This window comes from Triturus cristatus, chromosome 11, assembly GCF_964204655.1.
Source record: "Triturus cristatus chromosome 11, aTriCri1.1, whole genome shotgun sequence".
Classification (NCBI taxonomy): domain Eukaryota; kingdom Metazoa; phylum Chordata; class Amphibia; order Caudata; family Salamandridae; genus Triturus; species Triturus cristatus.
The window spans coordinates 1006575859-1006819651 of NC_140594.1; the positions used below are offsets into that span (position 1 = coordinate 1006575859).

The 243793-nt window shown below is 45.1% G+C and overlaps 1 protein-coding gene across 5 annotated transcripts; it reads left to right on the forward strand.

Annotated features, from left to right (window-relative positions):
* Positions 1-93276: 93276 nt before the first annotated feature.
* PDCD10 (programmed cell death 10) lies at positions 93277-239200 on the forward strand. 5 transcript variants are annotated; one of them, XM_085635175.1, is made up of 9 exons: positions 93277-93668; positions 132584-132704; positions 138694-138897; positions 151742-151795; positions 152650-152767; positions 154015-154141; positions 172018-172096; positions 200830-200912; positions 233438-239200. In XM_085635175.1, the coding sequence occupies exons 3-9, from the start codon at positions 138802-138804 to the stop codon at positions 233517-233519; spliced, it is 639 nt and encodes a 212-aa protein (XP_085491301.1). In that variant the 5' UTR covers positions 93277-93668; positions 132584-132704; positions 138694-138801; the 3' UTR covers positions 233520-239200. The 5 variants fall into 5 exon arrangements, with proteins under 5 accessions (XP_085491301.1, XP_085491304.1, XP_085491302.1 ...); XM_085635178.1 differs by having other exon boundaries at positions 93347-93942; XM_085635177.1 differs by having other exon boundaries at positions 93658-93784.
* Positions 239201-243793: the final 4593 nt, after the last annotated feature.

Here is a 243793-nt window from a genome sequence, read left to right on the forward strand (position 1 = left end):
AACAACTTAATATGTTTCCCCAGGGTTCTGATTTGGTGTTCGGCGAGGACGTAGTCATTGCCGAGTGATTTACTTTAGTTTGGACATTCATTCTTTATTGAAGGCCTTTAATATTATATAATGCCGGTAAGACCAGTTTCTTTTATGAAAAGAGTCATAAACTACGAACAAGAAAGGGGAGGAAAGGATTTCAGAGACAGAAAGGCAGAAGATAGATGTTGGAAGTGTCAGGTTCCTCCGTTGCGATGTCCCCAGAGTTGTGTTGATGCTTTAAAGGGGCCCACCTCTGGACAACCCCAAGTCCGGCTGATAAATGAACATGGACTGTTGAGGTAATCGAGCGGGGGAAGGAAAGGGGGGGGACAGCAGGGAGGGAGATCTGAAAAACAGGTAAAAAACAAATACCATGTGTGACCTCTATCGCTATAAGCCAGTTAGAACTGTTAACTTGATAACCATCAGTTACCAACACTGACGCACCCCCTCACCTGAAAAGCAAAAAAAAGGTACGGCTTAATTTATAGGGAAGAGCCAGAGGCAGTGTCAAGAGGCTTCAGGTAACTAATGCAAAACAAAGGGGACAAAACCACACAGATTGGAACAGTACTTCAATAAGAAGAACACAGAAAACACAATATGCCACAGCCTTTTCATGTGTCTATACCCACTTGCAATTAAACGTTATTCTCTTGCTCAGCATATGGCACCCCCCTTCTTATTGAGGCTCTCTCCTATGCCTAATGCAAGAAACACAAACAAACAAACAATAATGAGGACCGGCTGCAAACGCGCTCTTGCTACACGTCTTGCATATGCCAGTATTTGCAGGATTTAAGCATCCGTTATTCCATTCAAAAGAATGCACAGCACATGATGGCTAGTCTCTATTGTTTCACAAGGCAACGACTGAAAGGTATGGAACTTCACATCATTTATCGCATGGTCATAGAAACTCAAGCCACAATGGTAGTGACAGGATTGAAACACACGCACACGCCCTCAGGAGGGGAATGATGAGGCCTTTGTGTAAGCACCGCTCCTCTGCATGAGACCCGCCGGTCTCTCCAACAGAGGCGCGACGAGCTCGAGAGTCTTTTGGCCCCGGGAAACACCCTAACCACTTCTGTTCAGGAATCCTTCGGGTCTTGGCTCTTGGCCCTCAGAAGAGCCGAGGGAACTTCCCGCTAAGATACGCCTCACCTCGGTGCTTGGTAGTCCCTGAGAATGTTCGCCACCCTCGCGCTGTATTACTCCCGAAATCTCCTTTCTCCAACAGCGATGCTCCTCGCCGGCATACTCCGGAAGAATTATCGGCTCCGAGGGAGTCGACCTTTCCCCTTTTACGTCCGCGACGGGCGTTGCGCGAGTCACGTGATACGTCTCTCGCAGCGCCCGCCGGGACTTGTAGTCTTTTGTCCGAACGCGGCCTGTCTTCCGCATTTACTGTACGTGGCAGGCGGTGTGCTGACCCGCTGACCCTGACAGCACATCCCCCTTCCAAGGGTCACTGACTGCCAAGGGGCTTGTGGGGGTGTAATCGATGAAACTTGGCAACCAGCCTAGGCGCATGGACCGCCGAAGCAGGTTCCCACGAATCATCCTCTGGCCCGTACCCTTTCCAGGAAATCAAGTACCATACCCTACCACGCACGGTTTTGGCATCTAAGACAGCCTTCACTTCGTATTCCTGCTCTTGTTGCACCCAGATAGGTGCAGGACGCTGTTTCCTCGGCTGTCTTGCTGGTTTCAGAAGGGAAACGTGAAAAACTGGATGTATCCGGAAGTGCGCAGGCAATCGCAGCTTTACTGCTACGGGGTTGATGTGCTTTATGACCTTATAAGGACCAATATATCTAGGGTTGAACACACTGTGTTTTCTGAACCTGATATGCCTGGTAGACAATCACACCCAGTCCCCTTGCTTGTATACGGGACCTGGTCTGCGGCGCTTGTCTGCCTGTGTTTTGTATCGCTCCTTATCTTTCAGCAAATTGGCCCTAGCCTGCGCCAGAATTTTTCGCATAAGCACTAGCCTTTCGCGTAGTTCCGGAAGTCGGGTGTCAGTGTTCGGCAGGATCAAGGGGGTGAATCTGAGATGGAACCCGTAAGTACAGAAAAATGGGGTATGTTTTGTGGAGGAGTGAGCGGCGCTATTGTACGCGATCTCAGCAGTCCACAATCATTTCACCCACGCATCCGTAGCAGTATTTACATAACACCTCAGGTATTGCTTCAAAGTTTGGTTCAGCCTCTTGGTTTGGCCATCCGTCTGGGGATGGAAACTCGTGGAAAGAGTAGAGGTGACATGGAGTTTGGAACACCAAGCCTTCCAAAAGCCTGCTGTGAACTGGGCTCCCCTATCAGATACTATAACTCGAGGGAGTCCATGAAGGCGGACTACATGGGTAAGCAGTAAGAGGGCCAACTGTCCTGCTGCGGGTGCCTGTTTGCAGGCTACAAAGTGGCCCATCTTGGTGAGGTAGTCGATCACCACCATGATGGCCGTCATTCCTTGGTCTCGGTGGAGCCCCACTATGAAATCCACCGATATCCTTTCCCAGGGTCGCTCGGGGGTGGGCATCACCTGCAACAAGCCCTGGGCCGATTGGTGATCTGTCTTCATTTGGGCGCAGGTGGAACACTCCTGCACCCATGTCTTGATATCTGGACGGACGGAGGGCCACCAGAAGTGACGTATCACCCTTTCTAGGGTCTTTTCGCGACCAACATGTCCTGCACAAGGAAGATCGTGACACCACGTAAATGCCGTTTTCTCAGGGTTTTCGTGGGGACGAGTACTTGTCGGCCTTTCATGGGGAGGCCTTGGTGTAACCTCCATTCGGGATGGAACCGCAGCCACGTTCTCCACTCTACCGTCCGTATTCCTCGTCTGGTGCTTTCTAGGAAGTTCTCAGTGGCCACTACCCCCACTACTCGGCTGGGTTCAATTTCCGGGACATAAAGGCTATGGGGTGGAGGTACCCCGTGGTCTCGTGTCTCTGTGACAGCACAGCTCCCACCGCTACTTCGGAAGCGTCTGCTTCGACAAAAAAGGGCAACTCTGGTTTAGCATGAACAAGAACTGGAGCGGTTGTAAATGCCTCCTTTAGGCGATCGAAGGCCTCCTGGGTTTCTGTGGACCATATGAACGGTACCTTTAATCTGGTAAACTTGGTCAGGGGTGCTACGGTGTTGGAAAAGTTTCTTATGAATCTCCTGTAGAAATTCGCGAACCCCAGTAGACTTTGGATATCTTTGACGTTGAGCGGACGGGGCCACTCAACGATGGCCTTCACCTTACTCTCTGCCATGATCTGTCCGGAGGGAGTAAGCATGACCTCAAGAAATTCCACTGTGGTAACGTGAAACTCACATTTCGTAATTTTACAGAATAACCGGTTTTCTTGAAGGGCTTGTAATACTCGCCGCACATGATAGATGTGCTCCTCTTCTGAGTTGGAATATACGAGAATGTCGTCGATGTACACGACTACGAAGACGTCCAGGTACTCTCGTAATACCTCGTTGAGAAAGAATTGAAATGCGGCAGGGGCGTTACAGAGCCCAAAGGGCATCACCAGATACTCAAAGAGCCCGTACCGCGTCTTGAAGTCCGTCTTCCATTCATCGCCTTCGCGCATCCGCACCAGGTGATATGCCCCCCGCAAATCCAGCTTGGAGTATATGGTCGCAGCTCTCACCTGCTCCAGGAGAACCGGAATTAACGGGAGTGGATATTGGTTTTTTACCGTGATGGCGTTTAACGCCCGAAAGTCAATGCAGCACCTCAATTCTCCATTGGCCTTCGGAATGAAGAAGAGAGGGGAGGCAGCAGGAGACCGCGACGGACGAATGAACCCTAACCCTAGGTATTTGTCCAGGTAGGTCCGCAGGTATTGGTTTTCCGGTATGGTCAGTGCATATAGCCGCCCGCAAGGTACCACTGCCCCAGAAACTAAGTCGATGCGGCAATCAAACTCTCTATGTGGAGGGAGGTTTTCTGCCTTGGTATCGCTGAACACCTCGGTGAAGGAACGGTAACAGTCCAGTAACACTACCTCTTTCTCGGCCGCCGTTGCTATCCTGTACCAGGTGGCTAACCCTTCCGACGGACGGGGCGGCTCCAGAGTACAATGCGTCTGGCAATAAGCTGACCGCAACTGTAGGGTCTTAGTTGCCCAGTGGATGCTGGGCTCATGTTTCTGCAGCCATGGGAGCCCCAGGATCACTCCATACTGGGGGGCTTGGATGATATTGAAGGACAACCATTCGCGATGGTACCCCTCATACGTGAGTTCGTACTCAGGAGTGTGGTGATGTATCGGTCCTGATTCCAACTCCTTGCCGTCCACTGCGTAGACCAATTCAGGGGTGGTCTTAGGGAGGAGCCGAGCTTCTAACCTAGCTGCCTCTCTACTGTCCATAAAGCAACCGGTAGCCCCGGAATCAACCATGGCTCTGATAGTTTTCCGTACTTGTCTTATGGTAATGTGCATCGTGATAAAAAAAATTGTCTTTTTCCCTGAAGACGGCATAATCCACGGAAGGGATGGTACGTCTGCCTGACAACTTCCCTTCAACGGTTCTCAGGCGCGGGAGTTTTCCTCCCCCTTGTCCGTCGCTACCGTCGCCATCTGGCCGGGACGAGAACGCCCAAATGCGGGTTTAACCGGGCACTCGCGTATGAAGTGCCCTTTCTTGCCACAATATAAACATAATCCCTGTTTGCGCCGATGGTCTGTCTCGCTCAGGGTTAAAGAGGCCCTCACTGCTCCGATTTCCATAGGCTCTGGCTTGCTTGGGGTTTTCTCTGGGGGTCCTGTTCGCTCGCTCCAGGGCGCGGGCCTCTCTTTTCTTGTGTGTTCTCCTCTCCGCTCTTTCAACCGGTGGTCCAACCGGAGCGTCAGGTCGATGAGGGCAGCACAAGTGCTGGGTTGAGGCTCGATTTGGGCCAGGACATCCTTCAGCTCATCGGTGAGACCATGGTAAAAGATGACCGACTGCTTGGTTTCAGGCCAATTGGTTTCTGCTACCAGTCTTCTGAAGTTGTTTAGGTAGCTAACCAAATCCAGGGATCCTTGCCGCAGCTCGAGGAGATCTTTATCCGCCGAGAACGTTTCGGCTCGCCTGTCAAACGTTTTCTCGAAGGCTGTTCTGAATGCATCCCAATCGAAGAGCAGGGTGTCGTCATTCCGAACTATAGGGACCGCCCACTGGGCAGCTTCCCCCCCCCCCAAATACGAGATCAGAAAGGCGACCCTAGCCTGGTTGGTAAGGAACATTTTGGGCTTACAGGTGAAATGAAGCAATACCTGGGTCATGAACACTTGGACCTTTTTTCTATCCCCATGGAATCTCTCGGGTGGGGCCAAGGGTACCGAGGAAGGCACTTCTACCACTACTGAAGACGGTAGTGAGGGGCCACCCACACTAAACGGGTTTCTCTGCATGAAATCGACACAGGAATGTAAGGCCGCTGTCTCCTGTCGGGACGCAACTAGCTCTGCCTGCACTTGCGCTAACGCAGTCATTACATCCTCTAAGGTAGCCATCCTTAGCCTTCAACACAACCGGGAGGAAAAGAGAATTCTTGGGCCGATAATTCTGTCAGGTTCCTCCGTTCTGATGTCCCCAGGGTTGTGTTGATGCTCTAAAGGGGCCCACCTCTGGACAACCCCAAGTCCGGCTGATAAATGAACACGGACTGTTGAGGTAATCGAACGGGGGAAGGAAAGGGGGGGGACAGCAGGGAGGGAGATCTGAAAAACAGGTAAAAAACAAATACCAGGTGAGACCTCTATCGCTATAAGCCAGTTAGAACTGTTAACTTGATAACCATCAGTTACCAACACTGACGCACCCCCTCACCTGAAAAGCAAAAAAAAGGTACGGCTTAATTTATAGGGAAGAGCCAGAGGCAGTGTCAAGAGGCTTCAGGTAACTAATGCAAAACAAAGGGGACAAAACCACACAGATTGGAACAGTACTTCAATAAGAAGAACACAGAAAACACGATATGCCACAGCCTTTTCATGTGTCTATACCCACTTGAAATTAAACGTTATTCTCTTGCTCAGCATATGGCACCCCCCTTCTTACTGAGGCTCTCTCCTATGCCTAATGCAAGAAACACAAACAAAGAAACAATAATGAGGACCGGCTGCAAACGCGCTCTTTCTACACGTCTTGCATATGCCAGTATTTGCAGGATTTAAGCATCCGTTATTCCATTCAAAAGAATGCACAGCACATGATGGCTAGTCTCTATTGTTTCACAAGGCAACGACTGAAAGATATGGAACTTCACATCATGTATCGCATGGTCATAGAAACTCAAGCCACAATGGTAGTGACAGGATTGAAACACACGCACACGCCCTCAGGAGGGGAATGATGAGGCCTTTGTGTAAGCACCGCTCCTCTGCATGAGACCCGCCGGTCTCTCCAACAGAGGCGCGACGAGCTCGAGAGTCTTGTGGCCCCGGGAAACACCCTAACCACTTCTGTTCGGGAATCCTTCGGGTCTTGGCTCTCGGCCCTCAGAAGAGCCGAGGGAACTTCCCGCTAAGATACGCCTCACCTCGGTGCTTGGTAGTCCCTGAGAATGTTCGCCACCCTCGCGCTGTATTACTCCCGAAATCTCCTTTCTCCAACAGCGATGCTCCTCGCCGGCGTACTCCGGAAGAATTATCGGCTCCGAGGGAGTCGACCTTTCCCCTTTTATGTCTGCGACGGACGTTGCGCGAGTCACGTGATACGTCTCTCGCAGCGCCCGCCGGGACTTGTAGTCTTTTGTCCGAACGCGGCCTGTCTTCCGCGTTTACAGGCGGTGTGCTGACCCGCTGATCCTGACAGGAAGAAAGAGAGTTCTACTAGACTTAGAGAAAGAAAAGAACAATTTAAAGGCTGTGAACTCACTTGTGGCTTGGTTTGTTCTTTTGAGGGTGCTGGCAGGAGGACCAACCTAGAACAAAAAAGAAAAAGAACCAGTGACCCCGATGAAACACCTGAACAGTCTTCACCTCAAAAACCGTTTAACCTTATGTACTGTCATCATATAAAAATTAAAGATACCACTGCTACTAAATTAACAATGTGTGTGAAATGTTTTACCTGCCAGGTGACAGCCTGGTACGAGCTAGTGAGTGGGAATGACTCCTGGGCATGCCCAAACCAATGCAGTAAAAGTTCTCAGGGCCATGCCTACCCACCTGGGGCATTTTCAAAATGATGAACGTCTTCGGCCATACTAAACTTGGGCTCTGAGGGCTGGGTGTGTGTGTGGGGGGAGTGCACTATGGTAAACCTAGTGTCCTTCCCCATCTAACACTAAAATCGAGTTTAGGGCAGCCAATGTACCCACAATAAGCCCTGAGACAGAAGTCTAGTAGACCAAACCAGGGGTTTCTAGCAACAAGACAGTAGATACACAAGAATTGTTTTGCTATCCTTTTCCCTTCCGTTCAAGTGCACCTCCAGTATTATATGTGAAGCCCAGAAACAGAACTCTGGTAGAGCAAAAGTAGAGTTTTCCAGCAACCAGATAGTGGCAACAGAAGTACTGGCACCTGGCTTTCCTTACTTTTCAGTGCCCCCAAAGTGTTATATGTACATCCAGCAGCCCTGCAGGATTTGACATTCCATTGTACTGTAATACACTGTAATGTCAAAAGGGATTCTCACAGCTCCCCACCCTGCATATTTTGGGATGTTCAGAGTAGTCATCTCTGCCCATTCAGGTCAGCCTATTGTTTGCTCCTGGGAGGCATTTTATATCCTTTTCTCGCTTATTTAATTGTTAATTAGAGGCTGGCAGAAATTGGAGAGCAAATGCAAATTCAGCCTCCAGGAACGTCAGGCAGGCAAAAGGTACGTTTCTAAATGTAACTTTTCCTTTATCTTTATTACAAATCCGACTTCATAATTGAACTGGATTTTTAATAACAATTACAATAGTTGTATAATTATTTTTCAAGCTAGTCTCTTACTGCGATACAGTATTACAATTTTAATCTGTGTTCTGGAAAAAAATTGCTTTTGGATGCTAGCCACTGCAAAGACTTTTAAGTACCATTCATCCTGTCTTGTGGACTACAAAGTCTACAGAGGGGTAACCTATTAATATTTAAAATGGAGATTTCGACCCGTCTAAAGGATTTTTTTTAACAGGTCAAATTGCAATATGTATACCCCTACAGCCAGGGTACACAGAGTAAGCCTGAAGCCATGTTTCAATTACCATTGTAGTGGATGGCACTACAGGTGCTGCAGTCAACTAGCATTGACATTCTTGAGAAAGGTTTTGAACAAGGCTTCTTAGGCCCCAAGGAATACAACTTCTTGAAAAATAAACATCCTAGGACTCCGGTTTTCTACATCTTGCCCAAAGTGCACAAAAATGAGACCTCGCCGCCAGGCAGACCCATCGTGTCTGGGTGCGATTCCTTAAACGAACCCATCTCAAAATATGTGGATTACTTTTTAAAACCAGTCATGGAGGAGGTACCATCTTTTCTCAAAGACACAACAGATTTCATCAATAAACTGGAGAATGTTCCATTTACTGTTGAGAAAGACATTTTGGTGACATTGGATGTCAATTCTTTGTATACCCAAATTCCATAGGACGAAGCTTTGGCCGTCCTCTCGTATTTCCTGGACAAAAGGCCAAGACCCTTACGGGTCCCCACAGAGTTTATCATCGATCTAGCTAGCTTTGCTCTAAAAAAAAACTTTTTTTCTTTTGGTAAAGAATTCTTTTTTCAAACAAAAGGAGTAGCGATGGGTTGTCCATTCGCTCCGGAATTGGCAGTTCTTTACATGTCTATGTTCGAAGATAAATTCATTTACAATAACAATCCTTACAATCAATACATTACAACTTGGAAGAGATTTATCGACGATATTTTCATGACATGGACCGGAGATGAGGAACAACTTACACAGTTTTACGATTGGCTTAATCAGAGATCTCCCGACATCAAATTCAGTATTAATTCATCAAAAATTAAGATCCCATTTCTCGATGTCCAAGTTTTTCCTGTCGAGGGTTGCCTAGTTACGACATTATACACCAAGCCATCTGACAGGAATAAGGCCCTCCTTTTCTCAAGTAATCACCCCAGGAGCTTAAAAGAAAATCTGCCATACGGCCAATTCTTGAGAATAAGACGGAATTGCTTTTTTAAGGATGATTATAACATTCATGCCAACCATCTCGTCGAAAAACTACAAGATAGGGGTTACCCAAAGAAACTGGTAAAATCGGCCAAAAAGAGAGCACTTTGGACTCTGAGAGAAACTCTGCTGACAAAAAACACAAAATCTGCCATTGATCGACAGGTATTTGTTACAACCTTCTGCCCTAACTCGAATCAACTGAAAGAAAGTTATTCACCAGAATTGGCATCTAATTCATGATCTGGATTCCACTTTGAGGGATGTCCCCCTTTTTGCTTTTAAAAGAGAGAAAAATGTGGCCAACCACATTATCAGGGCATCACTGGACAAAGCCACCCAACCCACACTAAGACAAATGTTCGGACTTACGCCTATACAAGGCCACCACAAATGTGGTAATTGTTCCTGTTGCGACCAAACATTCGGAGGAGTCCTGTTCTCCCATGGAGGCATTCACTGGAAACACGAAACTTTCTCTAATTGTAAGACGAAATACGTCATCTATGGCATCTTATGTCCGTGCGAAAAGCTTTACATTGGGAAAACCAATCAGGACGTCCGCCATCGGATAACGCAGCACAAATCTCGGATAAAGAAAAATGTGGAGACAGCACCTCTTGTCAACCATTGGCATAAAATGGGTCACACTATGGAAGATTTAAGGTGGACGGTGATGTCGAAGGTTGAATGTGGCCACAGAGGAGGCGACCTCGAGTTAAAATTATCACAACGCGAAGCCATGCTCATCCTAAAATTCGACACTTTTATAAATGGCCTTAATGAACTGTCGGAGATCTACAGACTTTAATAGTTGAGGACTCAGCTATAATGTACAAGCCGGGCTGGTTCCAATCTTGGAAACCTACTGAGTGATCGAGCAAGTGTATTTATTCCAACCGCATTCTACCTCTAAAAATAGAGTGAGTCACTCTTACATTTTTCGTCAAGATTCTATTCCCCCATCCCATGGGAACATTTATCACCATTACGATCTTCTTTGCGGTCCCTAAACTACATTACCCACAATTCCGAGTATCCCACAATTCTCCTTCCTTCTTTTAAACCATACACGGAAGTATCCACCGATCACCTGCTTGCATTTGCTGCCACTCAAAGCGATTCGCGCCGAGATTCAGGTAACTGCTCCCGGCCTGCCGGCCGTTGTCCAATAGGTCGTTTATACCGGTGACCATCTCCAACTCTAACGTATCTCCCTCCTGTGCAGATCCGGCTCCGCCGCCATCCAGGTGTCTTTTCACTCCGCTTGACTAAAAAGGGAAGACTGAGGTATGTAAAAACCTCCATTTCTAACAGCAATACGATGTGCTTACCAAACTGGGCGCCACAGGGTAACACTGCGTTTCTCGTCTAAACAGAGTTCCCTTGCTCCTTCCCAATTATGTGAGATTTGCACTCCTGACTACGGAATAAATTCCTCGTACCTTTGTTAAGAAACGATTCCCGCCATTAGATGTGAGTACTTTTCTCTGACGCAATGACTGTCATGACTTTGACAATTTGTCGATTATTTTATGTCTTTCACTGTTAGTGGTAACACACTTCAATCTTTCGCTTTTTTCAGTTGGCTCATAGCTTTCATAGCTTGTCTCACGCTACCACTCTGGTAAGAATTGGCTTCATTTTTAGCTTTCTGAATGCTGAGGCTTTGTTATTTGTCTAAAGGAGTTGCCACACCCTCTATTTTCATTTTTCTTTTAGTGGTTTGGTCCTGAGGAGAACCCCCCATTCAAGGACTAGGGGTTCGAAACGCGTCGACCTTTGTTTTGTTTTTGTTACGTGTAGTAGAAACGTCAAACACTGGTGTAAAGTTAACAAGCTGGTGCATCGTTAAAAATCAATTCAAAACGCTAAGATTTCTACCAACATTAGGTGTTATGCACCCTTGTATAATCCCTTTTAAGTCTCACCAGGTTGATTATTCCTTTGGTTAATTTCACGCAAAAAAAACGGTTTCCAGAGGACAGTTTGTGTGTGATTGTGTGGTTGTTGAATGAGGAGTGGTGTTTGAATGGTGTTCTAAAGTTTTCGTTCTACCTTTCTGGCAGACAGTCTTTCAAAATTCGTTTTCCATTATGTGTTCACTGTAATATGTAACTATACCTGTAGACGGCTTCAGATTCTTGTACACACAAAAATTGCTATACAAGATGTTTCTATAACTACATGAAAAGAAATTGAAATAAATACTATTCAGTAGTAATAGCGTTGTTGTTTGAGGTTTCTTCCATGTCACATTTAATGAGCTACAGTATTTATCAGCATTGGCACTTCCTTGTTCACTTGGTTTTCCGGCTCAGCCTTGCTGATTAGAGCCACACCCAGTTTAGGTCATAGCAGTCAACTAGCGGCATTTATCTTTCAGGCCCTGGGTACACCTTGTATCCTATACTAGGGACAGAGTTCTAACACTAGCAAAGATATATCGTCCAGCACAAGGTGAACAATATGAGGTGACCACGCAGAAAGGAAGATTTCCTACACTTTATCTCCATTATATCTGCAGGAGAGGATGTGGTGTTACAGCCAGAGCTGCTGAGTTTGGGAACAGGTTTGAGTCCTGACGTCTGCCCACCATCTTGTGATTCTGGGCAAATCTCTTAATCTCCCTATGCCTAAAAACAAAAACACAAAATGTCTGGTCTTTTGAGATATAACTTAGACCTGCCAACTCACACAGTGCCACAGTGTGTCACACAATATCGGCTCACTACACATGGTCACCAAGTGAGGATCCTATATCACACGGTGGGAGGCAAGGCGAGTAGGAAACCACTGCAAAGAGTGGATTTCCAACTTGCGTTTTGAGGCTGTAAGCAGCCGATGCCCATTAAAGAGTGTAAAAACACCCCAGGACACATCAGTCTCAGCAGACTTTTGTTGTAGGCATTTTGGAAGGGGGGAAGAGGTTGATGGAGGCAGATGGGCGTCTCAGATAGTTCTTGGCATAATGCGCCTCCCCCTCTAAGCCAAACCCCTCCTCACATGGTGACTTTTCTTTTGAAGTTAATAGGTCTGTATAACTGGAGCTCATATAAAATGCTCAAATGCCTTTGAGTCGAGGTTCTGACTATATAAACATGCAAAAAACACTCTCAAACAATGCATGAAGATGGTGGCCAACTTTGTCGGAGGATACCAATGCCCATCTCGGCCACTAGTAACTGTAGATATTCAGGAGTGAAATGGCTACATGGTTGCCCCTTTCCCTATATCTAAGTCAAGAAATCTCTGGAGACGATGCCTTCCTGGAATGTGTGGTGTAAAGGAAGTGCGTACACATCTCCATCAAGAGCTGGGGTGTGTTGTCAGTAAAAATACTTTGAAAACCACGATATTAGCCCGTATATTAGGTAGAAAATGTGCGAGAGAGCCCGATGGGCCGTAACTACTCAGGGGACAAAAGTTTGTCTCACTTATCTGCCAGGAAAAAAGCAATATGACTTCTGGTTCCAGTAGAGGCTTCATTGCATTCAACCCTTAAGAATGGTGGTCGTGCTCTGTCCCACCCTTCCTTCTGCCAGTAGGGTGCTTTATCTATCTTTTCAACTACTCCAAGGTTAAAATAAATCCTGACTTCTATGAATGCCCTGGATTCCATGCCATTAGCTAGAGTTCATCCTGATTCTGGAACCACTGGAATCATCATTCTAGCCAAAGCAATTGGAATTATGGTAGTCAGAACCAGTGCTTGATTTGTAAAAACGTAAGTGCCAGGGCCCTCGTCAGAAGGCCACTGCGGTTTGTGCAACCCATTGCCCCCACCAGTGCTGCTGACGACAGTACAATACAACTACTGACCATCACACTCTACAAGTATTCTGGGCCCCCAAAGCTATAAGAATGGCTTGGGTGGCAGGTATGTCACATTGAAGTAATAAACAACTGTTGTTGCGTTCACCTCTAAATTAGATAGACAGCGCCACCATGTGGCAGACTGTCAAAGGTGTAGGTGTTGACCATTAAGTGCCGGTGCTGAGCACCGGAAAACACCAGCTCCTATTAATCACTGGTCTGAACTCTCATCACTGCCCCAAGTCCATGTCAGTAGTCCACTGGCAAGTGGACTTCTCAGTGTCCTCTGTGGGTGCATTGCCACTTTAAAATTCCTACCACAATCATGGGATTTGGAGCTACAGACCAAGCATATGTATGCTGATCAAGAAGCCTAGCAGGCCATTGCCACTCCACTCCCTCCAGAAGGACATTGCCTACAGCCTTGGACTGCAGTGATAATGCCCATCTGACCCAGCATCAGCAACCAAGCACCAAATCATCATGCACTGGACATCGCCAAAGAGGCACTGAGAAGATTTATTTACTAGGCCAGAATGGAGGACACTTCATTACCTTTGGGTGGCTGGTCCTTTGAACATCTTGAACATCATTTTGGATTTAATAGCAGGTGAATTCCTCAGCCCATTCCAGTCTCTGAAACCACATTCCCAAAACAGCTTACCTAAAATGTGAGGATTCTTAGTTTTGACTTTCAAGTGAACTCTATAAAAAGGTTTTGGAGAATAAAGAGAGTAAATACTTGTGAATGGACCAGAGAGCAGTCAAACCTTATCACATAGAGGAACATTGGTCATGGTGTGCAATATTAAACTTAAATCTGGCACCTGTCAATAAGGAGAAACAAATCTCTTTGGGGGTTGGTTCTCTGACCCAGAAGGTGCTAGATAGTTCATTATTCTCACGTGTATCACTACTTAGTGTGTAGAATATTTTACTTACCAGAAAAAAAAAACCTTACTTTTACAGTGATACAACCTGCATGAATGTTCCATTGTAAGTATTGTCTGCATGTGTAACTGTTTCTGAGAGTCTAACCCCATAACACCTACCTTTTTAAGATTTCACTGCTCCACTCCACTAGCCTAAGAGAGTCAACTTCTAAAAGGGATTATTTGGCTATTCAGTTTGTGTGTCGAAGCATTGTGGCACTAGATTACCAGTGGTAAATTACAATACTTGTTACAGATATTGCCTGTGATTTCTGACTGCCCCAGGACTCAAAGAAAAGGCCTCACACAGTGTAGCAGAACTATACAACAATAAGTCTTTCCAAGATGCAACTCAAATCAATTTGAATCAGAGCCTTATTTGTACTGATTTATTTGCTACCAACTTGTTGCAGTATAAATCATATGTAACTAGAAGTTAGAATTTGACCCCAGGTGTCAATGGACCAGCACCAGCCAGGTCACAGTGCGAGGTGATGTGACACTCCACACAGAACCTGTACTAGGTATGAAGGTCCATGTGCCGTGATTCCTTTACATTTAGCACACATGTTGAGGTGGTTGTGGTGGTGGCGGAGGTGGTGCTGGCGACGGCCGTGGTCTGTCTTTTTTTTAAAGTGGTCTTTATAGTGGACAATCTTCAGGACATATCATAATTCCCAAAAAGGGACCAAAAAGGGATTGTGTCACAGTGCATCTTTACATTCATCATGTGCTTTATCTTCCAGTAGATTTTGTCCTTCTCCTTTAAACATACATGTGGTATGCAACAGTAGCTCGAAGAAATGACTAATGTATGTCTCCATGTGTGTCTCAACAACGAGAGAGAGAGGGAAAAATAAGACACTCTTATACCCCCTAATAAGTCTAAGCAAAAACAACAGAAGAGTGCAGGGCAAACACAATTGGTGAATTGAAAAGTAAAAAAACAGAGAAAGAAAAAGTGAAATCACTCTTGTGAGTAAAAAGAACCCTCACTCACCAACCTGGTTGGTGACAAGCTTCATGATTGGGTTCCCACCAGAGAGGCCGAATGCCTCCCTTGTGTGCTACAACGCCTGGTTACAGCGGAGCGGGTTTTTATGTCATCCAAGTGTGATGAAACAGAAAAGGTGATGTACTTGGTTTAAACCAAACAAACTTTATTCAGGGTAAACCGAGCACTATTAAAATGGTGGTTGGATGTCAAAGTTGTCTAGCCAAAATTAACCAGACTCATCCATAGTGTAAGTGAATAAAATCATGGTCAACATATTTCTGCCTCGTTTTTGCTACTTTAGCGAGGCTTTCGAAAGCCTTACACTATGGATGAGTCTGGAAAACTAAACAAAATCTGCTCGGACATCGGTGAGCGGGTTACTATGATTGAGGGCCGCACTGAAAGCATGGAAACTGAAGTCACCACCATGAAAAATCAGTGCCCCACCCAAAGCGACTGCATGACAGACGTCATGTGGAAGATGGAGGAACAGGAGAACAGACAGCGCCGAAACAACCTCCGCCTACTAGGGATTCCCGAAGGGGTGGAGGGGGAAGACCCTTGGCGCTACATTGTGAAACTCCTGAGGGGGCTTTTCCAGAGCACACAGAGTGGAATTGGGAGCACGAGATCCAACGTGCCCACCGCTTCCCTTTTTACAATGAACAAACAACAAGTCAATGCCAACGAAGGAGAGAATCCTTCTTTTCGGGAACTTTCTACTTAGGCAGATGGTTTTTGAACAGGCCCGGCAGAATTCCCTGAAGTGCTTCGAGGGGGTGTCCTTTTTCACAAAGCCCGACTTTTGCCACACTATGGTGGAACGAATATAGCGTATCCACCAGCTATTTACCCACTTTCAGCAACTAGGAGCACAAGTATTTCTTATGAACCCTGCCAAACTGAAAATCATCGTGAATGGCTCCTCACGTACTTTTTTTGTCTGAGATTAAAGCCCAAGAATATCTCTCTGAAGTTAAGGCCAGAAAGGAGCAAAGTTAATGATCATTATGAACAATAGCTCTAAAAATGTTGCATACTAGATACCCTTCTTTTTTAAATGTTTTTTGAGGGGGTGGAGGACAGAGGTGGGGCAGGCATTGGACAGGCACCTCAAAGGGCCGGTGCGGTTGAAATAAATTATGGGCAGTCTTTGGTAATCTTGAGCCTAGACCAAGCAAGGGTCCAGTGGTAGAAATTTAAGGTAAGGGCCGCTTCATTTCCTATTCTTCTTCCTTGTTTTCTTTTTTTTTTTCTCCTCCTTTCTAAACTGTTTTAGGCTAGTATTTCCCTTCTTATTACTTATTGGCCTATTAAGTTTTTATACACCGTTTTTTAACATGGCGGGCCGGGTGGCGGAGTTTTACTGCAGGTATCCATCATTCAGGTGTTACCTGATTGCTAACTTTTGGGGGATGGGGGGCGGGGGGTGATCCAGGGTGTTGGGGCTGAGGCAGGTCAGGGGGCGAGGGGGGTTGAGCCTGTGAGAGCTTTATTTGTTTTTTGTTCATGTGCCAATTTGTTTATGTATTTGTGCTGAAATTTCTCTTTTGAAACTGTCTGGGATGGGTCACTCAATTTCATCATGATGGGCAGATTTCTTTATTATGTTTATAATATCGGGCTTCTTGGGCCATTGATTCCTGTCCTCATGTATGTAACTAACGCAGCCACACTGTACCAGACTGACATGACAAATACAACGCATTCTAAAATTGTCTCCTTGAACATCTGCGGGTTGAACGATTATCGAAAAAGACAGAAGGTAGCCCAGGGACTGTGCTTAATGGGGGCTGACATAGTCTGCCTCCAGGAAACACATATAGAGGGCTTCCAGACACATCTCCTAAAATCTATGGGATACAGCCTCATCGGGGAACGTCGCAGGGCGCACGCACAAGGGAGGGTTGCAATTTTAGCACAACACAAGCGCTTGCTACAACTCATTCGGGCAAAGTTTGATCCTCAAGGAAGATGAGCTCTAGCAGAATGTTGGTTAACTCCTGCATATTCTTTTACCCTAAGCTCCACATATGGGAGCATAGTGGACGACCCCGGAGTGATCAACTGGGTTTAAGGGGAGCTAGTACACTGACCTCTTCCAGTTATTGTATGTGGGGACCTTAATATTAATCTGCCCAGCAACTGGGAAACGAATGATCAACGGGGTATATAAGTCGAAAACCTAAGGTTCTGCAAGCCTTAAAAAACCTTCTACATATACATGGGCTTGTGGATGTCTGGTCCTGTCTGAAAGCAAATCAGTCAGGGTACACATTTTATTCTGCACCTCATCATTCCTTTGCACAATTAGAGTATTTTTTGGCCTCACCCTCTCTGATCCACAATAGCAGTATTGATATTCTTCCTCGATTTTTATCGGACCACAATCCTCTAATCTTTAATATACAGGGCTTGGCTACCTGTAAAGAAGTCTCGTCCTGGAGCACTACCACTTGATTTAGGATACCAAAATCACATGAAAAGTTAGATACAAGATTTCCTAGACATTAACACCGGCTCTGCCCCAACTATGGTGGTGTGGGATACTCTAAAAGCTTGCATTTGAGGGGAGACCTTGCAATTCTCACTTAGAAAGAACAAGCAGGAGAAAGCTCAGATTACAGAATTACAAAAAATGTGTGCAAGGGCTGAGGAAAACCTTATTGTTGCAATCCAGACTGGGGCAGAGATAGAGTCAGCACAACTCACTATAGTTGCCATCAAAGCAGATATAAGCTCTATATTGTCCGAGAAAGCTGCTGCCAAGTGGACTGCCACTCGGGAAAAAATGTATGATTTTAGCGAGCAGATTGGCCACCAGCTGGCCGTGAGAACCAGGCAACAGATTACCATTAATGGGAAACACTCCATTAGGACTTCTGTAGGGGCAATCACCAACAATCTGGATGAAATACAAACAGCTGTCCGCAAATTCTACCAAGGCCTATATTCTGAAGAGGGTATTGACTCACAAGACAATAGGCAGCTAAAGATCGACAATTTCCTCAACCCTATCTCGCTGTCACACCTTGGCAGGGAGGATCGGGAACAGCTGGAGGATCCTCCCTCTTGGGATGAAATTGCCATGGCTCTGGCTAACCTACAAGATGACAAGGCAGCAGGCACTGATTGCATACCAGTCGAATTTTATAACGTTTTCTCCTCTCAAATGAAAGATATTTTTAAATCCTTGGTGACCCAAATTTTCAATGGCGCAACCCCACCCCAATCGTGAGCATCAGCCAAGACTATTGTCTTTCCTAAAAAAGACAAGTCTCCATTAGAAATGGCCTCGTATCGCCCAATTACGCTCATCAATATAGACTCTAAAATGCATTCCAAAATATTTACGTCCCAACTCTCAGCCAAAATTGAAAGTCTTGTGTATTGGTGGCAGCATGGGTTTATTCCCAATAAGGGGACTACAGAGCACATCCGGAGGACTATTACTCAGTTCGACGCAGCACAGACCACAGGAGACCCGATGGCTTTAATACTTATCAATGCTGAAAAAGCATTCGATTGGGTCTCCAGAATGTTTCTTCGGTGCGTCATGCAGAGAATCAACTTTTGTCCTAGAGCTATCCAGGCCATAAAGGCTTTATATCATAATCCCACAGCCAGGGTGTCTATCAACGGGCTACTAACGGAGCAAAGTAAAATCACACGTGGGACACGCCAGGGCTGCCCCTGCTCCCCGTTGCTCTTCGTAATGTACATTGATCCTTTTATTAAAAAGCTGGAGAAAAGCCAGGAAATCCCAGCTATTTATAGACACGGCCTAGAAACCAAAATCATGGCTTACGGGGACGATTTAGCCTTTGTGACACCGTATCCCGAGAAAGCTATAATAGCAATAGAGCAAGAGGCTCAGCACTTTTGTGCTGTATCGGGATACGCACTTAATAAAGGGAAAACCAAAATTATAGCAAATAAAAAGATCACCTAGACAGACAAAAGAGTTGTCTCTAAAGAAAAATATCTAGGGGTAAACATCTTGCCTGAGACAGATTTAATAGTCAGGGAAAACTTGGACCCCCTCGCTCTAGAGACAAAGAAGGCTCTGAGCCATCTTAACAACTTACATTTATCTATTGTGGCCCAATGCAATGTCCTTAAAATGATTTTCTTTCCCAAAATTCTGTATTTCTTTAGAACTATCCCCTTGGAATTTACCAATACAATGCTCTTAAGATTTGATCGATTATTTTCTCAGTTTATATGGGCATACTCCCAACCAAGGAGAGAGTTCATACTTTTATCTCTTCCCTGGGAAAGAGGGGGCTGGGCACTTCCAAATCTAAGACTATACTAATGGGCTACTGTTTTACAGACATGCCCAATACTGATGCAAGACCTACTGTCAACACTACCAACAGGACTCCCGTCATCTTTTAAACTCTTACTTGGCCCAGATGCGTCGGGGTGCTTGTGGCCCCACCTCGAATTTGGGTATTACAAGAAGGTTAAATTCAAGACCCTTATGGAAACATTTAAGGTTTTCTCCGCCATGCGTAAACTCTTAGGAATCGGTAGATTGAACTACTATACTCCTACTAATAAGAACGCTAACCTACCAGACATTTTTGGGGAATCATACTTTCAAAATTGGTTTAACTCAGGTGTAGACAAAGTAGGGGTCCTATATTCGACCGAAGGGGTCCTGGTCTTTGAGGAACTTAAAACCCAATTCAACTTGAGTAACAGGGAAGCCTTTAAATATTACGCAAGCAGGGCCTTCTTATCACGCAAGACCGGTGGGCCCACGGGATTCACTAAATGCGAATTAATCGAGAAACTACGTGCATCCACCACTCCCCGAATTGGATTAATCTATGACTCCGTAATTAGCCTAATGCCCGACGACCTGGCAAAAATTTCAAAAATGTGGCAGCAAATATTGAACACTACCAATAATGTCTTTTGCCTCGCTCTTAAATTTGCTCATAGTGATTAATTATCAGCCACTTGCAGGCACAATTCTATAAAACGTGCTTCTCTTTATATCTTACACCAAGTAGAATCGCAAAGTGGGGGACTGGCAAAGGTATGCACTGTCCGCGATGAGCAGAAAGTAGTGCAGATCCAGCCCACATGTTTGCTACATGTGCAGAGCTTTGGCCGCTTTTAACCAAGATGCAAGACTTCCTCGGACAGGTTTTATCTCAAAACATCTTGTTAACCTCTACGGCAATTCTGCTGGGCGTACAAGATACAGTTGACAGAAAGAATGGTGGGGCCCTAATATTTGTCGCTATGGCAATTTATAGGTTATGCATAACCTCAGCTTGGATAGAATCCTCCCTTATATTCACAGTGGTTGGCCCGCTATACTCAATATTCACCCTTGAAAAAGCTATTTACTCTAAAAAGGGCATCCGGGCCAAAAAGAAAGGGTTAGTTATCTGGGAACCTCTATCTTGCTGGTTTCCCCAAACAAATTCTCAATAAAGTTAGGCAAAGAGGGATATCTTCCTTGGCTTCCAGACATGAGCAGTACAAATATGAGTGGGTAAACCTGTTCATAGCTTAGACACCATCGAGATGGGAGCGGTCTGGTACAGTAGATATGTATATGATCACCTTATGCCCTAACGAAAACAAGCACCAAAGATTGGGCCTACAAACCTTAACCAATCGCTATTTTTACAGATCTAGCTAGGGGATCAATCCAACTTGGCGCATTAACTATTTGTATATTTTGCACAAATATTTTAGCAATGTTTTATGACGTACTTTTGCACAGGCCACTTTACTTCCCAGGTAATCATTTCTATGCAAATTGCTGAAATTCCATGCTCTATTGCAGTGCACTTTATACTGATTTTCTAGATTGTGACCCCTATACTTTTTGTTGCCCTACATAATGAATTCAGCTTAAGTGTTAATTGTGAACATTTGTTTTAGTATTGGCATATGGTGTATTTTCAGGCTCGGGGTGAGGGAGCGGTACGCTATGGTGCTTTGTTTTCTCTGTTTTTTCTGTTAATGGCATACTTAAAAATCAATAAAATGTTATAAAAAATGGAATGGGATAATGGATTGACAGGAATGGGACAATCTTTTCTAAAGCCATTAAGCTTCCTGAGTACCCCCAAATAAAACCGGTCTCCAACCCCAAAAACTCTTGTGTCAGACCACAAAATTCCGTCAAAATATTTTGCCATGTTCATAAGTCAAAGACCTTTGTGGCATTTGTGATATCCTGCCTGTTGCAGATGGGATATAAATCTATGTTGAGAGAGTACATTGTATATTAAATATGGGGTCTTCTGAACAGTACTCTTCAGTGCAGGAAGACCTAAACTATATATTCAGGGAACTAGATTATCAATTGAGGCAGGAGACATTAAATCCCTATACAGAACCCAAACAAAGGTAAGAAAACAGGATATATTATTCAAAGACCTGATTTAGTAAGGGGGTTGTTACTAATACATGCCAAACATATTTGGGCCAATTCACAACGCCAAACATACAGGCAGTGGCGGCTCCTCCGCTAAGGCAGAGGAGCATTGCCCCACTGCGCAAAAAAGAAAAAGAAAATGACAATAACTATTGCACCCCATTCATGCTCAAAGCAATCTCGTACGACTCAAACCACGCATGGATATCCTGTCCCTTTTGGAAATTCTGAACTACATCCTTGGGGATGTACACCTTACCCCCTTGCACTGGCTGTGCGCTGCCACCACTCGAGTCGGACTCCAATTGCTTGGCCTTGATATCCAGCTCTCTCATGCTCAGTTCATGACAGAAGATCAACTTCCGCTCCTCTAAGGCCCGAGCTCTTTCCTCGGCCTTCTCCTTGAGCCTCATGACCTCCAGCTCATGTTCTCAGATCTTTTGGTTCTCTTCTCGCTCTTCTCGGGAGAGATTCCCGGCGGAATGAATGCTGGCAGCCCTGTTGGCTACCCGTGGCACAGACAAATAAATCCTGTGGCCCAAATCTATTCCCTTGCCCTTCGACCTCCACAGGTGTATTATCACCGTCAGCAGCACCTTGGGCCTCCCACCATGCTTCCAAGGCCTTCTGAAGCTCATCTTTCTTCTCGCCCCCTCTCAGGGGACACCCTAGATCTTTGCAGAATTGCTTGAGTTGCTAGATTTTGTACGAATACAGATCTTCAATGCTGAACTCCAGTTCAGCTCCTTCCCTTGCTGCTCTTTCAGGATTCGACATGGCGAGTATGCTTCACAGATCAAAAATAGAATAAAAAACAATATGTGGCTGTGTAGTGGTCTGCACTAATCCTAGTGATGTACACCAATCACTGTGGGTCAAGTACAAATACAAGTTCGCCACTGACCACCAATGTTAGAAATGGGGGCCTTTAGTTGGCTGAGGCAGGTACCTTAGACCAAATAGGGACCCTTGCTTCTAGTCAGAGTAAGGGGGATACACGCTTGTCGATAACCCCCTCGGTAGCTTGGCTCGAGCAGACAGGCTTATCTTCCAAGGCAATGCATAAAGTACTTGTACCAACACTCACAGTGATACAGTAATAGCACCACAAACAGACTCCACATCGGTTTAGAAAAATAATTTATCTTTACTAAACATAAACAAGACCAAAATGACAATAAGTTCCACATATAAGATTGCTTGATGAAATGTCTTTAGATAGATCGTTGCAAATATGAAAAATAAGTTGCAGAAATCAGGTAGCACCCACAGGGCTACCTCGGCGTCAGGACAAAGTAACGTCCAAAGTTCAACACTGCTTGCGAGGCTCGCAGCGGCAGGTGCGGAGTCACCCAGACTCCCGAACAACAGTACCTCGGACAAGGATGTCGATGACGGTGCACGGCGTCGGCGAAGAATGATGTCGTCTCCGGTGAAGTGGCGACATCGGCGATTCTAGTGGATCAGAAACAGATTCTTCTCCTCTTGTTGCTTACACAGCTCCCGATAGCAGAAAGGCCTCACACTCAGTTTCAGGCCCTCCTAATGACTGGAACTCCCAGCAAGGAAGTTCCGGGATGCTGGCGGTGAAGTCCTTTGTGCCTGGGACTTCGGAAACAGGCAGCCAGCTCTACCCAGGCCCTTGGAGACTCTCTCCTTCAGAGGGACACAGCACTCAGCAAAGTCCGTCTTCGAGTAGGGGGACACAGCACACAGCAAAGTCCCTTCGTGCTCTCCTCAGTGGAAGCAGCAAACTACAGGCCAACCCCAGACACACAGCACGGGCAGTCTTCTCCTGAGTCTATTCAGCTGATCTTCCTCGGCAGGGATTCCTCTCGATCACAAAGGTGTCTATTCAGACTGGTCTAAAGTTCAGGGGTTTCAGCTGTAGTATTTATACCCCAAAGTCTTTGTTCTCTATGTGTGAAGGGTCCAGGACCCAGTTTGAACCAGTTCGGGGTGCCTTTGGCCAGGGCACATCTTCTTTTGTGCAGGTGTGTCAGGGTCATCATAGGCACCGCAGGAGGTGGAGCCAGCTATGTGAAAGGCAGGCACAGCCCTATTCAGGCCTGGGCGCTACTCCTCCCACCACTCTAAGTGTCGATCGGCCTATTCAGCCTAGCACTGACTCACTCTGCCCCACCAGGGATCACGCACACCTCACCAGACCCTGTCACTCGCAAACCAGATGGCCCATTCACAGGCACACGGAAAGGATGAACACGAGAACAGCCACTTTCTAAAAGTGCCATTCTTGAACACAGAGTTCAAAAACCATCTGTCCTAGAAGATGCGTTATCAAATACTGAGTTCAGGGGTACCAGACTCCAATTCTGTATCTCGCTCCTATGGGAAGATAGGCAGGTAACCATGATACGCAGCTTTCCCCATTCTGTCCTATTGGGCAAGATAGCCCCCCAATAGTGAAAGACGAATTAACAAGTTAACAATTGAGTTAACAATGTACCTCCCGAACTCTGGGTTAAGTACTATCAAGCTCAATTTGCCTCCCTGACTGGTAATGAAACAACTTACCCTGAGATTAACACTGAGGATGTTCTAACATTCGACAAAAGGGAGATAGTAAGGGTCTTGGAAGGGACCCCAGCAGGGAGGGCCCCCGGCCCGGATTGTATCTCGGCCGATATCTATAAACATGATAAGAAGAATTGGACGGAATATATTTTTATTATCATGAATGCAATCGCTGGAGGTGCACCAATTCCAGATACATGGCGTGGGGCTGAAATCATTCCCATTTACAAAAAGGGTGATTGTACCAGTCCTAGTAACTATAGGCCGATAAGTTTAATCGATACCTTACAGAAAATAGTGGCAAGACTTGTGCTAGGTAAGGTTAACGAATGGGCAATAGACCAGAATGTCCTATCTACCTACCAAGCGGGCTTCAGACCCCACGTCAGCACCATTGATCAAGTTTTTAGGCTCAAGATGATTTATTAGAATACGGTAATCCTTGCAGGGGGGACCCTTTATGTGGCTTTTGTTGATCTAAAATCAGCGATTGATTTAGTGCCACGTCATAAGCTTTGGGATTCTTTAAAGGAGGCTGGGATGCCCCTGGAAATTCTAGGCTTTATTATCAAATTGCATGAGGCGAACTATGCCCAGGTAAGGTGGGGACAGCAGGGCGAATTGACTGATAGGTTTCCAGTCGATAAGGGCGTGCGCCAAGGTTGTGTGCTTGCCCCTACCCTATTCTCCCTGTTTATAAACAATGTAATCACTTATTACACTGATTTTCCAACCGATGCTCCATCTCTTGCCGGTTCAAGGGTTCCCCTTTTAATGTTTGCAGATGATACTTTAATTTTATCCAAAACTCAATCGGGTCTGCAACGAGCCCTGGACAGATTCACAGATTTATGCAACGACCACAAACTTGTAGTAAATACTGATAAAACTAAGTTCATGGTGCTGCATAAACGTAAATCAATAAAAGGCAGAGTAGAAATGAATAAAGCTCTCTTGGAACAAACTGATACTTTTACATACTTAGGAGTGACTATGGGCAGGAGGATAAACTGGACACCACAGTTAGATGTCCTAGTTCTTAGACATAATCAGCTAGCAGGAGCCCTACTAAAAGAACATCGACTTTCCATCACTAAACCGGTAGGGCCCGCTATAACGATTTATAATGGGAAAATAAGAGCTTCCATAATCTATGGTGCTGAACTTTGGGGGTTTGAAAATCTACTACCCCTAGTTCAGGCACAAAATAAGTTTCTGAGAACATTGACCGCCCTCCCACAATCAACTCCAATTAAGCCCTTGTTACTAGACTTGGGTTGTACTTCTATTGACGAGGTGGCGGGATTTAGACCCCTAGCATACTGGAGGAGGCTATGGACTACCCCAGAACTGGTGTCCTATGCTAATGCTTTAATGTATATTAGAAATGCTGATTTGTCTTCAAAAATCAAATGGCTGCAGAAACTTAAGCGCAAGTTGTTTGACATGGGCCTTAGACACCTGTGGGAAGACCCGATAGGGAACTCTTTCCCCAATAAAGATGAGTATAAAGCACTCTATTGGGATATGAACACTAAGAAGACTCTGTCGGTGGTGGGCAGTAATTCGCTCACAGGCATCTTTCTGGAACACAAGTTTGCAGCAGAAGTTGAGGCCTACTGGAATCTGATTACGAAATCCGGCAATAGGAAATTATATCACCAATTCAGAGTGGGCACTCTCCCTTTAAGATCTTTCACTGCAAAATGGAATAAGGTGTCAGAAACTAACTGCCCCTCGTGTTCATCCCAGGAGGAGTCGATAACCCACGTATTGTTTGTGTGCCCGGCCTACAAGGGCCCATGTCGAAGATGGCTGAAGCCGTTGTGTTCAAATCTAGGCACCAGATCGGGTATGACAGCTCTGCGCATTCTGTCAACAAACACACGAGCAGATATTGTTATTGCCGTGACGAAATTCCTCAGCTGGTCTTGGGCACTGCGAAGAAAAAATCTCCCTGCTTCAGGAATTACTACTTGAGTATACTATTGGCATGCGGGTATTCCCATTTTAGGTTTTCTGAATGGTTTTATATGGTTTTATATGGAATTATTTCTTTTTCGTCAGAATTGTATGTTTTTAGGGTAATATTATCTTTTTTAATGACACTTTTATGATTGTACTGTGTCTTTTATGATTGGAATTATCGAATAAAGACGTATTGAATTGAATTGAAAGACGAATTTGGCGGTATTTCACTACCAGGACATGTCACCCACACTAGGACATGTCCTGCCTTTCACATACACTGCACCCTGCCCAGGGGGGTACCTCGGGCCTACTATAGGGGTGGCTAACGTGTACGAGAAGGGAAGGGTAAGGCCTGGCAGGTGTGGACACAGGCCAGGTCGACAGTGCAGTTGGCGAACTGCGCGCAGGCACGGCGATGGCCGGCCTGAGACATCGTTTCAGCGCTACTCGTGTGGGTGGCACAACCAGTGCTGCAAGCCCACTAGTAGCATTTGAATTACCAGCCCTGGCACACGTAGTGCACTTTACTAAGGACCTATGGGTAACACAAATATGCCAATCATGGATAACCAATTATAGCACAATTTCTCCAGGGAGCACTCGCACTTTGGCACTGAACAGCAGTGGCAAAGTGCCCGAAGCGTCTAAACCAGCAAAACTTATTCCAGCACAGTCTCAAACATTTCAGGAGGAAGAGGCAAAAAGTTAGGGGTAACCACGCCAAAGATGCCAAGTCTAACACGTGTCCTCTTCAGCTGAAAAGTGGGGAGAGCTCCCCATCCCCTGGGGAGTTCTCCTCACTAAGGTGGAAAAACGTGGACAGACCATCAGCGTTGGCGTGTTCTGTGCCAGGACGGTGTTCCATTACCTGTAGGGAGATGGACTACCTCAACAGTTTTGGGTTTTCACCCCTCATTTGCATTAACCACCTGAGGGGCCTGTGGTCCGTCTGAACCAGGAAGTGAGTCCCAAACAAGTAGAGCCTCAGCTTCTTAAGCACCCAGACCACTGCAAAGGCTTCCCTTTCAATCACACTCCACTTCTGTTCCCTGGGAAGTAGCCTCCTGCTAAGGAAGGTTGGTCCAAGCCCTCGTTGTTCACCTGTGAGATTACTGCTCCCACCCCATGCTCTGAAGCATCTGTCTGCACAATGAACTCTCTGGAGAAGTCAGGCGCCTTGAGCACGGGTGCCGTGCACATGGCAGTTTTCAGGGCATCAAACGCAGTTTGGGAGGCATCGGTCCTGATCACCTTCTGGGGCTGCTTCTGGGAAGTCAGCCCTGTCAAGGGGGCAACGATGGTGCCGTATCCTTTGATGAATAGTTGGTAATACCCGGTGAGACCTAAAAAGGCTCTCACCTCTGTCGGGTCTTGGGGGGTTCCCAAGCCAGAATGGTACCAATCTGCACTTGTAGGGGTGCCACCTGGCCGCTTCATACTTGGTGTCCCAAGTACACCACGGATCCCTGCCCTATCTGGTACTTGCTGGCCTTGATAGTGAGGCCTGCCCTTTGCAGAGCCTCCAAAACTGCATAGAGGTGTTGCAGGTGTTCCTCCCAGCTGGAGCTGAACACCGCAATGTCATCGAGGTATGCGGCGCTGAATTCCTCCAGCCCGGACAGTACCTGGTTGACTAGTCTCTGGAATGTGGCAGGGGCGTTCTTCAACCCAAAGGGCATGACTCGAAACTGGAAGTGCCCCTCTGGCGTTGAAAACGCGCTCCTCTCTTTTGCCCCCTCGGTTAAGGCAATCTGTCAGTACCCAGAAGTTAAATCAAACGTACTGAGGTACCTGGCAGCGCCTAACCGATTCACGAGCTCATCAACTCTGGGGATGGGGTGCGCGTCGGTCTTCATGACTGCATTGACCTCACAGTACTCCACGCAAAACCGAAGTTCTGGAGTGGCACGGGGAGCAGCAGCTTTGGGTACCAAGACCATGGGACTAGCCCACGGCCGGCTGGAGGGCTCAATCACCCCTAGCACCAGCATCTTAGAAACTTCTTCCTTGATGCTGGTCATGACTTTGTCAGCTACCTTGTAAAATGTCTGCTTCACAGGTAGACTGTCCCCGGTGTCCACATCATGGACGCACCAATTTGTGATTCTGGGCGTCAGGGAGAACAGGGAGGCAAACTGACCCAACACATGACGACAGTCCCTCTGCTGCTCTGGGGTCAGGGTGGGCGAGAGGTTTACTCCATCCACTGACCCGTCTTGCTCCTCGGCTGCCAGGAGGTCAGGAAGAGGGTCACTTTCCTCTTCCATTCCAACATCTGTAGCCAGGAGCATTGTTACATCAAACCTCTCAAAGTGTGGCTTGAGGCGGTTCACGTGCAGGACCCGCAACGGGTTCCTTGGAGACTGCAAGTTAACCAGGTAGGTTACGTCGCTCTTGCGCTCCACCACCTCGTATGGCCCAGTCCACTTGTCTTGGAGCGCACAAGGCTCCACTGGCATCACCACCCACACCTTCTGCCCAGGTTGAAACTCGACCAGTGTGGTATTCTGGTCGTACCACATTTTCATTTCTTCCTGGCTAGCCTGCAGGTTCGCCTGAGCGAGCTTCCTGAAGCGCTGTGTCTGGTTACGGAAGACTAGCATGTAGCTGAACACATCCTGGGGAGTCTTTCCAGGAGATTCCTCCCAACTCTCCATGACCAGGCTCAGAGGTCCTCTAATGGGGTGCCTGTACAGGAGTTCGAAGGGACTGAACCTTAGGGACTTCTGCGGTACCTCCCGGTAGGCAAACAGCAGGCATGGTAAAAAGACGTCCCACTTCCGTCTCATGGGCTCCATAAGGCCCATTATCATGCCTTTGAGGGTTCGGTTGAATCTCTCAACCAACCCATTCCCTTGAGGATGGTACGGAGTGGTGAACTTGTAAGTTACCCCACACTCATCCCACAAAGACTTCATGTACTTCGAGATGAAGTTGGCACCGTGGTCGGAGACCACCTCTCTGGGCAACCCCACACGGGAAAAGATCCCCATCAATGCATGGCCCACCACAGGGGCTGTGATTGTCCGGAGAGGGACAGCTTCCGGGTACCGGGTGCCATGGTCCACCAAGACCAAAATGAACTTGTTGCCTAAGGCTGTCTTGGGTTCCAGAGGCCTCACAATGTCAATGCCCATCCGCTCAAAAGGGGTGCTCACCACCGGAAAGGGTTGGAGGGGAGCCTTACACTTCCCTCCCCTTTTGCCACTTGCCTGGCAAGTTGGGCAAACCCTGCAGTGTGTGCTGACGTGCTTCCTCATTTGGGGCCAGAAGAAGTGTGTGATGAGCCTCTGAAAGGTCTTGTCACAACCCAAATGTCCTGCGAGAGGCACGTCATGAGCCAGGCCCAGTAGGAAGGTCCTGAAGCGCTCGGGTACCACCAGCACATGGGCTGCACCAGACTCAGCGACCTTAGGCTCACTATATAGCAATCCATCCTCCCAGTAAATGAGATGACTCTTGGACTCTCCACCTGCTGCCTGGTCTGTGGCCTGCTGCCGCAAACCAATAAGAGAAAGGCACTCTCTCTGCTCCTTGCAGAACTCCTCCCTGGAGGGACCTCTTTCCTGCCACCAAGGGCAGGTCTCCCAGTTAGGGCGAACTGTTCCCAGGTAGGCTCCAGGGCATCCCCCTCAGGTTCTGTCTCCTCCTGGGCCGAGGGAACAGCGGGGGCGGGTTTCCCGTGCCCCCTGCTCCTTCTTTCGGGGCAGGCACCTGGGCCACTGTTTCAGGCTCCAGGTCCGTTTGATCGCTCCTACTGGCTGCCATTAACCGAGTGGTCACACGAACCCACTCAGGCAGACCCAACATCTCCAAATGGGCCTGGCGTTCCACCTCCTTCCACGGTGATCTCTCCAGGTCATTTCCTAGCAGACAGTCTACAGGCATGGACGGACTAACCACGACCTTCAAGGAACCTGAGACCCCCCATTCAAAGGATACACGCGCCACCTTGCAGAGGCGCATGGAGTTGTCTGCTGCCACTACCGGGTAAAGTGCATCGGGATCTACCTGCTCTTCGGACACCCACTGACACCGAACGGATGTCACTGTGGCACCTGTGACACGTAGAGCCTCCACCCTCCTCCCATGGATGGTCACCCACTGCCTGTACTTTTTAGTATTTTCAGGCAGATAGGTTCCCTGGACCATCTCTTGGTCTCCTAGCGAAACCAGGGTCATCACCGCTTACTCCTCCCCACCGGAAACTAATTCCTCACCCACCGCTACACTCACTAACCCCGGTGTCGTAGCACCAGTGGGCGCTTGGGTTTTCTTGGGGCATCTCGGGGCAATATGACCTCTCTCACCACAGTGGTAACACCTGGGGGGACCCATAGGGGGACATCCACCCTTAGGGGCTGTGACTTCTTAGGCTAGGGGGCTGGGACTCCTTTCCCTCTGAACTATTTTGGGGCCCTTTGGAGAAATCCTTTTGATTACCTTTGTCCCCCCCCACTCTTCTGCTGGGGACCCTGCCCACCTTTGGCTTTGGTACCCACAATCCCCTTGTGGAGCCTGGTGCTAGTCCAGTGGTCCGCCTCCTTAGCAAGCTCACTGGGATCAGTTAACTTACTATCCAACAAATGCTGGCGCAGCTCCGGAACACACAGACTACCCAAGTGCTCCCAACTGATTAAATGGCACAACCCCTGATAATCAGTAACTTTGCAACCCTGCATCCAACCTTCCAGGGCTCGTGTGTACACTCCCATGCATTCAATCCATGTGTCTGAATCGTTCTTCTTGGAGTTCCTGAACTTCACTTGATACTGTACTGGGGTGAGCCCGTACTTGAGGCATAAAGCCTCCTTCATCTTGCCATAAGTGAGGGCTCCCTCCTTCGCTAAAGTTGGTAAAACCGCTGTCCCAGATGTCTCAAAGTGTTTCCACAGGCCCGCCCCCCAGTTCTGTTCAGGCACCCCATTCTTGCTCAAAGCAATCTCGTACGACTCAACCCACGCATTGATTTCCTGTCCCTTTTGGAAATTCTGAACTACATCCTTGGGGATGTACACCTTACCCCCTTGCACTGGCTGTGCGCTGCCACCATTCGAGTCGTACTCCAATTGCTTGGCCTTGATATCCAGTTCTCTCATGCTCAATTCATGAGCCAAGATCAACTTCCGCTCCTCCAAGGCCCGAGCTCTTTCCTCTTCCTTCTGCTTGAGCCTCATGACCTCCAGCTCATGTTCTCAGATCTTTTGATTCTCTTCTCGCTCTTCTCGGGAGAGACTCCCGGCGGAATGAATGCTGGCAGCCCTGTTGGCTACCCGTGGCACAGGCAAATCCTGTGACCCAAATCTATTCCCTTGCCCTTCGACCTCCACAGGTGTATTATCAACGTCGGCAGCACCTTGGGCATCCCACCAGGCTTTCAAGGCCTTCTGGGGCTCATCTTTCTTCGCGCCCCCTCTCAGGGGACACCCTAGATCTTTGCAGAATTGCTTGAGTTGCTAGACTTTGTACGAATACAGATCTGCAATGCTGAACTCCAATTCGGCTCTTTCACTTGCTGCTCTTTCAGGATTCGACATGGCGAGGATGCTTCATAGATCAAAAATAGAACCAAAAACAATATGTGGCTGTGTAGTGGTCTGCACTAATCCTAGTGATGTACACCAATCACTGTGGGTCAAGTACAAATACAAGTTTGGATCTTCACCGCTGACCACCAATGTTAGAAATGGGGGTCTTTAGTTGGCTGAATCAGGTACCTTAGACCAAATAGGGACCCTTGCTTCTAGTCAGAGTAAGGGGGATAAACAATTGTTGATAATCCCTGCTCACCCCCTCGGTAGCTTGGCTCGAGCAGACAGGCTTATCTTCCAAGGCAATGCGTAAAGTACTTGTACCAACACTCACAGTGATACAGCGATAACACCACAAACGGACTCCACATCAGTTTAGAAAAATAAATGATCTTCACTAAACATAAACAAGACCAAAACGACAAAATGTTCCACATATAAGATTGCTTGAGGAAATATCTTTAGATAGATCGTTGCAAATATGAAAAATAAGTTGTAGGAAGCAGGTAGCACCCACGGGGCTACCTCGGCGTCAGGACAAAGCAACGTCCAAAGTTCAACACTGCCTGCGAGGCTCGCAGCGGCAGCTGCGGAGTCACCCAGACTTCCAAACACCAGTACCTCGGACAAGGATGTCGATGACGGTGCACGGCATTGGCGAAGAACGATGTTGTCTCCGGTGAAGTGGTGACGTCGGCGATTCTTGTGGATCAGAAACAGATTCCTCTCCACTTGTGCTTACACAGCTCCCAATAGCAGAAAGGCTTCACACTCAGCTTCAGGCCCTCGTAATGACTGGAACTCCCAGCAAGGAAGTTCAGGGATATTGGCGGTGAAGTCCTTTTGTGCCTGGGACTTCGGAAACAGGCGGCCAGCTCAACTCAGGCCCTTGGAGACTCTCTCCTTCAGAGGGACACAGCACTCAGCAAAGTCGGTCTTCGAGTAGGGGGACACAGCACACAGCAAAGTCTCTTCGTGTTCTCCTCAGTGGAAACAGCAAACTGCAGGCCAACCCCAGACACACAGCAAGGGCAGTCTTCTCCTGAGTCTATTCAGCTGATCTTCCTTGAAAGGGATTCTTCTCGATCACGAAGGTGTCTATTCAGACTGGTCTAAAGTTCAGGGGTTTCAGCTGTAGTATTTATACCCCAAAAGTCTTTGTTCTCTATGTGTGATGGGTCCAGGACCCAGTTCGAACCAGTTCGGGGTGCCTTTGGCCAGGGCACATCTTCTTCTTTTGTGCAGGTGTGCCAGGGTCTTCAGACGCACGGCAGGAGGTGGAGCCAGCTATGTGGAAGGCAGGCACAGCCCTATTCAGGCCCGGGCGCTACTCCTCCCACCACTCTAAGTGTCGATCGGCCTATTCAGCCTAGCACTGACTCATCCTGCCCCCCCAGGGATCACGCACGCCTCACCAGACCCTGTCACTCACAAACCAGACGGCCAATTCACAAACAGGCCGAAGCACACGGAAAGGTTGAACACAAGAACAGCCATTTTCTAAAAGTGCCATTCTCGAACACAGAGTTAAAAAACCATCTGTCCTAGAAGATGCGTTATCAGATTCTGAGTTCAGGGGTACCAGACTCTGATTCTGTATCCGCTCCTATGGGACGATAGGCAGGTAACCATGATACGCAGCCTTGCCCATTCTGTCCTATTGGGCAAGATAGCCCCCCAATAGTGAAAGACGAATTTGGCGGTATTTCGCTACCAGGACATGTCACCCACACTAGGACATGGCCTGCCTTTCACATACACTGCACCCTGCCCAGCGAGGTACTTTGGGCCTACTATAGGGGTGGCTAACGTGTACGAGAAGGGCAGGGTAAGGCCTGGCAGGTGTGGACACCGGCCAGGTCGACGTTGCAGTTGGCGAACTGCGCGCAGGCATGGTGATGGCCGGCCTGAGACATCGTTTCAGTGCTACTCGTGTGGGTGGCACAACTAGTGCTGCAATCCCACTAGTAGCATTTGAGTTACCGGCCCAGGCACACGTAGTGCACTTTACTAAGGACCTACGGGTAACACAAATATGCCAATCATGGATAAACAATTATAACACAATTTCTCCAGGGAGCACTTGCACTTTGGCACTGAACAGCAGTGGCAATGTGCCTGAAGCGTCTAAACCAGCAAAACTTAATCCAGCACAGTGTCAAAAAATACAGGAGTAAGAGGCAAAAAGTTAGGGGTAACCATGCCAAAGATGCCAAGTCTAATACAGCCTGTGTGCAGTGTGGGGAGGGGCTGGCCAGAGCAGGTGAGGAATGGTGTGCACTCCCAAAGTGCACACAAACTGTTTGGCCAGCCCTCTTGGGCCGACCAAACAGTTCATGCGAGCTTTGCATGTTCCTAACAAAGCTGCATTACGCAGACTGGTGAGGAACATGCACAGGCTCCCTGTTCCAGTCTGAGCGCAGATCCACGGCGCTCAGACTAATCACAACGTGGCTTAGGGAGCCTGTGTGCCAGGTGCTTACTGCTGCCGGGCGGACTACAGGTATGAAGAGGATGCAGTAGAGGCGGCGGCCGGCCATTCTAAGGTAAGTGTGTGTGGTTTTTTTTGTTTGTTATTTATTCCCCCCGGCCCCCCCAACCCCGTCCGGTAGCATCCACTACTGCTTACAGGTGAGTAAATCTACACATTTAAGTTTTACCCTTTAGAGTAACTTTACTACTTTGGCTGTTCACCATTTCAGAGTGTAAAGTTACTTAAAAGTGTAGACTTACATGTCTCCATCCCCAGAAACAGGGGGAGAAGCGTAAATTACGAGTATGCATTTATTACAGCCAAAATGGAGCACTCATAAGTCCAGCACCACACTTGGCCAAACGTTGATACTGCAACAACCTGCCTTACAAAATAACATATATTTATACTTAACAAGGGGAAACCCGTAAGGTAGGAAGGACCTAGGGTACTTACTAATTTGAAAAACAATAGGTCCTTCAAAAACAATTCAACAAAAGAGAAATATAGACCAGAATCGGCTCTATATTATTATACAATGCCCAGCCGGACATTGAAGTTTAATGATCCAAAGAAAGGATAATATAAGCATACGTGTGAATATCGAGTGGAGCACAGTCCTGCGTCCTTCAACACTTAACACAATTACATACAGTGACACAAAAAAACTACATTTATCAGGCTGAAAAGAGAAGCTTATTGCCGATAGCAATTACAAAGGCAAGCTTTCAGGGCGGTACAATGACATGCACAATTTTTAACATATGTGTTTAACATGCATGTTTGTACATAGGGTCGACGACGTTTCGATCTATCTAAGCAATACATAGATCATCATCAGGACTAGAGATAACCAAGCCTGAAAATACAATTCCTGTAAAAAGATGAAGAAGGAAAAGAGAAGAAAACATACATTAAAAACATCCTATAGATAATGAATTTACTCAATAATGACAGTGGTCATGCACAACATAACCTGAACGAATCATGATCCAGAGTGAGCTATTGTGATGGCGAAGGAATTTGTTCTACATTAAAATAAAGGAGAAGGTGATTAAGGTAGAATTTCAATAGTGAAAAAACCTGAATGACAAGGTGACATGGCGTGAGAACAAATAGCGAATGGAAGGAGAATGTACGGTGTGCGATACCCGGAGTGAACAGTTAGCAGGAAAAATAGCCGTATTTGTGAATTGAGCCACAGTAACACTAGGTGCGCGTAATTATAACCAGGGAGAAGTGAACTGGTGACATAATTAGCGATGGCGATTGGCGGGATTAGCGTGAACCCGATATGGGACGTGAGGTAACCCGGTGGGGGTCGAGGTAATTGAGCAGGAGGCAAAAAACTAACCTCGGTAGTAGGCGCACAGAATCGTCGCTAACAATTGAGAGGGACCCAAATGGGGTTGTGGTAAGGAGGGCAACCGGCCAGGGACCGGATAATCATTGGCGGGCAACCGCTGGAACTACGGGGAAAAACCAGGTGTAAGGGAAAGGGAATTGAAACAAGGATGAGGGGAACCAATTTTGGGAAGAGACTCACCACTTGTTCGTACCAGGGACGGAGCTGCAAGGATAATTGGCTTCCGTGTAGGGCGGTATGGATATCCAAGATACGCCTATGAGAGAACGAAGAGGGGGAGTCAGGGAGGGAGGGGGGCCGATGAACGGGAATCGGGAGACGGGACAAGTTCTTACCAGAATTATAGTGGCTGCACGATCGCAGGGTGAAAACGGAGAGGGGACTCAATTACTTGAACCAACAAAGGAGAGACACGTGACTGGCTGCGACCGTGTCATGTGACAGAACGTGCAATGTGTGTAAATATAGGCAGGCGTGACGGAATACTGTCGGCCATATTGGGTCAGTGTAGTTAACAAGGAATGATAGGGAAAGGATAAGAGCCAACAAGAAAAAGAGCCAACAAGAAAAACAATAATCAGCAACAGGTCAAATAGGTTGACGGGATAATAACGAATTAATTCTTTTAAGACAGAACGAGAAATTAGGCAATTATCGGAAATTTAGAATAAAGGACCTTGATTCTTTAAATAAGGGCAAGCCAGTCCTCATTTCTATTAAGACCGTTACGGATAGTGTCCAGAAGAATAATGAGTTTCAACTCTTCTTTATTGAGGATTTGAGCCAAATCCCCACCTCTTGGAGGCAGCTTGATGGTTCGTAGGACTGTCCATTTGATCTCATTGTCTTGATGGTTGGCCAGTTTGAAATGTTCCACTAATGGTGCATTTGGGACATTACAGCGAATCCTGCTGCGATGCTGACCGATTCTTGTTTTGATCTTCTGAGTTGTCTGACCAATGTAGTTCTTGTTGCATGGACATTGGATCAAGTAAATCACGTTGCATGTGTTTCAGTTCGAGAAACCATTAGATTTGATAACAGTGCTGCCAAAAGAGAAAGTTTTACCTTCCAATGTATAGTCGCATAGATTACAATTACCACACTTGACATGTCCAACCAAAGGAGTCAGACCCCAATGGGCATTAAGTGTTGTAGGGGGTGCTTTTCTAGGGATCGCAGCACGCACTAGATGGTCTTTCAAATTTCGATTTTTACGAAAAGCAAACAATGGTCTTTCCAGATTGAGTATACCTGCATTTAGTATGGGCCAATGTTTAAGGACAGATTTGCGAACATGATTAGAAATAACCGAAAAAGTGGTGACACATACAATTCTTTTAGTTTCTTTTTTGGGGTTAGGTGTGAGCAAGGTTTCCCTAGGGCAGTACCAGGCCCGTTTCTGGGCATTGCGGACAACAACCTGCCTTACAAAATAACATAAGCATGGATCTAAACTAGAACACAATAGGAAATAATGTTAAATTAAAATAATTTATTTCCACTTTTGAAAAATATATCTAAATTAAATTACTGCTAGTAACTTTTCACATGCAGGCACAGGTCTCCGCCACTTTGCTGAATATCTCTGATTGGTAAGGTAGAGGGAAAAGTGCATGTATCGAATTAATTAGAAGTAATGCAACTATATTTTAATGAAAAAAAATGCTCATTTTTTTAAAAAATGTAAAAAAAATATGAAACTATGTTAGATAGTTTTATTAACATTACATTACATGTATTTATATGTTTAACTAGTTTAAATAAGTAAATTACATTTAACAATATTTCCTTTGGGGATTTATTTTAAGTCTCTACCTCCATTATTTTCTATGATGGGGGGCTGCAGCACTGGCGGTTGGCCATGTGAGTTGGTGCCCTTACTTCAGCTTTGAGTTTGAGACCATTTAGGATATTTGGGTCCTTTTTGGCTAAACTAACTTTAAAAGTGCAGTTGTGAATAGGAATGTGCTTACTTTTTTGTGGGTCAATGCATGTCCCGCCCTAAACTCCACCCTCCATTTTGTGAAAGGATTCCCCATTTTCCAGCCACTCCCTTCTGTTCCTCCCACATTTAATACTAAAGTATTTAGTAGTAGCTATTGTAGTACTACTAAACTTTCTACAAAATGGCCCCATTGATCTCAGGTGGCAATACATTGTGATAACCGATCGCCTATGCAAATACAGCTACAATAGGGCTAGGATTAAACTACATAACCGGGGGTAAGGCTGGTAGAATTCTCACCCGAGAAACAAGCAGTGTAGAGGCCCATCCTATAAACAGGAACTCAGGAGCGTCTGCTGTTAATGTGAAGTGGTTTGGAAATCAATCAATCAATAAGGGGGTTTTAAAGCACTCTACTCACCCGTGAGGGTCCTAAGGTGCTGGGGGAGGGGGGGGGGGGGGGGGTGCAGCTCCGGATCAGTCAAAGAGCCAGGTCTTGAGGCTCTTCCTGAAGGTGTGCAGAGTGGGGGAGCGTCTGATGTTGACTGGGAACTTGGTCCAGGCCTTTGCTGCGACATAGGAGAAGGCTCTTCCCCTGCTCTGGTTCTGCGGATGCGTGGGATCTCTGCCAGGGTGATGTCGGCAGAGCGGAGGTTCCTTTCGGGTATGTGGAAGGAGACTCTTTCGTCGAGGTATTTTGGGTCCCATGTTGTAAAGGGATTTGTAGGCGTGGGTGAGTAGCTTGATGGTTACTCTCTTGATGGTTACTCTCTTCTCAATGAGGAGCCAGTGGAGGTCTCGTAGGTGCTGGGACATATGCTCTGGTCCTGGGGTTCCGAGGACGAGTCTGGCTGTGGTGTTCTGGATGGTTTGGAGCTTGTTTAGCAGGGAAACACAAGAAAACACAAGTAAGAAATAAATAAAACTGCACTTACCTGCTCAGGCGGCTGCAGCCTTCCTCCAGATCCTTGCGCCCATGTCAGGAACCTGGTGCGCATTGCGCAGGCTCCCAGGTCCCAATCCCACCTCTGCTCGCGTGCTGGGAAATGCTATGGATTGAGATTACTCTGTATTAAAGCCTGCAGAGAGATATTTTGTTTCATTGAATCTCACAGATTACCATAGTTGTGACAGTTTTGGTGTTGATTACAGCCTCTAACAAACCTTGGTTATAGAAGATTTGCACTTTCATAATCCTCGTTAGGCCCTCGTAGGAGAGATAGTATTTTGCTTTGCCCATTGTAATTTTGTATACATTAGTAATTTCATGACTGCATGCCTCGTGCTTGCCTTATGTGAATGTTTACGCTCAATGCAGTAGTCATGGGTTGTTTATCGTTACAAGCCAATGATAAAGGCTAAAGCCAAATTGGTTCAGTCTGAAAACTTATGCCTGACACCATAGATCTGATATGTTAATTTTGAAAAGTTATAACAAAAACTGTAGGCCGGGCTTATTTATTGTGAAATTGTGCTAATCCTATGCTTAAAGACGTTTCTGTAAAAATGTCAAAAGGCTTTGTCACTCTTTAACTTGGCATTCATGGCACTGTACTAATGCTACGCTTAAAAACTCTGCTAGAGAATGAAACATTGAGGTGAGCAGACTCTCAGTGGCAGTGGTATTTGAAGAGACGCTTGAAATGGGAGTGTGTCTCTGTTTCTCTGTGGCAGAGATGTGAATTGGAAATGCTTCATATATTGGCAATTCAAGTACAAAGTCTGTGAAATGGGTCAACTAATTTCAAACTTTGCAGTCCTTTCTCACAGACTGAATGGTTGACAATATGGCAAGCCGCACTTTCAAACCTCTAATCTGCAGGGACGTTTTAAGGATTTTAGGGGCCCTGGGCCAAACATATTTTGGGGGCCCCTATTCGGAACAGTTTTGAATTCATGAACCAATTTCTGCTCTTTCATGCCCTCTTTAACTAGGTCACTGACAGTGCACGGGTGCACTTGTCCAAATTCAAATTTTATTTCCATCTAATATTCAGGGATAGTGATGTGTGTTTTCAATATTGTAACACAGCAGCAGCTCACTCATATTACAGCAAATAATCTATGTGACTCCCTCCCACCTCTCATATGTGAGGACCTAAATTGATCTAAAAGAAACTTTTGTAATAGATGTTAAATGAAACATAACTGGGCCCCAGGGCCAGAGCCCACTTTGCCCATGCCTTAAAACGTCTCTGCTAATCTGCATAACAATTAACCTCATGCCAGCGTCATAGTGACTCTACCGTCACTGATGAATTATGGTATTGAAAGTTTGCCGCTTGACAAGTACAATGATAATCCTGAGATAGGTAAGTATATTGTCACCGAAATGATATTCCACATTGCTCAGATTGTCACTGCATTATTACATTTGCCAGATGTTCTGTGAGAAGACCGAACCTTTAAGCCACATGGGACTGCTTCACTATGCAGTGGTGCATCTCTTGGCTGGCATGCCAGTAGACTCCAATTCACATCTCCGCCACAGAGATAAAGAGATGCACTCCCATTGCAAGCATCAATTAATTTATTGGCAAACCAGGTACAAAATCTGTGAAATGGCCCAACGCATTTCAAACTTTCCAGTCCTTGAAATGGGAGTGCATCTCTGTTTCTCTGTGGCAGAGCTAACTATAACTTTTGCCCCGACCTAAAATTTTACATCACTCATGACATGTTCGATGACTTCACTCATGACATCTTAAATGACACCATTGAGGACATCACTGCTAACTATAACTGGTAAAAGTTCAAAAAGTTAATGTTGTCACTGACATTCACCTAACTATAACGTTAGTTTAACCTTTGTTACATGAATCTTCACACAATTTTCCAAAAAAGTGTGCCAGTGATTCTTGTTACGCATGAAAAGTTTCAGGGCGATCAAACAGGGGCCGAGAAAAAGGGGGAGGGGTCACAAAAAGTGCACTTTCTATGTTAATTTCCATTGGAGCTTTGAACACAACTACAGCCCGAACCGCTAGATGGAATTTCAGCAAATTTGGCAGGAAGGTAGATCTTGGTTCACAGATTACGCTTTCAGGTATCCTATGTAAATCCATTCAGTAGTTGTTGAGAAATTTAAGGAAATCCAAATTAGGATATCTATGATCTGGCTAATTCGCAGCCATTTCGCAAATAATTGTGAATGCACGTGCCAACAGGAATGCCATGATTGGCTGCCCGCAACATAAACAGAGAGTTGCGACTGCCATTTTACCTCATCAAACTGTCCCCAGGGCTGAAACCAAATGGCAGAAAGTGGTATGAGGGGTCAGGTTGGATGTGCCCTGACCCCATGAGAGAAATATAGGGGTGTTTGAGGAACCCCTTTTTTAAAAGAATCTGTTTTATTGACTTTTTATGCACAGACAAAAGGAAAAAGAAATTCCAGGACATAATAAACATCAAAGCATGTTCTTGAATATAGAATGACCCACAGGTTATCCGACAATGCGCAGCCTCGAAAGCAGTACAATGTTGTAGTACCTGGAAGCGGGGAAAGCAAATAAGTTGGAACAGTCAGGGGAAAATTACAAAACATTCACCGCGGAGACTAAATGATGATCTCCTATGGGCTATTCCCCACAAAACTGTCTATATAAAGTAAAGGAAAAAAAGAAAAGAGGGGAACGGAAAAAATAAAAATTACACACTCAAAGTCATCATGCCCCTAGAATGAAGGCCAAACCAAGTAATAAAGAACAATTCGAAAAAGCAACTCGTGCCTATTAAACTATCATATGGAACTCACATAACAACAACAAAAAAGTGGGAAGAAAAAAAAAAGAAAAAAAACACCTCACAACTGCCAGGGGACCATGTGCTCCTAAATGGGAGAGAAAATAGACATTGAATCTCCAGGTATAGACGGGGGAGAGGAAGGGGGGAAGGGGGAGGGGGGGTGAAAGGGGGGGCGCAGTGCCCTTCGCTAAGCGGGAAGGGGGGTGGTTGGATCTCCCAGTACCCAGCTCCCAGAACACCCTAGACCGTAAACTCCGGCGAGGAGGGTCCCGCAGGACGGTCCGGCATGTGGCGTGCCTCCCAGGCCCTAAGGATACCCCCCCACGGTTTCGTATACGGCCTGCGTCTCTTGGGGATCCTGTCTTCCGCAATCAGGGCCCGCTCCTCAGCCCTAGCCCAACGTGTAACATCAGCCTCCCACAAGGTCACCAGGGGGGGTGTGCAGACTTTCAGTCAAGCGCTATCCGTCGTTTAACAGAAAGGCCAGATCAACAAACCTATGTCCCAACTTGCGGGCTTTAGGCCTCTGGAAAAGGCCTAACAGGCAAACCACAGGAGCACACACCAGAGTACGAGACAGCACCTTGTTAACCACATCCAATACTCCAACCCAGTAGGCAGATAGCTGCGGGCAGGACCAAATCATGTGGTCGAAGTCCACATCTTCCAAGAGGCACCTGGCACAGGACATATCGACCCTATTATAGACCATATTCAGCCTGTGCGGGGTAAGATATGTTCGATGGAGCATGTTAAGTTGAAGGACTTTAAAAGCTGTATTCCTCAAGACTTTCTTGTGGCCCTTCAGGATTTTCTGCCACTCATTGTCTGATAGACTCCTATGGAGGGTCCCTTCCCAATGCTCCCTGAGGCCCGATAGAGGACTCAAATTCAACTCCAATAGTGCAAGGTAGAGCCAGCACACCAAGTGCCCCACTGAACCTAACGTCGCTACCGCATGGAGGGCCGGGTGGGTCTCGGGTTCCACCGTGCCGTCCCCCCCCCACAGCGCTCGCATTGCCCCTCTTATCTTGTGATAGTTTAAGAATTGCCCAGCCGGGAGTTCGTGATACTCTAAAAAATCCCCCAGAGGGAGCAGTTCCCCATCTCTGTAAAAATCTCCGACTGTCGACATACCGGCTTCCTCCCAACCCACCAGTTGGCGCCGCGGTAGCGGGGGGCCCATCCCAGATTGAGGGAGACACGCCAGCAGGAGACTAGGAGTGTATAACAATTTAGTTCTGGAACTCGTCGAACACCTATCCCAGCATTGCACCGCCACAGAAAGCAACAGGCCCACTGGGGAAAGTTTACGGCGCCTACAAAGAAGCCTGGGAAAGAGCTCAGTCTGACAGCACCTGCTGGAAGCGGCAGTGTGGCCAGAACCCTGCCATCCAGCCATCTGGCTAGCCACTGCAGCTGCCCCGCGAGATAATAGGCTTCAAAGCCCCCAGACCACCATCCACAAGCGGGAGCCGCAGCGTCTGCAAAGAACCTCTATTGCGGCCGCCATCCCATACTAGATCTCTCAGGAGACCGTCCAACAGTTTGAACCAGGATCGTGGAATCAGCACTGGAAGATTGACAAAATAATATAGTAAGCGGGGCAGGACCACCATTTTAGATAACGCCACTCTTGCCATGATGGGCAACTTAAGAGTGCGCCAAAAGGCCACGTGGCCCGAAGCGCCCAGAGGGCGCCCCCAAGATTCCCTTCGAATAAGTCAAACTGTTCATGGTAGACTCGTATCCCCAGATATTTAAACGATAGCGGCGCTCATTCTATAGTAGTCAGCAAGGACAATGGTCTGTCCTTGGAGGGGTGCAGTGGGAACACAAAGGTTTTCTTCCCATTGACGCGCAGGCCTGAGTAATTGGCAAATTCCTCCAGGATGGTTAAGATAGGGAGGACCCCCAGATTGCCATCACGAGATAAATCAAGACATCATCCACATACAGCGAGATAATGTGGTGGGCTCCGCCCAGAGATATCACCAAAACCGCCGTCTCCCTCCAAATCTGCGCCGCCTGGGGCTCCATAGCCAGGGCAAATAACAATGGCGACGGGGGCACCCCTGCCTGGTCCCCCTGTAAATAGGATAGGAAGCCAAAATAGTCGCCCCTGTGCGCACTCTGGCAGAGGGCTCCCCATAGAGGAGACGGACCCACTGCAGCCAGTCCACTCCCAGCTGCATCCCGCCCATGACCGCCCACAGAATGTCCCAGCGGAGAGTGTCAAATGCTTTCTTGAAATCAATTGCCACCACCACCGCATCCGGGTAATGGCAAAGATCGGAATGAAACATGACATGATACAAGCGCCTGAGGTTATTGGACGTTGAGCAGGAAGGGATAAAACCATTTTGGTCAACATGGACCAGACGACACATAAGAGGGAGGAGTCTCAGGGCCAGTACCTTGCTTAATATTTTAAAATCCACGTTCAACATGGAAAGAGGACGAAACTCAGTCAAAGGAGCATGTTCAGACTTTGTCTTGGGCAAGGGGATGACTAACACCTCACGCAGCGAGGGTGGTAGCTGCTTATCATGAAATGCAGAGGCATAAACGCGTACAAGCTGTGGGGCCAGCATGTCGATATAGGTGCTATAGAATTCGTCTGGAAAGCCGTCAGGCCCAGGTGTTTTACCTCGGGCCATATCCCGGACTGCTGCTCGAATCTCACCCGCACGAATTGGGAGGCCAAGCGGGTCACTCGCAACCGTATCCAGTTGCGCCACAGGTTGGTTGGCCAGATAGATACGCAAGGCTTCCTCCCAGGGCGGCTCCAGGGCGTCATAGAGCACTTCATAATACCCTCGAAATGCATCATTGATCGCCCTCGGGGTGGAGAGCGTGTGGCCACGAAGGTCCCTAACACTCAGGATCGGTGTGCCTCTACTATCGGATTTAATCAATCAAGCCAAGAGCTTCCCAGCTCTACCTCCCTCCACGTGCTGAGTGGCCTGATACTCAGAGAGATCTACTAACCGTAATCTATCCCAAGTGGCGCTATACAGGCTCTTAACTTCAGCTAGCTGCCCGTGGACCCCAAACCCCCCAGCAAGTTCCCTGTCCAGGGCCAGAATTCGGGATTCTAACTCCTCCAGCTCCTGGGTCACCAGGCGGCGGGTGCCTACGGTTTGATCTATAAAAAATCCCCTAGTCACCACCTTGAATGCTTCCCACTCCACTAGCGGCGAACTAGCGGTGCCCTGATTAGTCAGGAAATAGTCACCGACAGCCCCAGAAAGCACCTGACGGAACCCATCATCTTCCAACAAAGAAGTGTTCAATCTCCACCACGGTATCGGGGGTCTCTCAGGGAGCGGGGAAAAAGCCAGGAGTAGGGGGCTGTGGTCAGATAGGGCCCTACCAAGGTATTCAGCTCCAGACAACAAAGGGGACAAGGTGGGGGAGCAAAAAAACATACATACGCGTGTGTAGGTCGTAGAGGGGGGAATAATAAAAAAGTCCCGTCCTGCGGCATGTTGGAGGTGCCAGATATCATGAATATCCCAACCAGAGGCCCAGCCGCGAAGTTCTCTAGCTATGGAAGTAGCTGTGGCACCGCGTAGTGGAGGGGTAGACCTATCCCACTGCACATCACACACACAATTGAAGTCGCCCCCCAAGATTAAATTCTCATGGGGGAAGCTCGCCAAAACACCAGAGAGCCGATTAAAAAAGGACAACTGGTTTCTATTTGGGGCATAAACGCTACCTATGGTGACCTCTTTGCCTTCCAAGACACCCTCAATGATCACATATCTCCCCTCCCTGTCAATCACCTTCCGAATAAGCTGGAAGGGCACCCCTGGTCTGACCCACACCAAGGCCCCCGAGAAAAGGCCGAATACTCAGTTGCATATAGCTGACCCCACCACCTACGCCTCAAGCGAGCAACTTCCGTCACAGTAAGGTGCGTTTCTTCCAGCAGAACCACATGCACTCCTCTGCGTTTAATATAATTCAATACATTATATCGCTTAGAGGGCGATCCCATCCCCCTGATATTCCACGTCATAAGTTTATACTCTCCACGGCGACCGTCAGGTCCTGCCGATGAGAAGTCAAAGTGTGGGTCCCCCAAACCCCCCCCCTCCCACCCCCCCCACCGTCCCAGCACCCAACTCGGAGCTACCACAGTTCCCCTGGCATATAACAACAACCCCAACAATGAAACTCCCCATCCCAAGAGCGGTCTGACAACGGCCAGCTGCCCAAACTTATACACCATGGCCAAAACCATGGACCTGGTGGTATCCTACACCAAACCGGCACGGTCCAAGGCAAACAACCCTAAGACCTACAGAGGGGGCGCAGCACGCACAAAAGGAAAGCGAGTGTACCAGAGATCTAGCCTCCTACCAGTGTAGCCACGAAGGGCAGCCCCAGCCCTCCCCCTGGTGCTGACACCAAAAGCCCCCCACACCAAGAGACCCAAGGAGCAACATCATAGACAAAGCAGCCTAGAGCACCCAGGAAGATGGAGCTTACTAAGTAGGAGTATAAAGGAGAGGGAGAAGGAGAGGAACAGTGGGACCCAGGTCCCTCCCAGAGTTACTTTAGTCCACAATGTCATCCGCCGTCTGTGGGGTCACCTGAGGCAGACCACCTGTCGTGGCCTGCGACGAGTCAGAGTCAATGTTTTCTTCTCCATACTTGGCCTCCGAGTCCTTCTCCGAGGAAGAACCCCTGTCCCGCAGCAGATGTGCCACAGCTGCCAATGCATCGGCTCTCTCCAATTCCGTCTGGGACGGACTCAGCCGTTTGGACGCCCTCCGAATCCTCCGGCGTCGCGGTCTTTTCTCCGAACGGGTCGATCTAGTCGCCGGTCGCTCAGCATTTGACTTGGAGGCACCTTCTGATCTGTAGGACTCAATCCAGTCCCATTCATGTTGTGGGTCCTCACAGAAGAACGTTTTCCCATCCACCATGATCTTAAGCCTGGCAGGGAACAGCAAGGAATACTGGATGCCTTCCTCGCGCAGTGTCTTCTTAACTTCCAAGTACGAAGAGCGACGGTGTTGCACCTCCTGCGTGTAGTCAGGAAAAAGGGAGACTTTACTGTTCTCCACAGCAAACGGACCATCAGAGCGAGCTTTCCGTAATAACAAGTCTCGATCCCGAAAGTGAAGCAGCCTCGCAACCACTGCACGTGGGGGGCGACCAGGTGCCGGAGGGCGGGCAGGTACTCGGTGGGCCCTCTGCAAGGCGTAAAATGGAGAGAGGCCCTGGGATGCCACTACATCCCTCAGCCAGGACTCCAGGTAGGTGACCATATCCTGCCCCTCCAGGCCCTCCGGAAAGGCCCACCACCCGCACATTGATCTGCCGATTACGCCCTTCCGCATCTTCGGCCCTCTTCTCCAGGGTGGAAACCTTACCCGCCAGCTCGTTGACCTGGGCCGATAACTTGTGGTGCGCGGGGGCCAACACCGCCAGGTCCACCTCCGATTGCTTCACCCTGTCCGCCAGCCTGGCGTGCTCCGCGCGCAGCAGGCCCAGGCCCACCGCCACCGTACTAATGTCCTGGTGCAGCGTCACCTTAGTGTCTGCAATGGCCTTCAGGATTTTGGCCAGTTGCTGTTGGACTGGCACCTCCACAGGAGTGTCCCCCATCGCCTTCTCAGCCATCTCCGGTGGAAGGGACTCTGAGCCCTGCAGGGGCCCGGCCTGCCGCCCCTTGGGTTTACCCATGACAGGGGGGTCAGAGTCAGCCACCCGCGATCGGGTTCTCCTCTCCCTGGGCGGGCTCGATGCGTCTGCCAGCGTTGCCGGCGCCCACCACTCCAGAGTCCAACAGGTCTCCACGAGCCCAGCAGAAAGTCTACAGAAGCCCCCCAGCGCCCACTCAACAATGCTTAGCCGCAGGGGGCACCCAAGGCCGCTCTCATGCCTCTCTCACCTCCACTCCTGGGCGTTAGGGGGAAATCAGCAGGCCGCAGACCCCCCCGAGTGTTGCAGTACAATGGGGCCCAGACTTCACGGGAGGCGTCCTCCCCAGCTCCCAGCTGGGTATCTGGATCAACAGGGAGCGTGATGGACAGGTTCCAGTGCCTCCGTACACTCCATCACCCGCCAGGCACTGCAGCCGCTCGGCAGTCAGGGTGCATGCAAGCCGCTCCACAGGTGGGCCGCCAATGCCTCCACACAGTTGGCCCAGCCAGCCCAAGCCAAGGACACACTTCCTCCCGCTCGGGGCAGCTCCACCGCCTCTCCACCAGGGGCACACCTCCGTTCACCAAGCGTCAGGATCTTAACTCGGCCAGGGCTCACTCGGGACGCTCCCCGCACCTCCTCACCGGTAGGCTGGCAGTGTCCCCACACAGCAGGCTCCGTCAGCCTGAATCAGCAGCACTCGTCCAGCGCTTCCTCCTGCCTGCCACAGCACCGTCTCAGCTCTGGCCGAGACGCGGCCGCCCACTGGGGAGCAGCCGCCGCACCTCTGCGCAACCCGCGGCCACCACCATGGAGCTACGCTCTGGCCGCCATGTTAAGGCCGTCGCGGCCGGCGCAATCAATCTCGCCTCCGAAGAACAAGCGCGAGGCAAGCCAGGGGTGAAAATAGAGCCCCCAGGGTGCGCAAGGGCCAGCCCCTCTCACTGGCACCAAGGTTCAGGCCAGATCTCCGATCCCAGATGGATAAGTGGCAAGGCTGGCGCGGAGCTCCGGGCTCACGCGTCCACCATCGTTGGCTCTCAAGCTACACCCCCATGTTTGAGGAACCCCTTATGAGTATAATATGTCGAAAGAAAGTTTTTTTTCTACTCACAATATTCGAGAACTTGCCGCTAGCGTCAGCGTGCCCCCCGTGTAATGCTGCAATGCATTTGTGGGTATCACTGAAAAAATAAAAGAGATTATTTGTGTATACACCCACCATCAGTTTCACTTAGACACTCACACGCCCACCTACAGACCCACTTTAAGACTCATGTACCCACTCACTCACCCACTTAGAAACGCACGCACCCACTCACAGACCCACTCAGAGAGTCATGCACCCACTCACAGACCCACTCAGAAACTCATGCACCTATTCACAGACCCACTCAAAGACTCACGCATTCACTCACAGACCCACTCAGAGACTCACACACCAACTCAAGCAGTCATGAGTCACTCACTCACCCAGTTAAATGGTCATGCACCCACACACAGACCCCAGATCACATGATCTTCGTGATTAACAATGTCATCGTGAGGACCGGCGGTGGTGCGACGACGCGAAATACAATTTAAAAGTGCTCTGCATTGACATTAATAACAGGAGTACAAGTTCAAAAACTTTGTTAGTAAACAGCTGTTCTCAAATAATAATCACAAAAGGTGTATATATGTGTTTAAGACTTTATCAAAAACATGCAATCTTTGCGATTTTTCCACAAAAACTGGAAAATACGTATTGCAAAATTTGCAACGACAAAAAAACTGAAATAAATACATAGTTATTAACCTGTTGAAACAAATGGCAAAAAGAGACACAGAGAAACACGTAAACAAGTGGTTGATTAGACAGCTGTTGTGTACAATAAAGAGTAGGCATTTACACATTGAGAAAGCTTTTATTAATTTACCATTAGAAAGTACTCAACTTCAGTAGATATCTTTTTTCAAAACAGTACTCTTCTTGGGATTTTTTATTTCCATTATAACACTCTTCTTTATTTCAGATCAACTAAACATGAACGTAAAGCACTTACAAATATAAAGATAGCAGATGCCCCAGGTTAAACTCCACTTCAGTGTAATAGATACGATCCTAAGTCCTTGGGTTTGGTGAATGCAAAGCAAATACGTTTCCTTTACTATTCTACATTGAAAAATTATCTCTAAAAGTTAATAGAGATGATTGCATTGTTAATTTATTGGAGCACAATCCCAACTTGGATTACTGTAATGAGTGGTTTCTTTATTGATGGGTACTTGTAAGATCAGAATACATTGTTCTCCATTTTAAATACCCTAAATATACAAATGCCCAAAACCCATCTGTAATGAATCAGCTTTTCACAAAAAGGACCCAAACCCTGCGCTCCCCTAAAGAGAGGCAAATGTATCACTGCACCTTTAAATCATACATGTTTGCACAGCACTCCCACTTTGGAGGCAAAAGACCAGTAGCGGTGCGTCCATTAGGGCGTTGAGGCGTAGCGTTGGCGTCTTTTAACTTAAGTCAACTGAATCAGTTTACTCAAGTTCAAAGAAGCAGGGGGAGAACTGACAATCATGTCAGTCAGCATGACGTCGGACATCCCACCCCCTTCAGAGTCTGAAGGGGGTGGTCGGTCCGGCCTCATGTTGACTGACAGGATTGTCAGACGGACCAGGCACGGGCAACAGGCAGCAGCACAAGTGCGCATGATTGGGGAAGGTGAGCGAATTTTCGCTCCGTGCCCAGTCATGCGCACCAGTGTCTGCTCTGGCTGGCGCATGCCCATTAGGAGACCGAGGGTTGAGCAAAGGCTCAAACCTCGGTCTCCTAATGGGCAGGCGGGCGAGCAGTAACCGTGCCATAAGCCAATCCTGGCGCTGCTGGCAGCGCCAGGATTGGCTGAGAGCCTGAGAGGGGATGTAGGCGCCAACGGACGGACCCGATGCGGCGTGGATGTGCTGAGGACCTCAGGTAGGATTTAAAAAAAAATTATTTTAACAACCCCCCCGCGCGACACCTCCCCCCGCGCGACACCTCCCCCGTGCGACACCTCCCCCCCGTGCGACACCTCCCCCCGCGCGACACCTCCCCCCCGCGTGACACCTCCCCCCCACGCGACACCTCCCCCCCGCGCGACACCTCCCCCCCGCGCGACACCTCCCCCCCGCGCGACACCTCCCCCCGCGCGACACCTCCCCCCCGCGCGACACCTCCCCCCCACGCGACACCTCCCCCCCGCGCGACACCTCCCCCCCGCGCGACACCTCCCCCCGCGCGACACCTCCCCCCCGCGCGACACCTCCCCCCCGCGTGCCTCCCCCCCGCGCGACACCTCCCCCCCGCGCGACACCTCCCCCCCGCGCGACACCTCCCCCCCGCGCGACACCTCCCCCCGCGCGCGACACCTCCCCCCGCACGACACCTCCCCCCGCGCGACACCGTCCCCCCCGCGTGACACCTCCCCCCCCGCGCGAACCTCCCCCCACGTGAACCTCCCCCCCGCGTGACACCTCCCCCCAGCGCGACACCTCCCCCCCGCGCGACACCTCCCCCCCGCGCGACACCTCCCCCCCGCGCGACATCTCCCCCCGCGCGACACCTCCCCCCCGCGCGACACCTCCACCCCGCGCGACACCTCCCCCCGCGCGACACCTCCCCCCGCGCGACACCTCCCCCCCGCGCGACACCTCCCCCGCGCGCGACACCTCCCCCCCGCACGACATATCCCCCCCGCGCGACCCCCCCCCCGCGAGCCGCGACTGAGTGCAGGATGTGTAAGAAAGCAATACCATTCTAAAAATTGTTTGTTTCCTGTTCAGTAAATACTGCTGCTCGATTAACCTGTTAATGGCAAAGACTTGTCCCAGTGCACACAGTGACAGTTTTAACGTCCTGGGTTGAAGCCCTGGGCATGCCACTGTACAGAGCTTGCTTAAATGGCCATATCGTTTAAGTGTGAGAATCTGTCAACTGAAATTGCTTCTGGTATGCATTTTTGTTTTTACATGGAGTAGACGTCAGTTGTGTTTGCTTGGCTTTACCGTGATCTTTTATGTTTTTTCCGAAGAGATCCTTTTTGTTTGAAATATATAAGGCCGCATGCCACTCTCAAAACATTTGTAGTTGTAAGACACATTTGAATGCTAAGAAGTGTTGCCCCGGAGGCATTGGTGGTCCTTTCAGCCAGTGCATCAAAGGTGCCCTAGCATTGTAGGTGAGACAGGCCTTACATTCACAGCAGCTATTGTCATATGAGATCACTGCAGGCATTGGTGCACTCGTGAACCATGACGTGTAATGCAAATGGGGTGTCAGTGCCACACAGTTATCATAGGGGAAACTATCCCAATTCGAGACGCATCCATGAGCAAGAAGAAAAGCACACAGAGCGGTTTGTGCAGTATTCGTGTGCATTAATTACACTTATACAGTAATCTAAACAGTCCAGCATCCCCACTTTTTATGTCTATCTGGATTCCATATGGATGCATAGTTGCAATGTAAACACTGACCATTTACGCAACTCATACAACAGATTCAATTATGTCCTCATACCTGAGGATGTTCGTTTTCATTACGTAGACGTTTTCTCCTCATTTTATCTCCCTAAAATGGTTGAAAAGACGAGCAAGCTGCAGCTGGAGGAGTTTTGGAAGCCAAAAACCGTTCTACTTAGCTTACACCCAAACCACTGGGCTATATCATATAAAGCTTGGCTGGGTGAATGAATGCTTGGACGAATGAATACTTGGACAGACGGATGTGGTTGGGAGAAAGCGTGAATTTATCAAGAGAGACCAGTCTAGGTGTGGATGAATATATAACTACATACCAGAGACCAGTTTCATATGTAAATATAGTGCTACTCTCAAGCAACGGCTGAAAATCCGTGTCCTTTGTCACCACAGGCATATCATTTGTTTTATCTAAGCTAACATGCCTTCCCCACGGGTTGCCCTCCCAGCGCTTGAAAGGCCGCCCTCTAATTCGGCATCATTAGTTTTATGGCTTTCTAGGCCGCGCAATAAAACAGATTTCCATTACTGTTGCAAAAGTGATACCATGCAGGAACGGCACCCAGGCCCCCTCCAAAGACAACAAAGGAGCCACCGCAGCGTTTCATCCCAACACCAGGGGAGCCCCATGAAGGAAACTAATTTTTGGCCTAATTAGTTAATCAAAGTCGCAGGTTTAAGTTAAGTTGCCTGATATTTTCAGATTTTATACACATAAATATAACACTTACACTCACGTTTTGTGCGCACTGTTATTCTTCCAAACCTCATGTGCGCAGAGCGCTGCGGAATATCTGCATACCTAAGGTTAGGGAATTGGTGGTTTTCTCATGAAAAGCGTTTTTCTACATGAAATCTTCTTTCAGCTTGTGAAGTCTTGCTGTTAGTCAAGGTGTGTGTGAAGGGTGTGTTCCTCTGTTGGTGAATCTGAACTTCTGTGAGTTGTGTGCGAGTGTTTTTGCTGTTTGAAGGTTTAGTATGGATGGCTGTACAGAATCACTTATGGTTCTTATACGATGGCACACGCCCTTTGTCTGGGTGAAGTTTGTGTATGTCAGGCAAGGCAAATGGCGATAGCGAGTGATCTAATGGCACGCTTGAACGGTGTTGTGTGTATGTCAGGAGTTCTCTCCGTGTGCTCTGTATGACAGAGCATGTTTTGCGCTGGCAGAGAGTGATCCTGTGTCCAGGGTGGCACCCATCTGTATAGACTAGCTCCTCTGCTGTGTTGAATGTTAGTTTCGAGAAGCCCCTCCCCACTGCTTTACTTATTTTAAGAGCTCAAACAGATAAGGTGAATGCTTTAAAAAAAAACAAAAAAAAGCATTTTGATGTCAAATGTGCTATGTATGAATGGTACTCAGCATTGTTATCTCAAAGTCTGTTATGAAGTTCTGTGATTATAGTGAATACGCAACTACCTATGTTATTATATGACATTGACTTCTCTTTATTAATGTAATAACTGTATTTCAAAACTGCTTTTTTAACCTTCTTGCTTTCTCAAATGTGCTTGAAAATGCACCATTTGCCCACTCTTTTTTTCAAAATGTTCTCGGGGGAAACCCCTGAATCCTCCTTATGCCGATCGGGCTCGTTCGCTTGCCGCGGTCCGCTCTACCACACTTTTTACGTCACACCACTTTCAAATGTCACCAGCCGCCCCTGCAAAAGACAAATTCAGGTGCTTTGAAATATCACACACAAGTTTATTAATGAACAGTAGGCCAAATATATCAGTAAATGCAGATTCATTAGGTATCAAACACTTTTAAATGAACAAGTAAAATAAAATGCAGGGACTCTCTCTCTTTTAGAATAAGGCTTGGGGTTTATTACACAATGCTCTCTAAACAAAGGCAGTCTCAGATGCCAAATGCACAAGATTCAAATATATGTAGCAAACTATAATCTAAATGCATGAATAATACTGATTAATACTCATCAAATGTATGAATAATACTGATTAATTAACAAGATATAAGATAAGACACACTGGACGTCCTGCAAGAGATCAGAAAGATATTAAAGTTGATCAAAGCCACTGGCTAAACATCACAATGGCAATAACCACAAAACTCAATACATCAGCTGGTGCAAACACTGCATCTGCATCTTAGCCTACTTCTGACCGGGAGAGTTCACAGCCGGGGTTCAGAGCTCAGCAACCAGGGTCACTCCGAGATAGACATCTCTGCCCTCGCTCGGACTCCAAACTCCCAGTTTCTCAGTCTGCAACCCTCAGCTTTAAAGAAACACTAGAAGATTTGCGAAAGACCTCCTCCCAGCGCCAGAGGAATTTTACCAGAACTGGCCAAGTTCCAAGCAAGCATCCCCATGGTAGTAAGGAGCCCTCACGTCCTTTCCTCCATTCTCACAACTTCCAGCCTCTAACTTGACGAAGCTCCCACAAGGCCTTGCAGAGTACATTAAACAAAAGTAATCGCTCAGAAAAACAGAAAGACCTTGAATGTGAATAACCCAAACAACTTGCATGGACTGCTGTGCACGCAGAAATAAGGCAAAGTCAGACATTAGGCCCTGTCAAAGCCAATAGTCAAAGTCAGAGAACAAGATGACATCAAGCCATGCCAAAGCCAATAGTAAGAACTCATAATTAAGCAACACCGAGCACACATGTGCACCATCACTCACAACACTGCACTTCGAAACCAAAGAGTACATTCCACACCTCTTTCTCCCTCTCACGCTTTCAAATGCACATCCCACACACTCTGCTCTTGGCAAGACTATTCTACTTCGTGACAGCTCCCACTGAAAGACAGCAAGATTACAAGAAAGAAGAGAAGCAGGCATATGCAGGACCGTCTTGTATATCCAGGCTAGGGTAAAATAACACACTTAAGTCAGTTAAAATGGTGGTAGTTGAAGGTCATCATAGGGTGCCAAACCACAAGAGTGGCTCTTTCATTACACCATTCAACCACTCAAACACACGCACTCACAGACCCATAGCAGCACTCAAACGCCCACTCATAGACATGCACAGGCACTGACACAAACACTCATAGGCACATACCCACTCACAGAGCCATAGCACCATTCAGAGTCCCAGTCATAGACCTACAAAGAGACTGACACACCCTCTCACCGACCCACTCTGCCACTGACAAATCCCATAGCACCACTCACAGACCCATAAAGCCCTTCATACACCCACTCACAGAGCCATACAGCTACTCATACTTCCTTTCACTGACATATACAGCCACTCACACACCCATTCTCAAATTTTAGAGGGTACAATTTGAAATGTTTTCTTTTAAAAATTGAGAAATTCACTGAAAAAAACAAAGCTTACATGGACGTTATAGTTTGGAAATAGGATTTAAAAAAACTTAGAAAATAAAACAAAGGTTACGGGGATATTTTTGTTAGGAAATAAAATACAAAAAATACAAATTCCCTGAAAAAAACAAAGGATACAGAGACATTACAGTTAGGAAATAGAATTAAAAAAACATTGAAATTCAATGAAAAAAGCAAAGCTTACAGGGACGTTATAGTTAGACTCACATTTCACTCGTAAAAAACCAGAGAAATCCAGCAGTTTTAGTTACCTGAGCAAACTATAACTTACGCCCCATCAATGCACTGTTTATGACGTCAAATATTACTTCACTCATCAACAAAAGAATGGGGTAGTAATGTATCTGAGGATGCACATCATAGCAATTATTGACATCAAATTGGGTGTATAGTAATAGTTGTCAGAAAAACAGTAAGATCGGTAACAAATTAAGTAAGTGGTGCCGCTCGGGATAAAAAAGCACCCTACTACCTGAGTGCTGAAATATACGGATCATGCGAAGCAATCCCCGTAATTAACAGATTTTATACATAAAGAAATCCCGGCACTCTAGAGTCATGTATTATTCTTATTGGTTATTAGCCAAAGAAATGAGGAACACAGTGGTAATAGTGGAAAACTGGCTACGAAACAGATTGGGTCCTCACAGGAATATATGTCAAAAAGTAATTTAATACATAAGTTTTACAGAAAGGAAGATCATAGTCATGAACAAAAAATCAGAACTCCCTAGTACATTTAGTTCTAGTTGTTGATTCGTAAAAGGGAGACTTGTGTTTTCTAAATCTTGATCCAAATGGATGACAGCCGACACGTGTTTCGTCACGTATAGTGACTTCCTCAGGGCTGTAGAAAGAATGTCAAGATCTTAGTTTAAACTGGACACAATAAGTGTGTGGATTTACACATTAGTGATTTAGTTCATTCTGTTATTGTCAGTTTTATTCTGAAGAATACACAAAATATAGGAGTTTTTAAGATGAAAAAATGGGAGAAAAGATGGAGAAAAAAGACGTAAATTGGTGCAGAAAGTGCTGATAAGAAAACAAGTGACTTGTCATCTTAAAAACTCCTATATTTTATTGTGTCCAGTTTAAACTAAGATCTTGACATTCTTTCTACAGCCCTGAGGAAGTCACTATACGTGACGAAACACGTGTCGGCTGTCATCCATTTGGATCAAGATTTAGAAAACACAAGTCTCCCTTTTACGAATCAACAACTAGAACTAAATGTACTAGGGAGTTCTGATTTTTTGTTCATGACTATAATCTTCCTTTCTGTAAAACTTATGTATTAAATTTCTTTTTGACATATATTCCTGTGAGGACCCAATCTGTTTCGTAGCCAGTTTTCCACTATTACCACTGTGTTCCTCATTTCTTTGGCTAATTACTTCACTCATGACATGGTCAGTTACATCACTGAAGACGTCTCAAATGACATCACTGAGGACATGACTGATGGCATCATCCAAAGTCTGTCAGTGTTTCAAAACATTTCTAAGAGTTATCATTTAGAGTATGCAGGACACTGAGTGGTATTTGGCTGCGCTATTTTCTTAGCGCAAAATGTATCCTTGCATTCATTTTGTGTGGGTGCTTTTCGCGCTAAGAAAACAGAGCAAAACGCCCACTTCACACTGTCACGGAATTCTGCATAATGTCACATAATTTTCATGTAATTCTGCAGAATTAAACTCTGCGAACTCCACCCTTCCCTAATATAAATGCATCTGCTTATAGCAGGAGGTTTAGTCCAAAGAACAATGAAGTGTAGTTGTATATCAACAGCTCTTTTCCATGCCGTAAGAAGTATATTTTGTCATGTCTGAGTATACTACTGTGGAGTGGTACAGTCTTCAAAATATATATTAATATAAATATATTGAATTGGATATGAAATTTTTTAGATTTTTTAGGGGACACTACCAACCCCCTTTTTTAATTTAATACTGGACTTCCTTAACCACTGCTCACCACAATAACCTAAAATTACCTCACCACTCTTTACCATTACCTTCTTCTAAACCATAAAATTATCTTTACTACACTTTACCATGACTAACCCCTGAACCCAAAAATTACCCTTACCACCCCTAAACCCTAAATTTACTGTTAGCAACCTTTACCATATCTCGCCCCTAAACCCTAAAATTACCCTTACCACTATTAAATCCTAAAATTACTCTTACCACCCTTTACCACTACCCACCCCTAAACCCTAAAACTACCCTTACAACCCTTTACTACCAGTCCCAACCCCATAACCCTAAAATAACCCTTACTACACCCTTTTTTAATTTACTACAAACCTCCCTTTACCACTTTCCACCACTGAACCCTAACATTATCTTTACCACCTTTGTTCACTACTCTACCGCAAACCCTGAACAACCCTTCACCACTGCCTACCCCTAACATAAAATTATCCTTACCACCCTTTACCACTACCCTCCCCAAACCCTAAAATTTCCCTTACCACTATTATCACTACCCAATCAAAACACAAAAATTACCCTAACCTCCCTTTACAACTACCCACCCCTAAACCCTACATTTAGCCTGTAATATATACTTACCTTAAATCTACTTACCATGCGTGGTGAAGGCATGCCTGGTAGAGGCATCTGAGTGGTAAACGCATGTGTAGTAAAGGCATTGAGTGGTAAAGGCATTGTTGTAAAGGCTGTTTCCACATCTGAGCTCCTCCCATATCTGTTCATGACACATAGGTCTGATCGGTTTACTATGAAAAACTCAGACAAAAGCAGTATTTGTGGCTTATTATGAAACACATACATTACAGCCAATAGGCCTATAAGGGTGGATTGTTGTTGCGCCATTTTAAAGCCTACAGACGCGTCTTGTCATATAAAATCTCACATATTACCATTCTAGGCAAAGATTTCGGTATTGATTACCCACTTTGACAAACCCTCTCGGTTGAAGATTTGCACTGTAAAAATTCTTGATAGAATCTCTTGAGAAGTTCTGACAGGCTTAATTGTCTGCCAGGATGTTGTAATAAAAACATGTCTGATACAAGTATGGCTATGTTTATAAATCTGTATACATGTACATTCATAGAGGGACTTTGAGTCAGCAAACTACTGCACTTAGTTTATTGGTCTATATGAGTGCAATTTACGCTGTGCTTCCATGTCTATGCATCCACTGTAGGGCAATGGTGAAGCCCGGTTCAGCCATTGGCTTCTTGCCCTGTGAGTGAGCATTTGTCTGATCGCATGTGCACATCTGTCTCAAATTGAGTGCGCTTCAGTGCGCGGGCAGGTGGGTTGAGTTTTTTTCATTTTGCAGGTCCTCTTCCATTTCTTTCTGCACTTTTTTTAAATATAATTTTTTACAGCAGACTACAGCTCCCAGAGAGTGTTGATGGGCCACTGGGCTTGCCGCTCAGTTCATCTGCAGTGCACCACATCCAGCAAAGCCACTCAATCTAAGTGGGGCAACAGTCATGAAATGATCTTGTCCATTGTGTATCGTCATACCATTCCAAGATACCCAACATGTGGGTTCTAAACATTGCAGCCATGCAAGAACTATAACATTGGTACACTATGGTCAATACTGCAAGATGTTGCTGCTTTGCTTAATTGTATTTGTTATCAGAATCATATGCCCACTGTGTATAGTGAGCAGCCTGTTTTCTGTTATCTGCTTTTATTCATTAAATTTATCTTGCCTATGTTGTTGAATTTGTTTATGTTTTGTTGTGGTTGTGTAAGTGGGTTATGCAGAAGGACACAGTGGGTAGATAAATTAATACGTGGGTTTAAGGATGAATGACAGAGTACATGCATGATGACTTGTTGAGTGCCTAAACACATCAATGAGTTAAGAGGCACTTTCATTTATAGGCCAGACCTTTTGGCTTTGCCAATGCTTGGCTTTGAAGGTGGTTGAAAGCTTTTATTAGTCAGTGTCTCCAATGGACTGAACAGAAGGGTAGTATGACTGTGAAAAAAATTCAGATTCTGGAGCGAGTTAAAAAAGGCCTGTCAAATGTCAGGCAAAGTACAAAAAATGTGAGATCAAAAAGGACTAGCCTATTTGTGAATTTACATAGACTCAAGACTGTAAGGCAGGATACAAACCATTTTGTTTGTTCATGAAGCCCTCACCCACCAACCTAGTTGGCGGCATGCTTCATCATCAGGCCCACCCAGTGACACCGAGTGTGTCCCGGGTGTGCTTCGACGCCTGGATACAGCGGAGCAGGTATGTATCTGAGTGTGCAGTGTAGTGACGTGAAGGTGACGATTTAAAAGCTATGCAGGGATCCCGGTACCCGAGGGTAAATTATATTTTAATAACTGTGTCACTGCTAGCATTAAATAAGGCTGTTGGATGTTATAGGAATGTTAATTAGGGTTTCCTACATCCAGGTGTGGTCTACATGTTTCAGCCAGGCCTTTATGATTAAAACTGGCTTTCCTCAGGACCAAAGTGTGTAGGTGCAAATTACTGAGATTTAAGTGATTGTGTAATTTTGAGAAATGTGTAGCACTCGCTAAGGTGCTTTACATGTGAGAGGGGGACTGGACATACAACAAGTATGACAGGACACACATACAGGGGAGAGTCTCAGTATGGTTATATATTCACAAGACAGATTGATTGCCGATATCTGTTGTGCTGTGTAGATGATAAATAAGCGGAAAATGGTGTAGCCATATTGGTGGTATGGCTAAGGTGAGAGTTATCATATGTACACGAAGTTGTGTGGTGGGCTAAGCATCGTAAGCGCATCAACACACAAAAAAACGATGGAAAGTGCATAAAAGGAAGATTATCCTCACGTTGGCTTGTTGCCAAACATGCCCCATGGAGTAGTCCGGCAGAGGAATGGAGCCTGGGAAGATAAAGGGTCCTTAGGGGGTTAGGGACCTGTGGAAAAAGAGCTTACCCGGCTTGTAGCTGAAGCGCTTGGTTTACTCACGATACTTTCGGTCAGTGTCTGCGTTGAGCCTCCAGTCGTCTCTGCGGCCTCTGTTGGGCTGTCCACGGCCGTGTTTGTGCTTTAAATGCAGCCTGCATTATTCTGAACACCTGTGCGGGGAAGGACAGAGAAGACAGACTGTGCGAGGACACGCTGAGTCATGGCTGTACTGCACATGGGCGGGAGAGCAGTGTATCCTGTTGTGAGCATGCCCAGAAGAGTATCCTGCTGCGAGCATGCCCATGTGTGGGAGAGTAGTGTGCTCTGCTGTAAGCATGTGCGGTGCCGAATGTCAGCGCCCACGCATTGGGATGGCTGGGTGAGCTGTACCCAGTGTACACAGATAAGTGTACAGTTGTAAAACAAGAGAGCGCTAACTGGGGAAAGAGAGAACTTAAAGAGCGCTGTGGGGTGCCAGGTGTGTTATAACTGGCCAATACAACAGGGGGACATTTAACACAGAGGGGAATCAGGAGTAAGAAATTCATGTTTTTAGTGAGCTCCAGGGTATGGAGTCATTCAGGCCCAGGCCCGGTTGCTGCGTGGAGAGGCGATAGATCCATCTCTGTTCTTTGGTATGAAGGATCCAGTCATTGTCTGTTTGGTGGATGTCAAATTGTTCAATGACAGTCCAGGACATGTCATTGGGGGTGTGGTGTGCACTGAGGTAGTGATCTGTCAGTCTGCTGATGTTTTTGTCACACCTGATCGTGCTTCTGTGTTCAACCACTCTGGTCCTGATTTTGCGGGTCATCATGCCCACGTAATGGAGCCCACAGGGGCATGTTATGAGGTACACAAGGTTACTGGAGTTGCAGTTGGTGTGTTGGTGTTGTGTCCAGATTTTGCCAGGTTCAAGGTTGGGAGTTTTCATTGGTTTGGTGAGATGGCACACACTGCAGTTGTTGCATGGATAATGTCCAGTGACTTTGGGAAGGCCCCAACAGTTAAGGACTGTGTTGTCCATCGATTTGGGACTGGCGCGTGGTCTTGTTGACACTAGTTTGTCTTTAAGGTTGTTGGCACGTTTGAATGCAAAGCGCGGGATCTCCCATTTTCTGGTGCCTGAATTGATTATCTTCCAGTGTTTGCGGATGATGCTGGAAACTTGATTTGACGCTGTATTATAGGTGGTCACACAGGTCATGGGTGGTGGATCTTGGTCTTTTGTTACTGTTTCCAATAGTGATTCTCTGTTTATATTGCGTACCCTTTTGCTGGTTTTGGCAATAATGGCATTGGGATATCCACGTTCCTGTAGTTTGTGTGATAAGGTGCGGGATTGTCTTTTGTAGTCCTCTAGGTGGCTGCAGTTTCTGCGGATCCGCAGGAATTGCCCAAATGGTAGATTTTCCCTTAATGGTCTGGGGTGGAAGCTGTCAAATTGCAACAGTGAGTTCCTAGCTGTTGGTTTGTAGTGGGTGGTGGTGCGTAGAGTCCCTTCTTCTGCTCGAATGTTAAGATCCAGGAAGGCCAGCTCGGTGGCACTGGAGGTGCACGTGAATCGTAGGTAAGGGTCACGCTTATTAAGCCAAGTGAGAAAAACGTTTAGTACATCCTGTGTTCCTTCCCAAATCAGGAAGATGTCATCTATATACCTGTGCCAAGTCTTTAAATTTTTTGAGTATGGGTTGGTCATTGACATGAAGTGTTCCTGCTCGAAATGGTGAACATACAGTCCTGCCACACTAGGAGCAAAAACACTGCCCATCGAGGTTCCGTTAGTTTGCAGGTAGTAAGTGCCATCATACTCGAAGTAGTTTTCCTTGAGTGCTAGGGCTGCACAGCCAAGGATGAATTGCCGTGGTGTATGGTACATCCAGGGGTTTTGCATCAGTACATCTTGTAGGACTTACAGGGAGGCATCTTGTGGGAGACTGGTGTACAGGTTTTCTATGTCCAGTCCCACCAGTAGTTGGGTGGTTTGATCGAAGTTCATTTCAGTGATGATGTTCAGGAGGTGTTTAGTGTCTTTGATGTAGGTAGGGGTTCCTTGTACCAGTGGGTTCAGGAAGTGGTTGCAGTAGATAGCGGTTCCAGAAGAGAGTTGATCCCTGAGACTATAGGTCTTCCTGGGGTGGTATGGTGCCCTTGTGTACTTTGAGTACAATATAAAAGTAAGGTACTTTCGCATTCTTGGTACACAGGTATTCCGCCTCTTGGGTTGAGATATGTTCAGTGTCACTGGCTCTTTTAACCATGGTGTGTATGGTGATTTGCAGTTCGGCGTTGGGGTCTTTTTCCAGGCGTTTGTAATTACGTGTGTCGCTAAGGAGTCTGCGACATTCTTGATCGTAGTCGGTTTTATCCATAAGGACGATCCCTACCCCATTGTCAGCTGGTTTGATGACAATGGTGGGGTTACTTTGTAGGCGTTGTATGGTGTCACGGTCTGTCTTTGATAGGTTGTTGTATAGTCCTTTAAGGTTCAGTTTCTCTATGTCAGTGTAGACTGCTTGTTCGAAGGTAGAGATTTCTGTGGGTACACTGGTAGGAGGTGGCACAAAGGTGGATTTTAGCCTAAGGCCTGTTTCATTGGGATTGGTATTGGTGGTAGTTTCTTCTGGTGTTACTTTTTCAAAGAAGACCTTAAGTTTGAGCTTTCTAAAAAACTCAGCTAGTTCGACATGGAGCTTGAATTTGTCCAGTCGTGCGGTAGGGACAAACGATAGGCCTTTACTAAGGACCGCTCTTTCGCTTTCTGTCACAGGTGTGCTCGATAGATTAAACACTAGGCATGTGGGTGTATCAGGGATCACTGTTTGCTCGTTCCTGGTTGTTCCCGGGTTTTGTTGCGGGTGTTGGCACTGACTGGATCTTCTTCTTCCCATTGGACTTGCTGGTGGTTCCGTCTCCTGCCGCGTGTTCTGCGGCCCTGTCCTAAAAAAGGGGGTTTTTGGTTCCCTTGGTAGAAGGGCATTGGGCCTGGTAGGTATAGGGGTGGATATCCATAGTATGCGTGTTGCATTGGCCCAAATGGCGGTGGGCCGAAGGTGTGAGTTTGTGGTGGTCCCTGCCAGTTTTGTGGCCAGCGTTGGCCTCGGCGTCCTCTGCCGCGTTGTTTGTTGGAGCCTGCGCTCGAGTCGCTTGATATGGATGTGTTGTCTCCTGAGCTGTCATAGGCACCATCTGTTTTGTTCGGGGGTACATAGTCATTCTCCGCATATGGGTATGTTTTGGAATAGCTGAATTTTTTAAGGTCTTTTTGGAATTTGTTAATTTTGCTTTGGGTCAGATAGTCTTTGTTTTCTGCCATCTCTTTGTTTTGATCGTCGAGTTTCTTTTTGTATGATGTTCGTGTGGTTTAGAAGTGGCTTTCTGTGGTTTGGTAATCAATAATTATGGCGTAGGAGAGACGTTTCGCTGTTTTAATGATGAGCACTAACCAGTCCCTGGTGCAGTGCCAGGCTATCTGGGCCCAGTCTTTCCTAAAGATGGCGTCATCCAGGAATATTCTGGGGGCGTTGGTAACCAGGAGACCCCTTGGTGCTGTATTAGTGCGTAGATATTGGGTCAGTATGACGCCATGTAAAATGGTTCTTATTCGATTCCGCTTTTTCTCCGTTAGTGTGTCCCAGTCTGTTGTTTGAGCTATGGTGTTAGAGATGTTGAAGTCTGCCAGAAAGGATGGGTCAGCAAGGATCTCACTGATTTCATCCTCACTGAAGGTTAGGCCGTGGTTTTCGGCCATAGTGGGTATTCGTTATCTCTCACAGCTGTGCGCTGCCTATATATATCACTATCAAAGGAGAGAGAGAGGACTAAGTAGCTAGTCCCCCTCTCACATGTAAAGCACCTTAGCGAGTGCTGCACATTTCTCAAAATTACACAATCACTTAAATCTAAGTAATTTGCACCTACACACTTTGGTCCTGAGGAAAGCCAGTTTTAATCATAAAGGCCTGGCTGAAACATGTAGACCACACCTGGATGTAGGAAACCCTAATTAACATTCCTATAACATCCAACAGCCTTTTTTAATGCTAGCAGTGACCCAGTTATTAAAATATAATTTACCCTCGGGTACTGGGATCCCTGCATAGCTTTTAAATCGTCACCTTCACGTCACTACACTGCACACTCAGATACATACCTGCTCCGCTGTATCCAGGCGTCGAAGCACACCCGGGACACACTCGGTGTCACTGGGTGGGCCCGATGATGAAGCATGCCACCAACTAGGTTCATGGGTGAGGGCTTCATGAACAAACAAAATGGTTTGTACCCTGCCTTACAGTCTTGAGTCTATGTAAATTCACAAATAGGCTAGTCCTTTTTGATCTCACATATAAACCCCGGGGATACGGACTAGCTACCTGGTCCTCTCTCTCTCCTTTGATAGTGATATAAAGTACAAAAAATACCATACATGATTTCTCGCCTTTGGGATCTTATAAGTATTTTGTCAGAACTATTGGCTTTGCCAATGTCTTTAAGCTATGTTGTAGAGCATTGTGGCTGCTGGGCAGCATGTTGAAAAGTTGTAATAAAAAAGTACTATAAGCATTTTTGTTACCTTATATATAACCAAGAAGACATTATGTACAACTGAATGACTCTACTAAAAGAGAATTAACATAAAATATGTCTTGCAGTTTTTTTGTCCTTCCAATGCTGGCAACTTCTTTGTGCCTGTTCTAATGCTTGTTTAATATCACTTTTTGTATGGGGAGGACATAAACAAAGGTAGGGTGGGGGTTGGGAAATAGTACCTGAATTACAACACGAGCAGCGGACGGACTCTAGAAGAGAATCAATAGATGCCAGATTCTGAGGGCAGACTGAGGTGGTGTTGAGTGATGTTGAGGTGGTGATGTGCTGGTGTGGCTGTGATGGTCAGGTGATGCTGAATGATACTCAGGTGGTGCTCAATGATGCTGAGGTATTGGTGTGCTGGTGCGTAGGTGATGCTGAGTGATAGTAAGGTGGCGCTGAGTCATGCTGAGCTGGTGCTGTGGTGAGGTGATGCTGCACTGATGCTGAGGTGGTGCTACGATGATACTGACTTGGTGCTGTGTTGGTGCTGAATTACTGCTGAGGTGGGGCTGCACCGGTGCTGAGGTGGGGCTACACTGGTAATGAGGTGGGGCTGTTCTGGCGGTGGTGCGCTGATATGGAGGTGGTGCTGTGCTTATACTGAGATGGTGTTGTGCTGATGTTGAGGTGGTGCTGCACTGGTGCTGAGGTGGTGTTGCGCTGCTGCTGAAGTGGTGCTGCTCTGATGCTGAGTTGGTGCTGCACTGATGGTGGTGGTGCACTTATGAGAAGACGGTGCTGATGCTGAGGTGGTGCTGCTCAGGTAATGCTGAGTGATGCTGAGGTGGGGCTGAATCATGCTTAGGTGGGGCTGAGTCATGCTGCAGTGGTGTTGAGTAATGCTGAGTGGTGGTACTGCACTGGTGCTCAGGTGGTGCGGAGTGATGCTGAGTCAATGCTATGCTGAGGTAATCCTGCGTTGTGGCTGAGGTGGTAATGCACTAATGGTGAAGTGGTGCTATGTTGGTGCTGAATTTCTGCTGAGGAGGGGTTGCACTGGTGCTGAGGTGGGGTTGCGTTGGTGGTGAACTGATGCGGAGATGGTGCTCTGCTGATGCTGAGATGGTGCTGTGCTGATGCTGAAATGGTGCTGCACTGGTGGTGGTGCACTGATGAGGAGGTGGTTCTGTGCTGATGCTTTGGTGGTGCTCAGATGGGGCTGATTCTGAGGTGGTGCTGCACTGATGCTGAGGTAGTGCTGATGCTGAGGTGGTGCAGCACTGGTGCTGAAGTGGTGCTAAGTGATACTGAGATGGTCCTGAGGTGGTGATGTGCTTGTGCAGAGGTGGTGCTGAGGTAGGGCTGAGTGATGTTTTGGTGGTGCTCAGGTGGTGCTGAGTGATGCTGAGTTGGTACTGTGCTGGTGCTGAGGGGATGCTGCACTGCTGGTGAGGTGGTGCTGCACTAATGCTGAAGCAGTGGTGCATTGGCACTGAGTGTGCTGTGCTGGGGATGAGGTGGTGCTGCACAGGTGCTGAGTGATATTGAGGTGGTGGTGCTGAGTGATATTGAGGTAGTGCTGAGTGATGCTGAGGTGGTGCTGAGTGATACATTGCTGGTGCTCAGGTGATACTGTGCTGGTGCTAAGTGATGCTGAGTTGGTGTTGATATGGTGCTGAGGAGATGCTACACTAATGCTGTAGTGGTTCTGCGCTGGTGCGGAGTGATGCTGTGGTGACGTTGAGTGATTCTGTGGTGTATGCTGCGCTGGTGCTCAGATGGTGCTGAGCTGGTGCTCAGGTGGTGCTGAGTGATACTCAGTTGGTGCTGTGCTGAGGTGATGCTGCACTGATGCTGAGGTGGTCCTCCGTTGGTGCTGAGTTGCTGCCAAGGTGGGGCTGCGCTGGTGCTGAGTTGGGTTGTGCTGGTGGTGGTGCACTGATGCAAAGGTGGTGCTGTGCTGATGCTGAGATGGTGCTGTGCGGATGTTAAGGTTGTATTTTGCTGCTGCTGAAGTGGTGCTGAGGTAGTTTTACCCTGATGCTCAGTTGGTGCTACACAGGTGGTGGTGCACTGATGAGGAGGCGGTGCTGTGCTGATGTTGAGATGGTGCTGTGCGGATGCTGAGGTGGTGCTGAGTGATGCTGCAGTGGTGCTGAGTGATGCTGTGGTGGTGCTGAGTGATGTTGTGGTATTGCTGGGTCATGCTGAGGTGGTGGTGCTGCACTGGTGCTTTGGTGGTGCTAAGTTGGTTCTGTGCTGAGGTTATACTGCGCTGATGCTAAAGTGGTGGTGCACTGATGCTGAAGTGGTGTCACGATGGTGCTGAGTTGCTGCTGAAGTGCTGGTGCTGAGGTGGGGCTGCGTTTGCGGTGGTGCACTGATGTGGAGGTGGTGCTGTGCTGATGTTGAGATTGTGTTGACATGATTCTGAGGTGGTGCTGCGCTGGTGCTGTTCTTGTTCTGCTCTGATGCTGAAGTAGTACTGTGATGGTGCTGAGGTGGTGCTGCACTAATGCTGAGGTGGTGCTGCACTGCTGCAGAGGGGGTGCTGCGCTGATGCTGTGGTAGGGTTGTGTTGCGCTGGTTATGGTGCACTGATACGGAAGTGGCACTGTACTAATGTAGTGCTGTGGTGGTGTTGAGTGGTGGTGAGGAGATTCTGCGCTAGTGCTGAGGTAGTGCTGAGGTGGTGCTGAGTGATGCTGTAGTGGTGCTGAGTGATGCTGTGCTGTGCTGAAGCTGAGGTAATGCTGTACTGGTAGTGAGGTGGTGCTGTGCTGGTGCAGAGGTGGTGCTGTGATGGTGCTGTGCTGGTGCTGAGGCAGTGCTCCACTGGTGCTGATGTGGTGCTGTGCTGGCGCTGAGGTGCTGGTGCGCTGGAGCTGAGTGAGGCAGAGGTGATGCTGTGCTGATGTTGTGGTGGTGCTCAGGTGCTGCTGAGTGATGCTCAGGTGGTGTTGCAGCGGTGACGCTGAAGTGATACGCTGGTGCTGAGTGATGCTGTGGTGGCACTGAGTGATCCTGTGCTGAGGTTATGCCGCGCTGATGCCGAGGTGGTGCACTGATGCTGAAGTAGTGCTGCGTTAGTGCTGAGTTGCTCCTGAAGTGGGGCTGCGCTAGTGCTGAGGTGGGGCTGAGCTGGCTGTGGTGCACTGATGTGGAGGTGGTGCTGTGATGCTCCTGAGATGGTCTTGAACTTCTGAGGTGGTGCTGCGCTGGTGATGCTCTGAAACTGAGGTAGTGCTGTGCTGGTACTGCACTAATGCTGAAGTTGTGCTGCATTAATACTAAAGTGGTGCTGTGCTGGTGCGGAGTTGCCAATGAGGTGGTGCTGCACTGCTGCAGAGGGAGTGCTTTACTGATGCTGTGGTGGGGTTGCGCTGGTGCTGAGTTTGTGCTGTGCTGGTGTTGGTGCACTGATGTGGAGGTGGCACTGTACTAATGTAGTGCTGTGGTGGTGTTCAGTGATGGTGAGAAGATGCTGCACTGGTGCTGAGGTGGTGCTGAGTGATGCTGTGGTGGCACTGAGTGATGCTGTGGTGTGCTGAGGTAATGCTGTGCTGGTAATGAGGTGGTGCTGTGTTGGTGCAGAGGTGATGCTGTGATGGTGCTGTGCTGGTGCTGAGGTGGTGCTTCACTGGTGATGATGTGGTGTTGTGCTGGGGCTAAGGTGGTGCTCCGTTGGAGCTGAGTAATGCTGAGGTGATGCTGTGCTGGTGTTATGGTGATGCTCAGGTTCTGCTTCGTGATGCTCAGGTGGTACTGCAGCGGTGCTGCTGAAGTGGTGTTGAGTGAGGCTGACTGGTTCTGAAGTGGTTCTGCACTGATGCTGAGGTGGTGCTGAGGTGGGGTTGCACTGTCTACTTGTAGGATATATTGTTAAGTAACGTCACAATACATGCCACGTTTGGAGAGCATGAGGAGGCATCCCTTGATATTGGTTTTATTTCACCAGTGATGGAAACCTAAAAGAAACCTTCAAAAGTTGAAAGCGTGCAGCTTAAAGATGCTTCAATTTTCATAGAACGGAGCAATGACAGCATTCTTACCTACTTAATCGTATCCAAACAATCACGCTGTCAAAAGCACATTGTAAATAGGTTGATACTACTGTGGCTGTCTTCTTAAACTACACTTCCATTAAGTAAGTATTTTATTCAAGGTATGGACATTTGAGCTAATGAAACCAAAATGTTATAGGATGAAAAACAACATAGCCTCCAGCTGAAAAAGTGATTGTGAAACCAAAGACAATGGAAAACAAGATAAGGACATGATTTGCAGCCCTCAGCTGAGCATGTCCTGAAAGCCAAAGAAGACCAGGCAAAATAAAAAGTAGTGCACCCAAACTAACTTATATGGCAATGGTGAAGCATCCATGTAACAGGTCAAATGTAAACTATTCACCAACGAAAACAAAGGAATATTGAAAGGCACACAAAGGAACGAATCAAAACGGTGGGTGAGCTGAAAGCATGTATCGACAGATAGTGCAAGCAAGCATTGCCTAGGCAAGACATAAAAACAAGCATTTGCAATGCAATAGGTCTCGCATTTACGCGAGTTTAAGCTATTTGCATTGTAAATGACAATGCCTTTTATTTATGTTTTAAAAAACAAAAATAATACACATTGTCTTTTACAATGCCAATAGCTTAAACTTACGTAAATGTGAGACCTATTGCATTGCAAATGCTTGTTTTGTTGTTGTTGTCACTTACAAGCTCTGAAAGAGACTCAGCAAATTATTTGCTGTGCCTCTGTGCTTTTCGGATCCCTCATAAGTCATAATGAGCTGCGTGGTCCGTGATATACACCAAACTAACTGCCTCCCATTGTGTAATATGGATTGTGGCAAAGTAGGGAGTCGAATAAAGCAACATTCGGGCAGCAAAGTGTCCTTTAGACTCAGGGCGCGGTGCCACTACTCCTGCCGCACTAAGGGTAGGTATCTACCAAGTGGGAGTTGCAATACTTGAAGAACTACTTTCTCCCAGCTTTTATTTTTAGCCAACACCACTAAGCCATCTTTATAGTGGGAAAACAAAACTGCACGTGCTAGTATGCTTTATGTTTTGGGATGATTAAAAATAGCCCTGGTGACAGGGGGCCAGTACCCAGATATGCCGCATATGCTTATAAAAACATCCTTCACACAAATGAGTATTAACCACTCTGCAGTGAGGCCACCAAACCAAGCTTTGTTTCTCCACTGATCCAACGACATGATGTTGGTTATCAGCTCATCCCAGTCTTTCCGTCAGGTGCATGATGGGACTTGTAGACCCATTACTTCGATGGTAAAGTAAAACAGCATGCCCTGCAATAGGAGTGAGTGCACAGAAAAACATAACATGATGCAGTCAGCAACATGACACAACCCAACTGTAATTGCTGTTTAAAAAAAAAACAGTTTCAAAGAAACATAGCCGACAAGTGGCCTCATACCAACAGCACTTCGCATGCTGGGATTTGCAGTCCAACATATAAGTTACAAATGAAACTGCAGATCCTAGAATTAATCTTCCTCGAAGTAAGGTGTCTACGGCTGGATGAACGTATCACACATGGTAGGGGACCACTACGCAGGCAGGTCTAGCTACCCGATGGGAAGTCACTGCTTTGAAAACAACGAAAGGAGCGCTGGGTATACTGAAAAACACCCTTCTCTTCTGTGTACCGGCGTGACGCCACTGAAAGAACTCCTAGTTCCGTGTTGTGGGATTGGCTGGCCATCCGTTTCGCATGCGCAGTGCACTTAGTGGGTCTCCCATGATGCTTCCACCTTCGTTCTAAATCATCATTAATCATACCACTGCAGGAAACAAGTGTTTTAAAATACACTTATATCCACCTCTAAAGTCAGCGGGGGTCGGGGGGGTACGTAGAGAAACAGCGCCGCTTCTGTGGTGCGGGAGAAGCACTGCTGCACAGCTAGGCCTGAACGGCACTATGGCAGTGAGAACAGAGGGGCTCTTATGTTGCTGGCGATTTGAGGCATTAAGATCACGGGATCACGCTGACGAATCAACTGCCTTCTTACATTCTAGAGGGTATTAGCACATTTGTCATGAATACAGTACAGTAAATGAACTCTGTAAGGCACGCTGCCCTCTGCGTCACCTTCTCAATAGAGGTCATTAGAGCAGAGGATGGTAGGAGTGCATCTTCTTTATTGTATTATAATATCCCAGGGTTGCTCCAAAGTAACCCATGCATTTTTCATGCTGACACGTTGGTTATGGTTGTGATAGATACAATGTTTCTTACTAGACCTTAGCGGTTTTCGCTATGTTTGGATCTCATCCTCCAATTGATGTTTTACGTTGCTAGCAGCTGACCTAATGCAGAGTTTTCACTACCTTGAAACGTACTCGCCCTGAACTTTAGTGGCAAAGAAGCGACGGGAGCGTATTGTGGTAAATAGATACATAAAAATGGAGCTCGCCATTCCCGCTGTTTATTTTTGTATTGTGCTTTCACTTTAAAGCGCGATGCAAAAATAAACATGCAGCGCCCTGTCTCCTTTTGAGACGGCCCATCCAGACTGGATCGCGCATCTCTTGTCTTTATGGGACCATGTATTTAAACACATGGCCCCATAAAGATAAGAAAGTGCTTTGCGACAGATGCAAAGCAGGCGAGCTAGTCCGGCTCGCAGGCCAAAGGACATTTACAGAAAACCCTCATTTCCAATGGCAGGCCACCGTTTAGCATAAACGGTGACGCCGGCCAATGGAAATGAGGGGCGGGGCTTCAAGCCCTCTACTGAAACTCCTCATCAACAATAAATCTCGCCGAGCGAGCTACGCATGTGTGCAGCCACGCTAGGTGAGACCTAAAAAACAATATGGCATATGAAGCTCAAACAAAGTGAAACATCCAATGAAGCATCTAGTATCACAAAGTCCAGAGACATACTATGATGCTCATTTAGAGCACAGTGGTAAATGTGGAGGTAAAGCCTGATAGTGGTAAAATATTTGTGCTTGGTTCAGCTTGGGCTCCACCACCACCTCCTGGGCCAACTACTGGTGGCCTGCAGTGCTCGAAACCCCCCCCACACCCATGGACCACGCATGAAACCTCTGCATCATCTTGGACTCCACGCTCTCAATGAACGGCCAAATCAATGTCGTCTCATCCACCTGCTTCCACACGCTCTGCCTGCTTTGGAAGATTTTCAAGTGGATCCCCACCAAGTCCAGGAAAACGGTTACCCGTGCGCTCGTCAGCAGCAGACTCGACTTCTGCAATGTACTCTACGCCAGCACCACCCAGAAACTCCTAAAGAAACTGCAGAACAACCAGAACGCCTCGGCCAGACTCATCCTGAACATCCCCCGCTGCAGCCACATCACCGGTCACTTGAGACACCTCCACTGGCTCCCGATCAACAAATGAATAACCTTCTAACTCCTAACGCATGCCTACAAAGCCATTCACAACTCCACAATCGCCTCTCCTTCTACACACCCACCAAACATCTCCACTCAGCCCAACTGGCCCAGGCCACCATCCCACAGATCCGCAAGCCCTCGGCTGGAGCAAGATCCTTCTCCTACCACGCTGCGAAGACCTGGAACTTCCTGCCTCTACATCTCAGGCAATCACCATCACTGCCTCAAATCAGAAAGGACCTCAAGACCCGGCTCTTCGACTGAATCGCAAATCCCGCCCACAGAACCTGGAGACCCTAACGAACAAGTAGTTGCGCTCTACAAGAACCTGATTGATTCTATGTCACAATGTAGCCATGGACACAATTAATGCATTTGTTTGCACATTTTGTTTTGCACATCAACCACCAGCATGTTGATGATGGTAATGGGGCACATGTATTGCATTCCATCATGTGATTTTTCTTTCTGACCAATGATATATGCACTTTTATATTAAACTCATAAACCTTGCAATTTGTAGTATGTGTAGAAATCATGTTTTCAAGTGTGAACATGCGAAAAATAATATAGCCTTAGAGGTCTCCAAGCGGGCTCTACCGGCCATTAAAGGACCACTCCAGCATCAAAGGCCAGAACCAAAGGGGAAAGCCTTTAAAAAGGGAGCAGGCCTTTAATGGCCGGTAGAGCCTGCTAGGAGGGCTCTAAGGCTATGTAGCGATCACGGGCCAAACACGAGGGCACAGAGCACTTAGCACGATTCCCCCTTCCAATCCCATTAAAAGAATGAATGGGTATGAATGCGCAATGCGTGAGGGACCTCTAGGGGGCGAGTGGAACATAAGGCTCTACAAATCCCAGAAGCCTTATGTTCATCACACCGGAAGTAGAATCCGGCGTCGCTGCCTAAACCGCTACTACAAAGCCCCTCCTTTCCACAGGTTAGGGGCTTCACAAACTTTCCAGTACCCAGCTCAAGCTCCGACAAGCGGAAGGTGTTCCCCGTTTGGAGCACCGAGGTTTCCCGTTTTCCGTTTCCTGCTGTCACCACCGAGTGGATTTGTGTCTCTAACTGCGGCAAGCGGAAGGTGTTCCCCGCTGGAGCTCCCATGTTCTATCTTCAGCTGCCACCGCCGAGTGGATAATTGCATTTCTTTTCCTGCCTTCACACTTCGAGGGTTTCCCTGGTGCCTTTCCAGTGCGGTAACTGAGAGAGGCGTGTTTTCACCGGATTCGAATCGCAGGACCAAGGTGCCTTTCCACGTTCGACTATCTCGGGTATTTAGGTGTGCTTAGGGGAAAGCTGCGCAGTAGCGCTTTTCCTGGAACCTGTTTTTTTTGTTTTTCTCATTTACACTTGCTGATTTTTGGCTCTCAGTTTTTTTTACCGCTAATGCTGTGAAGAAACAGCATTTTGGTTTTCTGTTGATGCTGACTCCTTCGGCTGTCGGAACCAGTGCTACATTGTTTCTACCCTTGAGAGGAAGGAATGAGGTTGCCAGATGTATCCTTTCTACTAATTACATCTCTGCCAATGTTCTAGTGTACTGCAGTATTGTGCTTGTGAGTAGATAGAGCTAACCTCTATACATGTTTGGTATGATTGGTTCCTTGTATGTCATTGCCTAATTCCCGGCTTCTTATTTCATTCTTATACATAGTTGCCTGTTAAGGGGACTCCTACGCTTCTGTGCTGAACGTTGAATCCCGAAAACAGAAGCAGGACTAGGAGAAATCATTTGGCCCCTGTGTTTTTTATTTTATCCACTTCCCTTTTCCCCGGGGTCCATTTGTGCATAGTATTGTATTCTTCACTCTGTGGGGTAGTAGGGGGGCCTTTCTGCCTGCCATCGTTCCTGTTGACGATCTTCCGAGGTTAGTGGCTCCGTCTTACCTAGTGCTACTGACGTCGTAACAGGCTATTAGAACATTTCGCCCCTACAGGGCAGAATGTTCTAATTATTTAAAACAAAGGTCTGTCGGATCCCGAGGGGATTTAAATCCTGTCAGTCACTGAGAAGCCTTTCTTCACAGCAGTAGCTGTGAACAAAAACAACATTGGAATGTTGCTCTGCGGGCTTCTAACAGCCCATAGAAGCCCTGAGTGCTCCATTGTATTCACTCCACATTCCAGTGTTCTAAGTTGCATTATTTTTCTTGAACACTAGACTTGTGTGTTATGTCACAAAATACATTGATTTTTCGTTTTGCCAGTGTGGCAATTTTAAATTGTCAATGAAAATAGAAAGTGGAGAAATAATACATAAAATCGGACGTAACCTTTAAAAATGAAACTGTCATGGTTAGTTTTAAGCCAATTAAACTTTTACTCCTATCACACTTCAGGATAAGGAGACAGTGTCCCATGCTAGTAGCATAATTTGAAACACATCATGTTCAGTTTGTAAACCAAGAGTGTCTCTACAGCTAAGTTGTGAAATGCACCCACTTCAGAGTGGGAGAAAGAAAAGCAAGTGCAAGTGCCCATGTTAAAAGAAGAACACGTTTGACAAATCTGCCTTTTTCCCCACCTTCTCTCCAAAGATAATGGGTGTTACACTTCTTGGGTGATCATTGCCACTAGCCATTATTATTGAAATAACACCAAATTAGGCATCAATTTGTCTTTGGGTGATTAAATTCAGTCGAACTAAAACCAAGCTGCTCGTTTAGTGTTAGCTGCGCCTGCATCTGAAGTACCACTCCGATTCTGAAAGCTCAGTGGCCGGTGCCATCCTCAAGGCCCCATGCTTTATCCACCTGTGAAGATCCAAAGATGCCAAGGAAAAGATATAAATAGAGTTTAATATTGGCAGCACAACACAAAGCAGCTACTCAAAACCAGTACTGTTCAAATACTAACTGCTATTCCATTTCTAGAACATTAGAAGCACGACATAAAATGCACAAAATGAGGATAGACATATAAGAACAATGCAACACCACCCCTCCATTTTCCACCCAGTTCCTAGATTTATTGCAAATTGTTTGATCGAATGTCATGTGTTGAGATCTCTCTGCTCCTCCTTTTGATTCTCTTGCATGTTACTGTAGTATTTCACCAGGCCTGTGTGTGAGGCTGTGCAGTTTCTGTTTTGACTCCCTCAATTTGGAATACTATACCTTCTGAACTTAGAAACATGTCCTTCTGTTTGCTCTTTATGCAGGAACTAAAGCTGTTCTAGTTTAATCACCATTTTAATAACTTCTTTTGCAATATGCAAATTAATCATGAATGACCGTGGGGTATAGTGTGCTCTATAAGACATGCTTAACCCCTTCGATGCGAGTGACAGAGCGGTTCCGTCATGCGCGTCGGTTGCGCTGTGCGCATGACGGAACCGCTCCGTCATGGCCCCGCCCGCGCACGGAACCTTCAGCACGGCGCGGTAATCCGCGCCGCGCTGAAGGGGTTAATATGACAAATAAAATTGCATTAGCTCCAGTGGGAAACATCCATTAAAACGCTGTCATTAGAACGACCTACCTTTACAACGCAACTGTTATAACGCACCTGCCTTTACATCGCATGTCATTACAACGCATACCATTATTTACTGTCCTCGCCCCAAGGAAAGAGCCGCCCACTGCCCCCTTTCCATCTGAATGAGACTCTGCCTCATGGCCTCAGCTCTAACCAGCCCATTGGACTCATTTCCCTGCTCCCACAGGTTTGCCTCTGGTCTCACATCGCCTGCAATTCACTGCAGCCAATTGTTTGTAGCCTTCCCATTGATTGAGACCTGTAATGCACATGATTGATATCATTCCTGTGAACAACAGAGAACAATTCACAAGTATGACATTATTACTTAAAAAATATAATCCCCCTTAAATTAGGAATTCCAACCAACGGGAAACCAGTCTAAAAAAGTTATCTTGTCTGATCCTTTCTAAAAGCCAATTAGTCATTAAGCATGAAAATTATTTTGAATAATAAAAATCAAAAGTCACCATAAAGTTTGCAAATCTTCAATCTGGTTTTTCCCTTAAGTGGTAAACATAACCTAACTCTTGTGTAAAACCAGCATCCCATTGTGAAGGAAAATACTACAATATTCAACGTACTGTTTTCAATAATGATTTTGTTGATTTGAAAAAATTTTATCTTTTGTGTCAGCTAAAACAAATCACTTGATGTAATATAGAAAATTCTTTACTAATAAAAGATAATATTGCTCAACAGTTCCTTTTAAGAGTTCTTGTAATATATACAAACAAATCTGCCTTCTGCCTCATGGCCAGTCTGTTTGTCTGTCTGTCCATCTATTTATCTATCTACCGATCGGTCGATCAATCTATCAATTTAGATAGCTTGCTGATTAATCTACGTGCTTGTCGGTGTGCCTTCCTGTCTTTAGCAGACCATGCTAATGACCGTAGGTTTGGTTGAATTATTACATGATGACAACATCTTTTTTGATGACTAATAGCATTCGAAGTTTTTGAAAACATGCATAAATCACTCCTAACAGGTGCACATGCTTGCGAGGTAGCTCATGTACAAAATGTAATCATTTTCTATTTGATGTATTTTATGATGTGCTTTTTATGGTTATTTTAACTGAAATAAAAGCTGTTCTGACAAACGTTAATGGTAAAAATCATGAGATCACCTCTACATTACCAGAAATAGTCTCCGGATGGGCATAGCAGGCTATCAGCCTGCTGGGCAATATGAATTGTGCTCTGTCATTGCACGACCTATTGATCAAGGTGGACCTCATGTTGGGATATGTAGCTACTTTGGAAGCCGGGTAGGTTTGCCAAAGGACCGTATTCAAAGATCCTTATCTGAAGAAGCTGGGTAAATTTGTAGTGACTTAAACAGCATTGAGTAATGTCCAAACCGCAGTATATAAGATCTTTGGAGGTAAGGTCTTCGCTGGGGCCAGAAGAAAAAGGGGATGATCTTCTGGCCGCTCCATCCAACCAGGTTACCAGAGAAGGCAAAATAGGAGGAACAATGGTTGGCAGGATAAAAGACAGCTGGGAACATTCATTCCCTCAAGAGGCTATGACTGAGGCAATGGAGGTAGGGGTGGTTTCAGAGGAGGAGTCACACTTATTCTGGTAAGGATTATTCCTTTTTCCCTTCTAGATTAGGGAGAAGGTAGAAATTCTTCCAGGGAAATTGATGTAAATCACAAGGGATTGTTGGTGTTTGATACTCCCCAGCAGTTTCTTATAGAGTTTTCTGGTTCACCTGTGCAGTCGATAACATGGAAACTTGACTCTCTGACATTCCGGCTCCTGACATTCTAAATGCTATCACTAACAGGTATGGGATTGTTAGACGTGATCGTGCCTCTCAGAGAGGTGGCGGACTTGCTATTATTTTTAAACAATCTCTTCAGTGTTCACTTATGGACATGGCTATAGCCGACTGTGAAGCAGCTTTTTTTTTTACTCTTATTCTATCTATCCTGCAATTTCAATCTTGCTAGTTTCTTAGTATATCGTCTTCCTGGGCCAGCTATGAAGTTTAGTATAGCACAGGCAAATCTTTTTCCGTCTTTCTTACTACACTATAGTCACCAATTAGTGTTAGGTGATTTTAATTGGCACTACGATGACAAAGCGTGTAGCATGGCTAACTCTCTGATTGAGCATCTGGAAACACTGCAATTGATACAGTTAGGTCACAACCCCATGCATTGGTTAGGGCACACTCTGGATCCGATTTTTTCAAACTGCACCCTCATTATTGTGAAAGACCCCATTACGGTCATTTAGTTGGATCACTCCATCCTACCCTTTGAGGTATTTCTATTAAATCCTGCTACTGCGATTAAAGGATCTTTACCCTTTGAATCTCATAGGTGTGCTAAACTCTCACCGTAGGCTTTTACGGAAGCACTCCTGATAACCGATCCGGTGGCAGGGGAGGAAGCGGATGCGATCAACTCTTGTATGGAGAGAAACATAACTGCGACCGTGGATAGAGTGGCGCCTATGGACCAGATCCCAGTGACACCTGCAATACCAACTGCAGAATGGTTTAACAATGAGTTAGCACTCCTAAAGAAATACTGTAAACGCTTGGAGCGGATATTGCAGAAGGAGTATGATGTTAAATGTAAGCCTGAGTACAAAGCAGCGATAAAGCGCTACCATAAGCAAATACGCAAGGCCTTTTATGCCCAGAAAATTGAGGTCTCTACAAATTCTCCAAACTACCTCTTTTCCATAGTTCTCTTCTCCTTCGAGTGGGTGGCAGCTTGCAATACCCCCTCAGTCAAGAGTTGTACGAGATTGCAATTTTCTTTGCTAATAAAGTGTCCAAAATCTATGACTCCTTTCCTCAGGATGGCAGAGATTTCAACTTCTTTGAAGCTAGATTTGATGTTGCTCACCCTGAGGATGGTCTCCTTAGTTTTAAGGTTACTTATTGTGATAAACTCAGGGGACTCCTTGGTAAAGTTCAGTCATGGCCCCTCTGGACCGGCCTCGCCCAAAATCCTAGTTCATGGAATGGATGCCATCTTACCTCACTTGAGCAATCTGATTTCTATGTCTTTTACTCAGAGCCATGTTCCTCTGAAAGGAAAGAGGCTATTGTTGTGCCCCTTTTTTTTAAAACTCTTTAAATCCTTCGCAAATGTATAATCTGAGACCAATTTCGCTGCTGCCCTTTTTCACAAAAGTGCCGGAAAAGCTTGTTAACAGTCAATGAATTAAGTTTATAAAGGCCAACAATATGCTACACCCCTCACAGTCAGGTTTCCGGGCACACCATTCCACGAAGTCAGCCTTATTGCTGGCTTCTGAATCACTTAGACACTGTGCCGATGGAGGTCAGGCGCCAGAACTAATAATGCTGAATCTGAGCGCAGCTTTCGACACCGTGTCTCATGGCTTCCTATTAGATTGGATTGGGGACTGCGGTGCCGGGGGCTGTGCTCTGAGGTGGCTGGCCTCCTTTCTCGAGGACCGCTCTTTTCAAGGTGCTCAAAAGCCTTTCTACTCGGATCTGCTGCCTCTGCCAGGGGGTGCCTCAGGGTTCCCCGTTGAGCCCTATGCTTTTCAATCTAAATATGCGCCCCCTGGCAGAGATCATTGAGCAACACAGTGTGACCATTGTGTCCAATACCAATGATACTCAACTGATTGTCACCTTATCCCAGGTGGCAGGAGGTGTGGCTGCCCAGTTTAAGCTGTGTCTGGCAGAGGTGGCTGAATGGATGACCAGCAGCTGCCTCAGACTTAATGCCAACAAACCTGAGGTCCTCATTTTTGGTAAGTCTCCCTCCATCTGGACATTGGCCAGATGTAGTAGGCCCTGCCCCAGCCCCTAAAGAAAAGGTCAAGAAAATGGGAGTTTGGTATGATCCGAAGCTGTCTTTTGAACACCAGATAGCTTGTGTAACAGTGAAGTGTTTTAACATCCTTAAAATACACAGACAACCTATGGGCCTACTACCTGTTAGAGCTATTAAGGTATTGGTGACTGCGAAATAGATTATTGCAACGTCTTTTACCTGGGGGCAACCAAGAGGAGACTACTGAAAATGCAGAAGGTCCAAAATGCAGCCTCACGCCTAGTGTTGAATTTACCTAGACGTGTGCCCGCAGGTCCAGCCCTTCCCACCTTGCACTGGCTGCCACTCAGCGAGAGAATTCTGTTCAAAGGTATGGCCTTCTGACATAGAATGTTCAATGGCAGGGGCACACGATAATTGGCATCACTGGTGAAAGGCCACCATTCAAGCCGCAGTCTCGGGTCTTCAGGGAACAACATGGCGGTGATTTCCCGGGTGAGAAAAGCAAGGGTGGGCAGTTCCTCTTTTGTATTTTTTGGGGAAGTGAAGCTTTAAAAATCTTTGCCTCTTCAGCTGAGGGAACCTTCTGAAATAGTCTTCCATAAGAGGTTAAAAACTTGGCCCTATCAATCGGCTCTGGAACAGGGTCACGTTGGGTAGTCAAGGTGGCAGAATGCCCACGGTTCTCCTGTCTTGTAATAGGTAGGACTGGTGGGTGGTAAGCTTTTGGGGCTCTCTTTATCCAGTGCGGGGACACGCCTTTGGGCGTAACTATGTGCTTCATAAATTTGGCTTATTAATATTATAATATCTTCCTGGTAGGGAAGACAGACAACGAGTGCAGACCCATTATAAATTTAGGAGAAGTCAACTAGTAGTAGTTGTTTTCCATTTCGAGATGGGGGAAATCCATGAGTAGAGAAATTATCTTCTTTCATGGTATTGCTATTGTTGGACCTGCAGAATGACTATCTGATGGTGTCCATTTTTTCCTGCCTCACAGGAGATGCTTACATTTTCAGCACTTCCTTTTGGACTCTCATCATCCACATGGTGATTCACCAAACTACTGAGTCAAATGGTGGAACATTTAAGGTTAGCAGCGTCAGATTAATCATTTATCGGGATTATATTGTTTTGATGACTCGATGTGCACAACTACTGCCATGCAATCTTGAACACCACTATTGCATTATTCCAGAAGTAAGGGTTTTTGATCAATCAGGAAAAATCAGAGTCGGCTCTGAAACAGTTCATGACCTTCCTATATTTTGTGATAGATTCTGTAGGGGTCAATCTAAGTCTTCCATTGAAAAAGGGCACGAGGATCAAGAAGAAGTTGCAGAGATCGCTCTGGAGGAATAGCATTTCACTCCACTCAGTTTGCCAAGTTTATAGGCCTTCTGTTGTCATCCATTTGGGCTATTTTCCTGGGTCCTCTCCACTATTGGGCATTGTAGGGGATGAAAGCCTCTCATTTTAGAAAAGGAGTGAAATATTGTAGTTGGTGACTCTGCCACAGAAAGCCAGGACAAAGACTCACTGGCGGCTGTGCCACATAAAAGCCTGGAATGCCAACAAAATCTTTGGGTCCACACTTGAGTTAGTGACTGAGTCAGACTCAAGTCGATGGGGCTACAGAGCCACATGTGGAGCTATTTCCATGGGTGGAAGGTGGAGTGGAGAAGAACTGTAATTTCACATCAATTGTCTGGAACTACTGGCAGGTTTGTTTGTGGTTCGGATCACTTACAATGGACAGGGTGTCCAGTTGCATTTGCCTGAAGAATGTCAATGTGTCTTACCTACCGACTGGGGGTAATCGGCCCAAGAGACTAGCAGAAATGGTGAAGGATTTCTCGCATTTACTTCCTGAACCGCCAGATATCTGTTACAGCAGAAAACCTTCTGGGTCGCTAGAACTTGGTGATGCATTAGAACGCTGGGTTCATACAGGACTCCTACAACTGGAACCTGGATCCAGGGGTGTGAAAGTTTATATAACAGCTACATGCCCAAGTGACACAATGTTTTAGAAATCCACGTGTCCCTGAAAAAAATCCATTTGTCCCTTTTGGTGCGATGCAATGAGATGACAAATTATGGCAGCGTTCTCATTATATAAGTGACCTGATAACAGCTTTGCTTATTATGTTCATATTATATCATATCAGGGTTTGGATTCAAGTATGGTTCTGATTCTCCCACATTTAAGCAAATCTATATAAAGAGGCTGAAATAGGTGGGAAGCATTAGCTTCAGGGTTGGAAAGCCCTGTGAGTCTGTGCACACCCACTAACTTACATGTCAGAGGGTATTCCCCAACTCCTCTCCAGTCTCTTCGCACAATAGAAAAGGTTGGAAGTTTACTCCTAAAAGTGCAGGAGTAGACTTTTTTCCAGGGTAGGGGGAAAAGGACGGTGTGATTGCTTAACAGATTTTCCCATGAGCAAATATGAGAATGTGTATTTGTAAAAAGCGCATGTTTTCCACATGGTATTTTGACACTGAAGTAAAGAACAAATGTTATTGTTGCTCACCTCAAAAAAGCTTATTTTGTCACATTTAAAAGATGCAAAGTTGAGTGGAACTATTGGGGTTCAAACCTGTTACCATGTTTATTTCTCATTTGAAAATGGAGTTCACAAATATCTGCTAGAAGTCCAATTTCCAGGCATACTTGAGTAAACTTTTGCAAATTCCAGAAAGCCATAAATCTGCACCAATGCAAAGACACATCTCTGCAGGTGCACTTTCTGGGTTGCAAAGAAAAGGAGCAAAATGACAATAATCAGATTATGGTCGCTTAATGGTGAGGGACACTCGTTATATCTCATTAGTTTAGAAGTGCAATCTTCTGAAAGTAAAATGAAGTCTATTATGCAGCCTATTCTTCTTCCAACAAATGTGGGAGAGTCGGTAGAGCCCAAGCATTGCATGTCTGATGAAAAATCTTAATTGTGAGTTAGAACTATACGGTTCAAAGCTTCTCCCTAAACTGAATGTACAAAGTGACTAATGTTTACACCTTGCCCTTCCGTAATTCCACAAACATGATTTCTGCTATGGGTATATTTAACAATACTAAAATGTCCTGCCCAGATAAACTGTACATGATTTCTTTCACTATGCATTAGATCAGCAATTAGCAATATTTGTTTTCAAGTTGCAATCTTTTTCTAGGTACATTCTATTTTGAAAGCAAAAAATCGCAATCGTGCTTTCAGGCTTTTGCGTGTAATAGGGGAGGATTCTGGTAGCATTAGAATTAGCCTCAAATTGTTATGTTTTTGTAAAAGAGCAAGCCTGCAAACCAAGAACGATACCAGTTGTGTTTCAAGTTTAAAACCAGGGTTTATTGCTTAGCTTGAAAGTGGACATCACGGGAGTGCGTCCGTCCTCAACGAAGGTCAAATCGCATCTACCGGTAAATGCATTCTGAATTCGTTGCAGAGAAACGGACCCTCGAGCTAATACTTTCAAATAGAAACAGGTTGTGGTCAGCACGCGCCGCACAATGACCACACGGGGAAACCTTTATTAAACTGCGGCATAGAGATTGAAGATGCACAAGACATGAACATAAGCACACAGTGCATCATCCCACTCCTTTAAGAGCAGTGACTCAATATAAATAGTAATCCTTAAACCGTGTAGGTAAAGAACAATTACGAGAAGGTTTGAAGTTCTCATGACATGCCTGATCAAGCAAAGAAGTTAAGTCGCCCGCTTAGTCTAACAGTAAAGTTGGTTCTACATTTACCATAGACCCCGCAGAGTTATGAAGAACTTCTCTGGGTTCAGTAAACTCAGACAAACAACCCAACAAAAAATGTGTGTCAAGATCATTGCCTTGATCAGGGGATATTTATGCCAACAGTATCGTGGATGGTTGTTCAGGCGAAATTTTAACAGCAGCTCTCCTACTCCACCATCCTTTCTTATCCAAGAAGAGGGAGCCAGTTTAGATGTTTTTAAAACTTACACAGGAAATTAAAATTTTGAAGCACCCTTAATAACTCTATTGGGGTCGTTGACTAGGACCCAATCACCAATGTTGATATCATGGGCTAAATTTGTGAATTTAGGATCAAAATTACGCTTCTGTATCATTTGTTGAGTAGATACAGTCTTGAAAAGATTTTGTTTATCAGAACAGGCAACACATGGTACATTCTGTTCGTGCAATTCTTTTAACCAGCCAGGACATATATTGCATTGGGGATCTCTTTTTCTGAGCAATCTGAAAGACGAAATCTTGCTGGCTGAATGAGGCATGGTAATTAAGACCATATTTTGTTTTTTAAGAAATCCTAAAGAGGTAAGTTGCATGCCAGAGCAGATTGTATCCCTTTTTATTGAATATATTCATCCTCTCAGTGAGCCCATTGGAAGAAGGGGAATGCAATGCTACTCTGAGATGTTTAATATCATGACTGGATAGAAACCCCTTCATCCTGCAAGAAGTAAAGTGCTTGCCATTATCGGTTTCCAATTCTTTTGGAAAGCCCTCCGAGTTAAATATCCCAGAAAGGAATTTGATCACCGATGCAGTGCTGGGAGTTTCATTGAATTCAAATTCCACCCATTTGGAGAAGTAGTCTATTAAGACCATGATGTATTTTTTTTTTTATCACTGTGTAATAACTCAAAGGGACAATAAAGTCAGGGGCTAGTTTTGACCATGCTTCTTCCAGATTGGGTACTGTATGTAAAAGAGTCTTGACAATTTTCCAGTGCTTGTCTGAAACTAGACAAGTCTGACAAGAATGTATCCATTGGGAAACATCCCTGTCTAAGCCGGGCCACCAGTAATGTTCTTTAAAATTTCTACATGTACCCCCAATACTTCGGTGTCCTTCATGGGCAATCAGAAAAATTTTGAACCGCAGTGCAGAAGGAGGAATATACAGAGCTCACCGCATGAGACCATCTTCTTCAATGGACAACTCTTCTGATATTTGGGCAAAAGATTTTATGGGTGCAGATAACTAACACTCTTTGGGCCAACGATTAACAACCATGTTTATGGCCGATTGAAGGATGCTTCACACCAGTCCTTATGAGAAAAAGTAGCACCAAGACCAATAATGTTTTTAATGTTAGCAACCACACATTCTAAATCAGCAAATTCAGATTCTGAGATACCATTGATGAGTGGTAACCTGGAAAGACAGTCTGCTCTCATATTATGTCCACCTGGAATTTACTTAATAACAAAGTTATATTCGTGCAGGCGAGACAAAATGCAAACTGACCTCGCAGAGGCCTTTCCTGTACCATTACCACACAAAAGATGTACCAGTGTTTTATTATCAGTATAAATATCAAAGGAGGTGCCCCATATGAAAGTTTTAAATTTCTCAACGGCCCAAGAACAAGCCAATGCCTCCCTTTTAATGATACTATAATGAGTCTCAGCAGCACTCAAAGACCTAGAAGTGAAGCCAATGGTATGTTCCTTGCCATTGACCCATTGACATAAGACAGCACCTAAACCGTGCAAACTAGCTTCCACTGGACAGAAACATTTTTGACCAGGGCAAAAGGAAGACAAAGCAGGAGCATCAATTATTAACCTTTTGATTTTGCAAAATGCCTGATCAGCTTCTTGGTTCCAGTTGAAGACGACGTTTTTTTGAAGCAACTCACGCAGGGTTTGAACAACTGGTGCATATCCTGATACGAACCTTGAATAATATTCTGTCATGCCAAGAAATAACCTCAAAGAGTCTTTACTCGTAGGGTTGGGTACTTGTGAAATGGCCTCAGAAAGTGAAAATTTGGGTTTGATGCCTGAGGCGGAAATAGTATTGGCAAGGTAATCAAGGGAATGGGTAAATAATTTGCATTTCTCATTACCCAATGTGATACTAACATCTTTGAAAATCCTAATACCTTTTTTTTAAATATCATTATGTTCAGACTTTGTCCTGGAAAAAATCAGTAGATCGTCTTGGTATGCTTGTACACCAGCAATTCCCTCAAGTATTTAATCCATGATTTTTTTTAATATGGTGGCCGCGGAGGCCAGGTCAAAGGGTAATCCTAAGAACCAATATGCCCCAAAAGGTGTTGCAAACGTAGTCAAGTCTGTGGATGATGGAGACAAAGGGATTTGATGATACACTGAGCGTAGATCTAACAGAGTGAAATACTTCACAGCACTAATATTTGCCAGCAGATCCTGTATGTTAGATAAGGGATGACAGTCCACCAGCATATTTTTCTTTAAAGTGCGTAAGTCTCCACATAGACAAATGTCTCCCCCCTTTTTACTGACTATGACTATGGGACTGACCCATTCAGAAGAGCCAGTGGACTAACTAATACCTTCAGAGACAAGGTTATCAAGTAATTTATTTAGATATTCTCTCACACTCAAATGGATAGCTCTTGGTTTATGAGAAACTGGAACAGCATTAGGTTTTAATTTAATCAAATGTTCAAATACATTTTGCCTATGCAGCTACTAAAAACTTCTGGGAACTCAGTGATCAACTATTCTACGTGAGCATTCTATTGTTCAGATACCAGTGAGACACATACTCATTTAGTTGTACTGGGTTATCTGAACGAGGTGCCAACTTGAGTCCCAGTTTGGCTAGATCCTGTCATCCCATGATGTTCTTTCCTTTAATAGCAACATACACTTTGGTGTAAACTTTTCTGCCCAAACATGCCACATTATCAAAGAAGAAACCCAGCATGTCAATCTTTTTTATCCCCATAAGCCTTCATAATGATGTCTAAGTGTTCTAATTTGACATTTGAACCCCAATGTTTACTGAATAAATGATCAGAAATGATGGCCACTGGGGCTCCTGAATCAGCCATCATGTCTAAGATAAGATCTTCTACAGTGGCCTGACAAAAAGGATCTTTGGCTTTGTGAGAATTGGTATCTAATGTTCCAGCATCGACAGGTAAAAGTTGGCGCTGAAAATCATCTTGAATGGGAATGCTATGTTTATTAGGGATCGAATCAATGCTGTCATGAGTTTGTACAGAGTTGACACAAATGACACTTTTGCCTCTACAGACAGTTACACTTAACACATCATTTGCCTAAGGCCGGACATACAGGACTGTTTCCTGAATGAGACCTGGAACCACACCTATAACAAATGGTGTTGGGTTTCTTTTGAAATGACCTAAAACCTTTGTTTCTAACAGAAACAGCATTAACAGCAGAATCCTCCTGAATCAAATTAACAGAAGATGAGTTATCAACAGAAATGCATTTTTAAGAGCTAATAGCCATGTCAATGACCTCTGTAAGCGATGGTCTGTACAACTAAGTATGCACACCAGTATTTTTTTCAAGTAACAACTGTACACAAATTATTCTCTGAGGTAAGTATCCAAAGCTGCCCCAAAGTTGCAATTTGCCGCTAAGTTCCTTAATGTAGAAATGAACTCCTCAACAGATTCACTAGGGTCTTGTTTTCTCTTCATGAAGTTGAACCTCTCCAGAATAATGCTAGGTTGATCCAAAAACTTCTTGTTAAGTCTTAGGATGGCATCTGTGTAAACATTCCATCCATCTCCATCACCTGCTGGTGGAACAGAAACTGGCAATTTATCATAAATTTGCTGACCTTCTGTACCCAGGAAACTAAAAAGTATTGCTAGTTTTCTTGTAGGTGAGTATTCCTCAGCGTCAATAGCCACAAGGTAGTTTTCAAAGGACCTAAACCAAATTGTCCAAGGAGTTTTAGGTTTGCCGGGAAGAGGTAAAGAGTGGCTCAGTTGAATTATTTGTTGATTTGAAGACATGAGTGAGGATTGGTCCGCAAGAAAAATAACTAAATGAATAAATAAAATTAGTCTCACCAGCAGGCTTGAGTAAATCCGAAATTGCAGGTATCCACTGACTGCAGGAAATTGATACGTCCGATGCGAGCAGCACCAGGAAGTGAGCGATGCGTCAGTGATACAGCAGTGGAAACCAAACCAAAATGACCGCTGTACATCTATTGCGCTGTGACGTGATAGAAGCGGTGTGACGAGATTGGATTCAATATGGCTGCAAGATGACAATTGTGGCGTGATGTGATGACAGCGATGAGAAAAGGGTTCCGAGTTGAAGTCAGGAGAGCCTGATCCAAGATGGCCTCCCAACGTCGTACGCATGATGAAGTCAGCAGGTAGGCTGGTCCGGGTTACGATGCAGAGAGCTTGCTGGAGCAAATGCAAGAAAAATGGAGCAGTTGCGTTTGTAAGCGAAGCAGCAGAATGGAGTGTTGGATGTCGAAGAGAGTGCCCAAGAGGTCGACATGCGACAGGTAAAGTTCAACAGCCGTATAATCTGAGCTTTGGGAGTTCGTACAAAGCTAGTGAGAGTTCACAAAAATCAGGAATAAACTTGGGTTGTTCCTCAGTCGTAGTCAAATGTAAAGGAGCAAGCTTGCAAACCAAGAACGATACCAGTCACTTTTCAAGATTAAAAGCAGGCTTTATTCCTTAGCTTCAAAGTGGAAATCATGGGAGTGCGTCCCTCCTCAATGAAGGTCAGATCGCATCTACCGGTAAATCCATTCTGAATTTGTTGCAGAGAAACGGACCCTCAAGCTACTACATTCAAGTATAAACATGTTGTGGTCAGCACAGGCCGAACAGTGACCACAAGGTTATACCAAGCTGTGGCATAAAGATAGAAGATACACAAGAAATGAACATAAGCACACACTACAGTTTTGTAAACAAATGTACAGTTTTGTACTGGAATCACTGTCAGTGATACACCTTGAGCATACAGCTCACTGCATTTTCTTACAGTGCTAGCCCTAGTAGTAAAGGCTTTGCATTAAAGAATCATATATGCAAGTGTTATCCATTTACACATTCATAGATCTTGCTTTAGTGGCAGGCAATCCTTTCACAGATAGGTACAGTAAACCTGCAGTCAAAGGGATTGTCCTTCAGGAGGCTGGGCCTGCTTGTCTATCAGACAAAGTAAACATGAAAACTTGTTGCTCTTGACCGAAACAATATGTTGTGAGCATGGGGAGATATGAATTCCACACACCTCTGGATCGCGGAGTCTTTGAAGCTCTGATACAGCAAAGAGGTCCTTGTGAGACGAGCCTTTTAGAATCCAGGTTGAACTACCAATTGCTGGAATATTTCAGCTAGATGCCAGATGTGGGTGCAAAAGTGGTGGATGGGCTCTTGCAGTAATTGTTGGGGAATCAGAAATGCACCTTCCTGATTTTTGCCATGATTTTTATTTATTTTTAGTTTTATTTAGCACAAACTAGACCCGGACATCTGGTATCAGAGCGCTTTACATGAGCACAAGTTTTGTTACAAATAGACACATTCATTTTTGTTAGGCACGGGGAGATTAAGTGATTTGCCCACAATCACAGGATTTTCAGCGTCGTTGCCGAGACTCAAACCCGGTTTCCCAGCTTCGAGGTCGACCGCTCTAACCGTAAGGCTACATCCTCTCCTTGCCAGTGTATCTGCGCAGATGAGGTGGCAGTCGGTGACTCTAATCTGGAGATCACATGCATGGTTCCAGGCAATGCTAGAGCTGTGTTAGGGATTTTCTGGTAGCTCTAACTCTATTTTCTTATAACCTAACAGACTGCCACTGGGACTCGCACCCACTGGTCCTGGAAAATTCTTGAAGTCGATGGCATGGAGGATTACATGAGACGTTAGGCGATCGAAGGCCTTTCGGACAATCCTGAAGGTCTCATCCAATATGCATGTCCAGAGGATATCATTAAACAATATGAGTCTGCTTGGAAGAGATGGTTACATGTGTGTGTACGAGTGTGTGTGTGACTATCATGGGAAATGTAACTGCTAATGGAGAAATGAAGACTGTATTGGTATTCAGTATTGGTTGTATATTTGTGAGAATGGGATAACAGTGTATTTGTTGCATTCCCATAGATATGTCAGCTCTATACAAAAAAAATCCAACGGCGGACTTATAGGTCTGCACCTCACGCTAGTTTCATAAGTATCTAGTCCTGCGCACTGACTCTCCAGCACCAGCCGTTGTGTGGTGCCTCTGTTTTCCAGATCCATGAAATGTTGAAGCAAGCGGGGTGCACCAGGTAATGAAGTCCAAAACACTGTTGTAGTTTCAAAATCTTTATTTCAACGTATTCTTTTCTTTATTTCAATATGACATACAGCTCCGGCAACATGTTTCGTTCCCACAAGGAGAACTTCATCAGGGCTTAAATGACAGAATAGTCTTAATCCTTATGCATCGATATCCAATGTAATTCCTGCAGTTTATTGCGCTGGATGATATGGGAATTCCGAGGGCATTATCATGCCCGTAAGCGATGACCCTGCTGTTGAGTATAACTTCTTGGTGTCCTAGCTAGTGTAAGGATTAAGACTATTCTGTCATTTAAGCCCTGATGATGTTCTCCTTGTGGGAACGAAACGCATTGGCTGAGCTGTATGTCATATTGAAATAAAGAATAGAATAGGTTGAATTAAAGGTTTTGAAACTACAACAGTGTTTTGGACTTCATTACTTGGCGCACCCCCGCTTGCTTCAACAACAATATTTCAGATGTTTGTGAAAGCATTAGGCAAAGAAAGAGTTAGAGGAGGAGATAACACATGGGATTATAGTGTATAGAGACTGTTGATTAGTGGACTGTGTTGTTACCTTGTTATTATACTTTTCCCTATGTTTTGGGCAAATGTAGATTTGTTGTTTTAAAAGTGAATTTGGCAACAGCTGATGAGAAGTAAAATGAAGAAAGATGACACATAATCCTCGCCTCCGTGTTGATAACAGATTTGAAATTTTCCTTTTCAATATCTAGGAAATTTTACATTCCTCATGAAAACGAACTGTTGCCACCTATGATGAAGAAGTGGAATGACAGGATACCGAACGAGTTAGCTCTCAAATGAGGGTGAGCCCATTAAGGTGAACAGAGCAAAAACATTTTTGGAGGTTAGTGCACTTTTGAAAAGAGGGTGACCTAATGGAAGTCCACGAAGGCATGTTACTTTTTAAGGGGTGAATTTCATTGAAAAGACGATACACAGCTGTTAACTCACCAGCAAATTGCATGTGCCATATGCATTTGGAAGTGGACACCAACGCACCTGCACATGTATACTTTCACCTCCAGTTTACTTTGATTAGGAAGGCATTCAGTCTCAAGTGTCCTTCATACATGGACTCTTCTGGATGCTGAGGAATGGTGAGCTGGGCTGTGAAGATGGAAATGTTTAATTGAAATGTTGCTGGAAAGGTTAGATGAGACGTATAGGAAGGATTGGACACCCATGGCTGGGGAGGGAAATAAGAGCTTCGCTGAAGGAGGAAGGAAGTAGATAGGGTGACCAGACGTTCCGGATTCCCCGGACAGTCCCAGTTTTCGGTGGACTGTACTGGTGTCCCAATACTTTTCTTCATTTTAAATAAATGTCTTGGTTTTTATATATCAATCAAACAAGAAAGAAACGTCCTTGTGAGGACATAAAAGTGGCACTCCACAGAATGGTGAAATTGTTTCTTTTTATTTAATTCTAACTTCGTTTCATCTACGTGTTTCAGCTGTCCCAAACAGCTATGCTCACGATAAAAACATGTCCCCTGTTATCATCTTTTAAAGGGCTCTCTCATATTAACAACAATGACGACGGACTACTAATCTACTAACAGTGAAATGGGCCATAGAGACATTTCAACACTTTTCAGCAGCGCCATCTTTGAGTGTGCAAAATTCGCAGTTTATAAGTTAAACATCAGAAATGGACAAAAAACAATGCAATAAACAATCATATCTATTCATTGTTCTTATTGAGCTTAACAAATGTACCAGATGCTTTAACATTAAAGTGTATAGCAACCCTTTAATGTTAGTACAAATCCAACCATTTAAGATCCACCTCCAAAGCAAGGTGTCTCTATAATTGTTCTGTAGTCACCTTCATGGCGTAAAAAAATAAAGTGCTGTAATGTCTAATTCCTTGGTCTAGGCACATAAAATAAACTGCTTCTCTTATAAGCGTATTTCAACTGTCCTCTGGTACCCTCAACCAATCTCGGGGGGACTGAGGCTCAGTCTAGCTAATTCTTGTGCATAGTGGATTCTTTCTTAAATTGACTTAGTGCTTGCCCTTAAAACAATTCTTATCAACAATCAGAGTGCTCCCAAGGAATGCATTTCATTAAGGGAGCATCCTACTTACAAATATGTATACAATTCTTCATTTATGTTAAAACCATTTGGTTCCATACTGTCTAGTTCCGTATATAAAAAGTTTCCAATCTCCTTAGCTCCTTCTCTCTGTCTCCCCCTCTTTTCTTCTTTGGGATTTGTGCAATACAGCTGTATTTTAAACAGACGGGATTGCTTAGGTGACATTTCTCAAAATGCCTATCTATTGGATAGCTATGATCCTTGTTCGATATTGCACGAATATGCTATAAGATTCCCTTGCACGAATATGCCTTACGATTCTCTTGTGCGCTAGTAGAGTGGTACTTCCAACATACCATTTTTCACATGGACATTTCAAGATGTATACCCTAAAATTTGATTTACAGGTTAAGTTGCCCTTGATTTTTATATTCTTTTGAAATAGTGTGATGATCAGTCAGATTTTCACCCTTCCTACAGGCTTTGCATTCCAAACACTTACTAAAGCCTTCACATGTTTTAAGCAATGTTCTATTTGTACTCCTAGAGGAAAAATCATTTTTAACCAGGTGGTCCCTTATGGACTTTGATTTGCTATTGGTGATCTGTGGTCTCTTAGTCACCACTGTACCCAAAACTGGGTCTTGTATAACAAGATGCCAGTATTTATTCAAGATGGCTCTGACTTTCATGTGTTCTTGGTTGTACATGGTTATAAACCTGTGTGGTCCTTGCTTTTGGTTTAATTTCCATATAGCAGTATTGGAGGGTTCAAAAATGGCATCTTTCCTTTTGAGGGCCCTTACTTTTTTCGATGCCTCAGCTAAGATAGTATTGGAATATCCTCTCTGAATAAATCTAGTATTCATTTCTTCTTCGATCTTGGAGAACTCCTCTACTGTGCTGCATGCTCTTCGTGTCTGATAAAACTCTCCAAAGGGTATACTTCTGATGAGAGGAGATGGGTGAGAACTCTGAGCATGCAGAATCGTATTACCCGCTGAAGGTTTCCTAAAAACCGTGGTCTCTAATCTCTCTTTCCCGACCCGGACCTGAACATCTAAAATATCGATTGTGGTAGTGCTCACTTTTCCTGTAAATTTCAAATTCAGATCATTAGTATTAATATAAACCTTCTTGCCTCTGTCTCTGTGCCCTGCCACAGCACAGACATCGTCTATATACCTGAGCCACATTATGCTCAGAGCAGTCCACTGTCCCGTAATTATGCCCCCAAGGACTTGCTACTCCCACCAGCCCATATGCAAATTGGCATAGCTGGGGGCGAAGCAGGTGCCCATGGCCGCTCCTTGTTCTTGTTGGAACAGTTCATTATCAAACATAAAGATGTTCCTAGTTAAACACCAATTAATCATTTCCAGCAGCATCTGGTTATGCACTGCAAAGCCTATGGGTCTCATTCTCAAGAAGTGCTGGCTGGCCTTAAGTCCATCTTGATGTCTGATGTTCGTGTATAAAGTGGATACATCGTGCCCTCATCAACAAATTCTGTTCCCATTTCACATCATATATCTGCCTAAGGAAATCATCAGAATCCTTTATGTATGATGGGTAGTCACAATCGGATTGAGAAAGAAGTCTATATACTTGGAGAGGTAAAGGCTGTCCATGAGTGAAGGAGAAAAGAGTGAAGCTGAGCTCAGGTCACAATACTGAAATCCGGCTCATACCTGGATAACCCTCGCATTCATTTCATGGGGTATATTGGCAATGATAACATATGTTTTGTGTTAACCAACTTAATGGTGCACAATGTATGGCCCTCAGGATGATGAAAGCCTGGTTGAATCTTTCTAGATTCGTACCTGTGTCCTTGAGGTAGAACACAGATCCCTGTAGTTGTGTACATTAATAGTCCACTGAGATACTTGGCTACCTGTGCCCCCACCGACCCATTTTCTCGTTAGGTGAGTTAAGGAGAACTGATACTTATGTTGTCACTTGTTGTCCATAGCGCACTCAGGTTTTGAGGTCAGTTTGCGATTGGTCCATCCATTCATGGTCTTTTACTTTGCATTCTGGGTGTGCAGTCCCAATTTTATTTATGAATAAACAGCACCACGAGTCAGAGACCTAAACCTTAGATGAGGCTACGCAAAGTTGTCATTACACTTCTGCAGTTCTGAATAAAGTTAGAGTCACGGTGTGATTTGAAATTTAAAAAAAATATGTTTTTGAGAATCTTCGTTGGGAGAAACAGTCCAAATTTACCACCTATCATTGAATTCGTCGGGGCCGATACGTGTTTTGAGAGTACAAGGACTGTAGGGAATGAGACAACGGGGACTGAGCTACACAATCTCTATTATATCTGGCGGCCATCTTGGAACAGATATTTAAAATATGCAATGCTGTTCAAATAAATGGTGCAGCGCACGAAAGCAATTGATATACCACGGAATTTGAAAACATCAGGCTACTAGGATATGGGTTGTGCATTTAAAAACACGGAATACTGACTTTCCTGGCAGATTTCAGGATACCTCGATAAAACGACGATATCTAATGTCGCTAGTCAATATACGTTCGGATTTGAATCCCATAACAAGATGGCTATTACCTGGCAATCCAGGAATACCTCTCGAAAGTCTACTTTCTATGTTCATGTCTTCGAGGCCATTGCTTTCTAATCATGGACTCAGACAAACGGGTGTCCTGATTGGCTACCACATGGCACTGTGCCCGCCTTTTGACCCTGTAGTGCACTGTTGTTAATATCTCTGGGAGACGTAGTTTTGCTTTTCTCTACGGGTTCCGGCCTAGGGCATCTTGTCTCAACAGAGACACTTTCACACCCATAGTTCCTCGCGGCCCGGCGTCGCCCGCTACTCCGGTCGGAAGGTGACTACGCCGGTCTCGGCTCTCATTCCGGGAAACGCCTTGTCGCCTGTTTTTTTTCTTTGAACTGTGAACACTTCCTGTAACGAACTTCCGGCGCCAGCGATCAACACCGGAGAGGCCCTACCCGGGAGAGCGGCCCTCCTAGGCGCTGCAGGTGAGCGGGTGCGAACGGCGGGGCACAGGTGTCCATAACATGACCTGAATCCGATTCTCCAGGGGGTGTCGGGGGTTGTGACGTTTCCCCCATTCGTAACTACACTGGAACTGCAGGTGACTGGGTTCACTGGAATGAAGCCTGAATCACAACAGTGACCAGAATTTTAAAGCCAAAAACTGGGACATTTCCCAAAAATAGAAGGACTACAATTTTCCTTCAACCAAGCGCACAGAATGACAGCGGTCCTTAGCAGAGATTTACTGAAGAGCCAGTAAGATCGTACATAAAATGCCATTTATAAAGCTTGTAGCATGCCTGTTAATCAAAGTGCTTTTTATAACAGATACTAACTATCCCTGCTTTGCAAAACATAACAAAAACCTCCCACCGTTTTCACCTGACCCTCTCTAAAAACCGGGACATGAGCTTAATTTCATAAAATCTGCCGAGATAGTTGGCATGGTACTGTCCGGGCAAATCCGGGACGCCTGGTCACCCTAGTCTTTGCTGCTCCAGTCCAATCCTAAACCCATACGCATCCCCAAAGGTTGTCTGTCTCCATGGCGTAGCTGCTTCTTTCACTCTTGGCACGGTCCTGTTTGCCACAGACTGCCATGTCTTTGGCATCTCCACCTTGCCTCAAAGCATCGACAGGATGCACACTGCCCGCAGCACAAGGAAAGCCAGTTATATAGTTTGCAGTAAACTTACACGGCCCCTTAAACCCTTAACCCACCCTATTCCACTGTCACCCTTCCTGTCTAAACAGTTTCTCCTCTTATAATCAACGTATTTATGTCCTTTATGTTTTCTCCGTCCCTGCGCTTTCCACGTTCTAAGATGTACCCTGTTAGTCCTGGTTGTGTCATTTTAAATGTAGGTGTACCCGTTCGAGAATACAAAGGAAAGAAAAAAAATAACTAGTCGCACGTTACCTTGTGCCATTGACCTGGGAGCACAAGGCAAAACCAATAACCATTTCCTCTATCGGAGGGGCCTTCAAACTTTTTAATGCTTATTCCCCCGCACCGCCCCCGTGAATAATTTTCCCAACGCGACCGTCCGCCCATGAAAAATTATTTTATTAAACTGGCAATGTTTAAGTATGTCTAGACTTATTTAAACAGTGCAGTTAAGTTTTGTTACCATATTTAAAATGCAGTCAAATACATACTATTCTGAGCAGTCAGGCCTTACTAACTTGTAAAAGTATCCACAGTGTGATTATTCGGGACGGGGGTTTTGAGGAATATTTTGAGTCCCTTCCCTTTTGACACCTCCTCCCAGCCAGGATATAAATGACAAAGGATGTTCGTGATGGCCCATTACAGAGTGGCTTACTGCTGCTCATTTTTTTCTGCTTGAGACAAAACACTGTTATTAGCATAATGGTTCTTTTGTTCAGAGCTTGGTGCCCCCACTGGGGTAACTTGAGACGCCCCTAGGGGGCCCGTCCCCAGTTTAAGGACCCCATCTCTATCGTGTTATGGTACATGTATTCTTATGTTATGCTAATGAGATTTATACTGCACACAGCTACTCGAAGAGTGTCTCAGCGCTAAATCAGGCATAAGAGCACCAGCAATGATTGTCCTATGATGATTGTTGGATGAGCAATGTCTTTATTTTTTTCTTTAAAAATGGGGAGATCATTTGTGGTGCACAGCTCCAAAGGTAGTTTATGCCATGTGACCTGCCCATGATAAGAACAAGGTCTGCCATCTGTCCTAACTGACAATTTTTAGAAACTCTAGCCAAACGGTCAAAGGAGGAACATAGAGTTCTAGAAGGGCTGTAGTCATGAATCCTCTCTCAAAGATACCCCGCGCCAGAGCCTGCAAAGCTTTGTGAACAAAGACCATGGATTTAAACAGAATCCTTTTTTTATGGGAAGCCAGTAGAGAGCATTCACATGAGAGGGCATATGTGTTCTGAGGGGGAGATTAAGGAGTATTCAGGCTTTTGAATTGTGCACCACCTGAAGTCTACCCAGAACGTACTCAGGGAGACCCAGGTAAAGATATTTCCCGTAGTCTGATTGGGAAGTTATTACTGCTTGGATTACCATTCTCTTGGAAGCCTCTGACAGTAGGGGTAGGAATCTTTTCAACATCTGTAGCCACCTGAAGCAGGAACCTATCAGAGCCTGGGTCTGTGGTTGAAAGGAGAGGGCACTGTCAGACTTAATGCTTAAGTTCTTTACGGAATTCGGTTGAGGACCTGGGAGGGGGCATCCTTTGGTCAAAAGGATCTCCATAGATCTGGCAAAAATGGACCAAAGACCACAATATCTGTCTTTTCCGGATTGCATTTTAATTGATTAATGGTCAAACAATGAAACAGGCAATTTTTAATAGCCTCTCCAGCAAACTCCTCTCCCTTCCATCAGAAGAAGAGAAGCTGGGTGTTACCGGCATAGGAGATTACCTTAACTTCTAGAGACTCTGCTCACTCCGCTATGGGTGTAAGGTAAACATTGAACAAAGTAGGGCTCAATCCCGAGCCCTGCGGCACTCCAACCATCAATTCAGAAGCTTTAAAAGAAAAAGGAGGCCTCCAAACCTCTTGGCTTCTTTCCATTCAAAAAGGAAGTAAGTCACATCAGGACTGAATCCTTACTCCCAATTGCTTGGATGTGGGCAAAGAGTCTTTGATGAGGTACAATATCGAAGGCTGCCAATAAATCCAACATTACCTCCTATATCTAGGGCGCCCTTTATGTATTCCGCAACTTATGGTAGAGCTGTCTCGGTGCTGAAGTGAGGTCTCAAGTCCGACTGACTATGGTCCAGGAGATTGTTCCCCTCCAAAAATTGTGAAAATTGCGAGTGGACATCTTTCAAGCCCTTTTGAGAGAGAAGAGCGATGGGTCTGTAATTCGCAGGTAATTTGAAAGGTGGCTTTTTTAAGTAGTGGTAGACTTTTTGCACTTTTCCAATATGCCGGAATTATGACCGATAGCAAACAATTTTTTAACACTATTTACAATCTGGTTAGTAGCCTGAGCTGCTTTAGCCAGTATCAAGGGAAGACAAGTCAAGGTGTTCTCTAGAGACATAGGATGGAAATTAGAAAGGGTTGGCATCCCCGCAATGGATGTAGAGCAGGGGTCCCCAACCAGTAGCTTGTGAGTTACTGTAGCTCTCTAGCTACCTCTGAGTCGCTCATCTGCGTGCAGGCCAGCTTATTAAATTAGAAAGCTTTTGCTTGGTTGAATTATTATACACTTAAAAAAAATAGCTCTCAATGATTTTCATTGAACATAAGTATCTAACAGTACAGAAAAGGTTGGAGACCCCCTATGTAGGGACCTTTACAGTCTCAGTAGGGGGTTTCTACTGATTGCACATTGCTTAGATTTGCATGACTGATAGAAATTTTGTCATGAAAAAACAATGCTAGCGAGTCGCACCACTCAGCTGAAGGTTGGAAATTTCTAGAGGCGGCCTTGGGACCCATAAAGGTTTTTACAATTTTAAAGATCTCTTTGGATTTGTTACTAGCTTCGGCAACCCTGGTCTCAAATAAATCTTTTTGGGCTAAACAAACCTCTAAATATTATTTCTTCAGTGCAAGTTTGTAAGCAATGTTGTCCTCTAAACGATAGTTTTGCCACCATTTCATTTCAAGATATTTGCATTGTTTGTTGCCTAATCTAAGGTCTTCATTAAACCAAGGGGATGTTGGTTTAGTCCCGTGTGAAAGGCATGCGGAAATCGGGGCTAGCTTATTCATAGGACCTCAGATCCAGTCATCCAGGCACACATCCTCTGATTCTAGTGAGCCAGATAGAAATGGATTGTTAGCTTCCAGCGAGCAGATCAAATCAGTTGGGTGAATTTGTTGCTGATCACAAGACCGAACACAAGTTTTCTCACTGATAAGTGGAACCATTAACGATTTTACTCAATTAAACTGAATTAAATGGTGCTCAGACCACACTAGAGAAACAGGACCTGGTCTAGTGTGTGGCCAGCTTGGTGAGCTAGACATTGTACCTGTTGCTCAAGACCAAGGGATGACATAGTATTTAAGAGTGACATGGTATCTAAGAGTAGGGAGACTTTAGAGTCTTAGAGTTTGTCCATGTGGAGATTGAAGTCCCCTAGGGTTAACAAGTGAGCGTACCTGAGAGCCCAGGAGGCTAGCGTATGAATGGTTTTCCGAAATGGACCAGCATGACCAGGAGGTCTATTAATTAGTGCACCCGCAATGGACTGCTGTGCGGATAAAGTCAGGATGAATCCCAATGCTTCCACATGTACTAATTCCTCAAGAGGGATGGGGACACATTCAAACTCGCTTTTATGAATTATTGCCACCCCACCTCCTCGACCCTGTTCATGATAACTCCTAATAATGTTATAGCAGAAGGGATAGCGGTAGCTAGAGTCAGATTGGCCAACTCTGTAAGCCATGTTTCAGTAAGAAACAAAATATCCAGTTTATCTAAAATTAAAAGGTCAAAAACGTGCATTTCGTTTTTAGGTCTTGGCTAGAGAAGGTTGCGCTTGCGCGATTTAATGTTTTTCAGTAGTGGTGCTTGAACCCGTCCCTCTTCTCCATTGGCTGGCTTCCTAAACGGAGGCCAGCCATTGGAGGAGAGGGGCGTCTGTCCATTTAAGCCCAGTCTTTCTTGGATTCGGGGGTGTGTTTTTTTAGTTTCTTTCTCTCCATTGGAATGTAAACATTCCAGCCAATGGGAAGAGGAGAGAAAGAAAAACACGCCCCAGAATCTGAAAATGACGCTGCATTTCTCCGAGGCATTTCTGCTTGACCTCGGAGAAAGATGGTGGTGTTCGCTCTCCTCCCCCTGGCGCTCGCTCCCTCTCCTCGGGCTACTATTTACTGGGTGAACTGCGTGCCCTTATTTGCCTTAGGGAATTGACTGGCATGTGTGTGTGGGCAGTGGCAATTTGTTTAAAAACTAAGGACGGGGCTTTACGCTTTAATTGGGACCTCCCTGCCTCACCCCCACGATTTTGGAATTTCTGAATACCAAGACTGATTGGCTCATTTTGCCTATTTCTTCCGCCACATCCTACGCTATTGTTTTTGCCTCTTGGTGTGTATAACTGTCGCTTGTCTGGTCTGGCAGCCTTGTACTGCAGATTGGGCTTGTTTGGGGCTTCTTTCGGCAGGAGGTGGGTCTAGTTGCCCTGACAGGCCTGGCTCCTCTGGGCATGCGCTGTTCCTCCCATCACACCCCTTGCGCTGTGGCTGGCTGCAGTGATTCCTGGATTTCTGCCGTCTGGCGCTTATCAGCGCTCCGAGAGGGAAAAACGACAACAGGAGGATTTGGCGTTGGCCAGGCTTGTTTTTTGGGAAGTTTGGAGAAAGTTTCGGCTCCCGGACCACGGAAGGGAGAATGCGGCCTACTAGGATTTGGGAGTGAGTACCGGGATCCCTCCCAGCAGGCCCCGCCGCTGGTGTCATTTAACCAAAAAGACTCAGATTATAGGATGTTTTCAGGGCTGAACCGGGGAGTCCCTCTACCCTTTAAACGTATTTTAGAAATCTCTGTTTAGTAAATGACAGCCCATTACATTGTCCCTTCGCTGGCTAAGGGGGTTGGAAGAACTTCAAACAAACAAATCTGAGCATTTGGCGTTGTATGGTTTGTAAAGCTTGCGTGATCTGTCTTCACCAAAAATGCATCACAATCTGCAACAAAATAATCACGTAACCCCTCCCCCCACACTCTGGGATTTTTGTATTCAAACTGTGCTTTTTTAGGTCTCGCCTGACCCAGCGCATGCGCTGGTCTGGCGAGACTTATTGAGAGGGCTCCAAAAAGTGCTACCAGGCCAGCCTAGAGCTACAGTGCATGTGCGCGGAGCTCGCGCGCCGCGCTTTACCGCGATTACTTTCACTTTCGCGGCCGCACTGCCGCTTTGATGTTTGATCGCGATCACTTTCGCGGCCCCACGGCTGCTTTGCATAGCCAATAGGTCTAGCTTTTGGGACATTATAAGTATTTAGTTATGCAACTGTTGCATAGCTAAACACTTATAAGGTCCCAAAGGCGAGACCTATTGGCTATGCCAATGCTTGTTGTTAATTGCGTACCACCTTCATCATAGGGAGTCGCAAGGTTTTCTTTGGTTGTTCTATTTGTTGCCATATTTTTGCAGTCGGTGTTGGTAGCTCTATTTTGAATGCTGTTAGTTATTGAAAATTGTGTAAATTCTACAAATACCCTATCGCCCAGACTGTTGCCTATAAAGGGAAACGCTTGTCATTCTCACGCTCTCTTTGGTAAAAGTTAACAAAAAGTGAATTTATGCCCACCATCGTCGAATTGGTTGCAGTGCCAAAATTTGAACCATTTTATTGGGGTTTTGCACATTCAGGTGATGCTTTACCTAGTAAATGTTCGTCTTCATGGTATAGAACAGCGTGGGAATTTACAATGATATACTTTGTTGAACTAGATAAACCTAAATCATTATCCCACCCCTCCCCGGGAATGTCCATGACTCGCTACTACTTCCATCGCTTTTTGACGAAAATGATACCTTTCTTTGTCTCCTCCTAAATGTGTTGCTTTATGCAGCCTTAGGCAGGCGTTTTACAGTTATCTTGGTTGTATAGATAAGTGGTGATATTCACTTGTCGCCTCTAGGCGAATAGCTGTGTGTGTGTGGGTGGCTCTGTGTGTGTGGCTCTGTGTGTGTGTGCAAATGCAATAGGTCTCGCATTTGAGAGAGATTAAGCTATTGGCATTGTAAATAACAATGCCGTTTCTTTAAATGTTTTAAAAACAAAAACATAAACAAAAATGTCATGAGCAATGCCAATAGCTCTAACTTTAACAATGCCGAGACCATTGCATTGTAAATGCTTGTTTTGTAATGAGCGCACATTCAACAGTGCAGCATAAAACTGTGCTGATGGTACATTTGATTTGTAAATATTTGTAAAAGCTATGCCTTTAACCAAAAAATGATTGGTCCACGAACAGTGGCTGCAAACCAAATCGTCCATTAAATGTTGGGTGTACAAAGGGGGTCACAAGGAGATTTAGGGGACCTATCTCTTCTATGTCAAAATCATGTAAGTTTGCTGCTAAACTATATATATGGTAACGCCAAGTAAATCTTCTAGTTCATCGCTGATTCTATTTCAGAGGTTTACGGTTCTTTTGTATGTTTCACTTTCACCAAGATGGGTTTTTAATCTTTACTGATAGTTAAGCGATTGCTTACAACTAAACTAATTGTATTTGTTTTGTCATCCTCCAAATGATAAAAGCCTGGGTGGACCTCTTGACCTTTGTGCCAAACACAGATTCTTACAGCGGGTTAATCAGACCTGGTTGTTTATTGTGGGAGGCCTTTAGATACAAAAGCAAAGAATGTTAGCTAAAAAGTGCGAAGCACCTACTTTCTTGAGCACCCGCATCTACTATTCACATTCAGTAAAATCCATAGCAATCAAAGAATGGTGAATTAGCAGAACTTATCCAGAAATTCTTTATTTTATCAGAAAAATGCTAATCTCACATGACTGTTTTTGTTCTGTATATGAAGAATACGTGTAGTACTTGAGTATCATCTATCACCTGAAACACCTTCACGTGGAAAAGAGCAGCTGTGCTTTGGAACTGGTTTTACATGCTTTTAATATAACAAAGCTTTTTGAATAGTGGATATTGTACCTTATTTGGCAAGTCTGAGTCTGTAATCAACAGTTGCGTGGAACTACTGTCTTTTTGGTTCAATTAATGGCCTTTATTGAGTGAGCTACGTACCGAGGTATAACAAGATTTTAGCAGCAGCACTCAATTACTGGTCCACCATTGACTTGTATAATGAAGTACATTTTTTGTTCAAGATAAAGATCTACAGTTTGTTTTCCTCGGCATTGTCCACAAATAGTTTAATATTAAAGTCGGGCCTTTTCAGGTTGCTAAGATGGTTAATTGTAAAATGTATTGGTACAAGCATATAGCATAAAAAACGGAAAAAAGTACCCGCCTAAACTTGGCCGCCATATGCTTGCAGTAAAAAATTAGAATTGAAAATTACATTAAATCTTAACGTGTAATTTTAATTGAGTATTACAGATGCTTTCTAGCAGGCAGACATATTTGAACAGGTATAGAAAACCCTTTTAGTTTTGTGTATCACAGAACAGAATGATTCTGATAGGAGCAAAGGAAAGGCATTGAATGGTGTTGTCTTATTCTGATCTCAAGACATAGTTGAAAGCAGTTTGAACACAAAAGGAGTTTACTAATAAACCACATATGCACCTTGCTTGTCAATGCGAAACGCAACAAGGCAAGTAGTGGTATAATTCTGAAGATAGATCAATATATAGGAAATAAAATATATTTTATCGCATAAACTGTTGATTTATCATTTGAATAATACCACTATTTGCTTTGTGATGCTTCCATAGTTTAAAGTATGGCATGATAAATTCACTTTGACTCTACACCCACAGGTCAAATAATTTGTTTTTAGATTCACTACCTATTTGTTTTAGAAGCATGTTTTTTTTATTTGTCAAAATTATGTATTTAAGTTTTATATTGCCCATTGTCTGCCATTAAGGACAGTTCCTTTCTCTTTACGAATGAGACCAGAAGTGCCTGGCATTCTGTCACAACATAGTAAACAATGTAGAGCCAGTCATTAGATGTCCCAACTTAACTTTCGCCTTGGGTTCTGTTACTCTCTCCCTCATTGCCCAACTGTCTACAATCCATGGGTCTCTGCCCCCTCTTCTCTCCTGACATTTTATCTATGTTGTTCCTCCTGTTTCACCTGGCTTGTGTTTCTCCACTCACTTGCTTGGTCTGCTGCCCCACGCCCTGTTTCTCTCCTCCTCTTGCACCCTCCCTGCTGTCCCCATGCTAATGTTCCTTCTGGTTGCTCCGACTTGTCTGTCTCTTTTTCATCTATCTCTCTCTGCCCTGCATCTGCCTCTCTTTTTGATCTAATTTCCACTCTTCTGACACTCTCATGGCTCCCCGTGCCTGTCTACTCCCTTTTTACTTTATCTCGCACCCCTACCGTGCCTCTTTCGCTCCTCTTCTTGCCATTCCTCTCCTGTCTGGCCCCTCCCATTGCAACTTCCCTCTTCTTCCTGACCAGTTTCTCTGTCCCCCTTACTCATCATTGGTGAAGCAAGTGTGACGAAAAAGATCCCTATAATGTTTAGGCCCTACTTCATCCCTTTTAGCTGCCTTTTGCTTCTTGTACAAGGGTCATTGCATTGGGACGTATCGCACCCTTGATTTTGCTGTTGTCATGTTTTGCACTCTTTCATCTATTTCTCGCCGCTTACCCTCATTATTTTGTTTTCACTTTCTTTCCATAGTATTTCCTTGCTGTTTCCTCACTCGAATCAGATCTGTGGAAATGGAGGTGACGTTCCAGTCCTCTTCCCTTTTCTAGACCACAGATTCATCACTAGTGTGTCTCCAGATTTTGTGAAGCAGGCTTGGTCTGTTTTAGCAGAGCTGGGACTGATCCCGTCAGTGCATGGCTGCCCTCTCCCGAGTGGGCTTCCTTCCTACAGCAGGTGCAGTGCACTACTCTTTGGGCATTGGGGCACTTGCAACCCTAGGTGCATGTGGGTCTTGGTAGGCTGGTAGGGCGTACCAACTGCAAGAAACACGACAAGCCAGTTTGGCACAGTGGGTCCACAATGTTTTCTTGGAATTTTCTGTTGGAATGCCTATGGGTCTTCTGTGGTGCTGAGGGATTTGCACCTTGCCTGACAGGTGGCGTCTGTGCCTGGTGTGGGGCATGTATGGCGCCCATCCTAGGATTGCAGCCTGCTGTCTGAACTCGGTGGGAGAAGCAAGGTGTTGAGTGCTGTACCTGGCTCAATACAGGGGCTGTTGCTGTTGCGCTCTGTGGATGGAAAGGCGCAGAGGCGACACCGTGCAGTGTTGGCTAGATGTGGACCACCTGCTGCGGGTGTTTCTCAGACGGGATGTGCGAGTGGCTCAGTTTGGGATTAGGAAAGCTGGTTCTTCTGGGTTGTTCGAAGATGAGACCCTTTGCATCCGTTGTCTGTGGAGTGTTTTCTCATTCTACAGCTCCTCTGTGGTCCTGCGTGTCTATCTTGGCATTATGTGGGAGGTGCTGGGAGCTACCAGGGGCTGTCTTCGCCTAGTGGCGCGGTCTGGTGCATTGCTTCTAGCCAACTGAGCCTTATACCCTTCACTCTGACTGTCTGTGTCAACCGCATACCATCATCCTGGCTGTCATTGTCACCAGCAAACTTGCATTTCAAAGCATGGCACTAAAGGGTAGGAAAGGAGGCACCTCTAGCCAGGGGGTTGGGGTGTGCAGAGCAAGTATAGGGCATGAGGGCGGGCATCATAATTTTCGAGCCATGTGGTACAAACATGAATGACTGAATTGTTTTATTTTACTTTAAAGATCAAGAATATAAATAAAATACCCATGTTAAACTAAGGTATTTGTCCACTCTCCCTGGCACTCTAGTGATTCCTTTTTAGGGCCACATGTGATAATGGAAAATGTCATCCATGCCAGTGCAGGGGGAAGAATAGTTAGAGAGCGAACACGTTCACCCACGTGTGCTGTGGTGGGCGTAACAAAACGTAAATGACAGTTGAACTTATTTGTAGTTAGAGGGCTGATCCAGAGCACTTATGCATACGTATTTTTTGTTTAGGTTTGTTTTTTTTAAATACAGTGAGGCTGATCTACCAGAAGCTGCTCCTAACCAGACCTAATGAATGTAAACTCGCGTTTCGCAAAATCGAAATTCTGAAGGGAAAAGAAAGGCAAATGGGCTTTAATGGTGTGACTTGCTCACTCAAGTGTGCAGAGGATACATCTTTTAGCAAATATTTAGAAGCGTAATTGTATGCCCTTCACTTCTCCATTGTCTACAATGTATTGGCCTCGAGCTCTTCTCCCCAACGCTTCTATCTCAAAGTGTATCCCAAGATGGCCCTGCAGAGAAGGGAATGTTACCTCTGTGCAGACTGCGGTTAGCACGAGACTTGAAGAGTGTCTCTCACTGCAGAAGATCTAAGGTAAAGTGAGTAGGAAAAGGGCGGGGTGATAAAATTAGGTGACCAAAAGTTAAATGGCTATACCAAAACTGGGATATTTGTGCCGTGGTGGGTTGGGGGTCTATGTTTCTTGGTTACACCTATGCCTGATTTATACACTCTCCTGATAATGAGACCGTGGCATTACTTTTGTGCTCCTTAATGTAACAGCACGCCCTCTGACTCTTCTCTTGGTGACTAACTGGCACTCCCTTCTCAGTTCATCTTACACTGAAGCACAGCACACCCTTTTCTTCGCTTTTCTCATTGAGATGCGGACATGACTGCACCTTTAAGGCTGAGATGCCATCCAACCCTTCTGTGACTGGTGTACAGTGCTTTGTCTCAACTCCAATGGAAACATAACTTTGGGTGGGGTACGTACAGAGTGAACTGGTTACGGAAGCGCATATTTTGAGGTGAATTGAATGCCCCACTTCAGACGACTCTAGATTTTTAAACTGAGTTTTGCATTAAAATTAAACCAGGGCATTACGCAGATGAGACCTCTTCTCCGATCCCTCTGATCTGTAGCTGCGATATAAATATCTGGACCAATATGGCACTACAATTCCATAACTGCTTCTGGATTATTTGGAGAAATCCATTAGGCTTCTGTGCAAAAGTGATTGTTACTCTATCCTGCATCAGTCTTGTCTTTTTGTGTTTACTATTCCAGAAGGGAAAAACTAAATGGGAACTCAATAGTCTTGTCAGCCGGATCAGAGAGGAGTAGTTTTAGTACCTATGGCACAGTCAACTCAACCACATTTGTCCAGAAAACATAACCCCACCAATTTATTGTAGCAAATAAGTGAAGGATGAGCTTCCCACCGTTCAAGGCTCCTACAGTGAGTGACTGTAAATAGTAACCCTTAATTTTACAGACACAATATGTGAAAGCACTCCTGATCTAGTGGCAGGTTAACCAAAACTGCAGCCACAACTCGCACATCCTCTCCGCAGTTTTGTGTCCGGTTATGATCATTGCTCGCATAATTTTGAGAAACCATTGTTTTGAGACATTCACTTTCCGGTCAAAATATTTTCTTTCAGTATGCTACACCTCCCATGTCATTCTGGGAAAGCATTATTTGAGGTTTGTCTGTAAGCCCACTAGATGGATTAATGAGTTAAACTCATGATCTGCAGGTCACAAGCCCGAATATTTTCAAGGCCTACTGTGCCTTGCATCCTTCCAAAGTCAGTAAATTGAGTCCGATTAAATTGGTCAGTAGAAACCCCTGTTATTTAGAACGTGTGAAAACGGCAGCCGACTGTTATAAAGTGCTACACAAAACATGTCATTAACAGTTGTTTCCCTGTAGACTAATGCGTACGTTGCTCTCCTGGTGTTGGGTTAGGTAGCAAATATATTAATAATGCTCCATTGATTTAAAAAAAAAAAAAAAAAAAAAAAACATTCCTCCTATGCAAATTGGAGCTCGTGTTCAGTGGTTAGCCTAGCTGCTGCTTCCCCTCACATCTAGACTTGTCCACTCTCTGGGCGTATTTCTGAGTAGAGTTCACATTTTATTTCCCTTCTTTCTATTTACTTCGCCTTATTTCGATTTTTTTCAACATAATTTTTTCAGGTTATTGTACCCATTGTTTTAAAGGGTCAGTGCTTCAAGATCAGCCTTCTAATCCATCATTAATCTACCGGTCTGCGGATCCCTTCGGGTCTGTGATACCAGGGAATCCGTGACCATTTAGAAAATTAATGATACTAGCACATAAACACAAATACTCAAAAAAGCAACATGTAACTGCCTTGTAGGAACCTCCAGGTCCAAAAGAGAGAGTGCGTGGTGTCAAATGGCTCCATCTGGGCTAAGTTTTGTCAACTCACTGAGAAGGAGGGGAACCATTTCAGGAAGATGTTGAGATGCCCCTGTGGGGTGGGGAGGGGGGGGGGGGGGTAGGTTGGTGGTGTAGAGGGACAGGTTTGCCTTGTTGAACGGAGCCAATATGTTTTGGAGCCGTAGACGGGTCTCTTTTATTTATGACCTTAAGGGACTCTGTTTACCTTTTGGATTTTTGCTATTTTGATGCCACTATGTGGACAGGTGTGTTTGAAGAAGTTGGTAGTGTGCCACATTTTGTCATTTTTGTCAGGAGTGATCGTGAAGGTGCCCCTGAAAGGTAGTTGATACTTTGAATGATGTACATGAACCTGGAATGTAATTTGTTTGGGGGGAGGGGATGCTTCGAATCCTCATCATTGCCATTGCTGGAATGTATAGCTAACATGGAATGATAATTCTGAAAATATACAGTGATCGGATGTTCGAAGGAGTGCTAGCTGAAGATGACTCTATACATGGGTTATTGGAGAGGATGCTTTTGAAGTTGCATTTTATTGACAAAGTAGTGCTTAATGTACTTTAATTTTTGTACTGATTAATGGCTGGCGGAGGAGGACTGTAGGATGACGCTGTGACAGAACTAGTGTGCATGGCTGGCCTTATAAGCTTACTGTGAGATTTACAATTCCTAGATTAGTTGTGGGACGTGCTCCTAGTTCTCACGGACTGACTACTGGTAACATGATAAATATAAATCTCGCAAGAGAACATGACCTTGCAAAGAATACTAAAAAAAAAAAAACGTGATTAGTTCCCTGCTGTTATTTAGTCATGAGTTTCCATTAACTATCACGTTTCATGCAGTACTATGTGGTTTTTCAAGATGTAATGTTGTAGCAGCATGTTTAATTCTATATGCCAGTTTTCAATTACAATCAGTGGAAAGCTATATGAATGTGGATTAAGCAACATATTTCAGTGTATTGTTCGGAATTCTCTTGCAGTGGGATTCATAGTATTTCCTTGCTCGCTGTTTGTTTTTCTACCATCTCAATGCAGCTTTTTCCTTGTTTACTATTTTCTGTGGGCAAGTCCTAGTTTTACTGTGTTACTAGCGTCACCATCTCGCTGTTTGTTCATTTACCTTGTGACCTTTATCTTATCCTTTTTTAACAAGTTGTTTATTCCTTCATTTCATTTTTTAATGCTATCTTTACCAAAGTCCCTTTACCCCAAACCATTCTCCCATAAGCCCACCTCTGATCCTCAAATACTTCTGCACTCAACCGCTCACCCACTAAACCCTTTAGCCATTAATTCTTCACTCCTAATCCGTCACCATTAACCCCAAGTCCCTTCACTTTTCACCGACATCTCCTGCCCTAAAGATACGCTAAAAAGTATTCATTATATGTTAATTACAATGAAATTATAAACATTGGGATGTCGACAGTTAAATTGAAGTGCAAGAGGAAAAGCCCATAAGCAAAGGGCTAGACCATGACATGGATGTGCCTAAATAGTATTTATGTAGCTCAAGATGTTCTTGTTGTTAGTCTGCATATCCCCCATTCCGGGTCCTCTTATCACCCCATGATAAAACCTACCTTGCCCCTATGGTCTGCTACTAAAGGTTATTGGCATAAGTAGAGTTATGGATTGAGAAATCTAGCAAGTACATGTTTATACATGTGAAAACGAAATTCAAAAGCCACACATAATCCTTAAACTTTACTCTCTCCACAGAGAAAATAAACACTGCTACTTGTTTATTCAGTTAAAATCCTTGACCAATTTGTTAATCTGAGACTCCAGGGATATTTGTGTATCAGAAACTAAGCAGTAGGGGGTGAAATAGCCCTATATTAGCATTTTCTTTTGCACTGTAATCATATTCAAGAGATGAATTGCAAGTCTCCAAAATGCATTCATTTCACCTCTAAGAATCAGTGGTTGGTGCTGCTGAAAGCACTATAAAGTTGAATTTTGTAAATGTTTGACTTGACTATTCCATTTTTGATAACACAAGTAAGAAGGGTAACTTAAACAGAGCAGGTATCCAGGGATCTTGATCCACAATTGAGGTCTCCTGAATCTATTTACTGGTTACCCATGGCCAGTCGTTAGCTTTTTCATGTAGGAAGGAACTAAAGCTGAGTCTCACAATCATGCAATTTTGTTTAGTGTGCTATGTTGTGTAGCACAGTACAAAGTTAGCATGCTGCTCTTGAAGGTCACTTTTAGCAACGCTAAAGATAGGTGAAGAACATCATCCTAGAGCAGGAGAGCAGGCTGCAACTGTCCTTGGTGATACCTCTGTACTGAACAACCTCTGGTGGTGCATTGTACTGAATTATTCTAAGCAGTACACTATAAAGGTGATTAGCATGGTTTGGATGTAAACGTATCTTCACAGTTTTTGAAATGATGGGTCTCAACATTTCCATTTGATTCACGTTTTTATAGCTTTTAAAAAAAATAATGGTGAACTCTTTGTGGTTATTTTTGGCTTTTAAGGCTGTATCTTATGCAAGATTTGGTTATTTAGTGAGTAATGCAAATAATTCAGTAGTACACCTTTTAAATGCAGTCTGAAATGTGGTTGGTTGCTGCCTAGATGGATTTACATTGTTAATATGCAAGGTGTTAATGGTGCTGAAGTCGTCCCTGGGCAGCATGTAGACTTCAATAATTTGATTTTGCCAATGAACGGTTGTTTGACAAGGCAATGGTTTTGTGACATTTATCAGGGGTTTCCGTGTGTGAATTAGCCGTTCTCTCGATCATACGATGTGGTAAAGTAAGCAGTGGGATACTTCTTTGAGAGATGGCCACATTCTCATTGCCTTGCTCTTTGGCGGGTATTCGCATAGTGTGATCTAGTTTTATGGAGGAAGTGTAAAGCATATATTTAATTTCACCCTTACACGTTTGGCGAGATTCGTGGGGCATGGTGAAGTGTTTTGCTATATTTATCATTCACATCTAAAATGTTCCATCCTTGTGTGTCTAGATTATTGATTTGGTAGATTTTTGCGTTTTTTATGTATCTGGTCACAATCATCAGCAGTTCACATCCGAAATGGTGGGAGGTGGGAGAGACATATATTTTACATCAATAAGATACTTAAATGCTTCACTTTATTTTTACAGGAGTTGCCATTGACCGCCTCAGTCACCAGGCAATATGGTCATTGACCATCTAATAGTCTTTACCCATGGAATTTTGTCTCCCCTGAGCCCCCATCTTCTTTTTTTTTTTCTCTTGACTAATTCACTTAGAACACTTTTACTTCAGCTGACATAAGGTTAATTGTAGTCTGGCCTGTGCTCTGGTTAATGCGTTTTTAAATACCACAAGGTAAACAAGTTATTTTGCCTAAAAACTCAGCCCTTTTTCTTGATACCTGTTTATTTACACTGCTTGGTATTTGTTTTCTACTTTATTCGCCATGAGCCCTATAACACCTCTGTGTTTGTGATTCTTAGAGTGATATTGGGCACATCGTAGAGGCTGCTACAACGTTGGCCTAGCGTGAGGGTCGCAGAATTGATTTGGAAGCAAGTTCCTTGTTGTCTTACTTCAGTGATGACCGCTGAATTAATACAGAGCACAATAATAGTGGCTACAGGGGACATTCTGTTGAAATGACCAACTGCTGATCCCTGGTTGTGACCTAAACCTCATTAAAGATTGTGCTTCTCACTTGACATTTGTGAGCCACTGGCACTCCGTGTTTCTCCGAAGGAATGACTGAGCTACCCTGACTTTGCACTGTGCGCCGTAGTGAACAATCCCCTATGCTTTCTCGTGGTGGGTCAAATCTCCAGTAGTTGAGGGTACATACCTCTCATTGAGAGGCTGGTGACCATGGGTGCTCAAAGGGAGCGGCAGTCATTGTACTGGGATGTACAGTGCCCAGGAAGACTAACCCACCCATGAACATCTGCCAGACATTACAACTATTGAACTCTCATCTCTCCTTCAACCTACAGACTTGACAAGGTCTTGAAGGCGGTTGAAGCAACACATGAGGCCCTGGAGCCTAAAATTGACTCTGTTGCCGTGGGCATAGGACTTCTCAGTGAGGACCTATGTAAGTTGACGGAAAATTCAAGAGCTCTAATAATGCTGAGGTGCGTCTGGCAGTGGTCTCAATCCATATTCAATTATTGGACTCAACGACGAGAGTATGATTTTTAAATGCAGAGCACAGGATTCAGAGAAATAAAACTGTAAAAACAGCTTCAGAATTGTGTGCCTCCCCTAGGAATTTGACAAGTCAGACATAGTTGCATTCCTTTAGAAATTGAAAGCTGATGAGGTGGCTCCAACTGTACTGCTTACTTTTCTCGCTTGACAGAGCGAACAGTGTGCCATCCCTTAGCCTGAGACCTGGTGACCTGCCCAGATTGGTGGTGGCCAGACAATTGCACTGCAGAGATAGGGACATAATGCTACAGAGCCAGGTTAAATGGTCGCTTTAAAATACAACAGCAGACTGTGCTTTTATTTCTTAACTATATAGTCTCCGTGCAATTTAAGCAAGCCTCATTCTTGGAGGTCAAAAGAGCCCTTAGGGGCTCACTGATGTCATATATGTTTTTGTTTTCTTCCAAGTTGAACATAATGGTTGACAGAACCTTTTGTTCTTCACTGAGCAGTCTGGAGCCTGAGATTGGACTAAAATATAAAGATGGCAAAGATGGCACCACCAGGCAATGACTCAAACCACAGCACAGGAAGTGGCACAGGCTGTGAACTGAATGCAGGCCTGTAAAACGACTGACCGAACAAGTAAAAGGTGTGAGAAAAGCATTAGTGAAAATGATGCTGGGTGAGCAAGCTGTTGTCAGCCGAGTCATCTCTCACTAACAATAACGAAGATGGCTCGAATTTGGACAACTCTGCAAGGGAGGAACAACATTTCAAATGTCACACCACAGGCTGCTGATGACTTGTAACACACTTTAAGATTAGTGTCTGTGTAATATGCGGCTCAGCCAGGATGTGTGTGTATGTTGGAATGTTGGAGTTAGAATGTTGGAATGGTTTGAGTCAGTTGGTCTATGGGCTGAGCAGCGTACAGGCTGCTCCTGGTGGGGTTCGCTATTTATATACTTTAATACCTGTAACTTCATTCTTCAATAAATATACTTGAAGTTACCAACAACGAACGGACATTTCATCATTCATATTTCCACTTATTACAATTGGTACCAGGAGTGGGGTTATTTCTATTCCCCACAATTGACGACGATTGGAAAGACCTTGCTCTTCAACCCTCAAGAGACTTCAAGTATATTCAAGATAAAGAAACTCAAGATAAAGGAAATCCTCGAAAAGCAACTTAAACTTACTTGCACCGAGAGCCCCACCCGTGACCTCCCATCGGTCGCCCACAACACCAGAGTGCAAGTCCCTGCTTGGTTTTCCTTTCTACTGCCAGCCATTCCTGCGACATCGTTGGCCCAGTCTAAAAGTGACAGTTCCTGCTGCCTGCCACATGACAAGAGGTCGTTTCACAAGCTCAAGAGCCATCTGTTTCGTCAATTTCGTACCTCGGCAATTTAAACAGCAGTCTACGGAACAGTATTTTGATATTTGCTGCCATCTACTTTGAGTCAGTTGGTCTATGGGCTGAGCAGCGTACAGGCTGCTCCTGGTGGGGTTCGCTATTTATATACTTTAATACCTGTAACTTCATTCTTCAATAAATATACTTGAAGTTACCAACAACGAACGGACATTTCATCATTCATATTTCCACTTATTACAGTCTGTGATGGGCTAAGTTGCAGTGCATCAAACAGTTCCCAAAGTTCTGGCTGGAGATGTTTGAACAGATAACCCCTGCATATTGGGCATGGGATATGGGAGTTGGGGTTGGCAGTATGTTGAATGTTTGTGATTCTGCTAACTGACAGTCAAGTCCTTTTGATACAAGTAGACCGGGGCGAACAAGGGGTTGAAATTAAATTATTGGGCCAGTGTGGAGGCGAACATACAGGATAGCAACCCCACTGAAATATTAGACTAGCGGTGTCTGCAGCGAACAAAAAATAATTTCATTGAAGGGAATTTGTTCTGCCTTCAAGCGACTTAAGATTCATACCTATTTGAAAAGATATGCGGACCAGGTGATTTTCCTACAGCGAACTCACCCGACTAGCAATGAAGCAGCTCCGCTATAACCTAGATGGAGAGGTCTGGTATTCACCACAAGTTACTACTGGGTGGGAGCTGGGGTTCTGATATGGGTTTGCCACAAAATACCCATCAGAGCAAAACAGAGAGACATAGATTTGCATGGACACTATATTGAACGAGTGTAAGGAAGTGGCTCTGTATGTACTGCACCAAAGTAAGGTTCAGTGTGCAGAGTCCACAGTCTCCAGAGGTTTGGCAGAGGCTAAAGTTAGATATAACCGTACTCTCTAAAGTGGTAGCTTGGTCGAGCAGTAAGGCAGTATCAGAGGACTGTGTAAAGCATTTGTTGTGCACACTCAGTCAACAAATGGTCTCACACACTCAAGAACTAAACTCTAGGCCAATTGTTTTGTATATAAAAATATATAGTAGTTTTATTTTAGAATCACAAGTAGGTATCAAAATACTTTCTCAATGAAATGCTCTAGTTGTATACTTTCAATAAGCAATAGACTTTTAAATGCAATAGTTACAGTTGTTGCAATAGGCAACACAAGTTAAACACAATTATAACATTGAGCTCAATGGGAATTTTTAAGTAAAGACAATATTACTTTGCATAGGTTTTTCTTACTCGGGGCTGGATCCTGGATTCAGCCCTGGTGCGTCTCCTGTAAACAGTTGAAAGAAATCGTTTTTGTTACACAGGCGATTTTTTTTTTTAAGGAATATTTGTAAGTTTTAAAAATCGACACTTAGAAGAATTTCTGGCAAAAACCAGGCAATGTTATCCTATGGAGGAAAGTTTGATTATCAGAAAATCTCAGTTATAATTACTTTTCAGGGTCAGTGCTGGGCACCAAGATCCCGCACTGGGATCTCTCCTGGTAACAGGTGAGTAATTTCATTTTCGTTTATCGGGTGATTTTTAGCGAATATTTTAAAGTTTCAAAACTCGACACTTAAAAGAATTTCCAGGTGAAACCAGTCAATGTTACCATATGAAGAAAATGTAGGTTATCAGCTTTCAGGTAAGTTCTCGACTGGCAGAGTTCAGGTTCTGGGCATAGACTCGGGGGTCTCCCAGGGTCAGGTAGGTACAGTTGTTACACCCTCAGTGGCACAGGGGCAGCTGGGTGCAGAGAGAGTTAGGCCCAATGTTAGCCTATGGCGGGCAGGGGGCCTTTGGTTGGTGGCTTCTAGCAGGCAGGCCACGCGTCTGTGGGAGCTGGGCTCCTGGTCACTTACACAGGGCAAGTGGGGAAGTAGAATAGGACAGATGCTGCACTTCCAGGGGCACTCGGGCAGCTGGGTGCAGGGTGCTTGTGAGCCATCGGGCGCTCACTGGTTTTCAATGGGAAAGCTGCAAGACGAACAAAGGCTGCAAACTCGGGACGGAGATTCTTCAGGTGCGACCACCACTTCGAGAGGTAAGTTGGGAAGCTGTAGGTTAGGTAGGCACCCAGAAGCTGGGCACAGGGGGTTGCAGGGCGCCGGGTACAGGGGTGTCTTTTGGCGTCAAGAAATCTTACCCTCTGCTGGTCGCGGTTGGAGGGGTGCTTGGTATTGATGCTGCAGGCTTCGTCAGGAGCATCGCGGAGGGTCCTTGGGTGCTGGATTCTTGGTCACAGTCGCCGGGGGGGACGTCCTCGGGGTCTTTGTTCGCACAGGCCGGGCTCGGCGGGTGCAGTGTGCTGGATTCGCAGTTCCTGGCTGGCACCAGGGTTTGTTGCTGTTTGAGCAGAACCACTGCTCATGGGAGTCCCAATCTTTAGATGAGCAAGACAGTCAGGTGCTCTGGGGTTTTCGAGGTTGCTGACCACTGGAGACGCCGGGGTTTAGCAGGAGAAGGTTCGAGGGTCGACAGGCCTGTAGGGCTGGGGCCAAGTCAGTTGGTGTCGTCCTACTTGTTAGCAGCTGCACGGCAGGTCTTCTTTCTTATTGTTTCGGAATCGGTATCTGAGGAAGGAAGGTTCAGGGTGCCTCTAAACTTGTAAATAAAGGGACCCCCTCAAAGGCAAATGAGGTCTAGGAGTCAGAGGGGAAAATAAACAATGTGATACAATTAAAACTCCTCACAGACCTATATTTCTTTTATCGCAGAATACATCTGTGCTTGGGTTGACCAATACTGCTGGTGCCTAAGTACTTATTACTTTAATTCATCAATACATACAATTTTTGTTTTTTTGTAAAAATATTCATTTTTATTTTATTTATACATTCATTTGCCAAAAATCAAGCTATAATAACCGTTATACATCAAGTTGCATTATTTACAAATACTAAGCAAATCATAATCGTGTGCTTTTCTTTGAACAAGGAAAAAGGGATAATATAAAAACTCTACCCTACTCGGCCAAGACACAAACTACACTCACAACCACCCCATATCTTGCCACTCTCCAGTGGGAGGAGGGCAGGAGCCTAGTCCTGATTGGGTAGGGCTCTCCATCCTCAAGATGGCGAGAGCCCGGAGTTGTGCTTCACCTCGCCTCCCCCACCTGAGGAGTGGGATTGGCAGAGGCTGGCACACCCCCTTTCCTCACTTGGGTTTTCCCGTCAATCTTCCCGCCAGAGTGGGGGTCAGAACCGGTGGGGGCCTGTTGCTGAGTACAGCAAGTGGCCTGGAGAAGCTCACAAAGGCGGCATGCCTATGAGGCTTCCAATGCCCATCCTTGGGGAGGAGACCTAGCACCTAGCCCAGGAAGTGCATTGTTGCAGGCCCACAAGAGCGGATGGCTCTCTACCCAGGGGTCCAGCAGCATGTCTGTTGGGTGGCAGCCCAAGCAGCCCCTCAGTCAGGACTCTGGTTGTTGGTTAGTTTCAGGGGGCATCTCTAAGATGCCCTCTGTCGTGCATTTTACATTAAATCCCACACTGGCATCAGTGTGGGTTTAATGTGCTGAGCAGTTTGATACCAAACTTCTCAGTCTTATACCAAACTTCTCAGTCTTCAGTGCAGCCATCATGGTGCTGTGGAGTTCGTAATGTCGACCTCCCAGCACCATATACTCTTAATGGCAACACTGCACTTACAGGGCCCAGGAATGGACCTGAGCACTGTAAGGGTACAGGGCTCATGCATCTGTACCCCTCACCATTGGCATAGGGCACCCAGCTAGAGGGGTGAAGGATGGATGCCAGGGCAGTGGTTTGTGAGCATGGCACACAGGGATGTGTGCCATGTCGTCTTTGTGTTTTGTTCTGCACCCAGACACTCAGCCTGCAGAGGCAGTGTGTGTGTGTCAGGGTACAGGGCCTCTAAGGGAGGCACAATAAGTGCTGCAGCCTTAGGGGCCTTCTCTGGTCAGAGTGCCCTGGGTACCTATGGTACCATTTACCAGGGGCTGACATGTGGACAGAGATGCCAATTGGGTTTAGGCTTCAATACAGTTTTTAGGGAAGGAACACAGGCCCTGGGCACCTGATTGCAGGAGCCCAGGGCACACTCAGTCAAAGTACATCAGCAATTCAGCAAAAAGTGGGGGCATACCATGCAAGAAAGATGGCACTTTCTCACAACGAGCACAACGTGATTTTGGGAAGTCAATATGCGCATAATTGTGATCGGCTGCAGTTTTCTTGACGGGGTCAAGGTTTCTGGCTAATTAGCCTAAATCTCCCAGATTCATTGAAGGAACTGGGGGGAAGGGAGATATGAAGTGTGTTCTAAACGTGGACCAATATAGATTATTGCTACCTCTGTCAGTCTCACGACCTTTGGGAGTGGCCAGAGACTTGTCGTAATGGCTGATTGATTAGGAGCTTGTTCCAAATATAAATACCAATTCACCCATCTGCCCAAAAATACTCCTTTGTTCAGTCCATTACTTACTTGGCCCCACTTGAACCTATTGTAGGAACAGGGCACAGAACTCTAGTTGCTTGCTCATCTGAGTGTCTGGGTAGGGCCTTGTTGGGCCACAAAACCCTGATAATTAAAGTCCAGTAGGGGAGGCAAGCCTCGCCAATTTTCACCTGGCGCCTTCAGGGATTAGCCCTTGAAGACCAGGAGATTAGAGTTGCACTCTGTAATCCATCAAATTTATTTAAGGATAACCAAAGTACCTGGGTGATCCCTATTGCTGAGTGGGAAGCATTTTAAATACTAATAAGAGGCCACTGCATAGACAAAGTGGTGTGAAAAAAATGGACACTAAAGGGGTTGCTGAATAGACTGGAATAGTCACTACATATTTTTGAAAAGAAGGCACTGGTTTTACAGTTCCTTGCTGTGTATGACCAAACCACTCTCAATAGATATAAAGGCTGAATGGGAGATTGAACTGTGCATGGCCATCAACAATAAGGAATGGGTGAGTTCTGGAACACACACAGTCTCCAGCAACATGAGTCTTAAATATACACATTTTAATTACTTAGTTGTGACTTAATTGCCCCCCCCCCCCCCCCACACACACACACACTAGTCCACTGGATTGTGGCTGTAGAGGATTTGGATGCAGTGTCTGTAATGCCAACTTTTATAACATAGTTCAGACCTGTAATGTATCCAGGTATAGTGGAGCAGCTTGAGTCTTTGCTCAGCAGATGAGTACTTCTCACACCAGAGGCCTGCTTGTTGGGTGCCCTAGCCTAGAACTTCCAAAGCAAGTAACTGGTACATATCCTTGGCACTAGTTCTAGCCAGGTGACACATAGCGATGTGTTGAAAAGCTGAAGTGCATCCTCCTATTGACAGGTTGGTGGTGAGTTCTAAGCACATGGGCAGAATCTGAAAGCCTTGTTTTGCACACTGTAGAATGAAGAGGCCGTCATACGAGGCCACTGGGTCTTATGTGGGACAAAATATTAGCCAACTTTGACAAATCTCAATTGAGCGAACAGTCCACTTTTGAAAAGTTAAAAGGATCAAGCCACTGACTGATTTTACCTCCTACCTTATTTTCTTATTCTAATAGCTTCTACATAATCCCCTGATTGCCTGTCAAGCACCAAAACTATACCTGGGCCATGTAAGTTGGGAATTTATTTAGGTGTATTATATGGTGGATATCTGTTTAATCTGCGAGTACCAGCACACCAAATTCTTTTTTTGTTTTTGTTTTTGCTGCCATTATGAACATAATACGACATACATGTTTGGTGCCAACGGGGGGGGTGGGGGGAGAATATAAAATGGCACTTTATTGATATTTATTCTATATTTGCGTTATAGGTCATGTGTATATAACTGAATATCTGATGGGTTGAAATGTGCTTGGTGAAAATAAATAGATTCCAAAACAAACCGTAAACGGCAAACCTGACCATTAGAACTAGTCCCATCTTTAAAGCAATTAAACTTCCAGGAAGGTTTTTACCACAATATCTTCTTTTCCATCACTTGGGTCTAATATTATGAGCAATTTTGCCCTGTGCACTGGGTCATAAAGAAGAAACACATTTTTAGTTTCCAGATTCTGGACCTATGCTCCCTGGACACGAACACTATATCTAATTGCCCTACCATATTACCAGAAATCTGCAAACCGATTTTTAACGTCGGGAGTCATCGTAGTGATCTTTTATCCACCATCACACATGTAACATAGAAGAAGCCTTCATCGATGTGAATTGTAAATATGATCCCCTTCCTTTAGATGAGTGGCCTTCCTGGAATTGATCAGGCTGCTCTTTAAAATGATCTGATAAAACCCTGTATCACTTTGCCCTAGCCATGCTTCTGTCCATGGCACAATACATCACCATAATGAAATCTCTTGAAGCCAGTTTCCCTACTGACAAAGGTAGCAGTTGTATTTTTTGGCAGAGAGGAAGAAGATGCTGCCTGAGACATGAGCTTATAAAGAGACAACTCTGAGTTCCAATCAACTCAACCTTACCTTGACAGTTACATACCTCCATTTGGGACACTTCTGTAGCATGCATTTGATGACAATGAAAGTATATAAAAAATAGAATTGCCTTACCTGCAATTTTATTCGATTCTGGCTGGGGCTAAATATTTATAATGCTCTTGAGGTTGGTCTTTCCTCTTCAGTTGCATCAACAGTAAGCACTCTATGTAGGTCGCAAGTCCCTGATGTCCTGGAAAAGTATTGCACATTTTATAGGAGTGTTCAGCCCTTGATAATCAGGGTAATTTAACCATGGTCCCTAATTGCTACACTTCCTCCATGGTGTCATTGGCGAGCCCAGTGACCTCAAGATGTATACAGAACCCCCACATTTCCTCCCCAACGCTATCAGCATTTCAGTTGTGATAGTCTACCTCTGGCCACATGAGCCTTCACACCCCATCGGGCTTCTTGGAGCTATATTAAGAAGAGAAAGCGTCTGCCCGTAAACGAGCAATATGGTTTTTGACCCTGATCCTATGTGGGAGATCACTCAATTGTACATGTCTCAATCCATTGCTTTCACCTCCCAGCAAATCAGATACTCAATAGAAAAAATATCACATTTTCAACATTTAATGGCTCGGTTGGAATACGAACATTCTTCAGGGCCTTCTGCATCTTCATCCTTTCCCTCCAACCTTGCTATTGTCACTACTATTTTGTGGCTGTCATTGCCATTCAAAATTACTTGACACTGCTGCTCCTTTGGTCTGACTGTCTTCAAGGCTATCTGTATTCAAGACTGCATTGTACAGTGCAATATAATACCTTGACCGTTTATTCCACCTGTAGATATTACAAAATGTAATGATCCACCGATATCTGGAATTTTCTTTTGAAGAAATTCGTCCGTGGACACATCACATTTATGTTAAGAGTGAGTTAGCGCACGTCTAGAAGCTTCTAGGAGAACTGGGACCCTTGCACATTATTGACCTCGCTCTCCTTCACTTCAGGGCTTGGCTACTTGGAACCAACTCTACTAACCGAGGAGTCCAATTTTACTTAATTATTTTCTGCTTCTAACAGCACTGCTTGCGTCCAACACAGAATGCTCTTTGGTCTACTCTGTCTGCTACTACTTTCAAATATCTATTATGAGCATTCATTACGATGGACTAATTTCCTGTGTCCTAAACGTCTGCCATGCTGTGTTGAGTGCTACAAACTGAGCTATCAGATTCAGCATACATCCACAAAGCTCCTTCCACCATCCCAAAAAAAGGAAAATCACTTTTTTACATTGATAGGATGACATCTGCTTTAGTTCAGCAGATAATAAATCAATCACTTAGAAAAAGTGACACATTCCTTTTTTCTGGATCACGTGCCATTTTTTATGTCTCGTTATTTCATTGCAAGACTCACTGAAACCCTCATCTTCCTCATTTGTATAGCTACCCTTAATTTACACTAATTTACTCGTCTTCATTTCTTGCCTTCCTCTAACTTGGTCAGTGAGTACATAATTGAGTTCATTAAGTTTTGAGTTCCTATCCCCTGTGTCCTTTGCTACATTTCTCTTACCGTCCTTCCCTCCTGAAATGTTGGTAAAGGGTTATCCCCTTCGCCTCTACTGGCTCACTAATAACTTTATAACTGATGTAGTGGACCTTATAGCTCTAACCTTTTAACACCAAGAGCGAGAAAATTTAATATTCTGTCAGCAACTGGGTAGGTACCTTCAATTCCTGGCCATTTAGCCCAGGGCATGGTGAGAGGTCCTGAAATCGGGAGATGTAAGCTGCATTTGAAGTTATGACTCCATCATTTTCCAAGTTCCTTGTTTTTTGAGTAGTAATGGAAAGCAGTAAAAATCCCTCTGCGGTTATATCCTATGTTTCCACCTTTTGACTGTCCAGGACCTTCCCGTCTCCGCACCTCATTGGCTAAGATGTGGTTGGCAATCTCTCTTTTGGCTATCTTTAATTTATCAAGTGATGTTTTTCTTACTCCTTTCTTTGAGAACCCCAAATATGTTTAGTTCTTTTGTTATTTTAAAGCTTTGGAGCATGTTGGGATGAAGGGGTGCGCTATGGTCTGAATAATTTTGGTTTGTTCTGTGTATTACGTTTATGTGAGTAATGTGTGCTATTACAGTGTCAGAGCTTGGCCAAGATATGGTTTTGCTGTGTTGTGTGAAAGGTTTGGTAAGTCAGTCTTTCCATAGAATTGGAAAATTCATAAATGTTTCCAGACTTCTTGGACCGAGACACTCTGTTTTTGTGATTGAGAAACCCTGATTGCTGTATTAGATATCTGATTTGGTAGGAGTGTTTTAATAATTTCTGTTAAATTTCTTTTGGTGGGAGCTGGAAACACAGTAAAAATAACATACATGCACTACTTCAGGTGGGTGAGTAAATACATTTGATAATTGCTTCAGAACAAATTATATACCAAAGTCTTGGATCCAAAACGCTTTGTAATTGCACTTTACCGCACTGTTAGTATACCATGTTGCTGTTTTAACATGGTAAACAAATGTTTGTTATGTATTTTATTGTTTAGCGATTAAACCAGTCATTTGCTATATGCTACATACTTTACATCTCCAAATGTATGCTGGTTGTTGCAAGCCAGTAAGGTGACCTGAAGGAATCCCTGTACACTTCCAAAGGTATCTTGTCTAATATCTAATTTTTCAGGAAGAGGGTGTACAGTGGTGATGACTTGGATCTTTCACTGAAAATCCACCACTAAAACAAGATGCCTGCTGAACACGGGGAATTAACTGTCCATGTCCGCTTATTTGTGATTGTATTGAGTGATAGCTGGGAAGCTCCTCTGGTTCAAAGTGTTAGATGCATTTATAAGAACATGACATTTGCTACAAGATCAAGATATCTGTGACATAGAAGGATCTTGGACAATTCCTTTGGTTCTGGGACTTTTTATTTTTTATGTTTTAGTGAATTGTAAATTACTACCTAGATGCTGTTGATCGAGAATAGACCTGGAGAGATATATCGAATTAAAAAAAAAAAAAGTCTTAGCTTTTGGTGCATGGTTAAAATACCACTGGCAGTGAAGTAGGTGTTCAGTTAATCCATTAGCAATTTATACAGTTGCTTTGTGCGAACTAAATTAATCAGTTTCCAGAAAAATATTTGCAAGGTCAAAAAGATTTCAATTAGTTACCTGTTTGTAATAGAACAGGAACATGGAGGAGGCGTCCATGACTGCCAATGTGAGCGAGACCCTATTTGCTGAGCTCTACTGGTGCTCTGTTTTTCAAATAACTCCTTGAATTAATTCCATTTTTCTATGGTGACAAAATTCCTGGCTGTTACTGAAGAAGCGTTCAAATCCAGATCTTAAGGCCATGGACCAATGACTGGGATGCTGGAATGGCCTTTCCTTTTAGCTGATGCTGGTGGCACCATATTCAGAGAAGGAAGAGGCCTGCCCGAGGAAGAGCTGGCCTGATTTACAGAGCTCTGTACACTGGAACTGTATAGGCTGTAATCTGGCAGGTATGGGCCGGGGCTGACACAGTGCCATCCCTCAGGGGACTGGATTATGCCATAGCCAGCTGTTGGTGGCCGTAATGAGCACCTGATATGAGAGGTCTGGGGTGCTGCTGGTAAACAGAAAAGCGGACCTTTATTGTAAGGAATTAGAGGAGCACTTTGTAAAAGGGGTTGCACTGAACCTCTGGCCCTGCCTGTCAGTGCTTGGGGGGGGGGGGGTGCATCTTCCACACCTACCCCCCCCCCCCCCCTTTGTTGTTGGGATGTGAGCGACCATTTGTAGCCAGAATATGCATGAGACGCATGGCAGGCCATTAAGGGCACATCTCCTCCCAGTCCTCTTCCCCTAGGGTCCCAGCCACCAAGGCCCTTTAGCTTGCCATTATTGGTGCACAGCCACGCTGTGGATACAGGATACAGCACTTTCGGTCTGGGTGGCAATCCATCCCATCTAACAGATGGGTACTTCAAAGCCTTCAGCATGATTTCTAGCTGGGAGTATGTTTCAAAAAGGAAGGGGCTCAAAATACCCAACCCTATTTCTAATAGTAACACTGTGGATACATTTACAGACTAGTTAGGCCTGCCTGACCAGAACAGTATGTTTGGCAATCCTGTATTTGGTTGCATTTTCAAAACGGTAACACAATACACCAGCATTGTTCAAATATGTTTTGTGTTTCAATAAGTCGAGACATATTTAAACATTGCCAATTTGATAGATTAATTGTGAACATTTCTGAGGGGTGTCCAATGATTTTTTTTTTTTCCCACTTGGGGGGGGGGGGGGGGGGGGGGGGATTAGTATGTTTGAAGACCACTGCTCTGGCCCATGCCAATGTGCCCATTCAAACCCAAAGACATCAATATTATGATGTTTATGGTGAATATTAGGAGGACATAGGAGGAAAATCTATTTGAAGGCCTTAAGGATTCTAGTGGTCTGGACACCCCACCAAATTTTGGTTATCGTCCCTAAATCTGGCCCTGGCTACAGAAGGGGCCACCTCCTTGGCCACGTTGATCAGGAGGGTGGCAGTAGTCCTAGACCTCAATCTACCCACGCAGGAAGCAAAAATAAATGTCCTCACCGAGGTTCTGAAGGTAGCTCGCAACCAAGCAAGAACCTCTATTGCATTTTAATGATGCCTTCATTGACTGACTCATGGGCACTTGGGCAAACCCAGGATCTAGTCCCTAGTTAATAGGCAAGTAGTGAAACAACTCAGGCCTGCTCCTGGGGACCTAGAGGTATAAGCATCCACCAGCTCCCAGAACCACTACGCTTAAATGCAAGCCCTGTGATCAAGAATCCAAACTAATGGAAACATTTGTGAAACAGATGTTTTCCAGTGCCAGTCTTGCCCTTAGGTGTGTCAACACCTCATGCCTCCTTAGGAGGTACTCGCACACATTGTGGGACAGGGTGGTGGACATCTTGCCAGCTGTCCCAGAAGGCATCCGCATCTTATTTCCGATGGTCAAGATGCAACAAAGTACTCAATACGTTCAGGTGTGGAAACTACTGACTAGGTGGATCGGGCAGTCAGAACCACGGTTGTGCCCAGGTGCCATACATGGTTTTACTCCAAAGGGTTTAGTCCCCAGGGGCAATACACTACCCAGACTCCAACCACAACTCCTGAACTCACAGCAGAACCAATTTAAATTGTTCTTGGTGGCACTTGATCTCCTGGTGGGAGGTTGGGTGTCTCCTTTTACCCACCCTCCAACTATCAGAGCATCATATCAGACCAAATTAAGCTCCTTGATCATCGAACAAGGATACTCCCTACCCTTCATATCTCATCACATGCCCTGAACATTCGCCCGTATACAATACCTTCTGGAGGACCACTTGTCTATACTCCACAGAGAAGTTCGGGTTCTTTTGGCCAATGGAACAATGGAGATGGTGCAAGTGGTAGTAATCTGAACTGGTTGCCTTCCCCGTTATTTTCTGGTGCCAAAAATGGATGGAGGCCTCCGCCCTTTCCTGGAGCTTCACCCCCTGAACCTTTCCTCCAGAAGTGCAGTTCGATATGTTCACCATGGCCTGAGTCCTGTCTAGCCTGGATTCAGGAAAATGGATGGTAGCTCTAGACTTTCAGGATATATATATTTTCACATCCATGTCGTCATTACCTATGGTTACAGTTAGGCTACAAGCGCTTTCATCTCTCTGCTCCTCTTAGGCGTTACCAGTGCACCTATGGTGTTCACCAAGGTGAAGGTGGTGGTTGCAGCCCATATGCAGAGGTTGAGAACACCAGTCTTCCAAAACTTCGATGACTGCCTACTGAAAGAGCGCTTGCCTCAAGCAGTCTTGGACTACCCCCAGACGACGGCCAAATGACTTGCATTATTGGACATTTTCATAAATGGGTCAAAGTCATACCAGACTCCTTCACTATGGCTCCCTTTCATCAAGGCTATCCTGATTACAGGGCTCTATAAAAGCTATGTCTCCTCCTCAAGGAGCTAAGTACCTTATATCAACAGGAGAGGGAGGGAAGATAATTCAAGGAGCACTCTTGGTCCCCCAGCTAAGGTAATATTAACAACAAAAGAGTATGCCTTCCTGTGAGAAGAGCAGGCATGAAGAATCTCGCTAGATGCTTTAGAAAGCCCTCACTCACCAACCTGGTTGGTGACATGCTTCATCATAGGGCCCCACCAGGAGAGGCAGAGTGCCTCCCCGGTGTGCTTCAACGCCAGAATTACTGCGGAGCAGGTTTTTTTTGATTGGGTGACAAGTGATAGTGTGGTGGTTAAAAATGTCAAAATTGTGTCCAAAAATGATTATTAGTTGGCCAATCAGACACACTTAAACGGGGTGTGGGATGAAAAACTGAATAGATTGTTCAGCTATATCCCATTGTGTAGGGTAGACATGTTTCTGCCTGAGTGATGCTATTTGCCAGGCATTCTTCAGGACCAACAGAGGTGTACTTCGGCGGTATGGGCGCGAAGGCCCACCCTAACCAGAGGACGTGAATGTGAAAATTTTTAAATTAAAATTTAAAATGGCAATCCTATTATTCAGGGGTTGCTCTGTTTAGAGAAACCAAATTGCACCTGTAACAGGAAAGAGAACAATGACAACCACACAGAGAAGACAAATAATTATTAATCATGTCACACCTTTGTTGTCACAGAGTTCTCATGCTCTAGTGCTTTTCTCAGTGCACTTACAACGTAGCTCAAAGAGCAAAAGTGTACTATAGTGAGTAGTATAGTGCACTTAAATTCACAGTTAACGATCTTGCCAGCTTAAATTGTGGAGGTACCTCAAGTATAGCGCTATTTCACCTGCTTGCCTACTAGGGCGTTTAGCGGTATAAATAATTATTGTGGGCAACGCTAATCGATTTATAAGGAATAAGCTGGTGTGATTTAGCAAGTGTCCTTCACATGACACACACAACAAAAAGCACACAAAATGTCTCACATGAGATGTAGTAATTTATCACACCATGGGTCTCGGAAGGGAGGTGGTGGCAAGTTGGCACACCCTGTGGGTAAAAAGAGGGGAAAAGAAGACAGGAAAAATCAATACAGTATCCCCGTGACACACCGGTTACTTATCTTGTGTAGATGCGCTGTGTCCACTCACGCCGTCCATGCCAGGCAGCTGCTCAGTACCTGCAGCAACCCTTGAAAACCGGACCCAGTAGATGGTGGTTCCTGTATTCCTTGTGGAATAATAGAGTGTGCAGACCCATATGACGCCACCCAGGCGAGGCCATGGGCGTGTGTACGCGCATCCTTGCGTCTGCGTGTGGGACGCTGCATCCGACTTGGCCAATCTCGGGGCGTGTATTAGATCTTCAGGAGTGCTCGGCCAGTCGGTGTGACGAGCAGTACTTCCTGCCCGGTGTGCAGCCAAAAAACAACTAGACCGTTGGGTTGTCTGTCTTAGTTGAGAAAACTTTATTGATGCACGATGTAAATCTGGCAACAATAGTTTTAGTATATGTTACACCACTAGAGGACATTCCCAATGCGGTGGTTAATAGCGACAAGGACGTCGCCAGTTGGACGACAATCTTAATAAAAAAGAAAACGATTAACAAGACAAAGAGACATAAGTTAATTCTTGATGCCCCCAAAAGGTGGGTAAAGGAAAAAAGCTATCAGTACAGAAAGCAGGAATATAGGGGTTATTTAAAATATGCCATGTAAGATGGTAGAGAGACCTATCAAGCTCACATCCCTAAGTTTGAATAACCCAGGAGGTAAGAGAAGTAGTCAACACTGCTGACAGAGAAGCAAAGTGTCAGAGGAACATAGAAATTCTGTTGTCCAGTCCTTCATTGTGGGATAGAAGGCATGAGACATGGTAGTCATATTTAGCAAAGGAACACACGGTATCTGAGAAAAGAGTTACTAACGTCGTAATACTGTGCCCCAGGGAATATTGTCATTAAGTCCTTGTTTGTGTGCCCAAGCGGTAGACCCATCTTTGTTCCTTTCCGAACAGTGTCTGTTGTATATTTGTACCTGATCTAACCTGATTGATTTATTTTCCACCTCAAATCGTTCGTTTTGTGGTTGTGTTGGCGGAAGTGTTCACTCATTTTAGTTGTGGCCCTCCCACATCTGTTACTTCTGTGTTCACACAGCCTTTGTTTCACCTTACGTGTGGTCATCCCCCACGTACCGCAACCCACAAGGACATGTGATCAAGTATACCACATTTGTGGAGTTGCAATTGGTGAGGGCACGCTGTGTCCATGTTTTACCTGGTTCAAGATTGAGGACGTTGGTGTGTGAAGTTAAATGGCAAACACTACAATTGGCACATGAAAAAGTGACCCACAACCTACTCAAGGAGTCCAGGACATTTTGGCTGTGATCCCTATGTGGGAGCAGCTGTGAGGCTTCTGGGCCTCTTCGCTTCCTGCGTCCTGCTTGTGGACCATGCCACGTGGTACATGGACTTTGCAGTGGGATCGGAAGTCTCAGTGGGCTCTAAACCAAGGCAGTGTATCAGATTTAAACCTGATGTTAGAGGAGACAGTGAAAGATCTCCAGTGCTACACCTTCGGCAGACCTCTCTCCCTACCCCACCCAGAGTTAAGTTGTGATGACTTCTACAACCCAACAATGATACTGCCATCAGACAGAGTTGGAGATCAGAGGACTATGGTCTCCAGCTTAAGCTCTCCTCCTTATTCACTTGTTGAAGTTGCGAGTGATGGTCTTGACCCTGAAGACATTCCTTACGTGACATGTGGTATTGGAACAAGCAGTGTTGCGAGAAGTCATGGTACTGTGCCAGGAGGCCTTGCTTCTCAGGAGGTGACAGAATGTTCAAGACATATCCCTGACTGCATAATACCAGGCAGGATCTTTAACCACGAGGGTAAATTAACTCCACTGATTTTTGCCTGGTGGACTACGAATGGCAGTTGCACACGGCGGTCGCACTGGGTGTCTTCTAACAATGGGAAAACACTGGTATGATCTGTTTGCCACTGTAGAGAACATGCTGTGTCCAAACGTTTGCGCTTGGAGTTAGCAAGAAATCTCCTGCTCAAATGCCTTCTGCTCACTCTTTGGGTCCTGACTCTTGTATGCCTTTCTGGCCCTCACTCTCCTGCCCAGCGTACTGGAAAAGTTCGAGAGACCAGGCCAACGCCATCGTAGTGGTGATGGGCGAGGAGAGTGGTACCTAAAACTTATGGCAATGAGCAATTGTCCGATCCGGCTGTCACTTCAGGACGACCTCCTGTTGCAGCATAAGGGTCACTTATGAACCCAAGCCTGCGCAAGCTACCCTCAGTGTGTGGAAAATTGAGCCGCGACAACGGATGGCTTTCAATCTTCTGAGGTGGTTGGTGTCATCTTTGCAGCAATTGATCTATGCAGGACTATGGGAGAAGTTGGTTACTTGGTGTTCCTCCCGAAACATCCAACCTCTAAATGCAGTTATCGGATGTTCTTCTGTTTTCTTTGTCCCTAGCCCAGCAAGGCCTTGCTGTAGCTACAGTCAAGGAATAACTTTTGATCTTCCTAAGTTTACAGAATCAGAAAACCTTTTCAGATTGCCTGTGGTAATGCGTATTTTCTAGAGGCTGTCTCACTTGTTCCTACAAACACTTTGTAATGCTGCAGTAAGACCTTAATTTGGTTCTCACTTTTGTGCACTACCTTAAAACCCAACCACCGTTGTCCTCTTCGCCTTCTACCTAATAAGACAGCATTACTTATCGCCTAACCTTGGCCAGGAGAGTAAGCAAACTCAAGGCTTTGTCTGTAGTTGCACTGTATACTTTTTTCTTTCGGACAATTTAGCCCTGACAAAAACAGCATTCCTGCCTATAGTACTCTTGCCCTTCCACATAGGGCAATGCATCAGCTGGCTGGTGTTTTAGGCATGGTCTCACCCCTCCAAGGAAGAGGAAGGGCTTTACCGTCTTGAGCCTAGGAGGGGAGTTGGCATTTGTGTATACTCAACCAGAGACTATTAACAGAATTACCAACTTTTTGTTGGTTTCTCTGGGGCCAAGAAAGACAAAGCAGTGCGAAAGAGGGCAATCTCTAGATGGATTGTATTCGGCATCAAGATCTGATACGGGCTGGCCAAGAAACTGCCATCAGAAAGCTTGCACGTTGACATAGGAGTCTCTTTACGCGTTCATGAAGCATTACTGCTTGGATATCCAGGTATGGCAGTACGGGCACTTTGCTCAGTCGGTCCTGCAGGCCTTCCTGGTCTGAGCAACGCCATAGACTCACTGCCGGAGGAGATATACTGCTAGAACTACTATGGTATCTATTTACAGGATTAGGAATCTACGGGTAGAATTGTCTGTCAGAAGTACAAATAACTTACAGACCGTAATGCCTTTTCTGGTAGAAACTCTATCTAACAGCAGGTTCCTCACCAACTCTCCCTTCCTGTTGTATGGAATGGACTCATCCTGTCTGTTAATAAGCTGCTAAATCTAATGTTCACACACTATTTGATTTCCATAGCTCCGCATCAGATGGTGCTGACATATCCGAAAGAAACGTATGTCAGCTTGTGGAGGTGTCACATCAATAGAGGCCCCATGTCCTATCCGGAGTGGATGGAGTCCATTTGGAGCCACACAGTGCCAACTGTCAATGGATGATGGAATTGCTGCAAATCTTCCCAGATCTAGTCTGACGTCTGGGGAAGTTCACAAGGTAGGTAATCTGCAGTTAGATAGTCTCTACCAGAAAAGACATTACCAAAGGTAATTCACTTTGTACTGATATATATATGTCCCCCTGGGACATGACCAGCAATAGGGTGTCACTGGCTCAAGCCATTCAGGATGGTTAAGATGCAGCCAAATACTTGATGTGTGCTTGCCTTAATGCTACTGATTGTCCAGGAAGGACGTCTCTGGAGACACACTGGCCACTCTCATGGAAATGCCCTTTGATGGTTCATGCCTGTTGGGGCAAGGCTACTCTAGGGGGGGGGGGGGGGGGGCTGGCATATAGGCAGCATCATTTTCCTGAGCCAGTGCTGCAATCAACCCCATTCTCTTAGAGGCCAGGAAGGTAGATCTGGCGGGCCATTAAGGGCACAACTCCTCCAAGTCCTCTTCCCCTAGGGTCCCAGCCACCAAGGCACTTTAGCTTGCCATCATTGGTGCACAGCCACACTGTGGATGCAGGATCCAGCGCTTTCGGTCTGGGTGGCAAGCCATCCCATCTTACAGATGGGTCCTTCAAAGCCTTCAGCATGATTATGACCTAACTTTTCTTTCTGCTCTGACACATCTTCCCCCACATCCGAGAGAATTTCCAGACTTAAAAATGGGTTATGGTTGCTACCATTGCTATTTCGTTAGGCTGAGTAAGAGTCTGTACCTTCAGCCCATCTTAGACCATCGTCATCTGCATGCCTTTCTGCTGGAGTATACATTCAAAATGGGCGTCCAGATGCTGCCTGCCCTGGACCCCAGCCTCTCTCCTGTGGTCCCACAGACGTTACCTATGGTTCAAAGTAGTCCAGGAGCACTTTTAAAATTGTTGTACTCTCCTTCAGCCTCACCAGTGCCCCTTGGTTCTTCATGAAAGTAATGACCTGTTTGCTGCCAGTCTCAGGTGGTTAGGATTTGCAGTTTTCTCTTATGTAAACGACTGGCTGTTAAAGCTGGTCTCGCCACAGTCTTAGACCACCTCCAGATGAGGACAATCCTCCTGATATTGTGGAGTTCATGATAAACAAGCTAAAGCCTCACCGGACTCTTTTAGGGGCTGCCTTTCATTGGAGCTATCCTGGATATATGGTACAGTTCAGGGCCTTCCCTCTGTTACAACAAGTCCAGGACATTTGGGTTATAGTTCACCCACATCTGCACCTCCATGCGTGGAGATTGACCAGCAAGAGTTACCTCCGTTTGGTCTGACAACCAAGGTAGCGGATGCCATCTTTGCTGCCTTCAAAACACACAAGATGATGGACGGAATGTTGCACATTGGCAAAACATTCACCCTCAGTCACAGATCTGGGTTTAATCCATCGTTCTTTTGCTCACCACGCCACCCCAGTTCAGACATGGCCATATGCAAATCAGTCTTGACCCTGTGCCTCATGGGAACAGTCCAGCAATGGCATGGTGAGCAAATAAACGATGGATTTAGGCCCAGATCTCTGTACTGGGGTGAATGTATGACATTGTTCTGCATTCTGTCCATCAATTGTTGTTTTTGCATTTGTCACCCCGAGTGGGACGGGTATGCTCAAACGTGAGTCCCGTGCTCTCCATGCCACTGGAATCAAGCTATCCTGGCTGAAGAGGGGTGAAACCCCGAAACCGGTCCTAGGATGCTTGTTTCCAGTCCAGGGAGGACCAGGCTTGGCAGTTCGGGCTGGACTGTTCCCATGAGGCACAGGGTCAAGACTGATTTGGATATGGCTGGGTTCAAACTGGAATGGCATGGTGAGCAAAAAACGATGGATTTAGGCGCAGATCTCTGTACTGGGGTGCATGTATGGCATTGTTCTGCATTCTGTCCATCAATTGTTGTTTACCTTTGCTGCCAGGCGCCCTTCAACGAAGTCCATTTACACTGAGCTAGATTTGTGGCCTAATGGGGAGTCCGCAGACAGACCCATTACAAGCCAAACTGTTCAATGTTCTAATGTTTGTATTGTCTTTGCCCAGCAAGGCCTTGCAGTGGGCACTTTAGGTGTCTCCTTTTTGCATTTACTGGGCCAACCATCCTTGTTTAAATTGCCTGTTGTGATTGGGCTTATTTAAGGTTTGACAAACGTATTCCTTCCCAAACTGTCTGTGATGCCACAGGGCGACCTTAACTAGGTATTGACATTTCTCGTTTGAATGCCCTTTGAGCCTAGGCACAGATGCTTATTGCGTTTTCTGACCCTATAGTCTGTCTTTCTCATGGTGATCGCCTCCGCTTCTTTTGTGATGGAATTCCAGCAATGCAGGACCCTACATTCCCTTCTTTCCAGACAAACTGACTCCGCAGCCTTCGGGCCTAAAGTTCACGTTGGGCAGTCTGGTCTGTCACCCTGCTAGCGTTTTTTACCCTTCGAAAGAGGAGGAAAGGCATCATTAGCTGGACCCGAAAGGGCTTTATGCTTTTACATTGATCTTACCAAGGAATACCGTGTGGACAATACGTTTTTTTATTTTTATGGAGTGTTCCAGACCAAAGAAAGCGAAGGCTAGGAAGACAAGAACCCTGTCCAGATGGGCAGTCCTCTTAATCAAGATCTACCTCGCACTAGCCAAGAAGCAGCCTCCAAAAGGTAGGAGAGCCCATTCCACCAGGGCCAAGTCTGCTACTACTAAATTAGCATGTAGAGTGGCTGTCCTTGATATCTGCTAGGTTGTGAAACGGGTGTTTCTGTACACATTCGCTCTCTCTAGTGGATACTCTAAGTGCAGATTCCTCACTTACTTCCCTTTTAGAAATCTGCACACTGGTACTACCAATTGTTCTCAATCTGGGTGTGAGGGCATTTAAACAGCCAAGCAAGAAACTGAAATAAGATTCTCCTAGTCAGACAGGTGTGACCTGTCTAAAATGCACATTCATTTTTTTATTTTTTATTATCCTATATTGAAATGGCAATATTTTATGAATTTTTAAAGCATGCATGTTTGCATTGACATGAGAGTGCATTCCTTTTCAACCTTTAGAGAGCGTTTGTGCAGTACACCATATGTATTATAATGATAGAAGTACAATTAACTTAGCATGTGTTCACTGTCAAACACCTGAAATGGGGGGGGGGGGGGTGTTACCGAGAGTTAATAGATGTCGGTTAGGAGTCCACAGAGGAGCTATTGTTAAGTGGAGGACGTTCATTGTTTTCGAACTTGGAGCTCATCAGTTGTTCATGCAGCCAGAAGCAAGGAAGTGCAGACTTGGCTTTGCAAACAGCCATAAAGTAGCTAGTAACAGTCCTCTTACATAACTTGGCAATTTTGGACAGCAAATTTACAAATGTGATTGATATTAACAAAAGCGGATGTTAAACATTAGAGGTAACACAAAGGAGGAGTCTCTCTCTGACCATACAACTGTCAATTTTCTTTATTTCAGAAGAGTTAACTATGTAAAGGTAGAGGCGGTTTCCTACACTGTGGAAGCTTGGTGTTTACACACTGCAGGTGAATCAAAACATCGGTAAAAGTCCCTCTCCTAATCTGAGGAAGCCTCAACGGTAAGGTCAAAAAGGTTTATAGTTTAGAATTGTTGCAACAGGAGGTGGAAGGGCATTTGAAAACTGAGCAAGTAGCAGGTCAGATTGTAAGGAGGATGAGGGCACACTAGAGTGTTGCCACATCTCTGAAGCACGAAGTGAAACATTTTAAAATGTTTGAGAAAGAATGCAGTGCTGAGACTAGTTTATGCTGTTGACAGTAGAAAAAATGTAGAAGAAAACTGGAGAAAAAAAAATTATCTCTGAATTGATACTTTAGTTGTTGTGTTTTCAAAGCAAAGGTGAGGGACCACAGGTGACCTTCAGCGGTTTTTTTTTTACCAGGATACTTTTGGTAGTAGTTGGGCAAGAGAGCAGAACGAAAGAGTTGAGTGGAGGAAAGTGGGGTAATATAGGAGCACTAGAGTCCGTTGGTCAGTTACATTGGACAGAGTTGTAGTGATTTTTCTTCACATCAAACTGAGCTTCCAGTCCCCTACTTTTAGTTAGATTTATTGTTGTGGTAAAATCTAGATTTTTGGGTGTTTAATTTAATATACATAGATTCTTGAACATTAATTTAAAGTGGCAATGAGTTGGGAGATGGCAGATTTAAAGAGCAAAGAGGATAACATCTTCTGTCTTTTCGTGTGTTTACTCCTATACCATTAATGTATTTTCAGAAACTGCTGACTAGAATAGTATGTTAGCAGTATTTGATTATATTTGTAAAAGGGATAACTGCAATGTTAAACTATTTTAATACATATTTTATCATTGCCAATTTTATAAAATGTAAATTATAGCATAATTGTCAAAAAATACTTTTTCGTTCTGGAGGGGCCCCAATGATGATTTTCTTTGTCACTGGAGGGGGCGTGGCATTAAAAAAGACCACTGCTCTTGATGGAGGAAAAGGAAGGAGGGCTATTAATGGCAAAAGGCAACCTATTTTAATCCGTTCCTTTTGCTAGAAAGGTATTGGTGATTATTGTGAAACCTCTTGTGTTTGAACTAAACTTCCATTTACAAAACTAGTTTTAAGAGGGTGTATTTTTTTCTAATCATTTTGCCAGTATTTCTGTGACTAATCTTTCTGGCCTTATTGATTAGTAATGTGGGCCTGTCATTCTTTGTAATTGATCTTTGTGTATGATCATTTCTTCTGTAAACGGGCTTTTTCCTTCATTATTTGTGGATGCGTTCAGAAAAACATTACCACCTCTAGTGATGTTTTAGTGGAGTGTACTGTGTAGAATTCGGCAGGAACGCTACCCAGCTGACAGAGATTTCTCTGGTTTTAAGTGATCTCGCTGAATTAATTTTAGTTTTGGCATCGGCATCCAGAGCAGAGGTGTTGCCATCCTGGACAGTTTTTAGGTGAGGTATGTACAGAACACAAATGTATTGATGATGTATTTATTCTTGGTGGCCATATGGCCTTTATCTCTTGTCTTGATGTTTGTAAATTGCAAAAAAAAAAATCTTCTAGGCGTTTTTGTTTTTCCATGGTACCTCACCTTGACTTAGTTCACATAGATGTTTACTGCTACCGCATATCCATGCTAAATTCAAATTCTAGTGCCGCCCGCAATTTCAGGTTTTGCTTAAATTTCTACGTACATTGAAGTTAGGAGTCTCAAACATTTTCTTCCCATTCTTATATCATTTTTGTCAATCCTGGTTATTTTGTACAGAAACAATTTATTTCAGATTTCACTGTGCCTCAGCCCCTTGAAGTATTCGCGAGGGCTTTTTTAAGATGCTCTTCGAAGAATGATGCATTATAGTGAGATCCGGGAGGGTCATGGTATCATTGTTTGGCTTGATTCTGTTTCAGAAGAATTTTGAAAAGAATATGAAACGCAGCTGTAGTTTTTGGCTGGTTTTGTCTTCTGTCAGGTTGTTGTAGATCGGCACATCGCAAAATGTTTTGTTAGATCTCAGCAATGAGCATTTTTACTTCCAGAACCTTATTCCGAGTTAGATTGACATCTGTTCCCGCCCCGCCCACCTTCCCCCCTGTATAGAGTTTTCTGTTTGAATCCAGCAAATCATGTGATTATTTGGTACATATGTATTTAAGGTTTAGTAAGACTTGTTATGTATATTAACAAGGCTGGTTACATATATTAAAGAGGGTATAGGCGTTGAGGCCAAGCTTGCTGGACAACGTGATGATTGAAGAATTAAATGACTTGCATATTAGGATAGAAACCTCTTTCCTCATCTACTTTCAGAAATATTAATGCAAAAATCCAGGCTGTTTTCAGTTTGTGTAATTGTCATGATTAAGTTGTTGTTGGAAGGATTTCATTTTTTTTTCTTTGTGGTCATAATTGTCTTATTTTAAATTTGGGTATTTAGACCATTGAAATACCACATTAAATCCATAACTGAGGAAAATAACATTTTGTCGTCTTTTTGGTCGCGGTTTGCCTCTTGCGAAATGTGGACGCTGATAAGTGCTATGTTTTCCAAGTAGACAATTTCTTCTATAAAATCTTGTTTCATAAGTCTTTCGAAATGACTTGTGCATTTAAGTTAAGTGTGTAACTTGTTTAACAAGATGTGGGTGGGATGGAAAATAGTAAAAAGAGTAGTATACCAACCATCTTGTTTTTCTCTTTTGTTGGGCGACCGAGGGAGTCCAGGTATATTCACGTCTCCTTATGTTCTGTCAGAAGAAATTCAAACTCTAATTTCAAATTCTAGACGTGTTGGGTTCTATTTAGACAGGTTTATAGAAAGAGAAACTGAAGTAACAATGCAACTCATAAAAGTTAAGTTAGACGCTTATTCCTCAAGAGCATCTACTACAAGATTCACCTGTTATTCCACAGAAGTGAAATCTACTAACTAGCTGTGTGATAGGGTGATGGAAAGGAAAAAAAAGGAGACAGATTATAAATACAACTTGTGCTTTAACAGGTCACAAATGTGGAAGAAGGGAGAGGGTTAATAGGAAAATTAGTATTGCCAGTAAGAAACCTTTTGTCCAAGGATATTAAATGCAAACCCAGTTTGCAACTGTCTACATTTATAAACTTTTCATTGCAATTTCCAAATGGCTAAAGAGGTTTTCGGGTTAATTAGCCATAACTGATTGAGCTTTGCTTATGGCTTGATATTTGCATGGTTGTTTGAAGCTATATTTAATGTGCAGACTGTAAATGTAATATTTCTATAAGTCCACGTTTTTCCCTAGTCCGTGCTGTTTTTGGTCATTGATGTGTGTCCGACCTGCATTTTATTTTTTTTATTGAGTTTTTTTTATAGCAGAACTAGACCCGGGACATCGGGTATCAGAGCGTTTTACATAGCACCTGTTTCGCTACACAAGGATACATTCAGTTTTTTTTTTGTTAGGCACAGCGAGATTAAGTGATCTGCCCAGAATCACAGGATGTTGAGCTTCGTTGCCGAGACTCCAACCCGGTTCCCCAGCTGCGAGGTAGAGCGCTCTAGCTGTAAGGCTACATCTCCTGTCCAGTCAGAGTAGAGGTCTCACAGCAATCTCTTGTCTGACAGCCATGCTCCACTTTAAACCACTCATTACTCTGGAGATTATAGTTTGTCTTTAATCTTTTAAATGCCTAATTGCTGCCAATTCAGTTCCCAATACCTGGGTTCCTTTTCCCAGTGGTTATTTTGATTTTATATCCACTTTGTGGAAGTGTGCACCCAGTAGCAATTGGTTACAACGTTTTGCTTCAGTCCCCTGCTCCCACAGATCATCCACAACTCACAATTCTGTGGAAGCTAAGTCGTGCCAGATAGCCTTGTTTGTGTGGAATAAGTGACCAGGGAAATGGAGCAAGTTAGAGTAGTTGGTTTGTACATGAAGTTGAGTGGACTAGTTAGTAATCGGTCTAAATAGAAGAATTGTGAATTGGTTATGCATCTTTGAGATGGAAGTAAGGTTAGTAAACTGGGTTGCATACTAGCTGAAAACCTCCCTATTGTCTCGTTTGTCTTCCCTGCCAACTCGCCAGTAGTTGTATCTTAAATGTTCTCCACAGATCCTGCACACACCCTCTCACAAATAAAGTTGCCTGATGGTGAGCCCTCCTACAGTTGGTTCATTTGCATTAATTCACTTGAGCAGTACAAGTACAATTGCCACATAGTTCTCATGCATTTTAGCACTCCTCTTCCTCTTACTTTTATACACCTCATGGCAGACGTTCCAGGTGGCTATTATTAACTGAAAAATATATTCCGCTAGATACATTTCTTTCTTTTAGTCAGTCCCTTGGTAGTCCCCGGTGCAAGTTGGCTAAATGGGTGCTGCCTCATTAAACATCAATTGCTACCAGTAAGGCCAAGGCCTTCAGCCCTAAACCATCGCATAATATGGAGCTGGGCTCATGTTTTGGAATACTGGTGGAGCTCAAGTACTCGTATAGCACCTAGAGCCAATCCGCAGAATGAAAAGCCTACGTGGAGATACAAAAGTGCTAGGTGACGGCGAACAACTCGTGGATACACTCCCACAGTATAAGACAGGAACTACACTAGAAAGTACTCACAGGGCACAAGGAAGAGAAATTTGAGGGAGTCAAATGGTGAATCTGTGGTCTTGGTGGAAGAGGGGTGGCTTCAGGAGCGTGTTGGTAAGACTACATCAGCGGACACGGAGTAGAGATATGTTGAAAAAGGAGACACAATATTCATATGTGTATATAAATATTCGTCTTAAAATGTTACGGAATTATAAATTGCCCATTGTGGCAATTATGACCTCGCAGCACAGTAAACATCTATCTGTAGTCCTCGATTATTGAACCTTGAATGCTGACCGAACTGTCCAGGCTGTTTTTGGTGTTTGACTGCACAGATTTTCAACCAGGACAGTTGAAATCAACTTGCTCAGATCAATTAAGGACAGTTGCTTCTGTGCTGTTGAAACTGTGCTGTTTTAGCAAAGTCTGATATCGAAGTCTCCTACATTCTAGTTACTTTCTAGGTCCGACCACCCACCAACTATGAAGAGCATGTCAGAACCCCGTGAGACTGCATGATCTTCCTCTTGTGACTTTAAACAAGCGGTCTTTGAACATTTCAATACAGCACGCCATGTAAAAAATATATATGCTTTGCCTGCCAAGAATTTAAAGCATATTTTTCAAAATTATTCTATAGAATTGGCAGCGCTTAACATGTATAACCACTTACATTGCAATTATGTTCATGTAACCCTTTTAAAAATGCAATCAAATAAAGCCTGCTCTTGCTAAGGTGTAGAAGTAGCCACAGTGTGATCCTTTTTTCAGAAATGGGGGATGGAACTTTGAAGGTTATTTAAAGCCCCTCCTCCTGTGACACCTAGTCCGAAGGAGTGACCAATATTTTGCTGATAGTTCATTACAGAGTGGCTACTGCCGTTCTTTTTTTCATTTAAACGCAGCACTGTTTTCAGCATGAATCTTCTCATGACTAGTAGCTGCAAATCATCCTGCCCCTTCCAAAAGAATAACTCAGATCCCCACCCCCATTTTGAAGACCTCCACTGCACACCTTACCCATTTTATGTTAATTATATTGGTGTGTTTTGTTCTGTACAGTGAGTAGCATAAACAACTGTAGTACCATCCAGGTAACATAGCAGTAGTCTGTGCAGTGGCGGGTAGGACAGTTGTATCTAGAGACTCTGCAGCAAGGGCTGCCAGGACCAATGTAATATTTTCGGTTTTTATCATAGGTGTAGTTTGTGGCATTGATACATGTGCAGTTTAGAGCCTGAATTGTTAAAACCAGTACTTCAATACAGATGCACTATCAGTGTGCAAAGAAACCAGAAATAAAAGTAAAATTTCTAGGCACTAGAAGAACACCATTGCCATCATGTTTTATGGCACAAATCTTTTGATAACTACAGATTATAAATTATAACACTGTCAAATTCACAATAACAAAGTGAAATCTGAAAACGTTTCTCATAAACTGTTTTAATGATGTATGTTTTAGCTTTTTAATTTTCCTAAATTATAACTTTTGTTAATTACAGGGGCAAATTGAAGGGTTCTTGTTGAAGGTAGAAAATAAGACCCACGGCTCTGAATGAAGAATCCTTTGCTTTTCTAGCCTTGTTTTCCAGCACTACAAGGGTCTTTGAATGAGGATGACAATGGAAGAGATGAAGAATGAAGCAGAGACCACTTCTATGGTTTCCATGCCTTTGTATGCCGTTATGTATCCAGTGTTTAATGAGGCAAGTATTGGTTCTTTTTCAGGTGATGTTCTTGTCACCAGAGTTAAAAAAAAAATAAAAAAAATCTGGTGAAAGAGACAGGAGTATTATAGCACAATGTACCAATTAATTTGAAAGAATGGTAAAGTGTGTTCGGAGTACCACAGTTGTTTTGAAAGACTGTACCATTGTTCAGTGAATGCACATCTCTGTGTAGAGGAACTTTACAAGATGTCATTTTCTCTTTCTTTATTTTGTGAGAACTGAATGCCTTAATGCCCCCAGGAATATCATTTATTTTCTATGGAAAACTGCTAGCTTTTTGTGTACAAAGCTGTACAAAAGGGGGTGGTGATGGACGGAGCATCAGAACCAATCAAACACTCACACCCAGTCAACAGATCTGGGTCTCATCCATCACCGTTCTTTAGCCCACTCTGCCACCCCAGTTCAGACGTGGCCATATGCAAATCAGTCTGACCCTGTGCCTCATGGGAACAGTCCAGCCCGAACTGCCAAGCCATGCCTTCCCTGGACCGGAAACAAGCTTCCTAGGACCGGTTTCTGGCATTTCAACCGTCTTCAGCCAGGCTTGCTTGAATCCAGTGGCAAAGTGAGCTTTGTTCGCCATAAGTTAGCAGGGTGTGCTCAGACGTGAGTCCCTTGCTCACTTTGCCGCTGGATTCAAGCAAGCCTGGCTGAAGACGGCTGAAATGCCAGAAACCGGTCCTAGGAAGCTTGTTTACGATCCAGGGAAGGCATGGCTTGGCAGTTCGGGCTGGACTGTTCCCATGAGGCACAGGGTCAGACTGATTTGCATATGGCCATGTCTGAACTGGGGTGGCAGAGTGGGCTAAAGAACGGTGATGGATCAAACCCAGATCTGTTGACTGGGTGTGAGTGTTTGATTGGTTCTGATGCTCCGTCCATCAACACCCCCTTTTCTACAGCTTTTTGTGTACAGGCATACTGATTACAACACCAATCACTAATTCCCATGCAATTCATCAGTGACCAGCAAATGACCAACGCTGAAATGATTAGGGCAGTGCAGGAAGAATCCCTTTTTAAGATTTGAAAGACTTTCTCATTAGGATGGTGAGTTCAAGTTTGAATCTGATATTACTCTCCACCGGTCATCTTTGGCCTGAGCAGATTGACAGGGTAGTAGATGATATGAATAAAAAGGTTTTGCATCCACTAGCTGGAGGTAAGCAGGTAATTGAAGCCAGACCGGTTTGAAGGACATCTTTCTTTCTAGCTCTGGAGTTAGACTGATGTCAACCATAAAGGGATGAGCTTCCTGTCCAGATGTTTGTGACCTGAGGGAGAGTTGCAAACGTTAGAACATTTCTCAAGCCATGCTCCTCTGTCTTTTCTGACCCCATGACTTGATCTTTTACATGATCAAAGGAAGGGAGGGTATCTGAGAACCTAATTGGCCCATACGTTCCAGATAGTTCTGTGTGCTTAATGGAATATAGGCTTCTGTAAATGTTGGTGTGGAAAATCAGTATTCGTCTTGTTAAGTTCTGGAAATGTACCAAAAATATTTGTGATGGATTTAGCTATTAACATTCAAAATGATTCTCAACAAATGGGTTTTTGATGGGGAGTGTGTTTAACATGTTACTCAAAGTTGTATGTCTGTTTTAAAGTTTGTCTTTAGTTGAAAGCAGAGCATGGAGAACGTTCTACCAGAAAGTTGACAATCAAGGCAAATACACCAGACAGCTAGTGGTGGAGAATAAATCTCCTTCAGTAATTATAGGGCCTTTGACCCGATATCAGGTGCCAAACTACAGTGACATGGACCTAGATTATTAAATTCCTCATGCTGCAGGTCTTATGTACGATTGAACTTACTGAAACCGTTACAACAGTGTGGTGCAGACGTCTTTAATGTAGCTGACTTTCTCATTTTATATGAATGCTCCTATTTCATATTATCCAAGCCTAATCTTTTCACTTGGACTAAAAATAGGTTTTACAACTTGAGTCTTTGAATTTTAAGACTGGACTAAGTTGTAATAAACCCTTGTTTGCACAACAATTATGATTTAAAATCCAATTTACCATGACTTTTATATATTGCATGCTCACCAATCAATTGGTTCCCTGGCACTTGATGCAGAGCTTGTCTGCAGTTGTGATTTTAGCAAGGAGGCTTCATGGGGACGGCCCCTTTGCGTGCCTTAATCCAGTGAGTAGTGCAATGTGAATGGGTGTAGGTTGCTGCTGGTAGATGAGGTCCATAGAGGTGTGGGTCTCAAGTCATGCTATCAGAACTGTAGTTGATATCTAGTAGAGATGTTTGGGTTGTCACTTCAAGGTGTTAAGCAGTGGCCATGTTGGTCATCTGACAGCCTAACAGCATAAGCTGTAGAAGTACAGCCAGTTAATTTGTGTCTACCTTTCCCGTGTACTGCACAGTTGGATTGCTACACTTTGTGTTCGGTGGATGATTGTACTGGTGCTGACGGGATGGTGGAATGTCTTCTGAAGCTGTTCGTTTTAGTCCGTATTAAGTCTTCTGAATTCTCTTCGTTAGTGGGATTGTCTGAATTATCTAGTTTTTCTACAGTACTTTAATTTTTCCCGGACTCTGAATAGAATTCACCTTAGCCCCCTTTCATGGTTTCCATGTTACCTTTGCCATCTTAGGGTTTCCTAAGGGCCATATTATCATTCTCGTAGGGGTGTATTTAGTAGCTTGAATGATTATTCCGATGTATAATTCTAACCATCCTGCCTGTCACTTGGTGGTGTTGTGTGGCTCCACACCAATTTTGTTCCACTCTGGAAGTGACGAGTGGAGCCGCATATAAGTGCGAGTAAATTAGGTCTGTCCCTTTATTTTTGTTTCTCCAATGCGAGTCCAGGGCTTTTCCTTGGTCTTTTGACATGCATCTTAGCATAATTCTTCAACTTTATAGAAGGGAAATGTCACCCCACCCCCTTGCTTAAAACCAAATTGTTCAAGCTGTGCAGGGACCGTCACAAACTCATGTCTGTGGCAGACTCTCTCGAAGGGTGTCTGGTGCCTAGGGTCCAAGCATGACTCCAGGAACTGTGTTGGCTGTGCACAGATGAATCCGAAGACCATATGGAACCATGAGTCAAAACTCAATGTCACCAAACACAAGAAGACTCCCTGCGTCAACTGGTTGAAGTCAAAAGGAAGGTTCAATTCCCGCTGCCGAAGACTGTCTTGCTGTAGATTATTTCAGGTAGTCTTTGTCTAGCTGTAAGAAAAAACACATGCAATCTACCCAGAAAACGACCCCATGTCGCAGCTTTCAAACTGTCTAGCGGGCACAAGGGTATTAACATGCCTCCTGGTCTCAATTCCAAGCCCCATCAGAGCGGGTCTAGGTCCGGTGACGACATTGCAGTAAGCAGAGGCCTTCACAGAGGTGATGTGGATATTTGTCTCTTCAAGAGATACTTCTGGGGTTCCTTCCAGCCCCAAGGAGCCACAGGGGCCTCTAGTCGGACTTCCACCACCTGTCTGCCTTCGACACTGCCTGTTCTCCTGGAACCTGTATCTGGTTGAGCTCTGACCCTGATGCAGTCCCCAAGCCAGTTGCGCTGACTTAAGTTGTGCATTAAAACCCATAGTGCTGTCACACTCCGAGCTGAATATACCATGACCTCGACCCAAGTCACACCCGGTGTTAACTGCATACAGCCACTTGTCAATGACTTTGATACCTTGCCCTTACCACATGGTAGAGCCCGGACCTTACGCACTCTTTTTTGGCAAAGATTTAGACAGTAACAGCTATAATGATGGGGATGATATGTTCCCCAATATGATTGAGAAAACTGGTAAAGTGCTTCAGGATGAAAGTGGGTTTGACACTTCGCCTGACATTGGTATTGTCTCATCCCAGGACCTGCCTCAGAGGAATACGCCTTCTTTGCTTTTTTTTTTAATGCGAAGAGCATCTGAAGTTTTGGATTTATAGTAATACCCGCCATGGAAGTGAAATCAAATGTTACAATGAAAGTTTTGCAGCCATGTCAGGTTCCTAAAGAGTGACTATTGCCATTTAATGAGGCTCTTACAGACACTCTTTTGAGCACCTGTGGTAAACTCTGCTCAGGGTCACCCATTAATAGACCTGTTGCTTGTCGCTATTGCCCTGCTCCCAATGACCCTACCTTTCTGACTTGGCTCCTGATGGCAGAAAGTGTGATGGTACAGGCATCCACTAGCATGGTCAACCCCAATGCCTTTACTCCCCCTCAGCCTGACCGTGAGTCAAAATAATATTTAAAAAAAAATATATTTTTTTTATTATGGATATGTGTAAATTTACAACAAGTTGCTCACTGAGTAAAGCTTATATTAACCTGCTTCTCAACACAATCTGCACCTCTCTGAGATACACGAGTTGATCCGTTTGGCAAGAGGATTTATTTCCTCAATAAGCCTTGCCTTGAGGTTGATTAATGCTAGCTGCCTTCTCTGCCGCTACTTCCTGCCCCTTGGGACATGCTGGCACGATTATCGGTTGTTTGGATGCCCTTTGTACTTCTCTTGCCTAGCCTATTCAGGATGGTTGTACTGCGGCAAATTTCATAAATAGATCTGCCTTTCACATGATTCGTTTCTGGGATGCTCTATTGGTGCCAGTGTGGCTCATCAGTGGCACACCTGGATGAGGTCTGTAGGCTTATTTGGACAAGTCCAGTTATCACTAGTGGGCATGAAGTTAGACAGCTCATGCCTTTTCGTCGACGGAGCAGATTCGGCCTTGGAACATTTCAAGAATAGCCACAATGAATTCCTTGGGCCTTTATCCTCCCACAAGGCAATTACATCAGCAATACAGTCCCCTCTGTGGCTCTGGTAGAGGCTTTCCATTTCACCAAAGTCATCCTTTAGCCCATCAGGCCTTTCATCCTTTTTGTGGCAGTGACCACAATTCTTGGAGACATTGGAGACCGGAGGACCAAGGTGCAATTCAGTTCCAGCCCCTCTACCAGTTTCAACACTGCTTTAGTGTCTCCTTCCTGGCACAAAGCCACCTGTTCGGATGCAGTATCCAATTTTATTTTGCCAGGGTTTTCAGACCATCACAACAGGCAAAGGGGTCCTCCAAATCGTCCATCGGGCTATGCCCGCTAACTCCTCTAACCTGTCACACCTTGCACCGCCTTCAGGGCAGATTACAGAAGACCATCTGTCTGTCTTATGGAAAGAATTACAGGCAATTTTGGCCTAAGCAGACATAGAGTGGGTTCTGGCCCCAGAAGTGGCAGTTGAGTGTTACTCCCCTACTTCCTTGTGATGAAGAAGAACATGGGCCTTTCTCCTATTTTTGATCTTTGCTCTCTCAACGCCTTCCTGCAGAAGGATAAATTCAAGATGCTCATGCTAGCCGAGGTCCTGTCTGCCCTAGACTGTGAACACCAGATGGTGGCATGTGATCTGCAGGACTCCTATTTCCCCATCCCCGTCCTGCATTCACACAAGGTCTATGTGTGGTTCACAGTGAGCCAGGAGCATTTTCAATTTGCTGTGCTCCCTTTTGGCCTCAGTGGTTTCCGCCCCGCAAGTGTTCATGAAAGTGATGGCGGTGGTCGCAGCTCACAATCGGTGGTCTGGGATGTAGGAAACTGCATTTTTGTTGCAGTAGTCCCACCCACTTTTTGTCCCCCTTCTAGCTGCCAGATGCAGGTTTTCGACTGATAGTGCACCGAGGCCTGATAACCAGACCTCCATGCCAGTGCTCTTACCTTAAAACAAAGTGATATCTGATTGTTTGCTATTGGCCAAGGACTTTAGTATCCCTGTAACTTCTTAGTAAAGGGTAGCCCAGGTACCTAGGGCATGGGTACTAAAGAGGGTCTCTAAAGGCTGTTGCATATCTTATGCCACCCTAAGGGACCCACACACAAATTCTACACAGACTGCCATTGAAGACTGCGTGACATGCTGCAGACCATGTTTGAAAACCTGACATGACACTGTGTGCCATGCCAAAAACACTGCACAGGCTATATTTAAGTCGCCCCTAGAGCAGGCCTTGGAGCCCTAAGGCAGGGTGCATAATACCACATGTGAGGACCTATCTGCATGTGCCGATATGTCCCTGTAATGCCTAGTTACATATCTGGATAATACAAGTGAGCAGGGAAGCCATCTCAAGGTATGTAGTGGGCAATGGTCAAAACAAGGGGCCCAGCTACTTAATTGCTTCACTGAAACCCATGTTTGGTATCAAACACCTCATATTAAAACACCCACACTGATTCCAGGGATGGATTTAAGAATGCATGCTCCCAGAAGACACCGTAGAGGCACCCCCTGGACCCTACTAGTCCTCTAGTGTGCTGGCTGACTGGTCCTGGCCAGCCTGCCACCACAGATGTTTTCACCCCTACGAGGTGAGAACCCTGCTCTCGGAGGTCAGAAACCATGCGCTCTGAGGTGAACACAAAAAGGAATTCCATCGTCTTGTGTGTGATGCCCACTCCCCACAGGAAGTGGTCATCTAGGGGGGTGTAGTGACCTCCAGGGTTAAGTAGCCCATTAGCTACTACCCTTCAGTCCCCTTAACACCTCTAAATTTAGTATTTAGGTTGCCCCCTGACACCAGGAAATCGGCTTCAACTACTGGCAACAGAGGAAGGAAGAAGGACAGAAGGGAGCGAGAACTGAAGACCTGCACCCAAAATTGGCAGAAAACCCGGTCAGGCTGCTTGCACTTCGATCCTTGCTGGACCGACTTTGCCAAACGCTAGGCACCCTCCCTAAAACCCTTGGAGGAATGCCCAGCACTGCTACAACCAGCAAAGGTCTCCTTTGGAGTGGAGGAGTTGCTCCCCTGCATCTGCAAGCACCGCAAAGCATCTGCTAGACCACAGTGTTGCCATCCATTGGGCTCACAGAAGGATCAGCGCAACAGGGGAAAGGTCTTCGTGCTCCAGGAGGTCAGATTTGTCTCCTTGTCAAGTATGTAGATACCAGAACCTCCAGGAGCCACCAAGCACAATACCCTGGGTACTGGAGCAGTTGCAGCAACCAAGGCTTGTTGGTGGTAGTCAGTCTGAACTCCAACAATACACAGCAAGACCTACTGTCGGGACTTTAGGATCCACCTGACCAGCACAGAGTGTGGCCCTCCTGTCCTGTTCCCCTGCTCACCAAGACTTGGAGGAAGTCTCTGACCGACCGTGACCCAGTGCGTCCAAGCACCGGAGCAGAGGGAGGTGATGGTGCCAACCTGGTACTGAGACCCTCTAAAGTTGAGCCCACCCTTGGATTAGTTCAGACTGTCCTTCCAGTTGCTGTCTGCAGCCTCTTCCTGCTGGAACTGAGCACCGTAAGAGTCTACAGCGACGTGACCCCACTTGACAAAGCCCACTGCACATGAGCCCCCCCCCCTGCCCGAGTTAGAGTGGACCGTCTGTGTCCCTGCATGCTCAAGACCCTGTGTGTTCCCCCGGCCCCTCTAGCAGCCTCTTATTAACAGGACCGTCATTCATTGACTTGAACTGGGCTCCCGATGCCGAAAAGCACCTCTGCACCCTGACGCCCTAGAGCCGACTGAGGTGACCAGTTGGTACTGCCTTGAGACGTGCCCCATACTTACCTCCAGTCCAGAAGAACATTCCTGTAAGTAGTTGCCAAGTGACCGAATGCAGTATGTTTTTCACTTATTGGATAATATTACCACTTTTAAGATAAAATACAGTGCATTTTCTGCAAGTCTTGAAAAAACACCATATCTCATAGTACTTACTTGATTACGATGAGCTTGGTGTCTCAATTCATATAAAAATCTGTGTTTTTACAAATTGGTGTCTGATTTCTTTGAGTGTTTTTTGCTTGCTGACTGTGCAGTTAATGCTTAACACTGTCCTCTGAGAAGCCTAAACTGCTCTCCCTCTCTACCACAAAGAGCATTTGGGATTAATATTGTAACCCCTGCAAACCAGTAAGGATTGTCTGTTCTCTCTGCACAGTGTACGTCAATTTCATGCACTATATATAGATCCAACAGTCTACACGGGGTGCTAGTCTTCCTCTACATTGATGACTGGTTGCTGAAGCTCAACCTGTTGAAGTCAAGCCATACTCTTTTCACAGATGCCCCTGTTCATCATAAATATTCTGTGTATGGTGTGGTTTTCTGCCTTTGACCCAGAATGGAGAGTACAGTACATTCAGGCTATTATCACTTTGTTTCAGCCTCTTACCTTGATCTCCTTGTGGAGGACTCTGCTGCAGCTAGGGTTGTTAGCACCCGGCTAGTGAGACTTGACAGGTGGCACATGCAGGCTCTGCAGTGGGACCTGAAATCCCAGTGGGCACAGCCTCCAGGAAATCTGTCAGATTGTGTACACATTTTGGAGGAGACAGCACAAGATCTGCTGTGATGGCTGCTGGACTGCAGTTGGGTCAGTGGCAGGCTCCTCTTCTTACCCCATCCAGAGTTGAGTGTGATCACGAATGCATCACCACTGGATTCGTTACCCATTTGAGAGAGGTGGAGATCAGAGGTCTCTGTTAACTGGTGGGCTCTCGGATCCACATCGGTCTTTTAGAGTTGAGGGGGATTTGCGAGGTGTTAAAGACTTTCTTACCCACCATCTAATGAAGGCTGGTGCAGGTGCTCACAGGCAATTCCACAGCCATGTGGTTCTGTAGTAAGCGGGGTGGGGTCCTTAGTCCTATGCTGAGAGGCACTGCACCTCTGGAAGTGACTGGACTGCTAAGTAATTTCTCTGATGGTGAACCACCTGGTTGTATCATTAAACACCAGGGCGGTCTAACTCTGGCATCTCGCAGGTCACAAGTGGTAGTTTCACCCGGAGATGGCAGATGGAAGAAAACCAGGCACTTGATGAAACTCAGTCTGGTTTCAGAGCCCTATTTATCACTCCATCTGCTTTACACCCGTCCTCTGAGGTGCTAAGAATAGCAGCAGATGAAGGTAGGACAGCATCACTGATCCTGTAGATTTAAGTGCAGCCTGTGATACGGTATCCCACGGCCTTCTTTTAAAACGGTTATGGGATGCCGGTATCTGAGGCAGCACATAGGAATGGATCAAGCATTTCCTTCAAGACAGATCCTTTCGAGTCCTGCAACGGCCCTTTAAGTCTGAGATTCGTCCCCTGTTACAAGAAGTGCCACAGGGCTCCGCCTTTAGCCCTACGTTATTTAACGTGTATATGCGCCCACTAGCAGACTTCGTACTGAAACATGGGGTGAAGCTGGTGTCATATGCTTATGACACTCAGCTGATCATCACGGTAGAACAGAAGGATGTAGAGGCTGCACCTAAATTCAAAGCCTGCTTAATTGATTTGGCTAACTGGATGAATTTCAGTTGCCTCCAATTAAATGCAGGCAAGACTGACCTCATGGTAGTTGGTAAACGGCCTTCCATCTGGCCGCATAGTTGGTGGCTGGAAGAATAAGGGTCGACCCCGGTTCTCAAACCGAAGATCAAAAATTTGGGAGTATGGTTTGATAATACCTTATCTTTCATGGAAAGATATCTGCTCTGGCCGGCACTTGCTTTGGCCTTTTAAGGATGCTGCGGAGAATCTTAGATCTTCTACTTCTAGACATTAGAAATACCATTATTTAGGCTCTGGTTACATCTCAGTCGGATTACTGCAACATTCTCTACCTAGGGGTCACTAAAAGCAATATGAGAATGCTGCAGAAAGTCTAGAATGCTGCTGCCCAGATGTTAGTGAACATCCCTAGGCGATCCCCGGTGGGAGCAGCCCAGTGGGACCTACATTGGCTACCGGTTCAGTACAGTGTAATTTTTAAATCTGTTTTCCTGCCATAGGATTCTGAATGAGAAAGGACCTAGCTATCTTTGGCCCTTACTCAACCCCCACAGACCTATCCAGAATCTTAGGTGTGCAGGCATGGCTGAGCGACAGTGCCTAAAATCCAAAAGGCACGTTTAGGCGGCAGATACTTTAGCTTTCTAGCTGCTAAAGCATGTAATCCGCTGCCACTGGACCTGAGGATGCAGCCCTCAGAAGTGCTGTTTCATAGAAAACTTAAAACATGGTTCTTTCAGTCTCCTCCGGGGGATCGGTGCTAATTTTGCTGTCTTTGGATAGGGCCCCTTTTTCACAGACAGAGATGTCTTCGCGCGAGGACACTCCGTCTGCAGTAACCATGCGCTTTATAAGCTTTTAATCTAATCTCATGGCACAGGTCATCCTCCAGCAATCGGAAGAATCCCGACTTGACCTTTTCGCCCGTGCTGAGAACATGCAATGCCAGCTCTTCTGTGCACTTAAGTTACCAAAGCAGCTGCCTCTAAAAGACTCCTTCCATCTAGAGTTGAGCTCAGATCTCCTCTATTCCATCCCACTGCTGCCTCTCCTGCCCCAGGTTCTGACGATCAGGAATGACTGGGCCAAATTATTCCTAGTGGCAATGGATTGTTTCAGGAGTGTGAGGTAGCAGTCCTCTGATCAATCTGCCACTTCAGGGGGATATTCAGTTGCAGCAGCAGGCCAGGGTGCTGCACCCTGGCCTGCACTCTGACCTGCACTTTTTGCATCTCCATGTTCAGAGCAACAGTGTGGTTACTTTCAATGCAGGTGGTGGCGTGCTGAGGTTGATAGCAATGGGTGAAGCATTGCTGCACTAGGAGTTCAGAAACTGAGGCGGAAGTTGCTGGAAGGCTTTGTGAACACCAGCCACAATGCAGTACTTTCTTGAAACACCTGCACACCCACCCTAGAGATTGCCACAGCACTAGAAAGTGGTGAAGGATGACAAGGCTCCTTTTCTGAAAGAGTGTATGATCTACCAAGATACTGTTTGCATCAACATTTTCAGCACCTGCAGGAACGCTCCTCTGAAGCTCCTTCACTTCTGCAGGTGGATGATGGAGTTGACCAAGCAAATTAATTATTTAATGGCAGCAAGTATTCGAATCACAACCATTTAGAGCAAAGGTGTAGGAGATTTAGCGGCTTTCAAAATTGTTGTATCTATAGTCCAGAATTCCCAAACATTGTTATTAAACCTACAGCCCAGATTAGGACAACATTTGCATGTATTTTTTTCAGGTAACCTTTTTAAAATGCAGTACCTTCCTGTAACCCCGCCGTCAAGTCCTTAGCATTTGATTCTTCACATTCAGTGACCGTTGGAACATTAGAACATACGGGCTGAACTTAATTGATCTGATGTAATAAATTGGATCATACTCCCCATTCAACTATGGTGACTTAATTGCTCTTTAGACCCGCAGTTTCTCTGTATTCTGAGAGAGCACAGATTTAATGGATGTGGAAATTGGCATTCTTTGTCCTTTTGCTGGCATAATGGTTTTAGCATCCAGGATGCTACTCTGTGACGTGTTAGTCAGTTCATTGGGTCTACCTGTAGATCATGTTATCCAATGAGAGAGAACTCCGTAACTAATCAAGTCTGCCAGAGGCATGGTCAAGTTATCCATCTTCCCTAGAGAGTACCACAAGACTGGTGATGAAGATACTACAATACATGTGTTGAAAATATAGTAACCGCTTGGGATGCTGGGACCCTAATATCACGAGTAAGGGAACTAGGGCAGGTTAGAGCAGCTCTCTGAGCTGGAGTCTGAAGTCTGAAGTCTTAGATTTACCCCTGAGTAACGAGTGGATTGGCGATATTTCTGCCAATTAAATGATACCAGTGTTTGGTGGCAGTCACTGCAGATCTTTATAGGGAAGTTTGGTAAATCTTTTGGTGGATGTACCATGTAGGTAAAGGCAAAACCTTGCTCACCAATCATATGAAGACAGACCTCTAGTTGCTTCAAGTGCATCGGATGACAGAGGTCCGGAGTGTAATGAACTTCCATGGTCTTCCAGGTAGGGTGCACATTCAGGAGTTCATCCCATTGAAACAGTGGAAAAATGCTCAATTTCTTTAGTGAAGAGGTCTGCTGTGGAATGCAGAATTCCACAAGATAAAGTAAGTTGTAAGATTTATAGGTCTTCTGAAGTGGAATTTAGCTGGTCACATATTTTGGAGAGTGAATCTGTGGGTGTCCGAGCTTCCAAAGCAGATCTCTTAAGCAGTTAGGTGGCCTCTAATGATTAACTATCATGTTTGTTGCCAAATCTGTCCTCGAAGACCAGAGTTCATCAAAAACAAGGGCATATTTGGTTGATATGAAACTTGAGGCCCAATTCACAAACAGGCTCCGCACTCGTGGCAGAGATTCCGCACTGCAATTTCTCATTGCAGATATTCTGCCATGCGTTCAGAGCCACCGCCACGAATGCGGAGGCTCTTCGTTAATCGGGGCCTCCGTTCTGAAGAAAGGGTGTGGAAGTGCGTCCCGGCTAGTAAAGTACAGACATGAAGAATAAAAACTGCGAAAATGTAAAAGAGAAAAGATGAAAAATATGCCATTCTTGGAAAGTGCTTCCACAAATGTTGCGTGTTAAGTAGACTAATCAACAATACCCAAAGAACACGGTTGAGCTTGTGGACTATCACCACATAGTGTACATTTTCTTTGGCTAGTTAGAATGAATGCTGTTTATAAAGTGCATAAATGTGATCGTAACATGTGTTTTTTTAGTTAGATACAGAGAGGAAAATAACATTTATCAATAACTAGTGGCACAAGATGTGGAGGTGAAGAAGTACTGTTAAGATGGCACTAATGTAGGGGACTTTTTATGAAATTTTGAATGAACAGTAAAAATTTCAGAAAAGAAACTGACTAAGATTCTTTTATAGCTATAGGGAAGTACTGCATATAATATAGCTACAAAACTGTTCAGGGTCTGCATTTCATTGTTGTGGGAAAGGTGCTCTTTACTAACCTGTCTAGTAGTACTTTTATCATTTACCTTTATTTTTCAGCTGGAACGAGTAAACTTATCAGCAGCTCAAACTCTTCGAGCGGCCTTTATAAAGGTGAGAACTCTTTATATGTGCGAGCGTGTTTAATATTCTTTTTTTTGCTGAAAACCACAGTTAAAAACTGGCTTAATCATGCAAAACTCAGAAAAATTGACAGCAACACACAATGCTTGCCATAACTTCCATCGGCCACTGTACTTAACTATTGCTTGATTACATTTTCCAGTAGCATTCGGAAAAGTGTGTTTTGTACATGGTGGACAATGAGTTATTGTGTTTGTTACGTTCAATAACTGGTGAATTTCTGTGGTTTTCACGTTTGAGCCAGACTGTTACGGCCCTGCGTCCAACAGTCTTTGGGTGACCAACACCAGTGCCCATCCGGCTGCAGGTGCCCAACCCTCACTGCACACAACCCCTTCTCCGAACAGCATTTGGTTCCTTCCTGTCATTTCTTTCCACTGCCTCTCTTCACGTTTGACTCACTACCTGAAGCCAATCCAGACCCAATGGTTTAAACCCCAGACTTTTAAAGTGTATCTTTAGAAAAAGAAAGGCAATTTTTTTTTTTTAAGATAAGGAATACTATACAGGAGTATGCATTTTCAGTGTATTTAGTGTATACGTAGTTGTGGCAATATAAGTTTGGATATGGGACGCCCAAGTGTAATATTGTTTTGTGGGTGTGCTCGGAAAGAGTATAACCTCCAAACGGAAATGGTGGAAGAAATTAAACTAAGAAGACTTGAAAAAATACTTTAAGTGTGGACTCAATTATGGAGCCTGAGCAGCATGATCTGCGATGGGTCTGGTGGTTTCCTTCTACACTCAGTTTTATGATAAGTTCATGTTTGTACATGTCTTGTTTCTTATTGTTATGCTCTGAAACTTTTCACTTTCTTGCTTAGGCGGAGAAGGAGAATCCTGGTCTCACACAAGACATAATCATGAAAATTCTGGAGAAAAAAAGTGTAGAAGTTAATTTCACAGAATCTCTACTACGAATGGCAGCTGATGATGTAGAGGGTAAGCACTTTCGGGGGAAATGTTTAAATGTGACTTTTGCGAAGTTGGATAATCTAGTCTCTTGTGTTGTATAAACAATGTTCTACCATTTCTATGAGACTGTATGCCTATTTCTGGCTTTTATGATTTATATATAACTGACCTTTGAAGCTTATTCAAGTTACTTGGAATAGTGTGATTGAGTGGCACTCATACACTGTAGAGTTGTGACTTGGACTACTCTGTACGCATACTTATCCGCTTATTTTGGTTCACAAAATATCTTGAAAACCATGCAGTGCAGGAGTGCAGTCTATAAAAGTTTCATATTGATGGGTAATAGCTATCAATAAGGTGCTTAGTTTAGGCAACCCTTAACGTTTTTGCTAGTCTGTTATTAGTGTGCGGGAATCCTCCCAACCTCAGATTCTCAGTAATATATTGTAAGAGTTTGGTGGAAACTGGGCAGGCGTTGCACACATGTACAAGTTAATCACTGTATTGACTCTTGTAGTCGTACTCATTAGTCGCCATCCCCCACCTGCCAATATTGCTACGTTTGCCTGAGGCTTCAGACTGTGCTGTGGATGGCGAGATAGACAGCTACATATATTATATGTGGTCTTGATCTGGGTATAAGGTACACCTGGTAGTCTTTCATTTTAAAGATTGTCATTACTCCTAGGCCATCCAAATGTTAAGGATGAGTGTGTGTCAAGTGTGAAACCGGAGTAATGTTTTCGATTTGGTGATCTGTGCATTCTGGAAAAACTGTATCTTATAGATCTGCAGTCCAAGAAAGTGGATATTAATGTGTTCTATTTCTTCACTTTAAAAACTTGGTAGGGTCCTATTTCCTGGATCACAGTCCCCCTTGACACTTGCAGGAGTGCAACATCATCTATAATTGATCACCATATACTCTGGTTGTTCTGCTTGCCCTCCAATATGTGTACACTGTTGGGTCGGAGCACCCATCACGCTACATGTCCCGGAGGAATATGTATACTGACGTGTGTTCTCTGAACCACCAGTCACACATTTCTCTACCACTTCCTCACTCCTCCTTCCAGGTCACTATTGGGTCCAAAGAATATTTTCAGGAGGACAGTAGTTGTTTTTTGAAAACTTAGGTTCCATGCCATATTGTCAGCTGTCATGAGGCATTTGGGGTTTTGTGTGAAAATAAGCATATTGATTGGTGTTCACCAAGAGCTTTTAAGTTTAGTTAATTGATTTTACAGCACATGTTTTCTTTGTATTTGCAGAGTACATGATTGACCGACCAGAACCAGAATTCTTAGAACTGAATGAGAAAGCACGAGCACTTAAACATATTCTTAGTAAGATTCCTGATGAGATCAATGACAGAGTGCGGTTCCTACAGACAATCAAGTAAGCTATCAAGCAGTTATGTATTAATGAAGCAGAACATTTCTTGGATTAATCTGCATAATTGTACACAAACCGCAATCCCACTTCAGTTTGAATTTCCAATCACAAAAGGCACAGTTAAGATTTTCTTAAGGCGGGAAGAAGGAACTAATTACAGTGCATCACTTTTCACAACCTAAATTAAATTGGAATGGGTTTTAGTGTATTCAGATTCACACACAACTCTCACTCGTGTCCTGTAGCTCTGAAAGCTACGTTTGAGAGTATCAGTTTGTAACAGATGGATGTGATCACCAGTTAAACCGATTTTTCCCTTTTGCTAAGGAGTACATCTCAAAGGATATAATAGGGGCTTCTTGAATTACATGGCAATGTAGGGCTTAGTTATGTGGCAGTGTTGAATAAATCCTGCAGCAAGAAAAAGCATATTTATGCGGCATGTTCTACAGGTATTGTCTTTTGCTAATTTGTGACTTTACCACACATTACAATTGTCGGATCAGTTTCTTGTTTAGCATCTGAATACAGCATTTATCACCTGAAAGGTGACCAGTAAACTTTTGCAAGGGTTTTACCATTAGTAGGTCCAACCAACCAATATTTATAAGAGATCTTTGTGAGACACCCAAAATCAGAAATCAATTAAACAATGACAAATTATTGAGCATTTATCAAAATGTATGTAATGTAAATTCATCCATAATACAGTTTCAATGGTTGCCCCAATTTATGGAAGTGAAACAAGTGCTCAAGGGAGTGCTCGTGATGGGATGTGAATAAAGAGGTATAATTGCTCATAATTACAATATTTACAATGGATTAAAAGACCAGTCTAACAATGTATAAATGGCTATCTTGTCAAATCCCCTGAAGCAAGATGCTTTGAATGCGTATTTAGTCATCCATATCTGGGCATGGTTTAAGAGTATAGGTAAAGGTAAAAGAAAAATCGACGTGTCGATCCCAAAGAATGACGGAATGGCCAGTAGTTCCTTAAGACGGGGTCTTCCTCGGGACAGAAAGAATGAGCAACCTCAATACAACCCTGCAATGTAGGCAGTGAAAAACTTTAGAAGATGGGCTGAAAAGCTCCTGATCCAGAAAAGGACACATGCAGCGCATAAACACAGAAGTCCAGTTGGAATCTTGAGTTGCTGTGAGGTCTTTAGGCAGACAGACATACAGATTTAAAGGGCATACAGGTTTTGAGAATTTTAATGAATTGTTCATAAAAGCTGATTTGACTGATTTTGATATACCTCAAGTTTGAGGCGCTTAGACTACACAAGCCTTCTACCTCTGCTCTTTGTCCAAATGAGCTCAAATGTGGCTGCCCTTTCAAATTGTTGAACATGCTCAGGAAATTGAGAGATGAAGGGTATTTGACTTTGGGTTAAATGGGTAATTTCTGTGGCACTTGCCAACTAGCGTTGGGAGAACTCTGGGTTCCATCTCCTCAAAAGACCAAGGAAAGAGAATCCTGTCGAGGACCTTGCTAGTACTCACTCTGATACAGCCAAGGTCCCTCAGTTGATGGTGTCAGCTTTTAGTGCATAGAGCAATGAGCCCGTTGTCATTTAGGAACTCGTGTTTTTGATGTAGAGATCCCTAGAAAGATGATTGTGCCTCTAAGGCTCTGACATGGTCTTTGAACTACCCGTGATCTTAAAGTAATCTCTCAACAATGGGCAAGTAGCTGCACACCTTCAGACCTGTTGCTTATGTATGTCCCTTTCTTAATGATTTTCTCCTGCAGCCCTCATCTCCTAGCTTGGCCATGAAACATATGCCAGAAACAAGGAAACCTACTGCTTGTTCTGCGGCTCTCAATATTTGTGGAGAAATTCTCTCTGCAACATTGAATACAAATGCAGTTAATTTCAGTGGTGTTGGATACTGCAATGTTAAAAGCCTTCTCGTTTATGGACAATGTGTAGAGTATTTTAAATGATCACCCTTCTTCAGCCAATTTGAAAGTAATTCAGTTCCTGTGTCTGCAAAGTCTCTACCAAGACTAAGTATTAGGTTGCTTAAGGATAGGCTGATAGCCTAACTGAAACAGTTCTAGAGAGATTTGAAGGACAAGATCTATTCTAGTTGAAGAATATACAAATCTTTCACCAATGATACTTTTAGATCCCTTCATGGTTGTCTCTACGCGTCATTGGGAACAACACTTATTACGCTTATTATGTTCATGTGACAAGCCCATTTCAGAATGTTGGAGCTATCTCACCAGCACTATACCACTTCCTTTGATTTTTGCATTAAAACATGGGAATATGTTGATGGACAACACCACTAAATTGTACAACTGAGCAAAGCAAGTGGAGTAGGATCAAGTTATTTATGCAGAAGCCAAATGGGTATAGAGGATAGCCATACACAGCTCACAGCTAATCATCTTGCAAAAACACAGGTACTGAAGTAGATAGACTAAACCCACTTTCTTAGCCAATCACGAGTGAGGAATAAAGTCTTAGGTGGTTCTGAGCAAATTAACTGCTTACGCATGGGTGAAAGTGCATGTGTTCACCAGCATTCATAATAATAAATGTCAACCATGTAAGCCTTTTTCATAGTCTGAATTTTTAATTGTTGTGCATTCCCTATGCTTTCATTAATGCAGCGTGTAAGATCAAGCTCGACCAGGCAAAAACGATTCTCATCACCCTGAATTAAAACACAGTGCTGTTCATAGAGCGCACAGCTACCTCCAAGGAGGCTTCTCGGGACTGGCGGAAAGGAACACCCAGAAAGGGGAGCTGAGAAAGGGATGACAGCTGCCTTAGCAGGAATCAAATATATACACTTTTAAAGACTTCCTAAAGACCGCTTCAAGCAAGCTGCTCCTCGAATTAAGAGGGAGTGCTTCCACTGCTTAGTTGCCAGAAAGGTGAAGGATCTGTCTACTCTCCTGGCCCTGTGAATACTTGGGATATGGAAAAGTTTGAGATTATTGGATCTCAAGAGTCTCTCCTGTATGTATGGTTTGAAATGGCTCCTGAGCAAGAGAGGGCCTCTTTGATGATAGGCCCTTAAAACTATGATCAGAGCTTTAAACTGTATTCTTTCATTAATGGGAAGCCAGTGAAGGGCATGTAGATGACAAGACACCCAACTTTAAAGCAAGATATTCAAAATCAGCCGTACAGCAGCATTCTGAATAGTTTGAAGGTGCTGTATCAAAAATTCTGGAAGGCTTAAGTAAAGACAGTTCGAATAGTCCAACTTAAAGGTTAACAAGGCGTGGACAATCGTCTTGCTATGCTCTACTGGAATGAAGTGCAGCATTCTTTTCAAAGACCGGAGGATGAAGAAATAGGAGGAGAATAAGGCCTTGACCAGGGGCTCAAAGGCCAAGTGGAGTAAGATTTCACCCTGAGGTCTCTAATCACAGGAGCATGACCGGGGGTGACACCCAACTTTTAAGGCCACCACAGATAAGGTGAAGGGATGGATTTAGTGCTGAAAAAAGAACCTCAGTCTTGTTGGAGTTAAGTGTTGGACAACTTGTGTTCATCCAATCCTCCACAAATTCAGACCGAGCTTGATGGAATCAAGGAAAGTATGCATGTTTTCCTGGAAGGTTAAGAGGAGTTGAGTGTCATCCGCTTAGTATACACTTTTCACACCCCAGGACTCAACCAATTTATCCAGCCCAGGCTAAGCCATACTGTTCCATCCAGAGGTCTTACTCTGTTAGCAGCAAGTTAACACTTGAATCTTTAGGCTGACAACCCTCAGGCATAGAAGTGAAAAGGGGGAGTTTACCTACAGATAGTTTGCCAAATGTTTCAGAGGTTAATTTAACAGCAGGAAACCCTATGAAATTGGTATGTTACAAATAAAGAGGGAAAAATTTGCAGAGTGCATTGCGGCGTACAAGTCAAATTGTAATGCAATCATGCTTGCTCTTGGTAAAGAGGATATGAACATTGTCACTATTAAATCCTTTCTGGCATCTCTGTGTTCCATAAATTGCCTGAACGATATTATCTCTCTAGTATTACCAGACTGTTAGGATTGAGAGTTTATCAAAATGAAGTCCTTTAAAACTGTTTGACTACCTAGGTGGGATTTAATTTTAATGGTGACATTTCTGTTTGTAGTCCGTTTCTGAGCCAGTGTACCCAGTCCAGCTGAGAGCAGTTTTTTTTCAATAAAATCACTTTCGTTTTGCCACACAAATTATTTCATGGGGCCCACCCATCATTTCCACTGAAGGTAGTATTGCTTTTTCATCAAAGTTAAGATGATATTGTCTTCATCTTCGCGAGAAAGTAAAGATTGATGGAAGGAGCGTCAAGTTCAAAAAGTAATCATCAGTCCAATATTGCAGTCTGTATTTTTTATTTTTCAAGAGAATTTCACAAGATTCAAGTTCCAACCGAAAGATATTCGATCCAATATGTTCAATCCAATACAGAGAGTTGTTTCATCCAGATTAGATGCTTTCTCACAAACGAATAGTCATAGCTCAAAAACAGCCTACGCGTTTTGTCCTCCTAGGACATCATCAGGGCTCATCAAAATAAACCGCTTTAATATGCTGGTTGCTGAATCCTACTTCATTTGAGCAAAAATATATTCTTCACCACAATCCCCATATAACGGAGCCATTAAAATCCTATTAATTCGTTCTTCTGGCCCTGTAAAAATTATCTTGGAGTCTTAATCCAATTCAACATCTAGTTCTCCGTGTAAGTATGTGGGTCAAAAATTCCAACACTGGCAACAACAGGTCCTGATAAATCCGCTGTCTTTGCGAGAAAGTTCCTCATTTGATATGCTTATCCCCCCCACATTTTGCCTGGAAAATGATGAGGTTTCAATTGTAGTGCACAGGGTCCCTGTGCAGTGCTTCTTCCCTAAAACTTTACTAGGATTGGTAACTTCAGCCCCCCTCTAAGTCCCTAGCAAATAGTGCCCTTGGTACATAGGGCATGGAAACTGAAGAGTGTCCCCTAGGGACCCTTCACAAAGGCAATGCCTCTGCCACTGCTGCTTGCATGACTTGGTGCAGTGAAGAAACTACAGTGGACATGGCACACTGCCTGTATGCCGTACTAACCAGCAGTGCCTTAGGTATAGGTAAGTCACTCCTTTAGCACAGTTTTACAAGCCAAACCCTAAGACAGGATGCACTATATCACAGGGGTGGGCATATCTGCAATAGAAGATATGCCCCTACAATATTTAAGTTTATTGTTAGATATTGTAAGTACCAGGGAAGCCATAGAGAGTACATGGGCTGGAAACTCGACAACCCGAATTCCCCAGCACCATGATGGCTTCTCTGAACCCTGGAGTGTTTGGTACCCAGCAACTCCTCTTAATAAACCAACAGTGATGACCGTGTTGCATTTATTAAACCTTGTACTCGGAGGGCACTTTGGAGGTACCTCCTGAAAACCTACCAACTGGGGTGATCTCTGACTGGCCTTAGGCAGCCTTCCACCACCTGACATGTTTATGGACCCCTGGGTCGAGAGCCTTTGCTCTCTGTGGCCAGAAACAAAACACATCTTGGACGGAGGTGTCACCCCTCCTCCCACAGGATGGGCACAGTGCTAGAGAGGGATGCTTCAAAGTCCTACCACATTTGTAATGCAACCCCAGCCTCTGCTGCTAGCAGCAAATGGCAGCCCCTGCTTCAAACCCCACTTTTGGTGGGAGGACTGGCAGAAAAACCTAGTAAGAATAGGTGTGCCTCCCTTTGCCAATTCCCCCCCCTCTTCAGGTGCTGAAGGCGGAGTAAAGCACACTTTTCAGTGCCCACCATCTTGAAGATGGTGAGACGTATCCAATTGGGGCAAGGGCTCTGCCCCCTCCCACTGTAGAGTGGCATAATAGTGAGTTTAGACACCCCAGGTAAGGGACCCATTGGTCCCTACCTGTTACTCCCTTGTTATTCTCCTAAATCTAGTATTTAGTCGGCTCGCCCAGACCCTGAAATTAGAATTCGACCTATGAAGAAGAGCCATGCAGCACTGAAGACACCAACTGACTTGACCCCTGACCTGTCTGCAGCCATCAAAGACTGCTGAAGAAGAGTGACTTGGCTCGCAGACCAGTGACCTCCAGCATCCTGGGAGGATCGCCTTCCTTCAAGAACGACTCCTAATCTCCAGTGGACCTGTCTAGAAGAAACCATCTGCAAAGAAAGAGAACTCTGCCCTGAGGAACCCCAAACTCCTCCGGATCTACCGCAGCACCAGACGCCCACGTCCCGAGTCCAAATGGCTCACCAGTCCTGCGAAGGTACCCCAGCGCTTCTGAGCCTGAGTCCACTGTGGGCTGACCCCTGCCAGACTCCTTCTTGTGGTCTGCAGCCTCAACTTGGTTACCGCCCCCCCCCCCCCCCCGACCTGCCCAGTAAGAGATTTTTCTGACGCCGAAGGACACCCCAGTACCCCGAAGGCCTTGGGGACCTCCACTATCTGTGTTCCTATGTCTCCTAGCATCTCTGCTTAACTGGGCAGCTGTGAATTATTTTCGTCCGGCCTCCTGTCCTGTAGCCTTTGTTCGAAACCAATCTCCTCCATTGAAAAGCATTGGATGCCAGGCTCTGTGTTGGCACTCTGCACCCAGTTGCCCCTGTGCCGCTGTGGGTGGAAGTTTGGTGCTGCCTTGTGTCCCCCGCTTACCTTACATCCAGGAGATCAACACTAGACACCGCTTTACTCACCTGTGAGCAGTAAATCTTCAATCGGCCCCAGTCTCCATTGGTTAACATTGGCCATCTGACCTCCACTGTACCCTTTGCACCCGCAGCCCCTGTGTTGCTGGTGCTGCACCTTTGGTCCCAACTTGAACCTTGCCTGGTACTGACCTTAAACCACGAAGACTAGATTGTAAGTCATGTACTTACCTGTTAAACTGTATTATTGTTTTCCTCCCATAGGTTAACATTGCAAAGATTGAAAATTGCACTTGTGTCCACTTTTTAAAGTATTTTTCCTGAAAAACGTACTTACCTTTTTGCGCACATCTTGGTTTTCAAATAAATCTTATTTTTCTAAAATTGGTGTGGATCTCCTTTTTGATTCGTGTCATTTATTAGTCCATGTGTGCATAAGAAATGTCTTTCACTCCTCTGTGTTAGGCCTAAGGTTGCTTACCCACACTACCACAAATTGAGCACTTTGTGTTTACATTGAGCCCTGTACACTTCTGGGGGGAATCTCTGGACTCTGTGCATGATGTAGCTACCTAGTGGTGTACCATATACAGATCCAGCTTCCTACTTGGTGGTGCAGCAGTGGGGTACAAGACTCAACATTTATTGTACCACTTGATTAATGAGTGATTTCACGAGGGGAAATCCGAAATTATCTTTAGTTAAAATATTTTTCCAACTTTCAATTCCTTCCTAATTTATTTAAACTAGTGTTTGGGCCTTGGTTAATTCCCCCAATCTTTAGAAATTAAAAGTATGTAAAGTAGTTGGGCCTTAGCAGTCCATAGCATTTTTGTAAGTCTAGAATAAGATCCCAACTACTTTAAAAACCATGACTGAGAATGCTGGGACCTCCCAGGAGCTCAACCTGCAATGCACATCTGAGAGTTCAGCTACTCAAAGACCCGTGAAAAATATGTAAATTGCCATGGGTCTGAAATCCACAAAAGCCCATCTCCACCCGGTGGTCACGTCACAGTCTGAACGGAACCCCGGAGTAGGCGTGCTCAACCCAGCCTCTCCCGCGCTGCTATTGGCCATCTTAAACAGTTCGCTCCGGTCACTTGTTGCTAAAAGCTGTTGGGACCCACACCTAATAGGATTCACTACGGGGCAGGACCCTTGGAGGTGTGAGTAATTACGAGCGTGTTTGCGGAGTGCAGATAAGAGTGTAAATCTCTCCTAATCGGAGGACACATACCGCTAACAATAACTTGGTTTCTTGCCCATGTCTCAATTTTATTCTCGTTTCAGGCATAAATATGACAATACGCAGGCCTTTTTACAACTCTCATGTAAAAGAATGTGACTACAGGGCTGTTTAGATTGCATGCATGATTTCTTTTAGGTTTTGCCTACGAAATCTTTTGTTAGGAAAAAAAAGATCTTAAAAGAGCCTTACAGCCCGCACACAGCTAACCCATTACCATTCATAGGCTTTGCCGGTCACTCTTGTTTTCTTGCTTCTCACTGTTCAGCAGCAGTTTCTCAGGTCATCAGGTTGCACTTCCTGTTTTCTTTCTTTGGCTGTTCCCTGGAGCTTGAACCAAGTACTGTTTCTGGCTGGTGGCTGGCGGGTAGTGTCCTTCCACTGGCCGCGCGCTTCCAAGGTCCTTTTTTAGGCATCGCCTGAGCCAGCGCATGCGTTGCTCGGAGAGACATTTAGTATACGGTTTCCAAAGTGCTGCCACAGCCGGCCTAGCGCTTGCAGCCGCCATCTGACTCCCTTCCAGCGCGATCACTGCTGCGCGCGCACCACTTGCGTGATTACCACAGAGCGCGTCCGATCACTTTCACACCCCTCCCCCGCCGCGCTGCTTTCACTTTCGCGCGCGGCCAAGCATCTGTTGCTGCTTCTACAATGACCTCCTTGGTTTTTCACAAGCACCTTTTCCACCACGTCTCACCGCCTCTCCCTACCTCCGCCGGGGGCTTCCATCTCTGCAGGTTCCTCTCACCTCACGGCTGTGGCTTTGCTCTGGTGTGTTTAACCTTGTTTTTCGTTTCCTTTTTGCGCTGCTGTGTCACTTTCACGGCCGCGCGGCTATCTGCTTTATTTTCCTTTCACTTTGGCACGGCCGTGTCACTTTCACGGCCGCTAGGCTATTGCTTGTCAGTATGTGGAATTCAGGATAGGGCTCCTACCCGACCGTATCGGGGGAGCAACTCCTAGAATCTCATCGGATTAAATTAGGCCCGGCTCCCTTTATAGAGGATATGCGTCTGCGATGTTTTTGCGCTGCAGGTTAAATTGGTGATCTTGGCTGACCTATCCCTTGACAGCCTCTTCATTGCTTTCTCGTTGCTGCGCTATGAGGATTCCTGAAGGGGGCGCAAGCCGCACCCATCACTAAATAAGCTGCTACTGCGCTCACCCACCAGTCCCTTCTCTCAGAGGGAGGCCTAAAAATCACCCCCAGGTGCAGTAGAATTGCCGTGTATAAGCCCCAGAAGCATTTAAAACTGGTTACTGTTTACTATCATAAAGTACATGTAGTAGGTTACGCAGCTCATTGCTTGCTGCCACACCGCTAATGAGTTTGCCTATGTGAGGCTGTATCAGAACCAATTCCATATGTAGAAAGCTTTTCTTATATGCAGCCCACTCAGTAATCCATGCTTAATTGCGGATATCGTTGTCATTACCCCCCCCCTTCCCCCCCCCCCCCCCGCCGTGTTTCTGAGTTCTCCCTCCTGTTCTCTCGTGTTCCAGGGAAGTGAAAACTCACACACCGCACGTGCCACTTCAAACGAAGGGAGCTTAATCTTTGACTCCCACATTAGCAATGTTTTCCTACAAGAAAGCCCAACACTCACCCACTGTAACCCTGACCCTAACCATGCTCGGCTATTCTCGTCTTCTTTCCAAGCGACGGTTGCTAACCACTAACGTCAGCCGTAAATTCCGAGAAATTCTGAGCCCTTTGGACAAGCTTACCTACTGTGCCACTTTTTTTTAAAATACACAAAACAAGATAAAGCAAGAATAGCAACTACAAAGGCATACTTGTTGCAACCATTAGATAACCCATTTGGAGAAAATTAAAACGTTTTTTGTTTATTTTTTTATAATTTTTTACTACATTTTTATAGCAATTCATCTTGTAGCGCCAAAGTTGTTAATAAGCTTTCATATTTACTTTTTGTGATCAATGCCATTCACCACTTCTGGCAAAAAAAGATGGCTGCTTCAAGTCCATACGATCCCAGTCCATATCTAATACTCCTTTAGTGTGTAGTCCTTTGTCTATCTCTAAGGCCGCTGAATAATATTGCAGCTTCAGCTGTAACTATAACGTGACATTATACGTGACGTGTACGTGTAGTTTCAACGCATTTCCTCATGGGAGTTGTAGTTTACTACGAGCTGGTTTGAGTGTTCGGCGGCTCTTTCCAAACTCCATGAGCTGGCGTTCCTCGCTTGTGAGAGAGTCACATGTCGGTGACTGGAGACAGTAATATGAAGAGAAATGGGGAACAAGAAAAAGATAAAGAAGTCAAGGTAAGTACAACTTTTTTTGTGGTGCTTTATTTCCCTTCTTGAGAGCTGCATAACTTCACTTGCTGTTTCTGTCTCAGGTGCTTGGAGATCAAACAAGGAAGGGAATTCTAATAATGTTGCTATTAGATTGCCGGCAGTCTCGTTTTATGTAGTACTGTCCGTGCTTGGGTTGTCTTCATCACCCAGTTGGTACAGGACGCCAAACATCCCGCCTTTTCATCCCTCGCCCTAAAAGATGTCACAATCGATTATTTTAGTTAATATATAGCGCAACCTCGACCCGAAGGTACCCGAGCACCACCAGTTGCATTACAGACGAACCCATTCATTGCTAGGCATGGGGAGATTAAGTGATTTGCTCAGAATCACAGATGTTTTAGTTTCCCTGTCAGACTCTAACCTGGTTTCCTAGTTTCAAAGCCCTCTGCTGTAGCCTTTAAGGCCATGGAAGACAGACGGAAACTGACTGGGAAGTCTTGAGATGCTGCTCTTCCGACCCTGCACACTGTGAACCTGAGGTGTGAGATGTAGAGACCAGTTTTATAGGTCGAACACTGTGGCTTAAAGCCCCGCCTCTTTTTAGGTCTTGCACGCACCACTGCCGGGCTTGTTCTCTTTCACATCGTTGTCATTATCCACACCTGCATCTGCATCCCGTGTATCACTCAGCTTTACTCTGTGTGGTTAGCTGCTTATTTCTCCTCTACGTTGGTTTTCGCTGCTACTTGAAGACGGTGACAGGAAAAGCTATTTCTGTGCTTTTCTTTCTTTTGTTTTTGTCTCACGAAACTGCTTCATTTTTTTTTTTTTTAAAGAATGCTGGCCATTTTCTTCCTTTGGTTTTAGAGCATGGATGTTTATATAGGCTCTGAATGTCCCCATGAACAGTTTACCTTTCGACAATCAAAATGTTGGACACATGCCTTCGGATGCAATACTCTGTGCTAACTTGGTACTTGCCAATTTAGCCCAGGATGCTATACATCAGAGTTTTGTTTAGTAATTTTGAAGGCTGAGTAAAATTTGTTTTCTGTTGCTAATTTTAAGACACAAGGAAGGGCACGGGGGGGGGGCAGGGGAGGTGAGGAAGGATTCTTTCTGTGAAGCATCTTAAGAGGTCACACATCTAATTGGAACCAAGCGAAAGTAACAAGCATCTGAATTGCTGGGTTGAAAGTGCATTGAAAATCAAAGTGTGGAATTTGGTCATCTTTTATTTTAGATTGTGGAATTTCATGTATTTCTAATGTAAGGTGCACATAATCTAAAACTGATTTCCCATGGCTACAGGTTTAGTAATTTATTCATCCTACGATGCTATCCTACCGCCAACATTGTCTGTGCTGGTCCAGTCCCTCCCAATATAAGCACAGCACCATCTCAGTATCAACACAGCACCACCACCTCATCAGTGCACCACCAAATCAGCATTAGCGCAACGCCATGTCTGCAGCATCACCTCTGCACCAGTGCAACAACTTTGCACTAACGCAGCACCAACTCAGCATCACTGGGCACCACTCCACACTACCTGAGCACCAGCACAGCACCACCCGAGCACCACCACATTATCACTTGGCATCATCTCAGCACCACCACCACCACTCTGCACCACCAGTATCATTCAGCACCAGCACACCACTACTTCAGCATCACTCCGCACCACCTCAGCCTGCCCTCGTAATCTGGCATCTATTGATTCTCCCCTAGTGTCCATCCGCTGCTCGTGTTGTAATTCAGGTGCTTTTTCCCAACCTCCACCCTCCCAATGTTTATATATCCCCCGCCCCCCCACATAACACAAATTAGTTATAAAAAGCATTAGAAAAGGCAAGAAGACGCTGCAAGCATTGGAAAGGAAAAAAAAATAGATGCCATTTTTAATCTTCATTCTTTTTTTAATAGGGTTATTTACTTGTACATAATGTCTTCAGTGTTCTATCTACAGTAACAAATACTTGTAACACTTTATTGCAACTTTTTAACATGCTGCACTGCAGCCACACTGCTCTACAACAAATCTTAAAAACATTGACGGAGCCAATATCTCTGGCTAAACACTTATGAGGACCTAAACGCGAGACCTATTGGCTATGCCAATGCTTGTTTAATTTATTTACCCTCTTCCCTGCACTACATACAAGTGCATGTGTTTGTCATCCATCGTCTTCCTGCACCGCATTGCCTTTTATTTGTTTATTGCATGTGCCGTCCTTGTGTAATGTAACTGGTGCTCCTGTAAAGCGCTCAAATACCTTGTATTGAGTTTGTGCAAAAACTGGAAGCCTGCACCCCTCCCTTTACACTCACCAGTCACCCTCTCCCCATTGGTTTAGCAAGAGTCTAAAAATTTCCGTTCTGTCGCGTACATGTCTGCCTACTCAAGTGAGGTCTTTTAAAATCCCTGTAAAAAGATTAACTATGGTTCGATTCGTGAAGTGGTTTTATATAGCTTGTCAATTGCTCCGTAGCACAGGGACAACTATTACCGGAACTACCCTCAAAGGCTTGTGTAACAGAGGCTACAAACTGAAAGCAACCGAGGGAAGGCTGTTCGTAATTAGAGCAACATTGCTGCATAAACAACATGCGTGCCCAATAAAATTCATTTATATAATGTAGTGTAATATACTACGGCTGAGATCACACCAGGATATGGCATTACAGTAGTTCTTCACTGCTTAACTGTCCAAAATGAGAGTATACGATTTGGAGAGATGTATTAGATAACATCCTATCCGTATTTCGTTTACCATCACTTTGTTGTTGTGCCCATCGCTGTAAGTAAAATGCTTTATCATTACCCAACGCAAAAGGTACTAATGGGGCTGAGTAACGACTAGGAATGCACTGAATAGAGGTGCTCTGCATGAAAGAAAGGAGCGGTTTCGCCAAAGTAATTAGAAAGAATGAGCTCTCCGTTGTGTTAAAATGTATGTTTAGTACTGCAACAGAGCATTTCTGTTCAAGAATGGACAAGAACGTCGACGGTTCAGACTTCACATAACACACTCTTCAACAAGAGAATGGGGTAGTAATGTATCTGAGGATGCACATCATAGCAATCATTGACATCAAATTGGGTGTATAGTAATAGTTGTCAGAGAAACAGTAAGATCGGTAACAAATTAAATAAGTGGTGCCGCTCGGGATAAGAAAGCACCCTACTACCTGAGTGCTGAACTATACGGATCATGCGAAGCAATCCCCGTAATTAACAGATTTTGTACATAAAGAAATCCCGGCACTCTAGAGTCATGTATTATTCTTATTGGTTATTAGCCAAAGAAATGAAGAACACAGTGGTAATAATGAAAAACTGGCTACGAAACAGATTGGGTCCTCACAGGAGTATATGTCAAAAAGTAATTTAATACATAAGTTTTACAGAAAGGAAGATCATAGTCATGAACAAAAAATCAGAACTCCCTAGTACATTTAGTTCTAGTTGTTGATTCGTAAGAGGGAGACTTGTGTTTTCTAAATCTTGATCCAAATGGATGACAGCCGACACGTGTTTCGTCACGTATAGTGACTTCCTCAGGGCTTTGAAAAAAAGTCTTAGAACGCTTTATATATCAGACATGCAATTAAACTTCTGTTCACGCGCCATATTGATTGTAGGTAATTTCGAAGGACAGACTCCGACGTACGATATGATTCTATTAGTATAGAGAAGATCGACCAAGAGTAAAATATCCAAAATTCTGGTTCTTATAACCATTAACGGAAGTGATTCATATCACAGTGGAAGTTTCTGGTGTCTTACGGCTTTATTTGGAAGACAATTGTTATCCACACAGTGATTAATGATACACAACTCAAAAAGGCGAGCCACACCAATTTTAGAAAAATAAGCTTCTTTCAAGATTTATTTTAAGACCAAGATGTTCGCAAAAAGCAAAGTACGTTTTTCAGGAAAAATACTTCCCACTTTAAAAAGTGGGATCAGCCCACAGTGGACTCTGGCTCAGAAGCGTTATGGAACCTTTGCAGGACTGGTGGGCCAGTTGGAATCAGGCTGTGGGATTCAGGTGCGGAGGGTGGGTCTGGAGGCAGGCAGCTCCTCAGGGATGAGTTCCTTTTCTTTAAACTTGGTTTCTGTCGTATCTCTCTAGATCCAGGATACACAGGATGGTTCGCAGTGAGTTGGCGAGAGTACTAGGGGATGTGGCGAGATAGGCACCTTCTACCACACGCTCTGGGAATGCCCCTTAATACAATGGTCCTGGAACAGGGTTATAGAGGGTTATAGAGGTTATGAAGGAAGTGACCGGACTAGCAATCTAACTTGAGGCGAAATAGCTTATTCTAGGCATTACAGGGAAAGAGAAATGGCCCAAACACCCCAGCAAATGGCTATCCACTGCAGTAGGGGCGACGAAATGCAATTTAGCCAGACTATGGGGCGCAACTAGATCCGACTATTAAAGAGTGGAAAGAAGACCTGGACTGGTGCCTGTTGGCAGAGCGAGAAACATACCGGGTCCGAGGTTGCCCCAGCGAACTCGAAAAGATTTGGGGACCAAGAATGCGGCACAGGGGGGGGGGGGACCAACGAGGTAGGATAAGTAGGGAGAAAGGGAGAGCAAAGGGGAGCTCAACCCCGTAAGTGGGCAGTCGTCCACTCTCCCTAGAGGACAGCAGGCGCCTCAAGATTCAGGAGGGGGGCAAACGGTAACCACCGAATTATGGCCCCCTGCGTGTGGACAATACTGCCTTTACCTGATGGTGTACGTTATTTGTTGATCTCAAACAACTGCTTAATAAACTGAATTTTAAAAAAAGTTGGTTTGTTCTAGACTGGTCCTCTGTCCACTGGATTTCTTTGTTGAAGCCATGTAGTCCTCCCTAGGCTTTGGAGGGTGCTGGGCTGCAGGACAGGCCGTCTCTTGGCGCAGGATAGTCCAAGGCTGCAGACCTGCCGGTAGGGCTGGGGGCCAAGTCAGTTGGTGTCTGCAGTCTTCTATGCTTGTGTGAAGCTGTAGTGTCCGGGTCTTATTAGGTCGTCCGGATTCCAAATTAAGGGTCTGGACGAACCACCTAAATGCTAGATTTAGGGGTGTCACAGGGGAGTAACCAGTAGGGGCCAATGGGTTCCTTACTTGGGGTGTCTACATCCACTATTATGCCACGCTCCTGTGGAAGTGGGCATAGCCCTCGCCCTGACTAGATAACTTCCACCATCTTCAAGATGGTGGGCACTGGAAAATGTGCTTTCCAGCACCTGAGGGGTGGAGTTGGCGAAGGAGGGCACACCTCCTGTTCTAACTTGGTTTTCCTGCCAAAAGTGGGGTTTTAAACCGGGGGCTGCATCTGCTGCAAGCAGCTGGGTTCGCATTACAAAGCGGCAAGCTCTTTAAGCTCCCCTCCAAAGCACTGTGCTCATCCTGATTTGACACCTCTGCCTAGAATGTGCTTTGTTTCTCGACCCAGGTGTCCAGAAACCGGTCTGGTGGTGGCAGACTGCCTAAAGCCAGTCAGAGACCACGCCAGGGTTGGTATGTTTTCGGGGGGCACCTCTGAGGTGCCCTCAGAGTACATGTTTTAATAAATCCAACTCTGGCATCAGTGCGGGTTTATCAAGAGGAGTTGTTTGATTCAGTGAAGCCATCATGGTGAAAGGGAACTAGTTTCCAGCCCATGTACTCTCCATGGCTTCCCTGACAACTTACAATATCAAGAATAGACCTAAATCCGGACCCCTTGGTCTCCCTAAGGGCAGCCTGGGCCGGTGACCTAAGGGTTCTCGATGATGAGGACGGGCAGGAGGTGCTCCAGAGCCCTAGAGCAGTGGCTATGCGTGTCAGATTCCGATTAGTGCAGCTCAAGATCCTGCATCGCGTCTACTATCCCCGCACCCACCTATATTCCTGGGGTTGCGCCATGTCTGCACAGTGTGTTCGGGGGTGCGTTGAGGAAGGTACTTTCATACACACGTTATGGGAATGTCCCGATGTTGCTGTATTCTGACGGAGGGTTACGGAAGTCATGTCGGATGTGGTGGGCGAGCCTATCCCATTGGACCCAAAGTGGCTTCTTCTCATGATCAGAAGCGAGGCAGATTGGTCCAGATGTGTGGGTATACGGTTGGCATTGGCAGCGGGGGTGGCAAAGCGTAACATTGCCTGAAACTGGGGGGCGCAGGCTCCCCCTCTGATTGAAGAATGGAAACGCGACCTTGACTGGTGTCAGAGAGCGGAGGAAACCGTGTATAAAAGTACGGTGTGTCAAGAAATGGGAACGGTTGTGGATGCCGTGGAGGAGTTAATGAGGGCTGGTGGGGACAGATCAGTGATTTGGGCTGGAATACCAAGGAAACCTGCTCCACCGGAGATTGTATTACTTGTGATTGCCGGTACATGGCAACTAATGTCCTCATGGTATTATATCAGTATGCTGTGGTCTCTCGAGTATTTGTTAATAAAAAGATTTAAAAAAAATAAAGACTTAAATATTTTAGGGACAGATCTACTCATGCAGATGTGCTCACACCTGAGATATAGTGCACCCTGCCTTATTGCTTGTAAGGCCTGCTACAGAGGTGACTTACCCATACCTTAGGCATTGCTGCTTGTCATGGTACACATGCAGTGTGCCATATCGACTTTGTCGTTTTTCTCTGCACCAAGGCATGCAGGTTGCTGTGGCAGTTTGCAAGAGCTTGGTGAGGGGTACTTGGGGGACCCTCTTCAGATCCCATGCCCTAGGTACCAGGGGGTGCCATTTACTAGGGACTTATGGGGAGGTCTGAAGTTACTAATTGAGGGATAGTTTTAGGTAAAGAACACTGGTACTTGGAACCTTGACAGCAGGTTCCCAGTACACTTCAGTCACACTTGCATCAACGGCCAGGCAATAACTGGGGGAGGGGGGGGGGTACTGCAACAAACCCACTGTCCCACAGTTGTTTTGTGCAATATTCCATTCTAATTGATTACCACTCCAAGGTCACGTGGGGTTACGCTGACATGTAGATGCTAGTGCAGCTTCTGTTAGATTACGAACCAAACATCAGTCCCAGTTATTTCCCAGGCTGCTTTCTGGAATATCAGTGGCTCATTGGATCTACAGACTTCCTTTCCTTGCAGCAAGCCATGATAAGATATGTTTCTAATGTGTTTAAAGCCTTAAACCTTGTTGTCTCTCTGCAATAAAGATTCTCATCTGCCTTCTAAAATGGCATTAGTCTATTTTTGAGTTTAGCATTATGCGGATTGGGTTAGTGAGATGAATCGGGAGGTCAAGAGGCCGCAACACTTTTTATTAATGGTGGATACAGTGCTTTAGATCTTGGCTACAGGCTTTGTGAAAGGTTTTTTTTTTTTTTTTTTGAGGTTTAAAGATCCCATAGTATGAATATCAACTTACCTTTTCCAAACTTTGTTAAACCCCATGATCACTATGGTCTACTTTACATGAAAGCTAGCTGTGATTTTGTTTGAGAGTAAAGAGTTGACGCCTCTCTAGCACTGTGCATACTGCGGGTCTATAAGACATGCACATCCTTGGTGTGTCTAAGCGTGTACTGACCGAGCATGCACAATGAATACGTGCCCGGGCGTGAAGAGAAGATAGGTGAAATCTACTGGCTTTGCTAGTGCTTGTTCATTTAGACGTGATTGACTAATGTTAAACTTCGTTGTATGTCTGATTTTTGTTATTAACGTGCTCTTGTGTTTTTATAAATAGGGATATCGCAAGTGCAATAAAGGAACTCCTGGATACAGTAAATAATGTATTTAAGAAGTATCAGTATCAGAACCGCAGGGTATGTATCAAAATGTTTTGTTTGAAAAACATGTTTTGTATGTTTCCAAATAAATGCTGATTCAATTATCTTTTATCCATAGTCCTCGTCGCTCAGTACATTTCAGGGTTAGTTAACTTCAATTTGGAGTGCAGTCCTACAGATAGTCCACAATTTGGATTATAATCTACTGGTATACACATTATTGTATAGTTTAACACTTGGATTTCCCCTTAACCACCCTTCGCCCCCAAAATGCTCACTTTTTGTATCAGTATTGTATTAGTTTACACATCACAAGCAGCATCTATTAAAGTTAAACACCCAAACTACACTTATCCACAGCAGCGCACATAAAAAGGATTGCGGAGTAGAATGTTCCATATAACCAACCACACCTGCTTTGTTTTTCCTTATTCCTTTTAGTACAGCTAGTGCAACAGTTAGTGAATTCATAGCCCATGCTACTGCTTTACGTGCCATATCTACACCCCCTGAAATTATGAGAAGTGCAAAATCAATTAGTTTCTTTGTGTGTTCTCTGGCATTAGGCCCATTTAGCAACCCTGAAAACTGTGTTGGTTTGCTTTTTCAGTCAGGTCTTGAATCCTCACTGAAACTGTCCTAGGAGGAGCTAATGACCATGCAATCACACACTAGATGGAAGTAAATTGACTCTGCATCATAGGCACTTAATTGTCATACACACTGAATAATTAAGAGCTGCCCGTACGACCCCAGAGCACTTTATGCATACAATCCATTTTAAAATTCTATGGGGTGTTAATGTTCATTTGATTTTTTGATGAAGAAACACACTGTGATAGCCTATTAGAGGCTCAGTTTCTTTTTTCTGGGGTAACACAATGACTGAATACCAATTTAAAACCTGCATTGAAGTAGTAGTGCTCAGAAATGGAAAAATATATCAAGAGGAAAAAAATAAATTCGCTAAATAGGCCTATATTGTACAGAGATGAAAAAAGGTACTGTCCTTTGAATATACATGAAGCTTCTCTCCCACAGAACACCCTACTGGCAGTTTGCCTACGAAAGCCAGTTCCCTTTTACAGTATGTATGCAAAGCTTCGCTTTCCAATACCCAACATTAAAAAAACAGGAAGGCGGGTGGGTTGTTTGACTTAAATGGAGATTCCTAAAATTCAGGCCCAGAACTACAAGTAATCTTTTGATTTGCATTCGAAGACCTTCATTGATAGTCAAGATAATCTTTATTCAGTTTTATATGATAGAACTATAAAAGCACACAGTAAATCTAGTAAAACATTACTCACAAAAAACAAGCTAAATAAGATAATGACCTAGGCTAGATGTAAAAAACAAGGTACACATGACCCCAAAATCACATGGACAATACCAAGTAAAAAATGATCGCTGTGGTTGACCTAAGCCTAACAGAAGATCTTAAAAAGCTAAGCACATAAACTGTGCTATCCATAAGCATTTGTAAATAGATAAAAGCGGGACGCACTTGCCTAAAATTAGCCCTATTCATGATCGGGACTAAAAATGTCTTTCTAGGTGAGTCATAAAAACTACAATACATCAAAAAATGGAGCATGTCCTGTGGGGATTTTCCATCACAACCACAGGATGACCGACTCAGACCCTTGACTGCCCCCTTGGGTGGGCAAGAAGGATGTGGAAGAGGTCAAACTAAAACCTGGTCAGTAAGAATCGATCATAAGAATTAACTAGCCCTAATAGGTATGGTTCCATCGTCAGTGTGGTTTATAACATCATTGGTAGTCATAAAAACTGAATAGAATAGCAAGCTTATCGAAACTTTAAATACGGCAGATGGCAGCAGAAAAAGAATAATCTATTTAAAAAGATTTTTTAATGTTTCTTTGATCATCCTAGCATCAGCCTGTGCAACAGAATCTAAACCATATTTAGTAAATGTGTGAAATTACTTCCAAGTAGTTTCTTTACAAATGTCCGCAAAGGCATATTTCTGAGGCATGCTGTAGTAGCTACTTTTCCTCTGCTCAAGAGCACTCTAGGTTTGATAACATAGTTTGATACAGGACACGTAATAAGATCATTTTGCCAATGTTAAATAATCTATTGGGATAATTATTTAAAAGTGGCAAAATTGTCTTATTACATGATAAATAACTTGTATGTGTTTTTTTACAGAATCTTTTGTTTCATCCAAGTAAAATCGTAATACCCATCATCTAAAGAATGCAGAGTCCTTTCTGCAGGTGTTAAAAGGTTCGAAAGAATTTAGGAAGAGGTAACGGTTTGATTGGTATCAAAATCCAAAACCCCTTTAGGAAGAAACAATGGTTGAGTTCGGAAAGTTCCTATTCATAAACTTTTTCATCTGTTAAAATTTCAATCAGAAAGGATTCTATGTTTACAAAAGGCAAGCATGACTGCAGCTTTTAAATTCCTGTTATTGTATTCACTGCAGTGGCAAGTTCCAATTTTAAAGAAATACCAACATTTCACCTCTTCAGAACTTTTGTCAGAGTATTTTCTTTAAACTTTAGACAGTCAAAGGCATTTTATGTAGGTTGTGTGTCTCTTAAACCTTTCATGATGAAGAAAACAAACCTAGGTTAGGAAAAGCTTGCTAGTGACAGTACCTCCACGTGCCCCAAGGAGCCATTTAAAATTACAAATGTAGATCCCATTGATAGTCAGACACAAATCTACCGCCTCTATGAAGAAAGAAGACTTGATGTGCTTTATATGCAGGTTTTAAAGTCTTTCTAGAGCTTGATTGGTGGTATGTTATGGGCTCAATGTAAATCATTAACATTTTAGCCATTTGACTAGTGAGCTACCTTCAAAGTGTCATAAAGGCCTAAACTTGACATAGTGGCCCTGGAAGACCTAGCACCAAATTTTAAGATATCAACATCAAAGCTATTGCTCTTCAAGAGGGGGTGAAACATAATTTTTTAAGACTGAAAGAGTTCAGCATTTGGTCAATAATCTTTCATATTAGTTCAGGGAAGTCACAAGGAGTCATAGCAGTCTGGAAATTAAGGGTTGCAATAGAGAAAAGGCCAACCTTTTAAAATAAACTTTTGTGAGGACTGGAAAAAATGCGGTATTTAACAGACTTGTATATTACTCATCTAGGCCTAAAAATCTTGTCTATGTTATTGCTACTGGCGGCACACTTGATAAAACTAAAAGTCCCTCAGATCGGCCTCACATTTACATCTTTCAAGCTAAAAACTTAAGCAAAGAAAGGTGGTCAGTGTGTGTTGAATTGAAATGTGAATGGCTCAGAACACGCAGCAAATAGAGAATACAGCTCACCAGTTCTCTATTCCTAATTCGTACCTATGGGAAGCAAAGGTCACAGACTGAAAAGCAATGCACTTTTCAAGACCCGTAAATGCTAGGCGTCTGTGGTGCACATGAAAAATTAGATAGTGTGCCAGAAGCAATTCTGCATTCCACGTTGTGCTGGTGCTTTGAAAAGATGAATAACTCAAATCACTCCAGATTAATGTTCCGCCTTCCAACTCTCTTCTGTTCCCATCAAGAGTCGCCAAACAGAAACAAGTCACATCTTCCCTCCTCCACCCCCAACCCTCTTTAGTTGCAGGCAAAATAAATACAACAGAGGCAGTGCTGGACCCAATCCGACACCCAGGATGACTAAAAAGCTCGGTTTTTGGAGACTGCTCACGTTGCACAGAGGACTGGAGAAAAACTCGCTGCACAGACTCGAGCTGAACTTGCAGTAGCGTTACTCTGCGCTGTGTGTCTCATTCAGCAAATCTCGTTTGCTCCCCATCCTGAGTGCTCCCCCTTGTTTCCAGCACCATCACTAACTTCTGCGTCTACTACTGCCGCCCGTCCCCAACTAGTCACAATAGGGTGGGGTCAGTGAGGCTTGCTGATCCACCCAATGCTGTGACGAGCTGGGAAAGGTAAAGCCTCGCTGACTGACACACACTCTTGGGAATCACAGGCTGCAGCCTGAAGCGCACAAGATGCAGTCAGTCAGCGAGGGTGGGATACGTTACGCAGGAGTAAGGAGTGGCACTACATTCTGCCCGGCAATTCAAACTAGTGCTAAAGTCACCCCATCCCCGAAAAACCTGCAATATGGTACATGCACAGTAAGTGCATGTGCCTGTCTGCTGCGACAGCCTGATCCTCGCACAGAGCGAGGGTTAGAAAGTGTGCTGGATGATTGTTTTTGCAGTAGGTAGGAGCCATTTAATTAATTACAAAAATAATGGAGGAAAAAAGAAGGTAGGGGTTTTTCCCCCACTCCTATTAAGAAACCGCACCTGAGCCCTGTAAAGAAATCCACTTGTCACACCTACCATATAAATCCACTAGATGGGCTTGCATAGATGCATTACTTCAGTCCCCAAAGTAGACTTGCCCTACACAGCCTCTTGGATCCCTGCCCTCTATTAGTAAGCAGCCTTGCAAATCCTCCTAGAGCATTTTATCTACTAAACAGTTTTCTTGCCATAGGCATAAACCACTTACCTTTTACTCCCTGATTTTTGAGTCCATATCTCTTCCACTGACTCAGCGGATCCGTCATATTTTCATGCTTTCCTCACAACATAGGCTTAATACATTTTTTGTTAACATACAGGACTTTGTTTACAAATGGGTCCACCCTATATAAAGAGAAGGAACACGGACAAACGGACACAAACTTCCCCTCCTTTCATTACCCCCTCCTCCACTCCCACCACAGGCTGCATGTATCTTTATTTCACCTCAACACCAAAATCCCCATCGCTGCGCTTTTCAAGAGCAGCAACTCCATTGAATTCAACTCTTTAACCACAGACGTCTCACTTCAATTTACCCAGTGGTATTTGTTCTAATTTATTAGAAGGGCTGTCATCTGCCCCTTTACCGTAACCAGTCCACTTTGCTTCCTGCCCTCCAGCAGCGCTGCAACCTGCCCCCACGGTATCACCAGTCACGGAGGTCTGTTGTAAAGATCTACGCAGGTCTAGTCAGGGAAATGTAGCAGCTTGTGTGTCCTGTGCAGGGATGACAAGATGATACAACATTTTAAAATGGAAGCCAAAGTATCTATTCTAAACTCTCATTGAAGAACACACACTTGCAAAAAAGATTGTTAAGAATCAACAATGTTAGTTGGGTGTAAACTGAGTGCCATTGGAAAATAAACGGGGCAACCGGTTCAGACAAGCCAAGTTTTAACAGGGGGTATGTGGCCCAATGGCTACAGCAGCTGTCCACACATGTGAAAGCAGGTTAAAATTCAGCCTTGGCTCATCAGCCTGGGAGCAGGTGAGTCCTCATAGCTCTCAACCTGCTTATGGTTACCATATTTAATAATGAAAATTAGCACTCACGTTGTGTTCAGCATGCTATTTGAAATAATTTATTTTGAAATAACTGACAGCAAGCTTTCAACTACACCGGACTACAGGCCAGGTACCTGGAGCGACGAGGAAGTTTTGCGACCAAAACCTCGACGTTCGGCGAAGGATGCGCTTGCAGGGGGCACCCTGAGCGCGGGATGGACAAAACACCGTTCAAGTTTTGCACCAATTGCCACCACAGGTATGCCCAGAAGGATCAGCATCCAGTTTGCAACCTCTGCCTGCCGCTCGACCACAGCAGCGAAGACTGCAACGCCTGCTCGGCGTTTACACCGAAGACCCTCCGAGTAAGGGAGAGGCAGAGAAGGGCGAACACAACATGCAGGGCCAGGGCCCACCTCCATTGCTCCGAGACTTGGGTCTCTCCAGTGGAGAGGAGGACAACATCGCCGAAGGACCAGAAGAGGTCGTCAAGGTCCATAAGAAGACGTCGAAGGAGGTAAGGGAGTCGTCGACCCCTAAACACTCAGGTGACACTCGAAAGGGTGAAGCAAAAGCCCAGAGCGACACTCACAGAAGTGAAGCGAAGTCCTCGAAGGGAGCTCTGCCGTTGAAATACTTGACGAAAGCAACAGCTACCAGGGACAGTCAACCGAGCGGATCCCAAAAAGGACTCCCAATCGGCAAAAGCCCTCGAGAAACAGTTTGTCGAAGGTTGACCTCGAAAAGGACACCTCGGCACCAAGAAAAGAAGGGCACACTTCGTCGTCGACGGCCACGAAGAGAAGCGCTCCAGCCCTCGACTCCGAACACGCCGCCGAGATGGAGAGGAAGAAGAGGAGGCTCGAGGCCGAAATGGCGAGCATCCTTCAACGGAAAAAGGACTTCGACGAGAAGATGAGCCAGTACACCATCCCGCCGAAACCCGCGGTCAAAAGACTACAAAGACGTGGAACCGCCGAAAACCCCCGAACCAGTCGAGGAAATCGGGGACGAAGGCTACTATTTCGAGGGAGAAGGCGACGAAGACCTTCAATCCTACCGGTACTAAACACCCTCGGAGGCGCAAGACTTGGATTGGCAAGATCTCGACACAGAATCGCCGGAAGAAGGGGTAGACACGTACCCTTCGAGGCCCTCTCCGCCAGACGACATAGGGGTCTAGAACATGGTCGTGCAGAAGGCTGCACAGACTTATGGGGTGAAAATGGAGGAAGAGAAACCAAAATCATGTTTCCTCCTGGAAACGCTACTGCCACAACAAACTAAGAGCCAATTCCTGCCCATGCTCACTAGTGTGCTGGATCAAGAAAGAGAGGCCTTTATGGCGCCTGCAACATGCAAAGCTGTGACCCCTAGGACTGAGAAGAAATACAAACATTCTTCATAGGACTCTGCATACATCCAAGGTTCAGTGCCAGCCAACTCCATTATTTCAGCAACGGCTAGGAAGAGGGCCAATGTACCCACTAATGCTGAGCCACCTCCAGACAAGGAGAGTAGGAGTATGGATCTCACAGGGAGGAAAGTGGAGAGAAATGCAGAAATCCACTGGCGCATCGCTAACTCAAACGCCCTGATCAACAGGCACGCTTACCAACACTGGGATGAAGTTGGACAGCTCCTAAAACATCTACCAGAATAGTACCAGCAAAGAGCAACTCACCTGGTAGAAGAGGGGAAAAGCATGGCGAATACATGCCTAAAATCGGCATTGGATGCGCCAGAAACATCAAGCAGGCTAATGATGATAGGAGTGACTGAGAGAAGACATGCATGGCTCAGAATTTCAGGATTCAAGCCAGAGGTGCAAAGCAACATCCTAAACACACCTTTTAACGGAGAGCAACTGTTTGGCACGCCAGCCGAAGACAAATTGACACAGCTTAAGGACAACGAAATGGCAAGATCCATATGGGGCGTTGCAGTTCAGGGGAATGAGAAGGGGCACACCCACGAGAAGACCGGGCGGTATGGGAGGCAACGCGCCCTCCACATTGAACCAAACGTTCAAGCAAGGCTACCAAGGGAACAACCAAGGCCAGTAACAGCAGGGACAGCAGCAGCAGAGCTGGCAGTACCAGCCCCGGGGACAGTCCTTTTGAGGGCGCGGAAACGGACGAGGACAAACACGGAGAGGAGGACAACAGCCCTCAACCAAGTGACTTCATCAAAGAAAATGCCCCCACCCTAGCAACACCTCGGGGTGGGCGGAAGGACATGAAGGGAAACTCCAGCCAAACGTTCAACGACAAACCACACCTCGAACACTCCACACCGGTAGGGGGAAGAATACAAGACTTCATCCAGGAATGGAGAAAGGTCACATCGGACAAATGGATACTAAACATCATACAATACGGATACTGTATAGAGTTAGAAAGACCGCCTCCGAACAGAAAACCAAGAAACAGGACACACTCTGCAAAGCAACTCTCGCTCTTGCAGCTAGAAGCACAAGAACTGCTCAGCAAGGAGGCAATAGAGGTGGTACCAAGGGAACAAAGGAACAAAGGGGTTTACTCGACTTACTTCCTGGTGCCACTGGTGGACGAGACACTAAGACCTATCCTAGATCTAAGGATCCTGAACATATTCATAAGAACACAAAGGTTCAAGATGACTTCCCTACAAGAGGTAATACCACAAATACAACAAGGAGACTTCATGGCTACTATAGATTTAAAGGACGCATACTTACCCATCCCCATCAACCACAAACACAAGCGCCTGCAGAGGTTTGTGATCAATCAAAGCCACTACCAGTTCACAGTACTGGTATTCAGCCTCAAATCCGCACCAAGGGTGTTTACAAAATGCCTAGCAGCTGTCGCAGCACACCTACGAAGGCAAGGGATACATGTATACCCCTATCTTGACTGGCTCGTAAAGGCAAGTTCGTACGGCCAATGCAGACTACACATCCAGCAGGTCATACTAACACTGACAAGACTGGGTTTCTCGATCCATTGGGAGAAATCGTCAACAGAACCAGAACAGATCAAGATATTCTTAGGGGCAGAGATCGACACCATTCAGGCCAAAGTGTTCCCCAGTAGCAAGAGAACATTGGCAATACTGAAGGAAACCCGTCATTACCGCAAGGGGCAAGTTCTGACAGTGAGGACGGCGAGTAAACTGATGGGAATGATGGCGTCATGCATCCACCTAGTTCCAAATATTCGACTACACAGGAGACCATTCCAGGAATGGCTCCAGCAGCAATGGTCACAGGGAGTTGGGAAGATCTTGTGGTTGTCACGCACGCAGTGCATCAGGAAATAGTGTGGTGGAAAAGGGAAAACTTATCACTGGGGAAGCCATTCACACAACCAACTCCAACAGTGACCATCACAACGGACGCCTCCCAGCTGGGGTGGGGGCGCACACATGAACAAGCCCAAGGTGAGGGGTCTATGGTCACAGCAAGATGCGGTCAGACACATCAACTACCTGGAACTAAAGACTGTATTCCTAGCCTTAAAAACCTTTCAGAAAGAGCTCTACGGGAACAGGGTGTTGGTTTAAACAGACAACACAACCACCATGTTCTACATCAACAAACAAGGAGGAACTCAATCAGTACCATTATCGGGGCTAGCACAGGAAATTTGGAGATGGGTCATCCCACTGAAAATAGACCTACTAGCAATACATCTCCCAGGAAAGGAAAATGTGGAAGCAGGCCGGCTCAGCAGACAGACGTCTGCTTCCCACGAATGGGAGCTCAACCAGCAGGAAATAGAAAAGCTTTTCCAGAAATGGGGTACTCCAGAATGCAAAATGCCAACAGTTCGCATCCAGACAACCAGACCACCGGTCCCAATGGAATGCGCTATGGATACATTGGTCAAAGAGCTTTTACGCTTTCCCCCCGATACCACTGATACACAGGGTACTCAGCAAATACAGTATCCGCAACATGACACTGATACTGATAGCACCTCAGTGGGCCAGACAGTCCTGGTTCTCGCAGATAGTGGAAATGGCACAAGAACCAGCACACAGGTTCCCAAGAACTATGGCAGTACTCCGGGAGGCAAGGAGGCCTACCACAAGAAAGTGCTACATAGCAAAATAGAAGAGGTACTCCCAATGGTGTATCAAGGAGAAACAACGGAAGGTCACAAGGGAATCAACAGTACTAAAGTACTTAATGCACCTGCTACAAAGCGGATTAAGCTACACATCCCTGAGGCTGTACTTGGCTGCGGTGGTGGCCTACACAAGAGGTGAAACTGGGAAAAGTTTCTTCACCTCTCAAGTGGTGAAGAGATTCTTGGAAGGGGCCAAGAGAATCGCCCCCCCCAAAAAAAAGATACCAGCATGGAACCTCAACGTAGTGCTAACTGAGTTGATGAAGGCACCCTTTGAACCTATTCACAAGGCTACACTGCACATGCTCACGCTAAAGACTGCCTTCTTAGTGGCGATCACGTCACTACGAAGAGTAAGTGAGTTGCAAGCGCTCACACTGCAAGAGCCCTACTTACAAATGCACAAGGACAGGATTGTAATGAGGACGGACCCACACTTCATGCCAAAGGTGGTGTCTCAGTTCCCTATTAACCAAGTCTTTTCGAAAAATCGACCACAAACACAGAAAGGGCTCTACACACTAGACGCCAGAAGAGCTGTAATGCACTATATAGAGAGAACAAAGGAATGCAGGAAAACAAAACAGTTTTTTGTCTCCTTCGCAAGCAGTTTACTGGGACGACCAATCACCAAGAATACCATTGCACGATGGATTGCGCAGACAATTCAACTCTGCCACAAGCAGGCAGGACAACAACAGTTACAAGGAGCAGCTCAGGCTCCCTTTACAAGGAAAGGAGCAACAATTGCTTTTCTAGCAAACGCACCTATCCAAGACATTTGCCAAGCCGCAACATGGTCTTCGGTGCATACATTCACAAAGCACTACTGTGTGGATATTCAAATGAACAAAAGTGCAAGTGGGACAGAAGGTCTTACAACACATTCAGTAACCAGTGCTCATCTTCCATCCAGCCACCACAATAAGGACAAACCACTACAAAGTCTATGCACAGCATAGTGAATCCAGAAAGATTCACGCTGCAAAACGTATAGTTTCTTACCTGTCGGTGTAGTTTTGCAGCTTGAAGACTTTCTGGATTCACTAGCGAACCCACCCTCCTCCACCAGAAAGATGACAGGAGGTAAAGGGTTAATGATAAACAGGACTTTACAAAATAACAGAAAACAGGATTAACACAAGAAGAGAAAAAATCCGTAGATGGCGACGAAAGGTGGGAGCTTCCGCAGGAAGCGCGCCAACGTCACAAAGGACACTAAATGGTGGGACGTCGCCATCCACCTGGGCCACGATAGAAAAAAAAGGAGAAAATACTACGATTCCGGACCCAAACACAAGATGGCGGAATAATGCACAGCATAGTGAATCCAGAAAGTCTTCAAGCTGCAAACCTACACTGACAGGTAAACTATACGTTTTGCAGGCACAGCCTTAAACACACAGAGGGAGTTTTTAATGTGCAGGCATCTCCCCACCTTCATGCAAACTCAAACCTGAACCGCAAGCAATAGAAAGTGCTATGGCTGTCCTCCTCAAGCTGTGAGAAACAGACTTCATATTCACCAACTTGATCTTGCATTAAAGGTAAGTTAAAGAGGCCTATCATGTACATGATGTGCTCTACACTTGACTTCATTAAATTTAGTCGCTAAACACATTGATCAAGCACATAAGTAGAATTATAGTATCCTCTGCTTCATGCTGTTTACATCACCACCTCTGTTTTTTCTTTAAAGGCCCTAGTGCTGCAGTTGCTCCAGCGTATATCGCAACAATGGTTGGACAAGCCGGCAATTCTTTTTACTTGACTCCCATGGGCATCCAGTGAAATAGTGGACTTAAAGACAGCCTGTTTCCTTAATGGAATGTAGCTTTATTTGAATCTTTTTAGAAAAACCTGTGTTCCACGTCCAATCTGGAAGTGAGCCTATTGTATTTTTTTCAAACCTTACTCAAAGCCAACATGCCCATGTATCTGATAGGTCTAAAATAAAATGTCTTGAAAACAGATTCCCCAGTTGAGGTGGGCGAAATTCCCACATAGTGCACAATAAGTGGGAAATCCTCCCGTTTTTTTCCTGGCTCGTGGAAGAGAATTTGGGCTGCCCCAGTGCTCTGACGAGTGGGTGCAGAAATGTATTTAACTTAACGCTAAGTGCATTTCATTAAAAATTTCCTGGACCCCAGGCAGTGCACTTCAATGCAACTCTCCTAGCTGGGGAGGTCTGTGAGCCACGCCAGCCAGCCGTGGCCTCCTGGTGCTTTAGCAGGCAAGCACCACCCGCTTTTCCCAAAGATATCTATGCTATTCTAGACCTTCCTAAGGCTTTTGTTGTTGGCTAAACCGGTTTTGCTTAGGCTGTTGTGAAAGCACAAGATGTTTCATTGTTCACTCATGTGGTGAAAGGGTCCTAGGAGTTTGGCCTGAATGGAAGTGTCTAGTAAGCCCGATATTATATTTTGAAGTAATTTGTGATTTTCCCTCTGAATACCCCTTATCCATTCAGTTTGATATCTTTGAGTTGCGTGTTCATGTCTGCCTTGATCACCAAGAATTCTCCTTAGTGTTGCTGAGAGGTTACAACTCCTTTCTCAGTTTGATTTATCCTAGCCTTCCCAAAAACCCAGATTAGTGAATTTCATTCAATGTACCTCTTGCTATATGTAGATCGCGCGATCCCATATGATCTTCTGCATCTTCAGAACCTGATAAATTCTGACTCCAGTTTGACTAGTTTGATGAAACACTAAGGCGTTGAAGAGAGCCCAAAGGGGAGGTTAACATTTCCCATGGCTGTTAATTCAGAATTTGCTAGAGGAACCTTCTTGCAATTGTTGAATAGAATCCAATTAATACCAGTATGGTATATATGTCTGTTAACTTTGCTGTTTTTAGTGTCTACCAGGGCATTTATAATTCATGAAAAATATATTCAATCTGGTCAAAGAGACTACACTATATAAGAACATGTAAAAATCTATTTATTTTATTCTTTTTCTAGTAGTGTGGCCAGCAAGTAAATAAATTGTCAGTTATTCATTATCCACCTATAGTTTTTGCTTCTTTAATCTAAATTTCTAATGTTTCAAAGATACTTGACTAATCCTGGAAAAGCATTAATTTGAGAGAATCAATCTGTTGATAATTTATCATTTACTGTGAACAGTTGAGGCTTTCTTGGCTCCTTTAAAGTGTGGTGATTTTTTTTTTCTTTCACTTTCCTGCAACGATTTGTTTAGGGTAGTTTCTGATGAATGCCTGTAACTGCAGATTCCTCAACTTTTGAATATTCCCCAAGCGTCAGACTGGATCCGGAAAATATTTAGCAGTACCCTTGCGCACCAATAGATGGGGGTCATAAAGGTCCTCATTGATCTCGCTACATAAGGAACTGATGTGTAGAGCTGCATACCCATGTGCACCGCCAGTTCCTTTTTTCCACACCACCAGACTTGGTTACAGACTAGTTTCACAAAATGTATTTAACATAATCTGTGCAAGGAAAATGTCACTCCAAAACCACAGGGTTCAAACCTTACAGAGACGGTCAAAAGCAAATGTCTTTGACAGATACCCACAAGGTTTGTCTGATGTGCTTGGGGTCGAAGACCTGTAGCGACTGTGCCTTGATGAATCTGAAGGCCATTAGGGACTGTGTGGCGAAGCAGTACCTCACTAATTACCGCAAGACTCCGCACCATGACTGGTCAAAGTCTAAGGAAAGGTCGTTTTTTCTGGTGAGTCAAAAAAAGAACAAGACTAACTGTCACTCTGCCACTTCCTGCTAGTCTTGAACTCCTGAGAAGGGGGGGAGTGTTTTAACTATGTCTCCCTGCTAAGCTTCCAAACTCTATCGTCTTCAGAGCAGATCCCGACTCTCATCTCATTGTAACCTAAGTTTCTCCAGTATTGGATCTTTCATAGATTCACATGCTTGAATCATTCCTCTGTCGTCGAAGTGGGAGTCCACAGGTCGCAGGCAGGAATGCCTTAAACAGCCTTCAGACCTGAAGTTCAGTAAACTTCTAGACCTACCTTTTGACAGAGGGGCATTATTTTGAAGACACATTGAGGTGTTGCAAGCCATAAAAACAAACACGAGCATTGCTAAATCATTGGGATCACTACAAATTAGGCAAATGCTTTTTCGTAATGTATGTTCTTATTATCTGAAAGAAACACGTTAGTTAGATTCCTCACATTAGAATATCCCCAGGCGTCAGGCTGGATCCGGAGAGATTTTTCGTCAGCAATACCCCTTGCGCGTCGCTAGGCGTCGTCTGCGTCTCCGCGTCCGTCGTCGTCGTTCTCGTGCGCCGGAATGACGTCGTCGGAGTACTTCGACACCGCCCTCGCGCGCTGACGTCAGTTCTTCTTTTTTCCGCGCCAGACAGCGCCGATCCGGGAAGAGCTTACCCTTTAGTCAATTTTTTACAAACATTTTTTGACTCTTTTTGGTCTTTGTCAACTCGACTCTGGTGCTGGTAGGATGCCTGGATTTAAGGCCTGTGACGCCTGTCATCGCCTGATGTCGGTGACAGATCGCCGGTACCTTTACTGCCTGAGGGCCGACCACGACGCGGAGTCGTGCCCCGACTGTCAGGCCTTGACCTCGAAGGCTAGGCGGGAGCGGTCCCGTAAGCTTCTCGAGCTTCGGCACTCTGCTCCGCGCCGGGTGGGAGGAGGTCCAAGGACCGGTCGCGGAGCCGCAGTCGTCATCATCGCTTGTCCGGCTCGAAGTCTTCGGGTAAGTTGAAGCGATCCAAGAAGTCCAGGAGGCGACACCGCTCTTCGGACTCCCCTCGCCGGTTGCGCGACTCGGCCGAGGGTCAGGGTGGTCCCACCCCAGCGGCTCCACCGGAGCCGCGTCCGTCTCCATACCCGCCGGTCCCTGGGACTGACGCGACTCCGGTGGAGGTCAGTGCCTTCCTCTCGGCCATGAGGGGCCTGGCTCCGCCGTCGACGCCTGCCGGTGCACCTTCGGGCCCCGCGGGCTCGACTGGGTGACCTCGCGTGCCGGCGGCTCCGGCCCCGTCGACGACTTCGGTCCCGGTGCCGCAGGTCGCCGAGAGATCCAGGCCTGGATCTCTGTCGGCGCCGGTCGACCTCACGCCTCCTCCGCCGGCGCCGACACCGGTTCCACCTCCGGTGCCGTCTCCGGACGACGCCGTTTCCCGGTTTAGTCCCTGTCCGGACACGGCGCCGCAACAGACGCCGATGGATGAACGTTTCATCTACCGTCCGGCTCCGATCGTTCCTCCTGTTTATCAGGAATCTGATGACTGGGGCGACTGGGAGGGGTCTGAGGACCCTATGGCCCTCCAGGGTCAACTTGCACAGGACTGGGCAGACGAACTGGGGGATGCCAGTGGTCTGGACACTTCGCCGGACGCTGGCTTCATCTCTCCTCCGACTGTGGCTTCGGAGGAAGGTGCAGCTTTTTCCATGGTGCTGCGCAAGGCGGCCGAAGCCCTGGGGCTCGAGTTGCCTGCTGTGGCCGTGAGGACTAATATCCTCACAGAGGTGCTTCAACCGTCAGCAAACTCCACAGAGCCTCTGCTGCAGTTCAATGAGGCCCTCGTCGACGTTCTGCAGGGTACTTGGTCCAAGCCCTCCACAGTTCCTCCTGTGGATCGGAACGTGGCCCGGCGCCACCGCCCTGCTCCGGGCGACCCCAGTTTCCTGTCCCAACACCCCACCTCCGAGAGCCTGGTTATCCAGGCCTCCACTTCCCAATCCTCCTTCCCCTCCGCTCCTCCGGATCGGGAATCAAAGAGGCTGGAACAGTTCGGCAAGAAACTGTTCTCTTCCCTGAGTTTGGGCCTGCGGTCTTTGAACACCGCTTGCCTCTTGGACCGTTTCTCCCACTCTCTGTGGGATACGGTGGAGGACGTGCTGCCACTGTGTCCGGTGGAGTCTCTCCCAGGCACTTGCTGACGGGCGAGATGCAGCGCGACATGCCATGCGGTGTGGACTTGACACCACAGACTCGCTGGGTAGGGCGATTTCCACCACGGTGGCGCTCCGGCGCCACGCCTGGCTGAGGTCCTCGTCTTTTTCGGGGGATGTCCAGAGTACCCTCATGGATGTGCCCTTTGATGGCGCTCGCCTTTTTGGTGAGAAGGCGGATAGTGTGCTGGCTCGTTTTAAGGACTCCCGGGCTACGGCCACGTCCTTGGGTCTCTCGGCCCCACGGCCGCACACTTCCGCCTTTCGCCCCTTTCGTGGCCAAGGAAGGGGCGCCTCCTCACGTCCGCCTAGCCACCGGCCGCAGAACCAACCTGCACGCGGACGTGGGTTCCGCCGTGGCGGTTCTAGAGGACAACGCGCCGGTCAGTCCACATCCACCCCGGCAGCATCTGCCTCAAAGCCTTCCTAGTTCGAGCTTTCAGGCCCATTCCAAGCCAGTGGGAGGCACAGTTCGCCATCACCTGCTCCACTGGCGCTCCATCACTTCGGACAGGTGGGTGCTGCAAATTGTCCAAAGGGGCTACTCCCTCCCCTTCGAGACGAGCCCTCCAGCCATGCCACCGTATATCGGAGGATTACTTGAAGCTTCTGCGGGAGGAAGTTACGGCCCTCTTGGCCAAAGAGGCCGTCGAGCGCGTTCCTGGTCCAGAAGTAGGCCGTGGTTGCTATTCCCACTACTTTCTGGTTCCCAAGAAGGTCAAAGGGGGCCTACGCCCTATCTTGGACCTCAGGAGCGTCAACACCTTCCTCCGGAAGGAACGGTTCAAGATGCTAACTTTAGCTCAGGTACTGGCTGCCCTCGACCCTGGAGACTGGATGGTAGCGTTGGACTTGCAGGACACTTATTTTCACATCCCCGTCCTGCCGGCCCACTGGCGTTACCTGCGGTTCACTGTTGGTCAGGAGCACTTTCAGTTCACGGTGCTCCCCTTCGGCCTCACCAGTGCCCCTCGGGTGTTCACGAAAGTGATGGCGGTGGTCGCAGCTCATCTGCGCAGATCAGGGGTTCCAGTCTTCCCCTATCTCGACGACTGGCTGTTGAAGGCGGGCTCGCCCCAGCAAGTCGTCTTCCACCTCCAGACTACGGCCGACCTCCTGCATTTGCTGGGGTTCTCCATCAACGTGCTGAAGTCACACCTGAGTCCCTCCCAGAAGCTCCTCTTCATCGGAGCGGTTCTCGATTCGGCGCTGTTCCGGGCTTATCCTCCGGAACAGCGGGTCCAGGATATTCAGGCTCCGATTCCCATCTTTCGTCCTCTATCCTGGGTTTCGGTCAGGTTGGTGCTGCGGCTTCTGGGGCTGATGGCCTCCTGCATCCTGTTGGTGCATTACGCCCGGTGGCGAATGCGGGCTCTGCAGTGGGACCTGAAGTTTCAGTGGGCACAGCATCGAGGCAACCTGTCTGACCATGTCTTGATCTCGGAGGGCACTGCACAGCAGTTGCAGTGGTGGCTCACGGACCGCGATTGGGTCAAGGGCAAGAGCCTCTCCCTTCCCCAACCAGAGCATGTCGTAGTGACGGACGCGTCCCTCCTGGGATGGGGGGGGGGGCACATGGGAGAGGCGGAGATCAGAGGACTCTGGTCTCCGGCGGAGTCTCACCTCCATATCAATCTTTTGGAGCTGAGAGTGATCCGGCTTGCACTGAAAGCCTGCCTTCTCTCTGTCCGGGGAAGTGTCGTGCAGGTGTTCACGGACAACAACACCGCCATGTGGTATTGCAACAAACAGGGCGGGGTGGGGTCATGGACCCTTTGTCAGGAGGAGGCTCTGCGCCTCTGGACCTGGCTGGAACACCAGGGCATCACCCTGGTGGTTCAATATCTGGCGGGCTCTCTGAACGCCAGAGCAGACGAACTCAGCCGCCGGTGCATGATGGATCACGAATGGCGTCTGAACTCGGACGTGGCGCAAGGTCTCTTTCTGCAGTGGGGAGAGCCTTGGTTAGATCTATTCGCCACCGAAGAGAACACGCAGTGTCAGCAGTTCTGCACGTTGGAATTTCCAAGGCAGCACTCGCTCGGAGACGCTTTTCGTCGCGAGTGGAGTTGCGGTCTGTTGTACGCCTTTCCGCCTATACCACTTCTGCCCAGAGTGCTGAAGATCAGGCGCGACCGGGCCCAAGTTATCTTAGTGGCTCCGGATTGGCCACGAAGGTTCTGGTATCCCAAGCTACTCAGTATGTCAATCGATCCTCCGATACGACTGCCTCTTCAGAAGGACCTTCTGTCGCAGCAGCAGGGGACGGTCCTCCACCCGAACCTGTCCAGCCTCCACCTCCATGCGTGGAGATTGAGCGGCGGCAGTTGATGCCATTTGACTTGCCTCCTGAAGTCTGTGATGTCATTCTGGCAGCCAGGCGTCCCTCCACGAAGACGGTATATGCCTGCCGGTGGAACAAATTTGTGGCATGGTGCACAGCAAAGGCTGTAGATCCCCTTTCCGCCCCTCTTTCTGAGGTTCTACTCTTTCTTCTTTCTTTGGCCCAGCAGGGCTCTGCTTTGGGCACCTTGAAAGGTTATCTTGCTGCAATCTCTGCCTTCTTACGGCTTCCTGATCAGCCTTCTCTTTTCAAGTCCCTTGTTTCACGTTTTCTCAAAGGCATTACTCACATGTTCCCTCCTGTCCCCTTCGTAATGCCTCAGTGGGACTTGAATCTTGTTCTGACCATTCTGATGTGTGCTCCTTTTGAGCCTCTTCACAATTGTCCCATTAGTCTTCTGACCCTGAAAACTGCTTTCCTGGTAGCTATCACCTCGGCTAGACGTGTGAGTGAGTTCCAGGCTCTGTCATCTAAGCCTCCCTTTATTTCTGTTCATCCAGGCAAGGTTGTCCTCCGGCCTCGTCCTACCGAAAGTGGTGACTCCATTTCATTTCGGGCAATCTGTCACGTTGCCCACCTTCTTTCCGCCTCCTTCAAAAGAGGAAGAGAGGCTCCACCGCCTGGACCCAAAACGGGCGCTGTCCTTTTATTTGGACCGCACCAAACCGTACCGGGTGGACGACCAACTTTTTGTTGGATACGTAGGAGCTAAGAAGGGGAAAGCGGTACACAAACGGACCATCTCGCGGTGGGTCGTGTTGTGTATTAAAATTTGTTACTCCTTGGCAAAAAAGGACCCTCCTGTTGGGTTGAGGGCCCATTCCACCCGGGCCACAGCGGCTACTACTGCCCTGGGCCGGGGAGTTCCCTTGCGGGACATCTGTCAGGCGGCGACGTGGACTTCACTGCACACGTTTGCCAAGCACTATTGCCTGGACAGCCAAGTCCGGAGAGACGGCTTCTTTGGCCGTTCTGTTCTCCAGGAGTTTCTGGTGTGATCTTGGTCCGCAGACCCACCACCGGGGTTGGTATTGCTGGGGTATCTATTCTAAGGTGAGGAATCTAACTAACGTGTTTCTTTCAGATGAACAAGTTACTTACCTTTGGTAACGATGTATCTGTAAGAAACATTAGTTAGTTAGATTCCTCACCGACCCACCCATCCTCCCCGTTCTGCGAACTGACATCTAGGGTTAAGGGTATCCTTTTCAGGGCCCTAGATTTTTTGGCACCAGTGTCGGTCTCTTGCATGGCTCTGCGTACCTGGCGCGGAAAGCTATGTACAAGAACTGACGTCAGCGCGCGAGGGCGGCGTGTAAGTACTCCGACGTCATTCCGGCGCACGACCCCGACGACTGACGCGGAGCCGCAGACGACGCCTAGCGACGCGCAAGGGGTATTGCTGACGAAAAATCTTTCCGGATCCAGCCTGACGCCTGGGGATATTCTAAGGTGAGGAATCTAATGTTTCTTACAGATACATTGTTACCGAAGGTAAGTAACTTGTTCTTTAGGAGGATACCAACCTTATTGTTCCCAACAGTTTCAGCAACAATACTACCATAAGCAGTTTACAGCAAGCAAACCGCAAAGGGGACGCAAACTTCTCGGGGAAGAGACACAAGTAGGAAACTGTGACATGAAGACCTCACCGGTTACTCAAACGTATGTACCAGGAACAATTGGACGTCGAATAACTAGCGATCTGCCTTATTGAAAGTTAATCACAATGGACAAATGGGGTTTAGATCTAGTCTCCCATGGTGGATACATTGGAATTTACAGAGGCCACCTTATGTGCCCTTGACAAGGTTCTCTTCTCTCCTTCTGGAGCTACAGAAATAAATATTTATCATGCTCCGAAAGGGCGCAATAGAAAGAGTACCACACAATCAGATGGGACAGACACCTTATTCCCGCTTCTTGATCAAGAAAAAGACCAAGGAATGGAGACCCATTTTAGACCTGCAGAGGTTATACAAATATCTAAGAAAAGTAATTTTGTGTGGTCATTCTCCAAGACATCCTTCAGTTCCTCAACCACGGAGACTACATGATGACCCTCGACCTCCTGGATGTGTATTTTTACATTCCCATTCACCCAAAGAATTTAACATTCTTAAGATTCAGAGTAGCTGGCATTCATTCATGTCAAAGGCCTCCAATTAGCCCCACAAATTTTCACGTGATGTTTATTTCCAGTGGCAGCTACTTAAGGTAGAAAGGGTATCCATTATTTCCATACCTCGACCCTTGGTTGATAAAAGCCCCTACATACCAGGAAGTGGTCAGAGGGACAACGACCTGTCTAACTCTATTGAAAAACCTAGGCTTAACTCTTAACCAGCAAGCGTCTTCGCTTTATCCATCAAGGACCAAAATGTTTTGGGAGCCATTTTAGACACCATTCAGGACAAAGCGTAAAGCGCAGAAGACAGATGAACAAAGCTAATGCTGTTAGCAGAAAGGTTGTTGCAAAGTCAGTTTGCAAGGGGAATTGGACAAATAGGGGCTACAAACTTGTGGCTCTGTCGAGGACATCATACAGATTACGCCAACCAAGGAGGAGTCTGTTCCTCGGTGGACTTTAAAGGTCCACCTTTCAATAGGACTGACCTTCCTGCCTCAAATATCAGATTTTGTGCTGACGACCGATGCCTCTCTAGGGGGATGGGGTGTGCACCTTCAGGATTTACAAATCAAGGGAAAATGGGCTCACAGCACCAATATCTTTCATATATCTGTTGGCGCTCAAGGTGGTCGCATCGAGTTTACAGGCCTTCCTTCCCAGAATCAAGGGAGCATCAGTACTAATACTCAGACAATACCACCACCATGCATTACATCAACAAGCAAGGAGGCACATTATCTCAACCGCTGTCTCAAGAAGCTCAGGAGGTTTGGTTGTGGGCACTAAAACCTCAGGTGCAATCGAAGGCAGAGCACTTCCTTTGAATAAAAATCTTTATAGCGGATACCATAAGCACTACCAGGAACAGCTGTCACTAATGGGAGCTCAACCAAGTTGCCCTGAACAATATCTACGACCTTTAGGGCAAGCCAAATCTAGATCTGTTTGCAACTTGTCAGAGTTGTAAGAGCTGATTCTACGCAAACTCAGATCCTCAACAAGAATCGTGAGGAAATGCATTTTCAATAAGCAGGTCAGGGATCTTTGCTTACGATTTTCCCACAATCCAATTAATTTCATGAATTCGCAACAAGATTAAGCAAGAACCGTGCAGGTTAATTCTGATAGCCCCGAAATGACAGAGGCAGCATTGGTTCGCCAAACTGATCCTGCTTTTGGAGAAACACTATATTCAACTAAAGCCAATGCCGACTTTATTGTCCATGAACCACAACTGAATACTTCATCCAGATCTAGCGTCCTTGCATTTGTCATCATGGCTCTGAACAAAGTGAATTTGCAAGCCTAAATATCCCGCAAGACTGTGAAGAAATTCGTGCTAGAACCAGAGCTGATTCCATTAACGGGACTTCTAAATTCAAGTGTAAACAATTTTGGTTGTAGTGCCAAAGATCACAAATGCATCCTCTTTCAGCTCCACCAGAAGGTATCTTGCCATATTTATTACATCTAGCTTAATCGGGATTGGCTCATACTTCAATTAAAGTACACTAAGCAGCTATAACCAGATTCAGGAGATCATCTAGTACATCATCTCTATGGTCAAATAGAATTTCAAATAGTTTCTTGAAGGACTTTTCCAAGTCTTTTCTTCATAAAGCAACCTCCTCCATCTTGGCAGCTTAATTTTGTTTCACAGTTGATGAATGTTCCAGTCGGGCCCATACATAGCTAAACTAAAGTTTCTCTCATGGAAGGTGGCATTATTACTAGCCTTAACGTCTGAAAGGAGAATAAGTGAAACTCAAGCGTTCAGTTAAAAAAAAAAAAACTTTTTATAATTTAATCAGAACAGGGTAATATTATGAACCAACCCAAAATGTATCCCAAAGGCGCTTATAGACTTTAATCTTAATGAGCCTATAGTACTCAAAATGTTCTTATCAAATCCGCAGACCATAGTGGAAAAAAATATTTTATTCATTAGATTTTAAAAGATGTTTAAAATTTGGGCACAGCAATTAAGAAAATTTGGCCAATTGCTAGTGGCTTCTGATAAGCCTTGGAAGGTATATCTGATATCCAAACAAAGCATTGCTCTTTGGATTGCTGCTGCTATCCAGTTTTGTCATTGTAAAGCTAGAAAACCTCTTTCATCTAAAGTTAGAGCACACTCTTCCTCAACTGTGCCTACATCAGTCGCCTTCTTCGATGGTCTCTCTCTTCAGGACATCTGTAGGGCAGATGCATGGAAGACAGACACCCGTTTACCCAGTGTTACTGTCTGGATTCGGTAGTATAGAGGATGCACCAGAAGAACATGCAGTTATTTGACATCTGTTCCAATAAGGTGAACTCTTATTTCTTTTAGTATCCTACTGTCATATAAATATTTTTTAATATTTTTAATTATGATGCTATTTGCTTACTGCTAGCTATTCCGATTCAAGCATGTGAATCCATGAAATATCCAATACCAGAGAGGAAAATAAGTTACTTAACTGTAACTGTGGTTCCCCAGTTTTGCCATCTTTCACATGGCCCACCCTCCACCCCTAGGAGGCTCACCTTCTCCCTGTGTGTTTAGTTTATCACTAGTGCTTGGAAATCTGAGTGTGTGGAGTCTAGATGGGGAGGGTTCTAGAGGGTGTTGTCACCTGATTGGCTGAAGTTTGGTTCTTTTGTAATGATAGAGAAGTAATGAAGTGAATGTTTCTTTTAGCCCTTATGGGCTGTGGATGACCTGTACTGCTTTCAGATGCCATGGGACTTACACTTCGACGAGAAATTATTCAAGCCTGTGAATCTATGAAAGATACCAATACTAGAGAACCACAGTTACAGGTAAGTAATTTATTTTATTCCGTCACACTGCAGTTAATCCATGAGTTCTACAAAACTATGCTGACTCTCTTCATTACACTTCCGGCTCCCTTTGGCATGCCTCTGGGTTCCAAGGAGTTGCAAGGATGTCCACCTGGAACTACTCTAGCGGGTCCCCCCATCAGTGCCAGCTGCAACCTCTAGACCCGTTGCATGCCCAGCACTTCCTTCGGTTCTGAAGTCTGTGTTGGCGCCACAGCCTAAACTAGACCTGGAGCATTGATTTCTTCAGTAAAACACAGCCAAAAGGGCTCTTGAGCTCTGAGCTGACTCTCCTTAGACCGAGTCCCTGCCCTGATCCCGCTGGGCCACATCCTTCCAGCCCCTCATTAGACCCTGATTCATTGCCCTTGCCTCAAAGGAAGGGGCCCAGATCATCCACACGCTTTTGGACACAGATTCCGATAATAACTGTTATGATGCAGGGGACTCATTTGCTCATCCCTATACTGAAGAAAACTGGTATGAGCTGCAAGATGCCACTGGACTAGATACGTCATACACTGGACTGGCCTCTCCAATCGTGCCAGTTATTGAAGAAAGAGCCTCCTACGCAGTTGTCACACAGAGGGCAGCTGAGGTTTTTGACCTCAAATTGCCCATTCTGGAGGTGAGACCAATGATCTCACTGAAGTTCTCCATCTCGGACTTACTAATACTGAGCACATACTACCTTTTAATGAAGGCATTAAAGACATCCTTTTTGGGCCAGGGGCAAAGCCATATTTGAACCACTGATAAATAGGCAGAAGGTGAGGTGCTAACGCCACAACAGATTCTGGAGAGTTTCCTCAACCCAAATACCATCTCTACCACCCCGCAAGACAGAAAATCCATGCGTCTTGAAACTTTCGGGAAACCCAAGCTATCCTCCACTAGCATAGCATTACGGTCTGTCAATGCCAGATGCCTATTTGGTCGCTATACTCAGTCTCTTTGGGGTTTCTATGTTCACGTCTAGTCTATTGTGCCTGATAACTTACTCGCTACCCTTTTGCAAGAGATTTGATGCGAGTTGGATACTACAAACTGCCTTAGTTGAACAATAGTCACCAGTGTGACGCTCGGGAGACACGCCTGGATGAGGGTTCGCCTGGGCTATCCAGTCTTTCCTCATGGATATTACGTTTGGTTCTTTCCCCTTTGGCAAAGTGGCAGTCTGCCCACAAGGGCTTTAATGGTCCTTGGAGTTATCTAATCCAATGCTTCATTTCCACCTATGTGGCTACAATGGGGGTTTTCAATAATACCAGCACATCCCTATGCAACCAGCCCAGCAGACCCTTCAGCATCTTGGTGATCTCAGTACCCACAGACTAGACATCTTGGACGACAAGGGCAGCGTGCAACCCAGTCTCCCGCACCCCCAGCTACCGGAGTCATTAAACTTTTTTAGTTTAGCTTTCCAGTCATACAACCACCCTGTTGAAGACTGGCATCAACATTTTCTCCCAGAATGGAAAGCCATCACTTTGGACAAGCGTGTTCTACAAGGAACTGGGCATTACTCCCACTACTTACTTATGCTGAAGAATAGCAGAGACCTTTATCTCATTTTAGAGCTTGACCCTCTCAGCACCTTCCTGCAAAATGCCAAATTCAAGATTCTCTCTCTGGCCATGTCTTGTCTGCCCTCGATCCTGGAGACTGAATAGTACCATTCGAGCTGCAGGACGCTTATTTCCATATCCATGTTCCGCGGGACCACAGGCACTACCTGTAGTTCACAATGTGGCAGGAACACTTTCAGTTCTTTGTGCTATTCTTTGGCCTCCCCAGTGCTTCTCTGGTGCTCTAAAAAGTGATGGTGGTTGCACTGCATCTTACGAGGTCAGGGGTTCTGGTTTTTCCCCTTACTTGACGACTGGCTGCTGAAGGTGGGCTGGTCCCACACACTTCTCACTTACCTCTGTCATGTATTTCCCACTAATCTGTAGGACCTGTGCTTTTTTTGGACAACAAACTTTGGGTGAGGTGCCTAGACTGATTCTGAGCACCCCCGCAACATATGTTGGCCTTGAGACCAGCTAGCTCACAGTGCCACCGTAAGCCCCTCCCCCTCCAACTTTACCAGGAAGTGAATGGTTTCTGGCAAGCACTGAACATGACAGCCCTGACCCCTCAGTGATTGTGGAAACCGGTCAGAATCTTTCTCTCAGTCACTCGTGCATATTCGTGCTCCGCGAAATATCCAGTGGGACGTTTTCAATATATTTATTCAACCAGCGTTATTGTTCTATAGAATACATGTGCAGCGATAATCAGTAGACCGAAGGAGAAGAATGTGATTACAGGCACCAAAAGCATAATTAGTAGATACAGTTCTACCATGGTGCTAAAACACTGTATATGTGCAGGCACATAAGCAAGGCAGTAATCTGGCTTACTCCTACTATGCAAAACCTTACTCTAAGTGTACCTAGAGGGTGTGGGGGTGTAAAACCAAGAATTCCCCACAAGGGACGATCCAGACCTGTAAACTGGCGGGAGAGGATGTAAGAGCCCATCCTGGTCTCGAATTGGACACCATCTTATGGAGATTTCAGACCGTTGCATGGTGAAATCTCAGCATGCAGAGACCCTTGGTGTCAGCTGAAGTGCCTCCTCTATTAATCTATCTGGATGCTCATTATTAAGATTAGAAAGTAGCCTTGTGATGTACGTTGTAGATTAGCCATGTTATGGATATGTAGATAGCTGTCGTCCCATGGGTGAAGATAGAATGACATTTATACATAGAGCAGAAAGAGGCCTTGTACATGATGGAGGCAACGTGATAATGTTGTGCGAAGCTTGATATTTAAACAAAGTAGTTTCGTAGAAACTAATCCAACATTGTCATGCATGCAAATATGTGCAAAGGTTCAGAGCAGAAATCTTTTGTGAAAAATAGGGCAATGTAAGTACTGGGCAGCCTCGCTACATGAGCCTAACCCAGGAACATAACACCTCCAGACTGCGGCAACCCCCCTGACATCATCTTTGGGATTTACTTATCCTCCCTTTTATCAGAGCTGTTCTGGACATGGTGCAGTTTAGGGACTCCACATTAACCACCCTCACCCTCTTAGAGAAGAGACTCCAGGACATTCTGGTTATGATCCTGCTGTTTTAGCCTCTAGCCTGTATCTCAGTGAAGACTAGCCTGGGGTTGTTGAGATTGATGGTGTTCTGTGTCCTGCTGGTCAAGCATGCCAGGTGGCATATGCAGGCTCTGCATTGAGATCTGAAGTCCCTGTGGGCGCAGCACCGGGGGATCATTACAACTATGTCCAGATTTCAGAGTACACTGCAAATGACCTGCAGTAGTGGCTGCTGGACTGCGATTGGGTAAGCGGCAGACCCCTCTCCCCAAGAGCTAACACTAGTGACCAATGCAGCACTTCTGGGTTGGGGAAGCCATCTGGGGGTGGTGGAGATTTGAGGCATCAGGTCTTCGGCAGAGGCCCAGCTCGACATCAACCTCCTGGAACCGCGGGCTATTTGCTCGGCATTGTAAGTTTTCCTACCCTCCTTAAAGGGAAGTTTATTGCAGGTGCTCATAGAGAACCCGACTGCCATATGGTACTGCTACAAATAGGGCGGTGTGGGCTGGTGGTTTGTTCATCAGGAGGCTATACGCCTCTGGAAATGGCTCGAACATCAGAGGGGTTTTTCTGCAGCTACACCACTTGGCGAGATCTCTAAACAGCAAGGCAGGCAACCTTAGAAGCCTAGCGTATCACGAATGGCAGTTAGATAGAGGTGGTTCAAGTTTTCTTTCATACATGGAGAGAACCCTGGCTTTTTGCCATTGCCACAAATGCACAATATCAAAAATGTGGCGTGCTGCAGTTTCCCGGATGTCTCTCTCTCTGAGACTCATTCCTGCTAGACTGGCGTTCTGGACTCCTGTAACCCCCGTCTGCTGCTACCTCTCCTATTCAGAGTTGTGCTGAAATTCAGGAGCGACTGATCCCAAGTCATCCTAATGGCACTGGATTGGGCCAGAAAAGTGTGGTAGCAGAAATTCCTGAGCATCAGGATCTATCCTCCGATCTGGTGGTCTCTTCAGGAGGTTCTTCTGTTATAACTGTATGGCTGTGTCTTGCACCCAGACCTACGCTGTCTTCATCTACGTGCTTGGAGATTCAGCAGCCACAGTTGAATGGATTCGACCTCCCTAGCAAGATTGCTGCCATCTTGGCAGCCAAGCGGTACAAAAGGGGGTGGTGATGGACGGAGCATCAGAACCAATCAAACACTCACACCCAGTCAACAGATCTGGGTTTGATCCATCACCGTTCTTTAGCCCACTCTGCCACCCCAGTTCAGACATGGCCATATGCAAATCAGTCTGACCCTGTGCCTCATGGGAACAGTCCAGCCCGAACTGCCAAGCCATGTCTTCCCTGGACCGGAAACAAGCTTCCTAGGACCGGTTTCTGGCATTTCAGCAGTCTTCAGCCAGGCTTGCTTGAATCCAGTGGCAAAGTGAGCAAGGGACTCACGTCTGAGCATACCCTGCCAACTTATGGCGAACAAAGCAAAACCAAAGGAAATGATGGACGGAGTGTCCCCTTTTGTACCGCTTTGTTCGCCATAAGTTGGCAGGGTATGCTCAGACGTGAGTCCCTTGCTCACTTTGCCACTGGATTCAAGCAAGCTTGGCTGAAGACGGCTGAAATGCCAGAAACCGGTCCTAGGAAGCTTGTTTCCGGTCCAGAGAAGACATGGCTTGGCAGTTCGGGCTGGACTGTTCCCATGAGGCACAGGGTCAGACTGATTTGCATATGGCCAAGTCTGAACTGGGGTGGCAGAGTGGGCTAAAGAACGGTGATGGATTAAACCCAGATCAGTTGACTGGGGGTGAGTGCTTGCAATGTTCAACGCTCCGTCCATCATTTCCTTTGGTTTATCTTGGCAGCCAGGCTTCCCTCGACAAAATAAAGTATACTCCTGTCATTGGAACAGATTTGTGTTTTGGTGCAAGACACTGCAAGTTGACCCACTTCAGACCAATCGCTCCGAAGTATTGCTGTTTTGGGCACACTTGATGGTTATTTTCTGCTCTTTTGGCCTTTTAGCAGTTGCCAAATCAACCTTCGTTATTTTATAATCATTTTTCATGTGATGTTTTTTTTCCCCCCTCCCCATTTCATTAAAGGTTTGCAATCTACAATTCTACCATCTCCTTTCATTATGCCCCAATGGGCCCTCAATCTAATCCTACTTTTGTGCACATTCTTAGAACCTCTACACAACTGTCCATTACGAATTTTCACCATCAATACCATCTGGGCGATGTGTGAGTGAGCTGCAAGCCCTCATTGTTAACCCGTCGTACACCACTTTCTTTCCAGACAAGTTGGCATTACGGACCCTAGCCTCCTTTTTTCCAAAAGTGTTGATGTCTTTTCATGTCTGGCAAAATCCTCACCATCCTGACGCCTTCTGGTGGACACTGAATCTAACTGCAGATTGCTTCCCAACCCTGCCATCCTTCTGTTTTTGTGAACTGGGCTCTTTTCTCCATCTGAAAAGGTACGAAGTTTAGAGATTTGCACACTGTTACCAACCAGTCTGCTGATGGGCTCTGTGTCTTAGGGGTGTGGACAACCTAAAAATCAACTGACGTTGGCACGCACGGATTGCGCTTATATGTGGCTCAGCACGTCCCTTCCAGAGCAGAACTTACCTTCATGCAGGGTTTCTACTAAAGATTTTCCAGATTGAGTCTGACGCCTGGGGTATATTCAAAATGTTAGGTAATCTGCAGTTAGAATATCCAGTAATAGTGTTAACGAAGAGAATTAACTTGTTCATTAGTCAGCCTGGAAGAATTTTGGACTGATAACCAGACGTTCCAGCAATCATACCGTCATTCGGTCTAAATTTGTTTTGTCTCATTGTTTTGTTATCTTATTTAGTAAATGTGTAGACAGTAGTAGGGGTTGTTAAAGTGATATCCATTTTCTACAGTGCACGTCAGTAAAATATATTTACCTAAAGTTTTGACTATTTGGCTTTCTGCTCGCCTGTGGTATCAAACTACACTATCTACAACAATGCTTTACTTATTTGTTGAGATCATTTTCATTTTAAAATATTGTTCTATTATGTTTTAGGCACTTGAGCATCAAAAGAAAGAGTTTGTAAAATATTCCAAAAGTTTCAGTGACACTCTGAAAACGTATTTCAAAGATGGAAAGTAAGTAATCAACTACTCAAATTATTTGCAAACACTTGTGTCAATTGCTGTCATTACTGCTACAAGGTGGTTTCTAAATTAGCAATGCGAAAATGTAAAATGCTCCATTTATGGGATGTTTCCTTGCATTATATACCGTTGTCTTTTTCTCATCCTGCTATACAAAAGTAAATTTGGAAGATTTGAGTTTATGCTAGATAGTCTATAATCAATTAAGTGTATTAGTTTTTTTCCGGATATATGTGTCTTAAGTAATTCTTGCTTTCTTGGCTATTTTGTAAAAGGACTAGGCAACATTATCTAAGTTTGGTGTAGTCCCAACCATAAACATTAGTTAGCTAGTGCATGTAACACACTACACTTTAGACGATGGAAATCTTAATAAATTATTGTACTTTTTTTGTTCTAAACATTTGAAACGGATTGATACGTGACCTGTAAATATTTTATTGCTGCAATACTGAAAACATGAGTGTAAACGTGCATGGATGCATAAACTTGCAACAGGTAAAAAGGGTTTTAACCTTCAGTGTATAATTTGAGATGCAGCCAGGCCACAGTTTAAAAAACATTTCACATTTGGGAATAATTAATGAAGCAAAATGTATGTGTAACAGCTGCTGATACTGCATATTTATTGGATTGCACTTGGTAGCATTTCCTTTTTTTATTGATATGAAATTTCTTTTTCAGTTTAATGATGCACCTGTTGTGACTTTTACGTGTGCATGCTGTACCCAAAGGAAGGATAATTATCACTAACCTGGCGAGCCTAGATTATGTGACTTTCTCATAACCGTTTCTTGCCAGCCTTTACAGTCCTTCCCCTTCCCCACCTGTATTTGGTACAGAAAGCTGCAGCATATGTTGAGTGTTCGAAGGGAAATGTTTTCTGAATCAACAGCATGTGACTCTAGTATCCTGACTCTTCAGCAGCCTGGCTAAAATGCTTATCCAGTATGCGTACTGGGGCTTTTTTATTTTTTTATTTTGGGTGGCCTGGTGGGCGTAGACATACCACCATTTGGTGTCCTATGACGTCGATCTGCTTCCTCCGGAAGTTCCAACCTTTGGTCGCCATCTTCAGATTCTTTTTTTCAGCCGTTGGGTTTGGATCGATATGGAAGGAGCTCCAGAACTATCGAAGATAAGAATCCACGAAAATCATCTAGAAGAGCAGAAAAACAGCCTATCGACACACCGGCCTTCGAGGCAGTGAACCGGGATGCAGAGAAGGGGGAGAAACACAGACTTCGACGTCCTATGGAGAATGCGCACACAGGGGGCTACCTGGGCGCTGTAATGGACAAGACACCATTCAAGTTCTGTGACATTTGCCACCACAAGTACGCACAGAAGGACCAGCACCCGGTCTGTAATCTTTGCCTGCCGCTCGATCACCGCTCCTAAGATTGCAACGCGTGCTCAGCGTTCACCCCGTAGACTTTGAGGTAGAAGCAAAGAAGAGCGAACATGCAGGGGCAAGGACTACCACCATTGCTTCAAAACGTGGGCCTCTCCAGCAAGGAAGAGGACAACGTCGCAGAAGGGCCCGAGAGCAAGGAGAACGCGCAAGTCCAAGTCGTCGACGTCGAAAAGACCACTGCGAAGGAGGTAAGGAAAATAGCGACCCCTAAACCGATCGAGCCCTAAAAGACCTCATAAACAGCCCCGGCGTCGAAACATTCGGCGACCACGAGCGCATCCAAGGACAAACAGTCCGTTGGTTCCTTTGACAAGGACTCCCAGACGGCGAAAACCCTTAAGAAAAGGTCATCTAAGACCAGTCAAGAGAAGGACTCCTTGACGTCGAAAAAAGAGAGGGCGAAGCAAGCTTCGACTTCGTCACTGGTGGTCCCTCTAACCCCTGGTCCCCCGCTCATTGGCCCCCTTCTTTCGGCCCCCCCCCCTTCCTGTTGCCTCTGTCCGCACTCTCGGTATCAAAGTCAGTCATGACCTTTCAATGCACAACCAGATCAGCTCCGTTGTTTCCTCCTGTTTCTTGTCCCTCTGCCTTATTCGGAAGATCTCACGGTTCTTTTCTACTGACGCTCTTAAAACCATAGTCGTGGCCCTTGTCACCTCTCGCCTCGACTATGGAAATGGCCTATATGTGGGTATTCCTGCTTCTGAATCCCGCAGACTTCAGGCCATCCAAAATCAAGCTGCCCGACTTATTCTTTCCCTCCCTAAATCCTCTCACATCACTCCTGCGCTCAAGTCCCTTCACTGGCTCCCTGTCCGTTTTAGATCCTTTTTCAAATTGGCCTGCCTAGCCTTTCAGGCTCACTCCCGTTCTGCTCCGCTTTTCATCACTTCTCTTATCTCCTCTTATGCCCCTTGTCGCACTCTTCGTTCTTCCTCTATGTCCCTTTTGCACATCCCCCGTTTTCGTAAATCCAGATCGGGTGGCACGCGGTTCTCAGTCCTGGCCCCTCAGTTCTGGAATAGTCTTCCCCTTTCTATTCGTTCTATTCCCATCTATTCTCACTTCCGTAAGGCCCTCAAAACTTTTCTTTTCTCCCAGGCGTTCCCCTCCTAGTCCTTCGAGCTGATCCAGGGAGTTCTGACTCAGGTCCCTAGCGCCAGGAAGCCGCTTGGCCACAGTGCGCTTTATTAAATACCTTTTTTCATTTCATTTCATTTCATTTCAACAAGCGCTAAGAGACAGCCCGAAGATCTCGACGCCGAAGCACAAGCGTCGGAGCTCGAAAAGAAAAGGCTCGAAGCTGAAATGGCAAGTAACTTGCAGCACAAGAGATTTCGACGAGACAATGAGGCAATTCAAGATCCTGCCGGAAACATCAACGCTACCCGAAAGATCTCGATTAACTACATGTTCCTACAACTCCAGAACCGGCAGACGAAGAGGAGGGAGAAAAATACTACTTTGAAGCCGATAGAGAAGAGGACCAAACCTATCACGGTTTGGTGACCTCTGAGACACAGGACATGCAGTGGCAAGATCTCGATGCAGACTCGCCAGAAGGGGTAGACTCATACCCTTCGAGGCCCTCACCCCCGACGACATCGGGATGTACAATCATGTGATAAAGAAGGCTGCAGACACCTATAGAGTGCAGCTAGAGGAGGAAAAGCCACAGTCCTGCTTCCTCATAGAGACCTTGCTGCCTACACAGACAAGAAGCCAATTCCTGCCCATGCTCCCAAGTGTGCTGGACCAGGGAAAGGAAGCCTTTAAAGAGCCTGCCACATGCAAGGCAGTAACACCAAGGGGTGCGAAGAAGTACAAGCACTCTTCCAAGGACCCAATGTACATCAGAGGTTCAGTGCCTGCTGACTCTATAATAGCTTCCACAGCCAGAAAAAGAGCTAATGTACCCACTAACGTGGACCCACTGCCAGACATAGAGAGCAAGAGAATTGATCTCACAGGAAGGAAGATGAAATGAAGCGCGCAATCCAGTGGTACATAGCAAATTCTAAGGCATTAATCAATAGGCATGCATATCAGCACTGGGAGGAAGTAGGCGAACTGCTGAAGTATCTGCTAGACCAGTTTCAGGGAAGGGCAAGCCACTTAGTGGAAGAGGGGGAAAAACATGGCTAATGCATGTTTAAAATCAGCATAAGATGCTGCGGAGACATCAAGCAGACAATTGATGATCGAGGTTACGGAGAGAAGACGCGCCTGGGTAAGAATCTCCGGGTTCAAAACTGAGGTGCAGAGTAACAGCTTTAACACCCCGTTCAATGGGGATCAACTGTTCGGAACAGCTGTTGACGACAAGTTAACTCAGTTGAAAAAAAGATAACAAAACTGCAAGGTCCATGGGGCACTGCAATTCAGAGGTATGTGCAGGGGAACACCTTCGCGGAGACCAACAGGCAGGGGTAACCACCAGCCGGTAGCCTCACACCTGACCTTTCAACAAGGTAACCGAGGAGGGAACCAGGGCCAACAACAGGGTCAACAACAACAAGGTTGGCAATGCCAACAAGGGAGGCAATCCTTTCAAGGGCGCACTCGATGAAGAGGCCAACAGCAAAGAGGTCGACAGGTCCCAAAGTACAAAGAATCCCTTCAACATGCAACACCATTGGGGGGCAGAATAGGAAACGTCTTCAAGGAGTGGAAGAGGATTACATCCGACAAGTGGATAGTAAACATAATACGACACGGATACTGCATAGAACTGGCAAAACAACCGCCATGCAGAAAACCAAAGAACAAGCTTCATTAAAAAATAGAGCTCTCATATTTGCTCAAGGGAGCACAAGAGCTTCTAAACAAGAGGGCCATAGAGAGGGTGCCTTACAAGGAAAGGAACAAGGGGATGTATTCAACGTACTCCCTCATACAAAAGGTGGATGGAACATTAAGACCTATACTAGACTTAAGGTTCCTAAACAAGTTCATGAAGACTCAAAAGTTCAAAATGACATCCTTACAAGAAGTAATACCTCCGATACAGGTAGGGGACTACATGGCAACTATAGATCTAAAGGACGCTTACTTGCACATCCCCATGAAGAGCAGACACAAAAATCTACTCCGATTTGTAATAAAAAAAACGCACTACCAATTCACGGTTCTAGCGTTCGGACTCAAGTCAGCACCAAGTGTCTTCGCAAAATGCCTAGCAGCAGTAGCAGCCCACCTAAGAAGGCAGGGAATCCACATTTATCCATACCTAGACGACTGGTTAGTAAGAGCAAGCACATACAACCTTTGCAAACAGCACATTCAAAGGGTCATAGAGACTTTGGCCCAGCTCGGGTTCTCAATACATTTGGAAAAATCATCATCAACAGAGCAGGTAAAGATATTCTTGGGGGCAGAAATCGACACATTAGGAAAGGTGTTCCCGAGCACAAAGAGACACAGCAGGATGCAATAAAGCACATCAACTTCCTGGAGTTAAAGACCATATTCCTAGCCTTAAAAGCCCTTCAGAAGGAGCTTTACGGAAAGAGGGTTTTGATTCAAACAGACAATACAACTACAATGTTCTACATCACCAAACAAGGAGGAACACAATCGTTAACACTATCAACCCTAGCCCAGGAGCTATGGAGATGGGCTATCCCGTGGAACATAGACTTACTAGCCATTCATCTTCCAGGGCAGGACAATATAGAAGCAGACAGACTGAGCAGACAAACATCAGCATCCCACGAATGGGAGATGAATCAATCAGATTCTGAAAATCTTCAAAAAATGGGGACACCGCAAATCGACCTATTTGCAACACCCCAGAATGCAAAATGCCAAAACTTCGTATCCAGACAACTGTGCGCACAGTCCCTAGGGAATGCGCTATGGATAGACTGGGCAGGGACATTTGCTTATCTTTTTTTCCCCCCAATACCACTGCTACACAGGGTACTCAACAAGTGCAGGAACAGCCGCATGACACTGATCCTCATAGCATCACGGTAGGCCAGGCAAACCTGGTTCTCACAAATAATGGAGATGTTGCAGGGGACAATGCATAAGTTCCTCAACAGGAAGAACCTCCTTACTCTGCAAGACGGAAAAGTGCTACACCCAGAACCAGAGAGCCTAAACCTGGCAGCATGGCTCCTGAGGACTTCGAATTTTCTCACCTCAGACTACCAGAAAGCACAGTGGCAGTACTGATAACAACGAAGTGTTACACAGCAAAATGGAAAAGATTTTCCCTTTGGTGCCATAAGGAAAAACGTTCAAGGAAAATCACAAGGGAATCAACAGTACTAAAATATTTAACATATTTGCTACACGAGAAACTAAGCTACGCATCTATAAGGGTACACTTGGCAGCAGTCGTAGCTTACACAAGGGGAGAAACTGGGAAGAGTTTCTTCACATCCCAAGTGGTCAAAAGATTCCTATAAGGAGCAAAGAGGATAGCACCCCTAAAGAGGGTGCTACCACCCACATGGTACCTCCATGCGGTACTCACACAAATGATGAAGGCGCCATTCGAGCCAATCCACAAAGCAGCTTTACAGATGCTCACACTAAAAACAGCGTTTTTAGTGGCAATCACATCACTACGTTGAGTAAGTGAATTGCAGTCTCTAACACTACAAGAGCTCTACTTCAATACATAAGGACAGAATCATCATGAGATCGGATCCACATTTTATGCCAAAGGTGGGATCTAAGTTCCACATTAACCAAACAATACAAATACCAAGTTTTTTTCCAAAACCCAAAGACACAAGTAGTAAGAGCATTGCACACCCTGGACGCCAGAAGGGCAGTCATGTACTACATAGAGAGAACAAAGGAATGCAGGAAAACAAAGCAGTTCTTTGTTTAATTTGCGAACAGATTTCTGGGACGACCAGTCAGAAAAAATACCATAGCAAGATGGATTGCACAGGTCATACAGTTGTGCCACAAGCAGTCAGGTCAAACTTTTCAAGGAGCACCGCACGCTCACTCAACAAGGAAGAAAGGAGCAACAGTGGCCTTCCTAGTAAACACACCTATTTAGGACATTCGCTAAGCGGCAACATGGTCCTCAGTGCACACATTCACAAAGCACTACTGCGTGGGCATTCAGATGAACAAAGAAACACAAGTAGGACAGAAGGTCTTACAACATACATTCACAAACCAACGTTCATCTTCCACCCAGCCACCACAAGACTAGCAAACCGCTACAAAGTTAATGCTCAGCATAGTGAATCCAGAAAAGATTTGCGCTGCGAAACGCATAGTTTCTTACATGTCGGTGTCGTTTTGCAGCTGGAAGACTTTTCTGGATTCACTAACGAACCCACCTGCCTCCGCAAGGAAGATGACGCAGGAGGAATAAATAAAGGGGAACAAGAACTGGAAAAAAATAAAATCAATAAGAATCCGTAAATGGCGACCAAAGGTGGGAGCTTCCGGAGGAAGCATGTCGGCGTCCCAGAAGGACACCAAATGGTGGTATGTCGACGCCCACTGCATAGCATAGTGAATCCAGAAAGTCTTCAAGCTGCAAAACTACACCGAGAGGTAAGAAACTAACATTTTTGGAAACTAATAGTCCTGAGCCTAACTCGTTTACTGTGTTCGAGAGGAGTGTGGCGTACAGTCCCTTCTTTCAAAAATTCTGCTTAAGTGTTGCACCAAGACCGTTGCGCTGATAGGGGACTGAGTGCATACGTATCTGTGGCACATACGTGACATTGAGACTGTGCGATATGGGTATGTTTGCTGGAATCAGTAGAAACTATTTTTAATTGCTTGTAGTATAGCATGGCACAAGATGGAGGATAGATAGAGCTTCCTCACAGTAGACTGGAGGGTGGAGATAGATACAGAATTGTGAGATGATTGAGACCGGGCTGCCCCTAGAAATCTATTGAGTCCCTTCTAGCAAGGGATTGCTGATTAGGTTTTTGTCAGCACTGCCATTTGTGGATGGTAGAGGAGAGGGTGGGGAGCTAGCAGAAGGTGTCCAAGTTTCTAGTTTAGGCATGTTCTTTTGTCTGGTGCCTTTTACTTTTTGAGCAAGGCTGATGGCGGTCGGGTGCCGTCTCTTCACGTTTAATTGTGTGCATGTTTTGTACACTCCTGGTTGGAGCCAGGATCATTAAACCTACCTGCTGTGAGAGCCATCACTGCGCCCTAAGGTTGAGTCAGTACTACAGACCAAAAATTTCATTTTGAATGGAACCATCCCAACAGGCTTCAGGACCTTAGACAGTGGATCCCATATTCCCTGTCTGGAAAAGGAGCCTAAAAGTAGGACTCAAATCACCACATTATTTTCCAGTTCCCAAGGTATTCTTGACCAAGAATGGTAGTGCTCTGCAGAGTAGTTGAAGAGCTGCTCCTTGTCTTGTCTGCCCAACAGCCATTCTCTCAAATGCGAGGGGGACATTACCAGAATCTCTAAGTGAGGCCGCAACCTGTAACTGTAAGCCCATTGAAGGTTGTGATATTTCATTTTGATGTGAGAGCAAAACACTTTCTATGTAAATAAAAGATGAGCACTGATCTAGACAATTTGTTTGAGTGATTTATTCTTGTCCCGCTCGCTACCTCCCTGCTTTCCTCACTTCCCTGAGAAACCAGCGCAGAAAGGATGCACTTGCCCCAGTTTGCAGACCCATATTATGATGGGCCCGCAACACTTGAGCTAAACACCCAGTAACCACTGTCTGCTTTGTTTCTCTACTTCTCCAGTATTGGGGTGTCTTTCATAAATTCACATTCTTGAATATTTCCCGTCGTCGAAGTGGGAGTCCCACGGTACATAAAAAAGCAATAAGCCTCATTCATACGTGTGTGTGTGTGTATATGTATATATGTGTGTATACATGTGTGTGTATATATATATATATATATATATATATATATATATATATATATATATATGAATAAAATACATATATAAATAAACATTATATATTTTAAAATAACATACAAAGTCAAAAGTACCATAGGATCACATTGACACATAGGAATGCATTGAAAAAGAAATCACTTTACTGACATATCCATGTTGTTTTTATAGTCCAAACTCCAGCCAATCAGGTGCAAACACCCTCTAAAACCTTCTCCTCAGAAGCTCAGGCCCTCAGATTTTCTACCACACGTCGTGTGAAGGAAGTTTCCCTGAGCTCTGCTCAGTTTTTTCTCTGGTTTTGGATATCTTCAGCTTTTCCTGATGTCTTCAAGTAAGAAGTCTCTTTTCCGTCCTTGCGCTTCTTGTGGGAAGTTGAGGCTCTATTCAGAGGACCCTCACGAGAAGTGTATATACTGCCTCTACCCTGACCATGAGGTAGGAAACTGCAAAATTTGCAGGACTTTCTCTCAGAAGACTCTAAAGGATAGAGAGGGCCGCCTCCTTCTGTGGCTACAGAAGTTGAAAGTCACAGATAATCCTCTCTCTGACGCCGAAAGTGTGGCTTCTGGGCGCACTGGAGCCTTCTCTAAGCGTAGCAGTGTGCATGACTTGCCCTCCCCCTTTCTTAAAAAGAGAAAGCTTCACCTTTTGGAGGTTGCTAAAGTGCCACTACACTCTGCTGTTACGCCCACGCCCCTGAGATCTCACTCTCAGGCGTCTGTGGCTCTCCCAGCGCATGTTTCCTCTCATAAACGTGCCAGACCGTCGACGGGCTCGTCGGCGGTCACTCCGACGAAATCGTCTGCTTCCACTACTTCGTCAACGGCTTCCAGCAGGTTCCTTATGCCGTCGACGCTATCTTCGTCGACGTTGGTTTGTATCTCCTTGAAATCTGTCCTATATCTTCTTCGTCGACGACTAAGAAACCTGTGGCTGTCCCGTCGACATCTAAATCTTCGATCAAGAAGAAGAGATCCTCCTCGTCGACGGTGACTAAGGCTTCGTCGACGGTGACTAAGGCTTCGTCGACGGTGGCGGCTTAGTCAACGGCAGGTCTCTCGTCCACGCCAAATTTAGCATCTCTTCCATTGGTGCCTGTTTCTACGTCAACGCCTGCTTCTGTTGACGATTCACTCCTGCAGCGTCATCACGCTGTTTTGGATTCCATTACAGTGCCACCAGCCACTCAACCACCGCCACAACTGTTTCCCTCTGGCAATGAGAATGATTCTGCCTCGGATGATGACATACATACCACATTCCGGGCTGCTCGCAGTCAATCGGAACTTTTCATCAAGTGTCAAGATTTCGACAATGAGGACCAGGAGGACCATTATTATCAGGAGGAAGAGGAGGAACCTCCTGGCGCAGATTCCGATGGCACAGTTGCCATTATCCCTCATTTCTAATCTCCAATTTATGCTGGAGGATTACAACCGCCGTTTCCCACCTTCTTCCTACGGCTCTCCACGAGAAGCGCCTCCGAACACTCCAGCTCCTCCTCTGCTGGCGGCGGAACCAACACCATCCGTCCCTTTACTAGTACCTCCTACAGAGGGTGACGCTGACGTCCTTCCGGTTAGAGAAGACGGTGAACTCCTGGGTGATGATGATGATACTATGGCTGATTGGGACGATTACCAGATCAATTTGCCGTCTCCGTCGTCACCAGTGAATTCTCCTCCTGTTGATATCACAGGTTTCCATCAATTGATGGAAAGGGCGGCACAGCGTTTTCATCTCCCAATGGTAGTGAGAGAGAAGGATTGCTTTTTATGATTTTAAAACTCAGACGCAGAAGCAAGTTCTGGCTGTGCCCATAGTTGATTTCATCTGGAACGAAGGTATGAAATTGATAAACACCAAATTCAATTCCTGCAGTTCTCCCGCGGTTGGAGATGAAATATAAGGCTCCAGACTCTTCTCCTGCTTGCCTGGTATCCCAGCCAAAGCCGCATTCTGTGATAACCCAGGTGGCACAACGTCACTCAAAGAATCGGTGGTCTCCGCTTACCTCTCCACCTGACAGTGATGGGCGTCGCTTGGATGCCATTGGAATTTTTTTTTCCCAACCATGGCCTCTACAACTTTCAGAGCAGCGAATTCCCTAGTCATCTTGGGTCGCTACTACCGCCAAATGTTGTCCGACATGGCTGCTTTCATCAACCTCATCCCAGAGCCCTCTAGAGCAGACACTCTAAAGATTCTTCAGGAGGGAGAAAGAGCATCTTCGGAGATCGATTGCTCTGTGGATATTGCCTCAACTGGTTTTCGCCAGCTAGCTGGGGCAGCTGTTCTAAGGAGGCAGGGTTGGCTTCGCTCTACTTCTTTTCGCCAGGAAGTCCAGGTGAAAATCCTTGACATGCCCTTTGATGGGGAGTCGCTGTTTGGCCAGCACGTGGATGAGGCGCTCCAAACAATAAAAAAGGACACGGAAACCGCTCGTTCCCTTGGCACGCTGCAGTTTAAAAGACAGCCTTTTCGGGGTGCTTGCGGACGCTGCACCAACTCCTCCTTTCATGGCGGATCAACACAATACCGCCCATACAATCAAGGAAATCAGTGTTTTTCCTCCCAGATTCCACAGTCTTATCGACAACTGACTAACAAGTCCTACAGGGGAAAGTCTAACTATCGGGGAACCTCTTCCAAAAAACAATGACTTTCTTTGCTTACACTCCCCTCCTCTCAAGGCTCACCCTATCAGAGTTGGAGGACGAATATCGGAATTCTTTTTAAATTTGTCGCTAATAACTTCAGACCGTTGGGTATTGGACATTGTTTCAAACAGCCATGCTCTGGAATTCATCAAATTCCCTCAGAACCCCCTCAGAACCCCCTCCCCTCCCCCCCCCCTCACCCAAAACCGGTCTGCTCATCTCAAGGAGCTTTTCCAACAAATCAAACTAATGCTCAAAAAAGGGGCCATCAAAGTGGTTCCAAAGACTCAGAGGGGGCTGGGTTTCTATTCCCGTCTTTTCATCGTGCTAAAGAAGTCTGGAGAGTGGCGCCCTAGCCTCGACCTGAGGGCTCTGAACAAGTTTCTAAAGGATCAGACTTTCCGCATGCTTACACTGAGGGAAATTATTCAGCTCCTCTCTCAAGACAACTTCATGTCGACAATCGATCTTCAGGATGCCTATTTCCATGTGCCGATTCTACCACGCCACAGAAAATACCTGCGCTTCCGTGTAGGCCAGAGAGACTTTCAATTCAGAGACCTGCCCTTTGGGCTCCGCTCCGCCCCCCCGGGTCTTTATGAAGGTCCTCGCCCCGGTGGTGGCCTATCTACGATTGCGAGGCATTCAAATCTTCCCATATTTGGACGATTGTCTAATCAAGTCTCAGTCTTACCATCAGGCATCCTTAGACACTCAGTTTTATCGGACTCTGTTCCAATCTCTGGGACTGTCGGTCAACACACACAAATCTCAGTTCACGCCAGCTCTTCACAGAACTTTCCTAGGCGCTACTCTCAATACCTCCATGGCTGTGGCTTTGGTTTCCGACGACCGGCAGAAGCTGATCCTGCAGCTCACATCAGATCAAAACGGTCCGTTTCAGTGCGCATCTTGAAGTCCTTTCTGGGGATGGCTTCCTCCTGCATTTCTTTGATCCCACATTGCAGACTGAAGGGTTGTCCAATTCAGGAAGAACTGGACAAGCAGTGGCGTCAGGTGTCCGGTTCATTCAGCGACCGGATCTTTGTCACCGCTCGCATGGAACAAGCTCTGCGCTGGTGGACGCAACCTCACAACATCGCAGCCGACACTTCCTTTTTGGCAAAGGCTCCAGAGCTCGTCCTTACCACGGATGCCTCCCTGGAAGGGTGGGGCGGTCACCTTCAAGGATTGTCCATCAAAGGCAAGTGGAATCTGTCCCAACGTTCTTTGCACATCAACAGGCTAGAACTGATGGCCATCTTCCTTGTACTCAAATCGTTCCGACTTCTGCTTCAAGGGGAATCAGTGCTCATTCAAACGGACAACACCACGAGCATGCACTATCTAAACAAGCTGGGCGGTACCAAAGCTCCGCTGCTTTCCCAGCTAGCTCAGAAGATCTGGGATTGGGCCATACTCCATCAGATCACGCTAACAGCAGTCCACCTACCAGGCATTTCCAACATTCTGGCGGATTCTCTCAGCAGGTCCGCGTCATCGACCCACGAGTGGGAGTTGCATCAGCCGACTCTGGACTTCGTCTTCAGCCTCTGGGGTCACCCGGGCTTGGATCTCTTTGCAACTCCACAGAACAGCAAATGCCAGTCTTACGCGAGTTGGCTTCCCCACAGCGGGTCGTGCGGGAATGCCCTTTTGATGGACTGGTGCAAGATATTTGCCTACGCTTTTCCGCCAATCCCGCTGGTACCTCAAGTGTTGTGGAAAATGCGGAGACAACCATGCCACATTCTCCTGATTGCTCCCCGGTGGCCTCGGCAGGCATGGTTCTCAGAGTTACTGCTCCTCTCACAATGCGAGCCCATCCTTCTTCGCCCCCGGCCGGACCTTCTCACGATGAACAACGGTCTGATCTGCCATCCGAACCCCAGTTCGCTCAAATTGTCGGCCTGGAACCGGAGCTCATTGAATTTGCTCACTTAAATATTTTGCCTGCCTGCAGAGAGGTTCTTGCCAGGGCGCTGGCGCCTTCCACGGTGAAGACCTACAAACTAAAGTGGAAACGCTTCTGCCATTGGTGTTCGTCTGCTAACATCCACCTAGTGCACGCCTCTCCGGCACAACTTCTGCCTTTCTTTTTGCAGTTGGCACAGTCAGGACTTTCTCATTCCACTTTCAAAGTCTTGTTGGCAGCGATTTTCTCGTTTTCGCCAGGACGGCTCCTCCTCTTTCTATTCGTCTAGAGTGATTCAACAGTTGTTTAAGGGATTGTTCCGGATGTTTCCACCCATTCGGCGTCCCCCGCCCACATGGCGTCTTAACATTGTATTGCCCCAACTTATGAAGGCGCCCTTTGAGCCAATCCACTCAGCAGATTTTAAATTCTTGACCTGGAAGGTTGCCCTCCTGCTTGCTCTGACTTCCTCACGTCGAGTGAGTGACATTCACGCCTTCACAATCCAGCCTCCTTTCCTCCAATTTGAATCTGACTGTTATCCTTCGAACTAACCCAGCTTTCATGCCGAAGGTGCCGTCCGACTTTCATCTTAATGAGCCTGTGATTTTAAAAACCTTTTTTTCCTCATCCGCAATCTCCAGCGGAACAGAGTCTGCATTCTTTGAACTTAAAGAGATGCCTCAAATTTTATATCAGCAGAACGGCACCCTTTTGCCAATCTGACCAACTGTTCGTTGCCTATGGGCGAACCTGTAAGGGACATTCTGTTACCAAGCCAACAATTGCACGTTGGATTTCTTCAGCGATATCCTTCCAGAGTGAGGGCCCATTCTACAAGGGCGATGTCCTCCTCTTCTGCCTTATTCGCTGGTGTGCCGATTCATCAAATCTGCCGGGCAGCTATGTGGTCCAGCAGGCACACTTTCACGAGGCACTACTGCCTGGAGGCGATCAACGAAGCCGATACAGCAGTGGGCCAAGCAGTTCTTCGTAACCTTTTCAAATAAGGTGAGCCTTATCAGATTTGTGATTCTGTGATGCTATGTCATTGTATTTCATGCAACTTTGATACTGCCTCTTCAGGCTGCAGAGTACTGCTACCTATTCTATTCAAGCATGTGAATCTATGAAAGACACCCCAATACTGGAGAAGAACAAATGTTGCTTACCTGTAAACTGTGGTTCTCCAGTATTGGTGTCTTTCATAGATTCACATGCGACCCACCCTTCCTCCCCTCAGAGGCTCTCTTCTCCTCATAAGACTCTTTTGTCACTCTTGTGCTATGAAAATCTGAGGGCCTGAGCTTCTGAGGAGAAGGTTCTAGAGGGTGTTTGCGCCTGATTGGCTGGAGTTTGGACTATAAAAACGACATGGATATGTCAGTAAAGTGATTAATTTTTCAATGCATTCCTATGTGTCAACGTGATCCTATGGTACTTTTGACTTTGTATGTTATTTTAAAATATATAATGTTTATATATTTTTTTTTTTTTTTGCTTTTTTATGTACCGTGGGACTCCCACTTCGACGGGGAATATTCAAGCATGTGAATCTATGAAAGACACCAATACTGGAGAACCACAGTTTACAGGTAAGTAACATTTGTTCTTATCCCCTGTGACCCTCCCCTTGCCATCCCCATCCACGCTAGCAAGATTTGTCATGGGGTATCAAACACCTGCATCTGCTACAGAACCGCTGCAACTCGTGGTGATTCGAAGAGCAGTTGCTTTAAAAGCCAGGGGCACATGTGATGCTTAGGTTCAGAAAATGTGATTTGTCTCTAGAGAAGAGTACTTAAAAGGCTTAGCTTACCCACTACCATGTGTTTCACATGATCACTCAGTTATTCATAGCGAAATCTAAGTATTATAATAAAAATTGCATGGGTTCATATTAATGACATAATGCAGTCCAACAGCGAATCTGCAAAATTAGATGAAGATCCTGGGACAATCGCATAAAATTCCCACTATAGATTCGGAGGGCGTTATAGGTAAGGAACAGCCCAGTGATTCTGCTTGATAGAATCCACTCAATTTATTGCACAAATCTTTTAAGTTGCTTTATTGCAGGGTAGAAACAAAACTTTAGAGCCTTCCAGAAATGCGCTCGTTAGGTCATGGTACGAGTCGTTCTACGTCCAGGTTTCAGTAATATATGGCATATCACACCCTTAAGAGGACAGAGGCCCACGCTTAAGTGTTGGTGGCGTATAAGGGCTCCTTTTCGCATGGCAACAGTGCGGGATCCGACCTCGAGATCCAGGACCTTTCACCAGGACAGTCTGTGTATTGTACCCCCCTCAATCCAAGCTACAGCCTCAACTAACCATCCACGATTGACCAAAGTACGTGCACCGGCCACCACCACCACCCTCGGACCATGGTCGATACCAAACAGCCGTATCGGACACGCCTAGCCCATGGTTTGGCACCTAAAGAGCAGCACAAACTTCATAGTCACTAGTCGTCTGCCTCGAGCCGAGACTCCGAGGCGAAAGACCTGGCGCCGAAAAATCAACCATCTTTGGCGCCGAAACCAAGTACCTTGGGTTCAAGACCCTCGGCATCGAAACAATTGGTGTTGAAAGCTGTTTCGGAGTCTAAATCTCACGTAGTCTCCAAACAAAAAGCCAGCTCCAATCCTGTCGAAACAATGCTTCAACAGTTAGAGGAACACTTCAACTCGAGACAAAAACAGCTGGTTATACAACCGGACTGGTTGCATCCTGGCTATACCGCTTCATACAAAAGAAAAGCCAGCCAAAACACAATTAAGGTTTGAAGAAGCTGGTTTTAATCGCGACTCTCTCCTCATCCCAACGCTTGGCACAATATCTGCTGATTCTCAAAGGTATGCTGTGACATACACCAGATATTTTTTAAGAAACGGTCAAAGCTAGTGTCGTCACACTAAGGGTTGATTAAAAAAAAAAAAAGTATAAGCTATTCCCTACGAACCCAATAGACATAAATGGCCAACTATTCTCTGCCTCTTTAGTAGTCGCGTTACAACAAACAAATGATGGACGGAATGCTGACAATGCAGACATTCTCCCCCAGTCAAGAGATCTGGGGTAAATCCATCGTTCTTTTGCCCACTACGTCACCCCAGTTCAGACATGGCCATATGCAAATCAGTCTTGACCCTGTGCCTCATGGGAACAGTCCAGCCCGAACTGCCAAGCCATGTCTTCCCTGGACCGGAATCAAGCATCCTAGGACCGGTTTCTGGCTATCAGCCGTCATCAGCCAGGATAGCTTGACTCCAGTGGCGTAGTGAGCACGGGACCCACGTCTGGGCATACCCATCCCACTTTGGGCGAAAAGCGTTACAACAAACAAATGATGGACGGAATGCTGACAATGCAGACATTCTCCCCCAGTCAAGAGATCTGGGTTAAATCCATCGTTCTTTTGCCCACTACGTCACCCCAGTTCAGACATGGCCATATGCAAATCAGTCTTGACCCTGTGCCTCATGGGAACAGTCCAGCCCGAACTGCCAAGCCATGTCTAGGAAGCTTGTTTCCGGTCCAGGGAAGGCATGGCTTGGCAGTTCGGGCTGGACTGTTCCCATGAGGCACAGGGTCAGACTGATTTGCATATGGCCACGTCTGAACTGGGGTGACGTAGTGGGCTAAAGAACGGTGATGGATCAAACCCAGATCTGTTGACTGGGTGTGAGTGTTTGATTGGTTCTGATGCTCCGTCCATCACCACCCCCTTTTGTACCGCTTTGTTCGCCATAAGTTGGCAGGGTATGCTCAGACGCGAGTCCCTTGCTCACTTTGCCACTGGATTCAAGCAAGCCTGGCTGAAGACGGCTGAAATGCCAGAAACCGGTCCTAGGAAGCTTGTTTCCGGTCCAGGGAAGGCATGGCTTGGCAGTTCGGGCTGGACTGTTCCCATGAGGCACAGGGTCAGACTGATTTGCATATGGCCACGTCTGAACTGGGGTGACGTAGTGGGCTAAAGAACGGTGATGGATCAAACCCAGATCTGTTGACTGGGTGTGAGTGTTTGATTGGTTCTGATGCTCCGTCCATCACCACCCCCTTTTGTACCGCTTTGTTCGCCATAAGTTGGCATGGTATGCTCAGACGTGAGTCCCTTGCTCACTTTGCCACTGGATTCAAGCAAGCCTGGCTGAAGACGGCTGAAATGCCAGAAACCGGTCCTAGGAAGCTTGTTTCCGGTCCAGGGAATTTTTTTTTTGATTTTAAGCAAACAGTGGTCCTCAATTTGGTTTAAGGAATGGGGGGGATGAATATAGTACAGAATCGAAACTATATTTTTAGGAATGTCCAGCCGGACATCCAATTTAATTCTTCAATGAAAAAAGATAACAATACTCAACAGTAAAACAGAGGTGGGACACAGTCCTGTATCCGTAGGGGGAAGAAAACAAATACAGAGCAAACAAACAATACAGGCAGGACAAGCAGAGCTTAATTACGAAATCCAATGTTTTAAGCTTTTCTTTCTACAAACAGTGCACTTTTTTTCATAATGGACTGATGTGCATGCTGTCTAGATTGGGGTCGACGACGTTTCGATCCTATTACAAGGATACAAGGATCATCATCAGGACGAGACAATGAACAAGCCTGGTGTTTAAAGGAATTGCCTGTTAGAATATGGAGACGGGCAAAAGGGATTTCTAGCTCCGGTCCATGGTCAATGTAAACCGTTCCGGGGTAGGTAGGCAATCATGATAGAATTGCGGGTAAAACGGATCCGTGAAATTACACGTTATCGCGCGGCGTCCTCAGTTGCAATGAACGAGTGAGGGAAGGCATGGCTTGGCAGTTCGGGCTGGACTGTTCCCATGAGGCACAGGGTCAGACTGATTTGCATATGGCCACGTCTGAACTGGGGTGGCAGAGTGGGCTAAAGAACGGTGATGGATCAAACCCAGATCTGTTGACTGGGTGTGAGTGTTTGATTGGTTCTGATGCTCCGTCCATCACCACCCCCTTTTGTACCGCTTTAGTAGTCGCAACAACTTGGAAATGGCTAATTCCCAAATATCTGGCAAACTCCTTTGATCTCCTCTTCTGTTATGACAGGGCACACTGGGGTGAAATGGAGGAGCTCCTCCAATATCTCCCAGTAAAATATAAGAAATGAGCAAGGGAGATTGCTTCAGAGGGCAAGCTAGTTCCTAATACTTCTATGCGCTCGACTCTCGACGCAGCTGATACAGCTGCAAGAGTCTTCAATACTAGCGTGCTTATCAGACAACATGCCTGGCTTAAGGTTTCAGGGTTTAAGCCCTAAGTGCAACAAAACATCCTTGCACTTTCCTTTGATGGTGAACACCTCTTTGGCCCTCAAGTGGATACTCTACGTGAGAAAATGAAAAAAAGTTAATGAAACTGTCAAAGCTATGGGGCGTTGCAGATGCAACTAGGTACTTTTCATAGCTCAATTTTATTGTGGAGCAGCCATACCAGCGTCCCCAGTCGCAGACCACATTGCCTAGGGGATACTATAAAGGCGCTTACAGAAGCAAGAATTCCAGAGGCAGAAGTAGGGGCGGTTTCTCCAAATTTTCCACCGCCACAAAACCTTGACTTGCCCACCATCCATCCCCCCCCCTCCCCCCCCCCCCAAATCACACTGCCCCTGTCTGAGGACGATTTCAGCAGTTTTTTCTCTCTTGGTGGAATATCACCACAGACCAATGGGTTTTGGTTATCCAACATGGTTATTACCTGGAGCTCACTTCCACACCTCAAGATATTCCACCCCACATCAGCAGACTGTCAACAGTCCATCAGCAGCTGCTCAAAGGGAAGTCCAAGCTTTTCTATACAAAGGAACAATAGAACGTGTGCCATTTCCTCAACCGGGCACAGGGGGTCTATTCAATTTACTTCCTTCTCCCCAAATAGGAAGGATCTTTAAGGCCTATTCTGGACCTCCGACAACTACAACAATGCAACTTCATGGCCACCTTGGGCCTAAAGGATGCCTATTTTCACATTCCAATTTACCGTGCACAATGTCAGTACCTCAGATTTGTGTTAAACGGACAACACTCTGTTCAAAGTGCTTCCATTAGGGGTGACCACAGCCTTACCAAATGCCTAGCGGTAGTAGAAGCGCACTTGCGAAACATTCACGTTTTCCCTTATCTGGACGACTAGCTTATCGAGCACAAACCATCAGAAGTGTTTTCACACACTCAAACTACCATAAACCTACTCTACCAACCAGGTTTCACAATCAAATCTCACCTGCTACCCCTCCAGATACCTTACCTGGGAGCCATCCTCAACTTCCACAGGCGGATAGCATACCTAAATACAGCAAGAATTCAATCCTTCCAAGGACTTATTTCACAGTTTCAGCCTGACCAAATGTCTCCTAGGAATCCCGGTATCCTGTATTCTCATAGTTCGTCATGCAAGACTCAATATGCGAGTGTTGCAAGAATGCCTACAGCAGCAATGAAATCAAGAGGATGGTCAGCTGGAAGCTCTAGAAGCAAATGCCTTGGCACCTTAGATGCCAGCCAAATATGCAGACTTTCAGAAAGCATCTTAAAATCTGGTTATTTGCTCTTTCCTTATAGTTCCCTGATCGTGGGCCTTTGGCAGATTAGTCTATTGAGACCCTAGTGCAAAAACGCCCCTGGGCATACGATCTAATGTTGGTGAGCCATTAAGCTTGCCACTGTCTGTAGTGGTGGAACTCCAACAATCTTCTAAAGAGATGGCCTTTCCTGGATCCAGTTCCACGGAGCACCATAGCAACATCACTTACTGGTTGGGGAGCCCACTCACAGGAGTTGACTGTACAGGGCCACTGGACACTCAGTCAAACTGCTCTCCATGCCAATCACCTAGAGCTGCTAGCTGTTCATCTAGCGCTAAAAGCATTCCTTCACATCTCTGGCATGGTGGTTCTCATCAAAACAGACATGACTACCATGTATTATCTGCAAAAGTAGGGGAGCCCCAGGTCACCTCAGCTATCTCACAAAGCCCAGACCATCTGGAGGTATGCTCTCAGACACAACATTCACGTTTTAGCAGTGTAAATACCTGGGGTGGACATTTGTTTTGTGGATCTCCGCAGCAGGAGACTAGTCCAAAAGTGGGAGCTCAGCCCACAAGTTCTCCACCCAGTCTTCCAGCAGTGGGGTCACCCAGACATAGACCTGTTTACGAAAGCAGAAAACACCAAATGCCCATACTTCACCTCCAGGTTCCCACACAGTCCAGGTGCGACACACTGTGGATGAGTTGGTCAGGAATATTTGCTTACACTTTTATACCTCTCCCACTGCTTCTGTTTGTGATTTGCAAACTTCAGCAGAGGTTTCTGACCCTCATCTTAGTGGCTCCCATATGGGAAAACCATGTTTCACCACACCACTGGAACTCTCGGTAGACCCCCACTAGGTACTTCCTAAATTCTTAACTGGCAGGACTTTCTAACTCAAAGCCAGGGAGCAGTAAGGCATCCGAACCCCAGATCTATCAATCTTGCAATTTGGTTCCTGAGGTCGTATAATTTTGATACTTTAATCTACCTCAACAGTGTATGGATATTCTTAAGGAAGCAAGAAGACCCACTAAAAGAGCCTGTTAATGCGTTAGTTAGTTTTGTTCAATATTGTCATTCAAAACATATTGAACCCTTAACAGCAAATGCTCAAAGCTTTGTCAGCTAGTTACTCCATTTACATACCTCTGAGTTAGCTTTCACTTCTATAAGGCTACACATAGCAGCAGTTGCCACATATCCTGCAAAATAGAGACCAGTCCTGTGTTCAGAATTCCTGTGATCATAGTTTTTCTAGGGGGCCCTCAAAAGGTATCCCGCATATAGGGTCTCTTCGACCTCTGCTTAGAATCTCAGCAGTGTGCTGACAAGGTTAATGGGTCCCCCCATTTGAACCTCTTCGCACATGCCCTATTCTGTTTCTGTCCTGGAAAGTTACATTTTTCATTGCAGTCACTTCACTCAGACCAGTTGGAGAGCTTCAGGCATTAACTTCGGAAGAACTACTCTTCCAACTGCATAAGGAATAAGTGGTACTACGCACTCACCCTAAATTCCTACCAAAAGTGGTCTCCCAGTTCCACCTAAATCAATCTATTGAGTTACCAGTATTCTTTCCCCAACCTGACTCCTTTGCGGAAAGAGCTTTACACACACTGGATGTAAAAAGAGCTCTTATGTATGATATTGACATAGCTCAGTAGTTTTGGAAAGCACAACAACTTGCATTCTCTAGAGCACATAAACGAAGAGCCATTTCGAAATCCAATATTTCACGTTTGATTGTAAAATGTATCCAATCTTGTTATGCTAAAGGCAAACAAACTCTACCTACCCCCCTCCCCCCCCCCCCCCCCCTCCCCCCAAAGCTTACTCTGCTCACACAAAGGGAGCTTCCCCATGGCATTATTAGGGAATATGCCCATGGCTGACATATGTAAAGCAGCAACATGTACCACACAGAACACATTTACAAAACATTACTGTGTAGATGGCTTGGCCCGTCAACAAGCTGATGTAGGCCAATCAGTTCCGAGAACTTTATTTCAAACGGATGCAACAAATACAGATTAGCCACTGCTTTGGGAGAAAAACTACGTTACAGTCCGTCCTAAGCATGTGTATCTACAGCCACACATGCCATCAAACGGAAAATGTTACTTACAAAGTAAGCATCTGTTTGTGGCATGTAGTGCTGTAGGTTCACATGAGCCCACCCTCCTCCCTAGAAACCTCACTTGGTTGCAATTATCTACATTAAACATTAGATTCTTTTCGCATCATCCTCTCGCTATACCTCATCCTTTACTCTGCATCCTCACCTGTCCAGCAGAAAACAATTTAACAGTTAAGTTGAGGACCATGCGCATTGAGGAGGAGTCAGTCACTACACCTTGGGACTCGAAAGACTTCTTCCAAGAAAAAGAATTAGCACACTTCCAAGTCCAACGCTAGATGGCAGACTTAGCATGTGGATCTACAGCTCTGCATGCCACAAACAGATGCTTACTGGGTATGTAACATTCTCCTTTTATATGTTTTCCAAAATGTATTGATTTAAATTTTGTCCTGCCAGAATTGAGTTGTTATAATTGTGGAAAGTCTGACATATGTCTAATTAATAAAATGCACAAATGTGCGCTAGAAGCAACAATTATGATATTGCTGCTTTAAAAAAAAAAATATATAGGTATACTATTTTTTGTTGTTTTCGAGCATCAGGATTACCTGCATATGGTATTAGTGTTTTCTTCAGCCTTTGTCTTGAGTGAATGCAGCTGCCCAAAGCATCTGTATCCATCAAATCATAAAAGAAAATACTGCATTGCCAATACTGACTTGTTTAAATTAGAACGTTGATGTTCGAGGCATATGAGCTACAGAATTCACACTCTGTGCATAGATCGCCATCTGGTGTTGGACTCAGATGCTTGCACCTTGTTGTTGTCTTAGAAGAAGTCTTTTGTAGTCATGAGATAGGTGACTCCTCCCTTGCACGATAATGCGCATGGGCATAGACTCCATCCTCAGATTATTTTTTTCCGCCATCTGGTTCGGATGTAACTTCTTCGGTTCAGTGTTTTCCAAACCTTTTTGACACACAAATCATCAAAGAAACTCAACGGTATTTCGTTCGCGTGCCTTTTCGACGCGCTCCTCAAAATACCCGATTCCAGTTATCGACGCGGGCCGCTGGGCCTATCAACTCCTTTCGGGCCTACAACTAATGGAAAGGACTCCATTTAAAACATGCCCCCAGTGTGGAGCTAATTTCCCACACAGTGACCACCTCAAGATCTCTAACCTCTGCCTCTCGCCCGAGCACAAGGAGAGTAATTCCCAAGCCTGCCCCTCTTTTCGATCCAAGAAAACTATCCGTGATCGCCGGGCCTGACGACACGTTATGACGCAGCAAACCGCTCTGGTGCCGGAGGACATCTTCAGCGAAGGCCCCGATGTCCCGGAGGAGGATTCGGAGGATCTGGAAATCGTTTCTGAGGCAGATGACTCAGCCGACCACATCACTCCAGGTCAACGAGTGAGGACAACTGCCCCTACCCCATCCCCACCTGACAAAAAGAAGGCTCCGGTCAAGACTTCGCCTGCTGGCCCCAGTCGCGACTGAAAGAAAACTTCAAAAGACCTGCCCCTGGGCCCGGCTCCGAAGACAAACGAGAAGCCTTCCGGCGGCTCGGCACTGACCAAACCGCATTATCAGTGCTCCGCAGACACCATCGACACCAAAGCCGGGAGCGCATCCTATTGCCGCAGTCCCCAGAAAGCAACCTGCACCGAGCACCTCTGCGCTGAAAGAGAAGGCCTCTGATCCGAAACCAAAAAATTCTGAGCTGAAAAAGATTTCAACATCGAAGCCGAAGGATCCAAAAACCCCTTCGAAGGTTCTAGAGCACAAATCTAAACGTCGCTTGGACCCGAAAAAATCGGCGCCGAAAGCGACTAACAAAGAGGAAGAAGTTTTTCGACCGGATCCCATTGATCCGAAGCAAAAAACACTCCAAGTCTACCACAAAACAGGACATGTGGTTAATGTTCCACACAAGAAGAGGAAACTTGACACCCCTAACATCCCTGAGATGCCTCCAAAGAAAAGAGACTGTGCTACTTCACCTCTATGACCCTCTTCTCCTGTTCTTCCTCCTGAACCTTTCTCGCCATCACACACTCCCATAATTTCACCATACTCCCCACCACCACAGGATGATGATTTAGGGGGTGGGGGAGGAACAATGACCCTTTCACTGATCCTGAGGACGACCCAGATGTACCACAGGACGATTGGCATGTTTATGATTACCCAGTAGGCCCTCCAGACCTCCCAGACCCCGATGCATACCCAGCAAAGCCATCTCCCCCAGATGACAATATTGGTTTTAGCCAGTTTATAGACAGGGCTGTCCAGTACCATGGTGTTCAAATGTATTTGGACCCTACAGCGGAAGACTTCCTAATAGACACCTTTGCACAGTCACAAAAAACTGTGCAAACTTTACCAATGGTAAAAGGCGTCATTAAACATGCCACAGCCATATTCAAAGACCCTGTAAGGGCTAAATTCTCAACCCCAGAATTGACAAAAAATATAAACCTGCTCCCAATGATCCTACCTACATCAAGGGTCAACTACCTTTTGGATTCTCTAGTGATCACCAACGCTGGAAAACGTGCCAACTCTCAAACCTCCGGTGATGCTCCACCTCCAGACAAGGAGTCTAAATTATTAGATGCTTCAGGCAAACGAGTTGCTGCCCAAGCAGCTAATCACTGGAGGATAGCCAATGCACAGGCATTACTTGCCAGGTATGATGGGGCTCATTGCGAACAACTAGAAACCCTATTGCAGCATTTGTCTCATCAATACAAGACCCAGGCCAATGATTTAATTCAAGAGGGCAACTTAATAACTAATTCATCATCAAGTGTGCCCTTGATGCAGCAGACACCGCATCCAGGTCCATTAACACTAGTGTGTTACTGAGAAGTCATGCATGGTTGCGCATCTCTGGCTTCAAACAGGAGGTACAAACAACTATCCTCAATCACCAATTCAATCATGAACAACTGTTTGGCCCAGCTGTGGATACAGCTTTAGAAAAAATGAAAAAGGACACGGAGACTGCTAAATCCATGGGAGCATTACAGTCTCCATCCACACGAGGTTCCTTTCGGCACTCCTTCTATAGAGGCGCATCCAAAAATATCAGTGCAGACACTGCTTCTTCTTCATTCAAAAACCCCACACAAACATCCCCCTAACAGAGGATATTTTAGAGGTGGATACAGATGGAATACCAACAAAGGAAGAGGCCGAGGTAACAACAATACTCGCTCCTCTCCCTCTAATAAACAGAGACTTCCCTCCACTCCCTCCAGACCATTCCACTCCGGTCGTAGGGAGACTCTCACAGTTCCTACCTGTCTGGCAATCCATCACCAGAGACAAGTGGGTAAGACAAATTATCCAGTATGGTTACTGCCTGGAACTTACAGCAACTCCACCCAATATACCACCCAAGCAGCGCCCAATGTCCACGGAACATCTGACACTCTTCAAACAAGAAGTTCTTTCACTGCTTCAGAAGCATGCAATGGAACCAGTCCCCATACAACATCAAGGAACAGGAGTTTACTCCCTATATTTCCTAATCCCCAAAAAGAAGGCACCCTAAGGCCAATAATGGACCTCAGACCCCTCAATGTCTACATACAGTCAGATCATTTTCACATGATCACTCATCAACAAGTCCTTCCACTGCTTCAACAAGGCGACTTCCTTGCCACACTAGATCTCAAGGACGCATACTTTCATATTCACATACACCCTGCTCACAGAAAATAACTAAGGTTCACTCTGGACGGCCAACACTATCAGTTAAAGGTCCTTCCATTTGGGGTGTCCACAGCACCCAGGGTGTTCAAAAAGTGCCTTGCAGCACACTTGCGAAGAAAACAAATCCATGTATTTCCATACCTCGACGACTGGCTCATAAAAGCCAAGTCATACCACCAGTGTGTTAACCACACTCATCAAACCATTCAGCTGCTACACAACTTGGGGTTCACAGTAAACTACACCAAATCACATCTTCAACCATCCTACATACATCCGTATCTAGGAGCCACAATACACACTTCCAAAGCTCTAGCAAACCCCAATCCAGGAAGGATAACCAGTATGCAAACCATCTCCAAGTTTCAGCCGCAACACTCTCTCCAAGCACGGGTGTTTTTGCAACTCATAGAAATGATGGCCTCTTGCATTTTCACTGTACCTCACGCAAGACTTCAGATGCGCCCTTTACAGGAATGCTTAGCACGTCAGTGGAACCAGGCTGAAGGTCAACTTACAGATCTGGTGTTGGTGGACAGCCGCACACATCGCTCTCTGCAGTGGTGGAACACACAAAATCTTTCCAGAGGGCGGCCGTTCCTAGAGCCAGTTCCACAGATAGTTCTAACAGCAGACTCATCACTCACCGGCTGGGGAGCCCAACTCCTAAACCACACAATTCAGGGCAGGTAGACCACTCAACAAAAACTGTTCCGCATCAATTACCTAGAATTACTGGCAATGTTTCTAGCGTTAAAGTCATTCCAAACACATCTCTACAAAGCTGTGCTAGTTCGCACAGACAATATGACAGCAATGTATTACATACAGAAACAAGGAGCAACACTCTTTGCAACTGTCTCATCTAGCGCAAAGTATATGGAGATGGGCCATTCCACAAAACCTATATCTTCTGTCAGAACATCTTCCAGGTGTGAACAATCAGATTGCGGATCTGTTAAGTCGTCGGACTCAACAGATACACAAATGGGAACTTCATCCGCAAGTTCTTCAACCCTTCTTCCAGAGGTGTGGCCCACCAGACATGGATCTGTTCGCCACACATGCAAACGCAAAATGCCCAACCTTCGCCGCCAGGTTCCCACACCCGTTGTCCAAGGGCAATGTGATATGGATGAACTGGTCAGGCAGATTTGCGTACGCTTTTCCGCCACTCCCGCTCATTCCACTAGTAGTACGCAAGCTCAAACAGTCTCTCAAAATGATCCTAGTTGCTAAAACATGGGCACGGCAACCATGGTTCACAACACTACTCGAACTCTCAGTAGTTCCACACCAAAAATTACGTCTCTCCCCAAAGCTGCTAACGCAGAACCATGGAGAGATAAGGCACCCAGATCCAGCACAACTGAATCTAGCGATCTGGCTCCTGAAATCCTAGAGTTCGGTTACCTCAACCTCCCACTGGACTGTATGAACATTATTAAAGAAGCCAGATGCCCCACTACTAGACCTTGCTATGCAGCTAAATGTTAGAGATTCGTCATTTACTGCAATAAGAACAAAATTGACCCATTGGATGCTTCAATTCAAAACCTTATCTGCTATTTGCTACTCCTACAAAGATGCAATCTGGCCTACTCATCCATACGATTACATCTGGCTGCCCTTGCAGCCTACCTACAAAACAGACAACATTTGTCATTGTTTAGAGTGCCTGCTATCAAAGCCTTTATGGAAGGCCTTAAAAGGATAATTCCACCCAGACTGGCACCCTCTCCAGTGTGGAACCTAAACATTGTTCTTACTAGACTCATGGGTCCCCGATTTGAGCCTTTTTTCAAAAATGCGTATTACAATTCCTTACATGGAAAGTAGCTTTCCTTGTCGCAATCACCTTTCTCAGGAGAGTGAGATCCAGGCTTTAACCATACAAGAACCATTCTTACAAATACATCGTAACAAGGTGGTTCTTAGGAAAAATCCAAAATTCCTTCCCAATGTAATCTCTGCTTTCCACCTTAATCAGTAGAGTTGCCAGTATTTTTCCAAAATCCTGATTCTGTAGCGGAAAGGGCTCTTCACACGCTCGGCGTCAAAAGAGCTTTACTTTACTACATAGACAGGACTAAAAACTTTAGGAATACAAAGGAACTGTTTGTAGCTTTCTCTCCACCTCATAAAGGCAATCCAATTTCCAAAGTAGGAATTGCCAGGTGTATAGTAAAATGTATTCAAATATGCTATCACAAAGCAAAACGTACGTTAACAATTCCCCCTAGAGCACATTCAACATGCAAACTAGCTTCCATGGCATTCTTAGGGAACATTCCCCTAGAAGGCATTTGTAAGGCAGCAACATGGTCTACAACACACACCTTCACCAAACACTATTGTGTAGATGTGCAGGCAAAGCAACAAGCTTCTGTAGGCCAAGCTGTTCTTGTGTCACTTTTTCAAACCACTGCAACCGATACAGGCGACCACCGCTAGGGGAGACACTGCTGTACAGTCTATGCACAGAGTGTGAATTCTGCAGCTCATATGCCACGAACGGAAAATGCTACTTACCAGTATGCATCTGTTCTTGGCATGTAGAGCTGCAGAGATTCACACGCCCACCCACCTCCCCGGAACCTGTATCTGTTCCAGTGTTATCTTACTTAGATACATTTTCATGGACATCTTTCTGTTTATTACAAACTCCATTTCCCTTCATGGCGAAAAACAATCTGAGGATGGAGTCGATGCCCATGCGCACTATCGTCCAAGGGAGGAGTCACCTATCTCGTGACTACAAAAGACTTCTTCCAAGACAACAAGGTGCAAGCATCCGAGCCCAACAACAGATGGCGATCTATGCACAGAGTGTGAATCTCTGCAGCTCTGCATGCCAAGAACAGATGCATTCTGGTATGTAGCATTTTCCTTATTTTTCATTCACTTTAATTAGAATCTTGAGAATTGGGCCTGTTCTACATTTTTAACCACATTTAACTAAATGATTATGCAATTTGCAGTTGTTGATGAAGCCAGTTTTTTTAAATAGGGAGTGTCACATAGTCCTGTTAAATATTCCCACTTGCATTAATAACGAGATAGAAGTGTCTGGCTGAGCATTGTATAGGTAAAGGGTGACTGAGAAAATTAAACAAGTTTATTAATTCTGCATTTGCTCCACTGCAGACTGACTAATCCATTTTATAAGTTATTTTATGTAAAGCTGACATTTCAACAGATGCCTCCCTCTAGGGCTGGCATAAACTCATTTAAAACTTCTTCAGTCCTTTTCCTGTTCTCTGAGGAATCTGCTCACAACGCCATACTAGAACTCAGAACAGTTTACTTATACCTCGTAGGTAGAGTTTTGAATGGTAAACGCCTGTTGATGATGAACTTCATAACGTATCAAGGAGGAATGAAGTTACATCAACGTTCCAAAGAAGAACACCATTAGACTTGGTTCCACTCTAAAATCACTACTCCAGACAATTCCAGTCCATACTTTACAAACAATTCCTAAACCCTGTAAATAGGAACAAATTCAGTAGGTTGGTTTGCCACTCGACACATTAATTGTGTTACATTATGAATTGTTTTTAAGTTTCATTGCCATATATGTAGGTATGGTTAAAATCCTTAGGACAAATAGTGGAAAATATATTTTGCACTTATCCTCCTCCTAAAGTTCTACTAAAGAGAGTGGTTAAGTTGTATTTCTTCTTCATAATTTTTCATATTTATTTTATTAATTTGTATCTATTAAGTATCTACAGTGTGTCTGGGGATTTGAAGAATATTTGGAGTCCTTTCCCTTTTGACACATGCTACCAGGAAGGGAATAAATGGAAAAAAATGTTAGCAATTGCCCATTACAGAGCATAATGCTTATTTTGGTGGACAGAGCCTGGAGTCCCCCTTGGGATCACCCGAGGCCCCCATAGGGGTGCCCCGCCCCACAGTTTGAAGACCCCTGCCCTAGGGTGTTTACGAAAGTGGTGTCAGCTGTCGCTCCCAAGGTTGAGGGTACCTTGATGACTGTCTGCTAAAGGTGAGCTTGCTGCACATCATTCATGTACTACCTTCGGGTGACTGTCAAACTCCTGGCATTGTTGGGTTTCACCATCAATGATCCAAAGTCCCGCCTGAGTCCATGCAATGAATACCTTCATTGGGGCAAATTTGGACACTGAGGCGGTCAGAGAATTGTTTCCTCTGCAACAAGCCATGGGCTATTTAGGAAGTGTCCTCAGTGTTTTGGGAACAGTCTTGGGTCTCAGTGGGGATAGCTTTAAGGTTTCTTGGTCTCCTGTAGCCTCCTTGTTCCAAATACCAGGTGGCATGTGCGGGCACTACAGTGGAACCACGAGTTTCAGCGGATCCACTATCAAGGCTGCTTCTCTCACTCCATCCACATTTCGCAAGAGACTGCTTTCGGATCTTCTGTTGGGCAATACAGATGGCAACCCAACCTATAGCAAACCACCCTCTTTTCACCCCTCAGACTTAACATTGGTGACAGGTGCATCACTGCGGATTTGAAGGCAGCCATCTGAGGGAAGTGACAATCGGAGGCTTCTGGCCGTAGTGGAGAGCCAATTCCACATCTGTTTTTTGGAGCTTTGTGTGATCAGTTTGGCTCTGAAAGCCTTCTTACCATCCATCAAAGGGAGGTTGGTGCTAGTCCTCATGGACAACACTGCTGCATATATGCCAATAGACAAGATTCAGACAGAATACTCCTGATTTTTGAAGCCAAAATAATTATTTTATTTTAGTTGTCTCAACTGAAATTTCCGTTGCTTCAATTGAAAGCAAGCAGTGCAGAAAATCTATTACTCCGAATATCATTTTTGTTCCCTCCCAAATTTTCTACTCGCCTGTTCTCAAATGTTGGCAAGTATGCTAGTGACATGTGGGACTTCATCAAGCTGGGCTGGGTAGAGTCTGTGCCAGGAGGCCCTACGGTTCGGGATGTGGCTGGACCAGCAAAATATCTTTCTGATTACCAATCACCTGGTGGGGGTCTTTGAATTTCAGGACGAACAAGCGTAGCAGATGTCACTTGGCAGATCACAAGTGGGCTCTGCACATAGTAGTGGTGCAGGGTGCCTTCTAGCAGTGGTGAATGAGTTGGCTAGATCCTTTTGCACTTGAGGTTCTTCTAAGCATTCATTAGGAGATTCATAAAGGCTAGACAAACAGGGTGCTTCTGTAAAGATTCACAATGCTACCTTCCTGTCTTGGATTCTGAAAGAGATAAAAGTAGCCCAGAAAGAAGACCATCTAACTGCTCGGAACTGGGCCAGGAGAGTGTGGTACCCTGAGCTCCTGAGCAGCTGAGCATTTGTCTTCCAATCAGGCTACCACTTTAGGAGTAACCTCTCTCTCGGCAACAGGACAGTGCGGTGCATCAGTCTTAAGCAAACTCCTACACACATGGAGATTAAGCTGCGGAAACTGAATGCAGTTGAGTTTCAAACTGATGTTGTTCTTGTGGCCAGACGCCCATCTACAAAGTGAATCTATTAAGGGTGCTAGGAGAAATTTGTTGCCTTGTGTGGTGTCTGAAATACAGACGCCTTACAAGCCAGACTTTGGTGTTCTTATATTTGTCTCCTAATTTCCCACCAAGGTATTGACATTGGTTTATGAAGGGTTTTCTGTCAGCTCCCTCTGCCTTTGTGTTCACCGGACCATCAATTCTTGGTTAAGTGACTCGCTGTGATGCGTTTTATTAAATGTTTGACCCACATTTCCCTCCAAATGGTTTGTGATGCCTCATTTGGACCTGAATCTGATCTTGACATTTCTTATTTGCATGCTTTTTGAGCTGTTGCACACCTGCTTCTTGAGGCTCTTAATTTTGAAGAAAAAGTCCTTTTTTTTTTTTTTTTTTTAAATTGCCGCCGCTCCGTAAGCGGCATGGGGCTGTTGGTGCAGCTGCCCTACACCACCTTCTTTTAGATCAAATTGGTGCCGAGAGCCCGGTGGACTTCTGCCATATTCAGGACTTCCATTTATGTTGGCCAATCACTCATCACTCTGCCAGTGTGTTTTACCCTGCATCATCCGCCAAAAGAGGAATAGGAGCTTCGTCGTCCAGACCCCAAGAGGGTGCTGAGCTTTTCCATAGACCGCACAAAGGAACAACCTGTGGATGGTCAGCTCGGTCTACAGTAGGTTCTCTCCAAAATCTGAATCCCACCTTTGTCAGAATTTTTTTATTTATTTTTAAAACTTTATTTTTGGTGTTTTTTACAACAGATATTGCAGCAGACATAAATACGCAGACATCCTGTGCACAGCCTTTAAGATTCCAAGGCCAACTTTTTGTTTACATTCAATATTACAAGTGACCATGAGGGATACTTCAAAGCCATCAGCCATCATATTTATCAGTGAGCAACAGCGTGGGCTTTCATCCGACCTGCATCCTCGTACTACACTCCCCTTTCATTTGCCTCTGCATCCATGCCACTCTCATTGGGTTCATTATCATTCTGCTCACTCTCCAACTCATCTGGGTTGAGGACAGAGTTGCGCAGTTCTCTCCATTCAGTGAGGTCTGCCTGGAGCTTATCTTTCCGATTTAGTTTCATATGTTTACTCCGCTAAGGCCCACTCCCTCACATCCCTGGGCCATGGTGCCAAGTCCTGGCTTCTCTGCCCCATCCAGGTTATGGTTACTCTGCGCCTGGCCGGGACCATCATCAGCTGCAGCAATTTTAATGCTATTTTCCGTTTGTACTTTCCCACTCTAGTGCTGTAAATATTGTATTTATATTATCAGATCTGAGTTAATCATTCGCCACCCATCAATTTCATAACCTGATCTTTGTTTCTGTTCGAACTGATATTTGATCATGTACCATTGAATGGCTACTATGTACATGCTTTTTTGTCAGTGCTTTTGCTGCCATTGCATTACGCAATTTAAACCCTAACAAATCAGATCAGGTGTTTGCTCTTGTGATTGAATGGTCACATACGCAGAGAACAAGTAATATAGTAGCAGCATGAATTCTCACTATCTGTAGCAACCTTCAAAGACTGCTTAATGTACCATTGTTTCCACAGACTCTCCATTCATTGAACATGTTTTCTTTTTATTAATGCAAAGAAATCAAGTCAGGTTTTGGACTGGATGGGAGAATGGGAAATCAACTTTATATAATTGCCTAGTGTATTATTTTTTCCTTTAGATGTGAAAGTGTTCTTGTTGCCTCAACAGCATATTTTGCATAGTGTCTACTATTTGGAACAATTAGTTGTGAAGGCAACTGCATGTTATTATTTTCCTTTCTTTCCTATAACAGGGCAATAAACGTGTTTGTAAGTGCCAACCGACTAATTCATCAAACCAACTTGATACTCCAGACCTTCAAAACTGTGGCCTGAAAAGCTGTACATGAAAAAAGCTGTAATTTTCAATGGTGGGAAAAAACTACCTTCATCTGTAAATTTTAAAGCTTGGACTGTATAAATTATCAGTTCCTTTTGAGGGACAAAATGCAGAATGTTGAATGGGATTATTGCCAGCTTACACCATATTTTTGTAAGATTTATTGTAGCTTAATCATAATCTCACTATGAAGATTTTGCATCACTTTTTGCTATTATCATTCTTTTCAGAATTATAAGCCAAAAGAATTTACGCCTTAATGTGTCATTATGTAACATTCCTTATAAAAAGTGTAAATATTGGTGTTTTGTTTCTGACATTTTAACTTGAAAGCAAAGAGCTGCAAGATTATGTATTTAACAATATTTGGTGGCAAATATTCAATAAATAGTTTACATCTGTTAAATCAGCTTTTTTTCCAAATGTTTTGGGGTTTTACATGTGCAGCACAAGGGTACATACAGAAAGAGGGAACTGTAATAAAATACAGCAAATACAATTCCATTGTCAAATATGTGAACAATGTAAAGTATCAAGGTTGTGTAAAATTAAGGAAAGCACTGCAAGAATAAAAAGGGACACATTTATTCTGTCTTGAGAGAGAATGATATTGATTGGAACTTTCAAAATGAAGTTAATGCTACTGATAATTTGTTGTAATATGCAGTGTATGCAATATTGACACCTAATTTATTATTAAACAGAAAGGGCTCTATTTTCTGAACTTTAATTATGGTCACACAAGTTACCAGATGTGTTTTTAAAAATGGTGATGTTCTTTTATAGAGGGATTATTTTGGTTGTTTGGCCAAGCCAAACAATGTGTGCACTGAGAAAGTTTGCCGGGACATGTTTGTGCATGTGAAGTCCTCTATTGTTTCCTTGAGGAAAAAGTTTCAAACTTAATGTATTATCGGTATTGTGGGAAGTTTTTGCTTTGAGACTTTGTAAGAGCGGCGCCACGTTCTTCATCTCTGAGCATCATGCTGGTGCAGCAGATGGTTGGAATAGTTAGGCTAATTCCTTTCTCTGTTCTGGACAGTAAGACTTGTTTAAGGACAAGAAATTAAGGTGCTGGGCAATTGTGAGAAGAGGTACCAGAGAAGTGTAGGTAGTAATTGGTTACAGAAAATAAATTTTAAAGACCGACACACTGTTTTATTTTGCTCCAGGTATGAAGTTTAGTACTCCATGGGAGATTACAATGAATACTTAAGGGCATCTTTCACAACATTTTAAGATAGACAATCCTAATTTTCAGTTATAAGTTACACAGCATGTGCATTCGCACAGCACTTGTTCTTGGGTACACCTTTAATACATAGTGCAGATCACGGATCATATTTTTTTTCTTCTGGCGTCTCAGGAGAACGTAACAGATTTTGAGATATTTCAGACTTTAATCTATATTGAATTGAAATACTCTTTTCCTAAAAACTTGTCTCAGCAAGATTTTGACTGCCACATTATCACCATGTGTTATGCTTTGTTTTTTAGGGTATTGTCACTATCTTATTTGGGACAGGCCCATAACAGTAGGTACTCTGCATATTGAAGGAGGTTGCTGCTGCAGATATTTTTACCTTAATTATAATTGCTTGAATTTTGATTGTGCCACTACAAACTATGCCTTTTACTGCCCATTTATATTCAAACTTCACTGTATGCCTTCACCACTGGTGAAACCTATTACCATCCCCAATTCTTAGGAGCACCATAGATTGAGGAAGGCTTACAGTTAAGTCCTCTTCTTATATGCATAGTTCGCCATAGGTTTAATAGCTGTTTGATTAAGAAGATCCATGGGATAGTGTAATGAATGTCACAGAGAGGGCATATGAAAGCAGAGTTCAGTACCTGCGTTCAGAGGACTTTTCCATTCAAATTGCGACACATACACTAGAAGTCCTGGTCTTTCAATGGGTACAACTGATCAAACGTGATGAGAATCTTCAGATCATAAGGCCAGAAACTGAACTAATACCCATCACGATTGTATTAAAGGAATACAGGTAATGTAAAATTAAACTAGTTTCATCATATCTCAAAATAAATTGAAATGTAGCTAGGGGAAAAATAAAGATCTTGTGATCAAAGACTAAATATCAGTCCACTTTTGTGTTTCACCTTTATTTGAAGTAGCAGTACTCCTCAATTGAATTACCTAAGTTGCAGTTCTTTCCCAACTCTTCACCTGCATCTGATCTGGCATCTACTTTATTTAAACATTGTGTTCTTGGGTTAGACCCTTGGAAGTAAACCACACACACACACATCTGTGCAGTCCAGGACTCCAGCTGTTTTGTTTATGATGGCTGTGATATAGACATTGACCAACTTAGTGTCTTTCCTCCATCATAAAGAGAGCCTTTCAATATTCCTCTACAGCTAGGAAGCGTGCAGCCACTTCCCACTACAGAACTCTGCATTACTTTTACTATGTATTCCCGAGCCTGGCACAATAGAACCTTAATAGGTTAAATGCCAGCGGTAGGTTTTGCCTTCCTAGGTGCTATTGGATTAACGTGCATCCTTTCAGGCTTTTATTGGCATGATTCTTGACATTTGAATCATAAAAGCACAGTCCAAGGTGTATTCTGGTTTATAATACACAAGCTATTGTTTTTTTTTTGTTTTTTTAAAAAGTTTTCTCAGCTAACATCGCAGGAAGTAATTCAACCCGTGTGTGTGTCTCTGTGCATATTCTGATGCCTCGTTTATTAAAGGTGCTTTCTAAAACCTGAATTGCACTATGATAGTGCCATGATTGTGCTGGTAAATTGATATCAAGCGCCTGCAACTCTCCTCGGGTGGTAAGCAATGAAAAGTACAGTCAGTAACCCTACGTGTACATCATTGTCCCACTAATTCTGATTGACATAACATTGCTCACAAGCACCTTCCTGCTATGGTGGATGCGTGCACGCACATTACTAGTTTTGGGCTGGTTCAGTACCTTGTAGTCAGCCCAGAAGTGTCCCTGCGTTGAAAGTATATATGAGGTTTACGACCATGCATCCTGGAATGATCATCGTATGCTTCTGAAAACTGCTTCATAGTTCTTATTATTCAGAAGTGTCCAGTTACCTGTGTTGGGGTCTTTGGTTCACCACAGGTAACGTTTCTGAGTTTTAGTGCTGACAATTCAGTTTTTTGTGGTCAACATGGATTCTAGGATACCTCAGTCTCTTGATCATGAAAGTAGTGTTGTAGAGCATCGAAGCACTGCACTGAATGGATAGGTAAGCCAAGTAGAGGTGCTTAAAAAAAAAAATAATTTTTAAGAGCACCTTAAGAGCAGCGCCTGTTGTGGCACAAATATTTTATCAGTACAAGGAAGTGCTATCCTAAGTTATAGGGATCATGAAGCACTGTACCCTTGTTAAATGTGTAAGGTGGTAATGATCCTAATGTGTTGTCTTATCTCATGTGTTTAATAAACCGATCTACCCTGTTGCTACTACCCTCCTCCGGTAGTTGTCTTTTTATGTTTTACTTGAAGGTATACCCAAGATAAAATTCAGTGTATCTCCTTGTTGATAATTTGGTACTGTAAGTGTGAGTACGCTGAAAAGTAGCCCTCATTTTTTAAAATAGTTACTGGTGTAGTGTTCCATGTACTATATAAAGCATTTATATATAACTGTAGTCCACACTGAGCCATTCATAAAGCGATCAACTGGCAATGATTAATGCCTAAGCAGCTGAAAGATAGCTTCCTCATGCACATATAGGTGGGTAGCTAAAGATTCTCAAAGTAGTTTTATTTTAGCAGCATCTAACATTCTTTTACAGTTGGGAAACCGTTTCAGTCCTGCACTGCATACTTGACCTCAAATTAGATTACTGTGCTAAAGCATTAATTCAACTAGAAACAAAACGTTGTAGCTGCCTAACTTAGTGTTACAGACAGTGGAAGTATTTTCATATGTTAAACCTGCAGTTTCTAATTTCCTGCCAGGAGTAATTGGATCTTTTTTATGTTGCTGATATGTTTCTCATGCTAGTTCTTTTAGTTTGAGGGTGGGCCAGTGGCTGACTAGAAAGTAAAGTTGCACTCGTTTCAAAATCTGTTGAACATCTTTGCCATTCTGAGTAAAAATGTCTTCAAAAAGCACAATATGTCTGATGCAATAACTACTACCACATATATAAGTTCATTTGATGTATTGATAAATGGATTGTACGAAATGTTACATTCACTTTCCTGTTACAGTGATTCTCTTGATCATATTTTCTTAATTCTAATTTTGTGTTCAGATGTAAAGTAAGAAGGTTGCTTATCGCAAATTCGTATCTCAGCAGATGTAATAATGTTGGGCTTCAAACATACAGCCTGAAATGTCTGTAACTGTCAATTAGGTGAGCAGTGAAAAGACTTTGCACCATCAGAGATCACAAACATTACCCCAGAGTCATACTCTACTGTTTACTCTTGTGGTGTGTATTCTGAACTTGTTCTAATGGAATCCAAAGTCTCTTCCTCCCAAGCAGTCATTTGCAGACCTGATATATGTTAACTTTAAGGACTACTGCCTTTTTTTGTTTCCTGGAGATCAGACCCCTCTTTCTTTGTCCTCCAGCTCCCAAAACGTCTCCCTCTTAAATCTATACCTGGTATCCTTTCTATTACTTATCTGCCCTTTTCTCCTCCCAGACCATACCTTTGCTCTCACATACTGGTGTGAATACCTCATTCATGATATAATGTCTTCTCCACCATATGATTGTCTTGTGTTTGCCTGCCAGCCATCATTTGCATTTCTCATCCACAGCGGGCAATGGACTTAAATGTCTATTGCTTCCTAGGTATGGTTATATAAAAAAATTACATCTGTCTAGCAATGATTTCCCCGTGCTCAGCACCTTTAACTGCTATGTTAACATCAGTAGACAAAGTGCTGCTGTCTTCCAGAGCAGGGAATTTGTTGCTTAATCTGCCACAATGACGTCTTCATCCCTCAAAATTGGTTATTCTCACAGCTCATTGTCTCTCCTCCACTGCCCATGTGCTCTTAAATATGTTGCTTCTCTTCTCTGCAATTTATGAAAGTGATCATTACAATGCCTAAAGGATGGTAACAATTTATTGATCAATTCTCATCTTGAGATTGTTGGAAAAAGATTAAACAGTGGTTAAAACACTATATTCAAAATATGCATGTGTTAACTACTGTTAATGTTAAAAAGAATGAAGTAAACACCAGTTTGCTGTGCCGTAATGACTGCATGATGTTTCTTAACTTATTTTCTCTTCTGCCTTTGCAATCCTCAGTGGCATCATACCATTCTTACCCTCCTTTTCCCTCCTTTCCTTTCTATCCTTGCAGTTTCTTTTCTCCACAGCTTTTAACGGCAGGAATATCTCTTGCGGTGTTGCAGTAGAGGAATATGCTGTTTTGTTACTCAGAATGATCTGCAGGTTTGCAAACACAGATTAGATTTATATTATTTGCCAATATTTATCAAAACTTGACCTTTAAGTTGTTGACTTTAGAGCCCTGTGTTGTTATGCTAGGCTTTTTCTCTACAAACGCTGAATAGATATTGTGCAAGGCTCTTATGTGCAGCGTAAGGGCCTTAGATCATTGCTATAGGGAGATGGGCCACAACCTGTAATCTCTCTGTGAAATGTATGTACTGTATATAAAAATAAAGAAGCATTTTTACCAGTTCAGACTGTCTGCTGTCTTTACCATAATTAGACACTATTTTCATCAAATATTCCTGATGATAGTGAGGTGAGAAAAATCCTAATTCTTTTGCAAAAGCAGTTTCTTCTCAGCTATTCAGTATCTGCTTCAAAGAGCTCTATCTCAGCCACCTGTTTTGACTGTCCTGGCTTCAATCACCCTGCATTGATTAATGCCACAGAAGCACCTTCTTAAGTTGTAATATTATCAAGCTCAAATTATTATTTTTTTTTTTTAAAACAAAAGGTGTAAAGCTGTAGTTAGCCTCCAGAACTGTAAAGCTGAAAAAGATAGGATGGTCGGGGGGAGGTGGGGGGGGGGGGGGGATTTACTCATAGAAATACAGTTGCTTTACTTCACTATTTGAAATCTATTTGATTCAAACCACCTTTTGGACAAGACCTGAATGGCAAAAATCAATTGCCTGGGATAAGATTAATCCTTCTGTCTGATTATCCAAGCAAATGGAACCCTGCCACTTTTCCCCATTATTATCGTTCACAAAATATGGCACATACTGAATTGCTTTTGAGATGGCACTCTTTTTTTTTTTTTTGTTAACAATTTGGTAAATACGGAAGCCCTTAAGACTCGAGTGACCCATGCCCTTGATAAGTGTGTCCTCTTGCAGTATTCAGCTTTAAAATTGTGCAAATATGTATACATTTATTTTTCCTTGTGTTTTACTTGTGCAACTGCAGGATTTTTAAAATGTGGATAACTTTAATTTTCAGCAGTCTGAAACCATGTTAAACTGTTTCAAATACTGTTAAAATGCATAAAGTGTAGCATAATTGCTTAATGTAGTTTTGACTACATATACTATGTTAAACATTAGGCAATGTGTTGGTTTTTGAGTTTGCATTTGTGCATTGACTTTGTAGAATTCATGTGAGAAGGATAGGTGGACTTATCCGAGTGACCAAACGTACTTATTCATCAATTAGGGAGTTCTGAATCCTACTTTTTTACTTCTCTGCACAGATGTGACAAATAATACAGAATCTAAGAATTGGTGAAACAGTAGTTTTATGGTGTCCTCTGAGTTTTTAAACATTTTCATTTTATTCGTATTGAGCTCAAAATGCATGCAGTTTGTTTTGATGACTAAATACTGTTCATTTTGGTAGGCTTATTTCAAATGACTGCATTTATGACCAGATGACCTCAGTTCATTGCCCTTTTTAGAAATGTATTAATAGTCTGCTCGCTCCATTGTCCTCCATCATAACATGTCTGTCTGGGATGCAGTACATGAAGGATGGTGACTTGCTAAGACTATCCGAGCAAGAGGTAGCTGTGACCTACCTTACAAATAAATTCTGTATATTCTGTTACATTTTAAACTGTCCTACAACGAAATCCACACAGCCAGTACAAAAGAATCACTTGACGGCTTGCCTGAGAAAAATTACCTGCACAGTTTAAAAAAAAAAAAAAAACTGTGTGGCACACCTGACCAAGAACTTCAAGATCCTCTGCGGAGTATATTGTAAACTACGCATTTTGTAATTTCTAATACATTAAAGTAGTCCAAGCGTTGGGTATTTTTTCTTTTAAGTACTCACCAATATAGGTAGTAGTGATTTTTTGTGGAACAACTAAACATTTCTTCAATTTACCCTTACAAATGCCACAATTTAAAAGTAAGAGGAGTTGCGGATGCTGTTGTGCCTATCTGTTGTATTGCCCCAAAGCACTTTTCTTTACACAAGTAATAGGGTCCTTTTTGCATCAAATTTGGACCCATTATAATGTTATTTTTAAAAAGTATGTAAGTTTGGCTTTATTACAGTAAAATCTATATTAACCTGGGAACTCAGTCTTCCTCACAGAATGGCAGATTTTAAAATTATTCAATAGCTCCTTCTCTTATATAAAAAAAGAGAACCTGGGCTTGAAACCTTTAAATAGCACTTTTGGGAGACCGCATCACCTTTTAACATTTGCAGGGTTAGTGATCTTGACTAATAAATTAATCAGTATCCCTACCTCTTTAGCACTGCGGCCAATCAGTAAGTCACTGTGCAGGAAAGTCTAACCCACATTAAGATTAGGTTTGCACAGCTTCAGCCATGAGATTTATAGTTTTTGGTAATGCTAAATAAACAGACTAATAGCTCTCTGAACTTGAAGTGCATAAGCAAGTTTCGTATCTTAACCAATAAAAACTAGGAAAGGGAAAGTTGGTCAGTCAAATGTCTACATATTTATACTTTACCAATTGCTAAGTGGACTGTATAGGTTTTGGATAAATCACTTTAAATCTGACCTCTGTGGTCTCTGTCTTCAAAGCAGTCTCTTCCTGCCTTTCCCCTTTCTATCTCCCTATATGGGGCTTCATATCTTGAAAGGGCCACTGTGGTATATTACTTGTTACTTTAAATTTCAGTGGTGGGCAGTGAAGGTCAATGTGTGACAACCTATAGCTTGCGTTTCTATGCAGTAACTGTATTAGTTTGCAGTATTCCTATAGCACTGGCTAAGCCACAAAGGCAGCCGGACACTTTACAAGTAACATAGTAGAGGTACTAAGGAACACATTGACACACCAGGTGAGGAAAGAAGGAAAATAGGTGGAGAAAAGTTGTCATTGAGGTACAGTTTGATAAGGTGTGTTTTTAGTCTTTAATGAAACATCTGTAAATGTTGAGTAAGTCTTGCTGCCTGTGGTAGAGTTACACAGTTGTGAAAATGCCTATGTGGATGTATTGTCTTACATTTTGAGTGTCTTGTTTTTGTTTGTCCCTCAGTGAGTTGAAGTTTCTTTCAAGTAAATTAGTAAGACTTTGTGGATTCTTTTATCAGTTTTACATGCACTATTGGAGGCAGTCCATACTGTAAGGGGGAGCAAGTGAAGAAGTTTTAGGATGGTGATGACGTGCTCATATCATGCTGCCAATTTATGTATTTAAAATATGGAAGCTTAGCTTTATCTTTAGACATTGGGTCAACCAACCTTCCATTTAGACAATTTTATAACCTGTTTTTCGAAAATCTTGGTATGAGTGTAAGTAATAGAATAAGTTATAAAAACTTGCTATGATATTTCAATTGATAGAATATCTTGTACTTTCAGATACTACCAGGCAACTACACAAATAACAAATGGTAAAGTAATTGCCAGTCCATTTGCAGGAAGCTTTCAAAGAACTCATTTATGATATCTTGCATTTCATGAATTCCCATTAGAATTAGTAGATACAGGAATTCTGCCATGCGCTGCTCGTCCTACGAGGGCTTCTTGAAATCGATACGATTCCAAGAAGCCGTGTCCCAGCTCCGCCCATGTTTTGCATTGGTGCGCGTCGTTTTGCGTCACCAATTATGCAAAGCCGGGTGTTCTGATTGTCCAGGAGGGTTTTTAGTCCCCCCTGGTTATTGCCCTGTCTCCTTTTGGCCCCGCCCACCCAGATTGCATCTTTTACTAGCGGCGGGACACAGTGGCTCCTACATAGCCGCTACGCACTTTTTTTTATCATCACTCTGCTTTGCCAAAGGCAGCTGCGTGTTTATTTTAGCATTATAATTGCATCGCGCTTTCACTTTAAGTGAAAGCGCGATGCAATTATAAACAAGCGTCTGCCTTTGACAAAGCTGAGAGCTTGGTTTTTTTTCGCTTTCTCTCTACTGACGCGCCAACTTTCGCTCTGTCTCTTTCGAATGTTAATGCCGTCCGCATCTGTGTAGCGCTTTCTGACCTTAAGAAGGCGCTAAAACCATACTAATGATAGAATTGTCAGTTGTATTTACCCCCAAGAGAACGTCATCGAGGACCTCACTGAAGGCATCCTTGCAGCTCACTTAAGATCCGACGCATGTCTCCGGTGAGGGGGTTTCTTGCAGCTCAGAGCCTACCTCCATTCAGGCCACCGTGGGATCTCCCCGCTGCTCACACAGGGTCTTCCATCTGGTCTCACTGGGTCCCCTGTCAAAGCAAGAGGTGTTCCACCTTTTAAGACGTTTTCCCCGTTACCCAGTGTCTCCCGGTGTTGTGTGCTTATTGGTGCAGTCTCACAGTTGCCCGGTGACTCCTGTGTGATACGTGTGTTTGGAGGGCTCCTATTGTCCAGTGTCTGTCTCTTTCGCTTTGCTTTCCGGGCTGCCTGCTGTCCTGGACCTCGTGAGAAGAATAACAGCACCAAGCAACAAGGAAAAACAAGCATTAAAAATGCAATAGGTATCGCCTTTTATTAAGTTAAAGCCATTTGCTTTGCTGTACAATACCATTAGCAAAGCAAATGGTTAACTTAATCAAAAGTGAGACCTATTGCATTTTCCATGCTTGTCTTTGTCAGCCATTGACGGGAGCCACAACAATCGCTACATGATTGGTAGTCCTTTACATTTTCGATCTGCCCAGCCTTTGGGCCGGTTCAATGGCTCTTTCTACTGTCGACACTAATTGCATTGAACTCCATACACTTGTCAGTGACAAGGGATGGAAAAGATGCCATTCAGCTTTTGCCCCAAGTGTCACGCCAAGTATTCCAGGCAGGACCAGCACAAGTTGTGTAATCTCTGCTTGTCCCCGGAGCACGATTAAGTGTTGTCAGGTATATCTGGCTTTTCTCTCG

Bases quoted from the DNA above. Each gene is read 5' to 3' on its own strand.
- PDCD10 (XM_085635175.1), top strand. From the start codon at position 138,802: ATGAGGATGACAATGGAAGAGATGAAGAATGAAGCAGAGACCACTTCT. The intron at 138,898-151,741 runs GCAAGTATTGGT...TTTATTTTTCAG, and splicing joins TGTATCCAGTGTTTAATGAG to CTGGAACGAGTAAACTTATC. The intron at 200,913-233,437 runs GTAAGTAATCAA...TTCCTATAACAG, and splicing joins ACGTATTTCAAAGATGGAAA to GGCAATAAACGTGTTTGTAA.